This window comes from Sceloporus occidentalis, unplaced genomic scaffold, assembly GCF_023333645.1.
Source record: "Sceloporus occidentalis isolate IW3139 unplaced genomic scaffold, rSceOcc1.0.p SCAF_1, whole genome shotgun sequence".
Classification (NCBI taxonomy): Eukaryota; Metazoa; Chordata; class Lepidosauria; order Squamata; family Phrynosomatidae; genus Sceloporus; species Sceloporus occidentalis.
This window is the reverse complement of record NW_028316981.1, coordinates 219995820-220235426: the sequence shown is the minus strand read 5'-3', so window position 1 is coordinate 220235426 and position 239607 is coordinate 219995820. Positions and strand designations below refer to the sequence as shown.

Here is a 239607-nt window from a genome sequence, read left to right as displayed (position 1 = left end):
TCTATGATTCTATCTGTCGGGGATGCTTTGACTGAGAGTTCCTGCATGGCAAGATGGGGTTGGACTGGATGCCCTTGTGGTCTCTTCCAACTCTATGATTCTATCTGTCGGGGATGCTTTGACTGAGAGTTCCTGCATGGCAAGATGGGGTTGGACTGGATGGCCCTTGTGGTCTCTTCCAACTCTATGATTCTATCTGTCGGGGATGCTTTGACTGAGAGTTCCTGCATGGCAGAATGGGGTTGGACTGGATGCCCTTGTGGTCTCTCTCTTCGAATACTGAGGCAATATTCCCATTCCCTCAGTATACACACAGGCCCCGTCCCTCCCTCCCTCCAGGCGCTTGAGGCCCAACTAGGCCTGGGCCCCAACTAGGCGGGGTTCCCTGGGCAACGGGCGCCAGGGCGGGACTAAGGGGCGGCAGCGGCGGGGCTTTTGAGCAGCACTACTGTGGGGCCTGGCTGCCTGGCTGAGCTGCCCCTACTAGCAGTCTCTCTCTCCCTCCTCCTCGGAGCCATGTCGCTGCTGAGGCGGAGCTGCTTCCTCGGGGGAGCCTCCAGGAGGCCGCCCAAGGCCTGCAGGAAGAAGCCCAGCCCGGCCAGGCAGGAGTGGGACGTGAGTGAGGCCCAGGAAGAGCAGGAGAAGGAGAAGGAGAAGGAGGTCGCAAGGGGGGGACGCCAAGGAACGCTGCAGCAGCGAAAGGAAACGGAAATGGGAAGGCGCCATTTTGCAGCCCCAAACAGCTTGACCCTTCTTAAGCTCCCAGGAAGTGGGAGGATTCGAACACAGAGCCAGCCCTGTTCGTCTGCATTAATGGGTTGCCATAATTGTCCACTATTACCAGGGACAAAATGTAGGACAAATTCGAGACCAAACTGTAGGACAACCGCAGGACAAAACTCAGCCCAAAATGTAGGACGTTTAAGGTCCTCCCTTTTTCTTAACTGTCCTACATTCTGGGCTGAGTTTTGTCCTGCGGTTGTCCTACAGTTTGGTCTAGATTTTGTCCTACATTTTGTCCCGGGTTTTAGTGGACAATTATGGCAACAAGTGGTGGCACCTTTGAGGCTCACTGAAAGAAAGAAAGAAGCGGGCAGCAGGAGCTTCCCTAGAAGTCTCCAGTCCACTTCCTCAGATGCATTTAGTGGAGTGAAAGCCAGGGACAAAGCTATATATATATATGCCATTGGTGTGTGAGAATGCCAATGTGAATTCAAAACCCTTTAATAAATGAACTAACAAAGCTTTATTTATATCCCACCTCTCTGCACATGGCAATCGAGGCGGTTTAGATGCATACAAACCTCCATGTCCCAATAATCCCCGCCCTCCCCTAAAACATCAAATTAAACAACTATTAAAAGCATGCATTAAAATAAACAAGAGCGATTGAATAGGGCTATAGCATATTCAAAGGGACAATAATTCAGTTGGTTGGTGGCCGGGTTTTCTATTCAGGGAAGGCCTGCCGGAAGAGATCCATCTTGACAGCCTTTTTAAAGCTGTCTAAGGCCTGTTACAGACTGCCAAAATAAAGCTGCTTCGGGTCTCTTTGGAGGTATGCTATTTAAATGATGCCTGGGTCCTAAGAGTCCGGAGGTCACGCCAAAGCCACACTCCATTCCTAAGAACTGGAGGGCAGCTTTGGTGCAGCTTCCAGATACTTAGGATGCATGCATCATTTAAACAGCATACCTCCAAAGAGACCCGAAGCAGCTTTATTTTGGCAGTCTGTAACAGGTCTAAGCTGGTATAATATGATGGGTCTCCTCTGGCAGGGCATTCCACAATCTGGGAGCGGTAACGTCAACCTGGGCTTTATAGGTTGCAACAAGTCTAGGAGCACCTCCAGATTGCAAACACAGTCCTTATAGGAGAGTGTGACCCCACCCAGGGCCGGTGGTTGTATAACAATACCTGGATTAGGGGCTCCGACTGTGAGTACCTCCATTTTGTCTGGGTTCAGTTTCAGTCTGTTTTTCCTCATCCAGTCCATTGCCGCTTTAAGACATTGAGAGGAGAGACACCATCTGTAGTCGTAGCTGTCGACCGAGACGTGGGAAAATATATCCGGGTGTCATCGGCACACTTTAATTCTGGATTTGCTACTTCATTTCAATACACAAAGGATTTTAAATTGACATCCTCACATACCTACTCCATATATAGGAGGAGTCAGTGTTATGTAAAATGTTTAAGTCTATATGGTGGTGTTTCCTAAGATGTTCCAGTATTAAGTAATATATTTGATTGCTTATGCACATAGGAAAAGTAAGAGTATGACTAATTTAAGATGTCTATGATCCCCCTCAAAGAGAGTTAAAATGCATGTTACTGTTTTGATAATGTAAACAAGAAGTCTAAAAGATTTCAAAACTACATATGTATTTCCCCATAGCAAATATTCTGGAATTCCAGCGTTTAAGGTTACTTATGGGGAAAACTCATGCTCTCCCTGCCTGTAAAGACAGTATTGTTCTTCATGAATTTGGAATTTGGAAGCTAGGGGACTCATACAGTTAGATACAGTCCAACTGACACATGGCAGTAGGCTTGCAACTCCTTTAAATAAAGAAATGGGATGGAGAAACCATATATGCTTCATTAATGATAACCATTAGCAAGAAGAAGGGAGTCCAGGTGGTGAAACCAACAATGGAAGTGGAGTCTACTCATGGAAGCGGGGACAGAGTATGAGATTTTGCTGCAGCCCCATCAACCCCATAACTCTGAGATCTGAACAAAGTTGGGATGTGAAAGAAAAATTTGTAGAGATATGTTTGTTGGGATCAGTTTCACTTTCTGTTCTTACATGTGATGTGTTTTATTGCAGAGCACTATTCATGATCTCACTGTGCATCGTGCAACTCCTGAGGATATTGTAAGTTGGTAATCTGTCCTTGATGCACTTATACTGAAACCATTTTTGTTGTGTAAAGGTAAATTATATGTGCAAGCAGCTAAATTGTTATGTCTGGATCTGCTTCACGCATATATAATATAAAGGGTGGGATCCAACCTTTTATGCTAAAGGGGTATGTGAGCGAAAGACCCTGTACTCTCATTATGCCCAACACCTTTCTCTTTGTAGTACTTTTCTCTCACACATCGGAGTTTGGCTGAGGAAAAGAATCAAGAGAAGGGCAAACTCTGATAGGGTAAACTGCAAATATGTGAAGATTGGCATAATATCATTATTATTGTCAGAGGTCATAGCAAAGCACCATGTTATGATGACGGTGATGCAGTTCATGCTGGGAATGTCTCAAAGCATGCCCTAGCTCATTGATGGCAAACCTTTTACAGACCGAGGGCCCAAACTGCAGCCCAGACTCCACTTACTTATTGCAAAGTGCCACGTCCCTCTGGCTTTCTAGTAAGAAACTCTGGCAAACTGCGTGCTAGTGCGACAGCATGTGTGCCCACAGGGAGGGCTCTGAGTGCTATCTCTGGCATGCGTGCCATAGGTTCACCGCCACTGCCCTAGCTTATGTGCCCTTTAAGATCACTGTTGGGCCCTTTCTAGACTCTTTGTATTCTGGGCACATCAAAATAACTCAGCGTTTGTTATTGGGGTGCCCTGCACTTTTATTTAAAGTTACCAGCATGGTGTAGTGGTTTGAGTGTAGCACTATGACTCTGGAAACCAGGTTTCAAATCCTGGCTTGTCTGTGGAAACTCACTGGGTGACCTTGGGCAAATCACACTCTCTGAGTCTCAGAGAATGGCAATGGCAAAAACCCCTCTGAAGAATCTGCCAAGAAAACTCTGTGATAGGTTCACCTTACGGTCACTATAAGTTGAAAATGACTTGAAGGCACATAACAACAGCAAACACTTAGTTTTCAGTAATGTTGGAAAGTTTTGGATTAACATTGTATTTATGCTAAAGGCTGGATGTAACTTTTTCCTGCAGATTCTACTAGGCTAGCAATCCTTATGGCTGATTGTAGTGTACAATCTGATGTATGAAACTATACAAGCAAGAACTCATCTGACTGTTTTGTGCTAGATCATCTATTCATTAAAAATATTTCCTCTACTTGTCCAGGCTCTAAGACATGAGATGCACAAGTCAAAGAACAAAGCTCTCGTACACTTGGAACTGCAAGAAAAACTATTAAAGAGCACATCGAAGAAGCTGAGGCCAAGCGCTCCAAAATCTGCAGAGAAAAAGAAGATAGCTTTGATGAGAGAAGTAAGAAATAATTTTGGAGGTTTCCAGTGTCATAATTGACAAGACTCTGTGATTTATTTATTTTAATTTCATTTATATCTCCCCTTTCTCCCAGCGCTTTCCCCCCAATACAGATTATTTTCCTCTGTGCCTTGATCTCAATGGTTTCAGTTGCTCTAGACCCTGATAGAATGGCATGATCAGTGGTGCTGTTGAGCATGGGTAGGTAAAGCCTTCCACATGCTAACTAGAATATAACTCTTAGCATTTCCCCCATTAGCCATGCTGGCTGTGGCAGGTGAGAACTGAATCCCAACAACTTCTGGTTGGATGCACTTTGTGGGCAAAGTAGCTTGTGGGCAAAGTGTGGCCCCCACGGCTCCCAATGTGTGTGTCAATTCCTTTCCCCCCAAATATCCTCTAGGGGTGTTGGGGTATTTCACCATGTTTTAGGCTAGTGATGGTGGTCCCTTTTAGGGACCCAGTGCCCAAATTAAAAGGTTTTCCAGCACCAGGTGTTACCCAGTGCTGGGGGCGGAACTTCTGGGCGGGGACAGGACTTCTTTCCCCCACCCTCCCAGGTCTTCAGCTGCCTCTCCGGAGACAGCTGTAGGCCTGGAAGGGGCAAAGGAAGAAGAAAAGGAACAGTTGCATACCTTTTCCTCCTCCTTTTAACCCCACACTCTCTTGTTCCTTCAGCTGCTTCCCCAGCCTCCGCATGCCACAAAAAATGGTTTCTCATGCCACCTCTGGCGTGTCATAGGTTCGCCACCACGGTTTTAGGCCAATCCTAAACCAATTTAGGCCCAAGAGATGCCTTTTTTGAAAAAGGAAGTGCTTTCTGTTCACTTTCTGTTAAAAAGTGGTAAAAATGCTTCTTTTGTCCCCTAGAGGGCATTTGAGGGCAAAAATCCTTGCAGGGGGTGTGAAGCCTTCCAATGTTTTCTGGGAGGCTAATGCAGCCCCAAACCTTCCACAGTTGCCCACCTTGCACTAGAGAATGGAAGAAGCTCTGCATAATGATATGTCCAGTTACTTCCCCAACTTTTCCTTTTTTGGTAATTTTACTATGCAAGGCTCTTGAGTGAACTACAGTTTTTTTCTATGCCTGAAAACACATACACTTGAGTAGGTACATGTGATGGTTCAGGCTTGTATAAAATCTCACGTAAGTGACCAACCTGCTAAGAGACTCACAATATGCATTTTCATTGTTGTTGTGAAGAAGGAGAGCAAGTGAGGAAGTGCAAACTAGTAAAAGAAACTGTTTCCTGCCAATTAGGCTTGCAGAAGAAGGCTTTAGTGATCCATCCTTCTTCCATCAGCCCAGGAGATTTATGCACAGGTTGCAGGAGAAGATGCTTTCTTCCAGGGGTAGTGGAGTGTGGTGGAAGGGCACCAAATGCCAGATTGTGTACTTACCTGTATATGTGGTGAACAGATGACATTATTGCTTAGACCAGGGGTGAGTAAAATGTGAGCTGCCTTGTGGCCTCTACAGCACTCTGGGGAGAGGGAGCGGTTAAAAAAATTAAAGACAACAACACTTTTTTGCTCCCAGTGTCCAAGAAGTGGGCTCCCAGCCACTTCTTGCTGTAAAAAAAGTTTTTTTTTTTTCTGGGACTAAAATACCCTCCTCCAAACTCTGGCAAAATTTCTCCTTAGGTGGAACTTGTTTTTGTTTTTTGTGGGAAGGATGTGATGGGGGAAATGTGGCCCATTGAGATCTCCTGGAGGGCTAATGCAACCCCTAACAGTTTCCCACCCCAATTTATCATTTCTGCTTCTAGTGGACCCTTTCTATCTGTACAGGCTGAACTCAGTTGCAGAACTCAATAAGGAACAAAGTAGTAAAGAGGCATTTTGTTTTGCTTGTAAACACTGTCTGTCTGTCTGTTTTTAACCACCAGTAATGATGTTAGAAAGAGAAACTGTTTTATAGACAGAGAAATATGAGAGAGAAATGACATGTTGACCTAGGGTTATTTTGACTACCCATTGGTATATGTATGATTATAGGGGATTAATACATTGGGATGCATTGTCTTAGTTCAGTCACAACAGGGACGTAGCCAGAATTTTAGGAAGGGGGGGTCCAGACTAAGTGCCACCATTATAATGGGGCTTGGGTGCGGCGGCGCAGCAGCACATACCATTCATTTTTCTAATGGAAGGGGGGGGGGGTCCGGACCCCAAGATCCCCCCCCCCCTTGGCTACGTCCCTGGTCACAAATGATTGTATCTTAGGCTTGTATGCTCACCTTCCTTTCCACCACACACCAGAGAAAGAGATGGAAAGCAGCTTACAGTTTTGAAACTAAACATAGCATAACATGATGACAACATGTGGAGAACTGTTGTTTAATATCATCTGAAAAGGCACAGAAGGTTACTTTTCCTCACTGCATTTGCTCATAACTATTATGACAGGTATCATTTAAAGGATGCTCTTACTGTAAGGGATCATATCAATATCAATATCTGTAAATTTATTACAGTGACACTTTTTCTATATCGGGACTAAGAACATAGTGCATGAAACACACAATATTTTTGTTTCCTACAATAATCTGTTTAGATTATCTCTAATCAGTACCAGCTGCAGGATGTCTTGGAGAAAGCTGATCAAGCCATGGCTGTGGTGAAAGACCTATTTGGAGATGTTCCTCACTGGCGTTTAGGTGAATGTTTGCTAGCTAATAATGGGGATTAGCATTAATATTGTTGGTTTTTGTTCAGGAATTGGAACATGAAGGTTATGTCTGAGAAATGCTAGGTTTGTGTCTTTTAATGTGATGATAATGGGATAAAATATTTAGAGGCAGTTAGATCGGTCCTAAGACATTACTAGAAATGTACTAGAAATTTCTGGTCAATGTATTCTAATGTACCCATGCTCCTGCATGTACCAGGAAATCATGAACTAGTATACTTACCCACTGAAGAAAAGCTGAACTGTTATGAAAAAGTTACAATGGGATATATGATGTAAGTTTATAAAATGACACATCGTATAAAGAAAGTAAACAGAAAAGTTTTTCTCATACATTTACAGCTCAATGTCATCTAAAAACGATTTAAGAGGTATTTAGAACAGACAAAATACAGTATTTCCCAGCGGAGAAGGTTAGATCCTCCTTAGAATCGGGTTGCTCCTCCCATGAGCTCCTAGAGGCAGGGACATAATTAAAATAACAAAAGGCCCCCCCCTGCCCCCTCATAGGAGGGGCGACCCAGGAAGTCCAGTTTTTTTCCTGCCTTGCTCCTGGCAGGACGTGGACTTTCTTTGTTCCTCAGAACGACCTCACCTTTTAAACTTTTTTCCTTTGGGATTCCTTTTTTCCCTTTTTTTGCCATGAAGAAACCTTCTGCAGCTGAGGGCTCCTCACCCCTGCCACTTGCTCCGACTCTGGCGGATGTGCAGCTGGCTTCTCAGCCGGGGTTGGAGGAGCCCAAGGGAACTTGACCAGAGGAGGAATCTTCCCTCTCAGCTGCTGAGGCTCTGCGCCCCCGCCTGACCCATCTTGGGTTGGGGCCTGGCGAGGCGCCAACAGATGGAGCACTGCAGGCCCCACCGGTCACCATGAGTACTGGGGCCCCTTCTCCTCCTCCCCAGGCAAGCTCCCATCTCCCACCGTAGTGGGCTGCTGCCTTTAGAGCCTTCCTGGCTCTTGAGTTCTCCCACATCTATGGACGTAGGGGGACCCTCCAGGGAAGGGGGAGGATCCAGAGGGCCCCTGGAGCCCCGTCACCATGCCAGAGGAGGGGGGCCCGGGTGACCACTGCTATGCCCTCGCCAGCCCTGGGGACACCTGCAGCCATGCCCTCTCAGGTAAGGAGGCCCCTTCGCAGCCACTGCTGCATAAGCCTCCCCAAGAGCTGCCCCTCACAAGGAGTCTCTGCCCCCCCAGACAGGGTCGGGAGCTCCAGGCCTGCGTGGCCTCCAGGGGGGCGCCGCTTCTTTGCAGCCCATGTGGCTGCAACCCTGAGCCCAGGCTATGCCGAGGCAGCGCACCAGTTTGAGCCCCGGGCCGGCACGCACCTCAGAGACCACTTCGAGCCGCTGAAAGAGCCTCCCTCAAGCATCTGTCATGGAAAGTGCTCTTCTTGACCGCCATCACCTCAGGCCGCAGAGTATCCGAGCTCTGTGCCCTATCAGCTAGAGACGACTTCTGCATCTTCAGACTTGACTCCATCCTCTTACGCACGGACCCCACCTTCATACCCAAAGTCAATTTGGTGTTCCACACATCTCAAGACGTCATCTTGCCATCCTTTACCCTTGCCCGGCGACTGAGCTAGAGAGGAACTGGCATACCTTTGATGTCCGCAGATCAATCAAGATATAACTCAAGAGGACAAGACCATTCCGATCCTCGGAGGCCTTCTTTGTCTCTTACAGATTAGCAAGGAAAGGAAGAAACGTGTCTCCTTCGACACTGGCTAGATGGATCAGAGAGTGCACTGCGGCTTGCTACAGGTCTCTGGACCTTCTGCGTCCTGAAGGAGTGGTCGCTCACTCTACCAGGAGCGCAGCCACCTCAGCGGCCTGGGCTACTAGAGCCCCCCGGCTGAGATCTGCAGGGCCACTACTTGGAAGACACCCGCTACCTTCATCAGGCACTACAAGCTTGACCTCTACCAGTCAGCTGAAGCTGCATTTGGCAGGAGGGTGCCCCAGTGCGTCCTTCCGCCGTCTCCCCTTCACAGCACACCTCCCCTGAATAAGGGAGGGCTTTGGTAAATCCCAATTCTCAGGAGGATCTCACCTTCTCCGCTGGGAAAAGGAACGTTGGTTCTTACCTGCTATACATCCATTTTCAACGGAGAAGATTCGATCCTCCTTCCCACCCGAGGTCTTGCTGGGAGTTGCGCGCTGCCTCTTTCGCCAATACTCCAGCTAAAAGAGCTCACTGCTCAGGTGATCACAGGAGTGATGGGCTCTTATTAACAATTTTTTGGCCTCTGGCCTCAGCCTGCTATTTTCTTAGGCTGAATAACAACTGGACTTCCTGGGTCGGCCCCTCCCAGGAGAAGGCAGGGGGGTCTTTTTGTTATTTTAATTATGTCCCTGCTTCTAGGAGTTCATGGGAGGAGCAACCCGATTCTAAGGAGGATCGAACCTTTTCCGCTGGAAATGGACGTATAGCAGGTAAGAACCAACGTTTCTTTTCCTAACATATAGTATGATCTATAAAATTTGCTGCCACAAGATATGGCTTAGCTGGCTTTCAAAGGATGTCAGGAGTCATATTAATTATATGCTTACCTCTATATATGTTTATTTGCCATATATTGGTTTGCTTGAAATATACAGGTATTAATGTGTTAATTCTGATTTCCACCATGGGTAAGGATGGGACTTGCAGTGAGATTGGAAACAGATTGTTGTTGCATGCCTTTTGCGGTAGAGTACCAACGGAAAGAGAGTGAAACTTATCTCAAACCGCTCCAAGGTCATTTCCCTTCAAGCCTGAATTACTGAAGCCTTATTTTGTGAACTTTGGCCTGTTACAGACAGCCAAAATAAAGCTGCTTCGAGTCACAGTGGAGGTATGGTGTTTCAATGATGCATGCGTCCTAAGAGTCCAGAAGTCGCACCAAAGCCATGCTCCAGACTGGACATCAACACATTAATTAAAACATGCAACAGTTTAAAAGAATAAATAAAAATACACACTTTAAAACAGTCTACATTTAAAATTCAGCAGCTTAATTTACAATTTAAAATTATTGGCAGCTCGTTCCACAGTCTTGGGGCAGCTGAAGAAAAAGTAATCTGTCTGAGAGTTGCCAACCTAGTCCTGGCTGACTGGAGTAAAATGTCCGCCAGAGGACCTGACCATATGGGGTGGATTATATGGGAGGAGACGATCCTGTAGGTAACCTGGATCCAAACTGTGTAGGGTTTTAAAGGTAATAACCAACACTTTGTATCTTGCCTGGAAACTAATTGGCAGCAAATTAATTATCCAGACCTGTAAATATACACAAAACACACACACACACACACACACCCCAAAATTATATACATTGTAAAGATTATCAAAAGAGGAAAATAATCTATTTAAAATTAAAAAAATATTATATATAAAAAGATTTTAAAAAGGAAAAGAGGGGAAAGGGAAAAGATATCAAAAACTAGTAAGTCCAAATTTTACATCTTGACACACACACACACACACAAATGAGGAGCAAGGATAAATTCATAGTGTTTGTCTGTCAGTGTCTAGCATGGTGATCATATTTAACATGCTGTTTCAAAGTCATTAAGCTGTTGTTGATTTTGTATCCTGCTTATTGGCTTCCCAGAAATAGGATTCTAGACAACTTGCTGCTCAGCAGTGGAATAGATTGCCTTAATGGAGTCTCCTTTGGAAATCATTAACAGGATTGGTGGCCATTGTTAGGGAGTGCTTGAGTTGTGTATTATTCAGTGCATGTCACTAAGTTGGACAAGATGACCTTTGCAGCCCCTTCCAGCTCTGATTCTGTGAAGATTCTTATATTTTTAATATTTATCTATTATTTCCTTCTCTCATTGTCTCTCAATCTGTCTGACATGTTTTTCTTCCTCTCCCACCTACACCCCAGTTCCTTCTTGCCAAGGACTGTGAGGTGTGAGGAAGCCACTAACTTAATGGTTAGTCTTTGAGATGCCACAATGTTTCTTCTTTTGATGAAAAAGACTATTCCTTTGGAATTTGCTGGATATCAGGCAAAAAGGCAGCAAAGAGCTGTTTGGGCATTTCTTCTATTACTCTGATACTGTAGAAAAGAAAAACATCTGATACTGTTTCTGTCGTTTAGAAGGCTTCAGTGGCTCTTTATTTTGCTTATTTTGCTCTTCCTTAACTGTATCCTAGGTTTTCCCAATGTGACAGTAGCTCCTGATTATGACGTGGAATCTTCTCAGGGTCCCATTGTACAAAAGCCTGATCCTCCTACACAGCTCTCCATTCTTAATGAGTCTATCATGGATCCTCAGGTAATGTATTTTCTTTGTGAACTGTTGCGGGTTATAGACCGCCGCTTTGAGGCGGTCTGCCGCCGCCACCATTTGCTCCGTAAGGGAGCCGTCGCAGCCAAACCGCGCGGCTCCGTTACGGAGCAAAAAAGAAGCTCCAAAATGGAGCTTCTTCTTGTGGCGCCCTAATGACGTCGCGAGGCGCCAGGGGCGCATTCGTGACGTCATTAGCGCAGTGACATGTTCGGACGCACAGCGTCCGATACGTAAAGATGATGGCGCCTGTATGAACAGGGCGCCACCATCTTGTACGTATTCTATACGTACTAGGGTTAGGGGGGTGCGGAAGCACCGCCCCTTCCTAACCCTAGTACTTATAGAATACGTACTAAATGGCGGTCTGTAACCCGCCTGTGTTACTAAACAAAAATAGACCAAAAGATGCACCTCTCTGAAATTGAGTTAAGATTGTATTCTTTGATGGTGCTATGGCATATCAGTCATACTAGTGAAGCGTGACCGTGAAATAGCAGTGCATGTGCTAGTTGAGAGAGGATATGTGCAGACAAAATGTCCAAGATAAACATATATTATCATTCTGGCTTGTTTGTTTATAGATTGAGACTTTCGTCTAAATACAGATGTATAGAATTGCTTTGTAAATACAAAGCTGATAGCAGAAGAAAAACACTTTTTAAGTGCTCATTTCACTGCCGTTACATATGTAATTCTAGTTATGATAGGTGCATATAATGCTTATGTAAGGCTGATCATCTCCTTTGCTTTCAGAAGAAGTTTGAGCAGGTTAGATGTTTTAAAAAGCTCTGGAACTGTGGTGATCCTTCTCTTTCCACCACTGAGCAATTGGGAGTTGTCTTCCCGCCCCCTATTGCTATGTAATCAGAAGGGCCAGAAGTACAAAACGGTGCTTCCCTTAACTATGCTTGGAGTGCATGTGCTCCCTGGTTTATCAGTCCAGGGCATTTTCCAACCTCAATAAGAGGTTTGTGCAAAGTTATTTTGGTTGAAATTGGTTCCATACATTGAGATGTTATGTCTGTCTGTCTGTCTGTCTCTCTCTCTGGAAGGCTCTTAATGAAGCAGAAGAATGCTCTTTTGTGTGCAAGACAAATGGTGTGGATGATGTGTATCCAAACACCAGATCAAGCACTTACACGAACAGGTTAGTCTGTATCTTTGTCTGTCTCCATGTCTTGTATATCTTACTTAAGTGTAAACTGTCAAAGTTAACACTTAATTTGGTAATCAGCTGTTCAACTTTTCTACTACCTTTTACATATCAGTGGGTGAAAGGCAGCCCCCTAGGGTGATTCTTGTCCCCCCCCCATGTCCTTCTAGAGAGTGTGTGTGTGTGTGTGTGTGTATGTATATATATATATATATATATATATATATATATATATATATGTCTCAAATGCCTTCTAGGGGGCATGGATGGTGTTTTTGTCATCTTTCCCGCCCCTCCTCCTAGCTGTTTTAGGCCCAGGAGAAGCCTTTTAAAAAAGTGAACAGGAAATGACGCCTGCCAAACTGGCCCTGAGAGGCCTAAAATATGGTGAAAATGCCCCATGTCCATTCAAGAGGACATCTGTAGGCATTTGGAGGCGGTTTGGGGGGGTGCAGTGAAGAGATGTGGCCCTCCAGGGTCTCCTGTGGGGCTAATGAGGCCCATAGCCTTCCGCAGTTGCCCAACCCCGAGTCCTAGGAATGTTTTCTCTTATATCTGCTGTCCTGTTAACAGATCCACAGACTCTGTTCCCATGGAAGCTTAGGTTCCTCAGTTAATGAAACCAAGACAACGTTGCAGCTCTGGCATTGCCTCCCTGATAGGTGGCTTACTAGGCTTCAAAATGTGCATCTCCAGATTTTAGACATGGTGTTTTTTAATGTTGCATTTTATCAGGTCCTTGGTTAGGAAAATGTTTGAGAATTATCAGAGTGCTGTCTTTTACTTCCACTCCCACCCACCCACCTACAAAGATTGGATGAATTTTAAATAGTGGGTTTTTTTCTCTTGTAAGTTGTTTTGTTATAAACAGAACAATTAAATTTTCAAAATACATTCATTGAAATAAATGTTGTTGTTGTTTGCTAATGGCTGTTGAGTTGATCTCAACTCTTGACTACTGGTGAATGAGACAGCTCCAAAACTTCCTGTACTTAAGATAAACTTAAGATAGCCATGGCCAAATGGAGCAGGGGTATTGCTTTCAATAGAGTTTAGTCTGAGTCTGGCTCAAATGGATTCTTTTAAGGTCAGTGAAATTTTAAAAAATATTATTGTCATATCATTGAATTGTGAACAACTTAAATCAATAAAGAAAAATTAAAACAAAATTAAATCTGCATGTATTTTACTGGTTAGAGGAAATTTGAGATGTGTATTACATTGGACAGGTTATTTTTTTAGTCTAGAGATTATTGAACACAATCTCTCCAGTGAGGCGGATTGATCTTCTTGCTATCGTTAATGCATTAAAAAAGGGATACTGATGCTGAAAGAATGCTTCAAAGCTCTCTTTAATGCTCTAGTATAAGTGATACCAGAATTTTTTTCCATTAAGATCATATTCCAAATTTTACTTCACCATACAACAATACTAAAATTGCTTTGGGAGTTCTATCCTCTCGCTATTGAGGAGCAAGCAACAAAGAGTAGAAGTGAAATTATTTCTTTATATTTTAAAGATTTGTTTCCTTGGTAAAAAATGGAAAGAAGAAATAATTTTGAGCAGAACTTAATTTTTTGGCCCATAGTATTTGAAATCTTCTCTATGACTTGTGCCCAGAAGTAAACTCATAGCATTCGAAGGGGCCCTATGGGCCATTAGGTCCAACCTTCTCCTCAGTGATTCTCAAAGTGAACGGTACAATCCCCCCACAGGATGGTGGAAAGATCTGGGGGCAGTGAGGGTGAGAGGGGACAGCAGGGGGGCAGTGAGGGACAAGGGGAATCAGCAGCCTTTAGGACTGTAGTGGGGATGAGGGTTGCATAAAACTTCTTTTCAGGGTTTCTTAAAACCATAATGCAGATTTGCTGATCATTTAGTGTGGTGGTGTCCCCAGCTCTTTGCCTGCCCACACAAGCTCGCTCCCTTAGCTGCATCTTTCACTGGTGGTGGCAGTGGCAGTTGGGAAAGTATTGCAAGGCTTGGGTGCAGGCCATTGCTTCTCTGCTTCAGAATGGCACCATTTGGGACAGACTGACTGACTAGAGCAAGGGCTCAGAGCATGTGGCAGTGCGGGAGAAGTGGTGGCAAAAAGGAGCTTTCAAATTTGGGACCCTGCTTAAGCTTTGTGAGCTTTGCTGGGACTTTGATGGCAAGTTGAAGCTACTCTGCTGCTTCTGCTTTCTTTCATCAGACAGGCTGAGAGAAGAGGTAACAGAAGAAGTAATCTTTGTGCATGTGTGTCCCTCCTAATTTCTTAGTAATCTTAGTTTGTGCCAGTAAGAAAGCTAGATTAAAGAGTACTTGAAGAGAGATACTTAATTTGCTGTGCCTCTTTGCCCTTAGAGTGCTTCACCTTCCAAAAGAAGAAGACTGCGTAGTCAATTGCCAACAAGAGGCTTCTAAGCAACAAGTATCTACAGTCTCAACATCAGAGGAAGCAGATGTACTTCTGACTCCAGCAGCGGGTTTTCAGTCACAGGGACAGTCAGGTTCTCTTATTCTCTTTGAAAATAGTCAAAGAAATCAGTATGTGGTATGACTTGCTCTAACAGAAATGATGCTTTGGTGTGTCACTGCTAGACTGAACAAAACACATAGCTTTTAAAAACTGTATAAACATTAAGTATGATTGGAGTATTTCATCCTTGTTAAAATATATTGTATCTAACCTTTTCCTCTTATTTAGCCCTGAATGCTACTAATGTAGTCAAGAGAGCCCACTCAAGATTTCCAAATGAAGAGCACACTTCAGATACCATATATGCTATACATGAAGTACTGAATGGCAAAGGACGGAAGCAAAAGCATACATCAACAAAAGGTATGATGCGGGGGGGGCAGCAGTAGCATCATGGCTAAAGTACAACTTATTTTTAAATACTTGTCTGTTGTGGTTGCTATTTGCCCTCGAGTTGGCCCTGATCATGACACCCCTGTAGATGAGACATCTTCAAGATCTCCTATCCTCCACTGTTCTGTTCATGGTCTGTAGATTCAGGCCCAAGACCTCCCTGATTGAGTTTAACCATCTGGTGTATATTCTTCCTCTCTTTCTACTGCCTCCTACCTTTCCCAGAATTATTGTCTTTTCTAATGAGTCATGCCTACTCTTGATGTGGCCAAACTATGACAGCCTTGGCTTCCAGGGACAGTAAAGGACCCATTTGTTAGTCTTTTTGGCCATCCATGGTATCCTCAATATTTTTCTCCAGCATCACATCTCGAATGTGTTGATTTTCTGTCCAGCTTTTGCATCTGTATATGGTGATGTTGAATACCGTGAACTGGGCAATTCTAACTTTAGTGCTCAGTTTTGTAGTATCTTACACTTTAGTTCTTTCATAGCTGCCCTTCCCATCTGAAATATAATTTTTAAAATGGAATAGAATAGGCTGAGAATAGATATTCTAACCAGGAATAAACTCTCCCAGAATTGGGAGCATACTTATCAAATTTGCAGATGACACCAAATTAGGGGGAATAGCTAATACCCCAGAGGACAGGATCAAGATTCAAAATGACCTGAATAGACTAGAAAGCTGGGCCAAAACTAACAAAATGAAATTCAACACAGAGAAATGTAAGGTATTGCACTTAGGGCGGAAAAATAAAATGCACAGATATAGGATGGGTGACACCTGGCTGAATGAAACTACGTGTGAAAGGGATCTAGGAGTCCAAGTAGACCACAAGTTGACTCATGTTCGAGTCAACAGTGTGATGCGGCAGCTAAAAAGGCCAATGCTATTTTAGGCTGCATCAATAGAAGTATAGTGTCTAGATCAAGAGAAGTAATAGTGCCACTGTATTCTGCTTTGGTCAGGCCCCACCTAGAATATTGTGTCCAGTTCTGGGCGCCACAATTCAGAAAGGACATTGAGAAACTGGAGCGTGTCCAAAGGAGGGCGACAAAAATGGTGAAGGGTCTGGAAACCATGCCCTATGAGGAACGACTTAGGGAGCTGGGGATGTTTAGCCTGGAGAAAAGAAGGTTAAGAGGTGATATGATAGCCCTGTTTAAATATTTGAAAGGATGTCGTATTGAGGAGGGAGCAAGCTTGTTTTCTGCTGCTCCAGAGAACAGGACCCGGAACAATGGATGCAAGCTACAGGAAAAGAGATTCCACCTGAACATTAGGAGGAACTTCCTGACAGTAAGGGCTGTTCGACAGTGGAATGCACTTACTCGGAAGGTGATAGAGTCTCCTTCCTTGGAGGTCTTTAAACAGAGGCTGGGTGGCCATCTGTCAGGGATGCTTTGATTTGGATTTCCTGCATGGCAGGGGGTTGGACTGGATGGCCCTAGTGGTCTCTTCCAACTCTACGATTCTATGATTCTTCCAGAACATGGCCACACAGCCTGACGCCCACCCACCCCAAAATAGAAATCTTAAGACTTGTCACCTTAGACTCTTTTAAATCTTACACATCTGTCTCGAAAGAGTTGTGTTTATAGATGGAGTTTCCCTCTGAAGCTTCTTATCACCTACAGTGGCAGCACAGTCTCAGTACCAGCTGCAAATGAAGCTGAAAAGAATGCTGCTGCTTAGTGCCAGGTTGATGAATGGAAAAACATCCATGATCCAGGACTCTCCTTGAACAAGCATGCAGAGCTGGCTTGTATGGCTGGTGTCTCCAAGCTTTATCCACTTTGGTTCTCTGTGCAGCTGCAGGCAAAGCCTGGGGCATAGGAAGGGTTCAGTGGTCTATTGGGATTCCATCTCCCTTACCAGGTGAGCTGTCCCATAATATGCTGGGATGTGTGTTTTTAAAGGTGGGTGGCCAGGACTGAACAGTGATTCTGTTGGTGTACTGCTCACCCTGCTGCTCAAAAGTTTCACTTCCTGAGCTAGCTGTGTTGATCTCGGGGTTATTGTTTTTAAAAGCAAGCCCCTCGGCTAATTGTATTGGAAGACTTCAACATCTATGTGGAGACTGCTCTGGCAGGAGCAATTCAGGATTTCATGAGTCCCATAATAACCATGACACTCTCCCAGGTAATATCTGGGGCTACCCATTTTGCAGGCCACACTCTGGACCTGATTTTCTGCTCTGGGCAGGATGACAGTGATCTGTGTGTGGAGGAACTTTCTGTAGTTCTGTTGCCATGGACTGATTACTAACTTGCAGTATTTAGACTCACTGGGACTCAGAGGCTCTGCAGGGGTGGGGGGGTGGGGGCAATTAAAATGATCTGCCCCAAGAGACTTAGGGATCCAGTTGGATTGATGGCCCTTGGGAGTGTCCTGTTGCCTTTGCAGGTGATCCTGTTGAAGCCCTGGCTGATCTCTGGAATAGTGAAATGGCCAGGGTAGTGGACACGATTACCATCCCACAAAGTGGAGCCAAGTGAGCCCCTGGTTTACTAGGGAGCTGACAGTGATGAAATGAATGGAACGGCATTAGAGTGATGAGGATGGAAGACTTGGAGTGAGTCCAACTGAACATGGTCCTATGCCATGGCTATGGTGGCAACAAATAAACTGTACTTCTCTGCCACCATTGCATCTTCATAATGCCCACAAGAAGAAAATAAAGACCATTGTGCTGTGAAGAATTTGCAAGACACTTTGCAGCCAAAATCTCTCAGATCCACTCTGACCTGGATGCTGTAGCTGAGACAGGTCCATTGGAAGTAATCTTGGCACCTGTATTATTGGATCAATTTCAATTTGTGCAGCCTGAGAAACGGGACAGGATCCTAGGAGAAGTGAGAGCCACCACATGCATACTGGGCCCTTTCCCATTCTGGCTTCTGAAAGCAGCTAGAGGGGGATTGGCCCTTTCGCTGGATAAAGGGAGTGGTGAATGCCTCATTGCAGCAAGGGCAGATTCCACCCTGCATGAAGGAGGCTGTGGTGAGACCATTACTGAAAAGGGCCTCCTTGGATCCCACCATTCTGAATAATTATCGGCCAGTCTCTAATATTCCATTCTTGGGCAAGGTTCTGGATGAAACAGATATCTAGATCCTGCTGGATCTCTTGGCAGATTTCAATACTATCAATCATGGTATCCTCCTGGGATGCCTCTCTGAGATGGCAGTTAGGGGTGCTGTTATGTAGTAGTTTCGGTCTTTCTTGGAGCAGTAAACTCAGAAGGTGGTGCTGAGAAACTCTTGTTTAACTCCATGGTTGTTGGTCTGTGGAGTCCCATAGGGTTCTGTTTTGTGTCCCATGTTATTTAATGTCTACATGAAACAATTGAGAAAGGTCGTTTTTAGAGTTTTGGGGTTCAGTGTCATCAGTATACTGATAACACCCAACTCTTATCTCTTCTTTCCACCCACTTCTAAGAAAGCTGTCTCTGTACTGGACCAATGTCTGTTATCAGTAATGGACTGGATGATGGCAAACAAATTGAAACTTAATCCAGACAAGACAGAGGTGCTCCTGGTTAGTTGTAAGGTAGATCAGGGAATTGGGACTTTGCCTGTGCTGAATGAGGTTACACTTCCCCTGAAATCTCAGGCTCACAGCTTGTCTGCTCTGTTAGACTCAGATCTGAGCCTGGATGCACAGGTTTCCATATGTGGCCAGGAGCACATATTCACAGTTAAAACTAGTGCACCAGCTGCACCCATTTTTTGAGACATCAGACCTGTCTACACATGCCTTGATTACATGCTTTGGAAACTTCAGCAGGTTCAAAACATGGTATCCTGAATGCTGACTGAGACCATTTATAGGCAGCATAGAATTCTCTTGTTTAAATATCTTCACTGGCTACTGGTTTGTTTCCAGCCATAATTGAAAGTGCTGTTAATGACCAATAAAGCCCTGCACATCATTGGTCCAGAGTATTTGAAAGACCCCCACACGACCCTGCAGGAATGCTAAAATCTTTAGTGGAAGGCTTTCTCTTGGACATGCCTCCATCACAGACTATCCAGGTGAGAATGCAAGAAAGGGTCTTCTCAGTGGCTGCTCCCAACCTCTGGAATTCCCTTCTGGAGGAGGCTAGGCTGGCTCCCTCTCTGCTTTCTTTTCACCAGCATGTTAAGACATTTTTATTTAAACACGTTTTTAATGGTTAAGCAGGGAAACTCCTTATTTAGATCTATATTTTATCTGTTTTTAACCTTTGTATGATTTTAAAATGATTTTACAGTGTTTAATGTGGGGATTTTTATGGTAAAGTCTGCTTGATTGATTTACTTCATTTAAATGCTGCCTTTCTCCCAAGGTTTTTATTGTAAATATTTTTAATTTATTATCTCTGGAAGCTGCCTTGGGTCCCACCCTGGGAGAGAGGTGGCATATAAATGAATAAATAAATAAATCTGACTTTACCACAAGAGGGCTTCCCTCTCATGAAATCTGATCTGCCATTAGTGTTTCTTGCAGAAGGAACCATCAGTAAAAGCCTTCAGTAAGGAAAGAACAACTAAATCAAGAAAAGAACAAAATTACTCATTCCTGAGTGTGATAATGTTTGTTTTAACATCATATGTAAAGACTATTCTCTCTTTGAGATTACTTTTTTATTACCAAGATTGACAGCAGTTTATTTTGCAGCCTGATATAATGATGTTTTGCTACGTTCCCCAGTTATTAATAGCTTCTCCAAAAAATGAAATAGGATGCTTTGCATAATCTATTCCATCTAAACATGACATTGCTCAGGCGGGGGAAGACACTTTCATCATTATATGCAGTTCTGAATGCCTTTCCTCCCATGTTTGTTTTTCATAGGCTTCTCTGTCCCTGTAGGGCAGTGGCCTTTTTGCAGTGGGCACCTGGACATTGATTGTGGTGATCAATACATTGAATATGTTGTTGTTGTTTCTACCCAGACAGAGTGTTCAGAGTGTTTAGTACTTGTAACTTTACTACTCAGTCAAGACTTAATGAATGCCATCAAAATTACTTCTTGACCCAGTTTTAGAATGCCATTTAGGAGAAGAAAAGTACACAGAAAGATCTTGCTCTTCCACAAAACAACATTATAGAAGGAATTCTGCATTATTACTTACACACATCAGAATAGATAAATGTTTCCATCCCTCAAGCTCCATTAAATCAAGAGGAATTTTGGTACATTTCCTCAGTGATTGCCTTTTAAGACTATAGATGGACTACAAGATCCAAATAGGCATTATCTCTTTGTGAAAGGAAGATTTTTTCTGTGGATCCTGACTTTGGTGCCAGTGTATGGAATGTGAACCAGACTCTATCCCTACATAAAATATTGGTCAGATTAGAAGCTTTTAAAGATGAAATCCTGATCACAGGGCATGATTTGAATGTAACAACCACCCCTGGAGACTGGAGTATGTGATGTATATCTTCAGTTAACAGTGGAAGCCTAGTTTTTCCAGAATTCAGGCAGTCTCATCATGTGAAAGAGGTTATCTATATTACTCATCTGGAAATGACAGATACACAAGTATAGACTTCCTCCTTTTACCACAAACAGGATCTCGATTGGCTGCAAGATGCTTTGATTGGGTAGTTAGGGACATCAGATCATGCTAAAAAGCTTTTATACTCAAAAACAGTTATTTTATCACTGAATTGTTAACCAGAAGGGAGCTGTATGTCTGGCTGCACATAGCTTCTCCTTTCCATTGTATGGAAATATCCAGGAGGACATGCTCACTCCCACCTAAGGATCCTGCCACTTCCACCCCTTAACCAAGTCATCATTCTTAGTTGGGATCAAATCTAAAGTAACTGATCTCCTGATTGCCTCTTCCACCTTCTGGACAATGAAATTGTCTGCAAAGCAAGTGAGGAGTTTGTTGGACCTTATAATCTCTGTTTGGCATGGATGAGCAAACCATTTAACAGCTGGGTTATTCTCCACGTAGATAGCAGGTTTAAAATTCTGTCAGTTATATCTATTAACTTCTGCGCCTCCACATCAGTTTTTTTTTCCTGCCAAGCCAGTTAGACATTGTTTAGTCTCCACATGAAATAACTTATTGCTTTCAAAATAAATGGAAATACAAAATACGCAGAAACGTTAAAAAAATCAATGGCAGAATGAGGGCGAATTGCATGTGCTGATAGAAAAAAGAAAGAAACCATACACTGAGAAAGTGGTGAGAGGTGCTTTGTTTCTGACTGCTACCAAGTATATTGTGGCTGTAACTAATAAACCAGCATACCTCTTAAAATAATTCTGAGAATGTTTTAAAGATATTTATTTCAGCTAGTGACCGTGAATCAGAAGGGTCCCTACATGCACCGCAAGTCAACAGATAAAACTAGTGACGACAGGAAAGAAAGCTGATGGTATAATAAAGAGTATAATAAAGGCGAAAGTGGTCAGAAACTGAACAAACCAGACTTGCAAGACAGAAAAGGGACAGAATTGGTTGAGCGAGTGCAGAAAACACCAGCCGTTCAGTTTGCGGTGTTGGGAAGGAAGGTTGCACAACAGGAGCCAGGTGGGAGCACAGCTGTGTCTCCAAGCAACCAGGATGTAACACTGGACCGCTAGGACTCAGCCGTTACCAAAGAGACCAAAGGCAATCAGCCAGCCAATCAATGACTGAAAACTGTTAATGACAGAAAAGCTCTAAATCAGTGGCCACATCTCCTCATAGGGAGCAGCAGGCTTCAAGCACATCATATGTCTCAAATGGGAATTTGCAAGACCTAATTAGAGAGTGAGTACATAGGGAAGTTAGCTACACGATAATATACACATATGACACCATCTTTGGGCCTGAAGATGGATTAACCAATTTAAGCAATTACAGTTTAATGAATTGGTATACTCAAATGAATTTGTTTAATTTTAATGAATAAGAACGATTTGAATTTAATGAATTTACAACCTAATCAATCAGATATAACTAATAACTGGACTGATAAGGAGGAACAAAAAATTATGAGAGGCCCATAAAAATAAGCAGGACAGAGAAGTTCTAGGAAGGAAGAAGGAAGCTTTTTGTAGGTTTTTTGGGCTATGTGGCCATGTTCTAGAAGAGTTTATTCAACTCTTCTAGAACATAGCCACATAGCCTGAAAAACCCATAAAAACTATGGATGCCAACCATGAAAGCCTTCGACTTCACAAGAAGGAAACTGCAGGGAAGAAATGCGTTTAGAAGGGAGTGAGACATAGGAAGAATGGTTTGAAGGAGATCAGAAGTCAAGGTTGAATTTGGCTTGCATATCTTTTGAAGGTCTCTTTCTCTTTGGAGAGAAAGCATTACATAAAGTGTTAATAGAAAAGAGTTATAAAAAGCAGGTTATGCCTTCAATACAAAAAAGAAAGAAGGCAGATTATTAAAACTTTCCACTCCGTTCGCAAGGGTGTTTAAGCAAGCACAGATTCAACATGGGGAATGTTCCCTAAATCAGGAAGTATTCAACTATATGAACAACAATTTTGGAGCATTTCAAATATAGCAATCTGGATCAAGCCTCAAAGTCAATGCGTCTTGATACCAAGTACTCAGACTTGGATGTGTGATGAAACAGCTAACTCTTGACACTTTTCTGATAGAAATAATGGTCACAAGGAATACTAATGTGAAAGTCATGAATAGCTATCATGTTTTTAAAATTGGTTCGATTGATGGCATTGTCAGCCTGTTCAAGACTAAATTTGGATTTCAAGTAGGAAATCTATGCACGGTTGGTACTGCTTTTAAACTAGCTCTCCTCAAAAACACGTTAATATAAGGATGTGATGATTTTCACCTCCTGGCTTAACTCCTGCATGCAAAGCTGCCACTTGTCTTTTCAGACACCTTTGCTTCTATTAAGCAAAAAATATCTTTTTAATTTGAAATTTGGTCCAGAGGTAAAACAAAGGATGTTTGCAAGGTGGTGGGGTGAAAAGAGCCTTCCATATTCATAAGGCACTATAGGATAGACAAGTACAAATCAGCAACGGCTGCATTTGAGTGGACTGTTTTACAGTCAGTTGTGTAATGCATAAAGGCTGTCATCTCTACCCAGTAGGGGGAAGGTTGGGTATATCCTGGCTGTGAGTGGGTTGCTCATCTGTGCCATCCAGTGTTGTGGAGGTTCAGTCTTGGATGGCCCAGAGGAGCAATTCACCCCCTCCCTATTGGTGACTGGCAGCTTTGTACAAAGGGCACAGGTTAGCGGAAGTCTTTGGAATGAAACTGATGAGGGTTAGGAATTAATAGATGTAACTGCAGAATTGTAAAGTTTTAGAACGTCTGTATGTATGTGGGCATGTAGAGAATAACTCAGCAGTCATCTCTACTCAAAATTAGATTAGTCTGGGTCATACAAGATTAAACCGTCACAGTAAGTACCAACTCCTTATTCTTGCCAGAGTTTGACTTCCGGCAAATATCAGGGTAGTTGAAATCTCCCATTGCTACTACATTTCTCCTTTCTGAAAGTGTGATCATCTGTTTCAGGAAGACATCATCCAAATCCTCAGTCTGGCTTGCGGGGGGGGGGGGGGTCTGTAGTAGACTCCTACAATAATATCACTGTTGTTTATGTCTCCCTTAATTTTTACCCAAATGCTCTCAACCTGGCTTCCAGGATTTAAGTCATGGGTCTCTTACAGGTTTAAATATTCTTGATATGGTTCCTCTTTTCCTGATTGATCTATTTCTCTGAAATAGGTTATATACATTCCAGTCATGAGATTCATTCTACCTATTATCATATTTGTTTTGCTGTGTTAAGAGTTCAAGTTAATCTTGTTTATTTTCCTTGTTCTGTGCATTAGTGTAGAGACATCTAAGATCATTTCCCCAAGCTGTTTATTTAAGGGTTTGGGTTTTCTTTTGCACTCATTGTAAGGTTCTTGTACTATTTGCCTTGTTCTCTGAATAACATTTGGGCTATTATCTCCAGCATTTGGTGCTCTCCTACTCTCAAGAATACTATGCCCTTCCCCACATAACTCAGTTTAAAGCCCTTCTGATCAGATCTTTCAGACTCTTAGCAAAACTGCTGTCAGGTGCAGCCCATTCCTTACCAGAAGTCCATCTTCATGAAACCGCAGACCAGGGCCCAAGAAGCCAAATTATTCCTGATGACACCATCTGTGGAGCCAGTTGTTCACTTCCACTGTTCTTCTCACCTTTCCTGGGCCATGCCCTGCCACTGGGAGAAGAGATGAAATGACAACTTGTGTATCCAGGTTCTTCAGCTTCATACCCAGAGCCTCATAGTCCCTTATGATATTCTGAAGGCTATGCCTTGCAGTGTCATTGGTTCCCAAGTAACAGCTAGTGGGCTTTATGATTCTTGCTAACCTCTCAATTACATTGCAAATATTAGAATGTAAAAATTGCCTTGGCAAAGTTTGACATACCATAGATTGCACTTGCAGTGGTGCATCCTACCTGCAGATAGAAAGGTTGAAAGGCCAAGAGAAAATATGGAAGCATGAAAACATCAGTGCTACATGTGAGATTGTACAATGTATTCATAGTTGATATGGTGAGGCAACACTTTAACTTGTCATTTCCATAAATTGGAACATGTGAGTGTATTTTTAAGCACCTTAATTCATCTGAAAAATTGAAAGTATTTTGATCCCTTAACTTAGTATTTGGTTTTACACAAATGAATGTTGAGTCTAATTTTTGTAATGCTTTCGTTCTCAGTGAAGAAAAAACAAACTGTACAGACGCCTGCTGGGCAGATGAAGATCAATTTGAGCACTGCTTCTACTTCCATTAACCGTCCAAATGGCCGGAATTCCAGCCTAGAGTACCTGAACCAAATGATGTATGATATGGAGCATGAAATGGAGGAATATGAGAGGTGGATGGGGCATAAAATCCAATGTGTACACAGTAGCCAAGGCGTTTCTGGATTTACTCACTCTCTGGTGAATGCTTTGTGTCGGATGTTGCGCTGTTTGAAGGAGGTGGGAAAATAATTTGTACTGCTTCTGACTACAATAATTGCGTGTTTTAAGGTGCTGTAACAGCTCAGTATTTTGTTTCAAGTTGCTTCCTTTCAGTTTCAGAAGGAAAAACATTTAATCTGGATAAATTTCTTTTAGAAATTTGAATTCTTTCTATTGCATACTTTCTTTAAGGCAGCTATTTTAGTATATGTTCCTATAGTTAAACACATAGTAACTGTGTTTAGATATTATGAACTGAAATAGGTGATGCGTGCCAAGAAGGCTAATGTCAAAAATGGGGACTAGAGGATGGTATTAACATATTTTATATATATATATATATATATATATATATTGAAATTTGTTCACAAAACTTGAGTAAAGGTTCATTGGCTGAAATGCCCTCTTTCATTCTAAATACTAGAATGCCTGAGTTTTGGATGAGCTGCCCTGCAGTCTCCTTGTTAATGTCCAGTGGACTATTTGTAGCCCAAGGAGCCAAGAACAGGCTTATTTACTCATCAGGGTTCTCCTTACCTTGACCACAAGACACGTTTTAAACCTCTAAGTTATATAGTGCCAAATTTTGTTGACTATAATGTGCCATGTTCCATTAATTCTCTGAGTGGAAGAGAGATTAATGCCACAGTCGCTACTTCCTTTCTTTGAGTGTCTTGGAGTGAAAGGATGATGGGATGAACTTTAGTTGTGGACATGAGGGTTTCATCTTGACCAAATCTGCAAATGTAGTTGAGAAAAGAATGGTTTCTATGCAGTTTTGTATGCTGCTTAATACAGAAAGACAAAAAAAAAAAAAAAAAAAAAAAAAAAGCCCAACAGATTTTTATTTAAATCTGGTAATAACATCAGTTTCTGATCTGTGGTATACAATATGTCAAACTTAAAATGATTGCTTTACTACTGTTCTGTTTGCTCTTTCTGCTTTGGTATTTTGACCTGATCGCCACAGATGCAAGAAGAAGGGCACTGTCTCTGGGACTGAGGTCTGACTTTTATTAAATGTTTTATACCGCTGAACCTTGATAACTCATGTTTTCATAATAATAAGGATCCCTCTATTAATGTCCCGTCTCTTACCCCATCCCTAAAAGACTGAGACAAAAGTACGTCAAGAAATAAGGAACAGGGAGCAGCTTAAAACGGAGTTAAGTGAACACAGAGCCCTCATTGATGCTCTAACTGCTGAAGTTCTTTTGATGAGAGAAGAAAACCTTGTTATGCAGGTACTGTCCAGAATTACTGTTAAACTGTAACCTAGACTTGACTCCTATTTTGAATTTAATGGCAGCAGTAATTTATCTTTGTTTAGTGATCCATTGTATTTATAGATAGGATAGTTTGAATCCTTTGATAGAGAAGACTGGTGGCTATAGCATTTTAGTAACACTTGATTTGGTGAACAAGAGGTGGACTTGTGCCATTTATCCTCTCATCTTTTCAAGAATTCATTTTTTCATTGTTATGGCACTCTGTATAGCCTCTCTCAGGTTCCAGCTCAGAAATTCACATGACAGTAGCAGAACACTTTGAAAATGTTTATTTTATTTATTTTATATGCTTATCACAACAGAAAACAGGTTTTTGCTTGCCTGTATGTTGTATCCAAAGCATGCAGGAAAATGCCTGGAAATACTCATTGTGCTGATTATTTGCCACTTGTAGGTAAAGAGAAATGCTCAATTAAGTGTATTTCTTACTACTTTTCTTCTTCTAGAATATACTCCAGCAGAACCTGGTTACACAAGATGAACAGTCATTCACAAGTGTACCTCCTGTCACTGATTCAGGCAGGATGACAAATTATGGAGAGACTGGGGAGTTTTCAGTCGGGAGTCCAGAAGCCACTAGAGGTATGAGTCATCCACTGAATGTGAGGAAATGCAAATAATCTCTATGGTTTGTAAGTTTTAAAATATAAGAGCTGTAGCAAGAACTGTCAGGTTGTGAGATAGCACAATTTATTTCTGGTCATAAATACATATAGGTACTCCAAAGGATTGACCAAGCTACATGTTGCAGTAGTTGTGGGTTTGGAATGTGAGTCTATCAACGGAAGAATGATGACCCTAATCCTGCACTCTGTTCCTGACCTAGGCACTGAAGCACTCCACCAGCTTGTTTAAACCAAAGGGGCTATTTACATTCAAGACCATGGGGTGGGATAGGGTGGGGAAGAATAACAGCTATGAGGTCTCTAGGAATCCAGCATGGATCCGGAGGGTGTACCCCACAATGTTTTACCTTCAAAATAAAGGTTTGGGCACCATTCATTTTTTAATGAATTCTGTAGGTAGGCTCTGGAAAGACTGGTGGGTGGGTTCATGGTGTATTGAGGAGATTCTCTGAATGAACAGTATCCCCTATAATGCATTGTAGCTGAAAATACAGCCATACTGTTTCCAGTAACCATCTGCAGATGTGGGAAACTTTAAGCTAGCAAAGGTCTGTCCAGTGATGGGTATAGAATGATCCACTAGCTTCATGATCCAGGCCTATGTATATGTAAATGTATGTTTAATGCAAATTATACACTGTCTTTATAATGCAAAGGATCTTCATAAGGCATATTTCTGCATATTTCTTTCCTTTTTATTCCTGCATTATCTGCATCAGATAATGCAGGTTTGTAGTTTTGAATATTGTGGTTATGGCATCCTATATAGCCTCTCTTTGGTTCCAGCTCAGAAATACAAATGACAGGGATAGAACACTATGAACATGTTTGTTTTATTTATTTTATATGCTTATTACAACAGAGATTGTGGTTTTGAGTATATAAGACACAGATGCACTTCTTGTTATATGACATTCAAGCAAGAGAAGAATGTGTATACTTGATTTTTTAATGAAGATAATTTAAGGTGCCAGGGGCAGGGGGCTTCCATCTCTCTTCACAAAGAGCTTGTCCAAACTGGCAACTATTATCAATTTAAATAACCACATTCAATGTTGCTATGGACTGCTGCTTCCTGTTTCCACATCCATACACTCTTTTAAAATAATAAATAAATATAATGCATGGTGTAGTCTTCCTTATTAATTATTGTGCTGAATGAGATCACCCCAACCCACCCACACAACAAGAGTCTTCTAGCATTTTAACCAGGGAACTCCACCGTTTCCTCTCCCTATTGCATCTCTCTGCCAGGTTCTCTGCTAAGTCAGCTTCCCCCCTGACAATAACCAGCTCACTGGAATGATTCTCAGGACAGATAAGAATTATAGAATTGTAGAGTTAGATGAGACCACAAGGGCCATCCAGTTCCAGTCCAACATCCCTGCCACGCAGGAACTCTCAATCAAAGCATTCCCTTAGCAGGTACACTATGACTTTAGCATTGTTGGATGTAAAGTTGCAGTTTACAACAGAAACATTTATACAGTTCATTTAGGATCTCAGCTCTCAATCCCAATAACAGCCTTCAGTTCCCGCTAAAACAACTTTCTCACCAACATGTTATTTAAAAAGTATTTCAAAACATCACATTCTTTCCCCCCATAGCAGTTTTATGAAACAGTGGAGAGAAATGAAAGGGATCGGGGAGTCCAAGTAGACCACAAATTGAACATGAGTCAACAGTGTGATGTGGCAGCTAAGAAGGCCAATGTGATTTTAGACTGCATCAATAGAAGTATAGTGTCTAGATCAAGGGAAGTAATAGTGCCCAAAGGAGGGTGACTAAAATGGTGAAGAGTCTGGAAACCATGCTCTATGAGGAACGACTTAGGGAGCTGGGGATGTTTAGCCTGGAGAAGAGAAAGTTAAGAGGTGATATGATAGCCCTGTTTAAATACTTGAAGGTACTTATGTCATATTGAGGAGGGAGCTAATGTGTTTTCTGCTGCTCCAGAGACTAGGACCCGGAGCAATGGATGCAAGCTCCAGGAAAAGAGATTCCACCTGAACATTAGGAGGAACTTCCTGACAGTAAGGACTGTTCGACAGTGGAACAAATTCCCTCGGAGTATAGTGAAGTCTCCTTCCTTAGTGGTCTTTAAACAGAGGCTGGATGGCCATCTGTCGGGGATGCTTTGATTTAGATTTTCTGCATGGCAGGGGGTTGGACTGGATGCCCTTGCAGTATCTTCCAACTCTATGATTCTATGAAATCAAGGCAGTCTCCATCTTCTTTTCCACTCATGTGGGTATGTGTATGTGTGTGTGGAGATACACACACAGCACTGAAAATCCAACTTCCTGACAGTAAGGGCTGTTCGACAGTGAAACAAACTCCCTCAGAGTGTAGTGGAGTCTCCTTCTTTAGAGGTCCTTAAACAGAGGCTGGATGGCCATCTGTCGGGGATGCTTTGATTTAGATTTCCTGCATAGCAGGGGTTTAGGACTGGATGGCCCTTGTGGTCTCTTCCAAGTCTGTGGTTCGATGATTCTATGAACTTAAAACATGCAGGAGATGCAGATAGAGTAGTAAAGGAATGAAAAAGAGAAGGCTTGAAGACCAAGAAGTATTAGGGTTTTTTTTAACCTACTCTGCTTGTAGGACTAAGGAAAAGATGGGAGGGAAAGCCTGAAACATCCTGTAATTACCTATGTGTCATCTGGATCTTGAAAACAAATGTGGTTATTACAGGAATAAAAACCATTATCTCCTGATATTTTGGCTAGTCTGGATGAGCTCTTCCAGTGGGAAGGAAAGAAGAAAGAAATAAAAGTGACTGGCAAAGCAGTTGAGAGTGCTGCTATTCTATTGTTACTAGCTGTGGCAGCTCTAATGGTGCACAATTACAGGGACAGTGAAAGAGGGGGGTTCTCTCTCTGTTTACCTGGCAGCACAGTTGCCCAGCAGATACAGGCAGAAACATGTACCACTCCCCTGCAGCTGTACACCACAGGACAGGAAGGAAGGGAAGGTCAGTAGCTTCTCTTCTCTTCTGTCCCTCCTAATTTTTTGTCCCTCCTTCCCACCAGCCTCAGGTGCAGGACAGGATGAAGAAGCATCTATAAACGGAAATCCCCTTCAGGGAAATTCAGATTTTTAAAAGGGAAGTAAGATGCAGAGTAACAATCCCAAACAGTAGGCGTTAATTATGGCCTAGATGGAGTGTGTGAAAGTAGATTGTTGAACTTGGAAAGAGAGGAGAGAGTGGGAAGGGGGTGTTACATTGTGTGTAGATGGGATTGGAGGGTGACATAGAAAGAGGTATCATTGGAGAAATATTGCTCACTCTAAAGAGCGGAGGGTGCTACTTGCATACAGCTGGCTTTATCCCAAACCAGAGGCAGGCCCTCAAACTGCCAGTTCATTGAATGATAAGATAAGAAATGATGATAAAATGCAAGGCTTAGAAATTCTTAAATATAAGTATAAAATTTGAGCTTTTGCTGATGATCTTGTAATTATTTTAGAAAATCCAAAAAAAAAAAAAACCTATCAAAAGACTAGAAGTTCTAAGTAATTTTGGCAACCTAGCAGGATTTAGGATAAACAAAAAAAAGTGGTTTGTTAATTAAAAATTTGACTACAAAAGAAGAGGAAGAAATTAAATCTATTACTGAATTCCAATTGATAACTAAAACCAACAAAATAAGCCACGACTCTCCTTCTAATATAGGAGCTCACTTTATACTGTGCATACTTCATCATCCATGCTGAGGCTACCCTGTCAGAAGCAGCTCAAGGCTTCATGGCTGCTATGACAACCATGGGGCTGTCCCAAGTGGTATCTGGCCCCACTCATGTTGCTGGGCACATACCTTGTGTTCTATACAGGGGGAGATGATGGTGATCTGGGAAGGGAGGAGCTTTCTACTGTTCCGTTATCATGGACAGATAATTTCCTGGTCAGGTTTAGACTTGCTGGAACTCAGAGCCTCTACAGGGGTGGGGGACCCATTAAGATGGTCCACCTCAGGTGGTCCTGTCCAAGCCTTGGTTGATCTCTGGAATGGAGAAATGACCAGGGAAGTTGACACGATCGCTCCTAAGCATCCCATCTGGACGCGAACCATCTTGGTTCTCTAAGGAGCTGGCAGCAATGAAGCGAACAAGACAGAGACTAGAGCAACAGTGGTGGAAAACTCAGACCAAATCTGACCGAAAGCAGGCTAAAATCTGCCTGAAGATGTAGACTAAAACTATTGCGGCTGCACAGAATTGTTCAGCTAAGCTGTTTTGAATGGTCAGGGATCTGTTACGATCTGGTCCCGAGGAGAATTTAAGCTACTCAACAGCTCGCTGTGAGGAATTTGCCCACCATTTTGTTGATAAAATCGCTCAGATTTACTCTGACTTAGATGCTAGAGTTGATACAGGTTCAGTGAATGTAACCTTGGCTGGTCCAGTATTGATGGATACCTTTCAGTTTGTGTAACCTGATGATGTGGACAGGATCCTTGGAGAGGTGAGAGCTACTACATGTATACTAGTCCCTTGTCCATACTGGTTTATTAAACAGACCAGAGGAGGATTGGTGGAGTGGGCAAGGCAGGGTCCCAACACACCTAAACGAAGCTGTGGTAAGACCTCTTGAAAAAAACTTCCCTGGATCTTACTGTATTAGATAATTACAGGCCAGTCTTCAATCTTCCATTTTTGGGCAAGGTGCTGGAGCGTGGTGGTGGCTTCCCAACTCCAGGCATTTCTGGATGAGATGGATTATCTAGATCCATGTCAGTCTGGTTTTAGGCCTGGTTATGGGACAGAAAGAGCTTTGGTCACCTTGATGGATGACCTACACAGAGAAATGGACAGCGGGAGTGTGTCCCTGTTGGTTTTGCTGGACCTCTCAGCGGCTTTCGATACCATCGACTATGGTATCCTTCTGAGCTGCCTCTCTGGGATGGGGCTTGGGGGTACTGTTCTACAGTGGCTCCGCTCTTTCCTGGAAGGGCAGTCTCAGAAGGTGGTGCTGGGGGATACCTGTTCGACTCCTTGGCCATTGGCCTGTGGGGTCCACAGGGCTCTGTCCTGTCCCCTATGCTTTTTAACATCTACATGAAGCTTAATCCAGACAAGGCAGAAGTGCTGAGAGAGGTCATCCAGAGTTTTGGAGTAAGGTGTCACCTGTATGCGGATGATACCCAGCTCTATCATTCCTTTCCACATAATTCCAAGGAAGCTGTTTCTGTCTGCTGTAATGGACTGGATGAGGACTGGATGAGGGCAAACAAATTGAAGCTTAATCCAGACAAGGCAGAAGTGCTCCTGGTCAATCAAAAGACAGATCCAGGAATAGGGATTCAGCATGTGTTAGATGAGGTTATACTTCCTCTGAAAACTCAGGTTCTTAGTTTGGGGTTACTCCTAGATTCAGCACTGAGCCTAGAAGCCCATCAGTGGTAACCAGAAGTGCCTTTGCACAGCTAAATCTTGTGTGTTGACTGCTCTTGTTCCTGGAGAAGTCAGACCTGGCCACGGTAGTACATTCCTTGGTTACATCCCATTTGGATTACTGTAATGCACTCTACATGGGACTTTCTTAACCTTCAGCTGATCCAAAGAGCTGCAGCCAAGCTGTTATCTGGAGCTGGCTATAGGGAGCATACACCTCCTTTGTTGCAACAGCTCTATTGGCTGGTTTTGGGCACAGTTCAAAGTGCTGGTTCTGACCTATAAAGCCCTATATGGCTTGGGACCAGGCTATTTGAAGGACCGTATCTCCCTGTACGAGCCCCCCAGAAGATTGAGATCATCAGGAGAGACCCTTCTCTCTGTCCTATTACCCTCTCAGGTGCGTTTGGTGGGAACAAGAGAGAGTGCTTTCTCATTGGCTGCTCCTAAGCTCTGGAACTCCCTCACTGTCCTTCCGGTGGCAGGTAAAGATGTTTCTGTGCCACCAGGTTTTAGCATGACAGGGATGCTGTTTTGTTTTGAAGAGTTTTAAACTTTAAATTTTAATAATGTAATGTTTTTAATTGTTTGAATTGTTTAATTGTTTTTTAAACTTGTATTTTCCATGTTTTATAGTGTTTTAACTTGGACTATTTTAGATTTGTAAGCTGCCTTGAGTCCCTGTACTGCGAGGAAGGCAGGATATAAATAAACATCATCATTATTATTATTATTATTATTATTATTATTATTATTATTATTATTTCATATGTTCTTGTTTCTAATACAGCACATTTGTGTCATTTGTCTCAGCAGAGAACCCCATTTCAGAATGTGTTGGGGCAAAGATGGCTGTGCCTGAACTCTTGCATGCGGATCTTCCCAGGAAAAGTGCAGTGTTGCGACATCCTCCTGATAAAATCCATCCAAAGCCTTTGGTATCTTCTTGTATATTCCAACCAGCTGTCATGTTAGCTCCACCACTGCAGAAAGGCAGCCAGGCCTCGCCTCTTGCTCAGGACGGTAAGAGAGCCACTTTGATTGCATGACAATTTGGGGATCCATTCTCAATATTTTTCAATCATTCTTGTCAAGCCATAAACGCACTGTGGATATTGTTCAGCTCTAGAAAGTATTATCTTGGCTTTGTGGCTAGACCTAGTCAATTCAGCTGGTCATTTCTCCCAGCTGCTTGGCTTGAAAAAGAAATAAACTGGTGTCACCTTAACCATATAAGAAAACAAACAAAATTGTTCCCTTTACACTTTTATTTGGTGACGTTGCATTTAAATTACAGGGAGCAAGCAAATGAATTTATTAAACCATTTTTTCTCAAGCAAATTTGAATGAATATGTCTAGAAAATACTCTTTGGTCCTGAGGATTAAATAAATGAGTCTAAAAGGCACACTGGCGCAGTACAGATCACCGAAAAACGGCAGCCTGCCGGCACCTGTTTTTCTTCCAGAGGGAAGCCACAGCCGCCAAACTGCACGGCTTCCCTGCAGTGGAAAAAGGACCAGAGAAAAGCGGGTTCGTTTAAAGCTGCAGGGGCGGCGTAACAAGTGCTCCACTGGTGCACTCGTTACATAAGTGCTGTGCGGCAATGTGCAGATGCTGCACAGTGCTTATGTAACAATGGTGGCGCCTGTGTACACAGGGTGCCGCCATTGTTACACTGTATGTAAGTACTAGAGTTAGGGACCGTGCGGTTGCCACGCAGTCCCTAACCCTAGTATTGGCCCTGGTACACCGCTTATTCGTGGTATTTTTGCTTTAGAGTATTTTAAAATGGATCATTTAGACTTGATGACAGACATATTAATTTTGTATTCAGATACATATTTTTGAGAGAGAGAGAGAGAAGGAAGGAAATATTCTCACTTGAGCTAGCATTGTAACCCCTCCTTGAATGCTGCCCATTCACTCTCACCTTTAGGTAGTGTTTTTAAGTAGTCTTGGTATATGATGACATACAGAAGTATTTGGTCTCATTTATAATTTTTTCCCATAGATTACATTAAGAGAGAGCCAAATGAAAAACAGGAGCACTCTGCCTCACACCAGTCACTTGTGGTACCGAAGGATGTCACTCCTTTTGTCCAGAGAGATGATAGTCTTATTGCAACCAAACCTTTACAGAATTCTCCTTACTTATATGACCACCTACTAGTAAGCACCTTCTCTGCAGAATTGGGACAAGGTGATCGTGATTTCACAGAGAGAATCAATCCTGGTGCAATCATGATGTCTACACAGAATGATGATCTGCAGCAGCAAATAGCTGAGCTAACACTCCAGAATTCACTTAATAAATCTCAGCTAAGCAAATTCAAGCACTACCATCAGGAGACAAGCAGTAATTTGCAACAACCTTTCACAAAGCAGGATGGATCAACTAGGGAAGCTCAGGTAGGTATCACAGACCAATCCAGCATAGCCTCAATAAGGATTTAACATTAGGGTTTCTTCTGTTATTTTTCTACCTCTGAAAAGGATAGCCTATTTTTGCGTGTGCTCAGGAACTCACATGTACGTAGCTATCCACTTTGTAAGAAAAAGTGATTTTAGTCACCTACCTAGGGCCATTATGACTCTCCTTTAAATTCTTTTGTTAATTCCATCCAGTGGCATCCCTAGCATTGATGTCACCTAGTGTGGTAACTCATGGTGTCATGGATGGTTGAATCCATGGTTATGGAGAGCCGCCTGAATAGCAAAACCTTCTTCCTCCAATTACTTTCTATTTTAACCTAAACTTTCCATTTTATATACTCAGCAAATACTTATATGTTAGCCACGTATCTGGACCGCCTAAGACTTACGGAAATACCTTCCAAAGGTGATATCTATAATTGGGATTTAGACCATTATATATTTATGTTTATATTTAAGATACACTTATATAACAAGGCTTTCCTGACCACATGATTGTTGAAGGATGGTTAGGCTTTGAGCTTCCTATACCATAGGAAGGCATGCCAGCCAAATGGCAGATCAAACTTCTGTAGTTTCCCAGCAGATAAGGGTCCAACATCTTGTAGTTTGGATTATGCTGCTCCCACTCACTCCTGAAAGGCAGGAAAAAGAAAGTCCTTTTGGTGCCTCCACTTGGCCGACACAAGAGGAATTAACACCACTCTCTCACCACTGGCCTGGGCAGCCAGATCCTCAAACAGTCTGGACCAGGAACCTCAGCGGCCAGTCAGTCGACACACATCAAGCACTGCACTCACACTTCCCTACCTCCCGCCTTTGTACCTCTCTGCCTTTTCACCTGAGCCAAGCAGTTTCCCCAGCTCTTTGCTGAATACTCAGGCACTGGCTATTATTGAGAAGTGATCAGTTCCCCCTTCCACCCTTCCTTCTCCAGTTGTCTGGTTCCCCTAACACACATAGCTGTTCAGGCAGTCATAGCACTGGATCCTCCCATTCTTCCAACAAATAGTTGATGGAGCCAAGAATGGGACGCAAGTGCCGCAGACCCTTCCTCGGCATGGCGGTTAGAGCAGGCTAATGCCACCTCTCAGTCCATGTAGCAGAAATAATGGTACCAGAATCAAGGAAAACAAGTTTCTTTATTGCAGAAGTAACGCCAGCGGGCCCAGCAAGAAATATCTTTCCAAAAGGTACCACAAACTGAGCTACTGAAAATCGTTTATAGGATCACACATGTACAAAAAGTAGTTCTCTCCCCCCCTCCTCCTTGGTTAGCTAGTTTCACAATATTCAGCACTTCTTGCTTGAGTAAGATTTGTTTACAGAACAGGAAGTATTGTCAAGGTGAATGTTGTCTCTAGTGTGGCACATCACATGAGCCTGGAGAAGGATTAGCTGAAAAGGAGATTATTATTATTATTCATTCTCTATAAGGTCTCATGTGGCTATTAGTCTGACCCCAAACTGCAATCATAAAGTTCATTTTAAAGGCTTAATATACACATATAACAACTTCAGAGCTAACCTCAGAAGGCCAGTCCTTTTCCTTCATTGTTGCTGCAGCCACTCCAATCCTTTGCATTGGGCTTCCTTTTGCTTTCTCTTTTCTTATTCCCTCTTTAAAAAAAAACATCCTTTCTGAGACCTGTGCTTTGTAAACTCAAAAATCCCAGTTTTTCTCTCTCCTCCTTCCCCTCTCTCTTTCTCTTAGGAGTGCAAAGTAGGATTCATTATGACAAGGGCTCCTTGGATGAAGAAAACATTCACTGGCCTTGCAAACAACTCCTTCCCCTTGAATAGTAATTTCTTATGCAGTAGTGTATTTAACAATTTGTTAAAATATAATTAGATTGTGTCAATTGCAATGCCTTTTGTCTGAAAGAAGTACTGTAATCCTGTTGGAAAATAGTATTTCTGGAACTTGTGTTGTCCATCATGCCGTTTGTAATGTTAAGCAGCATGAGGTTCCTAAAAGTAAACTGTAGAAGGAAAGCCTGATCATTGTTGCTACAATTGTGCACATCAGATGTGTTGAATATTCTAAACAGCAGCATTCAGTAATTAAATAAATTCATTTCCTTTATAACATGCCTTTATAAAAAGTGCCTCTTAAATGCTCATCTAGAGAGATAGCCAAGCCATAAGCAAAGTGAAGGAATTACCAAAGAGTTTGGATGAACGAATAGCTGAGTTGAATCGCCAGAGTGCAGAAGCGCGTGGAAAACTTTTGCTGCTGACAAAACAGGAAATATTATCCCCATTCATCTCTGTGTCTCCACCAGTTTCACCAATTCCATCACCACCTGAAAACTTAACTGGTATGTTCCAAATAGGCAATATAATTTCTTATTATATTGATGGCTGTTGTCTTCTTTAACAGAATGTTTTTCTGATTTTTAAAAAATCTAGCTGCTTTTCCATTTAATATGTTCTCAAAGTTTGTTGTTTTGTACATTCAAGTCATTCAAATCCTAAGGCAAATCTGTCACAGGGTCTTTGCGGCATGATTTGTTCAGAGGAGATTTGCCTTTGCTTTCCTCTGCAGCTGAGAGAGAGTGACTTCTCCAAGGTCACTCCCAGAATCCTGGTCTAATACTCAAACCACTGCATCACATTGACTCTGTTAAGTACACACTGGTGCTCAGAGTAGCTTATCACTTTCATACAATCTAGCTATCTTCAAGTAAACAGAAAGTGACCTTCATGTGTTTTCTAGAAAACGGAAGACAGATAATTGAGGTGTCTGTTCCAGTGGCAGAAACTCTGGATAGTTCTAAAGAAGATATGCCTTTCCCTGTCAGTGGGAGCAATGCAAGGAGGTAAAATTCAGTTACTTCCTCTTTTTTCACAGGTCAGCCAGAAGCTTTTAAACTTAGAATCTTGGAATCAGTATTATGTAGCTGATAGACACTAGTTCCCAAAATGTAAATGATGGATTGTAAATTTATGTTCCCATTTGGCTGTCTTGACTTTGTTTTAACTACCTAGCTCCATTCATGTGCATGTCACTTTGCAGAGTGAGAAAGAAATGTCACAAACCAATAAGCAGGTATCTTCTAGAAGATTCTCATTATTTTTAAAAAGCTGTTTGGGAAAGAGTTTACTGGAATGGGTGAAGACAAGCAAGAAAATCATGATACCCCACAGGCCCCATTCTATTTGCTCCTCCCTCACCCCCAATTTTGGCCAATCCATGATTTCTACATAAAGAACTTAAGTGGGCACTCTAAAAATATTGAGAGATTTCAGCCACAATATCTGCTTAGAAGAAGCACAGCCAAACATGGAATCCCCAATGGTTTCTGGTCTATTTTGCCAATAATATTTTTCTTCAAAAGGTTGGGAAAGGAGCAAGGGGATTGTCTGCTCCCGGCTTGATATTGAGGAAGTAGACTATATATGTACAGTATATGCTATGAAAATTTTCATTAAGATGCTCTGTTAGTCTCCATGGCACAACAAGACTTTTTTGTTGTTGCATAAGGGAGGATTTAGACAATAGGATTAAAGCGGGGTGGGTGGGGGACATTAGGAGAAAGTAATACTGTAATGTAAGTCTGAAATTTATTATGCCTAGCCAAAGGTTAACACAATTAAAATTGTAGTTTGGTAAAATGTAGTGTAGTTTCCACAGCCAGATATAGTAGTGGAGAACAGAACCACCATATGGGTGTGTGTTCCTGAAGCATAGGGGTCGAGCCTGGCAGTGGGGGTTGTGTTGAAGGTTTATACATTTGTCTAAGGTATAAACTGAATCCTCTGACTGCCCCCACTATTGCCCAAGAAGGACAATTTTCGAGCAGGCAACACCCATTCCCTGTTTCCTTCCAGACCCCCACCTCCAGGGAGACGCAGCCCCAACAACAGCAACATTATTTACCTGTCTTGACTGGGTAATGGTAGGTGGCTCCCTCCATACTGGTCCTGTAGCTGTGCCTGCTTTCTCTCTATTCCATTGGTTCTCCAGACTTAGTTAGAACCCAGCTATTTGTTTATGAAAAAGAGGACCAGGAATCATGCCAACAGCCATTCACTGTTTGTTGGATTTCTTTGTTCCTGTCCCACTCTTGCTTTCTGACTCAGAGAAGCTTACAGCCAGGCAGCTGTTACAGAAGACCTCACAGAGATTAGAAGAACGCAAGAACCAGCAGGTATGTTTGACTCACATGCACAACCTACCCATACCCTCATGCTAGCTCCCATCGTTTGCAGCAGACCTCCTTCTCCCCACATAGATGCCTTGTCCAGGTTGGGCCCCTTTGCAGTGTAGGAAGGCTTTAATGCATTGTTTCAATCCTGTGCCAGTAACAATCCAGATTGGGATCGTGGTGCCTAGAAATTTGTATTGGGAAAAACCCTTCCACTGGAGGAGATAGGTAGACTTTTCACCAAAGTGGGATCGAGGCTTGGGAATCCCAATTTGGATAAGAGTTTCAAAGAAGAATGTGTAGTTAAGCTCCTTTAAATGCTACACCACAGTCCCAATCCAGAGAGGTGAGTATAGTTGCAGGGTATGTGTTGCTGCTCTTTTTCCATAGACATGGAAGCTGAAGCAAAGAGACTCTGTCCATTTAATTGGAATCCTCCAAGGGAACCCTTGGCTTGTGGGCCGGTGGTTCTCTGTTCTCTGATATAACTTGGAACGGGTTCTGAGAAGAATGACAAAGGGGCAAAACAGACTGCCCAAAAAGGACAGATTGGGGCCGCCCCAGAGTTGCTCACTGCAGAGCCATGGCAAACAGACGTGTGTGGCCCCAATCAGCTTTGCTGCCATGGTCTTGGATGGCGCTCTGAAAAGAAGTGGTTTTTAACCACTCCTTTGCAGAGTGGCCTTTCTGGGTTGAGGCAGCTTCCAGGCAGCTTCAAGGCGTGCATGTGATCGCCATGCCTCTAAACTGCCCAGAATCGGGCTTATTATGTCTGTGTTGCCCCCTAGATGGATAAATGACTGGAAAATAAGTCCTGTGAGGAAAGGCTGAATGTTGGAAGGAGTACATTATATCCTTCTCCACACTTTCTGTTACCAGAATATAAAGACATATCCGTGTTAGTAACGAAAATTAGCTGTTAACAAACATGCAAAATGTTTCGTTCATTTGTTGTTTTCTTATTCTGATTTTTTGAATAAGAAGTCGATTTATTTCTACTGTTGTGTTCTCGTATATCCTAAACTGGGGGACTGTGGTGATGTATTCCCTTGGCTAGATCATGAAAAATAAATCCTTGACTCTTACCCTCCAGTTTCTGAACAGAGTAGGAATTTACAAAAGAAATTCCTAAGAGTTTCCCCACTTTTCATTTATTGTTCTAGATCAAAAGATGTGTCTGCCACAGAGTATCTTGCTGGGAAATGTACAGTTGAGAAACAACAGCCACAGGATAAAGGTTTGTATTCCTTGGAGGAAAAAACATAAGCCTGAAAAAAATGGAAATGATAAATTAAAAATCTTATTGGACTTTTAAGATCCGAACTGGCAATACAATTAAAACATACATTCCAGGCATAACTGTGGTTGAAGAAAAGAATTTGGACTATAGATACGGTAATCTCTGGGACAGTAGAATTGAAGAGAAAGAAAAAGAAGAGGTTTATGGAATATCAAAACGTACAAATGGAGATTCAGCATCACTGGGGGGAAAAACAATTGTGGCTCCAGTTGTTCAATAAAATACAATACAACTGTCAAACCTTCTGAATGAAATCACAGTAGCACAGCCACATACAATGACACTAGTAACATGCAACATTATCCGATGATACCTCACTTATTCTTATATGGCTCAAAATTTCACTTGGTCGAATCTGTTAGACTGTGGGAGAAGGAATTGTTCTTGTGTACATTCAAGTTGACTCTGATGTATGGCAGCCCTATAATCCTTAAGGTTTAGTGCAGGTTTGCCATTGCCTTCCTCTAAGGATGGGAGAGTGTGACTTGCTCAGGTCCCCGCAATGGCTGAGCAGGAATTTGAATCCTAGTTCATCATTCAAACCATTAGACAATGCTGGCTTCAAGACTAGGGGGTCCCAAAAGAAGCCCAGCAAGGACTGAGTCTGTTCAGTAGCTGTAGAGCATTAAGTTGGTATTTTCAATAGATGTCTCTGTGTGTGTAGAATCAAGAAAATTGCTTGGGATGGGCCAGGATTGAAGTGACAGCAAAAAAGGGAGAGAAACAAGTCCCAGAAGTGTAACTTTCCTCATCCTTTTCTCTCCATTTCTGCAGACTGATAATCCAAAGGAAGAAGGCTGGTTTGCCTTGTCGACACACATCGGGTAGTACCAAGCCCAGCCATATGTACAGAATTTTGGTTTAAATTTGGTTTATGCTGTTCTTATAAAAACCTGGAGCCCTTTGAGCGAGAACTTGGACATATAAATATATTATATCTCAATAGAAGCTCATGCACATCTTGGACAGGAATGATGTCTGAAGAATTCTAGGCAGTGCTGTGAAGGCAGCTGGGTGTTCATGGCATTTCTTCAGCTTTAAGCACACAATTGACCACACAGGAGATCTCATACAGCAGCTTGCCATGTGCACCTGCATCCTCAGTGTTGCATGTTTAATGAGTGTGCACACTGCAAGCTACCCATATGAATTGGCATTTACTGGATATACCTTATTTGTAATGTTTAGCATAGTATGATAAGGAAAATTCTATTTAGAATGTTTGTATGCCATTGAAATTATTAGTTTTAACAAAGACTTGATAATGTTTTAACCTATTAATGCACCCAGGCAAATAATTTTCAAAAATAAAGCAATTTTTCTCCCTGTGGTAGCAGTGATTGGATAATGGAAGGGGTATTGTCTCATGTAATGCATATTCCTGAACTTTTTGATCATAACTGGAGTGTGTGTATGTCTGCTCATCTGATAGAGTGTGACCTATCTCCATTTGCTGGGCAAATTTATCTTGGCATAAAATGTATAGTCCCATGTATTAATCTCAAGAATTCTCCCAAGTAGTTTTCCCCCTCTTTGGAGAGGAATGTTTAATCAGAAAAGTACCATTATTCCTTTTGTTTATTTGTAGAACAGGAAGATGTGATGAGATACATTTGAAGGCTAAAATTTCAACCACACAGTACTCCCAGGTTGTGCAATATAATCTGTGTAAAACTGCAGAATCATATGTGAATCTCTATAAAAATGTATAAATATACCTATCTGGTATGTGGAAGCAGGACAACCATGTGTGTATTATCTTCCTGCCACCTGAGACTGACGCATATAGTCTCTTGGGCGCTTTCCAGACCGGTGTTTTGCGCTGGCCTGGATATGTGCTAGGGTTGCCTCGGAGCATCCTTTACAGATGCCCCGCAACCCTAGCACGTACCCGCTGCGTGATAATGGCGGCACCCTGTATACACGGGCGCTGCCATTATGACGTCACGCCCATGCCGCAGCCAAACAGCACGGCGCAGGCGTGACGTGCTCGCGCTGCTACAGGGCGCTTGTGGCACCCTTTCAGTGGCGCTGGAAGGAGCTCCGAAATGGAGCTCCTTTTCGCTGTGCCTATCGCTGGCACAGCCTTTACACAGCCGCGCCAGTGATACGGAAGAGAAAGGGGCTGAGCGGCCCCCTTCTCTCCTTCCCCGCAGCTGTCGGGGTGTCCTTGGGGCACGCAGCCTCAAGGACACCCCTTTCCAGGCCGCTGGGAAGCAGTGTTTTGCCGTTTCCCCAAGGCCTGGAGAAGCGGTGGATTGGGGGTTTTGGGGCTGCCGCTGCAGATGCCCAGGCCCCAATCCAGCAGGGAAAGGGGTGGGTGCAGGCCGCCTCAAAAGGGCAGTTTGTATCCCGCCTTAGTTCCCAGTGATGTAGGAGCTAAAGTGCCCTGATTATGTGTTGTCATGTTAAAGCAGTTGTATCAATAGGTAAAACATGCAGTTGGAAGGCAAAACACAGCATACATATCGAGTCTGGACAAATCCTAGTAATTTTCATTGTAAAATGAAAGCTGCTATCAGTGCTATCAGTCAATAAAGCATTCTGCTTTGTCAGGAGAGGATCTATGATAATTTTGAATTTACTAGCATGAACAAAGGTCCAAGTGAGAGTGATTAAACCTAAATACAAATGAAACAAGTACTATTGGTAAGAAAAAGTACCATCTTGGAGATAACAGGTCAGCTTATGTCCTTTTACCTTCTCCCTTCAGAAGGAGGTTTATTGCTTGGAGGAGTGTTTTTTTGGACCCAGTCTATTAGAAGCTCAAAGGTCTGTTGTGGCCAGGACCTTTTTGCTCAGGTTGAGCTGGTACACTAGCCATGTTTGTTCAGAGTGGACCATATTCATGTAAAATAAATTTTAAAAGGCAGACTTGTTGGCCTTATTGGATTTTATTGTTCAGAGATTTGCAGGTACTTTCTGTGCCTAAGAACAACAACAAGGCAAACGTGACAATCATTTCATGTGGGTTTTTTGTGCAAGCATGCTTTTAATACATTCAAGAATATAACCACCTCCTTGCACTGTGGAGGGTTTTGCTATCATCTAGTCTACATTTTTCTTCTTTCTGCTGCCTTCAGATAATGTGTAAAGCTGAAAAGTATATGCGATGAAAGCAATAGGAGCTGATCTTTGCAGGTGGCTTGTCTTTCTAATAATTATTGTACATGTTATGGTATTTCCTCTCTGAAAAAAAGAAAAAATGAAATGGAGTATAACCTCACAAAGCCTACTAAAATTACTATAGCATAACAAAAATTATTACGGTAAATGACAAAATGTTACTGCTTACCACCGCCACCCCTCAATATTTCCTATATTAACATTTAATTGGTAAGGAAATTCTTACTACAGGTACACAGTGGAGATAGATGGCTATTTGAAGCCTGTTCTAACTTGGGGCAGGGGGAGATTGTCCTTAGAGATATGCTATGGAGTGCCTCCTTGTATAAGTACTGTATTCAGGATTGAGTTTCTAATCTTCACTAAACAGTGAGAGATGTTAATTTTGTGCAGTTCACACCTTGACGCCTCCTAGGTCAGGAGTGAGTAACCTGTGGCTCTCATTTCTCATCCGCCCCAGCCAGCTCAGCCAGTGACGTGCAATGGTAGTTGCAGTTTAACAACAGCTAAACAACCACCACATATGAGACAGTTGTGTGCCTTCGAGTTCTTTCTGACTTAATGGCGACTTATCATAGGGTTTTCTTGGCAAGATTTGTTGAAAGTGATTTGCTTTGACTTGCTCTGAGGCTGAGGGTGTGTGACTTGCCCAAGGTCACTCCATGGATTTCCATGGTCGAGCAGAGATTTGTACTCTAATCTCATGTTGTAGTCCAGTGTTCAAATGACTGCACTATGGTGGTTCTCAGTATGAGACAGACAGCAAGAAAAATCAGAAAGCTATTGCTATTAATTTACAGAGAGTCACTTAATAATGACAATGTGAGAGTAGTATCTCAAGTAACCAGTTTGCCCCTTCTGCCCCATTGGGGAGCCATTGCCAGGAAAGTGCCCATTAATTTACTAGGCTGTATCTTAGTTTCTGGATGTTCATTCTTCCCTGGGAGGAGACCCAGAATGCAAAGGCTGCTTTCTCAGCAAGGGGGAAGCTGGCTTGATTCAGAAGACAAGGCACTCCTTTCTTTTTGGCACTGCTTATCTTAGTGGCTGGCTTGCTTCCATGGGGATGGATCAGTACAGTCAGGAGTTGCAGTGGGTTTACCATGATCATCTCTTACACGGAGGCATGTTGCTTTTTCTATGCAGCACCTGAATACATGGGCTATAGTCCACAAAAGGTACACCAAATAATTTTTTTTAGTCTTTAAAATGTCTCAAGGCTTTTCGTTGTTTCTTTTATCTTTTTTAGAATCTCCACCATATAAACTCTTGAAATCAGGAAAATACACAACCCTAGAAAGTCAACGGGTGGAACCTAGGACCTGACATTTATTACCTGTAAATTGTGGTCAAATATTATTTCTATATATTTAAAAACTTTAATGGATTTAAACAAAAATGTGCAAACATTTCTTATTGAAGATCTCCAAATTTTGCATGTTCTGAAAATAAAATTTGCTATAGAAAAAACATTCTGTAGTAAAAGCAAATGGCAACTTTAAAATATAGCATTGATCAAACAAACAGTAATTGAGACTGTCCCTTTAGCTTTTGTGCAGAATTTCTTCCTTATGGCCTACTTCCAAATACCTGGAGTATGAATTTTTCTGCGATAAACTGAGAAACAAGACATGTGTGCCCTAAGTAGTAGAGATGCAATGCAGAATAGAGTGGCACTATTACTTCTCTTGCTCTAGACACTATACTTTTATTGATGCAGCCTAAAATTGCATTAGCCTCTTTAGCTGCCGCATCACACTGTTGACTCATGTTCAATTTGTGGTCTACTTGGACTCCTAGATCCCTTTCACACGTAGTTTCATTCAGCCAGGTGTCACACATCCTATATCTGTGCATTTCATTTTTCCGCCCTAAGTGCATTACCTTATATTTCTCCGTGTTGAAATTCATTTGGCCCAGCTTTCTAGTCTATTCAGGTCGTTTTGAATTTTGATCCTGTCCTCTGGCGTATTAACTATTCCTCCTAATTTGGCATCATCTGCAAATTTGATAAGTACGCTCCCAATTCTATCATTAAAGTTATCGATAAAGATGTTGAATAGCACTGGGCCCAGGACAGAGCCCTGTGGGACCCCACTGGTCACTTCTCTCCAGGATGAAAAGGAGCCATTGCTGAGCACCCTTTGGGTTCGGCCGGTCAACCAATTACTAATTCATGTAACAGTTCCCTTGTCTAGCCCACATTTTACAAGCTTGTTTGCAAGAATGTCATGGGAAACTTTGTCAAAGGCCTTACTGAAACCAAGATATACTATATCAACAGCATTCCCTTCATCTACCAAGCTGGTAATTTTATCAAAGAAAGAGAATATTCCTCTGGCATGACTTGTTTCTCTGAAACCCATGTTGACTCTTTGTGATTATGGCATTGTTTTCTAGATGTTCACAGACTCTCTGTTTAATGATCTGCTCCAGAATCTTTCCTGGTATTGATGTCAGACTAACTGGACGATAATTGTTGGGATCCTCTTTTTTCCCCTTTTTGAAGATGGGGACAATGTTTGCCCTCCTCCAGTCTGCTGGGACTTCTCCTTTTCTCCAGGAGTTCTCAAAGATTATTACTAATGGCTCCAATATTACATTTGCCAGTTCTTTTAATACTCTTGGATGTAGTTCATCTGGTCCTAGAGACTTACATTCATTTAGATTAACAAGGTATCTCTTTGCTTATTCTGTGCTGAAATTCCCCTATTCTGCCCTGTGCTCCATTATCCTCAGGTTGAGCACCCTTTTCCTTTTCTGAGAACACTGAGCCAAAGAAGGTGTTGAGTATTTCTGCCTTTTCACTGTCTTCTGTTAGCATTTTGCCATCTTCTCCACACAGTGGCCCTACCATTTCCTTCTTCTTCCTTTTGCTGCGGACATATCCAAAAAATCTCTTTTTATTCTTTTTAACTTCTCTAGCAAGCCTGAGTTCATTCTGCGCTTTAGCTTTTCTGACTTTATCTCTAAACAGACTAGCTAATTGTTTGAATTCCCCTTTGGTGATTTCCCAATTTTTCCATTTCATATACAATATATGTTCCTTTTAAAACTTAGCTCAGTTGAAAGTTCCTTAGTTCCTGGTTTCTTGAGGCATCTCCCATTTTTCTTCCTCACTGGAACTGTTTTATATTGTGCCTTCAGTATCTCCCTTTGAGAAACTCCCATCCATCCTGAACTCCTTTCTCTTTTAGTACTCATGACAATGGGATCACCCCCAGTATTTCTCTAAGTTTACTGAAATCCGCTCTCCTAAAGTCTAGAATGCGTGTCTGATTATGCCTGGCTTCTCCTTTCCACTGTACAACAAACACCAGGAAAACATGGTCACTTCCACCTAATAATTCCACAACTTGCACCCCATTAACCAAGGCACTTTACAGACTGCCCAAAAAGGGCGGTCTGTCGGCACCGCTGGTTTCTGCATCCAGGAACCGCAGCGGACAAACCGCGCGATTCCCGGACGCAACAAAAAGAAGCTGCAAAATGCAGCTTCTTCTTGCGGCGCGGAACATGGCACACTCACAGCATCATTTCTGCCACACGATGTGCGGAAGCTAGGAGGAGTCTGCGATGTCAAAATGGCGCCCGTGTAGAACAGGCAGAGCCATTTTGTACGCGCCGAGCGTATACTAGGGTTAGGGGCATCCGGAAAGGACACCCCTTTCTAACCCTAGTACGTGCACAGCACGTACTTTTTGCCCATCTGTAAAGGGCCCAAGTCATCCTTGTTAGGATCAGATCTAGATTAGCTGACCCTTTTATTACCTCTTCCACCTTTTGGAAAATGAAATTGTCTTTGAGGCAAGTGAGGAATTTGCTAGACCTTGAGGATTTGGCTGAGTCTGAATTCCAGCAAATCTCAGGATAGTTGAAGTCACCCATCATTTCTCCTTTCTGAGTGTGTGGTTATCTGTTCTAGAAAGGCATCATCCAATTCCCCCATCTGACTTAGGGGTTTGTAGTAGACTTCCACAATAACATCCCTGTTGTTTCCGTCCCCTTTAATTTTTATCGATATGCTCTCCATCTGGCTGCCGGTATTGATGTCCTGGATCTCTTCACTGGTGTAAATATCTCTGACATATAGTGCTATTCCTCCTCCTTTCCTGTTTGGCCTATTTCTCTTTAAAAGGTTATACCCCTCTATTTCTACATTCCAGTTTTGAGACTCATCCCACCAGGTTTCAGTGATGCCTATTATATCATATTTGCTTTGTTGTAATAGGAGTTCAAGTTCATCTTGCTTATTTCCCATGCTCTGTGCATTAGTGTACAGACATCGCAGACCATGGGTCCCCTTTACTTGCTGCCTGTGCAAGTCTTTTTGCCTCCCACTGTTGAGTCCTTGCACTATTTGTCTTATTTCCTCTATGTCTGTTTGACTATTGTCTCCAGCCCTTTTGTCTTCCTTAATATTGTCTCCCTCCCCCAAGAAACTCAGTTTAAAGCCCTCCTGATCAAATTCTTGAGACTGTGGGCAAAAACATTTCTTCCAACTGGCGTGAGATGCAACCCGTCAGTTGCAAGAAGTCCCTCCTCATGGAACTGCAGCCCATGATAGAAGAATCCAAATCATTCTTGGCGGCACCATCTATGAAGCCAGTAGTTTACATCCGCTATTTTCCTCTCCCTTCCTGGACTGTGCCCTTCAACTGGCAGAAGAGACGAGATGACAACCTGTGCATCCATTCCTTTCAGCTTCCTACCAAGCGCCTCGTAATCCCTTTTGATGTTCTGCAGGCTGTGTCTTGCAGTATCATTGGTTCCCACGTGGACCAAAAGGAAGGGGTATTGGTCAGTAGGCTTGACCAGTCTTGTCAGCCTCTCTGTCACATCACGGATCTTTGCCCTGGGAAGACAATACACCTCTCGAGACATCTTGTCAGGCCTACAAATCACTGCTTCTATACCCCTCAGCAAGAAATCCCCCAGTACAACCACATGCCAGCTCCTAGGCTTAGCAGCGACTGTTCCCTTCCTAGAAAGTAAGAGGGCATGATGATTTGTCTTTGAACCAGTTGGGCTCTACAACAGTAAATCACTTACTTGGGACTTTATGGATGGATCTGACAGGTCTGTTAAGCACATCTTCTTCTTCAATGTGACATGTATAGATCTCATGAAGCAATACGGGGTATTTCAAAATGGATACCACCCTATGGGACCCATCTTGCTTCTCTTCCAGGATCTCTGTTGTGGAGTAGCTGGACAGATCCTCTTCCCTGCGGTTACGCCAGGTTACCTTTGGCATGTGGTACCAGCCTGCTGAGATACACTTGGCCACCAGTGTATCATTGACTGTGCTGAACTGCACCTGTGGCTCTTCAGCATCTGATGGTGAGGAAGGAAAAACAAGACAATTAACGGCAAACCAATTACAGTTGGGATGATAATTGCACTGGGGTCTCTTAAGCAAAGACTGAAAAGTATTGAGAGAGGATGGAACATATTCATTGCTTTCTAGAAGGCACAGAACACTTAAGGCACTTGAGTATTTAGGATGAGTATGTTTCAGTTTATGGAAGGCTGAAGAGGTAGTGGTGGGTTCACACTAAAGCAAACCCTTCATAACCCCATTCCTTCCCACTCATCCAGTCCAAGAGGCTACAAACTAGCCCTCCCCCAACCTGTTGCCCTTGGGATTTGGTGCTGCAGTTCATAGTGTCTTTGCCCTTTGGATATGATGACTGGAGCTCACTAAATCCAGCAGCCCATGGGCTCAGATGAGCAGAGGGAACAACCTTCACCACCGCCTGTGAGTAGAAAGTTAGGCTCTGCAGGTGTGATGTTGAATCTCGCCCTCTGTCATTGTACTTAAGGTGGCCTTTCTCGAGGAAGGACAAAGACATGTTTACATGTAAAACAACAATAATTTATTAATCAAATAATTCAGCTGTTTCTGATGAGATGGGCTGGAGTCCACAAATGTATATACCAAATAAAGCTGGGTATATCAGAAACCAAGGTTTTTGCCTCAAGAGACTAGTGTGTGTTTCCCCCCTGCTCTGGCAAACCTCTTATCTCCTGTGGCTTGAATGGGAAAAAAATCTTATTAAAATACTACATGTGTTAATCTGTTCATAGGTAATATCTTTGTTACAATCCACTTTGTTTTGTTAAAAACCAGGCACACACTGCCAAAAGAGCTGAACCCGGATTAAGTGCTGGAGCCTCTAGTATTTCTCAATACTCATAAATGGTGTGAACACATGTGACACACAAAGTTGAAAAGCAGACAAACGCACAGTCAGTTCCCCAATTTCCAAGGGTTGTTTATTTTCTGGGGGCTACTCTGGATAAATCACTTCCTGTTCTGGCCCTGTTTTAGATTTTAGGAAGATGTTTTAGACAACTTTTAAAATATGAGCATGCATACCCATATGGCCTAAATATCCTACAGGCACCAGATCCTCTCTGATCTTGGAAACTAAGAAGGGTCAGCCCTGGTTAAGACTTGGATGGGAGACTGCCAGTGTTTACGAGGTGCTTGATGCTATATTTCAGAGGAAGGAATTGGAAAAACCACCTCTTAAGTATTCTTCGCCTAAGAAAACCCTATGAAATTCAAGGGGCTGCCTTAAGTTGACAGGCAACTTGAAGGCACACACACACGTACATACGCACACATGTACACGCATTGCACTTCCCTTCTATTCATATTTCTGCTGTTTGTTATTCAGGAGAACAAACATTTTCATGTGTGTGTGAGAGAGATTGCACCAATTCTGTAGTAAGTACATAATATCCATTGTGAAATTAAATACCATACGACTCTTTCTTAGGTTTTTACATAATGAAATCTGAAAGTATGATGAGATTCTCTGCAGCGAGGCAGAAATGGTTGCTGAATAAATGGCTATAGTGAGCAGCAGTGTAAAGAACTGAGTTTTCAGCTGTCTGCAAAGGAGAAAGACACTTTCTTGCTGTGTTCACTAGTAAAAGAACAGAGGTATTAAGTGGTCCCTTGTTCACCTGCACAAAATTGGGGGGCATGTAAGTTTTCTTACCTTCCACGATGAGTTTCATTTTTCTTTGTCCCCTGCCTCTTGCATTGGTGGCCTTGCATATATACATGGCCTCATCAGAAAACTGCACTTGCTCCAATATGAGTGTCAGGCTGCCTTCGGGAATCTCCTCCTCATCGACCCAGACTCTTCCCTCATACAGAGAATTCCGTTCCTCCAGCTCTTCCTTGTTATTGTTAAAGCTATATATCAACTTTGGGTAAAACTGGTAAAAATCCTGGAGTCCAACAAAAAATTTATAAAATTCTTTATCTTCTACTTCATGTTCTTCCTTGATATCTTCCCTCTCCCAGGTGAACGTCAAGCCATCTGTGCTATCCACAAAGGAAAAGTGGCAGGGAAGTGAAATGTTGTCGAATGGACGTACCCTGAATTCATCCATTGCATCTGCACATTGAAACATCCAGTGGATAGTTAGGCCTCAGTGCAGTGGTGAAGAGCAGCCAGCAAGCCAGCCACCATTTGGTTGTAACCTCTGCCACAAGTTCAGCAAGTGACCATATTCCCTCTCAACCTCATCCGCTCTTACGAACAGGAAAATTATTGGCTTCATTTTCCTCCATATTTTGTAACTATAATGTGCTTTCTGTTCTAAACAGATTATTTTCAAATTTTGGAAAATCCTTCAGAAATAAATTCTTTATTCTCCCATCTGGACTGGCCAAATTCAATGCATACATCCATTCCCATTGGGAAATGTGCTATATTGTACCACCTGCAACACACACACACAGAAACAGGACTGGAGCGCAGCTTTGGCGAGCTTCTGGCCTCTTAGGATGCATGCAGCATTTAAACAGCATACCTCCAAAGTGACCCGAAGCAGCTTTATTTTGGCCTGTCTGTTTCAGCCCAATGTTGGGAATGAATTGTTTCTTCTTTCAGGACTAAACCTTCCCATCTTTCACAGAATTCGAATCCTGGGAGCTCCAAGTAACAAAAAATGTCTTGTCTTAAGCCATCGTAGGGTTTTTAAAATCTCCACTAATTAATCCTAGAAATATATTCGTTTTACCACAATACAGACAAGACTGCAACACTGAACTGAAGTCATTTTTAAAAACCATCAGCTAAAATGTTAGTGAACATTTTTTAAAAAAATTTATATTTATTTGTTTATTTATTTATTTGGAGTATTTATACCCCGCTCTCCAAACAAAAGGCTGTCATATTTTTGACTAGTGTCCTTCAAAAAAACCAAAATCCTCTTACTAATTTTGATTAGAGAAATCAAGAAAATATTCACCCACTTACCCACATGATACAGAAGCAATATATATAGCAAGGGGTAAATAAGGACCACGAAGGAAACCATCCTTAAAACAGCAAAAAGACAAGATCCTTGGATCAAGCTCCAGGGTGCTGCACCATGGAATGCAAGCTTCTTTTGCCAGAGTCTGACTTCCCTGTTGATTTTTCTTTCTAACAAGAGCCTCCCTCCAGCTCCTTTCCCCCTGAACTGCCACATGGCACACCTCTAATCCCAGGAGGACAAATTATGAGCTACACAACACTAGAAGGGAGATCAGGTGTTGGTTGGCTTTTCCATTTGAGCTTGTATATGTACTTGCTATACGAGGGTCATTCAACAAGTACTTAGCCTCACCGCCCGATGGCGCTGCTGTTTCTTTTAGAAGCCTACTGTCAAAGTTTCAGTCAATTCCCTTCATTTGTTTTGTTTTGATAGCCTTTGGAAGCGAGCGTGTCGGTCGGTTTTACAAAAATGGAAAAAGAGCAATATCATTCGGTGATTTGATTCTTGTTTTTGGGAGGGAAAACACGCAGAGAAATCAAAGAGCGCTTGAATGCTGTGTACGGTGACTCTTCTCCTTCGATGGCGACCGTCAAGAATTGGTTCAACGAGTTTGTTCGTGGTCACACGTCGGTTTTTGATGAGCCATGCCCAGGTGCCTCAAAAACGGCTACTACGGAGGAAAACGTAAAAAAAATCCACGATCTTGTGTTGGCAGACCGCTGATTGAAGGTTTGCGAGATAGCTGAGACTGTAGGCATCGCAGAAGGAATGGTGCATCGTATTTTACACGAAGAACTGGACATGAAAAAGCTGTCGGCGCGATGGGTACTGTTCCACCACGACAACGCACCGGCTCACACCTCCGCGGTCATGGCCAAATTGGTCGAACTGGGCTACGAATTGCTGCCCCATCCACCGTATTCCCCAGATTTGGCCCCCTGTGACTTCTTTTTGTTTCCAAACCTGAAAAAGTCACTCGCCGGGAATAGATTTGGGTCGAATGAGGAGGTCATCGCCGCCACGGAGGCCTATTTTGCAGCCCTCGGGAAAACATATTTTTCGGACGGGTTGGAAAAGTTGGAGCATCGCTGGGCCAAGTGTATCGAGCTAAAAGGAGACTGTGTTGAAAAATAAATCGCCACTCTTCCAAAATTTTCGTTTTTCTTTTGTAGGCTAAGTATTTATTGAATGACCCTCGTATGTTGCAGAATGTTAACAATATGAGAGTAGTTTCATCGCCTTTCTCAACAATATTGTGACCATTTGTCCTGTCAATTCATTAGTAGGCATAGAAGGATTACAACATATGTAAGCATAGCATCATAAAAATGGAAAAAATTACCAAGGAAGGATTACCGCACCCCCAAACTGAGGACCAAGTCCTTCAGAGGAAGTGTGACCCCATCCAGAACTGGCTGACACAACTCCAGATGCGTCTCACAGGTTGGTACAGATGTACATATTTTTCATTATATATGTTGTTGTGTACCTTCTGCCTAATGTCAAAATCTTCTTGATTTTTTTTTTGTAAATAATGATTTATATTAATTTTTTAAAAAATTATTAATGTTTCTTGCTTTTAGCTGTTTGTGTCCTCCATTTTCCTTGAATGTCCTACATTTTGGGCCAAATTTTGTCCTGTGTTTTTTCCTACTTTTGTCCTAAATTGTGTCCTATATTTTTTCTACGTTTTGTCTCGGTTTGGTGGTAGCAAATTATGGCAACCCTATTTAAAGACCTCCAAAGAAGGAGACTTCACAAGCTTGCTCCATCTTCAGTATGACATCCCTTGATATTTTGCTCTCATATCACCTCTTAACTGTCTCTTCTCCAGGCTAAACATACCCAGTTCCCCAAGTCTTTCCTCAGAGGGCTTTATGGTTTCCAGACCCTTCACAGTTTTGGTTACCCTTCGTTGGACATGCTCCTGTTTCTCAACATCCTTTTTGAATTGTGGTGCCGAGAACTGAACCCAGTATTCTAGGTGAGGCCTGACCAAGACAGAATAGAGTGGCACTGTTACTTCCCTTGAACTAGACCCTATAATTGTATTGATGCAAATTAGAATCGCATTGATGTGTGTAGTGGAGTCTAAAACACAAGTTGGTAAAAAGAAAAGTTCCATGTATGCTGTCCTGATAACCCAGTACCAGGCTACTGCAAGATTATTGTCATGCTTAATATAAGCATAGACTGTATTATTGTTGAAAGGTGGAATAGATATAGTTTAGAGGTCCAGAATGTCAGGATCATGGTCCTGACATGCTTCATTGCCGTGTTTGTAAATGCAAGATGATGGTTATGATGTCTTATTGGTGAACCTAGGAGAAGTAAAGATTGTGTATCAGGTTCACTTGGGATAATGAGCAGATCTGTCGGGAGGAAGTATGAGTTGCCAGTCGCCAAGGTTGTTCTTGTGGGAATCTGTAGCTTGGTACAGAAGGAAAATAAGGAGGGGCCAAACCTGGGAAACTAATACAGTCAGCTCTTCTTATACACAGATTTTTTTATACATGGATTCAAGCATCCACGGTTTGAAAATGTTTAAAAAAAGTATAAATTTCAAATATCAAACCTTGATTTTCCATTTTTTATAAGGGACATCATTTTGCTGTGTCATTATATTTAATGGGACTTGAGCATCCACGAATTTTGTTATCTACAGGGGATCTTGGAGCCAAACCCCAGTGTATAACAAGGGTGCAGTGTATATTTTGAATTGCTGGCAAATAGGGGAAAGACTTTTGTGACGGGTGAATGATTTGAACTCTAAATATACTAGTGTAACTGGGGGAAATTCCTCAGTCCTGACAACACTGATGCACTGTGATTTACTCCATTTGTTGAATCTACTGAAGGCTTGTGTCCCTGGGAGCGGAGGTATCCTGTACATTACAAATATCAACAACCTGAGGGGCCAGACAAGTCTTGCACCAACTTTTTAAAATTTATTTATAAATGACCTCAAAGGTGGCTTAAGGGATCCCAAAAGTCATTTGCACAAACTTGAAGGCAGGAAAATTTCCACTGTACTCTATGGGCCAAATGGAATTATCCTGTCATAGTCCAGACCTGGGCTAAACTATCTACTAAGGAAGTTCTTGAACTATAAAATGTTCTAAAAATTAATTTTGTGAGATCTAAAGTTATAGTTTTTGAAAATAAATTTTCCCAGTGCAGACGGACATTAAGTGGCAATGTTCTGGAACAGAGCTAGAGGTTTTCAACACGTAGGGCTGATATTCCGTCACACAATGTCCTGGACTATGCACAGATTTGCTGCGTATCAGAAAGCACAAGCTTGTCAGCCTGCCATTTTGTGTTATTTTTATACCAAAGGGGGTCAATATATACCACCTATCCTTAAAGTCTTTAATGCTAAGACAGTTGCAGTTGCTGTACGGATTGTGGGAGTAACAAGAGAGATCATCTTCTGGCTAAATTTTTACAGGCTTGCCCCCAAATTCCCAGGTGCATTTTTAGAAACAGGGGAATGCCCTACATTGACAAAGGTTTGGTTGGCAGCTTTTAAAATTTTGGATTAAAGTTAATATTTTTTAAATTGTGCAAAGGTTTGGTTCTATATCTATCTCAGGACAATTACCTCTGGTCAAACCTTGTTGCCCAAAAAGCTACTTCAATTGTTGTGTCATTGTCTCCTTTGACCTCTGGACTTGGACACTGCTCACAAATCAGTAAAACAATGGCTGTGGGATCTTGCTTTCTGTGACCTTTGGACACATTCATACTTATCCTGCTCATGAAGCTCATTGAGTAAAGAGTCTGTTGGGCCTTTTTACCTAGCTGAGTATTGAAAGAATTTGACTGTTGTTAATTATTATCAACTTTTGGCAAAGGCCAGATTTAATGTTTCTCCCTCTGAAAGGCTCTGAGACAGATTTGCTGGTGTCCCTCTCACTGCCGTAACCAAGAAGTAGAACCCGTGAAGCACATTCTTTTGCCCTATGGATTCTACCAGAGGTTTGACAACATATGACCAGGACAATTGGCCCAACTTTATGTCAAATTCTTATTAGAAGGCAAGAATCACAGTGTGATCTTGGTTGTTGCCAGGTTTTTGGCTGAGGTAGTCAAGATTAGAAAACAGTTAACTTCCGTATCAGGACAAAATGTTTGAAATGTGTTCTTCCTGTGTGATCAGATCCAATTGCTCCTTGTGCTTTAAATTACACATTGGACCCATACAGACAGGCCAAAATAAAGCTGCTTCAGATCACTTTGGAGGTATGCTATTTAAGTGATGCATGCATCCTAAGAGTTTGAAAGCTGCGCCAAAGCCAAGCTCCAGTACTTAGGAGTGGAGCATAGCTTTGGCACGGCTTCCGGACTCTTACGCATCATTTAAACAGCATACCTCCAAAGTGATTCGAAGCAGCTTTATTTTGGCCTGTCTGTATAGGGCCATTGTTAATTTGAACCTGTGTCTATGGACTGTAATAGCAAATTGTTGTATAAAGGTATTGTGTTTGAACATTTTTACTGTTCTAGTGTAAATACCACGTGCTCCCATCCAGAGTAGAAAGATTAAATACTAGCTAAATGAGCCCCTTGAGAAAAAAAAAGAGCTTTTTGCTGCAATCTAACATGATGAAATAAAATGAGTCTATTTTATTGGTAGGAATATAATAGTTTATTTTTTTCCCTCAGCCCTGCTCTAGATAGCCCATGAAAAAGAAAATGCCATGTGTTGTTTTAAAAAGAAACACACTAAGAACATGAGTCCCAAACAGGAACATTTCCTACGTCTGTTTTCCCTCCATGCTTCTGTTTATGTGACCTAAAACTGTATTGGCTTTTGTAGCAGCTGCCTTGTAAAGTGGACTAATGTTCAGCTCCTGATCAGTCAAAAGACCAAAATCCTTTTGACATGTACCAAGTCAAGTCTTCCTCATATTATATTTAGATTCTTTAATTTTCCATTTTGAAGTTTAATAAAATCTCTGGTGAATTTCATATTTTTTTCGGTTTCACCCCAGTTTTCCACTCTTGATTCTGCTTCCTGTCATCATGCTAACATCAGTTCTCTGCTTCATGTCATCTGAAAATATAACTAACTTTCCTTCTAGCCCTTTAAGTAAATGCACATAGGTGTATGAACCAACAAAATACAATGACTCTCGTACATTATTAATTCAGTCCCCAAGCCAACGCTGGTGGCCATCTCTGTTGCTAATTGTTCAATCAGTTTTGATTTCCATGCCAGATTCAACATCTGTTGCTTCAACCTACTTTGTCAGAAGGAATGGGATGTCTCTAGATAATTGAGTTACTGGGAGGATAACTGAGAACATTGAGAACATGGGATGGGTCTCTGGTCCCTAAAGTAGACAAGTCTGGAGCCTTCCAGCACTTTCCAGTTTTGTGCAGCAATAGAACCAACTTACTGAGTTTAGTTAGAATTTCAGTATTAACACTATTTAAGAATTAAATTATTAACTTATAGATCAATTAAATGAGCAACAGTATTTAAAAAGAAAACAGAATTTACTTTTCCAGTGTGGTTCTTTATCTGAAGCAAAGTATTCGTGGCCAAGTCCAACCTGGAAAAGGCCTTGTCGGAGTCAGCCTCAGCCTCCGATGAAGCAGTGAAGGCAGAAGCCCAGATCCATGTAGAAACCAGTGAAGCAGTCGTGAAAGCTCTGGAATTAGGATGGTAAGCAAGCACCTTCTGATGTGTTTCTTGTTAGCCTGACCAGAGTCTCCTTTCTCTTGAGTCTCTCCTGTCTTAGTAGCTTGGTTTCCAGTGGCAATGCAGGCTGGCTTGGAAAGAACAACATATTTCAGCCAAATTTTTATCCATAGTTAACATAGTAAAACAACCAGGTACTTCCTAAACAGTAAACCTTCTATATTGGCAGGCTGGCAATCCGCTGATTTGACCACCTGTGGATTGCCACGGCCCATATTATTTAATGTTGACATAATGCGTCCACACACACATCACCTCTACTGAATACTATGGGGCACAATCATCTGCAAGGGACCCAGAAACTAAAGCCCTGTGGATGGGAAGGGTCCACTGTATCCCAATTGCACTAAAAAATGTGACTTGCTTTATTTATTTTTAGCGGTAGTGAGTAACATCTGGTCTTCCAGATGTGTTGTATTACAAGCCCCACAGTTCATGCTGGCCAGAGCTTCTGCAAGCTGAAGTTCAAAATATCTGGAGGGCCAAAGAATACCCACTTTTGTCTTACAGGTTTATTATATAAGTATTGTGACCCAAGTAGGCTGTTGGTTTTTTTAAAAAACCTATTATGGGTCTGTTAAGGTTTCATGATCGATTCTGGTGGGTATCCTGATGTAACATTTTTATTTTTATTTATTTATTTTTAGCGGTAGTGAGTAACATCTGGTCTTCCAGATGTGTTGTATTACAAGCCCCACAGTTCATGCTGGCCAGAGCCTGCCTCTCTACTAAAATGGGATTCTGACCAGCTGGCATCTGAACTGGAAGCCATGATTTGGAAGGGATGCCAACATGTATACCAGACAACAGGACTGAGCCCCCCCATATATAAGTAAATTTGGATTTATGAATGATTCGTGAAAATGACATATTGTGTGTGTGTGTGTGTGTGTGTGTGTATTGATGCTGCCCTTTCCTGCCATAAATTGTGCTCGCTTCTGGATACACACATAGTGGGCTGCATCCTACATGAGGCGTGAGCAACTTTTGAAGGGTATTTTATTTTATATGCTGCCCTTCTCCCAGAGCAGGATCCAAGGCACATCACAAAAGACTCAGTTATAACCCATCAATACAGTTTTAAAAAACAGTTATAAAATCATCACATTTAAAACTGTATGAAATTTAATTTGAAAGAATTCAGAAGCTAAAAAACAAACCAAACACATGCTCTAATAAGAAGACTCTGTGAGAGTGATTACATATTAAAAACATGTTTGAACAAAAAGGTCTTTGCCTGCCGGCCAAAGGAGAGCAACGACTGGGCCTGCCTATTCTCCTGGGGAAAGGAGTTCCAGAGGGTGGGAGCTACCACTGAAAAGGCCCTGTCTCTTGGTCTCACCACGCAAGCCTGTGATGGTGGCATGACCAAGAGGAAGCCCACACCTGTGGATCATAAGACCCTGGCAGATTTGTACAGGACAGCACTGTTAAAAACCTGAATTGGTTGAAAAGCAGAAGCCATGTAGGGAACATGAGGGAATTATGATGACTTGCTCACACTGTTCACAGAGTCTCTCAGTTAGTTTGGTGCCTTATTCCCCTTTTCAGCTTGCTTTGCAAGCAGCACATATGGTCAGTCGCAAGCAAGCCACCATGGGTAAGAAAAACTGACAAAAAAGTGGGCTCCGCATTGGATTAATGGACTTTGCCCTAATTTGCAAGTGTTGAAAGAGTGGCCCATTAAGTAATGGGTCATTAAAAGGTGGGGGTTTCCTGCATAGGGAGACAGGGTCTTTCAGATCATCCGGACCTGAGCTATACAGGGCTTTATAGGTCATGACAAGCACTTTCACTTGTGCCCAGAAACAAACTGGTAAAGTGCAGCCCTGAGCCATAATTTGCAGATTCATTCAATCAGAACTGCCAATACTAGATGGAAAAGGGTTAGGGTTAGGGTTATGACTATCTGTCGGGTATGCTTTTATTGAGAGTTCCTGCATGGCAGGGGGTTGGAGTGGATGGCCCTTGTGGTCTCTTCCAACTGTTCTGTGATTCTTGCAAAATGGCAACTTCCTTTTTGCCATTCCTCAGTCTGGGGAATTACAAGGTTTATATTACAATACAATACCCAAACCATTCACACAGGTGGTTTTCTGTTCTGGATACCGCATAGAGGATCCTCATACTGAGTTTATTACTGGGTTGCTTTTGTTTTGATCCATGGAGAAATCAGTAAACTAATGGGGGTGGGTGGGTGTTAAATGAGTTTGAAGGATGAGGAAATGAAAGCAAGAGAAGAGTTTTTTGGTGAATGAGAAACTGAGTTCTCAAAAAATCATGCAGCTCTATATTTTGCTCCTTTGGCTCCCATGCTCAAAACTGAAGTGAAGGGGAGTAAAATATCAGATGGCATTTTCCAGATTTATTCAGCTGTAGGTGTTTAACATATCCTTTAACATACATATTTCCCCCCTTTAATGGCGATGCTGTTCAATGCAGAACTACAATCACAAACTTCCCAAATTATTTATCGTTGTTTGCTGATTTTCTTTCTTTGTCAATCTGCAGCCAGCTCATTCATGGCAAAAGAACAAGGCAATAGAAAGATCTTCTTAGAAGTAGTTAAGTGGATCATTTGCTGTCTTTCCCGTCTGGTAACTATTCAGAGACGGCCCTTCACTGGACTGAGGAAGAGGCTTGAAGATACGCAAGTGCATAAATTCTCCCTGTCCAACATCAACCTGCAGAGAAAAGAGAATGACTGGCACTCAGAAAGCCTTCTTTTTATGTTATCAAATTTCTCAATCAAGGGTCACTAAATTCAAGAGTTCTTCCTTTGCATTTTAACTGAAGGAAGGATTGCAAAAGTCACGGGCAAAGCAAAACACTGAACTAGACAGTTGCATTAAACAGGAACTGTACATTTCTGGGTTTCTTGTTTTACCTCTCATTTATTGCACAGACTCTTGGTCAAATCACTTGTATGTGAATGTTATCAGGCAAGGGAAATTGGAATTATAATCCAATGGCAATTTGAACACAATCATGGGGTTTCACGTTATTGCGGGATAGACTACCACACGCAATTTCAGGCAATGGCAAGCTATTTTCTGGCAATGGGAAGTCAGTTCGAACACAGTTCGAATTCACGTACATTTGCTGAATTAGCGAATTCACGTGAATGCATTCTGGCCCCACTTTCTTTTCATTTGAAATTAAGAGAAATTCTGTGTGATAAACTCCACTGTGTGTGTTGTGTGCTTGCAAGTCAGGTCTGACTTATGGTGACCCTAAGGCAAGGGATTTTCTTGGTCAGATTTGTTCAGAGGTGGTTTGCCATTGCCTGCCCCTGAGGCTGAGAGCATGTGACTTGCCCAAGGTTACCCAGTGGGTTTCATGAACCCTGGTCTCCAGAGTCTTCATCTAACACACCAACCCACTCCACCATGTGGGCAGAAGGTAATTTCTTTCAGGGGAGAAGGGGCCTTCAGCAGGTAACCTCCTTCCCCATCAGCATGGAGTGGCCCAGTTTGGAGAACTACTAGAGGACAAATACAGTAGTTGTCTGTTTTTAAAGTCAGAGCTGGCATTTTCTGAAAGGAATGTGAGGACAATTCACTTGCTCTGGTTTTCAGTGGCCATGGTACATGGTGATTAGTAACTCCAAGATAAGAGTCTGGCTTGTTTTAGCATTTTTTAGTATGTGGTTTGAAGTGCCACACAGAAGGTTGGGCCGAGGAAAGGCCAAAAGGTTTACAGAGCTTCTCTACCATTTGCACTATGTGTCTTTGGGCTACGCTGAAAGGGATGGGTAAGATATGTGAACACCTTTTGGCTTGGTTTTTCAAATAAAAACCAGCACTGAAGGCTACATTTGTGAATGGAAAAATGTTGGGTAGGTGCACATCCATATCCATGAGTACACTCGTCCCACACCCATAGTTAACTGAGGCTTTGTCTGCACTGCAGAAATAACTTGGTTTGTCATCTCTTTAAGTTCCTCTCTGGAGCCGCAATAAACTCCATTTCCCAGAATTCCATAGTACGGTGCCAGGGCAGTTGAAGCAGTGTCAACCCAAGTTATTTCTGCAGTGCAGATGCACCCTTAGTTAACCATTCTCTTCACACACAGTCTCTCCCTGTCTCACATCATCCCCCATATACTGCACAAATACAACATGCCACAGGCACACATAACACAGACATACAACCCCAGCTGCCCTGCGAGCCCCCTTTGCCCCTAGCTGAGCACCCCACCTCTGAACACTACAGGCATCTGCATATGTTCAGCCCATCTTTACAGCCCAAATCCACACCCAATCATCTACACATCCCGCATTCACACATTTCACCCATTCACACACCCCTTCATCCAGACTCACCCACACAGCTTTTACAGTCCATCCATACTCCTGAAGACCCCAGAAAGAAGCCTTCAGAAAAATGAAATCTGCATGGAATAAATACACGCAGAAAGGGTTTACTGCCATTTTTGTGGTTGTTGAGAGAGTCCACTATTTTTCAATGGTAACACTGACCTTAATGAAGTAGTTGGTTCCAGCAACCACCTGTGTTTTGTACTCTATAGCATTGAAAATGGGATAACTCTTGTTTTCCTTCTGTTCTATTTCAGGTTTCATCTGAAATTAACAAAGAATAGTGTGACATGTTACTTCTTGTACAGAAAAGAACTGAAAAGTGTTAGGAAAAGATGGGATATCATCCCGTTAATGTAGGTGTAAGAAGTTTTATTTCACTAAAAACCCAGATGACATTATTGAGTTAGAACACACATACAAAATGTACTGTCTCAAGATAATTTCTACCCAGAGGTAAAGGATAGAAAGTGAAACTTTTTCCCTGACCATCTGTACCACCAGTTGTTCAAAGCATCAGGAGGGTTTCTTAGAGTTAATTTATTTTGAAATACAGTGTAATTTTCAGACGGAAGTTACTTTGAAGAAGAAATATTATTTTAAAAAGACCAGGCAACTGTATGGTCAAAGAGTCTATCAGGGTGGGTCTGAGGTTCAGTTTTCTGACTGAGAGCCCAAAATGTTATTTTAAAAACAACACTAAAAACCACAGTCCTGTTTTTTGAAAAATAAGGTGTCTTTTTTTAAAAGTCAGACAACGTGGTGGGGGCTGCAGCCTATTTAAATGATGAGCTCCCCCTCCTGAAAGCTTCCAGGAGAAACAATATGCCCGTCCCCCCCATTGCCATCCCAGCCTTTGCCAGAAAAAGGGCCACTTAAGGGGTCTGAAGAGTTCGGGGCCACAAAAGCAACCTTGAGGATCTGCTTATTTTCCACTGCAATATGTATAGAAGAAAGCAAGAACTTTAGCCTTCTTTCTTCAGCAGCTATCTGGCACTTTGGCTCTTCTGAAGTTCCCTTCAAAATAAAATAAAAAATTAAAATATATATATTCTGAGATTATCAATAGTTATGTTCTTTTTCATAACTCAGTCTGCATGTCAGTGCCAGAAGACAGAGATTGAAGGATCAGAATGACAGGAGATATTGCATTCCCTTTCCTGCACCATAGGATATAATAGTGCCTCACCACTGGTTCCTCCAAACCTGGTGGATCTTGGACTCCATGGTGGAATTAATGCTGAAGCAACATCTAAGGCTTCAACAAATGGCCAGGCAAATTACAGTCATTTTTAATTGTTTATTTTATCTTAAGATTGTTGAATTGTCTCATAATAAATAGTTCTCAGAATGATGCACAATATAAACACAGAAATCCAAAATAACACATTCAACATATGCAGAGGCAGCATAATAACGCAATTAAATAAATGCAGAAATCCGTTGAAAATAGCATAACAAGAAGATCTAAAAATACTTCAAAATATTTCATTGTATGAAAACTAAACATAGCAGTAATATTACACTGTGGCTCAAAAGGCCTTTAAAAACTGTCTTGTGCAGAAAAGACTGCAAAGCCAATGCTAGACAGGCCTCTCTGGGGAGGATTCTTGAGCTGGAGACCTCACTCCAGAGGATGTGCCCATGGCCCCATAGCCCCCAGAGGATGATTGCAGAAAGCAAGTAGGGATGTATAGTAAAAGCGCTTCCAGATAATGTGGCTTCAAACCATGACCAGCCTTCTAGCCGGGCCCAGAAGGAAACTGAGATATGAGGAAGGTGAGATGATGTTGGTAGAATGGCAGGACTGTGGCACCTGGCAGTTCCAGTCGATACCCCAAAACTATGTTTGGTACTAACAGAAGTTTCCAGACCATCTTTCAACGCAGGAAGGTTAGCAAGGCATGGATCTATGAAGCTTGGCTGTTCCTTTCCATGTAGAGCCTAAGCTGGTAAAAACATTCTGTCCTACAAAAGACTCTAGTACCAAAGATGGAGCCAGAACACCACCCATGCTAGGAATTTGATCCATTAAGGTTTAAAGCAGCGGTTCTCAACCTGTGGGTCGCAACCCCTTTGGGGGTTGAATAACCCTTTCACAGGAGTTGCCAAGACCATCAGAAAACAGTAGCAAAATTACGGTTATGAAGTAGCAACAACAACAAAAATATGGTTGGGGGTGACCACAACATGAAGAATTGTATTAAAGGGTTGCGGCATTAGGAAGGTTGAGAACCACTGGTTTAAAGGGTGTACAAGAATGGACTAGATTTGAGTTCATCCATCCACAGAAAGCACCCACTAGGAATACTTCCTTCCTTCCCACTCACTATGACTGTGTTAAAACATACTTTCCTTCCTGGTTTTTTAAAAATAAAATTCAGCTTAGTTTAAATGTAATTTTGCCACATTCTAGCACACAGTTTTAATATGCTCTTTCACTCACCTGGTCAGCCAGCTGTTGAATATCTGGAGTAACCGCTTTGGCATCAGTTAAGCCGCCGGGCATCATGATAACAAGTCAGGTCTGAGCAGTCTGGAAGGTGGGTGCAGTGAACTCAGAAGCAAGTGGGCTATCAGAGATTAGTCTGCCATATTATATACTCACACAGTCATGTGACGTTTATGTAGATTAGATTAGTAGTCATTCTTTGAGAAAGAAAAGAAAAGAAAAAAACAAGAGCAGAATTATGTCTCAATGGACTGACCCAGGGTGCGAGGATGTAATATAAACTAATATCTGTGGATATGCAGAAGATAAAAGGGTAGACCCAACAGAATCCATTCTTTTATGCCAATTGCCTCAAAAAAGGGTGTGGGACCCTGATCCAAGAGTGAAGAGCACATGACTGAGCAGAGATGAGGCAGCATGTCATATTGTTCAATGCTGACTTTACATTTCCACAGCCATTTCTTTTAGCGGAAGAGAAAACCACATTTGAGACCAAGTTGCATGTACATTTCTTTGGCTTCCAAAGGCTAAATCCAATGTCAGCCCCTTCCAACTATAGTAGACCCATTGCAATGAACGGGTCCTTTTAGTCGCCACTGACTTCAGTTGGTCTACATGAGCTGGGATTAATATTAGGTTTAACCCCAAACTGCATTAAATAGCAGCTGAAGAGGGAAATTGATCAGGATTTTCATAGTGTATACCTTTTCCCCTCTGTTTTATTTTCCTCAGTAGAAATTATTCCCTCCCTCCCTGTGGACCACAGACCACTTTTTATCACTTTATATCTTTGTACAATATAAAACTATTCAGTTGCCAATTTATTTATGTACAAGTTAAATGTTTGTCCATTAAAACCATCTACCTGATATAATCCAGGAGACCTAAATTTAGGAATTAGGAGTTGGAATCAACAGTTCTGTTTAGGCAGTTGCAAGGTTTCCCTGTCCATGCAAACATTTACCTATGACTCAAAAGATAGCTGTTGTGCAATTATAACCTATGAGTCAGATTGCTGTGTGACTTGAAGTACTGGGTTGGGCCATTTTGTGAAACTATTTCCATTATTTAGTTAGAGTTCCTAAATAAAGCTGACCAAACTGTTCTGTGATTTCCTAATGCCTCTGTGTCAGTATTTGTGCCCTGTAGAAGACAAGATTCCTGACACGCATGTGATAAAAACCAAGAATGTTCTATAATATAAAGGGATAGGTTGCAATGAAATAACTACCACAAAACTTATTATTGCTGTTGCTGCAAGAAATAAATAGGGTTGTTCCAGAGGAATTTGCATTACAACATCGCTTGGAAATCTCTTTTTAAAAAAGTAATTGGTTGCCATTATAACTCCAAGCTCCAGATAGTTATTTATCATTATAGTTATTATTTCACAAAAGAAAACTCTTTCTTTTCCCATTTCTCAAAAGTAAAGATAAAATTGGCAAAGGAGTCAAGGCAAGGCTGCATTCTATCAGCCTACTTTGTATGCAGAAAACATCATACAAATAGCAGGGTTAGAAGGAGTGAAGATAGGAGGAAGGAACATCAGCTATCTAAGGCCTGTTACAGACTGCCAAAATAAAGCTGCTTGGGGTCTCTTTGGAGGTATGCTATTTAAATGATGCATGGGTCCTAAGAGTCCGGAGGTCGCGCCAAAGCCACACTCCATTCCTAAGCACTGGAGTGCAGCTTTGGTGCAGCTTCCGGATTCTTAGGATGCATGCATCATTTAAACAGCATACCTCCAAAGAGACCCGAAGCAGCTTTATTTTGGCAGTCTGTAACAGATATGCTAATGACACCATACTACTAGCAGAAAACATAATGGACTTGGAACAATTGTTAAAGAAGGTCAAGAAAGAAAGTACAAAGGCAGGCATACTGCTGAACATAAAGAAAACAAATATAATGACCATGGAGGACCTACAAAAATTCAACCTAGATAATGACAAAATCAAAATGGTTAAAGATTTATTGTACCTTTGATCAAACATTGATCAGAATGGAGACTGAGGTCAAGAGATAAGAAGAAAACTAGAAGGAATGGGAAGGGCAGCAATGGAAGAGGTTGAGAAGAGCCTAAAGTGTAAAGATATACAATTGAGCACCAAAGCCATAGTATCCCCATCACTATGTATGGATGTGGAAGCTGGACAGCAAAAAAAGTAGGGGGAAAATCAACTCATTTGAGATGTGGAACTAGAAAAGATGGCCAAAAAGGAAAAAAAATGTATTTGAGCAGGTAAATCCTGAACTCTCCTTGGAAGCCAAGATGATTAAATTGAGGCTGTTGTACTTTGGCCACATAATGGGAAGATAAAACTGAGTCGAAAAGACAATAATGCTAGGAAAGTTTGAAGGTAGTAGAAAGAAAGGAAGAGATCAGATGGCTAGCCTCAATCAAGGAGGTCATGGGCCTGAATCTACAAGTCCTACAAGGAGAGCTGTGGAGGACAGAGGGCCTTGTAGATGTCTCACCCATAGAGCCGCCATGAGTTGACATTGACTCAAGGGAAGTTAATAACAACTACAACTACAACAAGGATGAACATTTCTTAGTTTTCATGGAGGGTAGAATATATTGGAATGCTACGACTGTTTGCGTGTGATACAAAACACAGACGTGTATAGAAGAGGTTAACAGGAGTCAATTATGTGGCACCAAAAAAAGTGCCTGTGCAATTCTAGGCTGCATCAGCAGGAGTATATGTGTCTAGAGGGAAATAGTAGTGCCATGCTATTCAGCTTTGGTCAGACCTCACCTGTAATACTATGTCCAGTTCTGGGCACTACAGTTCAAGAAGGATATTGACAAACTGTATTGCGTTCAGGGAAGCATGACCACGATGTCCAAAGGTTTGGAAACCAAGCCTTATCAGAAACAACTTAGGAGTTGGGTATGTTTAACTTAGGGAAGACAAGGCTGAGGTGATATGATAACCATCTTTAAATATTTGAAAAGATGTCAGGTAGAAGATGAAACAAACATATTTTCTGCTGCCCTAAAGACAACAGCACAAACCGGTTGATTCAAAATACAAGATAATAAATTCTACCCATAGATTAAGAAGACCTTCTTAGCTGTTAGAACTGTTCCACATGGGAATGGACTGTCTCAGAAGGCAATAGACTCTCCTTCACTGAAAAATTTTAAGCAGAGATTTAGATAGCCATTTTTTTCAGGATAGCTTCTTGCATGGCAGAGAATTGTGTTTCCTTCCAGCTTTCTAAGCAGTTTGTTGTTATTTGTTAGCTGTCCTTGCGTTCACTTTGGCTCATGGCGACCCTGTAGATAAGACATCTCCAAGGCCCCTTATCCTCTACCTCCATACTCAGGTCCTGCAAATTCAGGCCCTTGTCCTCCCCAATTGACCCTCTCAAGCTAGACCCTGACTGAGTCTAGCCATCTGGCTTATGGTCTTCCTCTCCTTCCACTTTTCCTAGCATCATTGCCATTTCTAAGGTGTCTTTCCTTCTCATAGTGTGTCCAAAGTACAACAACCTAAATTTAGTCATCCTGACTTCCAAGGAGAGTTCAGGCTTGAAGCCATTTGTTTGTCTTCTTGGCCATTCATGGTGTCTTCAGCACTTTTCTCCAACACCATATCGCAAATAAGTTGATTTTTTTCCTATCTGTTTTCTTAACTGTCCAGCTCTTGCACACGGAGAATGGTAATAGGGAATACAATGGTCTGGACGATTCTGACATTACTGCTCAGTTGTATCTCTTTACACTTTATGATCTTGTCTAATTGTTTCATAGCTGCCCTTCCCCATCCTAGTCTTCTGATTTTTTGACTGCAGTCTCCTTTCTGTTCAGTGTTTGATCTCAGGTATGGGAATTTTCTTACTATTTCTATTTTATCATTATCTAGGATGTATTCAGTAGTTCTTCTGTGGTCATTCTTTTTGTTTTCTTAATATTCAGCATTAAACCTAGCCTAGCACTTTCTTCTTTGGTCCAAAACACGCTGCAGAAATAATCCAGTTTGCCACCACTTTAACTGCCCAGGCTCAGTGCTATGGAATTCTGGGAACTGAGGTGTTTGTGAGACATTTAGCCTTAAAGTGGTCTCAAACTGCATTATTTCTTTGGTGTGTTTTGGACCTCTGTCTTCCTTTAGTAATTGTTCCAGGTCTTTGTTGTTTTCTGCTGTGTTCTAAGTAGCTTAAATCAGTATAAAAAAATAAACACAAAGACTAAGTGAAGAAAGAATAAACAAATATCCTTAGGGATTAATAAGAGAATGGCATAACAGTATGCCTAGTCTCACCAAATTCTCCAGCAACACTGCCCAGGAAGAATATTCAGAAAAACATTTTAGGTTGAAAATATTACACTTGAAATTCTGTTTTTAAAATACAGTCCTGTTCCGATTTAGAAGAACCAGTTGCTCTTATACTGATAAAAACACCCAGGTCTGAGAGAGAAAGTAAAACAATCCCAAGAAAAGATGTTTACAGTCTTACTTAAAACTGAGTCACTGGCTGCACAAAATGGCATTTAGACAATGCATTGCCAGATCACCTTTTTATGTTTGCTGCATGGGGGAGGAAGGCAAGTGGAACGAGAAGCAGGATGAGTTACTAATGAGTAAACAAGGGTCAAAAAACACACTGCTTTGTATGTAGTAGCATGTGATTAAAATTAAGAAAATATGAAACCAGTGCCAAAAAACTGTTCCTAATAAATATCTATTTTATATCTATATATCAATTATCTAAAAAAGCAGAAAAAAGGGGAAAATACAGTAATGTGCATTATATCATATGAGGCATAAATTTAAATGTCTTGGTTCCCAAAACCCTAGATTATTTTGCTAAGAAAAAAGAGCGAAGGGAAAAAAAGAAAAGCCGGGAGAGGAAAAATACCGCCTGTTTTTGTGCCTCGGTTTCTCCCTTTCAAAAAGAAAAATAAGAAACTACACATCTCAAGAGGCTCCCCAAGTCTCCGTTTTTAATTATGTTCACTACCTGTATCCATCAGAACTACAGTTCCTGTCATGCCCTTCTTGTCTCTGAAATTTCCGTGTTCTTGCCTCCTTTCTGGATGTTATCACGATCCACCCAAAAAAGAAAACGCCAACTACCACAAGTCTTAGCAACTTAGACCATGGATTATATCATTAACTGTCTCCCTTACGGGTTAGACCACCAGATCAGTCTCCGTTCTTCTTTTCAACGTCGTCTCCTCCTCCCGTCCTCTTCTCTTCCACCTGTCCTGGATGTTCCCTCCTCCCATCCTCATTTATGCCTTCTTGTTTTTACCTTGGTGGTATCGTCCTTCGTCCTTCTCTATTCAATGTGGTCGCTCTCTTTCAGAACCATTGTTTAGTCTACAACCTTTCATGTGTTCAATTCTTGTTTCTTCAATATTCAAGGTCAGTCAGTTTTAAATTTCTATTTAGGACTCTCTTTTCCCTACAAACTAAGCCTTTTGCCAAGAAAAATGAAGAAAAAATTTAAAAAATTCAATATATTTGTCTATTTAAGTCTATGCCAAGTTCATAATCAGTTGTAGACCTTTGAGGTGTCTGTATATATATATATAGTCTTACTATTTAGTCCAAGTGGCATCAAGGGAATCTCTGCAGTAATCTTTTTAGGTTCCTTGTATTCTTTGTATTTTAAGAAACAATTAAATTCTTGATTGATATTTCCGATGTTATATTCAAGTGGTTTAGTTCAAATACAGGTTAAAGTCCCATCTATCAGCCTTATCCGTTCTTGTAATACTTGCTTTTCAAATTCCAAGTCACTCGCCAGAGATATCCACGGTAGCTTAAATTTAGCCTGAAAGAAATCGATTTTTCATTTGACTCAGTCCTTCTTATTAGTATTTAAAAGTTGGTGGCGACCCTATCCGAAAATCGGGAAATGCCATGGGTGTGGAATGCCCTACAATCTCCCACCTTCTCCTTCACTTTCTTTCGGGCCCATGAAGCCAAAGTCCAGGAAGAGAAGAGTGTTTCTGGATCTCCTCTCTGATCCTCCAATACCTATGGGGCAATTTTGAGCCGTCTTGTAAATTACAAAACAGCCCAACTCCTGCGCCGTCCAGTCAGCACCAGACCTGCACAATCTAGTGCTTCTCACCAGGCGCCATTACTAACCGGAAGTCCATAGGCCCATTTCTCAAAGTGAAACTAATGGCTAGAACCTGAGTGCAATTTGGGCTGGGTGGGTGGTGTGGTGTCAAGACAAAAATACTTGTGGCCGTTTCCAGATTGTGGTATGATTTCCTAACAGAAAGGTTGCACAGTTTTTGTATTATTTTAATAATGTTTTTAATTGTACTGTTATTTAATTTAATTCTTTTAAAACTTTTATATAAATAATGTTTTAAATGCTGTAGGCCACTTTGTGTAAAGAGAAAGGTGGGACAGAAATGAAATAAAAGTCTAGAATGTCCCTTAAAGAAAAGTGAGTCAAATTTCTCTCTCCGCATATGGTTGGATTCTGAGTTGCAGTATTTTCAGCATGAGGTTTTGGGGGAAGGAGGGTCATCAGCGAAGCCAGTGCATCTGTCTCCCATCCAAGGAGCCCCTGTCATATTAAATCCTCCTTTGTGCTCCCAAGGAAGAAAAAGGGAGAGGAGGTGGGATAGAAACTAGATGTGACAGAATGTTCTTTCAACTGCAGGTTGCTTTTACTATCCAACCCCAGAAGCCCCCCCCCCCCATCATTTACACTTGCCCCTGCTCCCCCCCCCCACACTATACCTTAAGGGCAAGGGGTCAGGATCCCAAGTGTCTTCCCAAACCAATTCTGATATTTCAGGTATGTGTAAGTCCTTGTTTATATTGCACAGAAATCACACCAGAAAGAGACATTCACTGTAAAATAAACAGTACTGTAACTTTTATTGAATAGCATTAAGAAATAAAGCTCAGTGTGGTTATATTAACATCAAACAATTGGCAGACTTTTAAATACACTTGTCCCTCCATATTTGCAAGGGTTAGGGGCACAAGACTCCTGCAAATATGGAAAAAACTGCAAATAACAAAAACACTATGTTTTTACCTGAGAAGACACCTCTCTAGGAATCTATAGGTCCTCCAGTGCAACTCTGTGGTCAACATCCAACAGACAGTGACCACAGAACTGCCCTGGAGGAGCTACAAATGCCTAGTACAGTATCCTCTCTAGGAATCTCTGGGTCTAGTTAAAGTTAACCATAGAGTTGCACTGGAAGACCTAGATATTTCTAGAGAGAACATATTAATCAAATCCATGAATAATCAAAGCCGCAAATATGGAGGGATGAGTGTACTCTTGTCCCCTACTCTCTCTCTCAGTAGGAATACCAATTGGACCTGTCCAGTCTAACTGAATCCCAGTCCCCTCTGCACTAACTGAACTGAACTCCCTCTCCCATCACAATCCTTGTCTGATCGTAACTGGAAACCCCTTGTCTCTCCCTCTCCTCAGACACACAATTTACCTTTTATACATTTTAAAATGCCTCTGCACCCCCCCCCCACCCTTTCTGAATTATGATTGGCTGCCAGGAAACCAAGTCTGCCTAATGACCCCACCACACTGGGATTTTGGGAATTTAGAAGCTAAAGCACAGAGTACAGAACAAAAGGTAAGCTTGCTTTTTTAATGAAGTAACAAGAAGGAAAAGGAAGGCCAATGCAAAGGGCTGGAGCAACTGCAGTGACAATGAAGCATATCAACAACAGACACATCCTATCGGAAAAAGACTGGCCTGGGATTAGCTCCAACCAAAAAGATCTTCATTTTTCCTGCCTTTCTAGAATGAATGGGAAGAGCATAACCCAAACTACAGAATATTGGGCCCGTATCTACTGGGAAACTGGATTATCTTGAGATTTGAATCCTTTTTGCTGCCTTGCAACATTGCATCCTTTCCCAAGTCCAAATGAGCTTTTGGGGACCCAGGATACTAGCCATGTGTAACAGGAAAGGCTCTTGTCTGCCTCTGTATCTCACAGCATTCAGACTTAGGCCATTTCAATGTTTCTTGTTCAACTAACCAGAGAGGAATGATGGAATAACCCTTTCAGCGTGTCATGCTGCCATATTATTTTAAGGCCAACAAGTTGTTTCTTTTTCTGGAGAATTTGGGGCTGGAAAAATGCCCATAAAATATTTATATACCACAGGCAAATTAATTATTGTCTATGAATACAGTATGTCAGTTTCAGTATGATCAAGATAAGGCCAAGTGGCTATCAGTTTAAGACATACTTGTTGTTAAAAGGAGAACTAAAGAAACAGAAATCATTACTTATTAGCATTTGCAGAGTAAGCACTGATTTATATATATATATCTTGTGGGAAAAACCCACTTAAAGCCCTCTAGAAGTAGGCCAGCTCATCGTGCTTTGCTTTCTTGCTTTGGTAACCAGTGAGCGTCAGTGGTTTGTTCTCATGAGGGAGGCTTTGGAATACTCGCACATGAAGGAACTCATCATTGCCAACATGGACCTGAAAGGCAAAAAAGGGGACTATGAAGTGTGTGAAATGGCCCTTAAGACAGCTAGAACAGCCACAGAAAGAATGGTGCCCTATGGTACAGTGGCACGCCTGACATCACTGGACTTGTAACTCCCATCAGTGCTCAGCAGTGGCCACAAGTGGGGAGAGGACCACCAGTTCCCCATTCCTGTCCTATGGCCTATTTCCCTGTAACTATAATGAGAAGAGGATTGACAGGTGAATCAAAAGAAAATTAATCCTCTTTTACTATAGGAGTATTAGATTACATAGGTTCATGGCATTCAGAAAACAACAGCAAATTCTATTTATCCTAAAAGAGACATTCTCCCAACGATGCTTTGTAGTTCAGTGAGATTATATAAACCCACGCATACTCTTGTGCTTCAGTACCAACAAAAAGTTGAAGGGCAAGTGCAGTCTAATTCTGATCAATAATAACAATAACAATAACAATAATAGGATTTATTTATATGCCGCCCAATCACTGGGAATCCAGGCAACTTACAACAGAGGGGATAACAGACAGTTACAATAATAATGATGTAGTAGTAAATGTTAGGCTGAGATTTGGGAGAGCCAAGTTCTGCTCATCAAACAGACATGAAACACTGGGTAACCTTGGGCGAGTCACTCTTGCTAAGCCTGACCAACCTCACAGGGTTGTTGATGCTTTGAGGATAATGTTAGCAGGAGAGTTTGGGAATTGGTGGAGTAGATGGTGGCGGACTCACTGTACTAGCAGGAAGTTGGACTAGATGACCACTGACTGGGACCATTTCCAATTTTATGATTCTAATTTTAAAATGGTGTGTGTAAGCAGCCATTTGTCACCTAGATTGAACCTTTCTGATGCTGCAGTGACAGCAGATAGAACTTTCCTTTCCTCAATATGCCTATGAATGGGGAGTCACACCAGAGAGAGGACTCCACTGGTTTCCTGCCAATCAAGCCTGCATATAACTCAGATTATACAAGATTAAGGCTCCACGTACACTACTGAAATAATCCAGTTAGACACCACTTTAACTGCCATGGCTGAATGCTATGGAATTCTGGGAACTATAGTTTGTTGTGGCACCAGAGCTCTCTGACAGAGAAGGCTAAATGTCTCACAAAACTACAATTCCCCAAATCCCATCACATTCAGCCATGGCAGTTAAAGTGGTGTCAAACTAGATTCTTTCTGCAGTGCGGATACAGCCTAATGACTACTGTGGGATTTTATGTAGAAAACAGTGGTACCTTGATGAAGTAATTTGTTCCAGCAACCACCTGGGTTTTAAACTCAACTGCAGTGAAGACGTCAAAGTTCTTGCCTTCCTTCTCTTCCACCTGTGCCTTTACCTAAGAGAACAGAAAGGGGAAAGGTAGGTTGTTGTTTTTTACTTTTCCAGTAACTGAAAATTTGCAACCTGACATTTATGCTCTTACAATATGGTGTAGATTTGGACAACAAATGTAGGGATGACAGAAGAACTGAGAAGTGGAAATGTCTCATTTGTCAAAGCAACTCTATGGCCCCCTTGCCTCCTTGTTCCTTCTAACAGCCTAAAACACGGACTGACAGGCTCCAGCACTATGAGACCACAAGTGAACCATATTAAGAGGTTCCAGCTTAAGAGTCTACCGGACACCAATCTCCAGGGACCTGTGCTGGTTACCTTTTGTTTCCATGTTTTACTTAGGTTTCTAGGTTTGAAAGGCTCCAACCAGTTTCATCTCAGGCTATCTGAAGAAATACCTCCTCCTATGGGTTCCTCAAGCACCCTGCCGGTTTCCTTCCTCATATGGTTACTGGAACTCGGATCCTGTGCCAGTTTGCTTCTAGGAACCAGGTGTTGAAAAGAAATCTCATTAAACTTTCTATTGGTTGATTAAACTTTTTATTGGCTGGACTATCATTCCTAAGTATAAGTAAAATACATCCCAGCATGTTTCCTCTTTTCATTTATACTGGCCATTCGTGTTTGCATATTATTATTTTATATGATTTGTTCATTGCATTTTGTTTTAGATTTAATTAATTTAGTCAATTCTGGCAGGAAGGGGGGGTGGGGGTTGAAAACAAGAAATAAAAATGTAAGAATCATGAAGGATGGAATATACTGTGGGTGGATCACTTGCAATGAGCCAGTGTGGTGTTGCAATTTGAGTAGTGAGATTAGTACTCCAGACCAGGATTCCTCAGACCTATGGATTCCCCCTCAGCTCCTGTGGGTTTGGGCAAGCCACAGTCTCGGCCTCTTATGAACAAATCCTGCCAAGGAAACCTATGAGGGAGTCACTTTAGGATCTCTGTAAGTGAAGCACCGCAACCCCTTCTACAGAACTGTACCTTCCTAACTGAAAGGGAGCCCCACTGAAGTCAATACCCTGAAAGAAGAGTAAACGGGAGTCCATTCTTTGGGAATGCTTCCCTGCCTTAAAAATCTCTTGCTGTTCAGGTTGTGTGCTTTGGGGCAAATCATGTGCTTAGAAACTGCCTGCAGGCTCTGGTTCTTGCCAAAAAGAGAAAGTCAAGGGTCTGCACAGCTTTTCTGTGCTTCCAAGCAACGACTTCAAAATTAAAACATTACAATCAGTCTTTGGTTTGACATATATGCCCAGCCACTTCTCAGTCTGTAAATACAGTATCTTAACATTGCTACCACCAGCGCCTGGATCTCAATTGGGGGTAAGAGCGATCACAGTCACAAGGGACATTTTGGATCAGTGACTTTTAAAAATACAATGTCAGGGAGGAGGAGAAGGAGCGCATAACCCTTTGTGCTGGTCACTTATTCTTCAGGCTGAGAGGAGGAAATGCTGCTTCTTTCCTTGACCTTTTTCTGAACAATGAGGCGGCTTACAATTAAAACATAAAATGGATAAAAATATGAAATGTTTAATCTGAAATGAATACATGTAGAAGTAATTTAAGAACAGTTAAAGGGGCCAGAGGCGGCCAGAGGGAGAAGGCCTTGGCCAGATGGACCCTCCCAGGGCAGAAGGGGGCCAAGGGCGCTCCATTCACTTGCTCCCTCCTTCCTGGCAGGTGAGCCACAGGCCTCAGCCGTCTCAAACTGGGCATGGGTTGACTGCTGCACTACATCTCCCAAGGACCAGAGAGCGAATCCTGGCTCAGCCATGTAAACCTCCCTCCCAGTGACCCATTTGGGTGTGTCCCGCCCTTCTCCTCCTCTCAGCCCTGGAGGCAGGCAAAGGCAACAACCCTTGCCAGGAAACCCTGCCCTGTTCTGAGCTTTGCCTTAGGGCTGCATTAAATGGGGAACGAGTGAGAGACCCTCAAGAATCAGAAAAGGGGGCAGAGGGCTGTGAGGGGGAGGGATCCATAAGGAAGGAAGGAAGGAAAGAAGGAAGGAAGGAAGGACAGAAAAGAAAGAAAAAAGAAGGAAAGAGAAGGAAGGAAGGAAGAACAGGAAAGAAAGAAAAAAGGAAAGAGAAGGAAGGAAGGAAGGAAGGAAGGAAGGAAGGAAGGAAGGAAGGACAGAAAAGAAAGAAAAAAGGAAAGAAGGAAGGAAGGAAGGACAGAAAAGAAAGAAAAAAGAAGGAAAGAGAGAAGGAAGGAGGGAGGGAGGGAGGGAAGGAAGGATAGAAAAAGAAAGAAAAAAGAAGGAAAGAGAGAAGGAAGGAGGGAGGGAGGGAGGGAGGGAGGGAAGGAAGGATAGAAAAAGAAAGAAAAAAGAAGGAAAGAGAGAAGGAAGGAGGGAGGGAGGGAGGGAGGGAGGGAGGGAAGGAAGGATAGAAAAGAAAGAAAAAAGAAGGAAAGAGAGAAGGAAGGAGGGAGGGAAGGAAGGATAGAAAAGAAAGAAAAAAGAAGGAAAGAGAGAAGGAAGGAAAGGGAAAAAAGAAGGAAGGAAGGAAGGAAAAGGGAGGGAAGGAGGGAGGGAAGGCAGGCAGGCAGGCAGAAAAAAGAAAGACAGACAAGAAAGAAAATAAGGAAAGAACGAAAGAAGGAACGAAGGAAAGAGAGAGGGAGGGAAGGAAGGAAGGAAGGAACGAAGGAAGGAAGGAGGCAGGCAGGCAGGCAGAAAAAAGAAAGAAAGAGAAATAAGGAAGGAGGGAGGGAGGGAGGGAGGGAAGGAAGGGAAGGAAGGAAAGAAGGAAAGAAGGAAGGCAGAAAAAAGAAAGGCAAGAAAGAAAGAAAACAAAGAAAGAGAAAAAGGGAGCGGGGAAAGCAAGGGATCAGGCAGGGAGGCAGGGGCTGGAGTTGTGGGGCCCCCTCCTCCCTCCCTCCCTCCCTCCCTCTGGAGCCCCGCTTGGGCAGCCAGCCTCACTCCCAGGGCCTCCCCTTCGGGGGAAGAGAGGCGCCTGCGGGAGGGAGAGGAGGACCCCCACTGGGTCCCTTTAAAAGGCCGAAGGGCCACGGGGAGGAGGAGGAGGAGGAGGAGGAGAAGGAAGAAGAGGAGGGAGCGAGGGAGGGACATGGCGCATATATGTATATATTTCTTTAGATATTATATATTTATATATGTGCCACATATAAAGAAATCTATAAAGATACTTGATTGTGGCGGAGGGGGAGAGAGCCCTCCTTCCCTGCCGCCGCCCGAGGCCTGAGGCCTGCGGGTGCTTTCCCCGAGAGGGGCCCCTGCCCTGGCCCTCCCCTCCAGGACCTGCTGGGCCAGTTGCTGGGTCTCTGCGGTGGCCGCCTTGGCCTCAGAGGTCCCGCCGCACTTCATCTTCCGAAAATGAGGCCCAGAAGAAGATGAAGGCCCACGGAGAGGAGCAGGAGGAGCAGGAGGGAGGGAGAGGGAGGCGGCCTCTCAGGCGGAGGAGGAGGAAGGAGCTTGGGGCCTCAAGGGGACAGAGAGGAGGCCTGGTGGCAGGGGCTCAGGGCCTGGACTGCAGCCACTCATCATCACCAGCCACAAAAACACACACATTAATATAAATCCTTATAGCATGGGGATTTTGGAGCACCTCCAGACTAAATGCATCTGAGGAAGCGGGTTCTTTCAGTTAATAATAATAATGATATCCTACAGACGAAGACGGCTATTTCTTTGAATCCACCCAAAATGTTGTGGGTTCGATTCCAGGTTCACTCCAGGTTGACTCAGGCTTGCATCCTTCCAAGGTCTCTAAAACGAATGCAAAGGTTGTTGGGGGCAATCAGCTCGCACATGATTGTAAACCACTTAGGGAGTGCTTAAGCGCATTGAAAAGTGCTATAGCGGTATAGCTGTTGCTTGCTGCAGAGCCACCTCAGGAGTGGAGGGCGAAGGGTCGCTCTCCATCGCCCTTCAAGGCCCGCAGCTGAAGATGGCTGCTGGTGGCAGCCGAGGTGAAGGGACCTTATTCTGGGCCAGTCACCCCAACGTTTCCCCAGCCTCACTACTAAAATCTTCGGCCTCCTCCTCTTCTCGGGGCGGCGGCAGAGGAGGAGGAAGTGTGGAGGGACCTCAGAGGCCAAGGCAGCCACTGCCAAGACCCAGCACCTGGCCACAGAAGGAAGGATGCAGGCTGCGTCCGCACCACAGGAATACCCCAGTTAGACACTGCTTGAACTGGCGTGGCTCAATGATGTGGGATTATGGGAACGGTAGTTGATCGAGGCACCAGAGCAAAGGCCTGGTGTGCCACAACAAACTACCATTCCCAGGACCCCATAACATGGAGCCATGGCGGTTAATGTGGTGTCAAACTGGGTTATTCCTGTGATGCGGATGTACTTTTGGTCACACCAAGTGGGGGGGGGGCAGGTCCCCAGCTCTCAGTGTTTGAAGATGGAGAGCAGGATCAAATAAAGGTTGTATCTGTAGGACTCAATTGAAAAGGCATTATGGGAAATGCCCATCTGTGGCCATGATCTGTAATCCGATGGGTGACATAAGATGAGTGCTTTCAAGTCTCACAAGACAGACAAAGAAGATTACCACACTACACTGTGTGCTATTCCACTTTAACTGCGCTGGCTGCCTGCTGTGGCATTCTGGGATTTGCAGTTTAAGGGGAGGCATTTAGAATTCTCAGCCAGAGAGCTCTTAGGCCTCACTGAACTACAAACCCCAGAATGCAACAGGAGGCAGCCAAAACAGTTAAAGCACTGTAAGGACAGTTCGAACGCAATTCAAATTCGTGTAAATTCGCTCAGGTGGTTGGTTTAAAAACAGCAGAATTGAGGGGGCTGTTCAGGCTTTTCAAAGAAGGCTCAGAAAAGTTTTATTACATACCAGCTCTGGGCAAAAGCCAAGCTGAGAGTTTGGGGGAAGCCTTCCTAAAACAAATGGTCAAATATCAGAAATGACCAGATATTCTTTGCTGAAGCAAACAAGGCCGAGGCTATCTTAGCCTGCATTTATAGACATGCAATTTCCAAGTTGCATGAAGCAACAGTCTCAATATATTTTGCTATTGTGAGGCCTCATCTGGACTATGGCCCTCAGTTCTGGGCACCAAGAAGGACAAGTTGGAGGGAATTCTGGGAAGGGCAATGAGGATGATAAGAGGTATACAAAACCTATGAGGAAAGGCTGAAGGAGCTGGGCATGTTCAGCTTGGTTAAGGGAAGAAGACTGAGAGAGACCATGATCCCACTTTTTAAATACCTCATGATCTGCCACAAAGAGAAGGGGACAGGCTTGTTCTCTGCTGCCTCAGAGAGCAGAACTAGGCCTAATGGTTTAAAGTTACAGGAGGGTAGATTTCAATTAAACATTGGAAGAAACTTCTTTACAGTGAGAGGGGTTCAGCAATGGAACCAACTGCCCAGATAGGTGATGATGGTGGGGTCTTGTCTGGAAATCTTCAGAAACAAACTGGACCTGCTAGGGACCCTCTCTCAGCCAGAGATCCTCCATTAGGCAGAGAGCTGGACCTTCCAATTCTATGGTTCTGTGACCTCAGCCAGCCTCCTGTTTGTGAAAGCCCCGCTCTGCCAAGACTTAGGCTGCATCCACACTGCAGAAATAATCTGGTTTGACACCACTTGAACTGCCATGGCTCAATGCTATGGAATTCTGAGAATCGTAATTTGTTGTGGCACTAGAGCTCTCTGACAGGGAAGGCTAAATATCTCACAAAATGACAGTTCCTAGAATTCCATAGCATTGAGCCAGGACAGTTCAAGTTGCATCAAACTGGATTACTTTTGCATCGCGGATGCAGAAATAGACATAGAATAATAGAATTAGAAGAGACCTCAAGGGCTATGCAGTCTAACCGCCTTCTGCCATATGGGAAATCATAAAGCATCCCCAACAGATGGCCATCCAGCCTCTGTTTAAAGACCTCCAAAGAAGGAGACTCCTCCACTGAGAGAGCATCTTCCGCTGTTGAACAGCTCTTACTGTCAGAAAGTTCCTCCTAATGTTTAGGTGAGATCTCCTTTCCTGTAGCTTGCATCCATTGCGTCAGGTCCTATTCTCTGGAGCAGCAGAAAACAAGCTTGCTCCATCCTCAACATGACACCCCTTCAAATACTTAAACAGGGCTATCATGTCACTCCTTAACTGTCTCTTCTCCAGACTAAACATACCCAGCTCCCTAAATCATTCTCAACCTGGGAAAAATGGAGCAGATGATGCAGCACAGAATAGGTAAAGAGATAGTACCTGGCTACTCTAAACAATTTCAGGTCTCCAGGGCCAGATGAACTACATCCAAGGGATTTGAAAGAACTGGCAAAAGTAATTCCAGAGCCACTGACAATGATCTTTGAAAATCCTGGGGGAACAAGAAATGTCCCAGCAGACTGGAGGAGGGCAAATGGTGTCCCCATCTTCAAAAAAGGAATAAAAGAGGACCCAAGTAATTACCTTCCATTCAAACTGACATCCAGCACAGTATAATAGTTTGAGTGTTGGACAATGACACTGGGAGTGGGAGAGACCAGTGTTCAAATCCCAGCTCGGCAATGGAAACCCAGCTTGGGTGACCTTGGGCAAGTCACACTCTCTCAGCCTCAGAGGATGGCAATAGCAAGCTCTCTCTGAAGAAACTTGCTGAGAAAACCCTATGTTAGGGTTGCCCTAAGTCAGAAACTACTTGAAGGCACACAATAACAACAGACTGACATCAATACTAGGAAAGGTTCTAATTAAACAGTAAGCATTTAGAAAATAATGCCATAATCCCTAAAAGTCAGGATGGGTTTTCTCAAAAACAAGTCACGCCAGACCAGTCTTAGAAATCTCTCTCTCTCTCTTTGACAGAATCACAAACTTGGTAGATGAAGACAATGCTGTAGATGTAGTGTATCTTTTCAGTAAGGCCTTTGACAAGGTCCCCCATGATATTCTTGCAAACAAGCTGGTAAAATGTGGACTAGACAATGAAACTGTTAGGTGGATTTGTAATTGGTTGACCAGCCAAATCCCCAAAGGGTGCTCAACAATGGCTCCTTTTCACACTGGAGAGAAGTGACCACTGGGGTCCCACAGGGGTCTGTCCTGGGCCCAGTGCTATTCAACATCTTTATCGGTGACTTGGATGAAGGAATAGAGGCCCTATTTATCAAATTGCAAATGACACCAAATTAGGAGGAGTAGCTAATACCCCAGAGGACAGGATCAAAATTCAAAATGACTAACAGATTAGAAAGCTGGGCCAGAACTAATAAAATTTCAACAGGGAGAAATGAAATATAACAAGTGTTTTTGTTTTTTTCTTTCATTTTAGGCAGGAAAAAAAATGAGATGCACAGGTATAGTTTGAGTGGCAGCTGGCTTGACAACAGTACATGTAAAAAGATTGGTGGGTCTTAGTAGACGGTCAACAGTGTGATGCAGCTAATTTTATCTTAGGCTGCAGTATCTAGTTGGGGGGAAGCAATAGTGCCATTCTGTTTTACTTTGGCTGGACTTCCCCTGGAGTACTGTGTACAGACTTTCTGTTACTTCTATGCTATGTGTATTATTGTAGAGACAAGCTATTTGAATTACAAATAGCGAGCATGTGTAGGGGTAAAGTCAGAAACTCAATTTTAAAACCCTCCTGATCAGGTTTGTGAGACTCTGAGCAAATATGCTCTTTGTTCACATCGAGTTTCCCTCTTCAGGCCCACACAAAACCACCTCTGTTCCTCTCAACAGGGAACCACCACCTGCACCACACTTTTCTTCCTCTGGGAATTGAGAGGAGCTCTTACGCTAAAAAAACAACAACAACCCACCCCAAGTCACCTCTGTGCCTTCTAAGGAATGAGGTTCATGTTCCTGTGTATTGCTGACCAAGGGGAGAAATTGGAATTAATTGTGCAGCTCCAACCTCACAGCATATTTCTAAATGATTCTGTTTCTGTGCCATATTCTTCCATACGACTACCTCCTGTGTTCGGGAACTTTCCCTTACGTCTTACTTTCCAGGAGAATCTATTGTTTTTTTTTCTAATAAAGTTTATATTTCTCTAAATAAACTGAAGTGTATATACAGTGGACCCTTTTTATACACTGGGGTTTGGGTCCAAGATCCCCCGTGTATAACAAAATCCGTGTATGCTCACGTCCCATAAATATAATGACATAGCAAAATGCGTCCCTTATAAAAAAGGGAAAAATCAAGGTTTGATATTTGAAATGTATACTTTTTTTGAACATTTTCAAACCATGTATGCTTGAATCTGTGTATAAGAATGGCCAACTGTACACTCAAGTCCAGAGACTGAGGCAGCAGGTCCCTAAAGCTAGTGGCTTCTAGCTCTGCCTCTAATCAAATCATGGATTCAGAAGTCTCCCTCTCTTAGATCACGTCCTGAGGGACAGCACCAACCCCAACAAAAAAAAACCACTCTTCAAGCCTCCAAACAGCTCAGCCAATCAACCTTGACCCCCCCCCCAAAAGCACAAGCTCACATTTTCCTGTCTTCCCAAAGACAGCAAATACCAGCAACCCCACTCCCTCATGTTTAAAATCAGGAGCTAGCATGGCATAGTGGTTTGAGCACTGAACTCTGGAAACCAGGGTTAAAATCCTTGTTCAGCCATGGAAGCCCATTGGGTAACCTTGGGTGAGTCACCCACTCTCTGCCCCAGAAAACCCCATAATTGGGTCACCTTCGGGTCACCATACGTCAGAAACTATTTGAAAGCACACAGCCATTTTTTAAAAATGAGAATTCAATTTTTATTCCTTGATAACAGGGCAGTCTAATCATGAGCTAATTCTCACATAGTTTACTGGAATTTGAAAGAGGGAATCAGATGGTTCAAGCAACAGTTTGTGAGAAGTGGTATGATCTTCTCTTGCTGATGACTTTTAGATTATAGGTAGGTTCCTGATAGTGGATGGGCCAAAGGAGGCTAGCTCCTTGTGATCTGTCTAAATCCTTCTCTAGTGCTGACCAGTGGCTGAGAGAGGACACCAAAGGGAGGTACCACTGACCTGCATTCAACCCATGCAGGTGGTTACTCTGCATGGTTACTCTGCATTCCACCCATGACCCACTGATCTTATCTTCCTCCTCTGAGCTGAGTCATCCTCCTTCTTGTCTGAAATGCCTCCTCCCCACTTTGTTGTCCAGTAAACCAGACTAAGGGGGATGGGAGGAAGCACAGAATTGCACAGCCAAAGTGTTATGGTCCATCTGCTTGATTAAGATTTCAGCCAATGTCATCACATTATGAGGCCTATGCTGTGACTCTAGGTGATTCTGGCAAATCTTTCCCTCTGCCTCATGGCCTCCTGGCTATTGAAATACATATTTTGCAAAGCAAAATATTATGCTGTGTATGCTTTTTGAAGCCAGTTTTCCTTATATTGGGAACCTATGCAACAGGAGAGAGAATTGGTATTAAGGCACTTTTGCTATCCTATGGTATTCCAAGACTTCCAGTGGTCACAGGATTTGGCAAATCTCTCTCTCTGTCCTTGGAGATGGAGTGCATCTCTCTCTCTCTCTGACCAGGTGTAGATGTCTACAAACAGAGAATGCCTTTGTGACACTGCTGCCCATGCCAATCCAAGGGAAGGGAGGAGGTTCAGAATATATTTAGACCTGCTTGATATAAAGTCCTTCTGTTCTCTCAGCACAATCCTGGAACACATGGGAAAGTATGCCAGACTTAGACTAAATCAGACCATACCCTTCACATTTAGATTCTTTCAGCTGACAACAGATATATATGCACCATCCCAACTGAACAAAGGACAGCACAATGCATCTCCTGACATTCAGATGGAAGGCTGGAGTTTACGCATTGAATATTAGATGCACTGTTAAGACAAGACTGAATATGTTGTTAATATTTTGTAGTTAAGTATGTCACATTCCAGTTTGTACCACTTTTAGACAATATTATTATCTGTTTGTTTGCCACTTTCATGTCACAGCAGTCACTTTCTAATGCTGATTTTAAAAACCAGGCCAGATTATAGCAGATCACACTCATCAGTCCTACCGATCCAAACTAAAAAAAGGCCATCTTGTTCCAAAGAATGATGGAGGAATTTTCCAGTCTCTCTTCCTCTTTTAACGATGCCTTCAAAATGCAGCAGCCAACATTCCAACAATAAATTCTGATTTTTTAAAAAATAAAAACCATCCCCTTACATCTTTGTACAAATTAATCTTAATTAGCAAAATCATTCATTAGACTGAATCCCACATATTGGACTTTTTCCAAAAGGTCCCACACAGCTTGCTCCACGTTTCTTCTCCAATTTATTTGCCTGACTGAAGTCCACTATCAGGGGAAACTTTCCCCTCATTTGCATCATTGAGTCTTGGGAGGTTTATAATGTGCTCTGCAGCGTTCATTAAATACCTAAGACATCAAATAAGAGACATGGAAAGAGGGACAGTTAGTACAGTAACAGTATCTACTCATCGAAACACTTGAAAAATTACTAAGCAGCTTTCCCAAGAGGTGAACTTAAAAGTGCATAATAAAAGATTATTTAAAGCCTATTTATGCATGCTGTTTGCCTTCAAGTCCTTTCCGATGTATGGCCACCCTAAGGTGAACCTATCATAGGTTTTTCTTGGCAGGTTTCTACACGCTCAGAAAAAGCACATGCTTTCAGCCCAAAAGGAACTATATCTTTCTGGAACATTCTAAGGGGAAACAGGCAGGAAATCTTCCCCACATTAAGCCCCAAATGTCTATAGCGTTTGAAAGAATAACAACTTGGAACTCTCCACAGCTGCTACCTTGGGTACCTGTGTGGGGGGAAATATATGAATTCTCCATCTGCAGTCTAAAACGGTATTGTCCAAGGAGGCCTTTTATGAACATATGAATCAAAATCTATAGACTCTTGAAAACAAAATTAAGGTGCCCTATATTTAATGCCATCATAGTCCACAGCTTGGATGAAACCTTGGCATAATGAAGGCACTACCTGCTATTTAACTGCCAAAGTCAGCTCAATAATGAAAATGATACAAATTGCATGAGGATTTGGCATGCAACCATTGGCTGGCTGTACATACAAACACATGTCTATATGTAAATTGCCCACTTGTCTATATGTAAATTGTTTTATGTGATGTTTCCAAAGTTGGATTAGCCTTTTTTTTCAAACTTAGGCCTGTTACAGACTGCCAAAATAAAGCTGCTTCGGGTCTCTTTGGAGGTATGCTGTTTAAATGATGCATGCATCCTAAGAATCTGGAAGCTGCACCAAAGCTGCACTCAAGTGCTTAGGAATGGAGTGTGGCTTTGGCACGACCTCCTGACTCTTAGGACCCATGCATCATTTAAATAGCATACCTCCAAAGAGACCCCAAGCAGCTTTATTTTGGCAGTCTGTAACAGGCCATAGAGTTTCTGAATGTAGTAAGTACACAAGGGAAAGTATGATAGCCCATCTCTTCTTCCCACATTTCAATTTCCCTCTATCTACGAAGGCTGAGTTTCTGAAGGAGGCACCAGCTTTTGTCTAAGGAACTACCCATTTAGTTTGGAGCATTGGAAAATCTGGATTTCAAACTGCCTGAAGAGCAGCCATGCACAGATGTAGGTCTTCCACAGGCAGCAGAAATAGCTAGTATGGTCAACTTCCTTGTCCCCACTTGTTTATTAAACTTGGAAAGAAGTGCCTGAAGAGGGCTATCTTTCTTGAGTATTTAGGAATTATGGCAAAAGGACTTTATCTGTTTAAAAATATTTCTTGCTACTTGTGTTCAGCCTGGACTAGCATACTGCCTTGCCTTCATCCCTTCTAAAACATCATAGTCTTAATGTGCTACAACAAACATTCAGACAGATCCAAAATATCAAATCAAGAGTGTCCCGTACCTTCCAGCTTCTATCATTTACCACTTCTTCAACGTTCAGTTCTGACTGCATTAATTTCAACTGCAGAAGAGGAAAAAAGTATTAGTTGTTTAAGGGACTTAGTAAGATAGGTAGATTCACATGATAGGATTACTACATGCATCCCCATTCAGACAGATCTAAATTATAGCCATGGCACTATATGGCACTTTTGGCTTTTTCCCCCTCAGGCAACTTGGTGCCATCTCATGTTTAGTTATGCATTTGCAAGCTACAAAAGGATGGTTCTGCTTGTCAACGGATTCCACTTTTTGACAGTCCTAGGGTTCCTAAACCATCTGATAAGTAGGGGCTATCCTGAAGGAAAAATCCACAGAAAGCTGGGAAGGAGGATCCAAGCTGCGAGGATTGGGAGACTAGCTTTGGGAGACAGGCAGAGCGGACAAAGGAACTCAGAACAAAGCCTGAGGACAACAGCTATACTGCAAGCAGGGGCAAGGTGACTGCAGCAACTCTCACAAAAAGGTTTCCTTTTGGGGGGTAATATTTATACCCCCAATCCATGAAAGTTCCAAGAGAAACCAACATTTTTATTATCTCTAATGGAACCTGAGAAAGTTTCTAAAGTGAAGAGGTTGTTTGGGTATTTTGGAAATGAGGAGGTTTGATTGTGATTGATGATGCTTCATAGACTAAGAACACCTAGACATGATCTGGGTTCTCTAAAATGTGAAGACAGGCAGGGGGTGTTATAAAAGATAAAAAGGGATTTTGATCTTGTTTGATCTGGAAGAATTCATCCCTTGGCTGTTGGTTTCCATCAGAAATGCTGAACAGGTGTGTGTGTGTGTGTGTTCTATCTTGAAGGCTTCCTTCGCCCCACCCCTTTCCACATAGAATCGTAGAGTTGGAAGAGACCACAAGGGCCATCCAGTCCAACCCTCCGCCATGCAGGAACTTTCAATCAAAGCATTCCCAATAGATGGCCATCCAGCCTCTGCTTAAAGACCTCCAAGGACCTCCACGTGGCTGCAGCTATGTGCCAGTCTATATCCTATATCCAGTGCTATGTATGTCATTGCATACCATGTCCGCTCATGACGGCGTTTTAATGTTGTATCAGACTGTATGCAGATTGATAACTTTATCGGTATGTCCGGAGCATTACAAGTATTATTGTCAACAGTTTTGTGAGTTGTAGCTTTTCTTACCATATGTAGTGGGCATTTCCATGAGTACTTCATTTCTGGAATTTTGTACTTGCAGTAAAATTAAATCACAAAAAATGTTTTCATCAACCAAGTAGGGATTACTGTCTCATTTGTATAATGCAAATAAGTCTCTTTGTCATAAAGAACTGATCATGTATTTATGCTTGGCAGCATGTGTGTAGCCTGAATATAACTGGAAAAGCTTAAATGTCCTGCCACTTTCTTGGTGGTTAGACAGAATCTGGAACATCATGTTAATCGAGAAATTAACTGAAAAAGTAAGGTCTACTAGAGATAACCTATACAATTCTAAATTCTGTGACCTGATACACATTTATCAGTTATGAAAATGAAAATGCTAGTCTTCTCTCTCTTCCCCTTCCTCACATAACTGATTTTTGGAAAGGTTCTCTATTGTAATTATGGCCATGTAAGCTGGAGATTTCTTAGTTGGACTTATACTCATATATAAGTCTAGAAATTATGGTCAAAAAACTGACCCCAAAAAATTGGGTCGCCCTATCAATGTAAGTACTATACTAGAACTCTTTTTTGATAAAAAGGAACCATCCCCTTGTGAAAGGCAAGTGTATAATCTATCATGGAAGCACTGACCCCCCCCCCCCCCCATTCATTCTCCCATCCACCCAGTCTTTAGTATGAGCAGTTTGCCTGCCAGAATTTTGGCATTGTTTTCCTTTCCTTCATCCTTTAGATCCTTTGTTACATGCCTCTACGTTTTACCCTCGACTTATCCATAGGTCTTATCAAAATCCATAATTTTGATCTCAAAACGTGCCCTTTACTTATACATGAGGCTTACTTATAGTCGAGTATATATGGGGTAAATAAAAACTCAATATACATCATTGTAATGGATCAGAAATGCATTGTTGGTTGGTTATGTTTGCTTTTGTAAATTTAAAAAAAAAACAATCAAAGTATAATTTTTGGTAGATTCACTCACAACAACAACAGATATTTTAAAAAGATTCCATATGTTAAAAATATTACTTTCCATAGGACTCAAGGAGTCCTATGGAGCCTAAGGGAGATTGTTATGGAAATTGTCATAAATTTGTTAACATGCAGCAAGGATGGATATGACAGTTAGTTGGCAATGTATATTAGCTTCTCCTCCTTCCTTATTTTTTTAAAATAAAAAACATCCCTCAGAGATTTCTTTCTCTTTTCCTATGGAATATTTATTACATTTGCCATTTGGATAGTATAGTTTTTGATACAGCTTTTTACCAAGAACCTGGAGTCTGGCAAAAATTATGAAATTCACAAATTCTTCTTGAACCAGAGAAGGATGTGATATCACAAATACATTTACAATAACTAACCTTCATTTGTCTCACCCTGGAACAATGGTCACATCTATCTATCATACCAATGAACTACTTTTTATAATTGTTTTTCTTTCCCCCCTACGATGATGAATTCAAGTTATTTTAATTATAACAACAGACAGATTCATCATACAACTCTGATACTCACCTTTGTCTGCTCTTTCCTGAGCCTTTTTAATAATGTTACGTTCTCCAGAGATTTCTTCCTCTCTTCTTGCAGAGTCTTTACTACACTAGATGTTTGGGCAATACAGCCTTTGATTATTCTGTCTCTGCTTCCATGAGCCTCTGTCAGCTAAATAAATAGTGATAAGGAACACATACAAAATTGAGTGAATAAGCAATCCAATCAATGTTAGAAGTTAATTAGAGTAATAGAATAAATGGTTGAAGGATAAATTGTACATAAAATCCAAGTCACAGGTAATAAATGTTTGACAAAATCTTCTTCCTCCCCACCAACAACATCTTTTGCTCTGGCTCAGTAATACCATTCTGATCCAACAACATATGTAGGAACAGAAAGAGCAGATGTTACAACTGCACAGAGCAAGGAAAATGGATCCCACTTAAGATACTTTAAATACATTGTTATTTACTGAGAAGAAAACACATCTGTGCTGAAAAAGGGCCAGCTATGTTCACTTTCTATAAAAGAAAGGTAGAGTGGAAAAGGATGAGTGAGTGGTTTTTCAGCCAGATCCATACTTGCTGAGCTTCAGGCATACTGCAATATCTGATACTCCCAGGATTTACAGTTAATTATGGGTCAAACAAAAGCAATATTAATATTAACTTTTCCTTCAGCAAATACTGAGAAAGTAATTGGAGAGAATGACCAGAGCATCGGAAGTAAACACGATGAACTTGAACACTTAACACAGGAAAGCAGATGTGTTTTAATAGGCATCAATGAAACCTGCTGAGATAAATCTCATGATTGGAATATAGCAACTGTGATATCTATAACCTATTTCAAAGAAACAACGTAATGAGAGAAAAGAAGGAATAATATTTTATGTCAAGGATGACATACACCTCTGAAGAGATCTATGACTGAGCATGGAAAACCAGGTTGAGATCATTTTGATAAAAATTAAACAATGGTGATATCACTGCACAGGTCTAATATAGAACCCCCCAGGTGCAGAAGGCTTGATGATGCTTTCAATTTCCCTGCCCAGAAGATGGAGGAGGAAGAAGGGGTGATGAGTAGCGCAGAGGAAGAGAAAGAAAAAGAGAGATAATTCAGGGCCAGGTGAGTGTGGGGCAGGGGAAAACTGATGACTAATTTGTGGAATCACAGAGCTAATAGTTTTTTAGCCATCTTTCCCCCTTGCTCCCAACTCTCTTCACCTCCACACACACACACACACACAACCTTCCCAGATATAACAAGGCCAGTGCAGATACAGTGTGGCAATGGCAACTGTCAGATGAGCCCAGCAGCTGTGTTGGGGCAGGCCTGGAGCAATTGGGTTGATGCTGCCAAACTTCATGGGAATGACAATGCTGTTGAGGTAGAAAGTTTCAAGGAATATGAGAAAAAATGAGAAGCAATGCAACTCTGTAGAAAGGAAAGAAGTGGAGAGAAATAACGAGAGCCGGAAACAGAAGGATCCCATAGTGAGAGGCAAAGAGTGCCTCGGATTCTAAAAGGTAGTGCAACACATCAAGACACCTACCTTGAAAGAATTTAATAAGTATTGAATGCATCAGGGAGGAGAAAGGCAGAGTGACAGTGGTGGCAGTCAGCAGGCAGTAATGGTGGCAGTGACAGAGGTGGTGGCAGCAAAAACAGCCTCGTCTCTTGTCATGTGAGTGATCTAAATGCCGCGCCCCCAACGCGGCCTGAAATTGTGTCATTTGACTGTGTGTTTCGAGCTTAAGTAGACCAAAAGCTAAACATGAATCAACAGTGATCAAAAAAGGTAGTGCACATAGCATCCAAACTGAGGGACATAATGGTAGCACTATATTTTGCTTTGGTCAGACCTTACCTGGAATAATGTGTCTACTTCTGGGTACCACAGTTCAAGAAGTACGCTGACATATTGGAATGTGTTTAGAGTATAGTGACCAAGGTGGCAAAAGCCTTCTGAAGAAAAGCTTACTAACTTGGACAAGAATGTGAGTCAGAGTTGGAGTAGATGGAGAGAGAGATTGAGAAAAGAGGGGGAATGTCTTGTGGAAGAGACAGTAAGTTTGTTTTCTGCTACTCAAGTGAGTAGGCAGGAATTACTGGATTTAAATTACAAGAAAAAATTAAATTAAAAGAAAAAATTCAGTAATCGACTTACTCTCCTTTTTTGGAGGTCTTTAAACATAGGCTGGATAACTAAGGCGCAAAACAGATGGGCCAAAAGGTGCAGTTTCTGGTCGCTTTGGGGGCGTGGCATGTAGATGACGCACGCCTCCAATGCAGCTGGAAGCCACTCTGAGACCACCAGCAAAAGGAGCTGGGAAAATCTGCTCCTTGTTGGCAGCCCATTTGGGACCACAGCAGCAGCGAGATTTCAGAGTGGGCTGTTTTGTTGCCACAATCCCTGGCCGACTGCGGGGTGATCGGAGAGGCCGTTCTAAGCCGCCCATCTGCTTTGCATTAACTCTCAGAATGCTTTAGCTGTGTATTCCAACATGGCTTGTCTAGATGAATCTTATAGTCTCAGATTCTGTGGAGCTTTATAGACGGAACCTATTGGGCACCATCGTTAAGTGCGAGGCGTGGCGCTTCCTGATGTGCCTTGCCCCTCGCATGTAACGAGGGCATCAAAATGGCGGCACCCTATACATATGAGCGCTGCCATTTTGACTTGAAGGACGCTTAGTGTCCGTACATCGTGGCACAGTTGTGATGCCGCAAGGGCGCCATTGGTGCCTTGCGGCGTCATAACTGCGCTGCAAGAAGAACTTGGTTTTTTGCAGGTTCTTTTTGCTGCATGGGGGAGCCGAGTGGTTTGTCCGCTGCATCTCCCTCGTGCAGCAAACAAGGGCAGCAGCAGACTGCCCTTTTGGGTGGTCTGTAAAACGCCTATGATTCTAACATATACAGAAATGATACTACACCTTTATCCAGTCATATACATTTCTTGAAATTCCAAAGCTTCAGACACTCTTAAGGGGAATGTTGATTCTGATATGCCTGCTGGATAATACTGATGCTTCAACCTGTTTAACTTCCCAGTGTATGATGTGGGTTCATATATGAACATAAGGGACTATGTTTGCAACGCCCAACCTCTGAGCCACAATTACAAACAGCCCTTGGGACAACATACCTCAGCTTTAGAACAACTATTTCTGAAGCATAAAATGTTTATGTGTACTTACCTTTTGTAGGATATAACATAAAGCATGATATTGGTCATAAAAAGATTGAAATTATATGAAAATTCATTATGTTCATCATTACTGTCTGACATTATGACCCAATAACATAGTTTTAAAGATGCCTAAATGACAGAAGGGCAACAAAGATACTTACTGACTGGTGAAGCTCTTTACAGGTTTGGCTAGCATCAATTTTTCCTGCAAAAGATGCTGTTGGAACAGTAGTGTTTAACTCATGGACTATTCTGTCATCAATTGTTCTCATCACTCTGAGCAATTCCTGTGAAGAAAAAATAATCACAGATATATTTATTCTAACACAGACACACAAAAGTAAACGAGAGAAAAAAAAGATGTGCTATTAAGCAATGGCAGCACCTTGGCCAAAGCTAGGATGCTTGCATTGTCTCACAATGAAGAAACTGTGAGCTGATTATTACTTCTAAAGCCCTACATAGTTTGGGTCCAGGTTACCTACAGGATTGCCCCCTCCTATATAATCTGCCCTATATACTCAAGTCCTCAGTATACTCAAGCCCCCAAATGCCTTGCATTTACTTCAACTGGGCAGAACTAGACTGGCAAGTGTCACCCAAAGGACATTTTCATTGGCTGCCCCTAGATTGTGTACTGACCTGCTGAAGGAGATTCGACAGTGTATTGAAGACTCTTGTGGCAGTCCTACCCAATCAGTTTTAAACTATGAATTTTAAATTGGCATATTTTAAATTTTAAATGATTTTAATGTGTCATATGTACGTGTTTTAACGTGCACAAAATGCACAAATATAGGATGGGGGACACCTGGCTGAATGAAACTATGTGTGAAAGGGATCTAGGAGTCCAAGTAGACCACTAGTTGAACATGAGTCAACAGTCCAATGCGGCAGCTAAAAAGGCCAATGCAGTTTTAGGCTACATCAATAGAAGTATAGTGTAGTGTCTAGATCAAGGGAAGTAATAGTGCCACTATAGTCTGCTCTGGTCAGGCCCCACCTGGAATATTGTGTCCAGTTCTGGGCACCACAATTCAAAAAGGACATTGAGAAACTGGAGCATGTCCAAAGGAGGGTGACTAAAATGGTGAAGGGTCTGGAAACCATGCCCTACGAGGAAGGACTAAGGGAGCTGGGGATCTTTAGCCTGGAGAAGAGAAGGTTAAGAGGTAATATGATAGCCCTATTTAAATATTTGAAGGGATGTCACATTGATGAGGGAGCCAGCTTGTTTTCTGCTGCTCCAGAGACTAGGACCCGGAGCAATGGATGCAAGCTCCAGGAAAAGAGATTCCACCTGAACATTAGGAAGAACTTCCTGACAATAAGGGCTGTTCGACAGTGGAACACACTCCTTCCTCGGAGTGTAGTGGAGTCTCCCTCCTTGGAGGTCTTCAAGCAGAGGCTGGATGGCCATCTGTTGGGGATGCTTTGATCTGGATTTCCTGCATGGCAGAACGGGGTTGGACTGGATGGCCCTTGTGGTCTCTTCCAACTCTACTATTCTATGAAGATATTTAAATGGTTTCATGTATTTTAATCTGTGTTTGAGCCTTGGGGAGAGGGTAATAAAATGTATTATTATCGCTGTCGTTACAATTATTATTGTTGTTATTAAAAGTATGCCTAAGTAGCCAGCTATTTTTCCACATTTACAAGCTAAACCCAAACGTAAGTCCTAAACCCAATTTAACGGGCACATTAGTTAGGAGGATGTACATAAATGTTGACTTAACAAGTCCAATTCATTCAACAAGTCTATTCTAGCGGGGACTAATAACTACATTTCCCCCTGCCTTTAGAACTACTACAGACTTAATGACCAGTTCATAGGTAGGTTAAGCCACAATAAGGCAGACTAATGTCATTTTGGTCCTTGAAATAAAAATGCTGGTGAGTTCTCTCTTAAAACTTCCCCTGGAATTTGTCCTGTATGTGAACAAAGACGTTGTCATAGGCCTATTACAGGCTGCCAAAATGAAGCTGCTTGGGGTCTCTTTGGAGGTATGCTGTTTAAATGATGCATGCATCCTAAGAATCCAGAAGCTGCACCAAAGCTGCACTCCGGTGCTTAGGAATGGAGTGTGGCTTTGGAGTGACCTCCGGACTCTTAGGATCCATGCATCATTTAAATAGCATACCTCCAAAGAGACCCAAAGCAGCTTTATTTTGGCAGTCTGTAACAGGCCCCAAGCTCAGTTTCATAGGAGACTGAAGTTAAACCTCTTTATTTCTGTATTATTATTATATTTATTTATATTCCACCATTCTCAGGGCAGCTTATAACATTAAAAAAACAGTAACAATTGAAAGCATACAAAAACAGTACATTAAACAGAATTAAATTACTGCAGTAATTAAAACAAATAATTAGCAACATCGGGGACTGCCTGAAGGACGAGACTTCTCCCTCCTTTAACCGTCACATTGTATTTTGTATTGTGTTGCAATCTTTTACTGTACGCCGCTATGATCGTTGCGGAATAGCGGTCTATAAATAAAACGTATTATTATTATTACTATTATTATTACTATTATTATTATTACTATTATTATTATTATTATTATTATTAAATGACATGTTAAAATATCGAACGGTTAAAAAGATGATTAAAATGTCTTTTTAAAGCCCATCCTTTAAGAGCTTTCCTTTCCGAATGCCTGTCTGAGGAGGAAGGCCTTTGCCTGCTGGTGGAAGGCCATCAAGGAAGGGGCCAGGCTGGTCTTCCTGGGCAGTCTAAGGTCCTCTTCTGTGCCCCTACCAACCAGGCTTGGGACAGAGAGAAGGGCCTCTCGTGATGGACACAGAGCCCAAATGGCTTGGGCCTGAGCCATATAGAAGCCCTTGAGGGGGCGCTCTTCCAATCCTAGGGTTCTAGTGTTACAGATCCTCGAGCCAGGATCCAGCAGGGAGACCCAGGCGCTCGGCTGAGAGAGAACGGGGAGGCCCTGCCCGCTCGGCGGAGGGGAAGGCGGCCAGGGGGGCCCTATGGCCCTCGCGGAGTACCTGGAATTCGGCGAAGTCTTCACAGTTCAGGTGAGCCGTGGGCGCCGCCATCTTGGAGAGACCGCCAGCAGCCAATCAGGAGCCGTGGCGGGAGAGAGCGGAAGCGCCTCCTCCAATAGGAGGATTCGAGCGCGGAGAGCGGGGGCGGGGCCTCCGAGGCGCCCAATGGGAACGCGGAGGGGCGGGGCTACGCGTCCTTGACGCTGCAGGCCTTGGGCGGCAGCAGCAGCAGCAGCAGCAGCAGTCCTTCTCCCCTCGCTCTGCTCTCTCTCCCTCTTTGAGGAGCAGCAGGCGCTGTGGCTGCGTCCTCGCTGCGGGAATAAGCCGCTTTGATGCCGCTTTAACTTACATGGCTCAATGCTGTGGAATTCTGGGAAGTGTACTGTGAGGAGAGCTCCACAAATGTGGTAGAATGGTTAAAGTTCAAAATTTCGCCGATGAGTTGAAGATTATTGGCTGAAGAGCAGGGTATAAACAACAACAACAATAACAACAACAGCAACAGTAACAACAACAATAACAACAACAACAATAATAATATAGTGCTGACTTGTACTAAGAGCAAAGGCTGATATTCCAGGTCACGTCAAATGTTCCGCTTCTGGAATGTAAACACTTTGGAAATGGCTCCTAGCTTGAGATTTTAACCCAAACGAAAGGAAGCTCTGCTGCACAGACAGATTGGGGACAGTGAAACAAGACATATAGGCCACGTTTTGAGTGACTATCCCTCATGAGGGATAGTGGCCTAGGTTAGGTGTAACATTTGAGCACCCAATGAATACACAGGAGGGGTGTAAATGTTTAATTCGTTGTAACCGATGAAATGTGATTTCTAGTTTCCTTTGTCCAAAATGGTATAAAAACTGGGTCCACTTTGAATTCAGGATCCCAGTAATTTCGATTAATTTCCCACCGGGAACAGCTGCACCTAAAACTAAAAATGTTTTCCTTTCGAACCGAGCGCCTGGTCTCCCTGCTGATTTCTGGTTACAAATCTGGTTTTAACGTAATCTATAATCAATAATCTATAATCTATAACAACAACAAGCTGCCCTTCCCAGGATTCTTTAGCGCTGAGCCGTGGAAGTTAAAGCGGTACCAAACCGGGTTATTTCTCCAGTGCAGACGCAGCGTGTAAAAGTGTCCCTCCCACCCTACTGTGGCTGCTCTTCCTAAAGCAGGTTGTTAGGGTTTTTAAAAAGAGGTTGCTGTTGTCATAGAATCATAGAGTTGGAAGAGACCCCAAGGGCCATCCAGTCCAACCCCATTCTGCCATGCATCCCCATTGACAGATGGCCATCCAGCCTCTGTTTAAAGACCTCCAAGGAAGGAGACCCCACCACTCTCCATTGAGGAAGTGTGTTCCACTATTGAACAGCCCTCTTAGAAGATCTTCCTAATGTTGAGCTGGAATCTCTTTTCCTGGAGCTTGCATCCATTGCTCCGGGTCCTAGTCTCTGGAGCAGCAGAAAACAAGCTTGCTCCTTCCTCAATATGACATCCTTTCAAATACTTATATAGGGCTATCATATTGTTGTGGATTTCTTTTCCTTAGAGAGACCCAGGAGTCATGTTTGAAAAGGAAACATTGGCCCGGTACAGACGGGCAAAATGTGGCGTGGCGGCGGTACTAGGGTTAGGGAGCACGCACCATGTAGACATATTCTGTACGTCAAAATGGTGGCACACTGTGCACATGGGCGCCCCCATTTTGATGCGATGGACACTTAGCGTCCGCACGTCGTGGCACACTTGTGACATCACAAGTGCGCCAGAAAAAGAACCCACTTTTTGTGGGTTCTTTTTTTTGCCGGCGGGAAACTGCATGGTTTCTTCGCTGCGACTTCTCGCCAGCGGAAAAGGAGGCGCCGGCAGACCGCCCTTTTTGGGCGGTCTGTATCCCACCATAATTTGTTTAGCTGCAGCACTGTTCCCAGAGGAAATTCATATTCCAAATTCTGGGACCCCCAATTCAGAGTGAAGTAAGTTTCTGTAGCATTTTGAACGGAGAAAACTACAAATCACATTTTCATTGGTTGCACTGAATTAAACTATAACACCCCGTATATTCATTGGATGTTCAAACATTACACCAAATATATGTCTCTATCCCTCATGGGGTACCCATAAATCAATCTATTATCTCCAGCATGTTTTGTTTCACTGTCCCCAAACTACCTATGCAGTACTTCCTTTTATTTGGGTTAAAATCTTAAATTAGGAGGCATTTCCAAATTGTTTACATTCTTAAACAGAGAATTTGTCATGACCTGAATAACAACAACCTTTGCCAAAATAAAGCTGCTTTGGGTCTCTTTGGAGGTATGCTGTTTAAATGATGCATGGGTCCTAAGAATCCAGAAGCTGCACCAACGCTGCACTCCAGTGCTTAGGAATGGAGTGTGGCTTTGGCATGACCTCTGGACTCTTAGGTCCCATGCATCATTTAAATAGCATACCTCCAAAGAGACCCGAAGCAGCTTTATTTTGGCAGTCTGTAACAGGCCTAAAATTCCAATTTAAATCTACCCACTGCAATATCACCTTTTAACAGTCTCTTCTCCAGGCTAAACACACCCAGCTCCCTAAGTCTTTCTCTTAAGACATGGTTTCCAGAACTTTTGTCGCCTTCCTTTGGACACACTCCAGTTTGTCAACATCCTTCTTGAACTGTGGTACACGGTATTGTATCAGTTGTGTGCCTGTCCAAGTCCTTTCCAACTTATGGCGACCCTCAGGCGAGAACCAGTCGTGGGGTTTTCTTGGCAAGATCTAAGCTAAACTAATAAAAGGGCCCAGGCTTTTAAAAGGCGATGGTCAGTGCTGAGGCTGACAGTGACCTTTGGCAGCCCTTCAGCAGCGCCGTCCTTTTTTAGCCCAGGAAGCAGAGTCCAGATTGCCTTCTCAGCTGCACTTGGCCTTCTTCTGGCCTCCCCAGAAGGGCCTCAAATCCCCCCCAGTACCCCTGGGACCCTGACCCAGAAGCTTCAGCATGGCCCTTCAATGGAAAAGACCATAACGAAGTTTGAGTTTTCATACAGCCTGGAAAGGAAGGAAGGATACAAAAGAGACAATGTATGGTGCTTCTCCTCAGACCCAGCCACAGTTCTGGATGTCTCCACTTCCCCTCCAAGGAGAGCTTTCAGGGTCAGCCCAAATGATGCGAATCCTAGTCCATTAAGCCCACGGTCCTTCTACCGAAGCAACCTCTAAACCTGTGGTTCTCAAGCTGAGGGTCACAACCCCTTTGGGGGTCGAGCGACCCTTTCACAGGGGTCACCTAAGACCATTGCAATTTCCGATGGACACCGTCATCAGCACCGGTCACTTCTCTCCAGGATGAAAAGGAGCCATTGTTGAGCACCCTTTGGGCTTAACTGGTCAGCCACTTACAAATCCATAGATGCCCGTTCCCAGCAAGCAAAATCTGACACTTCCACCCCTTACTAGGGGCAAACTGTTTGGAGGAAAGTATCTTGGCTGAGACGAAGGATAAGAAAAAGGCCTAGTTACCATCTTTAATTTAGAACGAACGAAAAGAGAAAGGGAGTGCTAAGGAATTCTGGGAAGTGTAGTTTCTGTCAGAGAGCTCTGGTGCCACGACAAACTACAGATCCCAAGATTCGACAGCACTGAGCCATGGCAGTTACAAGGGTGTCAGACTGGATTATTTCCTCAGTGCAGAAGCAGGCTGGCAGTATGGATGAACCCTAAGAAAGCAGTATCCTCCGAGCTTTCCATGGCAGAGGCCTCCCTTTGCTCTCCTGCTGCTGCAACGCGGGGCTCCCTTTTGCCCTTCCTGAATGCGAAGCAGGCGCGGGTTGCTTTCGCACGTAAAGATTAAAAGGCCTTTCAGTTTCAAAGGACTATGTAGTTCAGTTTTGCGCTTTTCGTTTTTTAATCCCGTTTTCGCTTTTGTGAATTTTTAATGATGAATTTTCTTTGACTTTGACTAATAATAATAATAGGAATTATATATATATATATATAAAATGTAATAATAATAATAATAATGTAAGCTGCTCTGAGGGGGGAAAGGTGGGACACTGATGAACATAATAGTAACAATACAGTGGCGGGGGCCCTTGGCTCCAAAATCAGTGGGCGCTCAGGCCCCATTAAATACAAGGGCAACATGGCGTCCCTCATGCCAACGTCTTTCTTCAGCGCACGCAAGCGACTGTCACACTGACGGCCGCTAGGGGGCGGGGACTTGGAGGCCCTCCCTTTAGGAGGCGGGGCCTCTGGTTCGTGAAGGTCAGGGGGGGGACGTTCACCTTGAACCGCTGAGGGAGAAGGCCCTTTGAATCTTGTACGGAGGCCCCGCCCCCTTTGTGGGTGGGGCGCGAGAGGGGCGTGGTCCTCATATGCCCCGCCCCCTGAACTGGACTCATTCCCCCTCCAGTCGCCTTGCAGACGCAGAGGGGACTCTGAGGAGGGTGCATCTCCTCTCGTCTCTCCTGTCTCCGCGGCGTGGCCATGTTGAGTCCTGTCGCCCTTGGTGAGTGAGGGTCCAAGGCTGGCTGGGGAAGGGGACTTCTGTCGGGGATGAACCCTTCCTTCAAAGGCTGCATCCACACTGGAGGAATAACCCGGTTTAGCACCGCTTTAACTCTTTATGTGACTCTTTGCTATGGAGTTCTGGGAGTTGGAGTTTGTTGTGCGCCACAACAAACTCCAACTCCCAGAACTCCATAGCAAAGAGTCACATTAAGAGTTAAAGCGGTGCCAAACCGGGTTATTCCTCCAGTGTGGATGCAACCAAAGTGTCCTCCATTCGGAGCAGGGGGTTGCAGGGCACTTGATAGGAGAGCCCCTTCCCCTTTGGCCAAACTAGCCCTCCTTCCCTCGCTTGCTGGGCAGCGTTCACCTGCTCCCTTCCTCCCGCAGGCAGACTCCTCCTCCGGACCCCGGCCAAGCAGCGCCCCTTCCCCGCTCCGCTGCCTCCCTCTGGCTGCCCTGCGAGGAGGAGGAGGCTCCTCTGCACGAAGCCCCCCACCGAGGCAGCAGCCCCGCCGCCCAAGACTGCCGCTGCCCCCGCCGCTCAGCAAGGTAAGGCGCCCTCTGCCTCGCAGGCCTCCAGAGCGCCCCCGGAGCCTTCCTCCCCACCGCCTTCGTCGCGGCTTAAATGGTCCTTGGTACGGCTTTAGGACTGGGAGCAGCAGGAGGCACTGCGCGCTCCTCCTCTAAGGAGCTGATTGTTATTCAGGGGGTTTATCAATGTGTTCTCTCTAGGAATCTCTAGGTCCTCCAGCGCAACTCTATGGTCAGCTCTCACCAGAGTCGCGCTGGAGGAGATTCCTAGAGAGGACACGCCACTAGGCATGTCTAGCTCCTCCAGCACAACTCTATGGCCGATCTCTGGTAGATGCTGGAGGCTCTACACATGCCTAGAGAGAACACTTCTCTAGGCATTTGTAGCTCCTGCAATGTAACTCTATGGTCAGTGTCTGGCAGATGTTGACTATAGAGTTGCAGTGGAGGACCTAGAGATTCCTAGAGAGAACACTTCTCCAGGCATTTGTAGCTCCTGCAATGTAACTCTATGGTCAGTGTCTGGCAGATGTGACTATAGAGTTGCATTGGAGGACCTAGAGATACCTAGAGAGAACATTTCTCTAGGCCTTTGTAGCTCCTGCAATGTAACTCTATGGTCAGTGTCTGGCAGATGTGACTATAGAGTTGCATTGGAGGACCTAGAGATTCCTAGAGAGAACATTTCTCTAGGCCTTTGTAGCTCCTGCAATGTAACTCAATGGTCAGTGTCTGGCAGATGTGACTATAGAGTTGCATTGGAGGACCTAGAGATTCCTAGAGAGAACACTTCTCTAGGCATTTGTAGCTCCTGCAATGTAACTCAATGGTCAGTGTCTGGCAGATGTGACTATAGAGTTGCATTGGAGGACCTAGAGATTCCTAGAGAGAACACTTCTCCAGGCATTTGTAGCTCCTGCAATGTAACTCTATGGTCAGTGTCTGGCAGATGTGACTATAGAGTTGCATTGGAGGACCTAGAGATACCTAGAGAGAACATTTCTCTAGGCCTTTGTAGCTCCTGCAATGTAACTCTATGGTCAGTGTCTGGCAGATGTGACTATAGAGTTGCATTGGAGGACCTAGAGATTCCTAGAGAGAACATTTCTCTAGGCCTTTGTAGCTCCTGCAATGTAACTCTATGGTCAGTGTCTGGTTGATGTTGACTATAGAGTTGCATTGGAGGACCTAGAGATTCCTAGAGAGAACACCTCTCTAGGCCTTTGTAGCTCCTCCAGTGCAGTTCTGTGGTCAGTGTCTGGCAGATGTGACTATAGAGTTGCATTGGAGGACCTAGAGATTCCTAGAGAGAACACTTCTCCAGGCATTTGTAGCTCCTGCAATGTAACTCTATGGTCAGTGTCTGGCAGATGTGACTATAGAGTTGCATTGGAGGACCTAGAGATACCTAGAGAGAACATTTCTCTAGGCCTTTGTAGCTCCTGCAATGTAACTCTATGGTCAGTGTCTGGCAGATGTGACTATAGAGTTGCATTGGAGGACCTAGAGATTCCTAGAGAGAACATTTCTCTAGGCCTTTGTAGCTCCTGCAATGTAACTCTATGGTCAGTGTCTGGTTGATGTTGACTATAGAGTTGCATTGGAGGACCTAGAGATTCCTAGAGAGAACACCTCTCTAGGCCTTTGTAGCTCCTCCAGTGCAGTTCTGTGGTCAGTGTCTGGCAGATGTGACTATAGAGTTGCATTGGAGGACCTAGAGATTCCTAGAGAGAACACTTCTCCAGGCATTTGTAGCTCCTGCAATGTAACTCTATGGTCAGTGTCTGGCAGATGTGACTATAGAGTTGCATTGGAGGACCTAGAGATACCTAGAGAGAACATTTCTCTAGGCCTTTGTAGCTCCTGCAATGTAACTCTATGGTCAGTGTCTGGCAGATGTGACTATAGAGTTGCATTGGAGGACCTAGAGATTCCTAGAGAGAACATTTCTCTAGGCCTTTGTAGCTCCTGCAATGTAACTCTATGGTCAGTGTCTGGTTGATGTTGACTATAGAGTTGCAGTGGAGGACCTAGAGATTCCTAGAGAGAACACCTCTCTAGGCCTTTGTAGCTCCTCCAGTGCAGTTCTGTGGTCAGTGTCTGGCAGATGTGACTATAGAGTTGCATTGGAGGACCTAGAGATTCCTAGAGAGAACACTTCTCCAGGCATTTGTAGCTCCTGCAATGTAACTCTATGGTCAGTGTCTGGCAGATGTGACTATAGAGTTGCATTGGAGGACCTAGAGATACCTAGAGAGAACATTTCTCTAGGCCTTTGTAGCTCCTGCAATGTAACTCTATGGTCAGTGTCTGGCAGATGTGACTATAGAGTTGCATTGGAGGACCTAGAGATTCCTAGAGAGAACATTTCTCTAGGCCTTTGTAGCTCCTGCAATGTAACTCTATGGTCAGTGTCTGGTTGATGTTGACTATAGAGTTGCATTGGAGGACCTAGAGATTCCTAGAGAGAACACCTCTCTAGGCCTTTGTAGCTCCTCCAGTGCAGTTCTGTGGTCAGTGTCTGGCAGATGTGACTATAGAGTTGCATTGGAGGACCTAGAGATTCCTAGAGAGAACACTTCTCCAGGCATTTGTAGCTCCTGCAATGTAACTCTATGGTCAGTGTCTGGCAGATGTGACTATAGAGTTGCATTGGAGGACCTAGAGATACCTAGAGAGAACATTTCTCTAGGCCTTTGTAGCTCCTGCAATGTAACTCTATGGTCAGTGTCTGGCAGATGTGACTATAGAGTTGCATTGGAGGACCTAGAGATTCCTAGAGAGAACATTTCTCTAGGCCTTTGTAGCTCCTGCAATGTAACTCTATGGTCAGTGTCTGGTTGATGTTGACTATAGAGTTGCAGTGGAGGACCTAGAGATTCCTAGAGAGAACACCTCTCTAGGCCTTTGTAGCTCCTCCAGTGCAGTTCTATGGTCAGTGTCTGGCAGATGTGACTATAGAGTTGCATTGGAGGACCTAGAGATTCCTAGAGAGAACACTTCTCCAGGCATTTGTAGCTCCTGCAATGTAACTCTATGGTCAGTGTCTGGCAGATGTGACTATAGAGTTGCATTGGAGGACCTAGAGATACCTAGAGAGAACATTTCTCTAGGCCTTTGTAGCTCCTGCAATGTAACTCTATGGTCAGTGTCTGGCAGATGTGACTATAGAGTTGCATTGGAGGACCTAGAGATTCCTAGAGAGAACATTTCTCTAGGCCTTTGTAGCTCCTGCAATGTAACTCAATGGTCAGTGTCTGGCAGATGTGACTATAGAGTTGCATTGGAGGACCTAGAGATTCCTAGAGAGAACATTTCTCCAGGCCTTTGTAGCTCCTGCAATGTAACTCTATGGTCAGTGTCTGGCAGATGTGACTATAGAGTTGCATTGGAGGACCTAGAGATTCCTAGAGAGAACACCTCTCTAGGCCTTTGTAGCTCCTCCAGTGCAGTTCTATGGTCAGTGTCTGGCAGATGTGACTATAGAGTTGCATTGGAGGACCTAGAGATTCCTAGAGGGAACACCTCTCTAGACCTTTGTAGCTCCTCCAGTGCAGTTCTATGGTCAGCGTCTGGCAGATGTGACTATAGAGTTGCATTGGAGGACCTAGAGATTCCTAGAGGGAACACCTCTCTAGACCTTTGTAGCTCCTCCAGTGCAGTTCTATGGTCAGCGTCTGGCAGATGTGACTATAGAGTTGCATTGGAGGACCTAGAGATTCCTAGAGAGAACACCTCTCTAGGCCTTTGTAGCTCCTCCAGTGCAGTTCTATGGTCAGTGTCTGGCAGATGCTGACCACACAGTTGCCCTGGAGGACCTATAGAGGTTTTTAGGGAGGTGCTTTCTCAGGCAAGAACATGGTGTTTTTGTTATGTGCAGTTTTTCCACATTCCAGGGGCCCTGTGCCCCTGACCCCAGCAGATGTGGAGGGATGAGTGTATGATGCCTTTTAAGGGCAACGGAACGGGTGAATACAGGGGTTTGGTGTATGCCCCCAAGTCCTTCCCAAGGCATGGTGACCCCACTGTGGTTTGTTTGCCTCTTTTGGCAAGACTTGTTCAGGGATGGTTGTGGTTTGCCACCATCGCCATCCTCTGAGGCTGAGAGAGTGTGGCTTCTTGCCCAAGATCACCCAGTGGGTTCACATGGATGAAGCGGGAATTCAAACCCATGGTCTCCACAGTCATAGTCCAACATTCAAACTACTGCACCATGCCGGCACCAATTAAAGATCCCCTTTTTTAAAAAAGGCATACAACTGACCAGCCCCATACATTCTTGGGATCAGGAATCTCATAGATAAAGCAAGAGTGTTGGGAAGTTGTGGTATTTGTTGTGTGTGGTTTTTTTTTTAATTAATTACCCAACAGATGATATCTGTATTGCCCCAGACTATATTCTGGGAATTCCATGCATCAGCTCCAAAATTTTATTCCAGCTCAGAAGTGAGTTTCTTTTTAATTCTGAGTCATATTGGAACAATATGTTCATGTGTATTCATATTATTGGAATAATATGTTCTCTTTAAGAAAAGGTTTTTTTAAACTTAATTATACTATTATGCACTGTCATCTTCCGGCCTGAGAGGGAGTTGACCAGGCAGGCCCAGCTCCACCAGGGCTAGCCTGAAGGAAGAGGCTCCTCCCTCCTTAACTGTCATCTTCTGGCCTGAGAGGGAATGATCAGGCAGGCCCAGCTCCACCAGGGCTAGCCTGAAGGAAGAGGCTCCTCCCTCCTTAACTGTCATCTTCCGGCCTGAGAGGGAGTTGACCAGGCAGGCCCAGCTCCACCAGGGCTAGCCTGAAGGAAGAGGCTCCTCCCTCCTTAACTGTCATCTTCTGGCCTGAGAGGGAATGATCAGGCAGGCCCAGCTCCACCAGGGCTAACCTGAAGGAAGAGGCTCCTCCCTCCTTAACTGTCATCTTCCGGCCTGAGAGGGAGTTGACCAGGCAGGCCCAGCTCCACCAGGGCTAGCCTGAAGGAAGAGGCTCCTCCCTCCTTAACTGTCATCTTCTGGCCTGAGAGGGAATGATCAGGCAGGCCCAGCTCCACCAGGGCTAGCCTGAAGGAAGAGGCTCCTCCCTCCTTAACTGTCATCTTCCGGCCTGAGAGGGAGTTGATCAGGCAGGCCCAGCTCCACCAGGGCTAGCCTGAAGGAAGAGGCTCCTCCCTCCTTAACTGTCATCTTCTGGCCTCCTATTCCTCTCCAGCTATGCTCTGACTGTGTGGGGGAGAGGCTTGCGTACCCTAATGAAGTTGTGAGCTATGCTGGCGGTGGTATAATAGCCACCGGTAGGGCCTCCCATGCCTGATAGGTCACAACCGAAGGGTCTGACCAAGAGCACCAAAGAGCAGGATGGACTCTCTAGCCTTATGGCAACCATCCTAGGAGAAGGAAAACTCTAATCCCAAACCCGTGCAGATGGTGCTTGTCTAACCCTGTAAGGTCAACCATCTAAGAGAAGGAAACTCTAATCAAACCCACGACCCGAGGACCTCGCTGCCACCGTCCATGCTTGTCAAGGCCTCAGCAGTCGAACCTCTGGTTTAAAGGGTGAGGCCAGTTCTGTGCACGCTGCGCTCCACCAGAAAAATCCATTGCACAGGCTCGAAGGATACATCCAACGTCATCAACGCGCTTGTAGAAAGCACGGATGAGTCCTTCGTTCACGAAGTAAAGCCAAGATGCCCTTCAAAATGTAGGTCCCTCTCAGAAAGCTATGATCTTGTTTTAAAAAACCCTGAAGTGCAGATTCAGGAAGAAGCTATAAAAATTAACAAAAAGAATGGGATTTGGGGATGCAAAAGCAAGAAAAACAACAAAAGCCAAGGAGGTTTATTGTGAGAAGTGACGTTTCTTCAGAGTGGTCTGGAAAAGTCCTTTGTCTACTTTAGCATTTTCAAATGTGGTGGTGAATGAAAATTAGGCCAAAAGGAGGACTGGTTTGCTTTCTCTGTTGTGAAATTTCCTTTGTTACATTTGTGCCCTTTCAAAACTACTAGGACTAGCCAAAGATTGGTGCTGTCCATACTAATGGGGGAATTTCTCCATATAAATTCTGCAACTGAGTTCACCATTTCAGCTTATGACTGATTAATTTCATGGAAAAAAGAAAGCCCACCTTTAATAAAGACAGTGTCTTTAGTAGGATCAGAAAGAATGTCACAGAGGTGTGTAAGCTTTTAGGCATATATTATAGACAAGTTGGAGTCAGTTCAGAGAAGGGCAACAAAGATAAAATTGTCATTATTATTATTATTATTATTATTATTATTATTATTTGTATCCCCCTCCTTTCCCAGGACTGGGACTCAAAGCGGCTTCACAGCATTAAAAACAGTACAATTAAAAACATAAAAATTAAATTTTAAAATAAATAATAATACTAGTAATAAGTACATTAAAAAGGAATTAAATTATTACAATATTAAAACAGATAGTTATTAAAAGAATAAAACACATTTTAAAAAGATAAAACTATAAATAAGAGAGGAAAAACTGTAACCAATTTTTAAAAAGGTCCAACATCCCAGCCAGTTCTTATAGCAATTCCTTAAACGCCTGTGTGAACAGAACCTGTGGCAGAAGGCCATCAAGAAGGGAGCCATTCTGATATCCCTGGGCAGAGAGTTCCAGAGTCTAGGGACAGCCACCGAGAAGGCCTTCTCTCGTGTCCCCACCAACCGTGTTTGTGATGGTGTTGGGATGGAGAGAAGGGCTTCCCCAGAGGATCTCAGAGTCCAGGCCAGTTCATACCAGGAGAAATGGTCTGCCAAATAGTGTGGACCTGAGCCACGTAGGGCTTTGTAGGTAATAACCAGGACCTTGAATTGTGCCTGGAAACAAACTGGCAGCCAATGAAGCTGTTTCAAGAGGGGCGTTGTATGGTTTCTGTAATCTGCCCCTGGCAGCAGCTCTTTGAACCAGCTGAATTTTCCGAACACTTTTCAAAGGCAGCCCCATGTAGAGCCCATTACAGTAGTCCAAACGAGATGTAACCAAGGCATGTACCACCATGGCCAAATCTGGCTTCTCAAGGAACGGGCGCAGCTGGCGTACAAGTTTTAAATGTGAAGAGACTACAAGGGCCATCCAGTTCAACCCCATTTTGCCATGCAGGAAATCTCAAAGCATCCCTGACAGGGTGAAGGGTCTGGAAATCATGCCCTATGAGCTTTTGGCCCATTACAAATGGGCACCCTAGTACGCAACGAGCGTGTACTAGGGTTAGAAAGGGGCGTCACTTCTTGACGCCCCTAACCCTAGTACGGACCCAGTCCTTACAAAATGGCGGCGCCCTATACAGATGGGCGCCGCCATGACTACGTCACCACCGCGCCACCTCCAAACGAGGCGGCGTGGTTGTGACATCGTTGCACCACGTGAGGGCGCCTAGAGTGCCCTTTGCACAGCGCGAGAAGGAGCTCTGAAACGGAGCTCCTTCTGCGGTTTGCGTCGCTGGCGCAGCCTTTAGACAGCTGCACCAGGGACGCAAGGGAGAAAGGGGCCGAGCAGCCCCTTTCTCCTCCTCCCCGCTGCCACTGGGTGGGTGTCCTTAGGGCATGAAGCCCCAAGGACACCCCTTTCCAGGCCGCGGGGAAGCAGCCTTTTGCCGCTTCCCTGCGGCCTGGAAAGCGGCAGATTGGGGCCTCAGAGGCTGCCGTTGTGGCAGCTGAGGCCCCGATACAGCGGGGAAAGGGCCAGTTACAGGCCGCCCCAAAGGGCTGGTCTGTAACACGCCTCCGTAAAATGTTAAATTTTGAATATATGTGAATATGTGGATGAAAATGTGCCTGCTAAAAAACAAAATATTTTTATTCATATACTTTGTTGAGTGTAGCGGGTGGCGGGCAGCGACATCCACATGTAGATGCAAAGGGAAATCACAAGAGCACTCCAGTCTTTATGTGGGAACTTACACTGCCTGTCTTTGGTCCAAAGGACCTCCACTAGAAAAAGCTGAAACTGGTTCTCAAAACAGCACAGCTGGGTATCTCTTCAGATCAACACTGCTCAATGGCTTTTGGTGTGTGCTCCTGGGATACCTTTAATTATGCTAAACTTGTTCACTTTATTTTTCAGTGTTCTCTTGTAGCTTAATTTTTATCAGCAAATAAATTTTGATTCATTGCATTTGCTTGTCTTGTCTACATTAGCTTTATTTTTTTAATATAACATTTTGCAGGGCATCCTCATAGCATATGAGCCTAAGTGAGCCAGATAATGTTTGATCAGCAAATCTTCCAGTCTGCTGTCTGAAACTTAGGCAGTTTGCTGCTGGTGTAGCAAATTCCTAGTCCTGCTTGGACTCTCTGATCATTTGTCCATATGCAAACCAAATGCAGCACTAAGTTTGGATTAATTAGCTGTTGCAAGTTGATCACTATTTTGATACTGCTATCTGAATGAAGTATTTGGGTTGGAAATGGTGCTGCATTTTCTTTTCCTTCATCTCTGTAGGTGCCTCCTTCAAAGTCCCAGGGCACAAGCCCACTGACCGGGAAAAGAAAATCTTGCTATGGACAGGCCGATACAAGAAAGCAGAGGACATACCCGAAACAGTGTCGTAAGTATAGTTCTCTTTATCAGTTTTAAATATTTCTGAATTGAATTGGATAACTGCATTTAAAAGCAAAGCACATATCCCACCTGTGTGCAGGTATGGGAGACCTTTAATATGATGAGTCGTAGGATGTTCAGAAATCTTCTGGGGGGGGATGAAAGATGGAAATGGATATGTTTGAAAAAATGGAAATATGTGCTATTGTTTCTTATTGATTCTAAACTTATTTTATTGTTTGACAACATAAAAAGGACCTTTAGATCTTCTGCTCTGGTAGACACATGGAGAAGGGACTGCAGTTTTAATCAGTGCAGTGCAGATAGTGATTGGAATGTCCTTATGTCTTTCTCCATAATTCTGATAATAACTTATTTTTGGGAGAATTTAGACTATTTTCCCAATGAAGGGAGAAAACGGAAGGCAGGGCACATGGATTAGGAGGCATAGTGGAGCCGACTATCACTCAAGATTCTAGGTATAAAAGCATGAGCCACTTGATCTCTGCCCGTTTGCTGCTTAGGAGATTATTATTTGTTAGTTTGTTTGTTTATTGCATTTGTATGGCGTTGATTTCTCAATGTAGGACAAAAAAAATAAAACAAAATGAGCTAAAACATAACAATAAAATTCACCAGATTTTCCATGTTTTTCCTCCCACCCTTCTTTCTTTGAAAAGATTGCATGTACAGCGCTGTGTAAATTTACAGCGCTTTATAAATAAAGGTTAATAATAATAATAATAATAATAATAATAGAGTGTCACACAGAGGCGGGCAGTAGCCTACATTTTTCCTTGTGAATTCAGGCCTAGCTTACAGGTTTTGACATGATAACATCCTTCGGCAAAGGCTCTCCTGGAGTTCTGGTTTTTTAATAGATACTGGCTAGATGTTTTAAAAATTGGTGTTCTTATTTTTTGTCCAAAACAAAGACCTTTCCCAGCTTAGTATGTTGGAATCTGAATAGCAAAAATTTTCATAGGGAAGAGCATTGAAGCCTCTCAGAGGGGCTTGCTGTCCTGTGCTGCTTTGAAACAGTTGTTTGCTTTTTGTCAGAATATACAGTAGTCCAGTGGTCCCCAAACATGTTCGGACTACCACCCCCTTCCCTCTTGGGTAACAACCTTAACAGCCCCCAATGCTTACTTCTTGATATCAGATCTGCTGTTTGTGCAGCAGTTGGCCAGTGATGTCTACCTCAGCTGTGCCCAGCTCGCCACCATCTCCTCCTCTTCCACCTCAGTCCCTCATGTGCAAATACAGCCATAGTAGCATCCCAAGGCTGCTCCTCCCTCTCGTCCAGCCTTGCAGAGAAAGGAAGGCTGCTCAGTTGCTGCTTCCCAGGTGACCGGGTGCAAAGGGAACAGCAGCTGTGCAGTCAGCCTCTTACCTGTGCTAGCGTTGCGGCAAATTTTGGCGCAGGCAAGAGGTTTCTCGGTTGCTCTTCAACTGGCTGTTTGGTCACCTTGGGAGTAGCAACTGAGCAGCTGCCTGTGCAGCAACCAAGAAACTTCTTGGCCCTGCTGGCGTTGTGGCAAAGGCTAGTACGGACGAGAGATCTCTTGGTTACTGCTCCCAAGGTGACTGGATGCAAAGAGGGAAACGTTTCCCTGGAGAGGAAGGACTCTTTCCAAGAATTGATCCTGGATGCTCTTACTCCACTTTCCCCAGAGAGATGCCTTCCCCACGCAGCTTCAAGATGCCCCCTCCCCCCAAACATTTTTTTCTTCTCTCTTCTCTTGGCCTGTCTGAAGAAAGAAAGCAGGAGCACCAGACAAAGCTCATAAAGGTTAAGGAGGATCCAAAATGTAACCTCCTTTTTGTTGCCACTTCTCCTCTGCTTCCATGTGCTTTAACTGATCCTCCACCATTGTCTCAAAGGCCTTATCTGTTTTGCATGCCAATATTTTGACTCCCATTGCCCCCTTTCCCTCACTGCCCACTTTGGTAACCACTGCCATAGTCTTTGTAAAATGACAATGGAGGCTGTTTTCCTCGGTGTGCCAGAGTAGTGGTCATACTGTGTGAAGTGATATCTCCCAGGGACTCTTTTAGGAACTTTGCATCCTTTATTTACCTAGAACTGTGTTGAGAGCAAAGACAGTGGACTTCAAGATGTGACTGACCTATAAGTGCCATTCCATTTCCAGAGGTTATTGGCTTTGCCACGCACTTTGCTGCTTATTTTAATTAACTACTCTAGTCTTGCAAACTGTAATAAAATTTTTACAGGCATGAGTAGAACAATTTTGGAAAGAAATGATTGTGCTGGGCCGCAGCCACTCACTCACACTAAGGTTGCGAGTTCAATATCAGCAAAAGGGCTCAAGCTCGACTCAGGCTTGCATCCTTCCACAGTTGCTAAAATGAGTACCCAGATTGTTGGGGGCAATTAGCTTACACTTTGTAAATGTCTTAGGGAGTGCTTAACTGCACTGATAAGTGGTATAGAAATGTACACGCTATTCTAATACTATTGCTGGGTTCCTCAGGTTGTATATCTGCATTTTGCAGTTGCAAACCTTGGCTAAGCAGATTTCGTCTCACTCCATGTTCTTGCTTTTGAACTCACATATTGCTCCTCTGTCCTATGTAGGTTTAAATCAAGCCGTACTTAATTTGGACAACCTTATCCTGAAAACATGGGTGTTTTAATTGCATTACTGGTGGTGCATTTTCCTCCCACCTGCATACTGTGAAATGTGGCAGTTTTTATCTGGTGTAAGCCACGGTAGTTGCGACATTGTTACAAGTCTGAAAATGAACCCCTTTTTCATGTGTGAGGAATAAATCATTTGGAGCTATACTTGGTTTCAGGATCAGATAGTAGTGGGTTTTCTGCCCTAGCTATGGCTTTGTGTACGACTTTCATGACAAACAAATCTATCTTTCATAACAAACAAAAAAGGCAGCTATGTGGAGGGAGCAGTGCTATGGTTTTGCCACACTGAGATCAGGAGCACCTAATGTCCAACAACTTGCTTTGTAAAGCCTGGAACTACCTTTCTTTTTCTCTCTGGGCAGGTTAAGGAATTGTGAGTTTAGTATGAAAAGGGGGCTGCCTCACACCTGTGTTGTTTTCTCTTTGCCTTGGTTTGCCTTGTGGCAGTTACTCCTAAGCACTTAGTTGTCCCCTCTTAGGGTGTAATAGCTGTTCTCCTACAAGGTCACCTTTCCTTTCAAACTGAGCATGGTGATGGTTTTCTTTCTTCTTCTTTTTATGTGCGTTAGCAAGCAGATGAAGCAATGTAAACACCTAATGTTCAGTAACATAATGTTTGTTCTTTAAAGATTTGAGATGATTGATGCAGCCAAGAACAAGATCCGTGTGCAGATCAGCTACCTGATGATTACCTTGACAATCTTGGGCTGCATAGTGATGGTAATTACAGGGAAGCAGGTGAGTACAAAAGAATGACATAGGGCCTGAACAGACAGGCCAAAATAAAGCTGCTTCGGATCACTTTGGAGATATGCTGTTTAAATGACACATGCATCTTAAGAAGCCAGAAGCTGCGCCAAAGCTCCGCTCCAGTTCTTAGGACTGGAGCATGGCTTTGGTGCAGCTTCCAGCCTCTTAGGACGCATGCTTCATTTAAATAGCACACTTCCAAAGTGGCCCAAGGCAGCTTTATTTTGGCTTGTCTGTTAGGGCTCATAGACAAGGAAAAGAACTGATGGGTTGCCACAACATTTCTCTCATTAGTAATTACATAATAAAGTTGTAATACAAGCAGGGAAGGATGCGAGAATTCCAATGAAAGTAAGTGTTTTGTCTCCATTTGCAGCAGGGAACCTATGGCAAAGGAGTGGCTGGGGCCTATGAATTGTGGGGAAAAGGAGATGCTAGACAGATAGCGTGGTATAGTGGTTTGAGTATTGGACTACAATTCTAGAGACCAGGGTTTGATTCCTGCTTGGCCACGAAATCCACTGGGTGTCCTGGGTGGACATGCCACATACTCGCAGCCTTGGGAAGGCAATGGGAAAGCTCCTCTGAACAAATCTTGCCAAAAAACTCTGTGATAAGTTCACCTTAGGGTCGCCATAAGTTGGAAACGACTTGAAGGCACACAACACACATACAAACACACAGAGATAAAGCTTCTTTCACTCAACCTCCTCTCTTCACACACTCAACCTGTGTGTGAAGAGAGGAGCCTTTTTAAGTGTCAAAAGTGGCTTGTGGCAGATATTGGTTTTTGCTTCTCCCTCAAAAAAAATGCTGTCTTAGCAGGCTTCCACATTCCTTGGCGGGTTATAGACCGCCCATTTGGGGCGGTCTGCACCCGCCCCTTTCCCCGGTGTATCGGGGCCTCAGCGTGCAGAGCGGCAGTCGCTGAGGCCCCGATCCGCCGCTTTTCAGGCTGCGCGGAAGCAGCAAAACGCCGCTTCCCCGCAGCCTGAAAAGGGGTGTCCCTGGGGCTTCAAGCCCCAAGGACACCCCGCAGCGGTGGGGAGAAGAGAAAGGGGCTGCTTGGCCCCTTTCTCTTTTAGTCCGCTGGGCGCAGCTATCTGAAGGCTGCGCCCAGCGGACTAAACCAGGAAGGAGCTCCGAAACAGAGCTCCTTCCTGCTCCGTGTTCAGGGCGCACTAAGCGCCCTGGTGCGGAGCAAGGACGTCACGTCCGCACCGCCCCGTCTAGAGGCGGCGCGGCCGTGACGTCCTCACGGCGGCAGCCGTATGGAAGGGCCGCCATTTAGTGCGTGACGAGCACGCACTAGGGTTAGGGCGGTGCGGAAGCACCGCCCTTTTGTAACCCTGGTGCGTGCTCGTCACGCACTAAAGTGCCGGTCTGTAACCGGCCCTTAATGCTTTTGTCATTTCAAAAACTTAGGAGTTTATGGGGAATTAAACTTCTCTGGTAAATATAGACAGCTCTTAAATTTGTTACAGATCGGAGAATAAATACATGAACAAAAATTTCATGAAGGGACAACCCACTACAGTCAAGTGTTTCAGCTTTCAAAATTCTGGAATGAAATATATTTTTATTTAGTATACTAACTGATTGCAATATAACCTAGTGAACATTATTCCCCCAGTTGGACAGCTTTGCCTTTCAACAAGCAAGGCTAGAGCATTCAGCTTTTACTTTTGGGGACTAAACTGGTGGTGCTGGGAGGGAGTGGGCCATAAGCAGCCCAGTTCTGTTCTTCTCCAGTACTTAAGTGAGGGGTGGGATCCAGCCCCCCAGATGTTGAAAGTGCACCTGCCACTACCTCAACCAGTATAGCCAGTCACGAGAATGCTCATGGTAGCGCAGTGGTTAAATGCCTGTAAGGTTGCAAGTTCAATACTAGCGAAAGGGCTCAAGCTCAACTCAGGCTTGCATTCTTCCAAGGTTGCTAAAATGAGTACATTTACTCTAAGCTTACACTTTGTAAACCGCTTAGGGAGTGCTTAAGTCATTGATAAACAGTATAGAAATGAACTTGCTATTGCTATTGAAGGAGCATCCTGTTGAGCGGGAGAATTGTTAAATGCAAAAATCTGCTGAGCAAGAAGGAGGAATAACCAAATCAAAGTTACTGCCAGAGTCCTTTGCCAGATATCATTTAATTGCAGTATTGTGAAAGTGTAAAGTACTCTTAAAACACTGAAATATTAACGTCAATTGGCATATTTTCTCAGAACTCAGTTTTCATAGTAGACATCCCACCCAGCGTCTGCCTAATGAAACTCCACTCAATTCATCAGTAGAGCAGCGCCCATGAAAGTTTATGCTGAAATAATGTGCCGCCTTTTTTTGTGGGCTACAGTAGCCATCTGGTTGGTCAGCATTTCATTGTTCTGCTTGAAAAGTCCCTGGCATGTTACTTTTAATGAAGGCTTATGTTTTTTTCTGTTTTGCATCCTTTGTAAATGGTCTGAAGGCTGTTGGAAGACACGAATCCCTGACAAGCCAGAACATGGAGAAAAAAGCTCGCTGGAGAGAGGAGGCAGCCCAGAGTGCTTCTGCCAAGCCATGAACCAAACAGAAGGCAGGTTTTCACTTCCCGGTTACAGAACAGCTTCCGGAGGAATGCATTTTCATTAGTCGCTCACGTCTGTTGCTTTCCACCTCACAGAAAGAATAAATTATTTTGTAGTAATGTTTTCTGATGAAGTGTCCATACTTTGCCACCATCAAATAACTATAAATTCTTTTTCTGAAGGCTAAATCTGTGTCTTATTGCATATGACTTGTAAAACACACATTTATGTATCCTTATGTGATAGGCCTGTCCAAGCTGCTGAACTAACTGCCAAGTGGTTAGCAGTATGTGGGATTTTTAATTTGATAGCACAAATATCTTAGCACACTGTGCAGGTTTGGAATTCAGTACTTTAATCCTGTTGTGCAAATGTACTTTATGAAATGAATATGTACATTTGCAACAACATCCGCAAACTCTGGGGTTTTTTTTTTTACACTAACCTTTAACAACTGTTGCAAGCTTCTTCATAACGCAATAAAGGTATCACTGATGGATTTTTGTTTGGATTTGCTAAATGGCCAACGCAACTACCCCTGCATATTTTCTTTAACAACCCTGCTGGTTTCATCTTCAAACCCTTGTTGCAAAATCTTGATAAGGATGAAGGTCCTGTTTGTCCTCCATCATAGTGATCCCCAAAGGGGGCATGGTGGAAGGATCTAGGAGGGCAGCAGAAGGGCCTTCAGTCAAAGTACTGATGCACAAGAAAGAGAAGGGGAATCAGTGGCCTTTAGGACCATGGTGGGAATGAGGGATTGCATAAAACTTTTTCAGGGTCCTTTAAAACCACAATCAACTGATCACCTGTGGTGATGTCTGCTTTTTGCTTGCTTGCACATGCTCCCTCCCTCAGCAGCATCCTTCACTGGTGGCTGTGGCAGTTAAGAAACTCTTGAAGCTTGGGAGCAGGGCATTGCTTCTGTGGCACCATTTTGGGACAGAGTGGTTAGAGCAAGGAATTAAAAGTAGGTGGCAGCAGGGGAGAAATGGCAGCAACAAGAAGCCTTTAAATCTGGGACTCTACTTAAGCTTTGTGAGCTTTGCTGGGACTTAGCTCACAGGTTGGAGCTGCATTGCTGCTTCTGTTTTCTTTTGTTGGACAAGCTGAGAAAAAAGAACAGAAGAAGCAATGTTTGTGGGAGGCACATCTCTGGAGAATGAGGGTGAGGAGTATCTGGGGTTGATTCCTGGGAAGACCCTTTTGCCTTGGAGGGATCCTGTGGTTAAAATCTCCCCTTTCCTTATTCATACGTATCTCCAGTCCAGAGAACGTGGCCTTTGTAAACCCCCTATGCGCACACCAGCTGCTCCCTTTACTCCAGCAAAAAAAGGGATTGCGAGCCCCTTTGGACCCAGCCATCCTGGGAGCAGTGACTGAGAAGCTACTCGTCCATGCCAGCTTTTATTATTATTATATTTTATTTATATAGTGCTGTAGTTTCCCAGCAGACAGAGTCCTATCTGCCTGTATACTGGGTTAGCACCTCCCAATTCGCTCTGGTAGGCAGGGACAATGAAAAACAAAGACTGGCCCCTATATAGGGAGGAGCTAGCCCCCCTGGGTCTCAGTCTTGTTCCTGCCTACGCTCCTCACAGGACATGCTCCTCGAGCCAGCAAGATTTTTTCTCTGTCAAAAGCGGTTTGAGAGTTTTTTTTCCTGGCCTCCCCTTCTCTCCCTTCCTGCCTTTCCCCTTGGTAGTGGTGATGGCAGAGGACCCCAAGAGCACGAGTGAAAGGCTTTCCCTAGCGCAGGCTTCCCCAGCTCAGGGTTTGCAGGCTCAACAGAGAGCCTTCTTCAGAGGGAGAACCAGATTCTCAGCCAGAGGAAGGGTTTCCCTTCCAGGACCCTGATCAGGCCCTCTGTCCAGGCTGTTCTGGGCCCAAAGGCGTTGAGGAGGCCCCGGCACCGACGAACCCCTCCGAGGTGAGTGCGGTCCGGTAGCTCACTGAGTTTGTCCAGGCTATTTTTGCCCAGGAGGCAGCGAGTTTTTTGGGAGTGGGTGGCTTACCTCCAGGGAGGCTGGCTGGTGGCCTCCTCGACTCCGCGTCCCAGTCCCTTCTCAGTGGGGTCTCTGCAGCCCTCCCCTCCGCCGAGCCCCTGCAGGCCAGGGACCATGGCGGGGCTTTTGCTGCTGTGGTGAGTGCCCGCGTGTGGAGAGACCCAGGAGTGGGCTTTCCTCTTGCCTCCCCCTCCCTTCTGACCTCTTCGTGCCTGGGGGAGACCCAGGCCTAGGCTGCCGCGTTGGGGGACAGCGGGATGCTCCAGCCACGCTCGGCTGAGCCCTTCCGGCCTTCGCTGAACGAGCCCCAGTTTGGTGAAGCGTCAGGAGAGGCCCCGGCGACACTAGTGTCTGACGTCACCGAGGATGCGCTGGCCAGCGATGGGTGCCATATTAGGCGCCGCGATAGGGGCCACCATCTTGGGAGTCCCTGTCCCAGGCTCCATTTTGACCACGTGTCCAAAGACCATGGGGGACGCCATCTTAAGGGTGCCCAGACAGTCTTGCCCCTTTCTCCCCCTGCAGCTCAGCCGCGATACAGCGGAATTCTTCCCTGCCACTCAGAATGGACCAGAGTCACCACTAGACAAGCAGTCCAGGGAAGACAATGAGGTCTCCCTCTCCAACTCCGAGGCAGGCACGGGCAGTGAACGCCCCCCCCAAGAGGCCCATGCGGGCCAGTCACCGCTATAAACAGGCTGATCCGCCCGCTTATAATCTAGAGGGCGACACAGAAAGGGATCATTCAGTCACCAGAGATGACCTCGAGGAAGATGAGCTTTCGGGGGAAGATGAGGCCAAAGAGCCAGAACCCCCTGCTTCTTCAGCTCACCTTTTTAGGGCTGAAGACTTCCCTAGACTTCTAAAAAAGACAATCAAGGCCCTGGGCATTGCCCTCCCTGGTGAGCCCAAGCCATCCCAACAGAGTGAGTTGTCCAGAGTGGGAGAGGGGCTGTTCCCTGTGCCAGCCCCCTTCTTGGCCGAGATCCCCTGCCCTGCAAACCTTATGGAAGTCGTCAGGGCTGAGTGGAGCAGGCCAACGTCTTTGAGTTCCTGTCCTGCCACCATGAAAAAATTGTAAAACTTCCCTCCAAAGGTTAATAATAATAATAATAATAATAATAATAATAATAATAATAATTCAGGTCCCAGTGGTTGATGCCCTGGTGTCCGCTTTGGTGTCATCCACAGTCTTCGCTAAGGATGGCGAGGACACACTCAAAATTCCCAAGGACAAAAAGGCCGAGGCGGCCCGCAAAAGGGCCCACAAAGCGATGTCAGTGGCTATCAGGGCTATGGCTGCAGTATCCATAGTGGCTAGGGCTTCCCTCCAGTGGACGAAGGAACTCCTCCAGGAGGTGCCGCTCCACAATCCTCACCTCAGGCAGGGTTTTAATAAAGTAGCCTTGGCGGTGGCCTACACTGCCGATGGAACCTTAGATGCAGTCCAATTCTGCGCCAGAAGTTTCGAATGGAGTCCCTCAAGTCCATACTGGAGGCCATTCAACACGGCGAGTTTTTGTCATCTGTGGACTTGCGCGACGCTTATTTCCATATCCCGGTTCATCCAGACCACCGCCGTTTCCTGAGGTTTGCCTACAACAACCACCACTTCCAATACAAAGCCTGCCTTTCGGTTTGGCGTCAACCCTGAGGGTCTTCACAAAAGTTCTGGTGGCACTGGTGGCCCACTGGAGGACTCCCTGACCTTGCCATCCCGCCGCGATCTCCTAAGCCAAGTTCTTCATCCAGACCCGGAGTGGTTGCAACTTCGCGCTTGGAGGCTGAACGCATCATGTTGCAGCAACGTGGATACTCAACAGAGGCAATTGACTCCATTTTGGCCTCCAGGCACTTGTCCACCAACCGGATTTATGAGACCACCTTCAGGTCCTTCAGGAGGTGGTGCAAGCTGAAACGTGTCGATTGTTTCAGATTTTTGGTGGCTGATCTGCTACAGTTCCTCCAAGATGGCATCAAAAAGGGACTTAGACCTAACACGTTCAGAAGACAGGTATCTGCCATCACGTCAGTTCTACCGGCTCACCCTCACATTAAGAAGTTGTTGAGGGGAGTTTCCAACCAGGCCTTGCACACTAGACATTGTTTTCCGACCTGGGACTTGCACACGGTCCTAAAGGCTTTGATAGTCGGACCGTTCGAACCCCTTCGAGAGGCCTCCCTCAAACATCTCTCCCTCAAGGTCATCTTCCTCATGGCCATTACATCCACCAGGCGGGTGTCAGAGCTGGGGGCCCTATCGGTGCGAAAGGACTTGTGTATTTTTAGACAGGACTCGGTGTGTCTTCGCCCGGACCCTACCTTCGTGCCTAAGATCAACTTGTCTTTCCACGTGTCGCAAGACATCCTCCTGCCTTCATTCTGTCTCAATCCTAAGAAGAACTTAGAAAAGATCTGGCACAAATTGGATGTGCGCAGGGGCCTCAAGATTTACATCAAGAGGACTTCGTCCTTCAGGTCGTTTCCTTTCGCCCGGGCTCTTTGGGGTGTAAGGTCTCGGTCTTGACCTTAAGTAGATGGATCAGGGCTTGTATTGAGGAGGGCTACCGATTGCTTGATCTCACTCCCCCCAGGGGGTGATGGTGCACTCAAGAAGGAGTGCATCAACCTCTGCGGCCCTTTCCACAAGTGCTTCCCTGGCAGAAATTTGCAGGGCAGCCACATGAAAGTCGCCTTTGACCTTCATAAGACATTACAAATTAGACGTGTTTCAGTCCACTGAGGTGTCGTTTGGAAGGAGGGTCCTCCAGCAGGTCATGTCGGGGGCCACAGCCTCCTAGCAGCACTTCCCTCCCAGTTCGAGGGGGCTTTGGTAAATCCCAGTATACAGGAGTATAGGACCCTGTCTGCTGGGAAAACAAATGTTGGTACTTACCCGTGGTATGTTCATTTCCAGCAGATAAGGGTCCTAGCATCCTGCCCACCCCGGTGCTGCCTGTATCTTCCGACACTTCCTGTTGACGGACCTGCTTTGCGTTTTCTTCCTTTTGCTGGTTTTGGTTTCTGAGTTCTTATAATTTTCTGATATGTTTCTAGTGCTAATAAAGTTCAGTTCCTTAATTTTACTCTGCTACTCGCTTGGCTTGTTATTGACTGAGACCCAGGGAGGGCTAGCTCCTCCCTATATACGGGCCGGTCTTTGTTTTTCATTGTCTCTGCCTACAGGAGCAAATTGGGAGGAGCTAACCCAGAATACAGGATGCTAGGACTCTCGTCTGCTGGAAATGAACGTATAACGGGTAAGTACCAACCTTCGTCTTTTGCTGCAGGGCCAGCATGGCTTTTGCTCACTTGCTCCCAAGGTGACCAGGTGCAAAGGAAGCAGTGACCACGATGGGTTGCTTTGAATTTGCAGTAGACCTAATATCAAGAAGTAGGGATTTGGGGGGGGGGGGGGACACTAGGGTTGCCACTGAAGGGGAAAGAGGATGGTAGCCTGAAAAAGTTTGTGGATCACTGCTTTAGCAAACAGCAAATACTGTTCTTTTCACTCCTAGAAGTCTGTACAATGAGCCTTCTTGCTGGGGGGAAAAATCCACAATGAACTGATGAGTTGTAAGATGTTATGGAGGGTCTCCAGGCTTTTCATCCTCCTTCCCTATCAACCAGCTCGTTCTCATACACTAAGTTACCTGCTTCAGCTATACAAGTCTGGATTTTAGAGGCTATTCAGATTTGTCTACAATACACTGCTACTATGTTATACAAAAGAACAAAGAGAAATATATTTTACTCCTTTTACAAAAACTGGGACACAGCACACTTTATTTGAATGTATTTATGATTTAATTCACCCCTTTAAAGAGAGAATGGTCATTATTTCCTAAAAGGAACACCAAAGTGTCACGTTCTCACTAGCTTGGGAGAAATACTTTCAGTATGAGAAAGATATAGGATGTGTGTAAATATACATATATACATACACATTAGCACACACACACTGGAGGATTGTGTATGTGCATATATACTCTACGTATGCACACACATATACACACTATCAGTATTTGTGTATGCGAAACATTTCAGTATCACATGCACACTTCACTGAAGTTGGCTTACAAAATATGTAGTTGCCCACCTGACCCCAAAAAGCTATTTAATAAAGTACATGATTTAAAACAAATCTTATAGAAACGACATGTCATCAGAAATTTACACTTTTAAAAACCTAGCCACAAAAAATCCCAAACAATCTGGAAGCAGAAACAAAATTGCTATTCCTTAGTGCTTCTACTTCAAGAAAGAAAGAGTGCTAACTATGGGGTGTAAAGGCAACACTGAGTTTTTTTTCTTTTAGGATTACTCACCTAATTTAAAATTGGGTTGCAATGTATCTTTGCCAAAAAAAAAGTTAATCACCCTTTAACTTTTCTTGCACATTGTTTTATTTTCTGTTCATAGCTGCTCTCTTCCCTTTTGCTGCTCTGGTGACATTTTTTGGTAAATGGACTTTTCTTCTGATGGCAAACTCAGGATCGCATAGCCAGCATTAGGATGCCTCCTAACCTTGTAGCCATAGCCTCTCACTCATGGATCCCAACATTTTTGCTCCATGTATTTTCCCCAACTCCCGCTGCTAACCACTTACCAGAGGGAGGGATTCGTTTATTGCAAAGCACATTCAGTTCACACGCCTTTTTTATTTTAACATTACAAACATTTGAAGTCTAACAAAGGTTGACAATGATAAGCTGCCAAAGTCCCTCAGCATAAAGCAGCAGTAAAAAAAGCAACATGGGGTGTGTGTGCCAAAGAATGGGCAGAAGAGGCAGCTGTGAAGACCCCTTGTAAAAATCAGAGGCAAAAATGCAAAATGCTGAATGGGGGTTGTTCACCTAGAAAATTGATCAGGTTAGGTCTCCAGGCCAGAATTTTTATGGTGATGCCAATTAGCTTTGATTAACTGCTTCACATAGGATAAATCCAACAATTCTGACAACGATTATGGGGCACAACATTAGTTGTCTCCTGCTTTAAATGGTGGAATTTACTAAAGAGACTACTCAACTAAGGAGAAGTTGCAAACTCTTTGCAATATCCAAGCATTTACACAGGAACAATACTGCTAATAAATTAAATTAATACTATACTGTCAGGGCCAGCTGACCTGGGAATGGAAAAAGAATAAAGCAATTTTCCTTCATATCCAGTGCCTTCAATCCAAGCATAATGGAGAGCCACAACATTAGTACTAGTTAACAGGGCACTCTACAAATATATGGAAACTGTGTTGTGACACACATCTGTTGAGGAAAGCAGAAGTGCTGATGCCTTCCCAGAGATCAGTTGCACTGAGGTCTAAATGAGAGATGCAAGATGAAAATGTTAGCCAGATGGTTTCACAACTGAAGTGCTTGTAGAGTAGTTGTGAAATGCAGACCTTGACTAGTAGGATTTGATTCCATTAGAGGGATTTGTGTTCAAGCCAAAGTGTCCTTCCCAGTCTGATGCAGTTCATAAAGGCCAATGCAACCGAAGAAGCTAATATTGTCCTTGCATGTTTAGCATTTTAAGAGTTCACAATAAAAAGTGAAATACAGAGCTTTGTTTGACCAAGGTGTGTACAAAAACTCAAGTGGGAATTTCTTAGCAGTAATGCTATTGATAAGAAACAACTTCAATATATGAATGTATCAGTTTTTAATAAAGAGAGCCAATTTATACTGCAGTAGATGAGCAGCAATTGTTCTTCTATCTCTGGCACAATTTAGGGTAGCTTCAACAACAGATATTGCTTTGCCATGGGAAGGAAGAGTGAAATGGAGCAGTTCCCCATATAGACGAGAGAATGCCAAACCCCAAGCAGTCAAAATGGCAGCATAGAAGTCAGTTTGTTATCAGATGTTCAGTATTCCTAGAATCTGGAGAAGCTTATTCACTGGTGGCTATACGTACAGGGAACAGAGAGCTCATGTGTATAAATATTAATAGGAGCCTAGGTTGCCACACACAAAACCACCACAGTTCAAATTCTGTGTGACCGTTAAATAAAATAAATCCACTGAATGAGGCAGGCTCCCGGAGGAGTGCACAGGAAGAGTCTCTCAAAGCCTTTTTGTAGACAGCAAAAACACTGCCACACATACACACACAAATACACAAATGCAGCAACTCCACACTTGTTTTAGAATCTAGGATTACACCATGTTAGTGTATATTTCATAGGGGGAAACTGGTATCTTTACAGAAATGCACCAGCTCTTCAGAGATGGGTACAGCAGTTCTGGTAAGCCCTTACCAAAGTGGCATCCTACAACTAAGAGCCAAATGTTTTCCAGTTGTGTTTAAAGAGGTTGTGTGCAAAAAGCAAGCAAATGAGCTCACACAGGTTTATGGAAAACAAGACTACTCAGCTCTACTAGTTGGGCAGAGCAATACAGTACACAGGAGCACCTCAGAGCTGGAAGCCTTCCATGGGAGCCTCACACTGCTGGAAGATGTACTGCTGCTGGCCAAGATCGACTTGTGGAACAATGCTGCTGTCTTCTTCTTCTGTCCCAAAGTAGTGCTCAATCAGATCAAAGGCCTTCTGGTAGATTTCTTGGTTCTCATGGCTCTGCAGGAATTCAATCTTGTCCAGCCCTGAAAGGGTAACACACAAACTCTCAGATCTAGCACATGGAGCTATACCTATTTCATGCTCTTCCTTAAGTTTAAGAGAGAGAGAGAGAGAGAGAGAGAGAGAGAGAGAGAGAGAGAGAGAGAACTGTGACACTAATTAAAAACCCTTCAGCAAACTAGTTATATTTTATACCATATAAGATTCCAAAGATGTGCTGAAGATCCCACCACTGCAAAAGCAAACTCAGGTGATCCTGTTCCTTAACTCAGAGGCTGAGCTCCTACACTGACTTGGTAGAACTCTGCCCAGTGCACTTCTGCCTTCACACACCCAGTCAACCCGTTGGCTGCTGTAGCATGCCTCCATAACCAGTCAGTGGCCATGGGAAGATGCATGCATTCCTGCTGATGGGGGCACAAGATATCATCCTTTGACTCTCACAGATATCTAGGAGATTGGGAGGTCTTTTAGGAAGACACAGATCTTGCCCTAACTACAAAATGGCTCTGGCAGCTGACAGGTACACATGAGGCAAGGCTTGTATGGGGAGGTACTGTATACCTACTTTTTCAATGACCTTAAAAAGGATAGGCACAGGTATAAGGGGAGTTTTTAATTTGTCATGCCACCAACAGGATTCCAGGATTTCAATAAAAGTGCCACATAGCAAATGGAGAATGCAATACATAAACAGCAAAACAAAATACTCTGCAAATCCTTCAGCCTGAAACCTAGACAAACATGTAGATTTTAAGCTTTGCCCACTGTTCCAGCAGAGTCCACTGGCCAAGCAAAAGAGCTATCTTCTTATATTTGATTAAAAGGAGTAGTGGGAAACAAGGCAAAAGCCAATATGCAGGATGTTTTTACCATGGCAGCCACCCATCACCCGCTTACCATAGGCTTCTTCAATGAGGGCACAGTATGGGTTAATACCCGTACCGCTTCGTCTGGCTTCTTGCTCACCAAGCCGCAGAATGTTTTCAAGCCCATTAAGTGCTACTTGCACAATCTTCGAGTCCATCACTGTAAGGAGGTCACAGAGTGGTTTGATACAACCAAGTTCTACCAGATACCTGAAAACCACAATGGATTGAAAATCAACATGGCAAGAAGCTCAGCTTGGCAATATAGCACCACCTGTGCAAATCCTTATTAACTAATTGTTAAAAGTGTTTAGAAATATTCAATAACCATGGGTCAATCAAAGTCCATGGGGTCTATCTCTAGGAAGCATACCAATGATACATATTGAGATTCATTCTTACTGATTCACTGAGTGGTATAGAGAAGCTGTCCAAGAAAGTGAAAGAACTCCCAAGTTCTGAAACTGCTTACTGTACCACAGGAGGCTGGGCATACTCCCTCATTATCTTTTAACTGGCAGGCATAGATCTTTTTATGCAAGCTCTCTTGCTATTAAAGGGCCTCCTAACAAAGTGTCACTGCTGTATTTTTCTTCTACTGGTATGATGATTTACATCTTAAGGCTTAACAGTGTTCTATTATTTTACTGTAAAATGTCTTAAAATATTGTTTATTGTAAATCACCTGATGAGACCAAGGCTGACACTGGGGTGTCCACTAGGGGGACTTTGAGCTTGTTCATGACTGCCTGCTGGAGGATATAATGTTTGCGGGTAATGCTATGGTTGGGCCTACTCACAGCTGGCCTATTCCACTCAACCCTGATAATCTGCATGATGTTATATGGCCATGGGATCTCTTGAATGGCAGGGGCGGTAACTGGAAAGAGTTCTTCCCCCACCCTAGGTAGGTCAGAGTCATGAGCTGGAGCTTGACTCGATGGCAAGCTAATGCCCAGAGTTTTAGTGGTCTTTTTAATTAGAGGGGGATAATCCTCTGGCCTAAGGAGACGTGAGGACATAGGGGTGTCCTTAGAGTCATCCCCTTCCCCTTGAGACAGCTCGCCCCCTTTGGACTCTGAGGCGAGGGATTCTAGGCTGGCCTCTGAAGTGCCCTCATCTGAGGAATGGGGGGATCATGGTCGCTTTCGACTAATAGAGCCCCTAGCATGTCTGGCCCGCTTAGCCGGCAGGCGATAGGAATGTTCTGAGTCAGAATCAGAATCATTGTCATCACCCCTGGACTTGGAAGAGGGTTGAGTGCGGCGCGGGATAGGGTCTCCGATGCCTCAGTGGAGGCTCTGCCCCCAGCACCCGCCCCTCTCCTGGGCTGTTGGGAAGTGTGGGAGGCATGCTGGGCAAGAGGGTTTGGGGCTGAGGAGGAAGGAAGCCCGCTCCCTATCGCGGTGCCCTCAAGATGGCTGCCTGTATTAGAGGGCGTGTGACCAAAATGGCGGCTGCCGCCGGTGCCGCCAATGACCCACTTCCGGGTCATCCCCAAGATGGCGGCCCATATCCTGGGCTGCATGGCCAATATGGCCACCCCATTGTCTTCCACGTGGCCAATATGGCCGCCCTCATAGGGCGAAGTGAGCAGGGCTCCCCCATCGGAGCCTGCATGGTGCGGCTCGGATCGGCGGCCCAGGGTGTCCACCCAAAGGGAAGGGAGCCATTGTGGCCACTGGAGGGTCCTGCTGGATGGCCTCCTGGCAGGGCAAAGCCCTGCTGCAGGAACAGCCACATAAGGAGGGAGAAGCCGTGGGGTGAAAGGGCCCACCACCCCAGAGTGGAGCAAAGCCAGCTCCGAAAGCCCTCGCCCCTGAGTGATCCCCCTCCCCCTGCAAAGCCCTGAAGATTGCTGGGGCTTCCCTGATCAAAAGGGACCTAACCAGGTGCTCCATCTCCGGTGGGGGTGGCCTACTTATGTCCACCCCTCCAACGCCATCTGGGGTCTCCAATGCAGGCTCTCCCTTGTCTAACCCTGACCGAGTCAATTGGGAGGCCCTGGCCTTGGCAACAGGCGGCGGGGGAATTCCCTCCACTGGTGCAGCCGTGCCTCCACTCCCTGGCTGGAAGATAGCTGTGGGGCTCCAGGGCATGCATCCGGCAAAGGCAGGGCTGGCCAAGGCCGAGTGGAGGCATGCTCACCGGTCGGCCTGACCTCTCCAACGCCTGCCATCACCAAGGTGAGAGGGTGAAAGGAAGAGGAAGAGTAGGGAGAGGGAAAGATTTTTTTTTTTTTAAATAAGGAAGGAGAGAAAGAGGAAAAGGAGGAAAGAAGCCAGGCGAGTCCAGGGAGCTGAATCCAAAAAGGTAAAGAAAAGGAAAGGTTTGGTTGAAGTAACCAACACATGTCTTACCAGGAGTTAGGCAGGAAGAAGACTGAGGTTACTAGAGGTTGCTCCGCTTGCAGGGGTGGGGTCAGGCCCCTGGCCTTTGTTTTTGTCTCTCCCTGCCTTGTGGGCAGAGGTACCCAATTTAAAGGAGACGACTCCTTTTCTGCTGGGAAATAACTCTTTTGGCACTAAAGTGGAGCTTGGTTGGTCACCTTAATCCAATATATCTATCACCTCATATGAGATAATTTTCTCAAAGATCCTCAATGCGTGTAAGCAATAGAGATCTGCTGAGTGACCAGAAGAGGGAAGTATCTTTCTCCTTGCTTGAGTCACCCTGTTTATTAGACTTTAAATGAATCTGTATTGTTAAAGCTTATGGTCTTACTGAGAAGTGCTAAGGCTGACACCAGTTTGCACAAGGGAGGTAGGACGGTGTGCTCATCTTATGTCTTAGGCTGTTCCAGCTAAGGCAAAAAGGCTTTGGCCCTAATGGAGGCAGGGATGGAGGCCCATGAGGAGGGAAGAAAAGTCATCATGTGGCTTTTATGGCTAGCCCTCTCCTTTGTTGAATTAGTTTCCAGGCATCTCCTCTGCCCTGGTAAAAAGGAGAGGGGGGTGAGCAGAAACAGCACAACTCAAATCTCATGGGCTAAAAGTAATAAAATGAACACCAGAAAAAGTTAACCAGTATCTCTTGTAAATCTGAGCCCCCAGCCCTGTTGCTGTGGGGGCTCTCCCCTCCTTGATTTGCCCCATCAAGGGAGGCTGCCTGGGCAGTAGCTTCTTCCATGCAGTGAGGAAACTGCTCTTAAGTTAGCACTGACTGAAGACCATTGCTAATCATGGGTAGATAGCTGCATATGGCCTGTAGTGTAGCCCTGATATTCACAGGGCATTTTGCTTTATTTATGCTTGAGACAGCCCCAACTTCAAGCTGGAGTTTAGAAGCTGATCTCTTTCAATCTCAGGCAGGCTTTATAGTAACCTGGCTGCATTATAGAAGCTGGCTTGGTCTTCAATTCCCTTCCCACTTGCATAAATAGCTGGGAAAGGCAAAGGGGGCTGGTGTGGGACATGGGTCCCCATTTACGTGAGATATGTCTGTATCCTGAGAAAGGATAATCTCTGATGGAAAGGAGAGGCCAAGCGCTCCAACTGCTCTCTCAAGAGTGCCACAGTTTGGGGCAGCCAAACACAATTGGGGGTAAAGGGAACTCTCTACCCATCCTATCTACAAATGGTCCCCCCCCTTTTTTTTGTTATTTTTGAGGAGGGAACACAGGAGGATTTGTATCCATGTGCTCTCTCAGAAAAACATTGAATCTTAAGAGTTGAAAGAGACCCCAAGGGCCATCCAGTCCAACCCCATTCTGCAATGCAGGAACTCTCAAATCAAAGCATACCCGACTGTTTAGAGGTGGGTGGCAGAGGCCATGCTCCCTCTGGTGAGGACATGAAGCCATTTTTTTGCTTTTCTTGTGGGATGCTCTGTGGCAACCAAAAAGGCCATTTTAGAGTTGGAAACCCCAGTCCCTGCTGGGCCCTGTATAGCTTCCTTTACAGCTATTGGTGCCAAGATGGCGACTGTACATGGCAAAGGAGGAGTCCTTTGCCTCCTTTCATACCATCTCATTATAAGAATCAAAATAAATAATAAATAATAAATAAAACTTTTATTTTTATCCCGCTTTTCTGTGACGAGACAATCAAAGCGGCTCACAACATATTAAAATATCCACATTTACAACATTATGTCCTAAATTCCCCCCCTTAAAACAGGATTAAACATGTTACAATTAAAATATCTATTAAAAACACAATAAAAAACACAATAAAAATATAATGAGGACAGAGCGGTGGACTAATACATGATGTGGGGGCAGTCATTCTGTGGCCAGGCACTTTTATTCAGTAAAGGCCTGCTAGAAGAGATCCGTCTTGACAGCTTTTTTAAGGGATCGTGCAGGAGCCCTGGCAACACCACCATGTGTTTCTCAGGCTGCAATAGGATCTCCCAAAACTGTTGGGGTCCTGGGTGCCATGGTCCAGAGATGGGAAGAAAGGGGGAGACCAAAAGCTTATCCCCCCATCTGACCTCCTAGCAGAGTCCCATACCTTATGCTAGGCATAGTGCCTGCAGTGGCAATGCCAGGGGCCTCTTGGCAATGCCTGCCCTGAGCAAGGGCATTCGATCCGGCAAAGGTTGATTGGTGGCTGGAGAGAGAGAGCCCCTGGTACTCACCCCTTTTTCCTGTGTCTTCTGGCTGGCTTGCCTCTCTGACCTTGGCCCTGTTTCAGGCTGGGCAGAGGTGATGCAGAGAAACTCTTTGCCATGGCTTTTGGCTGGACTGTTCTCTGTACCCTGGCCCTAAACGGACTGAGCAGAGATGCTGAGAAGGGAAGTTTTCATAATTTCTGACCAGTTTCCTCACTGATCCCTGGCTCTAAACAGGCTGTGCAGAGGTGATGTGGAGAAAGAGAGACATGGAGGGGATAACCCTCACCATCTGTTCCCACAGCTCCCATGTGCTATAAAGCTGTTTGCAGACATCTACTGTGCTCCCACTATAAAAGGGGGCAGCTTTGGAGGAGAGGGAGAGTCATAGGCAAAGCCAAGACCTTTCTCCAGTCCTGGGAGCCCTTGCCATGTTAAGTCTTTCTTCATGCTTCCAAGGCAGCAAGATAAACAAAGAGAAGGAAAGGACTGGAGTGGCTGTAGTGAAGAAGTTGCAGAACAACAGCAAACACATACTTTGGGAATGGGTTATCCAAGCCATTGTATTTCCGATTATCACATATAGATCCAAGAGCTGGCCAGTTAAAAAAGCCGATAGGAAGAAAATCAGTTCACTTGAAATGTGGTGCTGGAGAAGAATACTGAGAATACCATGGATGGCCAAGAAGACAAACAAATGGGTTCTAGAACAGATCAAGCCTGAACTCTCTCTGGAAGCCAAGATGACTAAATTGAGGCTTTGATACTTTGGCCACATCCTGAGGAAAAATGAATCATTAGAAAAGATAATGATGCTAGGAAAGGTGGAAGGAAGCAGAAGGAGAGGAAAACCACACGCTAGGTGGATAGACTTAATCAGTGAAAATACGGGCCTGAGCCTGCTGGCCCTGAGACCTGAGGTAGAGAACAGGAGGTCTTGGAGATGTCTCATCCACAGGGCCAATATGAGACAAGGAGTCTTCCCCCCTACTGGGGGAGCATAGGCATCCAAACTGCGATTTGCTCCATCCCTAAGGATCTGGTAACCTCTCCTATGGCTGGAAGAGGATTGAGATGCTGAACACTGATGGAAGAGAAAACTAGGCTTAGCTCATGTCCGGTCTGAATGTACAAAATCTTCTCCAGGATAAAATATCCAGATCTCTAACTCACTTCTCCTAGAGAACAATTTCCAGACCTTTCAACCTGTTTGGTTGCCCTCCTTTGGACACACTCCAGCTTGTCAACATCCTTCTTGAATTGTGGTGACTAAAACTGAACACAATATTCCAGGCGAGGTCTGACCAAATCAGACCTGGTAAATAAACCACTAGCACTAGTGAATACCAAAGCGAGTAGCATGAGTGAACAAAAGTTCTATCTCCTGGTTGGAGCATAGTATTGGGGAAAACAGGAACATGATAGCACCACCCTGAAGTGTTCTGTTTGTAATGTTTAAGTCAATCAGATTTTGAGGACTTTTGTGCTACTTACTTGATCTGCTCAGCAGAACCACCAGATGTTGCATTAGTGATAGCCCAAGCTGCTTCTTTTCTTGTTCGAAACTCAGCAGTTTGCAAAATATTGATTAGAGCTGGGAAAATGTTGGCATCTATGACAGTCTGAAAAACAAACATGGCTTAAATATCATACAGAAATTCAGGATTACTTGTTTAGAACTCTATTGTTACATCTCATTTCAATGCACAGATTTAACACTTAGTCTTCAGATTAATGTTTATCATATTTATACATAAGTTAGGGATGGAACTGTGCGGGCCTTCAAATAATAATAATAATAATAATAATAATAATAATAATAATAAGGTAGAAGGAAGCAGAAAGAGAGGAAGACCACATGCTAGGTGGATAGACTTAATCAGTGAGAATATGGGCCTGAGCCTGTATAATCATCATCATCATCATCATCATCATCATCATCATCATCATCATCATCATCATCAGATCAAGGTGGATTACAACAGTGATACATAAATAGAAATACATAAATATCCACATTCTTAAAACTAAACCACATAATTATAAAACAACAGCATTGCAAAATACAGATAAAATCACTTAAAAATAGTCATAACTGGAGGGAGACATCTTGAGGCAGACATTGGTCAATCCATATCAGTGGGACTGGGACAGACAGTCAGGGAAGGCGTGATGGAAGAGATCCATCTTGACGGCCTTTTTGAAGCCGTCAAGATTGGTGATATGTCGGATCTTTTCCAACAGGCCATTTCATAATTTAGGAGTGGCAGATGAAAAGGTCCTCTGGGTAACTGCAGCCAGCCTGGTCTTCATTGGCTGCAATAAATTTTTCCCTGAGGACCTGAGTGTGAGGGGTGGATTGTATGGAAGGAGGTGTTCCTGCACATAAACTGGACCCAAGCCATGAAGGGCTTTAAAGATTATTACCAACACCTTGTACTGTGCCTGGAAACTAATAGGCACTAGTGTAAAGATTTTTAAATTGGTGTTATGCGGTCACCTTTAGATTTTCCAGCAACCCATCTGGCAGCCATATTTTGAACTAATTGAAGTTTCTGAATTAGGCACAAGGGTAGCCCCATGTAGACTGCATTGCAGAAGTCAAGTCGTGAGGTTACCAGTGCGTGTACCACCATTTCTATGTCCCTGGTCTCCAGGAAGGGTTGCAGTTGGCATATCAGCTGAAGCTGATAATAAGCACTACTGGCCGTCGCATCTCTCTGAGCTCCCATCTGAAGAGACGACTCCAGGAGCACTCCCAAGCTGTGAACACAGTCCTTTAGGGGAAGTGCGACCCCATCCAGGACTGGTTGACATAGCTCCATGCCCAGATTAGGGGCCACTATAAGGAGTACCTCTGTCTTATTTGGATTCAGTCTGTTTTTCCTCATCCAGTCCATTACCGCCTTAAGGCATTCATTCAGAGGACAGAGGCCATCCTTAGTCACTGCTGCAGTCCGAGGCATGGAGAAATCTGGGTGTCAGCAGTATACTGATAATACCTCGCCCCATGTCTCCAGATGATCTCTCCCAGAGGCTTCGTGTTAATATTAAATAGCATTGAGGACAGAATGGTGCCTTGAGGGACACCAGATTTAAGCTCCCTCTTAGAGGAACAACTGTCTCCCAGCATCACCATCTGGAATCTGCCTGAGAGATAGGATCAGCATCACTGCAATGCAGTGTCCCCCTCCCAGGCGTTCCAAAAAGATACCATGGTCAACTGTATCAAAGGCCGCTGAAAGGTCCAAGAGTACCAACAGGGTCACACTTTCCCTGTTGATATCCAGACAGAGATCATCAACTAAGGTGATGAGAGCAGTCTCAACTCCATATCCTGCTCTAAAGCTGGATAATCTGTTTCATCCAAGACTCCTTGGAGTTGACTGACAACTGCTCTCTCTATCACTTTGGTCAAAAACAGGAGGTGTGAGATTGGCTTAGAGTTATTTTTGTCCAGGGGATCTAGGGAAGCAAGTTGTCTTTTTCACTCTGCCAAGGTGTTGTAGGACTGCAAATCCCATCAACTCTAGACAAACTAGTTAGTTGTAAGGGATATTGGGAGCTGCAGTTCAACAATATCTGGAAGACCACACTATTTTCACCACTGGCTTAGTCCAATAAATTGTCTTCTCAAATCTACCAGAACATGATGTGGCACGGGCTAATCTAAGCATCAAAAACAAGATTCAATTGTGATGGTAAATGTTCTTATGTGGTAAATTTTATGTGTGGGAGAAGCATTAAAATTAGAGTTATTTGCCTAAAACCTTTCAGTTTAGTTCTTAAGTTTATAAAATCTATTAAAATTTCTAAAAATTAAAATAAAACCAGGCAACTTTTTTTGTCAAAACTTCATGCACAGCTACACACTCAGGATCTTGTTTTACACAGGTCAACAAATTTCTGAACCAACCAACTTGGGTTACCTGAATCTGTGCTCTGTTTCCAGCTGTTATGTTTGATATTGTCCAACATGCTTCCTTTTTAACTGATTCTTTAGGACTACTTAGTAAGTGTAATAAGTTTTGCAAGGCTGAACAATTCAGTATTACCTGTATTTGGGAGAGACAGAGGGAAGAGATTTTAGACTGCATCCAAAATCTGGATCTGGTATAACCAGAAAACTTATGTCTCTGAGGGGTCCAAGAAGACCACTGTTAATACATGTACAAAGACAAGATGCTTAAGAAGTTAATTAAGAATTCTTTGCTGATCTAAAGTAAGGAAAGGATGTTTTAAAAGCCAAAAAATTTAATGGAATAAAGAGAAGCATAAAGTGGTCTTCCTGAAGAGAAAAAGGGACAGGACAACATGTTTTATGTTGCAGAAAGAGCAACATAAAACATCTTTTAAATGCACATTAGAAATGAGAGTATAGTGAGAGATAAAGCAAAATACTTAGTGGTAAATATGTTTTCATCTCAGAATTTGAGGCCATTGAACTCCTTTACTTGGAATGAAGAGGAGACAGGCAATCCAAACAAACTAAGAATGAATGGAGTCAACAACTCCTCAGTAACTTAGACCTTTTTATATGAATGGATCTCGATGTCTTGTAGCACAGCACTCTCAGAATAAGGTGTACAAGGAAGCTGTATGTGGAATCATTGAAATAATTGTACTAAAAAACCTTAAGTCTCCTTCAAGGGGCAGACTCTGATCCAATCTCACTAGATGTGCTTCCAAGCAAAGTAAGGAAATAAGAGGTAGAATTTGCTGATCTACAGTAATTGCCTAATGGACTAGAGGAGTGAGCAGTTGCTAATGGGCCAACCTAGGCTTAGAAGGCTATCCTAAGAAGGGAATTTCTCATCAAGAATTTTTATTCATGACACAATACCTTTTCTAGTTTATAAGGTGGTACAAGGCCCTTTGATAGCCAGAGTGGTTGCTGGTACAGTGGTATAGTGGTTTGAGTGCTGGGCTAGGACTCTGGAGACTAGGGTTTGAATTCCCACTCAGTCACCCACCCAGTGGGTGACTTTAGACAAGTCATATTCTTTCCGTCTCAGAGGAAGACAAAAACCACCCCACTCTAACAAATCTTGCCAAGAAACCCCTGTGATAGGTCCACCCAAGGGTCACCATGTCAGAAATGATTTGAAGGCACACAACAACAGGACCCTCTATTGTTTTTGCTGCAAAAGACTAATATGGTTTTCTCTCAAGAATGCTCTTTTCTGGACCCAGAGCTGTTTAACACCTTGACAGGGAATAAAAATGCATTTGAAAATGTGCAGATAAACAAACTGCAAAGGAAGCAGACACCCTGAATTATAAAGTTTCAGTTGCATTCTCTCTGATATAAACTAATTCAAGTCACTACATTAGCACTGCCACTTTCCATGATTTAAATAACCATTCCTTTCAAGACACAGAGGGGTTGTACAGACTGCCTGCAGTTGCCTCTCTCTGCCTCGCCTTTCCGTGGTACAAAAAGGAGCCGCAAAAAGTGCCTCCTTTCTGTGTCATGGAAAGGGTGCCATAACTGTTGGTGCCACGGCTTTTCGGTGCTCCTTTGGCACTGCATCATCTAGACACAGTGTAAGAGGAGCACTGTGACTCTGTGCGGCATCACGTTGGCCTGGAGATGGAGTCAAGACATGTATCATATGGACAGTATGCCCGACTCTGTCCCCAGGCTGGCCTTAATGGCCAGTCTGTATAGCCCCAGAGTCACCATTTTTTGCTAACATCATTGCAGCCACAATCATAACTACACTGTGAAGATTCTGTTCCAACATTACTAGTGTATGAAGTGACTACAGGATTAAGAATCAATGGTCTTTTTACAGTTTGAACGACAACACAATTTGGGCAAATCTAATTACTACCATGTGCATAGGAAATCTGCATCTTCCTTTTAACATGTGCACTGAATATGTCTCCAGCTTCATGGTGTCTCTCTGCAGTTCTTAAGATACAATCCATTCCATTGCATTCGTTCTTAAAATACAATCCATTCTTAAGATACAATCCACTGCACTGTTATTCCAACACAAGAAGACTGGTTGGTAAAGATATATGAGCTTGATGAAATGGACAAATTGATGATGTTAAATAAAGAAAAATCTTTGGTCAACTTTAAGGAAGACTGGGATATGTTTATCAACTTTTTGAAACTACAATTGGTAAAATTGGGTTTTATAAGATAATATAAAGATAATAGTATGCGTAATTGCATAATAGCATGTACAGTGGTACCCCGGGATACGAATTCACCGCGTTACGAAATTTCCGGGGTACGAAAAAGTTAGATTTAAAAAAACTGTTCCGGGTTACGAATGATTTTTCGGGTTACGAAAATCTTTTCGGCGCGAAATTCAAACCGTGGCTAGCGGCTTTCCAGCGGCTTTTTCGGGTTGCGAAATGTATCGGGTTACGAACGGCGCCGCGGAACGAATTAAATTCGTAACCCGAGGTAGCACTGTATAAGTATAACTTGAATATGGCATTGAGGAAATTTTATATATTTTGACTTAATAGTTTGGGGGATGTCATATATATATAGTAATTATTTTGCATATGCATTTGTATTTTGTGTTGAGGGGATTATTTTGAGTGTACTGTATATTTATTTATTTATTCAAACTTGTGTGCTTAATAAAAATAATTTAAAAAAAGATACAATGCACTCCACTGATACAGAGTTAACTATCACCAACACAGTATCTTAGAATGGATGACAAGGATAGTTGTAATGATTTGGTGTCGTGACATCATTATTGTTTCATTTTCATTGTCACAATATAAATATTATGTAATCTTTGAATTCATCTAGATAACTACTATATTTGCTTATATATCTATTGTAATCTAAATAGAGAATATTAGTATTTTCATGTTGAAATTTATGTACATAGTATACTGCGAGTGGGGTGTCCTATGCATTAATCAGAACCACATGGCAAAATGCCACTAAAGAAAGTCATAAGGTTCATAAAGTCATGAACCTTATCCCTGACAATCATCATAAATATGAATTATATTCCATAGAATAACATGTTGTTTATATAATAATCAAAATCTTCAATATTCATTTTTTTTCAAATTCTCTCTTGATCAGGAAGAGATCTAAATCCAGTATTTGCTTTAGCAATATAAGTAATAAATGACTTCCAGGTATACTCAAACTTATCTTCTTTTATGTCCTTCCTTGCTACTTTAGCAAGCCTTCTATTGCATCATCTGAATCATTCATAAAGATATTAAACAACACTTGATCCATGACAGAATTCTGAGGAAACCCACTTGTTACTCCTCTCCAAGATGAAAATCAACTATTAGTGAGCACCCTCTCTTAACCAATTACAGATCCACCTAACCATACCACCATCTAGCCCACAGTGCACCAGCTTGCCTGCAAGAATATCATGGGGGATCCTGGTAAAAGTATTACTGAAATCAACATACAGTGTATACTACAACCACAGAACTCCCCATATCTACCAAGCTTGTAACTCTATAGAATCATAGAGCTGGCAGGGGATTCACAGGTCATTCACTCCAACCTCCTTCTCTATGCAGAATATAATTTTGTTTATTTATTTATTTATTTTTATTTTAATATCCAGCTAAAGCACCCCCAGCAGATAGCTATGCAGCCTCTTTTTGAAGAAAGCCACTGAATGAGACCCCCACCTTCTCTCTAGGTAACTGGTTCCACTGACAAACACCTTACTGGCAAGAAGATCTTTCTAAGGTTCAACACTTCTGAAACTCCAGACCATTAATAATAATAATAATAATAATAATAATAATAATAATAATAGGATTTATTTAGATGCCGCCCAATCACTGGGAATCCAGGCGGCTTACAACAGAGGGGATAATAGACGGTTCCCTGCCCTCAGGCTTACAATCTAAAAAGACACAACACAAATGGAGAAGGGAATGGTGGTGGGGGAATCAGATTAGACCTGGTCTTACCCTCTGGAGCAGAAGAGAACATGCCTATGCCTTCCTCTCTGTGACAACCCTTGAGGTATTTAAGGAGTGTGATCATGTCACCCATCAGTCTGAACATGCCCAGCTCCTTTAACCTTTCCTCATATATTTTGAACTCCTTACATCATACTTGCTGACCTTTTCTGAACCTGTCCCAATTTGGTTACACCTTCCTAAAATGAAGCACCAAAGTTCATAAGTAGCAAAAAATATAATGGGACTATTATTTCCCTCAACTTGGAAAGTATGCTTCTATTAATGCAAGTTAAACAGCATTCACTTTCTTTGCTGTTGCATCACACTGCTGGCTCATGTTCAATATATGATCACCAATAACCCCATGGTCCTTTTTGCATGTAGCACTGCTGTGCCAAGTATTCCCCATCTTATATCTGTGCATTTGGTTTGTGTGACCTAAACACAGAATTTTGCACTTGTCTGTGTTGAATTTCACTGTATTAATTTCTGCTTAATTTTCTAGTTTATCTAGGTCCTTTCGGTTTCTATTCTTATCTTTCAATGTGTTAGCTACCCCTCCCAGTTTTGTATCATGTGCAAACTCAAAAAAGATTCCCTCCACCTTGTCATTGATGATATTCTGCCATGGACCTAGGACAGAACTGTGAGGCACTCCACGAGACTCCTTTCCAGTTGTAAGTGAAGCTATTGATGACCACTTGCGGAATACAGTTTTCCATCCAATTATGGACCTATCCAACAAGTATTCCCATCCATTCTGGGGAATCCTAACAAACGCTTTACTGAAATCCAAATAAATGACATCTAAAGTATTCCAACCATTACTAAACTAGTGATAATATTGTGTGTGAATGTGATTTTAATCTCATCCATCCTGGGCGTCTTTTTTCTTTAGTATTTCTAGCTAAACAGTTGCTTTGATTCTAGTGATCAATCTCCCTATTGGTTAGGATCAAGTCTAGGATTTGTGATCCCCTTGTTCCTTCCTCCACCTTTTGAAAAAGGAAATTATCTGCATGGAGTCCCGGTGGTGCAGTGGATAAATGCCTGTACTGCAGCTACAATGTTGTGTGTTCAAACCCATACAGCTCCAGGTTAAGTCAGTCTTCCATCCTTTCATAGGTTGGTAAAATGAGTACCCCACTTGTTTGGGGGCAATTGGCTTACACGCTGTAAACCACTTGAAGTGGTATAGAAATGTAAAGTGCTAGTGCTATTTCTATTGCAAAGCACAGCAGGAATTCATTGGAGAGTCTTCCAGAAGATATCAGGATAATTGAAGGCCCCCATAACTACCAGTTCCTGCTTCATGGAGATCTCTGAGATGAGTTTCTAAAATCATCATCTACTACCTTTTCTTGGTTTGGTTGCCAGTAGTAGACTCCTACTACAATGTTGGTTTTATTTATTTCTCCATTTATTTTTATTTAAATGCTGTCATCTAGTCCATTCTGATCACTCTCAATTGTACAGTAATCAACTGAATTTGTCTTTGACATACAATGCTACTCTCCATTCTTTTCTGCTACAACTATTAGTTTGTCATGACTTCTTTCTGAGTCATGTTTGGGTCCCAAGGTTGTTGTTGGAATGATCCACATTGAGAGTCTTTCCCTCCTTTCTCATCTTTGCAACCATGAATGCTGTCTCTTGAAGCTCCAGAGTCCCTTTTATGCTCAATTCCTCTACAAATGCATACTATAGTGTTAACAACAGATAAAGATGTCACTAGGATTGGCATCACACAATGCAGCAACTCATGGTGTCACCCCCACTGACCTCCTCCCATACCACACCAACAGAATCCTTAATAATAGTTTTTGTACTAATTCTTTATAAATCACAATTCCCATATATTACTGAATGTAATGACAATAGTTGTAACATAAGCAACTAGCAAAATTATACCTTTAAAATATAATATTGTATGCACAGCCTAAATTTATTTACACGTATATAGTTTCCTTTGGTTAAAGTGAAAATCTGGTAAGATGTGGTATTATAAAAGAAAATTTAAAAATACAGAGAGCCTGCGCCATATGCGGGTGTGCCATACTTGGCTTTAACCTTATGCGGAAGGTAAGCTGCAGGGGAAATAATGGCGGATGCACTCATGGTACGAAAGAAAGGAGGGAGGGAGGGAGGAATCAAGGAAACGAAGAAGTGGAGAAGGAAAGAAAGAAGGGAGGAAGGATAGGAGGAAGAAAAGAAAGAAAAAGAAGGGAGAAAAGAAAGAAAAAGGAGGGAGGGACAAAGGAAGAAGGGAAAGAGAGGAAGGAGGAAGGGAGGAAAGAAAGAAGCAAGGAAATGAAGGAAGGAAGGAAAGGAAGAAGGAAGGAGAGAGGGAGAGAGGAAAGAAGGAAGCAAAGAAAGAAAGAAAGGAGGGAGGGAGGAGGGATGAAAGAAAGAAAGAAACAAGGAAATAATAAAGGAAGGAAAGGAGGTAGGTAGGAAGTAAACAAAGAAAGAAAGGGAGGGAGGGAGGGAGGGGATGCCTTGCCCCCTGGTAGGATGACTAGACTTTCCCACCTTTTCTCAGATATGTCCCCCATCTTAGCCTTCCTGTCCAGGAGGAGAGATTCCACAGTATCCTCTATTTTGAGCATGGATAAGAAGTATGGATTTGCATTTTGCTTCCAGCTTTTATTTGGCCATGCCCCCCATTTTTTAATGTCCTACATTTCACCTAAAACTGCTGGCGGCCCGAACAACCTTAGCCGATCTTAATTTTGGCCCATACCTCCTTCCAAGTTGGGCACCCCTGACTTAAAGGCTGTGGTTATAGATACATTTCACTTTAAAAATATTCAGCTCTGCCCTCAAATTTTGAGGATTAAAGGAGCAATACGCTTCTATTGAAATATTTGATCACCTTAAAATCAGTAAAAATAATTCCAGTAAGCAGCATACCTGAGTCTGGATATCATCCCCCGTAACAATATTCCCAACTGCTCGCAAGGCAGGAGATACCACTTTGTAGTCATTGTGCCTAAAAACAGAAAAGTGTTTAGTTTAACAGTTTTACATGCTATGGAATGAAGAGGCCCCACAGATGGCAAACATGACCATGAAACACCACTGTTATACAGTACATGTTATAGAAGGAATCTAGTAAAATAATCTTTACTCTTGATATTGGTATGCCATGTCCCTGGAAAAGATGTGATATAGGAAGATTTTTTTCTACCAGCTGCAAGATTTCTTTTGCTAGCTGCAAGTGAAGGGATGGTATAAAGCAACTTCTAATAACTGGAACACAAACCATTTGCCACTGGAAAATGCTCTGGGAATTGATTGAGTCCCAGCCACTAGGAATTTATTTTGTATGCATGTTAAGGAATTTGAACTATACTGTTAATGGTATGGAATCTGACTGGGCAAAGCCTTGTGTAAATGAAACAATACATCTGAATTGCAATGTTTCTCCCTTTATCAACATCTCTTCCACTCTGCTGAAAACAGCATTTGCAAGAACAGAAAGTCACCTTTAGGATCTGAGCCTCTTACTTCATATAACTGGTGGAGTCTCCTTCTTTGAAGACTGATTTTAAGCAGAGGCAGGATGGCCATTTGTCACAGGGAGGGTTCAGATGGTGTCTGCTTGCATGGCAGAAGGGGGTTGGATTGGATGTCCCTTGTGGTCCCTTCCAACTCTATGATTCTATGGTGTAAGGGACCAGGTTTTCAGAAGTGGTCAACCAAATGAAAAGTCTCTAGTCGAATATCATTTTTAATTTATTCATTTTGTTTCTGAGAACCAGCAGTTTTCATAATGCATCACAAAAGCTAATACATGTTATTAAAAGTGTAAAACTTCACATCCTTCTTTGCTTCCGTCATCCCTCCATATTTGCGGCTTTGATATTTGCGGATTTGATTATTCACGGATTTCATTAGTATGTTCTCTCTAGGACTGTCTAGGTCCGCCAGTGCAACTCTGTGGTCAACTTTAACTAAACGTTGCACTGAAAGACCATTTGTAGCTACTCCAGTGCCATTCTATGGTCAGTGTATGTTGGACATTGACCACAGAGTTGCACTGGAGGACCTAGAGATTCCTAGAGAGTTGTCCTCTCAGGTAAAAACAGTGTTTTTGTTATTTGCGTTTTTTCCATATTCACGGGGTCTTGTTCCCCTAACCCTAGCGAATATGGAGGGACAACTGTATTTCACTGATTCAACTGGTGTAGCACATTCCTAGTATGCTACACAAATTCTGGTATGTAATAAGTGACAATCAGTTTATAATTGATAATTGGAAATTGCAAAGGATTGCTTCTTATGAAGATTTCTGGTGGCTGGTACTGCAAAAAGGTTTTACACTGTTTAGCCAAGAAGTAGGTATTTAGCTTCTACATGTTCATGAAAGGAAAGACTGGGACCCTCACACACATATTAAAACTGTCTTTAAAAAAACAATAGAATGGAAAAGAAGACAAAACTAATTCACTTAACATAAAGACATATCCCTGCTGTGACAATACCATACTTCTTTCTTTGGAATTTTTCATAAATGAAAAATATTAATTAACATTAAAAGCAATTCCCAAACAATGGGCAATAAAATCAGTCAAGAATGAATCAGTCCGAAGAGAACAATTTAGCAAGTGGAGAATGAGATTAGGGGATCAATTTGGGAAGACCCACCAGAAGAGATCTGTTTTTATTGCCTTCTTATTGGGGGGGAGGGGAGTGGGAATTTGGAGTCTAGTATACTTTTATCTACCGTTTCTGTGCCTTTGATTTTATTGTTCTCTCTTTTTATATGCTGTTACCCGCCTTGATCCAACACAGGGAGAGGCGGGTTATAAATAAATAAATAAATAAATAAATAATAATTATTATTATTATTAACTTTTTCTAGAAACCCATGTATGATGGCACAGTGATATAATTAAAGGCAAGACAACTCTGAAGACCAGGGTACAATTCCCTGCTTGGCCATGTAAATTCATTGGGGGACCTTGGACAAGTCACACTCTCTCAGCCTCAGGGAAAAACAATAGCACACCTCTTCTGAAGATATCTTGCATAGAAAACCCCATGACAGGTTCAGGATCGCCATAGGTCAGAATCAACTTGAAGGTACACAGCAGCAACAACAACAACTCACCTTATAAATTTACAATAAATGTAAATGTAAATTTACAGTGATTTTGTATAACAGCCTAGAAAGGGGGGGCACACACTTGTAATCAATTAGTAGCCTGTAACAGCTTCTTCCAAGGTTAGATCATTCATAACTTGGTTTCTGATACAAGCTTGTATTTAAAAATGTAGTGGGAAATGTTGGCACAAATATACTGTTTCTCTACTGAAGAATGGGGGAAAAAGGCCTGCTTCTCATTAACTCAAACAGCAGCATTATTCAGCATATATTTGAAAGTCTGAGGGTAGTTATTAGTGCTGAGTTCCAGATAATATGCTATCAGATAACTGATTAAGGCCAATTTGACATCAATGCAAGGAACAGGATAATGACTGACTTAATGGAAAGTGAAAATAATTAACGTATTTGCTTGATCTAAAGTCCTTACATTAGCAGCTCCACAAGTCTCCTACAGACTCCAGCATCAATCACAGCCTGTATTTTATCATTGGGTCCATCAGATAAGTATGAGAGTGCCCAACATGCGTCAGCTAGAACATCTGTGTCATTGACAAACAGCAGCCACGAGAGCACGCTTAAACAGGGAGACACCTGTAAAGAAACAAGAGCATTGAAAGAATTAATGGAACCCCAGAGAGTAGGCCCTTCACCCTCTCACACACTGCAAGTTTGCTTAATACACAAAGCAACCATATGAAAAAATAAAACAATAAACACTACACAAGAAAAACAACTTTAAATGTTCATCCTCCAGTTTAATATTCTACACACACACACACACACAGAGCCACAATCACAATGTGGATAGCAAAACACCAGCACAAGGTATCTTTCCACAGCTCTCTGTGAGCATAAGGGAGAACACAGTTAAGGCTATTACAATTCATGTAACAAGTCCAGGGAAACCAAGTGTCATAGAATGCATCTGTGTTACCATGAAGATGTTGTGTCTGCATCTCCAGGGTAAGTTTCTCCAGTAAAAGCAGCCTTCACAACCTGACTTTTCAATGCAGTGTAGAAATCTGACCCATCTTCCTGACAGTTGCAATTTCCAAGCAGGCTGCCAACCAGAAGGGAGACAGAAGGTCTTTGTACAACAGTGCTTCATTACTCCCTGCAAAAACTGCCCAAAAATCCAATACTGCAGAGTTTTCAGAGTATGCCTTTTATTAAAATGACTGATGAACAGGACTCTCAATGGGAGAGAACCAATTCTCAAGAGTGAAAGCAGTGAAATTGATTTTTAAGTCACAAAATGAAGCCATTTTCCCCATTCAGAATATCAAAGCGGATACCTCCCCCTTCTGGTGGGTGAGCGCAGGCACGAGGAGCAAGTTGGTGGAGCTCCACCAGATAGCTCTTTTCTGAGGGCCTGAAAGCCAAATGCAAACAGCTAGTGAGACTGAACTTTGGCAACTGTCTCACAGGCATATTTAGCTTTGCACCGCAACACTCCCTGGCATGGGAGAGGTGTTGGATCTCACAAAGGCTTGAACCCACCCAGCGTGTCTGCAACAGAGTTGGTTCCAGCTGATATTAGTGGTGTTTTAATGCATAGGAAAATCTCAGAGCCAGCCCAAGCCGCGGCCAGAGAGTGTGGGGGAGTCGAGAGCCCAACCCTCCAAAAACGCTGAGACATTCTAGCACCAGCTGCCTGCACAATAAATCAAGGATAAAAGCTGAAGAGTCTCCAGCACGAGAAGGGTGAGTGGGAGAGTGCTTGGAGCCATTTGAATTACAAAGCGGAGAGTACTTCAATTAAAGCCTTGCAAGCTCTGAGCTTAAAATGAGATAGAAACTACTGCTAATGAGGTGTTAGAAGCTTAAGAAGACTTCAGAGAAGTTTGTGAAAGACACAGAGAAAGGTTATGTAACAAATTTGTAAAAGCTTCTAAAGAAAGAAGGACAAACAAGGACCCTCCCTGATAAACCAAAACAAGAAGTATGGGGGGAAGATTAGAGACAAAGGACAAGGGGGGGGGGGAGGAAAAGAAAGGAAATAGTAAGGAAGAGAAAGAAAGGAGGAACTGAAGGGGAGGACAAGAGAAAAAAGTTAATCGTTAGCTGGAACTCTAAAAACCTATTAAAGAAGACATCTATATTTTGTAAAGAAGACATCCATTCTTTGTTAAGAATTCAAAACAAACTAAAATTTGAATGTTAGAAGAGGTCAGCAAGGACAATATATAATAAACTTTTCATTGAAACCAAATTTAAACACCAAATTCTAACTTTGAAAGCAAAACTAAACTTTTGTGCTTTGTGTCTTGTGGTATCATTTCAAGAATTGAAGAAATTTGTATTCCCCCCCCCCCCTTGAGTAAAGCTCTCTCTTAGAAGAAATCAGAAAAATCAATATTGAGATGCAAAGGATGCAAACTAATCCACAACAAGAGATGAAAGATTTGAGGACAGACTTAAAACAAGACTTTAAATCAGAAATTAAAAAAATCTCTATATCACTGGAGGAGGTTAAAAAAGATGTCAAGCAAGCGAATGTCAAAATAAAAAATCTAGAGACTAAAACAAAAGAACTAGAAGAAACATCAACAAAATTGGAAGCGCAACATGAGAGAGACTTAGACCAAAGAGCTTTGGAAGAACTTAAAGTTAGAGAAAACAGCTTAAAAATTAGAGGACTAAAAGAAAGAAAGAATGAGGACTTGCATGATTATGTAGTTACAATCTTGGCAGAACACAAAGAGGAACCTAAAGCGGAATATGCCTGAGAAATCAATAAGACTTTTAGAGTGAACTCTTTGCTTGCGAGAGAGCAAAATATACCAAGAGATGTTGTGGTTTACTTTGGTAGGAAAAAGACTAGGGATGATGTCCTCTCCCTAAGTTATCAGAAGATTCTTATAATAGAAGATAAACTAATTAAAATTTATAAGGACATACCAAAGAGGATTTTGAAAAAATGGGAGGATTACAAATTTTTAACAGTGCAATTGTGTAAGAAGAAGATACAGTGGTACCCCGGGTTACGAAATTAATTCGTTCCGCCGCCGCTTTCGTAACCCGGAAACTTTCGCTAGCCGAAAAGCCCATAGGCGCTAATAGCAAAAGCCGCGATTTCGTGCGAAATCGCGCCGAAAAGCACCAAAAATTTTCTTCGTAACCCGGAATAACCTTCGTAACCCGGAACTATTTAATTGAATGGATTTTTTTCGTAACCCGGAAATTTCGTAAGGCGGCGCATTCGTATCCCGGGGTACCACTGTACTTTATAAATGGGAAAAGTTAGAAGGAATTTCGGTGAATTATAAACAAAAATGGTATAAACTTAATACAATTCAGAAAACAAAAGATTTTTGGAAGAGATATGGACAAGAAATTCAAAATAAATTTGTTAGAAGAAATAAAACACAACCACAACCACAGAAAAATGGAATCCACAGAACCATGAAAACCAGAAGTCAAACTGAAAATCAGGATGCTCAAGAAGAAGAAGAAAAACTTGGAGACGCTGAAGAAGAAAATCTAGATGAAAATTTGAATGATGAAGAGGTAGTGGATGAAGATTTAAATATAGAAGAAAAAGAAGAACTCGAGCTATCTAAAGAGGAATTAGAAGAAGAAGACTGAGACTAGATAACTAAGTAAAAGACAAGACCAGAAACTAAGTTCATACACTACCCTAAACATCAATGTCTAAAGCTAATTTGAATATTCTTTCCTGGAATGTAAAGGGAATGAGTGCCCCAATTAAGAGAAAACGGGTGTTTCATCATCTTGGAAAAATGAAGCTGGACTTAGTCTGTTTGCAAGAGGCACGGATAAAACTAAAAGATATAAAACTTCTTAAAAATAAGAAATTAAGTATTGAATATGTTTCAGCAGCTGAGAAGACAAAAAGGGGTATTGTTCTATATGTGAACCATAAAATAGAAAGCAAAGAGATATTTAAAGATAAAAACGGACAATACATTGCTATAGAACCTGATATACAAAATAAAAAAATATTAGTTGTGGGAGTTTACACGCCTCAATCCAACAAAAGCAAATTCTTTCAGATATTACTAAAAGAGATTCTCAACTTCTCTTATGAAAATATTATTTTATTAGGAGATTTCAATGGAGTATTGGATCCCAAGATGGACAAAGTTATCAGTTAGAAGTATTTCGGCTACACAAGGTAAACTTCCAAATTCGTTTTTTCTTTTACTAGAGACATTAATGGATGTATGGAGACTTAAAGACGGAAATGCAAAAGACTTTACTTTTTTTTCTGATCGTCATTTTGCACATTCTAGAATAGACATGTGCTTCGCAACGAAAAGTCTTTGTAAAGATATTCTGAATATGGAAATAACAGCTAAAACTCTTTCAGACCACAATCCGATTGTGGTCTCCTTGAGTCACTCCACTAGAGGATATAATTGGAGATTACAAGATTACCTCCTTCAAAATAAGAACACATTAGAGGAAGCTAAAAAGACCCTTCAACTTTATTTTAAAGAAAACAATAAAAATGAACCTGTTAAAACAATAATATGGGCAGCCTCCAAGGCCTTAATGAGAGGATTTTTCATTCAAAAGAACTGTATACTAAAAAGAGAAAAGAGAGAAAGACTCAAGAACTAATGCAAGATTTAAAGCAATAATAATAATAATTATTATTATTATTATTATTATTATTATTTCTAGCCCTTCCAATCACGAAGAATCTGGGCAGGTTACAACAATAAAATACATCAAATTACAAAAGAACAAGCTCTCCAACAAAACCTCACTAATAAAAAGTTACAATCTGAAATAAAGATCTTAAAACATCAAATCACACAAAGATGGACAAAAGAGATTGAGCAAAAAATAAAGTCTGCAAAATTAACACATTTTCAATTTGCCAATAAAACAGGAAAGTGGCTAGCCCACAAATCAAGGAAAGAAAAGGAGAAGAAAGTAATAACAAAAATAAGACAAGGAACAAAAACGTTAACTGGGCAAGATGAAATTTAAAATGTATTTGAAAGTTATTATCGAGCTCCATATAAAAGTAATATGATCAATATAAAAGCCATAATAGGATTTCCGGAGGAGCGCTGCTCGGCAATGGCTGAAGTCTAGGAATCGTTCCCAGACTCCAGCCACCATTCGTGGCGATTCTCCCCAACTAAAACAGAGAGGGAGACAAGAAATTTCCTCCACAACAAGGGGAAACATTGGGCCCCCATTTTTGTGGGACAAAACCCCATCCAAAAGGCGCATTGCGACAGAAATTGCAGAAGAAAGACGGATGGAGGTCTGGGACAGGAGTGGGTCCCGCAAGGGCGATCCTTCAGCCACGTCTTGGCGCGACTTTTGCCGCTGGCTGCTGCCTCCATTTCCTGGGTGAGCAGGTAACAGCAAGGTCACCCCTTTTACAGGAAGCCACCTTGAATCCATGTATAAAAAATCCGTGTATAAGAAGGGCCAACTCTATTTGGATTCCCATCAGTTTAACTGCAGCAAATTGATCTTGGATTTGTTTGCCAGACTTATGCTTAGCTTTGGTAGTCTATGGTGAATTACAGACCGCTGAGAAGCAGCGGTCTGGCTCTGCCTCCGCTTGCAGCGTCCGGGAACCGCAGCCTTTAAACGGCACGGCTCCCGGACGCTGCAGAGAAGGAGTGCGGAAATCGCGCTCCTTCTCAGGCCCCGGAAGAGGCGCCGTGAGTGCCAAAGGGCACGCTCGCGGCGTCACTTCTGGTGTGCCACGTGCGGACGCAGAGCGTCCGCTACGTCAAAATGGTGGTGCCCGTATGAACAGGGCGCGGCCATTTTGTATGGACTATGTCCGTGATAGGGTAAGGGGCGTCTAGAAGAGACACCCCTTTTTCAAACTGGGACGTCCTCAGGACGTCCCCAATGGCGGTTTGTAACCCACCTATATATTCCTTTTTGTTACCAGCCTTTAAGTAGGTTAAAATTTATCTTGATGAGAAAATAAGGGATGACATACAATTGGGATCAATGGTGATGGTATCAATATAAGTTTATCTCTCCAATTATTCAATACCTTGAAACTGTTATTTAGATTTTATATAAGTTCCAAACATTTGCACTTAAATTTCCAGAATGCAAGAGCTCTTATCCACTGCATATTTAAGTTTTCATATTCCATTTTTATCCAGGCATGTACATCACTGTGGTGAATCATTCTTATCATTTATCTACTGGTAATCTGAAAAACTTCATAGCAGGAAGCCTGATTCGGGACTTCAAGCCCTGTCCCTTTACTGCTTCTGTATATTAGATTCTTTGATACTCTAGAGCAGTGGTTCCCAACCTGTGGGTCGGGACCCCTTTGGGGGTCGAATGACCCTTTCATGGGGGTCGCCTAAGATCATTGGAAAACACCTATTTAATTACAGTTATGAAGTAGCAATGAAAATAATTTCATGGGTTTGGGTTACCACAACATGTGGAACTGTATTAATGGGTCACGGCATTAGGAAGGTTGGGAACCACTGCTCTAGAGCTTTTGTCCTCATTTATGTAATTTGCAGTATTTTTTGCCATTTTGATAGCTTATTATATTGTATTTTTATAGGATATACCTGTAAAAAATTAAAGAGTGAGAACAGACATTTTAGTATCTGCAGTTTTTCCTATTAAGGAAAACTTTAATTTTTTCCATTTGACAATTTTTGTTTTAGTTTTAAAGGCTTAAACTTGAAAGAAAATGTCTTCTAGTTAATTCCTTAGTATCTCATGAACTTAGTAGAGAGATACAGCCAATAGTTTGGACAAGAAATGTCTTTGGCTCTTTGATATGTTTAAACAAATAAGTTTTAAAAAAGGAAGAGCGTGCTTTTCCGACTATAATGCCTGCTACATCTTCAAATTCTTGTAATTTAGAATGTACTTTAGTTAGGCTAATTGTAGGCACAGTTGTGGAAATTACCAGGTCATTAACAAAACGTTTAGCGAGACTTTTAATTCCATGAGTCTCCGTGTCATGCCTGACTGCGCTCTCTAGGAGCTCCTTCACAGCTGGAGCAAACAGAAGTGGAGACATCCTCTGCTTATCAGAAAGGGCTCTGAGTCCATGCCATCAACTCATAATCTTTGTACATGATTAAGATAGCAGTAATGAATGTTTCTCTCGTAAATTTGGCTGTTTCTTGTTGTTGTGTGCCTCAAAGTAATTTTTTGTTTATAAAGACCCTAAGGCATGGGGTTTTCTTGGCAAGTTTCTTTATCATACTGCCATTCTATTTTGTCAAAGGCCTTGGCTGAGTAACATGAAGCTGTACTATTGGGACATGTCTGTAAACTGAATCATAATGAATGACATTAAGTAACCTTCTCATTGAGTCAGCTCACTCCATTTGTTGGTGTTTAACAAAGTTGACTTACTCTAGTTGGTTGCATCCACACTGCAGAAACAATCCAGGTTGACACCACTTTAATTACCATCATTCAATGCCATGGACGTCTGCACCAGAGCTCTCTCACAGAGAAAGTTAAATGCCAAACCAGGTTTTGCCTCTGACCTTCACCCTCTTCAGGGGAGAGGTAGCAAAAGGGAAATAACTATGGGGTAAATGGTAACAAAGAATGTTGCTTTCCATCATTGTATCTTCACGATGCTTAATACAAATAAAGCTTTCTATGGGGAAGAATGCAGAAACATAGCTCTGTTAATCTGGAAAACCAGTATGCAAAGAGATCATGCAGCTCCTTTCAGAATAACTGTGTGGAAGATGTTGTAGCATGAGCTTTCATGCTACTTCTCAGGTGCATGGAGTGAACTGATGCCCAGGAAGGATCTCTATACCCTGCATGAATTCCCATGGGCATCAGCTCACTCTATGCTTCTGAGGAAGTAGGCCAAGGTCCAAAACACACTGCAGAAATAATCCAGTTTTTAATTAATAATTTTATTATTAAATTAATAACTAAAAAAAGAGAAACAATTCAGTTTGAGAGCTTTTAAATGCTCTGCCTCAATGCCAGGGAATTGTGGGAACTGGAGTTTGGTGAGACATTTAGCCTTCTCTGTCAGAGAGCTCTGGTGCCACAATAAACTACAGTTCCTAAGATTCCCTAGCACTGAGCCAGTGCAGTTAAAGCGGTCTCAGCCTGGATTATTTCTGCAGTATGTTTTGAACCCAAGTCTATGAAAGCTCATGCTACAACTTTTTTTGCACAGTTAGTCTAAAAGGAGCTGCAAGATCCCTTTGCATACAATTCTTATCTCTCTGTACGGCCCACATGGCGGTAGGGATAAGTATTTGATGGCTTCCAATGAAGAAAGGCCACAGTAAGTTTTTGGGCACTTTGTGCCAAAATGGAACGGGAGAAGCAGAGCCAAGTTGACTCTGCAGCCCCTCAGTCTCCTCCCTATTAAATTTTCGACCCACCCTCCCGCCTCTAAGTTCACTGTTTCTTTCAAGGCCGGGTAGGAATTTTCTCTCCTTTCCATGTTTTCTTTTGTCTACCCTGCACTGTGCTTTAGGGACCTGAAAGTGGCTTAGGGTGATGTCGTACCTAGGTGGTCAATTGTCTAGTAGTGGGGGGAGAAAAGAGTTTGGTGATCCCCTATGGTACCCTTTTGGTGAAGCACATGCTTTTGGAAGAGCCCCCACAGGTCAAGTGGCTAGTGGGGTGACGAAGGAGGCTGGCCTTGGGGTTGCCCAGGACATCTAGACCTCCACTGAAGTTGTGCAGCTTTAACATTGGATCGTCTAGTAAGTCTTGTAGCAGTTGGCCAACCGGCTGGGGAGCAACCCAGTTTTGGATTCTCCTTGGGCCTCAGGTGTTACATCCAAGGGAAGCTTTGGAGCTGGTTGTGCATAAGGTTGCTCCCCCCTCCTTTTTGCTGCATTTTTCAAGGAACAGGTTTAAATAGGGAACTATTTAAATAAGGAGGAGGAGGAAAGTGAAACAGGGGAGAGATAATAATTTTAAAGGAGGGGAAACCCACATTTCTCAGGAAATCTTTACATCATTCACCTAATATCAAATTACTAATTCTTGCTTCATTTGCTGGTGTCCTTTTTGGTCCATGTAGATTCTGTGGTTTCTTCCATCTTCTGGTGTAAGAGGATTCATTTTGTTTCTTCAAGCCTTACTCTTTCATAAAAGTTGCTGCTTCATCTGAAATGAACGTGGCGTGATTTTGCATTTATGTGACACCAGGAGTTCAGATGAGAATCCTCATCTGCATGCAGTGTTGGCTTTCTGAAGAGCTTCTTTGCAAGATCGGAAGGCTTTATGGTTCTGGAGTGTTTTGGGGTTGAGATTATGCAGTATTTGGATCTGTAGGACATGGTATTGCAGTGAGCTTTTTGCTTTTGCTGCTTCCATAATGGCATCGTTTATATTTTCCTGCCTTAAACAACCCAAATTGTCACTCATTCTTGTTGACTGTGTTTGGTAGGGACTATGTAGACAATAAACAGTTATACTGTCTTCTTTTTCTACTGCAAGGTCTGTGATTTATGATAGTAATAAGAATCCATTTCACAGTTTGCATATTCTCCTCACTGATTCTACGGGAGTTCTCCAAGAACTCCAAATGTTTCTTTGTGTGAATGGAGCAACATGTTAAGGTAGAGATAGAGGAATAATGTTTCAGGCTTAATTCTATGAGGACAATGCCTAGAGGAAGTAATGGGCTGGATGAAGAAAAAGAAACTGAGCGTGAATCCAGAAAAGACAGAGATGCTTACTGTCAAAGATCCTAACCTGGGTTTGGAGGTGGGCCAAGCAGTCGTGGATGGGGTTACACTTCCCCTAAAAGACTGTGTTCACAGCTGGGTGTGTGTGTGTGTGTGTGCTTCTGGATCCCTCGCTTCAAATGACAGCTCAGAGAGATGTGACAGCCAGGAATGCTTACTATCAGCTTTGGCTGTTACACCAGCTATACCTCTTCCTTGAGCTGGATTACCTAAAGATTGTAGTGCATGTGCTGTTAATCTCAAGGTTGGACTTCTGCAATGCACTGCACATTGGGTTACCTCTGTACCAAGTTCAGAAACTTCAATTAGTTCAAAACAAAGAATGATAGCCAGATTGATTGCTGGGACATCTAGGAGTGATCACATTACACCAATATGAAAATCACTCCACTAGCTGCCAGTTAAGTTTCCCGGAAAGGTACAAAACGTTCATTATAACCTTTAAAGCCCTAGGTGGTTTTGGTCCAGGTTACCTACAGGATTGCCTCCTCCCATATGATCTGCTCCATACACTCAGGTCCTCTGATGGAAAATTCATCCAGGACTAGGTTGGCAACTGTCAGTCAGATGACTTTTTCTTCAGCTATTCCAGACTGTGGAATGACCTGCTGTAAGAGATTTGACAGCTGAATATGCTGTCTGAATTTAAATGACCTATAAAAAACAGTTTCTTCTGGCAGGCTTGTCCAGATTATTTCTAAATTGTGAATTTTAAACGATGAACTTAAAATGTGGATTGTTTTAGTACATATATATATGTTACTTGTCCTTTTCAACCAGTGTGTATTTAACTGATGTGTTTTAACTGATGTGGTCTGTCTGATAATTGTTGTTGTTCCCTGCCTCAATACATGGGGAAAGGAGGGTAAGAAATAATAGTAGTAGTAGTAGTAGTAATAGTAGTAGAAGTAATATAGTCTACAAGTTGTGGGAAAGCTTGGTGAAAAGACTGAGGGAGGGACATGATTCCACCCTTTAAATACTGCAAGGGCTATCACAAAGAGGAGGATGCAGGTTTGTACTTACTGCCTCAGAGGGCAGATCTGAGTCTAATGGTTTTAAATTAAAGGAGGGTAGATTTTGATTCAACATTTGAAGGAACTTCTTCCCAGGAGAGTGGTTAGCAATGGAACCAATTGCCTAGAGAGGTGGTGAGGTGTCCTCGGAAAGTCTTCAAAGAGAGGCTGGACAACCACCTCCTGGGGATAATTTAGCTAGAGAGCCAACTATTTAGTACCAAAATATGACCTGAATAACATTTTGGATGAATTCAAGGACAATGTAAGAAACAGATTTGAACTTTTGAGTATAATTGACCGGGAACCTGAAAAAGTGTGGACAGAAGTCAAAGACATAATTAAGAATGAATGCAAGAAAACACTAACAGTAGCCAAAAAGAAAGATAAGAAACAATGGATGACAGATGAAACACTTCATGCAATAAAAGAAAGAAGAGAAACAAAAGCAAAGGGAGATAGAAACAAAACAAATGTATGAACACAACTGTGCAACGTCTGACATGCAAAGATAAGGAGAAATACTACAATGACCAGAGAAATAGAAGACAACAACAAAAAATCCAAGAAATTAAAGTGAAGTTGAAACCGAGAGCAGGGATGCTCTACAGAGGGAAAAAAGAACATAATAAAGGAAAAAGAAGAAATAAAAAGACACTGGGGGCAATACATAGAAGAGTTACACAAAAGAGATGAGGGAATGAATGATATTTGGAATGAGGAGCCATATAAAGATGAACCCCAAATTCTAAGAAGTGAAGAAGAATCTGCAATAAAGGAAATGGGGAAAAAATAAATCACTGGGAACAGATGATATCCCAGTTGAACTGCTACAGTGCCTACTGACAGATGGAACTTCAGTGATAACTGAAATATGCCAACAAATATGGAAAACTGGAGCATGTCCAAAGGAGGGCGACTAAAATGGTGAAGGGTCTGGAAACCATGCCCTATGAGGAACGACTTAGGGAACCGGGGATCTTTAGCCTGGAGAAGAGAAGGTTAAGAAGTGATATGATAGCCCTGTTTAAATATTTGAAATGATGTCATATTGAGGAGGCAGCAAACTCATTTTCTGCTGCTCCAGAGAACAGGATCCGGAACAATAGATGCAAGCTACAGGAAAAGAGATTCCGCCTCAACATTAGGAGCAACTTCCTGACAGTAAGGGCTGTTTGACAGTGGAACACACTCTCTCAGAGTGTAGTGGAGTCTCCTTCCTTCCATGTGCCCCATGATTTCCTATGGGCTCTAGCATAGGTGGATTTTCCCTTACGCGGGGGGATCCGGAACAGATCCTCCGTGTAAGGAAAGGGCCCACTGTAGTTCAGAGCACAAAAAGTGTGAGGCTTGGACTCTAGCTCATTCAGCCAAAGAGACTGGGCCAGTCTGCATGACCTCAAGGCTTGGCAACAGAAGTTCTTGCCTATAAACCACTACAATAGGAGACTGTACTGTACTTTGGTGCATTAAATTGTTGTAAAGGGATAAGTACACCCAAGCATACTACTGAAAATTCATGTAACACCATAAGTATTTTTTTCCAAAAACTGTCTTTCAGTCTGCCCATCAGTCTGGGGATGACAGGAGGTGCTCATATCCTGCTTAACTTCAGCAGCTTGAGAAATGCCTCCCAAAATTTAGAGGTGCAACTGGTACACATGTCAGACAAACATACCAAGGGGGAACCTTTCCACCAGTCAAGAGTCCTCCTGACACTAACACTGTGTCTAGCATCTTGTCCTGCAGCAGAGAACCTGCAGGGCTTGACTTCACTACATCATTACAACCTTGAAGTACAGCCTCTGAACATTTTTAATTGAAATTGTATTGTTAAAACCAAAGACAGCAATACAGAAAGGGGGGGAATAAGCATTCATTTACTATTTATACCTACAAACATTAATAAACACATACTAACATGCACACCCTGTTCTCAATGGCCCTGCTTACTTCCTGCAGACCCAGAGCCATGTCCCTTTTTTATTGAGAATACCCATCTGGTGTATAGTCTTCCTCTCTTTCTATTATCTATCATTCTGATAGATATCATGCCTACTCATGATGTGGCCAAAATAAGAGAGACACAATTTAGTGTTTCTGGCTTCTAAGTAGAGTTCAGATCTGACATCTTCCAGGACCAATTTGTTTGTATTTTTAGCCATTCAAGATATTGGTATTACTCTTCTCCAGGAACACATCAAATCTGTTGATTTTCTATCAGCTTTCTTCACCGTCCAGCTCTCATACCTTTATACAGTGATGAGAAACACAACAGTATTAATGATCTTCACTTTAGTATATTTGTATATCTGTGAGCTTTAGGATCTTTCCATTCGAGTCAATGATTGATCCGAAGTATGGAAACTCTTTATTTCAATTTCCTCATCATCTATACTTAATTTATGTAGATCTCCCATGGTCATTATCTTAGTTTTACTTAATGTTCAACATTAAACCAGCCGTTGCATTTTCTTCTTTGACTTTATTCCAAGTTTTTGTTATTTTCTGTTAGTATTATATCATCTGCATATCTTAGGTTATGATGTTCCTTCTTCCAGTCTTCAATCCTCCTTTCTACGCCTGTTTGGCGTATGACTTTTTCTGTGTATAAGTTGAACAAACAGGGTGATAAAATGCACTCTTTTCTGACTCCTTTTCCAATTGAGAACCACTTTGTTTCTTTGTATTCTGGTCTTACTTTACTCTCTTCTCCTGAGTATAGATTGTGTATCAGAAAAATAAAATGTATTGGAACATCCAACTTTCTAAGAATAAAGTGTAGCTTTTCAAGTTGCAGGGATGCGGTGGCTCAAGTGGTTAAGACACTGACTCTGTTGATTGCAAGATCAGCAAGTTGGCAGTTTGAGGCCTGGGTGCTGCAATTGTGGAGTGAGCTCCAACATTAGTTCCAGCTTCTGCCAACCTAGCAGTTCAAAAGCATGCAAATGCAAGTAGATAAATAGGTACCACTCTGGTGGGAAGGTAAACAGCGTTCTGAGCAATCATGCTGGCCACATGATCACAGAGTAGTCTCTGACAACGCTGGCTCTTCGGCTTAGTAATGGAGATGAGCAATGCCCCCTATAGCCAGACATGACTTGACAACCTTGTCAATGGGGAATACCTTTAATTTTTACCTTTTTAAAGATCTATGCAGTCAAAGGCTTTGCTATAGTCTATAAAATGCATGCTAATTTTCTTCTAGGATTGCTGTACAATGGACAAATTAACAAGGAGTGAACAATATCCTCCAGCTGAGACTGAGATTTTCTTCTAGAATTCTCTAGTGCACTCCACTGTCTATCATATTTTTTCAATGTGATCTCTTAATGCCTATTCCCTTCCTTAACCAAGGCTGCACCTCTGGAATTTCTTGCTCCATACATGGAAAGAATCTTGAGCATGACTTTGCTTGTGTGGGAAATCAATGCAATAGTAACAGCAAGAAGTTTTGGCCCCTTTTTTTGGGGGGGGGGTAGGGATGGATATTGATGATTTTTAGTCTGCAGACCATTGTTTTGTTTTGCTTGACTCTTAGGCTGCTTTGTTTTAAAGCTTGTCTGTAGACTTTTATTTTGTTTTTATCTGTGTGCTCTTCCTGAGCACATGGGCAAAAGGGGTGAGGCTTTCACTGAGTCACTGGCATGCTTGGGGTGGAGCTAGCAGCTACTAGCTCTATATAACTGCTGATGTACTCTTTGGAGCTGAGTCTCTGAGGGTCAGCACCATGCGTATTCATAAGGGTTATTACAGTCTGAAAGGGGCAAACAAACAAACAAACAAACAAAAAACACCTGCAGGGATGGAGGAAGAAGAATCTGTTGTTGTCTGCTGCAATGTATGTGTAATGTGTATCTTTTTGCCAGAAAATTTCACTGACCACAACTGCAACTAGTGCCAAGCGGTGGCTCTCTGGCCTGTTACAGACTGCCAAAATAAAGCTGCTTCGGGTCTCTTTGGAGGTATGCTATTTAAATGATGCATGGGTCCTAAGAGTCCGGAGTTTGCACCAAAGCCACACTCCATTCCTAAGCACTGGAGGGCAGCTTTGGTGCAGCTCCCGGATTCTTAGGATGCATGCATCATTTAAACAGCATACCTCCAAAGAGACCCGAAGCAGCTTTATTTTGGCAGTCTGTAACAGGCCTCTGGGAAGAGAAGTTGAACTGCAGGTATGTGTTGAGACTCTTTAACACATCAGAGAACACAAGGTCTTCCTGGATAGATAGAAGGAGAGATGGCCCTACTGAACCAACAGGAAGTTTTTTTTCTGTAACCAAAATTTAGCTTACTAAAGAACATTAGGGGGATATTCAAGACAAACTCCGAAAGAAGGAAAGGATGAAGGCAAAACAAATTATGGAGCAATGAAAGAATAAGGAGGAAGAATGGAAAAAAAATGGGGACAAGAAAGTAAAAATTTAATTTGAAATTTTGTTAACAGCAATTAAAATCATTAGCAATTAATGACATATCAAAAAAATTAAGGAAATGGAAGCAAATGCAGTTTGAATATGGCAATAAAGCTGGGAAATTACTGGCAAACAAATTGAAAAAATGAAAAGAAAGTGATAACAGAGCTTTATCACAAGGGCAACAGAATGACGGAACAGAAAGAAATCAAAAATAATTTCAGGGAATATTTCAAAAATCTCTATAAAGACTCATCAGAAACAGATAAAGACAGAGCTAGAGATGGAAAACAGGTTCTGGAGTATCTAGAGAACAAAAGAATAACATGACTAAGCGAAATTCAGAAAGATAATCTAAATCGAAGTATAACAACAGATGAAATATCAGATGCTATAAAAAGGTAGAAATTATGTAAAGTACCAGGTTCAGATGGACTCCAGGCTTTATATTATAAAAAAGTGGAAGAGGTCATATTTGTCTCTTTAAAGAACATGTTCAATGATAATCAAAGAGATGGAATCCCAGAAACTTGGAAAGATGCTTATATCAGTCTAATCTTAAAAGAAGATCGTGATAGACTAGTTGTTAAGGATGATAGACCGATTTCCTTAATAAATGTTGATTACAAGATTTTTGCTATAATCATAGCAGAAAGGCTGAAAAAAATATTAGTCAAACAATCCACGATGATCAAAGTTGTTTTTTACCCAATCAAAAAATAAAAAAACAATATAAGGACGGTCTTAAATATTACAGAACACTATGACCACCACAATGATTAAAAAATTGCTATGGTGTTAATAAACGTGGAAATAGCCTTTTATAGCTGGCAATTTCTTCAAGAAATAATTATAAAAATAACCATGGGTGAAAGATCAATTTGTAAAGATCAAAGAGCCCAATTACTCATAAACAAAGAAAAGACTGAGTATATTAAGACTGAGAAAAGCACTCAACAAGGCTATCCACTTTCTCCCTTACTTTTTATAATGGTTCTTGAAGTATTAAATAACATAATAAAGGATGACCCAGAAATTTGAGGGGTTAAGATAAAGGATCAATCTTTTAAAATTAAGGCTTTTGCTGATGACTTGATATGCTTTTTAGAGGAGCCATTCGAAAACATAAAACATTTAATCACAACAATTCAAGATTTTGGTGCAGTATCTGGATTAAAAATTAATCAAGGCAAAACTTCAACACTAACCAAAAATAAACCATCAGCAGAATAATTGACATGAAAAGAAGTGACTGGATTCAATATAAAAAATAAAGTGAAATATTTGGGGATCATCCTTACCAAAAGAAATATGGATCGATTTTAAAACAATTATGGAAAATGTTGGAGAAAAATAAATAGAGATCTAGAAAAATGGACACGCTTACACCTGTCATTAATGGGAAGAGCAGCATTAATAAAGATGAACGTCCTACCAAGATTAATGTTTCTTTTTCAGACTCCACCGGTAATAATGAAGGAGGACTGTTTTGATCAGTAGCAAAAGGAACTTAATAAGTTCCTTTGGATAGGTAAAAAAGCCAGAATTAGGTGGAAGATCTTAACGGATGACAAAGAGAATAGGGGTTGGGTCTTACCAAACATGAAGCTATATTATTATGCATCCTGTTTTACTTGGCTGGAAGGATAGATAAAATCAGAGAACGAAAAGCCTCTAACCTTCGAAAGCAGTAATTTAAGATTTGGATTCCACGGTTACTTGTGGTATAACAAATTAAAAGAAAATAAAGATTTCTGAACACCATCTTCTAAGAAAATCTTTACTAAAAGTATGGATAAGAATAAACAAAAAACAGTTTTATAGAGAGGCTCCCTTGTGGGTATCACCACAGAAAGCATTTCTATATAGAAAAAAAACCAAAAAGAAGACCTGGACTAAATGCAGGGCCATTTTAATCCTAGAAGAAGGTAATAAATATGTAATGAGAACTATAGATCAAATTCAGGAAGATAACATCAATGTGAACTGGTTTTTATGTAACCAATTGAAAGAACGATATAAACTAGACAGCAAACAAATAGGATTCACTAAAGAATTCAATGAGATGGCAAAATCTTCTTCGATAAAGAAGATGGTCATATTTCTAAATTTTATAAAGCTCTTTAAAAAAGAGATTTAGAGAATGAAATAGTAAAACATGCAATGGTAAAATGGGCAGAAGATGTAGGAAAAACAATAGACTTAGAAAATTGGAAAAAATCTTGGAAGGTTACTAACCAATATACCCTATGTCAAAACTATAAAGAAAATTACAGCCCTCCCTTCCCTTACGCGAAGGATCCGTTCTGGACCCCCCCACGTAACGGGAAAATCACATATGCTTGTGGCCCATTGAAAATAATGAGGCACATGTACACGGCGCCACAGGGCGTGAGCGCCATTGATAATATTCTCCTGCGGCTTCAGCGTATGCTGAAAGCCGTGTAAGTGAAGCCCGCATATGAGGTGGGCTCACTTTATTACAAAAAGGTCTATCGATGGTATATGTGCCAGACTAAACATAATGCTTTATATATAAAACAGGCGAGATAAAATGCTGGACATGTCAAAAGCTGGAAGGAACTTCCTCCATATGTGGTGGAAATGCCCCAAAGTTAAACATTATTGGGAAAGAATTCAAAAATTGATGATTGACATTCTAAGGATAGAGATTCCATTAGATCCTCAAATCTTTCTATTAAACATGATCCATAAAATTGAAACTTGGAATGAAAGTCCTTCTTCACATATCTCTCATATAGATAGATAGATAGATAGATAGATAGATAGATAGATAGATAGACAGACAGACAGACAGACAGATATTCTTCTGTCAGGATTTGGACTGATTTCCAGTATTTAGCGTACAATATCCTTGCCACAGTAATCATACACACACACACGATTACTGTGGCAAGGATATTGTACGCTAAATACTGGAAATCAGCCCAATTCCTGACAGAAGAAGAATAGATTGTTAAAATCTTGGAAGCAAGAGACATGGACATATCAATCACTTATTAATCAAGAAACTACGGCCTGGTACACACAGGCAGAAAGTGGTGTGGCGGCGCTGATTCTAGGGTTCTGAAGTGTGCAGCAACTGCACACTCCGGAACCCCAGAACATGTTGCTGCTGCCATCATGCCGGCCTCCTGTCCATACAGGAGCCGCCATGATGATGTATGCGATGCATAGCGTCTGCACGTTGCGCACAGGAAGCAGCATCATAGGGCTGCGTTGCAGCCCTATGACGCCACAAGTAAGAAGCTGCTCTAGGCAGCTTCTTCCTGGCTGCATATCGTTCCCACACAGTTTGGCTGCTCCAGGAACGATATGCAGCAAAAAGGGGTGGCATTTTGTATGTACCTGAATGTACGGCCCCACAGTTACATAAATAAATACTATTGTAAATATTAAACAGATTTAAAAAAAACAAATAGATTAGAAAAAATTTCAAAATGATGCTCAAGTGAACTGAACCATTCTGTTCCCTTTAGCTGTTTTACATGCGTAAGTATGGACAGAAAACAATGATATCTACATGTAGAAAACATGCAGTTCTCTCAAGCCATATGGAAGATAACTGCATTTCTGCTTTTAGGTAACAGCTGGAGAATTGTACACCTAGTAATCCTTAGAACCACCCACTTGAATGCATACTAAACTGCATTCTTCTTCAGATGAAAATTTGCTTCTTCCACCCTCAGGACCCCTCAACCCCCCAGACTACTAAAAGGAGTGATACAAACTCTTAATTTGTTTTTCTTATCCACAAGTGCAACTCTTTCCCCTAACTTCTCCCAAACTTTATTTCCTACCTTAACAAAATCTGGAGGAGGATTCTTCCCTCTGCAGAGATTAGACAGTGCCCACACAGCATTTCGAGTCATGGTAAGACGATTTTGCTTGGAAAGTAATCTGAAAATATAATTTAAAAAAAAATCCTTACAACTTTTCAAAAACATAAAACTATCCTTGCCAGAAATGCTTAAAATTATCAATTTCTTGATGATTCCCAACAGGTTCATGAGAAAATTCCATCATTTCATATGATGACATGAGCAGATAGTAAGAACTGCTGCAGGGATGGGAGTACATGGTTTTGAAGAAGGAAAAAGTACAGCAACACTTATTTGGTCAAAATTATTTTTAATAATGGATGAGAACTGATTAGATACTTATCCTTTATACATTCTTACACAGATACGTGAAAGACCCAGTAACAATGCTGCAAAGTCAATGAAGTACAGCTAAACAAGGACCTGTCAGTGCTCTAAGTCAGGGTGGGGTAACTGTGGAAGGCTAGGGGGCTGCATTAGCCTCTCAGAAGTACTTGGGAGAGCTGTGTCCCCCATACAATTCCCCCCAAAACTATTCATAACTACCCACTATGGGACATGGTTGGGTATTTTCAACAGTTATTAGGCCTTCCTGGGTTATTTTAGGCCCAAGAAAGGCCCTTTCTTTACTAACAGGAAGTGAGTGGACACTCTCTGTTTTTTTTTTAAAAAGGCCTGCCTTGGACTTAAATTGGTTCAGAGGGGCACATAATGTGATGAAAATGCAGCTCAGACCCCTTATAGGGCATTTGGGGTCATATAAATTGTTTATAGTCTGAACAAATATTTTCAACAGTTATACATACATAAATACACATACACACTTACACTCTCTCTTATCTGGTTTGTGGTGGTCATGATTATTATTTCTAATACTACTATGACAACAATAATAGTGATAGATGTTTATGTTCCATGTGTCTTCCAAATGGATCTGAACGTGGAATGTCAGAGGGTCTCATGTTGTTTCCCATCCGGTCACAAATGAGAGCCAGATTAGCTTCAAACAAGAAAGTTGTATCCAATGCCCTGCACCAGAACTTGGAATCCATTATTCTGTGGGGTTCTGGCAAGCATCATCATCTTTCAATATAGATCAGTATGATGATCTTGTTAAAAAACCTTATTACTATTTATAAGACTTACTGTAATAAAGGGGGTAAGATGTTGCAGTCAAGCACATAGTCTCTACACATGGTACTGTCACCTGCAATATTGCCAAGAGCCCAGACAGCCTGAAAGTGAAGAAAAATGGACAGTGTTAAACACATTTTCTTGAATATAACCCTTTAGGTCCTGTATTCCAACATGAAGAGATCCCTTTATAGTGTTGAAGAATATTTAAGAGCCATGTTGCAGCACTACTTTTAAATTGCTTACAATACAGTAATTACTTAACAGAAAAAAATCCAACTAAAAGTAACAACAAATGAAAACATAAGGAAGCAATAAAATGAGAGGCCAGCATCAAACCCCTGTCACGTTAAAAGTTTGGACAAATACGAATGTTTTTACCTCTCACCAAAAATGATTTCTGTTTGGAGTTTCCCATCCAAGAGAAATTCTAACATAAATGGTTATAGATCAATCAACAAAGAAACAGGAATTGTAATAAAAAATGAGATGTGTACGGGCACATTTAGCTTGTCCTTATTGCAACACAAAAAAAACAACACTTTACAATTAATTCAGTAAAGTGGGAATTGTGCCAGATAAAAAGTAAGACACATACAACGAGAGGCTGCTTACCTGTAGCTGTAATTCTTTGAGTGGTCATCTGTGCTCTCACACAGATGAGGGGGCGGTTTCATGCCTGCATAGATCCAAGTCATGGAATGTTCCAGAGCTGAGTAGCTTTTGGCAATAATCCTGCCCCTTTGGATATCAACATAAATAGTGCCAAGGTGTACTACCCTCAGTTCCAATGTCCATCATGAGTTCAGGCGGACCTGTAAGAGGGGAGGAGGGCAGGTCTGTGTGAGGACACAGATGACCACTCAAAGAACTACAGTTATAGGTAAGCAACCTGTCCTTCTTATTCGTGGTCACTGTGCTTCACACAAACTGCCGATTGGCTTACTAGTGGAGGTGGGGCAGGTAAGCCAAGGATACATAATACTGCCCAGCCAAACTCCACATCTGCTTGTGTCCTGTAGTCACTCCGACATGTTGGACAAAGGTGGACTGTTGAGTCCAGGCAGATACTGTGCAAACTTCTAGCAAGTAGATTCCTTGTAGTCATGCATACAAAGTTGAAATTGCATGGATTGAGTGAGATCTGAACCCCAATGACTGAGACTTTGATGAGATCAACCACTCATCTCGACAGTCTCTTTGGTGAAACAAGATCACACTTGCATCCCTCATAGCAGATGAACAGGCTAGGGGGCTTTTCAAGGTCAGAGTGATGAGTGCAGTGGCCAAGGCCTACTGGACATCTAGAGAATGCAAGTCCTTCTTTAGCTGGAAACAATTCTCGATGGAACATGATGGTAATAAAAAATCCTGGTTCAGGTGAAATACAGTAACCACCTTTCGAAGAAATGCAGGATCAAAACAAAGTACCACTTTGCCCTTACTGAAAACTAGACAGGGCTGGTCTGAATGCAGGGTGCAGAGCTCACCTGCACACTTCATGGAAGTAATCTTCACCAGCAAGACTGTTTTCAGTGTCAAGAGTTGCAGGTCAATGGTGCTCATGAGTTCAAACAGCCTTTGCATGAGCTGGGAGAGAACAACAGAGAGGAATCAGATCCCAGATAGGTGGGTAGAGGGGATAGAGCCCCCTGAGAAACCTCATAACCATAACACTCTGAAACAGGAACACTGCTGGATGTATGGCAGGTTAGTGTACAACCATGCCAGCAAGGTAAACACAGGGACAACTGAGAGAGACCACCCAAGGCAAAGGCACATAACTGCCAACATTTGAAAGCATAGGAGCAACTTGTGAAGGGCTTCTGAGATAGAATCATACAGTCACAGAATTGAAGAGACTACAAGGTTTATCCAGTCCAACCTCCCTGCCATGCAGGAACTCACAATCAAAGCATCACTGACAGATATCCATCCAGCCTCTGTTTAAATACCTCCAAAGAAGAAGACTCCACCACTCTCTCAGGGAGTGTGTTCCACTGTCAAACAGCTCTTACTGTCAAGATGTTCCTCCTAATATTTAGGTGGAATCTCTTTCAAGGATTGTTCAGGTGTGGTCATCTAAAATGCCAGGCTGTGAGGCACCAGGCCTGCAAGAGGAGAGTCTGAATGCCCAGATGTTTGACTTGACCCTCTACTTTGGTGAGCAGAGTCAGTGAATAAGGAAGCCGAAGACAGTCCCAGCGGGGTAACAGTAGGAGCACTGCAAACCAGGAGTGTCTCAGCCATCACAGAACCATGCAATTTGTAAATCCTCTTGAATTTTCACCAACACACTTGTGAGGAGAGGGAAGGGGAGAAATGAATAAAGCCGGGGTCCCCCATTAGTTTAGCAAAAATGCATCAGCTAGTGAACCTTTCCCTATACAGAATGTGTTGCATGTGTGGTTCTTCCCAAAAGCGAACATGTTGAAGGCAGGACGACTCCATCATCATTTGCCAGTATCATTTGGAAGGCTCTGTTGTACAGAGTCCATTAGTGTGCCTCTGCCAATGTCTGGTTCTGAGAGTCAGTCAACATGTTGTCTTGCCCTGGAAAATGCATGGCCAACAGGACAATCAACTTAGGAATACACCAGACTGAAAGCTGTAGAAACAGCATGTTCATTGTGCGGGGTCTGGTGACACCTTGTTTCTTGTAGCATGCTGTAGTCACACTATCCCATGACACTTGGACCACAGTGCCACGGATGACTTTTTTGAATGCCTGAAGGGCAATAATCACTGCTACCATCTCCAGGACTGATGTGAAGATACTGCTTCTGTGTAGACCACTTCCATCAAATAGTCAGTCCAGAACAGTGAGTGCCCCAGCCAAGGCAAGATGTCTCCAATGTCATGAGGGTCATGGCTTGAGGAGGATGGAAAGGCATGACTTTGGTCAAGTTGTGGGGTTGAAGCCACTATTATATGGTGGCAAAGATCTGAGGTGGAACTTGAAGCCTATTTGTGCAGGAGTTCCAACCTCTAGCAAGCCTGAGTTCATTCTGCACTTTAGCTTTTCGGACTTTACCCCTAGCTATTTTTGTTTGAATTCTTTTTTGGTGAGTTCGCCATTTTTCCATTTCTTATACATGTTCTGTTTAAAACGTAGCTCAGTTGAAAGTTCATTTAGTCGTTAGTCATCCTGGTTTCTTGAGATACCTCCCATTTTTCTTCCACACTGGAACCATACCATCCCACACACAGATCACTGGGGTCCTGTCTTGCCAACACTGACAAAGCTACAGAAACCAAGGAGGAAGCCCATTCTCAGTATCAATGGTTCTTGGGCAAGTGATCACAATTTTTACGCAATGTTGGTTCCTGACAAGTGGCATGCTATGTTGACCAGAGGTGAGACCACAGATGTTTTACTGCAGTTACTGATGCCATATTCATTCTGATGAACCTGCTTGTCAGCTCAGAATAAAGCTATGTGGGAAGATAAATCCTGTAGTTCTCATTCCAAATATAGTGCTGTGGCGAGCACACCACGCTGCAAGCACAAGCCCCATTATTTTAATGAGACTCAAGCATATGAGGAATTCCCCTTATGTAGAGGGTGGGGGGTCCGGAGCATAAGGGAAAGGCCCACTGGACTCCTCTATCAACTGAACTCATCAATTCCTCAACGGATTTGACACTGCAGTGGTATCAGAAATTCCTCTATGTTCTCGTAAGTGAAGGAGAACTGAGAGGTTAGATCCAAGCAGCTGGTCCTCTTCCAATTACTTAAAAAGATGGTGTCTCATTCTACTTTCCAGATTCCATCAAAAGAGTTTAGGAAAGGTACAGTCATGAGTCCACAGGCAACCCTTGGGAAACCTGCTTTGGACTAGCTGGGGGGGGGGTGTCTCTGAACTGATGATTGTTCTAGCTTATTTTGTTTCTTATTCTACTGGAGGATACGGCATGCCTTTGCTACCAAGGTGAGAATTATGTCTACATGGAAAAGGTTTCATTGAGCAGTGTGGGAAACATTTTATAAAAATAATTTCATAAGAAGTCAATACATATAATCTCATAATTAATTCATAGAAAAATTGTCTCGATTAATTTTGGGAATGAAATTTTTCCTAATAATAACCAAAAACAAGCGATTACACAAATACTTCATTTTTCCTATTTGGTCACAGAAATTTTATTCTCTCTGTACTGAAAACTCAGTGATTTTCCCAGTTGAGAAACTAACCTGTTCTTGCACATCTTCAAATTCTGAGCTGAGGAGTTCTATGAAGATAGGAACAGCACCTGCTTGGATCACAATCCGAGTCTGGAGAGAATTTCCAGAGGCAATGTTAGTCAGTACCCATGCAGCTTCAAACTGGAGGAGAAGACAAAAGAAGTGTCATTTCTTCAATAAATTTGACAACAGCATGAAGCATACACTAACCTGGGGATCCAGTGTACCATTCACATGGTAACTAGAAAGGGCAGCAAGCATAATGGGTTTCCTACCCTTATCCAGCAGATACATCAAACAGCATTCCTTCCCTTTTTACATCCCCTATTTGATTTCTGCATCCAATTCTGTAAGTAAAAATCACATCTTGGAACTTAAACAGGCTGGATGACAGTCTGCAAGCAGTATTTATGTCTAACGGGAAGGGCATATCAATACCAACAAAGTCTACTTATATCTATGCTATTTTTCCTGATATTATATAACACCCTTAACACTGTGTGTGTGTGTGTGCGTGCGTGTGCACGCGCGCGCATGTGTCTCTGTGTTAAATTCTCGTTCTTTCATATTTTAAAAAGAAGTAATACTAAAGACAAAGACATCTAGTGAGTAATATTGGTGACAATTAAAATCTCTTCCTCAAAGTACATTTTATAAAGACAATTCAAGCCAATGGAATATAGTGGATGAAAAATCTACCAATCTGGATATCTCTATTTTGAAGTGTATCTCTGTTATGAACTGTTCTGAGTTCATGACAGTCACCTGAATGGTGTGTTAACAGAAATATTACAAAAATGTAGCTATTATGAAACAAGAGAGAGATCAGTATATTTGTACCCACGTTTAAATTACAAGCAGTGTATGAGAATTGCATCTAGGATATTTTCAAATCTAAATGCAAAAGCTAAGCCGTATGAATTAAAATGTTTTTATGTAAAGCAATTATATCTCTTACACATATGACACACCTGTAAAGTGCAGTTTTCTTTCCGTTTCAGGAACTCCACAAACCTGGCCACTACTCCTGGCGTACTAATGACTTCATCTATAGGAGGATTGGGTTCTGTTTAAAGATACATAGAATGGAGATATTAGAATAGATTTCATCTACTCCTTCAGTGAAGTTGTACATTTAAAGAAGAATGGAATAAATGAAATAATTTAACATTTGGACAACTGATATAAATAATTATAACCTATGTCCTCTATGCCAGCTATGGCATAGAGGACTTGACTATGCCAGTGTAACATAGTGGTTTGAGTGTTGGACTACAGCTGAGGAGACAAGGGTTCAATTCCCGCTTGGCCATGAAACCCACCGGGTGATCCTGGGTGAGTCATTATCACCATCATATTTATTTGTATCCCGCTTCTCAAAAAATAAAATAAAAAAAATGCTCTCAGCCTCAAGAGAAGGCAAGGACAAACCTCCTCTGGACAAATTTTGCCAAGAAAACTCAATTATACGTTCGTCTTAGGATCACTATAAGACAGAAACTTTGAAGGCACACAAAATACACACACACACTCTCTCTATTCCTATGCTCTGATCAACACGGTACTTCCCTGCCTGTAAAAACTCTTCTTATTGAATGCCCTGTGACTGCAGAACTGCAGGTCAATACACTGTTTCCACACATCAGACAGAGGACATCTTGACAAACAACCTAGATACTGCCATAGAGAAAATGGTTTATCAAATCTCCAGATGACATCAAATAGGAGGAGTAGCAAATATGCCAGGAGGACAGGATGAAGATTCAAAATGACCTTGACAGATTGGAGAGCTGGGCCTAAACTAACAAAATGAATTTTAACAGTGCTAAATATAAGGTACTGCTTCTAGGGAGGAAATATGAAATGCATAAATACAGGATGTGTGACACCTGGCCTGAAGACAATACATGTGAAAAAGATCTAGGGGACCACAGGCTAAGCATGAGTTAACAATGTGATGTGGCAATCAAAAAAGTAGCAGTGGATCTTACCAGTGAGATGTTCATTTCCAGTAGATAAGGACTGAACATCCTGCAACTTAGGTTGCTCTTCCCATTTGCTCCTATTAAGCAAGAGAAAGATCAAAGAGGGTCCTCTCCCTATAGCCACATGAGGGAGCAACCCACTAGGAATCCTGTCACTTGTACCATCCAATGGGATAGGGATCCGGAAAGAAAGTCAATAGGGAAGACAGGAATCCAATATGAGTAACTACAACCAAAGACAGTGAAATAGTAATGAGGTCCCAAGGTAAAGCCATCTCATGGGGAGCAGGAGACTGGATCTTTGGTTTCAGGGATTGCTTGTAGCTCCCGGTACTTGGATAGGCCTAGGTCATCCTGCCAGCACTCCACAGGTGGGTAGAATATTTGATCCTTATTTATTGGAAATGAATATCTCATAGGTAAGGTCCCATGTTCCTTTTCCCAACAGATACATATGGAACACTCTGACAGGGAGAGCACTTTAGGGTTGAAATGTCTGCTGTCGGACTCTCCTTCCAAATGCAGCTCCACCCATTCTATACTGTCTAACTTGCAATGCCTGACAAAAGGTGGAAGGAGATTTCTAGGTGGTTGCCCTGCAGATGTCCACCAGTTGCTTCCTGTGATCTGTGGAATATAGAGTTGACCTCCAGAATTAAGGTTGTGTCTAGGTGTAGTACCACAAAGTCCGGCCTGATCGTGCAAAGGTCCTTCTGGACTCATAATGCCCCTAATTCTGAGACTCTATGTGGCTGAAGTGGTGGCCTTGAGCAGCAGCACCTTCCTCGTGAGGTGCTTCAGAGATGCTCCCTGCATGGGGCTCAAAGGAGGCCACTGTCAGTGTTTTGAGTACTGTGTGTAGGACCCAAGAGGAGAATCAGTGCACTATTCATCTGGCTAGGTTGATTAAGCCCTTCATGAAGACTTGGACATCCAGGTGAGATGTCACCTTTGTGGCTCGGTTGTGAATTAGTATGGAGGTAATGGCAGCAACCTGTCTTTTGAGGGTGCTTGGTCAATCTCATCCTGCAGGGATTCCAGCAGTGACACTACTGAGAAATGTTTATAGTCCAGTTGTTTCCATCAGCAAAAGTCTCTGAAAGTGTACCTGTATATTCTGGCTTTTTCTCATCTGACCTTTGCTTGTACCTTGGATATCAGAGGAAGGGGTGGAAAGGTAGGCCGGGGGGGGGGGCACAGAAGAGTGAGTGCATCCATGGCCTCAGCTCCCTCTGTCCAGTATCTTGACACAAATCTCAGTGGCTTCGCATTTGCTGAGGAGGTGAAGAGATCTACCTTGGGAGGACCCAGGGTTGAGCTGGTTAGTTGAACACCTGCTGCTGGAAGCTCCGCTCTTGCTCGTCAATGTTGGTCTGGCACTACCAGTCCACTCTTGAGTTTAGGGCTCCCTGGAGGTGTTCTACATCCTGAAACAGGAGGTTGCCTGCCTGCCCACCTGAGCAGTCTGGACTTCTGCCATCAGGGAGTGTGATCTTAGCCCGCTTTGCTGTTTATGCGAGTCTTTACTGTGGTGTTGTCTGTTCTGATTAGCAGCACCTTTCTTAGGACCAGGTCTGTGAAGGCAAACAGGCCCAGTCGGGTTGCCCTGAGTCCCCACCAATTGATGCTGTGAGTCCTTGCTCCATCTTCCAACCAAGTAGGGGCTGCACTGGGCACTCCAACCCCTCAGGCTGGCATCCATGATAACCTGTATCCTCTCTGGTGTCCAAATGGGACCTCCCCTGTTGGTAGATGATGAGGTCCACCAGTTCAGAGAGTTAATGACTTTTTGCAGTAGTACAATGGGTATCCCGGCTGTGATGGCCTCCTGGTAGGGAAGCAGGAGCCACTGGAGAGGCATGCCATGGAGTCATGCCCATGGAAGGCACTCTGTTATTGAAATCATCAACCCTTGGAGGTGTGCCAGTAGTGTCAAGCTGGAGATCAGTGTCTGTCTGATGCTGTCTATGGCTTTGGCAATTGCATCAATGTGTTCCTGGAATAGTGTGACCATGACTGAGTGCATATTGATCAGTGTCCCCAGATGCTGGAGCTGCTGTGATGGCACAAGTGACCTCTTTATAGGATTCACTAGGAAGCCGTGCTGCTCCAGTGAATCAAGGACCCACTGTATATTTTGTAGCCCATGTTGTTCAGATCAGAGGTCATCTAAATATGGATAAATGTGGAGGCATGCTCTCCTCCAATATCCTACCAGTGATCTTGGTGAATGCTCAGGGAGCCGATGACAGTCCAAACAGCAGCACCCTGTACTGGAAGTGTTGGTTCTCGAATGTAAATTGTAGGAACTGGCAGTGTGCTGGGTGGACTGGGATGTGAAGATATGCATCTTCTTTATTTTATTTATTAATGGAATTTATACCCCATCCTTCAGCCTTAAAGGCTCTCAGAACAGATTAAAATTATTATTTTTAATTACACAGTTCCCTGCCCTCAGGCTTATAATCTGAAAAGACACGACACAAAAGGTGAAGGGAATGATGGTGGGGAAGTCGATCAGGTCCAGAAGCTCTTCTCTCCCTCTGAGGCCTAGACCAAGGCAGATGGACTGGAAGGAAGGTTCGGCTTCTTAATCTAGACCAGGCCCGACGGAGCTGGGCCTGTATCTCTCCCTCCATGGCCGGATGGTACCACATGGACTGGAGGGAGGGCTCCAGACATGAAAGGGCGTCCAATGTCCCATTACAAACTTGGACTGCATCCAATGTCCCATCTGCTGCCTTTAGTAGCTTGTTCAGGTCTTGCCTAACCTTGATTTCACTGGGACTAAGTAGTTCCCTAAACCAGTGTAAGGAGGCCCTGGCTACCATGGATACTGACGCGCTTGGCCTGATAGCCCAAGAGAATGCCTCATGTGCCTTTTTCAGAGCTGTCTGTGACAGTCTTTTCTTGAGGATCCTTAATGTCTCTACAAAAGATGGCTGATGACACCAATGCAGATGCTGGAGTGTCTACTGGGACACTTCCAGTTTGGCCATAACTGCCTGTGGCAGACCATACAGTTTCTTGCCTGGGTCTGGAGAGTCTATTTTCGGTTGGCCTGTTCTTTTCCTCTCACCACCTGCATCACATTCACAAGGAAGGGCATCTCCCACTGTGGAAGAGGTTACCACCCACCCATGGGAGGTCTGAGTCCTGTGGGGCTGTCTGGCCCTCTAGGAAGCTAAGGCCCAGAGCTGTGGCTGTTTTCCTTAGTAAGAAGGGGAAGTCCTGAAGTTGGAATAGGCATGCTTCTTCTCCTCCTCCTCCTCCTCCAAGGAGAGCTTCCCCTCCTTGTAGCAGGTCATATCCGAGGCCCTGCCCCCATGCTCCTCTTCTGAGGAGTGCTCAGGAGTTGTCACCAAGGAAGGCCAGGTTAGTCTTTCGCGCTTGTTGGGGGCTGCTTCATGGCAGGCTCCTGAGTTGGAAAGGGAAATTCTTCCTCCTTGGCTGCCTCATGCTACCAGGATCCCCCAGTCTTCCCATAGCCAAGTTGTCTCTACCGGAAGAGGAAGCCTTGGACTCCTTCCATGAGTTTCCAGCATGGCCGCTGGAGCAGGAGTCTCAGTGGGCCCTGCTGCTGCTGCAATGCTCTTTTCTGGAGGTAAAATGCTCATCCCCGTGTGTTGTCTCTTTGCTCAGGGTGGCAAAGAAGTGCTAGATTGAATGTTGGTCTACCTTCTCCTCTCTCTCAGGAGACTTGGAGTACCTGAGCGCAGCCACTATGGTCGCAGCTCTGGTTGTTGTGGCTTTGTGTGACACCAGGGCCAAGATTCAGGCCACCAGGTCTGTGGATGGTTCCTTTCTGCCTCAGGGTAGATGGGAGCCCCTTATTACTCATAACTTCCCCAGTTGATCCATCATTCCAGAGCACCACCATACTTGCAGATCCATTGTGGGTTGGGCAGTGTGCTGGGAAGCTGTAGTGATGCAGAGGGGATTCTCCTCACCCGGCTGGTTTCATAAACCCCCATCTGCAAGGTCATTCCCCTCTGTGAAGGCCTGTCTCACTCTCACCACTCATCACTTCATGTGTCTTCCTCCTTCTCTCTCCTTGGCATCCTCTCAATTAATCCTCCCTCTACACCAATGCTCCCATGGGGTGGCAAGGAATGGGTAGGAACAGGTCAGGTGAAGGAGATGGAGAAGTGTAAGCAGGCAGAAAAAGGAGACACAAATCAGAAAGGGACGGAGAAGAAATAGGTGGTTTTTTTTGGGTAAAGTTTCCAAAAGTCCCAGTCCTTGGAAAAGCAGGATACAAATAAATAAATAAATAAATAGGGCTATGTCAATGAATACAGAGCTCAACAAGGGTGTCCTCTAGGTAGGGAGGGAAAGACTGGATTCTAAGGGCTTGGTCTCTCACATGACTACAGGGAGAGGACCCTCTTCGAACTTTTTCCTACTTACTAGGAGTTAATGAGAAGAGCAATTCAAGTTCCAGAATGTTTCATCCTTATCTACTGGGAAAAGCCAGTGCAATTCTAAGCTGCATCAACAGGAGTATAGCATGCAGACCGAGGAACATAATGGTAGCACGCAACAATTATCAGCCAGTCTCTAACTTTCAGTTTTTAGGCACCATTCTGGAGCATGTGGTAACTTCCCAGATAAAAGGGTTTCTCGATGAAGTGGATTATATACAGCCATTTTAATCTGGTTTCAGGCCTCAGAACAGAGACAGATTTGGTGGCCTTGGTGGAATACCCATGACAGGAACTAGACAGGGTGTGTATTCCTGTTTGTTCTGCTGGATCCCTCAGTGGTCCATTGACCATGGTGTCCTTGCTGGGACTGGATCAGGACACTTTTGTCCAGTGTCTTTGTTACTTCCTGGAGGGGTGAACTCAAAAAGTGGTGTTGGTTTCTATACAGTCCCTCAGGGCTCAGTTCTGTCTCCTGTTCTATTTAATATATACATAAACTACTAGGAGATGTTATTGAGAGTTTGGGGATTTGGTATGCAGATGACACCCAGCTGTATTATTTCTTTCCACCACAATTCAAGGACGTTGTTTTGGTTCTAAACAAGTGTCTGTCATCAGGCATAATGAATAAGGGCAAACAAACTGAAACTTAATACAGACAAGATGGTGATACTCCTTCTCAGTGGAAAGGTGGAACAGGGATTCAGATTGGGCTGGATGGGGTTACACTATCCCTAAAGGTCTGCAGCTTGGATGTACTCCTGGAGTCAACCTTGAGCCTGAACATTCAGATTTCAGTGTATTTGCACAATTCAATAAAAATAGTCCTTTGCTGGCACTGATGCTAGTTTAGAGGTGGAGGTGTTGCGAATAGAGGTAATAAAAGCCCAAAAGCCTAGCAGAAGCAGAGGTAGCAATTGGGGTCAGTAGACTATTCAGGGAATTACTAACAAGTAGGGGAGCTACAATCTCAGAATATTAATACATTTTCATAAATAAATACTAACCTTTTGAAAGAAGTTTTCGGAATTTCTGAGTAGCAGAAAGCTGCTGTTCAGGACTATTGGAGAAAATCATTTCAGTCATATCAGATGTTATCACGGCAGTCTGCAATTCCAAAGGGAACACAGATGAAGTGAGAATTGGCCTCAGAATAAAGAGTAAAATATTAATTTCCATTGAGATATATTTTTGAGCTTCTCAGATTAAAGTGAGTGCCAAGAAAAAAATTCCAGCTAAAAATGTACAGGACAGTAATACTATCTGAATGTATTTTCCTCTTTAAACAAACATAGAAATGGAATAGGGGAGCTACAATCTCAGAATATTAATACATTTTCATAAACAAATAAATACTAATACTATAATCAAAGTGTTGGAAGAGACCACAAAGGCCATCCAGTCCAACCCTCTTCTGTCATGCAGGAACTCTGAGTCAAAGCATCCCCGACAGATGGACATCCAGCCTCTGTTTTAAAGACCTCCAAGAAAGGAGACCCCATCACTCTCCAAGGAAGTGTGTTCCACTGTCAAACAGCCCTTACTGTCAGGAAGTTCCTCCTAATGTTGAGCTGGAATCTCTTTTCCTGGAGCTTGCATCCATTGCTCCGGGTCCTGTTCCCTGGAGCAGCAGAAAACAAGCTTGTTCCATCCGCAATGTGACACCCCTTCAAATACTTAAACAGGGCTATCATATCACCTCTTACCCTTCTCTTCTCCAGACTAAACATCCCCAGCTCCCTAAGGCATTCCTCATAGGGCATGGTTTCAAGACCCTTCACCATTTTAGTTGCCCTCCTCTGGACACACTCCAGCTTCTCAATATCCTTTTTGAATTGTGGTGCCCAGAACTGGACACAGTATTCCAGGTGGGGCCTGACCAGCACAATAGAGTGGCACTATTACTTCCCTTGATCTAGACACTATACTTCTATTGAGGGAGCCTAAATCGCATTGGCCTTTTTAGCTGCAGCATCGCACTATTGACTCATGTTCAACTTGTGGTCTACTTGGACTCTTAGATCCCTTTCGCACGTAGTTTCATTCAGCCAGGTGTCTCCCATTCTATATGCATGCATTTTGTTTTTCCACCCTAAGTGCAGTACCTTACATTTCTACGTGTTGAATTTCATTTTGTTAGCTTTTGCCGAGCTTTCTAGTCTATTCAGGTCATTTTGAATTTTGATTCTGTCCTCTGGGGTATTTGCTACTCCTCCTAATTTGATGTCATCTGGAATATGGAAGATTTTATACTGAATTTAATTTTTTTTCCAAAAGTAAAACTGCAGCATGAAATATTCTAAAATATATATCAAATATACTCTGCACCAGAATGTTCAAGAGATTTGAAGTTAACGTCTTTCCAGGATATGTTTGAATTTGCAGCCTTAGAAATTACATTTGGTGTTACAGAAAAAGAATCCTGAATGGAGCTGCCAAAACTTTCCACCACTTACAGAAGTCATTTCCATGTTATTCATCTGAGTTTCATGGAACCCGCCATCTGACATAACTTCCTCTTCTGTTTCTTCATCAGCTGTGGCAACATTTCTACGTTTAAACAACTAGAGAAAGAGATACAGAAAAGTTAAAGCTGAGAACATATCTGCATTTAGATCATGGTTCCCAAAGCTATTTTAGCTATCACCTCCTTTCCTTTTGGGTGACTGCCCAACCCCTCTTCTGCAATCTTGATATTAGGTTTAATGTTCTACTGCAAATTCAAAACTACCCATCTTGGTTGCTTCTCCCTTTGCCACCCAGTCAGTCTGGGAGCAGCAACTGAGCAGCTTGCTGCACCCCTGCTGATCTTGAAGCGAAGGCCAGTGTGGGCAAGAGCCCTCTCAGTTACTGCTCAGCCAGCTGATCGGTTTATTTACTGGATTATTTTTGCAATATGGATGCAACCAAAATTAATGAGGTGGGATTAAATTAAGGGGGAAAGCATGACTAGTTCCAAAGGGATATGCTTTTTCCTGGCAAGGAAGAACTCTCAATCCTCCTTCGTCAGGGAGGAGAGGGGTGCATCTGGTGCATATGTAGTGGGTTTACAGAGGCCACATGCTCTGGACTGAAGACATAAGGATAGGGGAAAGGGAGAGATTTTAACTACAGGAACCACTTCAAGGCAAAGGACTCTTCCTAAGAACTGACCCCAGATACACTCCCCTGCCTCCCCTAAAAACATGCCTTTCCCACACAGCTTCAAATGTTCCCCCTCTCACAAAAACATTGTTTACTCGCCTATCTTTTCTCTTGGCCTGTCCAATGATAGAAAACAGGAGCAGCAGCGCAGCTCCAACTTTCCAGCCAAGTCCCAGCAAAGTTAAAACTTAAGAAGGGTCCCCAATTTGAAAGCTTCTTTTTGCCATCACTTCTCCCCTGATGCCACATGCTCTAACACCTCTCTCCAGTCGCTCAGTCTATCTCAAAATGGTGTTGCTACAAGTCACAGAAGCAATGCCCTACACCCAAGCCTCTCAAGAATTTCCCAACCACCACTACTAGTGAAAGACGCAACTAAGTGAGTGAACTCACATGAGAAGGTGAAGAGCAGGAGACACCACCACACAAAGGGATCAGCGAGGCTGTGTGGTAGCTTTAAGGGGACCCTGAAAAGATATTTCATGCAACCTTCATCCTCCTCATGGCCCTTAAGGCAGTTGGCTCCCCTTGCCTTTCCTGTGTACCAATATTTTGACTGAAGGCTTCGCTGCCACCCCCTTTTCCCACCCCCTTCCCCCCTTACCGCCCTTCTGGATCTTTCCACCGCCCGGGGGGCATACCACCCACTTTGGGAATCACTGATTTAGATAATACACTTTATCAAACCTCACATTGTAATTACAAACTGGAACAAAAGTATTATCTGTTTTTGATGCCTACCACAGCTTCAGTATGTAGGTTTTTTTTTTCTTTAGCAGATGACCTGAGTATGGAAATGAAGTGAAATCAGGGGAGAACCAAGAGGACAGATGGGAACACAAAAATGTTTCTGGCAATAGAGAGGATGATTTAAAAGAGAAAGAAGCACTGTGTTCTATGACAGTGAAGCAGAACAAACAGGCTGGATACTGTTTCAAGGAACCATCATAATTTTATCATGATTCCTTTTTAAATGATCGGTAACAAAGAGTAAGCTTTCCACACAGACAACTCCACGCTTAACACTTACTTATTATTTAAATAAATAAATACAGAATACACTGGAGACAACTAAAAAGGCCTAAGAGGCTGAGAAGTGCACATCAGCGCTCCACAGAATTCTTTCCTACATCCAAACAAACAGAGATAAATATTACAGGAAGAGATAACAGTTCAAAACACTGATCTGGGACACCTTAATACTGACTAAACCACTATGGGCCAACCTAAAAGGTTTCACCCAACACTGAAAGGTAGAAGATCTGAATTTGAGAGATTAAGGATGAAACCTTTAAAAAGCAGGCTACTGAAGCAACAGCAGAAGCAACTTGTGTCAAGACCATGTTGTAAGTAGGTCTGAGAAAATGACATAGATGTGGCTACCAGGTGGGGCTATAGCGGAAGGTATTACAGTTCTAGTGGCAGTTACACGAGTCTGCATTTAACAGTGCATCATGGGAAGGCTGATGCAACTGTCACTTCTTCTTCTGAGAGAGAACCAGTGTTGCCAACTTCCAGGGAATTCCAGAGAATTAGCCCCTGCCACACAACCCCCCCCAAAACAGCCCAAAAATACCTTTCCGCCCCCCCCCAAAATGGGCGAAAATACCTCCCATCCAGATGTACCGCTCCCCTTTTGCTTTCTCATAGTGCCTTGCGGCAACCCCGACCCAGAAGTCCTGCCCCTGATCTGGAAGTCCTGCCTGCTTCTGGGGAATTTGGAGGCATTCAGGGGAGCCAATCAGGGGATTTCCTTCAAGGGTGATTGTCAACACTGGAGAGAGTTGGTGTTACCGTAACTGTCTCAGAGGCTGTTGTTATGGTTGGTTGGTATGTATAGTAACTTATTTGTGAGCATTCAAGACAGATGTCTGATACTCTGTATAATCTTTGTAAATAGTTATGTAACAAAGATTAAAGAACCCTCATTTGAGAGAAACCTCGCTGTACTGAGATTCATTGCTGTGTGTGAGAGGAAGTTTGCCACACAACTCAGATTCTTCACAGAACTTCTTCTGAGTGTCTTGTCCGCATACATAAAATCTGCTTGTGTTCACTTCGACAAGAGTTATGAACCCAGCACGCACCTTGAAAACTTGGTCCGTATCAGAGACCAAATTCAACTTACTGTTCTTAGAACTCAGGTAGCTGGCACAGACAACACTTCAGATTGTGTCAGGAAATCCATTTTGCTTTATTAACACCCAGATGCAAGCTAGCCCCAGTGGTTCCAGAATGATGATAGTGACCATAAAAGTATCTGTGACTCAGGAAGGAAATTATCTACCATGACAAAATTGCCCACTGAATATTACTACAAACGAAAGACACATTCTGCTATGTGTGGAGGGCCAATGATCCATGTGCTTGGATATCAGTTTCTCTGAACATCCAAGACGAGCTTAGCTAGAAAGTCTATTCAACAGCACACCTAGAATATAAAAAGAAATCCCACCGTTTATGCTGGTTCTGCCCATATAGAGAATAGCCGTACAAAGACAAAATATCTGGACCAGATACTTTTACCATAATGTATATAAACCATCAACCTCTCACTGAGAGAGAAAATGGCAATTAACACTTAGTTCTTCATGTCTGTTATCAAACTTCATGATCTGGTCAAATCAACAAATGACAAGACACATCTAGTTCACTTGATTCCAGTAATACATAAAAAGCTAAAAAAATCCAATCTAAAATTTAATTGTGCATTGCATTACATATATTGTATCTAAGAATAAAGGCAATAACACTTTATTATATCAGAGAGCCTTGGTGGCGCAGTGGTTAAATGCCTGTACTACAGCCATTCACTCACAGTTGCAAGTTTGTGAGTTTGATACCAGCCAGAGGCCTAGCATCCTTTCAAATTTGCCAAAATGAGTACCCAGCTTGTTGGGGGCAATCAGCTACACATTGTAAATTGCTTAAGGAGTGCTTAAGTACACTGATAAACGGCATAGAAATATACTTGCGACTGCTATATCACTATAATTCTCTACTAAAAACCAGGATAAAATGTAGGACAGAATTTAGCCCAAAATATAGGATAATTGTAGGATAAAATTTAGCCCAAAATGTAGGACATTTAAGGTTCTCCATTTTTCTTAAATGTCCTACTTTTTGGGCTAAACTTTATCCTACAATTGTCCTATATTTTGGTCTAAATTCTGTCCTATAGTTTGTCCCGGTTTTTAGTAGAGAATTATGGCAACCCTATATATCACCAAACTGCACACCTCGTCAGAGTGAACCAATAAAAAGTTCTCTCTAAGGAAGACCCATCCTTACGAAGCTAAAAGGATGCAATGAGAAAGGCAGAAGCTTAGGGAGACCAAACATGCAACTGAAAAGTTTCCAGAAGGCAATCAGCTCTTTGGTCTCCCTGCACCATAGGTTTTCCCCTGTCAAACAACATCCAGACCAGCAGACCCCACAGTTGATTACAGGATTTCTCCTATTTACTGTGTATGAATGAATTCCTGTTTACCTGCTCTTCTCGTTTCTGCTTCCGTAGCTGAAGGCCCTCTTCCTCACGCCGGCGACGCATTTCATCAGGATTCAGAGACTTGTTTTTATAGCTTTTTAAGCGGAAGTTTTCTTTTCCTGGAGTTGTCATGGTTTCTAATGATAAATATTGTTAGAAAGAAAATATGAAAATAATTTATTATACTTCATGACTGTATACGATGTCATTTGCATCTTAATCTAAAAATAGCTGCTAAGACAAACCACAGCTTATAAAGGTGCCACTGTCTCATTAAGTATAGAAACAGAATAGAATATAAATTGGAACTGCCAATCCACACAAGGACCAGTGTGGAAAAGCATTTTACCAACTTGTCTACAAAAAGATCATGGGGGAAGCAGAGGAAATGCAAGAGAAGACTGAGGCTGCATTGTGCAAAAGACTTGAATTTGAGGCTGCATTCCTGAACTAAATACTGGAAGATACAGTTGGGCCTCCACATTGCAGCTTTGATTTTTGAAAATTTGATTAATATGTTCTCTCTAGGAATACCTAGGTCCTCCAGAGAGATTCTGCCAGAAACTGATCATAGAGTTGTGCTGGAGGCTCTAAAAGTTCCTAGGGAAAATATTTCCCTAGGCATTTGTAGGTCATCCAGCATGATTCTACGGTCAACTTCTGACAGATGCTGTTTCACTGGAGGACCTGGAGATTCCTAGAGGAGTGTTCTCTTAGGTAAAAAGAATAGTGATTTTTTATTTGTGGTTTTTTCCACATTCATGGGGATCCTTCATACCTAACCCCAGTGAATGTGGAAGGACCACTGTATTTTGTATTCTTCAGCTCATTTTCCAACAAAAAGTCCTAAGTATCTTTAGAAACCATCATTTGGGGGGAGGGAGGTAAATGCAATATTTATTATCTGAAGTTCATATTCAGTATATGAATACTGCAATCTGGAACATTTTATTTATCATTCTAAAATAATGTATATCATAATTCAAATTTTAAAAATATTTCAAGTAAATAAGTTAATGGTGGGGGAAAAGGTCCCTTCCCATTTCTCTGTCTTTCATTTTCCAGGCCTTCACATGTCTACTTGTGGGTAAGTCTCTCTCTGCCCCTCCAAACTTACTTGGTTAACAGATGCAACAAAGCATCAAACCTACAAGCATGAAAACAAAAGATCCAAATATTTACACTTTGGTCAGTTCTGCCTCTTCTTTATCTCTTGTTGCTGACTCATCTTCATCCAGCCTCCCATTTCAATCCAGCTTCAGACCTGGCTGTTAGAGATAGCTTTGAAATTGCTGGGAGAAGTTAACCAGTGTTGTTGGGGTTGGGTGTCAGCACCAGCATGCTGATGACACCCAACTCTATCTCTCCTTCCCATCTGATTCCAAGGAAGCTAAACCAGTATCTGCTTGTAATGGCCTGGATAAACAAATTGAAGTTTAATCCAGACAAGACAGAGGTGCTCCCAGGCATTCACAAGGCAGAACAAGGAACTGGGATTCAGCTTGTGCTGGATGGAGGTTACACTCCCTGGGCAGTCTAAAATTGCAATTTGAGCGTACTCCATTCAAACCTGATCCTGGATGCCCAGCTAAAACTATACTTGCTCCTCCTATAACCATCACATGTGGTTATAGTGATACACAAATTGACAGCATCCCTTTGGGTGCACTCTATATATAGCCATGGAAACCCAGTGGGAGACCTTGAGCAAGTCACATTCTCTCAAGCAAAAAGAATCATAGAATCACAGAGTTGGAAGAGACCACAAGGGCTATCCAGTCCAACCCCCTGCCATGCAGGAACTCAAAGCACCCCTAACAGATGGCCATGCAGCCTCTGTTTAAAGACCTTCAAAGGAGACTCTGTGACACTCTGAGGGAGTGTGTTCTACTGTCAAATGGCTCTTACTGTCATGAAGTTCCTCCTAATGTTGAGGAGGAATCTCTTTTCCTATAACTTTACATCCATTGTTCCGTGTCCTATTCTTTGGAGCAGCAGAAAACAAGCTTGCTCCATCCACAATGTGACACCCCTTCAAATACTTAAACAGGGCTATCATATCACCTCTTAAGTTTCTCGTCTTCAGGCTAAACAAGTCTCTCCTCAGAAGGCATGGTTTCCAGAATCTGCACCATTTTGATTGCCCTCCTCTGGACACACTCCAGTTTCTCAACATCCTTTTTGAACTGTGGTGCCCAGAACTGGACACAGTATTCCAGGCGAGGCCTGACCAAGGCAGAATACAGTGGGACTATTACTTCCCTTAATTGAGACACTATACTTCTATTGTATAGTATATAGTATAGTATACTTCTATTGATGCAGCCCAATTGCATTGGCCTTTTTATCTGCCGCATCACACTGTTCACTCATGTTCAACTCGTGGTCTACTAGGACTCCTAGATCCCTTTCACACATAGTCTCGTTCAGCCAGGTGTCCCCCATCCTATATCAATGCATTTCAATTTTTTTGCCCTAAGTTCAGTACCTTACATTTCTCTGTATTGAAATTCATTTTATTATTTTATTTTGTTACCTTCAGCCAAGCTTTCTAATCTATTAAAGTCATTCTGAATTTTGGTCCTTTCCTCTGGGGTATTAGCTATTCCTCCTAATTTTGTGTCATCTGCAAATTTGATAAGCATGCTCCCTATTCTTTCATCTAAGTCATTGATAAAGATGTTGAATAGCACTGGGCCCAGGACAGAACCCAGTGGCACCCCACTGGTCAGTTCTTTCCAGGATGAAGAGAAACCAATGCTGAGTATCCTTTGGGTTTGGCTGGTCAACAAATTACAAATCCATTTAACAGTTGCATTGTCTAATCCATATTTTACTAGCTTGTTTGCAAATCATACTCCCTCTGAACAAATCTTACCATAAACAAACAAACAAACAAACAAAAACAGGCAAGTTAAACAGAAACTTTAGAGTCACCATAAATCAGAAATGAGGTGAAGGCACATAACAACAAATGGAGAACATAACATATGAGGAAAGGCTGAAGGAACTGGGCATGACCGTGTTCAGTCTGGTGAAGTAATAACAGAGGGGCGACATGATTGCAGTCTTTAAAGACTTCAAGGGCTGTCACAGAGAAGAGGGAACAGCTCCCCTGCTGAGGGTGCTTTACCTGCAGATCCTGCATGGAGTAGGAAGTTGGACTTGGTGGCCCATGAATGTGCCTTAGAACTGATTTAAGACCAGCCAGATTGCGATTTTAAATATTTTTTTAAAGTAAGAAACAATGAGGTAGTCTCTTATTTACTTTGTTGGGTTCCTGATGCCCAATTAGCTACGCTAAAAAAATAAAACAAATGCAACTTCGTTTTCACTATGGAAAACACTAATATCAGGAAGGGATGAGACCAAGAAGTGACAGGTCTAGTTCCTAACCAAAGAAAATATTTTTTATCAAGGGCTCTCCAATAGCCATGCTGGAGGAAGGATGCTAAGCCCTATATAATGTTTTGGTATCCAACAATAACAAAAGGCTCCTCAAACAGCTTACAGAAATAATTATATGCATACCTCAATGCCTCTGACAAAGCAGCTCCTTTTTACAACATCTTTTTTATGCCCAGATAGCCCCTATCCTTTCCTCCTTATCCTCTGTCCAGATAGAATATTTTTCAGTAGCATTGGCACTGGAAGATAGTGAAGAAGGGCTGGAGAAGCAGAGATATTGGTGCTGAACTGCAGCAGCCTATCTGCAGCAAACAATGCAACAAAGGTTGAGGTGGGTAAGAGGCTCCTGCTCCATCTAATACTATTAGCGGTGTGTGGCTGCCTACAAAAGGCAAGATAAACAGATTCTCCCTAGAGAATCCCTTGTTGAGTGTGTGTGAGCAGCAAAACAAAAAGTAACGGGGAAAGCAGATAAATCTCCCTTTTCACTTGCTGCCCCTCACTCCTGGAACCTTCTTCCCCCACAAGCAAGGGCCATCACTTCTTTAACCAGCTTCAAAACGGAGCTGAAGACCATCCAGTTCAGAGAGGCGTTCCCAGGCATTGCGTGATTATCATTTGCTATTTGATGTTCTTTTTTGTTGCCTGTTTTATTGAACTATTTCCTGTATTGCTATGTATTTTATATGTATTATCCTATTATTTCTTAGATTGTACTCCATAGGCAGGTTTACTCTTATATATTTATTGTTTTTATGTACAGCGCTTTATAAATAAATAACAACAACAGTATGTTTAAAAAGCATAGGTTTGTGTCACACTGCACTTCTTTTCAGTGGTGTGCACATTTATCCCTATTCTTTCATGTTATTTTTGCATCTGGTACCAAACTTTCGTTGAAATTATGCCCAGGATCATATCTACTTTATTAACTCAGGTATACCTGTACTTAATACAGGGTCTGAACAGACAGCCCAGAAAAGCCAGCTTCTGGGTGGCTTGGGGGCATGGTGTTTTGACCCTGCATGCCCCAAAGCTGCCCAGCTGTTCAGATGGGAGTGGCTTCAAGCCGCACTGGGGGTCTGGTGTTTTCACACCGCACACCTGTGGAACAGCTTGAAGCTGCCCTGGGGTTGCGATGGGCCATCTAGGGCAGCTTTTTACTGGCCCAAATAGGAGCTGATCTTTTCAACTCCCATTTGGGGCAACTCTGGGGAAGACTGAGGCCGCAATGTGTGGTTTCTGTGGTGCTGGGGCAGGTGGCACCAGGGTTGCACCAAATTGCCCTTTTGGGGTGGTCTGTTTCACCCCACAGTCTCAGCCCTAAGACTTAAAATCTAAAAGGCATGAGACACAAGGCATGGGACGGTGAAGCTGGAAGCATAATAGTTGAATTCAGTTGCCTACATCAACGGCTATACATCTATTCTGGAACTGAGTGTGGTCTATTTTCCTTGTGGGATGGGATACTCTTTGCTGACCTGTTCCTCTTACCTCTCTTCCCTTTCGTTGTGCCTTTTCTACTTTTGATTTCTGATAATAAGTTCTTCACTCATCATCTTAGGGCAAGGAAGACCATTCCCTTTTTGTGGCAGCTGGAGAAGGGAGCAACCACCACTGAGAATTGGGCAATAGCTGTTCCCAAGTAACCCCTACTGTATATACTCATGTATAAGTCTAGAAATTTGGGTCAAAACATTGACCCAAAAATACCTGAGTTGACTTATTCATGGGTCAATTTAAGTACTGTATCTTAACTATTATTTAAAAGAAGGAACCATCCCTTGGTGAAAACCAAGAGTATAATCTGTCCTGGAAGCACTGACCCCCTCTACTGTCTCATCCATCTAACCTTAAGAGTAAGCACAAAGAGTTATGTCTACTGGAATTTTGTAAGTTCGTTGACGTTGTTTGGCTTTGCTATTAGATCCTTTGCTATATGCCCCTAAATTTTACCCTCGACCTATCCACAGGTCATAGCAAAATTCATAATTTTGGCCCCAAAACTTGGCCTCGACTTACGCATGAGGGCTCCAAGGTAGACTCAGCCTTCCATCCTTTCATAGGTCGGTATAAAATGACTACTCAGCTTGTTGGGGGCAATTGGCTTACACATTATAAACCACTTAAGGAGTGTTGAGATCACTTTTAAGCTGTATAGAAAGGTACATGCTATTGCTAGACCTTCTGGGTACAGATGAGTGGAGACACTGCTGTTTCTGTCCAACTAATTCTCATTCTTCCAACTAACCTTTATTCCAATTTCCCAGTCTTCACTCTACCTTTTCTATTACAGTCCATTCATTTATACCCATCTTTAACCTAAAAGTTGCACTTCGTTTACTGTTCCTGTTGTCTCATAGAATGCAGTTGGAAATAGGCCATATCATCCCTGCCTTCCTCCAAAGCATATATTTTGGTCCTAGTTCTGTTTCATTTTGAATCAATTTGTGTATTAATTTTCAGTTCTTTTTCTAGTGTTTCTGTATGCAAGTAATTTATTATAGTTATACAGCTGTCCCTCCATATTTGCTAGGGTTAGGGAAACAAGACCCCCGTGAATATGGAAAAACCGCAAATAACAAAAACACTGTTTTTACCCGAGAGGACACCTCTCTAGGAATCTCTAGGTCCTCCAGTGCAACTCTGTGGTCAATGTCCAACATACACTGACCATAGAATGGCACTGGAGTAGCTACAAATGGTCTTTCAGTGCAACTTTTAGTTAAAGTTGACCACAGAGTTGCACTGGAGGACCTAGACAGTCCTAGACAGAACGTATTAATGAAATCCGTGAATAATCAAATCAGCAAATATCAAAGCCGCAAATATGGAGGCATGACTGTATACACTACTGTTTCGTTTTACACCGTTTGCTGAGGTGTGTGGATATCCTGCACTGCATCTGCATCACATAAATAATCCAGTCTGACACCATTTTAACAGTCATGGCTCAATGTCAGTGAACTGTAGTTTTCTAAAATATTAAACCTTACCTGCCAGAGAGCTCTGGTGGCCACCAAACTACAAATCCCAAGATTCCATAGCATGGAGCCATGGCAGATAAAGTGGTATCAAACTGGATTATTTATGCAGTGTGGATGCAGCCTAAGTCTGTGTACATTTTTGGGTGTATAATTTTTTTAATTTTACAGTTGGCCCTCCACATTTGCCGCTCTGATTGTTGCGGCTTTGATTATTCATGGATTTGATTAATATGTTCTCTCTAGGAATCTCTAGCTCCTCCAGTATGACTTTCGTCAACTTTGGCCAAAATCACACTGGAGGACCTAGATATTCCTAGAGAAAACACTTCTCTAGGCATCTGTAGGTCCTCCAGTGCAATTTCATGGTCAACTTCTGGCAGATGCTGACCATAGAATTGCCCTGGGGGGACTTAAGGGATTCCTAGAGAGGTGTTCTCTCAGGTTAAACTTTTTTTTTATTTGCAGTTTTTCCACTTTCACAGGGGTCCTGGACTTTTAACCCCCTCGATTGTGGAGGGTCCACTGTACTTGCAATCTGTTGTGAGTAATCTAGTGTGGACAAGCACCTTCTGGCTATAAAGATGGCCGCTACCTCAGAAGAACATCTTGGGATGATAAAGGCTCCATGTTTGTGTGTACACATGCTTGCCTGCCTGCAAGAAGTGGAAGGAGAACAGAGGTGCCTGGCATACAGAAAACTTTTACAGGCCAAGAGTGGAGAAGGGATGGTTTACTTCCTCTGAAAGAAAAATGCCAAAGAGGGTTTGGAAGAAAATTAGAAAATGAAGTGAAAGATTTTTCAGTCATCATCATGGAATAGAGTAGAATGGGATTAACAACGGAAGATGCGATAGTAAGAAGTGACTGAAATACAAGATAGGAGAGGCTGGAAAGAAATTGACAGGGATAGGGAATAAATATGACAGGAGGAGAGAAGAAGTGACAAAAGACCCTATGCAGACAGCCAAAATAAACTGCTTCAAGTCACTTTGGAGGTAGGACTAGAGCGTGGCTTTGGTGTGGCTTCTGGACTCTTAGGACACATGTATCATTGAAACACCATATCTCTAAAGTGACTCGAAGCAGCTTTATTTTGGCTGTATCAGGCCAAAAGATAAGCCAGAATACTCTGAAAAACACGGGGATATATTGTTGTGTACCTTCAAGTCATTTTCGATTTAGTGTTATATGAGGGAAGAGGAGATTAGCATTTCCTTTGATGAGGACAGAAGAGGCCCTAGTGCCCTGTTCAGCACACGAATGGTTGAGGCAACACCATTTACTTTGGCATCTAAGTAGGGCCTGTGTTTGTTTCAGGAGTGCCAGCATGGTGTAGTGGTTTGAGTGCTGGACTAGGAAGACCAGTTTCACTTCCTACTTGTCCACTGGGACCTGAAACAGACAGGCAAAAAACAATGGCTTTGGGACACTTTGGGGGTGTGGCATGTAGATTACCTGTGTCCCAGATCAGCCAGAAGACGCATTGAGACTGCCTAAGATGGCCCAAACCTGGCCTTAAAAGGAGCAAAAAACCCCGCTCCTTGCTGGTGATCCATTCTGGACCACAGTGACCCATGCCAAGCAAAGCTCACCCGTCTGCTTGATCCCTGGGAGACCTTAGGCAAGGCACGTTCTCTCAACCTCAGAGAGTGGCAAAGACAAATTTTGTCAAGAAAAGCCTGCGATAGGTTTGCCACAACTTAAAGGCACACAACAACAAAGGCAAACAGTTTTCTTGACAAAAATCCATCAATGATACCTTTAGCGACCAACCGAAATGCGCAATATATTTGTTGCAAGCTTTCGAAGCTCCATGGGCTTCTTCATCAGGCAAGATGTTACAGGAGAGGGGGAAAAAACAACAATTGGAGATGTTAGTCTGATGCTTGCATGTTGTTTCAGTCCTTAGTAAAGATGTTATGCTGAGAAGGATAACTTTCGTAGGCAAGCTCCTCCTCGTTTTGGCAACAGGAAGATTTTCAAAGTCCAGGAAATTTAAAGTCCATTTGCATCTCAACAGGGCTTCCAATTGTTTTTCCCCCTCCTGTTTGGTTCGTAACATCTTGCCTGATGAAGCAGCCCATGGAGCTTCAAAAGCTTGCAACAAATATATTGTGCATTTCAGTTGGCCAATGAAGGTATCACCGATGGATTTTTGTCTGCATTTGTTAAATGGCCAACACAGCTACCCCTGCAAGTTTTCTTGTTAAGATTTGTTTATATATTTGTTTCCAAGTATATCTTGGTTCTTCTCATTTCTGCTGGCACAACATGATCATAAATTGATCATTGTGGAATAGCGGTCTATAAATAAAATGTATTATTATTATTATTATTATGAACAATATAGACATATCTATTCAGACATAAGCTTGACTAAGGACAATATAAGAGTATACAGGACTGCAAGCTAGAGCCTTTTGGAGATCACCTGGAATACTTCTAAGGAGCAGCAGCTCAGAGTTTTCATCATTCGCTTTGAAACCTAGTAGTGAACTGTGTGGAGAAGTCACTCTCTGAAGCACCAGCAAAGCCAATCCTCTTAATTTCGCTGTAGCATCTTTTCTCCTTGGCCAATACCATCTGAAGCTCCTGAATTTTTAAGTCTCATTGATCACTCCTGCCAAAGGCTCTGATGAAAACAGATGGAAGAGGGTCAGGTCTAGTCTGAAGATGCTGGACACCTGACAAAGTGGAGCCCGAACAAGCATCTATGTGAAGAAACACTTCGAACATACAGTAGGAGAGGAAGCATTCCCTGCCTCAAGTATTTCTTTAGAGAAGTGGTCCTGAAACTGTGCCCTTTAAGAGACTTTGGACTTCAGCTCCCTGAAGCCTCAGCCATGTTAGCCAATAGTCTGGGATTCTGGGAGCTGAAGTCCAAAACCCCTTAAAGAGCACAGTTTGGAGACCACTGCTTTAGAGTAACAGAAAGCGCTTTACCCAACCAAGGGCCAAAACAGACTGCAGAAATAACCCACCTTGAGACCGCTTTAACTGCCCTGGTTCAATGCTTATCGTGGCACCAGAGCTCCGTGAGAGGAGTCCCAACGCCTCGCTAAAAACACAGTTCCCAGAATTCCCTAGCGTTGAGCAGTTAAAGCAGTCTCAAGGGGGGTTATTTCCGCAGTCTGTTTCGGACCCCAGGATGCAGGGCACGCCACCGTTGCCCTGAAGGAGCCTCAACGTGGAACAGGAGGAGGGTCCCTCCTGTTGTTGTTTATTATTATCATTATTAGTGTTGTTGTTGTTATCCTGCCCTCTCCCTAAAACTGGGACTCAGGGCGGCTGACAAAGATTAAAAACAGTCCAATTGCAAAACATAGGGGATGATGGCCCTTGTTGTCTCTTCCAACTCTATGAGTCTATAGGGAATGTTAGGAACAACTGGGACGGTCTGTCCATCCCAATGAGGGCTGGAATGGCAGAGGGGGGGATAATAATAATAATAGAATCATAGTAATCAATCATGGAATCATGGAATCACAGAGTTGGAAGAGACCCCAAGGGCCATCCAGTCCAACCCCATCCTGCCATGCAGGAACTCTCAGTCAAAATAGACCCTAAGAAGGGCCATCCAGTCCAACCCCATTCTGCCATGCAGGAACTCTCAATCAAAAGAGACCCCAAGAAGGGCCATCCAGTCCAACCCCATCCTGCCATGCAGGAACTCTCAGTCAAAATAGACCCTAAGAAGGGCCATCCAGTCCAACCCCATTCTGCCATGCAGGAACTCTCAATCAAAAGAGACCCCAAGAAGGGCCATCCAGTCCAACCCCATCCTGCCATGCAGGAACTCTCAGTCAAAATAGACCCTAAGAAGGGCCATCCAGTCCAACCCCATTCTGCCATGCAGGAACTCTCAATCAAAAGAGACCCCAAGAAGGGCCATCCAGTCCAACCCCATCCTGCCATGCAGGAACTCTCAGTCAAAATAGACCCTAAGAAGGGCCATCCAGTCCAACCCCATTCTGCCATGCAGGAACTCTCAATCAAAAGAGACCCCAAGAAGGGCCATCCAGTCCAACCCCATTCTGCCATGCAGGAACTCTCAATCAAAAGAGACCCTAAGAAGGGCCATCCAGTCCAACCCCATTCTGCCATGCAGGAACTCTCAATCAAAAGAGACCCCAAGAAGGGCCATCCAGTCCAACCCCATCCTGCCATGCAGGAACTCTCAGTCAAAATAGACCCTAAGAAGGGCCATCCAGTCCAACCCCATCCTGCCATGCAGGAACTCTCAATCAAAATAGACCCTAAGAAGGGCCATCCAGTCCAACCCCATTCTGCCATGCAGGAACTCTCAATCAAAAGAGACCCCAAGAAGGGCCATCCAGTCCAACCCCATTCTGCCATGCAGGAACTCTCAATCAAAAGAGACCCTAAGAAGGGCCATCCAGTCCAACCCCATTCTGCCATGCAGGAACTCTCAATCAAAAGAGACCCCAAGAAGGGCCATCCAGTCCAACCCCATTCTGCCATGCAGGAACTCTCAGTCAAAATAGACCCTAAGAAGGGCCATCCAGTCCAACCCCATTCTGCCATGCAGGAACTCTCAATCAAAAGAGACCCCAAGAAGGGCCATCCAGTCCAACCCCATTCTGCCATGCAGGAACTCTCAATCAAAAGAGACCCTAAGAAGGGCCATCCAGTCCAACCCCATTCTGCCATGCAGGAACTCTCAATCAAAAGAGACCCCAAGAAGGGCCATCCAGTCCAACCCCATCCTGCCATGCAGGAACTCTCAGTCAAAATAGACCCTAAGAAGGGCCATCCAGTCCAACCCCATTCTGCCATGCAGGAACTCTCAATCAAAAGAGACCCCAAGGGCCATCCAGTCCAACCCCATTCTGCCATGCAGGAACTCTCAGTCAAAAGAGACCCCAAGAAGGGCCATCCAGTCCAACCCCATCCTGCCATGCAGGAACTCTCAATCCACTGTCCTTACTGCCAGGAGGTTCCTCCTAATGTTGAGCTGGAATCTCTTTTCCTTGCATCCATTGTTAAAGGTCCTTTTCTCTGGAGCAGCAGAAAAGAAGCTTGCTCCCTCCTCCATATGGCGTCCCTTCAAGTGTTTAAACAGGGCTCTCATATCACCTCTTAACCTCCCCTTCTTCCCTTAAGAGAAGGGCCGGGTGGGGGCTGAGGAGGGAGGTCCTGCTCAGAGGGACCCTTCTCCCGGGGGAAGGGGAGACCCTTGCCCCAGGGGCCCTCCCCTCCGACCCTGGTCCCCAAAAGAGCGCCTTCGCCCGGAGGCTCCTTCCCCTTCCTTGCTCTCCGGCCCACGCCCTCCCCGACTCCCGGTTCTGAGAGGCCCCTGGACAGACCAAGCCCAGGCCTCCTCCCTCCTTCACCTGCTTTGGCGCCCGGCTCGGGTTCCCGGCCGGCGAGGTCCAGGTCGAGGCCCGGGGGCGGGAGGCAGACGATGAGGCGCCCGCTCTGCTCTCCCTCTTTCCTTCCAGGCGCGGCGGAGCCGGCTGCCCACCAGGCCAGCCCTCAGTGCGCAGGCGCCGTGTGGCGCAGCTTCCGGTCCGTCAGGACTAGGGCCGCTCTGCCTTCCTCTCTATGGTTCCTCCGCTTCCGGTGCAAGAGAATGGGCCTCTCCAGTCTCTCCATCCCCAACTTCCGGTGCGGGAGGAAATCCAAAATGGCGTCCGCCTTGAGCCGGAAGTGGGTTGGACTGCGTCATCATGGGTGGCCCTTCTGGCCTCTTGTTCCGACTCTATGGTTCCATGGCTGCTGCTGCTGAGCAGCAATGGGCAGAATAGTGCAGCCTTCCTCTTGAGGGCTTTACTATCACAAGCCAGGAAGGCATTTAGACCAAGATAGAGGCTCATCCCAAGAAGGGAAATACAGCTGAATACTTTTTACTATACAAACAAAACAACAACAACAACAACAACAACAACAATAATAATAAGGTATTCCCCATTGACAAGGTTGTCAAGCTGTATCCAACCATAGGGGGTAATGCTCATCTCCATGACTAAGCCGAAGAGCCAGCGTTGTCAGAGACTACTCTGTGATCGTGTGGCCAGCATGATTGCACAGAATGCTGTTTACATTCCCACCGGAGTGGTACCTATTTATCTACTTGCATTTGCATGCTTTCAAAATGCCAGGTTGGCAGAAACTGGGACTAGTGATGGGAACTCACCCCATTATCTGGCACCCTGGTCTCGAAATGCCAACCTGCCCATCTTGCAATCAACAGAGTCAGCGTCTCCGCCACTTCGGCCATCGTATATATGTAATAAAGCTGTAAATAAATGGATTAATTTAAGTTAATTCGCATTTCTATGAGTGTGCTTTTATTCGTTTTACAATAGCCCCTGAAGAAGGCCAGTTTGTGACAAGACCAAAATGTGTCGAGCTTTTTAAGACAGCAAAGTTTGTGGACCGTCAACAACATGTGGGACTTAGGGGCTCAACAGACCACCTCTTTGGAGCAGCCTGCAGCCACCCCTTTCCTCATTGAATTGGGGCCGTGGCAACTACACGATCTGGCCTTTCCACAGCTCCTTTTTGCGCCACAGAAAGGGTGTCCTAGCCACCACCGTGGCGGCTTTTTGTCACTTCTTCAGCACAGCGCATGTAACTGCTGCATTGAAGATAGGGCAGTGATGGTGAACCTTTTCGAGGCCGAGTGCCCAAACTGCAACCCCAAACCCACTTCTTTATTGCAAAGTGCCATGTCCCTCTGGTTTTCTAGTTACAAACTCTGTGCTGGGACAATGGCACATGTGCCCACAGAGAGGGCTCTGAGTGCCACCTCTGGCACGCGTACCATAGGTTCGCCATCACTATAGTGCATGACAGGCGGACAGTGTGAGGCGGAGCCAGGGTAGACAGTGTGCGGACACCACGCCCCCACTCTGCCCCAAGGCGGCATATAATGCTGATCTGTACAGCATGTTAGTTTCCTTTATCATTCCACTGTTAATACACATTTTCCAGTTTTTTGTTCTGTTGCTGTGGAAAACAAGCCTCTTTCCTCTTTGATATGGCATCCCTTCAGATAATTGGACATGACTATCATGTCTCTTAAACTTCTTTTCATCAGGCTAAACATACCCAGCTCCCTAAGTCACTCCTTATGAGGCTTGATGGTTTCCAAGCCCTTTCACCATTTTAGTCACCCTCCTCTGGGTGCGCTCCAGCTTCTCAACACCCTTTTTGAATTGTGGTGCCCAGAAGTGGACACAAAAGCAGAATACAGTGGTGCTATTACTTCCCTTCATGTAGACACTAGCTTTTATTTTCGAATGTCCTTCGTTTTTCTTGAATGTCATACATTTTGTGCCTTGTCTTCCTTTGGGGTTAGGAGAACATATGGTCGGAAGAAGGAAGCGCACCTTATTTTGCAGTTCTCTGATGCAACAGGCGGCTGGACATGGCCATTCTTCGGGAACGCTCACTCCACCTGGACTGTCCTGTCTCTGCACCTGAGTCCAAGAGTGTCATCCCCTGAATGCTATTCAGTTTCGGTTTCCAATTGTTCATGGGAGGGAAGGGACAAAATGGCTAAGTCCCAGAGAGATAAAGGAAAGAGCAGCTGTCTGGTTTTGCATTAAATTCTGTGGCTGTCATCAAAGGGAATGAAGAAATGGAGGGAATGTACATTTTGGGTTATCACCTATTCAGTTGCCAGGTAAGAAAAGACAGCCCAATGTAATGTGTCACTCCACATCTTGTATGTCCTGGTGGCGCAGTGGTTAAATGCCTGTACTGCAGCCATTCACTCAAAACCACAAGGTTGCGAGTTCAAGACCAGCAAAAGGGCCCAAGCTCGACTCCGGCTTGCATCCTTCTGAGGTCACTAAAATGAGTACCCAGACTGTTGGGGGCAAATTAGCTTACTTGCTAATTAGCTTACTTGCTGTTCACCGCTATGATCTTTGGAATAGCGGTATATAAATATAAATAAAACAAATAAATGTCATATTTTATTTGATTCTTGTTAATGACATATCTAATAGTTAAAAAATATTCTTTAAAAATGGACATATTAAATCACTTAGACATTGTTACAAATAATGTACAAGTCGTCCTAGGAAGGACAATACATAGTAGAAAACATATCCAGGAGTAGCCATGTTGGCCAAACAGCAAAGCACAATATTATTCAAAATCCACAAGACAATGATACCTTTATAGGGCTGTTTTGTGACTGTATAGTAGGCTCTTGGAAGACAGAAATTTTATTATTCAGTGATATATATTTACACTTCAGGATCTTGTCTACAGAATCATAGAGTTGGAAGAGACCCCAAGAGCCATCCAGTCCAACCCTCTGCCATAAAGGAACTCACAATCAAAGCACTCCTGACAGATGGCCATCCAGCCTCTGTTTAAAAACTGTTTTTGTAAGGATACCATAGGGGATCTTGTCAAAGACCTTGCTGAAATGAAGTTGCACTACGTCCACAGCTAACATACCCCTCTCTACCAAATTTGCAACTCTTTCAAACTATGAGATCAGATTGGCATGACTTCTTTTTCAAAAACCCATGTTGAATTTTGTGCCTAAGTGCCTACGAACAGTCTATTTGATGATATTCCCTAGAATCTTTCTCCGTATTGATAAGGAATTTTTTCCACCAGGCAAATATTTTAGTTGGAAGTTGTAAAAGATCTGTTTAGGGCTCAATTTACATGGGGTCTTTAAGGCCTCCACATATTTATGGTATGTCCACACCTCAAATAGGACAGGGACCCCCTCTGACAGGTGCCGCCAGACAATTAAAGATAACCAAATCGCATGAGACTCTTTTCCTCAAATGGGCCAATTTCTCTGTTTCTAAAAAAATTCTAGACAAATAAGCACATAGTCTCAATTTGGCTTCACTGTCCTTTTGTAATAACACTGCAGCAACTGCAGCATTCAAGGCTTTCACCTGAACCACAAAAGGCTCCAAAGGATCAGAATGTTTTAAGATGGGCTCAGAGGTGAACAGCCTCTTGAAAAGCCTCCTGGCACTCGAAGTTCCACTTAATTCAGTAACTGGTTTTTTTTCCTTTTTCTCTTCATCTCCCTGCTTTGTCTTTAACAAGTCAGTCAGTTGCAAAGCTATCTGAGCAAAGTCGGGTATGAACTGGCAATAAAAGTTTGCAAACCCACAAAAGCTCTGCAACTGTTGTCTGCTCTTGGGGGCCTCCCAACCTACCATATCTTGAACCTTGGCTGGGTCCATTTCTACCCTTTGCTCAAAATTTGATAGCCAAAGTAGTCCAACTTTGTTTCTGTAAAACTCACACTTAGAAAGTTTCACATACAGCTGATTGTCCAACCATTTTTAAACACCTTTTGTACCATTTCCACATAGGATATGCAGTCCTCAGAGTATACCAGAACACCATCAGTTGTATAAAAGGAAAAAAGTGTCCCCAAGTGGTCAGCCACTGCCAAGCCCTACACAGACAGGGGCCTGAAGGCTGCTTTTGAGGGAGATTCCCAAGAAGCTGCTGTTTTTCCTGACCCGGGCAGGAAGATTTATGGGGGAGCGGTAGCATACTTTCATGTTAGAAGCGGCCAAGGTACACTACGTGTCAGTGCAGGTAGAAGGAGGTGCCATGGAGTAGCTGGTCAATTTGTACAGTGGGGGAGCACCTGAACAAGAGGACTTTGACACCGTCATGACTAGTCTTGTGCCTGATTTGAAGATCCATTCTGGCAAGAAAAAGCAGGCACTGACATCCAGACACTGAGGCAAGGAAATAAATCAATTGCAGCTTATGCGGCAGAGTTCTGACGCTTAGAGGGCTGCATAGCAGAATGGTCAAAGACACAAAAATGCAGCACTTTCAGGATGGCTTGAACGCTGGCATTCTCTCTATCTAACTCTAACCAGACTTCATAGATGAACCAGAAAGAATTTATTTAACAAACTTTTGCCAGAAGTGGCTTCAAAGACACAGCTACGATCCTCTAATCCTCTACATGCCCACAGTATCTCGGTCTCTTACATTCCTTCCCAGGCTACACAATCCAGAGACTTCAGTAACAGTCAATGTTTTCTCTTTCCTATCATTAGGTTCAGCACCTGTTCACAACTTCATTACACACTTTAAAACCAAAACTCCTTCTAACCAACAATAACAAGCACTTCAAGCAATAATAATAAATGCATGGCTAGGGGACCTGGAAGGGGGCCCTGACACAGTCATTTGTTTTATCAACAACATGCGCTAGGCCTTGGTCCTCCCTAGTATCTTCAGGATGTTTAGGTGGTCTCATCCACATAACCAGGAATTTATCACACAGGTTCATGCCTCTTTTTAATGAACTTGGATATTGTCTCAAAGAGGCATCTAACTGCAGCTCTTTCAAGCTGGAAGATCCTTTGGTAATACCTAGTTGGTGTATTTACATTTTTGAAGTGATTTAATATCAAGTTGATTAGCAGTATTTATTATGTTGACATCAGGCAGATATGGCCATCTTTCTTTACACAGACAGTGCATCCCAGCTGTTACTCTTAGCTACTAGCTCATCTTCTAATGCTACTGGTGTTCATGGGAGTGAGCAACTTTTAAAAATGTTCGGTGCTGAAAAGTAATGTCCGGTACTGGATAAAGATATCTGTCTTGCTACTATTACTTATTAAGGCAAAAAGAAGCAGAAAGTCTGGATGATATTTACTGTATGGGTAATAATAAAAAGAAAGATGTTGGAGAGCTATGAAATTTCTTTCCAAACAGTAAGAAAAATAATCCCATTACACACTTCAACTAAATAATGTTAATGTCCTTTACTGAGACTTAAATCAGCTATTCTGTTCTAACTCTGTTAAATATTGCACCAGCCATAGCAGTTTAAATAAATACTGTGAAAGGACAGCGTTCTATAAATTGAACCATGTTGCTGAGTGCACATTTTATTTTTAACAGCCAATGCAACTGGTACGCGTTCAGTATTTTTCTTCCATGCCTCCTCAGATTTCTTTTTCCTCCACTCTTCTCATCAACCGTCTCCTCCCCATATCATTTCAACTGAGCTGGATGAACTCAAGAGACCACTTATTGGCAGCACTCATAAACGGTAAGAATCTGGAAAAGAAAGCCTGTTTGAGAATCAAAGCTGAAAGATAAATGTTATAAGAACAAAAATCAGGACTAAAAACAGCAACATGTGTAATTAAGGAGAAAAAAAAACATTTTGAGAATGTACTGAACTTTAAAAAAAATAAATGTTAGTCTATCAGGTTACAATCATTGCATTAGCTCTACTAAATTAAAGATGTATTTCAGAGTAGTAGCTATGGCCTGTTACAGACTGCCAAAATAAAGCTGCTTCGGGTCTCTTTGGAGGTATGCTCTTTAAATGATGCATGCACCCTAAGAATCCGGAAGCTGCACCAAAGCTGCACTCCGGTGCTTAGGAATGGAGTGTGGCTTTGGCGCAACCTCCGGACTCTTAGGACCCATGCATCATTTAAATAGCATACCTCCAAAGAGACCCGAAGCAGCTTTATTTTGGCAGTCTGTAACAGGCCTAAAAACAGGTGCTGAGCATTAAATAAATGGAGCCTTGCTGACCCTTAGGTTGTGTTTATTTTATTCTTTGTTTCAAGGGATGGTGGGCTTAATTTGAGCGAAGGCATGATCTTATCTTTAGAATCTGTTTTTACTATCTGTTCCTGACCCTACAGTAGTAATAAAGAAGGGGCTCTGAGCACAAGAGGAGGACATTTTCCTTTCTACAATGCACACACAAGTTTCTTACACAGTAAATAAGCACAGGTTGCACAGAAGAATGGCTTCCAAGTTTAGACAGACTTTTCAGAAAATGCAAGACCTTTCTGAAATGTTACAACAGTGTGCATTTAAATGTCTTGGGCAGAATGAGACATATACCTCTCATATTATGAGGGTGGCTTTAACAGAAAACTGTCAACAACTTTACAGGATCAGATATGGTGCAGAAATTTGTAAAAACTATTTGAAATCTTAGGTTTAGTAGATCTAAGAAGTAAAAAAATCATTCAGGTGTATGCCAAAGTAACTAGTTCTAGTGTAACCACTTACATATGGTTTGAGCATATCTGAACGTATAAATGCATTTAAAACAGAATTAATATTCTATTTCATCCAGATGAGTGGACTTGTGTTTAAACTCGTGTTTTATTTGTTTATTCATTTCATTTGTATGCTGCCTTTCTCCCAGAAGGGACCCAAGGCAACTTACAGATAAAGAACATTTTTAAAAACATTACAATAAATTTTAAAACAAAATAATATAAAAACAGTATAAATTGCATAAAAATATGCAATAGTTAAAAGGCATGACTAAACCACACATACGCCATAAAATCCACCCTGGTATGATTATATATTAAATGCCCGCTTATATAAAAATAGAGGTTCAGTTTAATTGTGTTTTAACTTTGGTACCATGAGATTTTTAGTTGTATTGTGTTTTTAAGAGGTTGTAAAACACCTTGGATCCTATGCTGGGAAAAAGCTGGGATATTAAACTAAAAAAAAGTTGCAGTGAAAAGCGTGGAAATATAATGACCATACACAAGTAGACCTAATGCTGTTGCATCTGTTTATTTCATAAATAAATAAAATATTTATTTACACACAGTAGCAAAAACATACTGACTGGCTTATAAGACACATCAACAATAATCAACAACACAATGCCCATAACAGTTCCTTCTTCCTAAGGAGAAAACAATTCTGACAGAGCAGTTAGAAAGTTTAATAATGAACTAGATGCGGTGTGCTGCAGAGTTTAACTTCCTTTTCCGGTCTAAGCTTATGCAAATCCAATAGGGATTGGACCAGTGGCTGCAGGTAAGGTGACTATATTATAGAATCATACAGTTGGAAGAGACCGCAAGGGCCATCCGGTCCAACCCCATTCTGCCATGCAGGAACTCTCAATCAAAGCATCCCTGACAGATGGCCATCCAGCCTCTGTTTAAAGACCCCCCAAGGAAGGAGACTATACTACACTCTGAGGAAGGAGTGTGTTCCACTGTCAAACAGCCCTTACTGTCAGGAAGTTCCTCCTAATGTTGAGGTGGAATCTCTTTTCCTGGAGCTTGTATCCATTGTTCCGGGTACTAATCTCTGGAGCAGCAGAAAACAAGCTTGTTCCCTCCTCAATATGACACCCCTTCAAATATTTAAACAGGGTTATCATATCACCTCTTATAGGGCGTGTGGTGTTGTTTAGTCCCCATAGAACAAGTCAGATTTAAGGGAAGAACCACAAAAGGAGGAAGGCTCCTATTGCATGGTGAGGCACACTATAGGATTGCCATTTTGTCCACTAAAACCCAGGACAAAATGTAGGACAAAATCTAGACCAAACTGTAGGACAACTGCAGGACAAAACTCAGCCCAAAATGTAGGACATTTAAGGTCCTCCATTTTCCTCAGAGTGGGTTGTCACAGTGTGTCAGTTATGACAGTTGTTGTTATGTAACTGCCTATCTTTTTTGTAGTTATGGTTGTTTGGTTGGCAAAGTAACTTATTTATTAAAGCCCTCGTGAAGAGTGAAGGCTTGTTAGTGTCGTTATCAGTTGCAGACATCTCTTCAAAATCCTTCTCGCTGGCATCCTGTTGACGTGGTTCAACTCCGTAGGTGGTTGTGGTGGACACAGTGCGTCTTTCCACACCCCAACAAGGAAGACACAAGCTTGACCTCATTCTCATACTGAAAATCAACTAGAAGAGCATCCAATCACTCCTGGTTCTGACCATTTGTATTTTTGCAGAATGTTTTGCAGCTTCATGACCCAATTGGCCCACAGCAAACCAAAGGTGCTCCAGTATAGAGTGTAGTTTAGCTTCCAATGTGAGGCAATTTATGTCTCAGGGACAGGCATTGTGAAATTTTCCACCTTAGTTTCCCCACAGAATTTGAGTACCATGTGCTTCAGAATTCATGGTACAGGGTGCATTTGCTTGGGCAGCAAAATGCCTTGGGCTAACCTTGGCAGGAGTGATAATCTACCTTCTGGCTAGTGTGATCATTTGGGACTTTACTTCCTTCTGTGCCAATTCTGCCCCCTATACCTGCATTTTGGAGGTATAGGGATCAGGCACAGCTTTGGCAACAAAGAGGAGAGTGGTTTGTTCTTGAGAGGGGGACCTAAAGGCCATCAGGTACTGAAGGCTTTGGCAGTTGGAGGTCCTGCCTGGATGGTGACAGTCTGCCTTTGACCGGTGGAGGGTGGCAGTGAAGAACAGAAAAGACAAACAGGTCATTCTGTCACACAGCCCTGGATGGGTTGGATCCAAAGCCAGTTCGTTTCCCTGACATATTTCTTGAACTACACAGAAATAATGCCAGGTGTAGAGTTGCCCTACTCCTATTACCTACAGCTAGAATTCAAGGGAGGCAAGCTATTTACAAAAGACAAGCTGAGGGAAAGGGAGCAGGGACGTAGCTAGGATTTTAGGAAGGGGAGGTCCAGACTAAGTGCCACCATTATATTGGGGCTTGGGTGCAGCAGCACAGCAGCACGCACCATTCATTTTTCTAACGGAAGGGGGGGGGTCTGGACCCCAAGAACCCCCCCCCCCTTTGGCTACGACCCTGAAAGGAGAGATGGAAAAGCCAAAGCTCTGCCTTTAAACCAGGCTGACACAACCCAAGCAGAACTTGGGAAAGGGTAGTCCTTCCCCACCTTTTTTAGAGTTGCTTTGTTAGAAATGCATTTGAATGTATTTCAGAGGTGAGCAACAAGTTACACACACACACGCCTGATATGGAACATAAATTTGTGCCACCTAATTTTGCTAGCAACCAGAAACTAATCCCATTTTCAACTCAGGGTGGGAATCATGGGGTTTTGATGGACAGCAAGGTCTAGTTGCCCCAGTCAGCACAACCAATGATGAGGGAAGCTAGGAGATACTGTCCAAGAACATGTGGCCACGTGATTCCTGCCTCTGTGGAAAGAAAAAAATTGCTATCTGCCTTGGTCCAGGCCTCAGAGGGAGAGAACCTGCTGAACCTGATCCCCCCACCATTCCCTTCTCCTTTTGTGTCATGTCTTTTACATTATAAGCCTGACGGCAGGGAACCATCTGATTAAAAATAATAATATTTGTAAGCCACTCTGAGAGCCTTTAGAGCTGGGTATAAGTACTGTACGTAAGTAAGTAAGTAAGTAAGTAAATAAGAATGTGAGACTTTGAGGCAAATGTGGTATAGGCAATGAAGGGTGCAACTAAGCTGTAATGAAATCTCTTGCAATAAATAAGTTCATTGTGTTGAAAAGGCTACTGTAGAAGTGCTATACACCCGGCCTTCCACATTTGTGGGGGTTAGGGGCACAAGACCCCCATGAATGTGGAAAAATTGCACATAACTCCCTCCCACCCCAAGGAAGGCAGTTAAAGGGAGGGGTGGGAAGGGATGAGAAGCAGGCACCCACACACCTGTTTTCTCCCCGTCCTCCCATCCCTTTAAGTGGCTCGCTGCCCCTTTCCTAGGTGGTTAGGTACTTCTCTGGCCAGGCACACATCCACCTGGGAAAAGGGCCAGGAGGGGAGATGGAGCCATCCTTCTAAGCCCCCTTTCCCAGGCAGATTGGTGCCTGAGCAAAGCAGGCAGCCATCTGCCCAGGAAAGGGGCTTGGAGGGATGGATCGGTGCCTGGGGAAGGCAGTGATCTGACCTGGAAAGGGGCAGGGTTGGCCCATGCACTTTTTTGGGCTTTTCCCCCACTGAGGAAAAACCTGGGAGGAAGGAAGAGTGCACGCATAAAGCGGCCTTAACCTTGTGAATAACCAAAACCGCAAGTGTCAGCTGGGAATGTGTGGGGCTGAGTGTATTACAGTTTCCATATTATAAAAGTTTCTCTTTATTCTGGTTCTTTTTCAATAAAAACAATTAACAGCAATTTATCTGGAATGCTCACATGCATACAGATTTAAAGGCTTTCCTACTGCTCCCAAACATTACATCTTTAACCCTGCACAAATGATACTGTTTCCCTTGAGTTTCTCTTGTATTTTTGATACTGACATTTGTTGTTGTTAGCCACTGTCAAGTCGTCTTCAGCTTATGGCAACACAATGAATGCGAGACCTCCAAGTTACCCTGTCACCCACAGCCCAGCTAAGATCTTGCAGACTCAGGGCTGTGGCTTCCATAGTGTATCCATCTGGAAAGTGGTCTCCCCCTTTTCCTACTGCCTTCTAACTTACCAAGTATTATTGTCTTCTCTAGTGAGTCATGTCTTCTCATAATATGGCCAATGTACAGCAGTCTCAATTTAATCATCTTGGCTTCTAGGGAGAGTTCAGGCTTGACTTGCTCTAGGCTTGATTTGCCCATTGATTTGTCTTTTTAGCAGTCCCCTGTATCCATAGAACTCTTCTCCTGAACCACATTTCAAATGAGTTGGTTTTCTTTCTATCAGCTTACTTCACTTTCCCACTTTCACAACAATAAATTTCATTGTTCTCAGATTGGATTTACATAAATCTAGTCATTTTTTTAAATGTTCAACTATAAACCCGTCTTTACACTTTCTTCCTTGACTTTCTTAAGTAATAATTCCAAATCTTTTCTGCTAGTAGTATGGTGTCATCTGCATATCTTAAATTCTTGTTGTTTCTTGCCCCAATTTTCACACCTCCTATCTCTGTGTCTAATCGCATTTTATGTATGCTTTGTCCAGCTTACAATTTAATACAACCTTAATAACTGACCCTCTTGCCAATTGGAAACCATTCAGTTTCTCTGTATCCTGTTCTGACTCTTGTCCCAGATACAGGGTATTCACCAAGACAATCAAATTTTGTGGCAGATCCATTTCTTTAAGAATGGTTCATAGTTTTTCATGATTTAGGCAACCAAAGGCTTTGCTATAATTTATAAAGCACAGGCTGATTTTCTTCTGAAATTGTTTGGTGCACTCCACCAAATGGCATTACCAGCAAGAAATTGCTCAGCTACAGCACAGTGACATCATGAGAGATGGTTTTTCTAACTGTACCATAGATAATATCAGCCTGTGGTTTAGTGGGCCTGTGCAGCAACTGTATAAAAAGAGAGTTGCCATGTCCAGGTGCCCTATTTACTGAGGTGGTCTGCTATTTCAGTATTGTCAGGGTTAGAGTCCCTCTTCCCACCATGTTTGCTAATCATTTAGGTTGTACTTGTTTTGCTTTATATTACTGGATGCAAAGGGTCTGACCAAGAGCGCCAAAGGGCAGGATGGGCCCTCTAGCCTTATGGCAACCATCCTAGGAGAAGGAAAACTAATCCCAAACCCGTGCAGATGGTGCTTGTCTAACCCTGTAAGGTCAACCATCTAAGAGAAGCAAACTCTAATCAAACCCACGACCCGAGGACCTCGCTGCCACCATCCATGCTTGTCAAGGCCTCAGCAGTCGAACCTCTGGTTTAAAGGGTGAGGCCAGTTCTGTGCACGCTGCGCTCCACCAGAAAAATCCATTGCACAGGCTCAAAGGATACATCCAAATTCCAAAAAAGCCCTGTAGCGATAGGCGAGAGACGAAACGGCAGGTGTGAAGATACACTGGAAGCCACAGACCCAACCCTGCATGCAGGCGGTTCAGGACTTTGGTCACTTGAGACTGACCTGGGGGATGACAGTCTTGTTCGGCAGCATCCTGAATGACCAAGCAGCATTTTTAAAGGAGAGCACTGCTTGCTCCATATGGAGAGGGGCCTAGAAAAAGTGGCCTGAAGAAAGCTCATCCCCAACAACCCGGTTGGCTAGCCGCAGCCATCGGGCATCTTCTGATGCAGTCAAAGACAAAGAGACAAAGGCATACACCAGCCTCCAAAGGTGCAAATAGACTAACGCTTGCATGCTGGAACATCAGAACCATGCAAGATTCTGCAGATAGTGGATGTCCTGAGCGTCGTTCTGCTCTAATAGCCCATGAACTGTCACGACTTAACATTGACATCGCTGCTCTTAGTGAAGTTCATCTCCAGGAGGAAGGCAGCCTTAAAGAACACGGTGCTGGCTACACACTCTACTGGTCTGGCAAACGCAAAACTGAAAAACATCTTTCAGGTGTAGGCTTTATGATCAAAAACTCCATTGCCTCCAAACTTAAAACCCTGCCAACAGGACACTCTGATCGCATTATCTCCTTACGCCTCCCACATGTTGTTCTAATCAGTATATATGCCCCAACTATGCAAGCCGACCCTGTGGGGAAAGACAAATTCTACTCAGACCTACACTACCTTATACAAAAGGTCCCTGCAGAGGACAAAATCATTATCCTTGGTGACTTCAATGCCAGAGTAGGAAAGAACTTCAAAGCTTGGAAAGGTGTTTTAGGCAAGCATGGTGTTGGAAATTCTAATGATAATGGACGCCTCCTGCTGGAGTTTTGTGCAGAACAGCAGCTAAGTATTAACAAACACCATCTTTCAGTAGAAAGATAGCTTGAAGACAACCTGGATGCATCCCTGATCCAAACACTGGCACCTCATTGACTACGTTCTAGTGCGCCAGAGAAATATTCGCGATGTCTGTCATACCCGAGTGATGCCCAGTGCAGAATGTCAAACAGATCATCACCTCATAAGATGCAAACTGCGGCCTGTTACAGACTGCCAAAATAAAGCTGCTTCGGGTCTCTTTGGAGGTATGCTATTTAAATGATGCATGGGTCCTAAGAGTCCGGAGGTCGCGCCAAAGCCACACTCAGTTCCTAAGCACTGGAGTGCAGCTTTGGTGCAGCTTCCAGATTCTTAGGATGCATGCATCATTTAAACAGCATACCTCCAAAGAGACCTGAAGCAGCTTTATTTTGGCAGTCTGTAACAGGCCTGCATCTTCATTTTAAGCTCAAACCTAAGAGGGGTGGCATCCTAAAGAGGAGACTCCAAGTCAACAATCTTCAACAAGCTGCCATGACAGACAACTTGTAGGCAAATTTGCAAACAAAACTTGAAGACCATCCTGTAGACTCTTCTCCTACAGCGCTTTGGCAACATATCAAAAACAGCATCCTGCAATCTGCAGAAGAATCTTTAGGATTCTCCCTCAAGAAAAATCAAGACTGGTTTGATGAAAACAACCAAGAAATCCAGGAGCTGTTGGCAAAGAAGAGAACTGCTCACCAGGCACATCTCGCCCAGCCATCTTGCCATGTAAAAAAAGCAGCCTTTCACCTCACATATAGTCAACTCCAACAAAAACTCCGAGACATTCAGAACAAGTGGTGGATCAACTTAGCAGAAAAGACACAACGGACACAACATTGTGCAGATCTGGGTGATTCCAAAGGATTTTACGAAGCTCTTAAAGCAATGTTTGGACCTCCATATAAGGTCCAAAGCTCCCTATACAGTACAGAAGGTCAAACACTAATCACAGATAAAGCTTCCATTCTGAACCGATGGGCTGAACATTTCCAAAGCCTCTTTGGTGCTAACCAAGTAGTCCAAGACTCGGCTATTCAACATATGACACAACAACCAATGAAAAATGAATTGGACATTGCTCCCACTTTGGAAGAAACCCTCAAGGCCATACAGCAGATGAAAAAAGGTAAGGCAGCTGGGATTGATGGAATTCCACCTGAAGCCTGGAAACATGGAGGTCATGTACTCCATGCTAAATTCCACGAGCTCTTTGTGAGTTGCTGGGAAAAAGGTGAACTGCATCAGATCTCCGAGATGCAGTCATCATCACCCTGTATAAGAAAAAAGGAGCAAAATCCGACTGCTCAAACTATCAAGATATAACACTGCTCTCCATCGCTGGAAAAATCCTTGCAAGGATACTTCTGAACAGATTAGTTCCTGCTATTGCAGAAGAACTTCTCCCTGAAAGCCAATGTGGCTTTAGAGCTAATAGAGCACTACAGATATGGTATTTGCCCTTAGACAACTGCAAGAGAAATGTAGAGAGCAGAACAAAGGACTCTATGGCGGGTTACACACCGCCATTTAGTACGTATTCTATACGTACTAGGGTTAGGAAGGGGCGGTGCTTCTGCACCCCCCTAACCCTAGTACGTATAGAATACGTACAAGATGACGGCGCCCTGTTCATACGGGCACCGCCATCTTTACGTATCAGACGCATAGCATCCAGACGTGTCGCGGCGCCTATGACATCGCGAATGCGCCAGCGGTGCCTCGCGACGTCACAGAGGCGCCGCAAGGAGGAGCTCCATTTTGGGGCTCCTTTTTTGCTCTGCGCGGGAGCCGCGCGGTGTGACTGCTATGGCTCCCACACGGAGCAAGCGGCAGCGGCGGTCTGTAGCCCGCCTTTGTAACATTTGTTGACCTCACCAAGGCCTTTGACAATGTGAGTAGAAAAGGTCTGTGGCAGATCCTGGAACGACTATGATGCCCCCCCCCCCCAATTCCTTAAAATGATCATCCTGCTACATGAAGGCCAGCAAGGTCAAGTCAGATATGGCGACGCTCTCTCAGAGCCCTTTCTAATAACTAATGGTGTGAAACAAGGTTGTGTTCTCGCTCCAACTCTATTTACAGTCTTCTTCAGCATGATGCTCCAAAGGGCTATGGCAGATCTCGAAGAAGAAGACAGCATTTATATACGCTACTGTACTGATGGTAGCCTGTTTAACTTAGGCTGCCTGAGGGCTCGCACTAAGACTCTAAACTATCTAGTCCTTGAGCTGCTTTTTGCTGACAATGCTGCCCTTGTTGCCCATACGGAAGCAGCCCTGCCGCACCTAACATCTTGTTTTGCAACAGCTGCAGAGCTCTTTGGGCTGGAAGTCAGTCTGAAGAAAACGTAAGTTCTGTACCAGCCTGCACCACAGGAAGAACACTACCATCCCCACATCACTGTAGGCACATCTGTGCTTAAGTCCGTCCAGCAGTTTACCTACCTGGGAAGCATCATCTCCTCAGACGCCAAGATTGAGAAAGAGATCAATCACAGACTAGCAAAGGCATATAGTGCATTCGGAAGGCTTCACAAAAGAGTCTGGAGTAACAAACACCTGAGGCGAAGCACAAAAATCAGTTTGTATAGAGCCATTGTACTGTCTATTCTCCTCTACGGGTCTGAAACATGGGTCACCTATCGCCAACACCTACGACTCCTCGAACACTTTCATCAGCGCTGTTTATGCACAATTCTAAATATACACTGGACTGACTATGTGACAAATGTTGCTGTCCTTGAGCAAGCAGGGATCACTAGCATTGAGGCCATGCTATTGAGGATGCAGCTGCGCTGGGCAGGACACATTTCTAGGATGAAGGACCATCACATCCCAAAAATAGTATTCTATGGTGAACTTGCCATGGGTCAGCGTAAGAGGGGTGCTCCAAAGAAGAGATACATGGACTTCCTGAAACAACACCTCAGGCTCGGCCCAGTTGATCACCAACAATGGTCCGCCCTGGCCTCGCATCGGGATGCATGGAGGTGCACTATCCACGATGCTGCAGCCTTTTTTGAAAGCTCATGCCAAACGAGTCTCGAAGAGAAACAACAACGCAGAAAGAACCACAACCCGGAAAGATCACCCAAGGAGACTTTCTGCTGTGCTTTCTGCAACCGGACTTGTTTATCTTGGATTGGCCTTTTTAGTCATCAATGCGCTTGTAGAAAGCGTGGGATGAGTCCTTCCTGAATCTTCATTCGCAAAGTAAAGCCAGAGAGAGAGAGACTGGATGATGGAATATGTCATCATCTGTGGTGTTGCTGTGGGGAAGGCATGTTTATCTTTCTTGGAACTGGGTAAGAAGCAGATAAGAAGGAGAGGCAATAGCCATTGAGAGCTGCCAAAGTCAGTCCTGTAGGTATGCCTGGTATGGAGGGAGACTATACAGCAGTCCTGGGAAAGGGATGTTTTGGGTTGGGAGCAAATTAGTGTTTGAATTGTTCTGTGCTTTTAATATATTGTGTAACCAAAATTGCTTTAATCCTAACAACATTGCCATGTGAACTACTTTAGTTTTCCGAATAAAACTTTCTGTTTTTGCTCTGAGACTTAGAGTTCTGAGCTTAGACAGTACATGACAAGTACTCAGGTCTGAATAATATTGTCTGCTTCATAATAGTATTGTCATTGCTGTGGCATTATTCTGAAAAAAGCTGGAGCTGGAAGTAAAACAATATTTCTATGGATCCTATATATATATATATATATATATATATATATAGGATCCATAGAAATATATATATATCAGTATATTCTACGTAATAGCTTTGCAGTGCCCTGCCCATGGGCAAGGTCCTTTTTATTGAAAAATCCCATACAGCACAGCTCTCCTTTCTCCAGGCTACTAGTCCTTTCATTAATTTACCATCTGTGCTACTGCACCCTTACTTAGAAATTTTGGATACTTCCCAACTTCTATCATCCTTTCTATTTGTTTGTTTCCTATTTACTGCCAAAGCAATGCTTGATACGTCCTTTTTAATTATTGTAACTATATCATTACATAGTACCTCGTTTTATTAGCTGCTGCTAAATTATCATGGCATTACTTGGTTAGTGGCTAACAAAGACCTGGCAAACACCAGATCAAAAAAATCACAGAGTTGGAAGAGACTCCAAGGGCCATCCAAGTCCAACCCCATGCAGAAACACAGAATGGAAACCCTCCCCATGACAGGGTGGCCATCCAACTTCTGTTTAAAGACTTCTAAAGAAGGAGATTCCACCACTCCCTAAGGGAGCTTGTTCCACTGTCAAACAGTTCTTTGTGTCAGGAAGTTCCTCTTTTACTGTAGCTTCCATCCATTGCTCTGTGTCCTATTCTCCAGAACAGCAGAAAACAAGCTTGCTCCATGCTCAATATGACACCCCTTCAAATATTTAAATATGGCCATTATATCAACTCTGAACTGGAATAAAACAACATTATTATTAGGTTTTTAAAAGTTCAGTTCTATACAAGCCAGTTCTTATAAATGTATATTACTGTCATGTATTTGCAGATGATGTGTTACTATTACAATTCTTTCACTCAGCTAGTGTAGCCCCCCCCCCCCCCTTTGCTGTTCCTAACTCATCTGCTTGCTCAAAACAGTCACCCTTGTTTTAATGAATTCCGGTGGTCATTTTGACGTACGCTGTTACTGACACGACACTTTGAAGGAATGGATGCTTTCCAATGGCTATTCCATAACATTTATTTTAATACTGATTTTTTTTTCTTGGTCATGAAATATGCTGCTTTTTAGACAGGTTTGAAATCATTAATTTTTATATTTCCATTTCTGGGTGTTTTATTATTGAATGCTGAAGAACTGCATCATGTATGGCATTAAAGTGTGTATGTGCCTTCAAGCTGCCTGTTGACTTACCCAATGTATTCGAGTTTCCTTAGGCAAGGAATACTCAGAGGCAGTTTTGCCAGTTCCTTCCTCCGCTGTTCAATGTTTGCTCTTTATTTGAACTCTCTTCCTTTTACTCCAACCATTTTTGTAATCTTCCAGTGCTCCAGATACATGCACTGTCTGAGTGCTATGCAACTGTTCTGGAATTCTGCAAGTCATCACTGAGGCTATATTTAGAGGTTGCATGATCAAAATATTTTCAAAAGTCAGAGCAACAAACTTCCAGCTATGGCAAATAGACCAGTGAACTTGAGCTTTATGACCCGCGTGATGCTTGTGTGGGGAGCCCCACATGCACATACATTCCAAGAATTCTTATGAGGAAAGAGCAATCTGGATCAGGACACCTGAAGAAGGATGTGGAATACCTTCTTTTCCCCTCTCCTCCAGTGATCTGATACACACAAAGACACAGAAGAGATTTTCCTCACTATTTTTTCTCAAAGTAGGGGCAAATCTTTCCAAACCTGAGAGCCACGTGTGATTCTGGCTCAGGGATCGGTGACCACATGTGCATGCAGAATGCAGCAGGTGGAAGGAGCAATCTGTATAGTTCATGAGGAAAGGGACTAGAGGAAAGGCTCTCTCCCTTCCTCCAGTGATTCTGATTCCAAAAGATCTTTTCCCAGTGCAATCTGTGTGGAAATTGTTGGAATAGGGAAGCAGATTACATTTACTCTGAAACTAGAAGCATGGGGAAAGACTGACCTGTTCCCTCTTTCCAGGTGACAGAAGGAGTGAGTGAAGCACAAAGAGCCACATGTGGTTATGGTTATTCATATATACGTTATATCTGCATTGTTGTTTGTTATTAACTGCCCTTGAATTGACCTCACCTCATGGCTACCCTTTGATTGAGACACTTCCAAGCCCCTCTGTCCTCAGCCATTCTGCTCAGGTCCTGCAGGCACACTGCCATGGTGTTCTTGGTTGAGTCTATCCATCTAGCATACGGTCTTCCTCTTTTTCCACTTCCCTCTATCCTTCCTAGCATTATTGTCTTTTCTAATGAGTCATATTTTCTCACGATGTGGTCAAAACACAACAGCCTCAGTTTTATCATTTTGGCTTCCAGGGAGATTTCAGGCTATTTTAGGACCCATTTATTTGTCTTTTTGGATGTCCACAGTATCCACAGCACTCTTCTCCAGCACCACATTTCAAATGAGTTGAATTTCTTTCTATCTGCTTTCTTCACTGTCCAGCTCTCCCATCTGTACATGGTGATGGGGAATACAACGGCTTGGACTATCCTAACTAATGTTCAGATGTATGTCTTTAGGATCTTGCCTAGTTCTCTCATAGGCGGTGTACAGACCACCCCTTTGGGGTGGCCTGCACCTGCTCCTTTCCCCGACGGATCGGGGCCTCAGCTGCCACAGCGGCAGCCCCGAGGCCCCGATCTGCCACTTTTCCAGGCCATGGGGAAGTGGCAAAAGGCCACTTCCCTGCGGCCTGGAAAGGGGTGTCCTTGGGGCTTCATGCCCCCACAGCATTGGGGAAAAAGAGAAAGGGGCTGCTTGGCCCTTTTCTCTTTTGTGTCGCTGGTGCATCCATGTAAAGGCTGCGCCAGTGATACAAAGGAAGGAGCTCCATTTTGGAGCACCTTCTGGGGCCGCTGAAAAGGCGCCACAGGTGCCCTTCAGCAGTGCCAAGACTTCACGCCTGTGCCACCTCATTTGGAGGAGGCGTGGCCATGACGTTGTAATGATGGAGCCCATGTAGAAAGTTTGCCGCCATTACAAGGTACTAGGCTTGCGGGGTGTCTGGAAAGGACACCCCGAGGCAACCCTAGTACGTGTGCAGGCCGGCGCTTTGGCCAGTCTGTACAGCACCATAGCTTCCCTTCCCAGTCCTAGTCTTCTGATTTCCCAACTGTAGTCTCTGTTCTGATCAATGTTTGATCCGAGGTATGGGAATTCTTTATTTCAATTTCCTTGTCATCTAAGTTGAATGTATGTAAACCTGGTCGTTGTTTTCTTTATGTTCAACATTAAGACTGCCATGGCACTTTCTTTAGTAATTGTTTCAAGCCTTTGTTGTTTTCTGCTAGTACTATGGTCTTATCTACATATCTTAGATTGTTGATATTCTGTCCTCCAGTGTTCAGTCCAATGATTACTTCCACTTCTGAGTGTAAACTTACTCTGCATGTGATATTTTCTGCAAATATGTTGAACAGGTAGGGAACTTGTCTGTCCCACCCCCTGCAAAAGCCCACGCAACAAACTCTCCACCTCTTTCTCACCATTACTCATCTCCCATAGCTTCTATCGCTCTATGCTCTAAGCTTGCATTCCAAGCCTCTGAGAGGTGCCTCCCAAGGTCACCATCACCAGATAACCACCACCTGGCACCACTCAGCTCCTATGTAGGCTAAGCATAGCAAAAGCATCCCCATCCCCACAGACATAGAACACATATCTGATAGAATACTGGCAAGGATTCTAACAACATTTCCTGAACCCAGCTTGCACGTCTGGAATTTCTCATTCCATATATAGTAGGTTTTTGTTTGTTTGTTTGTTTGTTACAGAAGTTTGAGTGTGACTTTGCTTGCACAAGAAATTAATGCAATGGTCCTTACGGCCCAAAACACATGGGCCAAAAAGTCTGGCTTCTGGCTGCTTCGGGGTGTGGCGTGCAAATGACAGACACCCCTGGATCAGCCAGAAGCTGCTCCATGGCCACCTAAGGCAGCCTGAAGTCAACCAGAAAAGGAGCAGGGAAAGGCCGCTTCTTGCTGGCAGCCCATTTAGGACCGTGGCAGTGGCTGGCTTTGGGACCGCAGTATCCGGTTGCTGTGGTCCTGGGATGATTAGGGAATGATCAGGGCTGGAGCAGCCCCAAGTCTGTTTGACCCTGTAGTTACTGTGATTTTTGTGTCTCCTTTTTAATGGATGGGAATGTGTATTTATCATTTCCAGTCTTTGGAGAACTTTTCTGTTATCCAAATTTGTTGGAAGATTTTAGTTAAAACTACAGCTGATTCTGTCTCTGTGTATTATAGCAGTTTTATTGGTATGTCATTTGTAACTGGTATGTCGTTTGTACCTGGTTTATTTATTTTTTATTGCTTTGAGTACAGATTTCATTCTTTCCAAAATAGGTTCATCATTGTATGATTCTTCTTTGTGTCATTCATTCTTTCATCTGTTTTATATATCATAGAATCATAGAGCTGGAAGAGACCACAAGGACCATCCGGTCCAACCCTCTTCCATTCAGGAACTCACAATCAAAGCATCCCCGACAGATGGCCATCCAGCCTATGTTTAAAGACCTTGAAAGAAGGAGACTCCGGCCTGTTACAGACTGCCAAAATAAAGCTGCTTCGGGTCTCTCTGGAGGTATGCTATTTAAATGATGCATGCATCCTAAGAATCCGGAAGCTGCACCAAAAGCTGCACTCCAGTGCTCAGGAATGGAGTGTGGCTTTGGTGCGACCTCCGGACTCTTAGGATGCATGCAGCATTTAAATAGCATACCTCCAAAGAGACCCGAAGCAGCTTTATTTTGGCAGTCTGTAACAGGCCTCCATTACTTTCTGAGAGAGTGTGTTCCACTGTTGAACAGCTCTTACTGTCAGGAAGTTCCTCCTAATGTTAGGGTGGAATCTCTTTTCCTGTAGCTTGCATCCATTTTTCCATGACTCCGGAGCAGCAGAAATCAAGCTTGCTTCTGTGTATTTTTCCCCATCATCTCATTTCATCTTGGTATTTATTATGTTCCTCTTCTGATCATAGAGCATCCCCACTCATGGTTTAAAGTTCCTTTTGATTTCACAGATCGTGTGGAAAAGGTCTCTTGGTCTTCCTTTTTCTTTTTCTTTTTGGTCAGCTTCTATTTCTCTGCAATGGTTATTACAGCAGTTCTTAGCAATTCCATACTTACTTAGCCCTAAAGATTTAACGTGCTATGCATCTTTCCTATTGAAATAAAAGAAGTAAAGAGACATGAGTGGCTCAAGCAGGCGGGGCCAAAGTAGCAGCCAGAGGCCGCAATTGCCCCCAGACTGGTATGGGACTGCACCAACCAGACGCTGTGGTCCTGAGGGTGGCCACTGCCATGTTCCTCAACAGGCCACGAAAAGGAGCAGTAAGAAACGACTCAGTTTTGGGCCACATTCAGCAGCCCTGGCATGGCCCTGGCACAGTCTCTGAGTGATCCAGGGGTGTGTATCATTTGCATGCCCCACCACTGGATCAGCCTGATGGTGGCCTTTTGGGGTCACCTGTTGTGGCCCAGGTTACCTTTCTCTAATTTTCACAACCTCCTCCAGCAACTTGAAATTCACAGTTAGATTGCAGGCCATCATTTCATATCTGCTTTAAGAGACTTTCAGCTCAAAACACACATTCCTGTGTTGCATCCATGCCACATAGGATTAGCAAATAACATTCTCTAAAACCACAATGACTGCCAAATTATATATCAGCTGTACTCTGAAGGTTAACCTGGCTGGGAGACTTCAATGGCAGGGGTGGGGTGGGGAGAGCTCTTTTAACCAGTGGCTGTCTGCATGTGCTCAGATATCCTCTTGTCTGCTAGCTAAGCTCTCACCTCCCCACTTTGCTCACCTCACGCTTCCTCAGTTGAAGCGGGAGAGGCGGAAAAGGAAGAAAGTATGGAGGATGTGGGAGGGATACATCAGAGTGAAGCATGGAGGCCACAGCAGCCGTGGTGAGATCTACCATCCTGCCTTCTGGAGTGGTGACACCCCTCCTGTCTCATGCTCAGAGAATTGATGTGCCATGTTGTTTCTCTATGCATGAAGACCAGGAGCACTGGCAGACCCCCACCAGTACTGCAGAGGAGGAGGAAGAGAACGACGATGATGTCTGGCTGCTCCTGAGCCAGAAGAAGTCACAGAGCTTCATATGGAACCCTGGTGCCACCACCCTTCCCACTTTTCTGAGCGGCCCAGTCACTGGGTGTCTCCATTGCATGCTGCAACTGAAGCGGCCCACATACCCCGCATCCCGTTAGCCTCGCAAACTCTGTCAGCCACTCTGATTCATTTCCTGGGAATGAGTGCAATTTTATTTTGCATCTGAACTGAATTAGCTGTTCGTTATGATACAGTTAGAGAGCCAGCATGGCTTAGCAGTTTGAGCACTGGACTATGGAAATCAGGGTTCAATTCGTTACTTGGCCAAAGAAACCTACTGGGTGACCTTGGGTAAGTTACACTCTCCTAACCCCTGAAAACCCCATGATAGGTTCACCACAGGGTACCCTGAAGTGGAAAATGACTTGAAAGCACACAACAACAATATGAAACAGTTTGCTGGTGAAGAGGGCAAAAAAGGGAGGAAGAATGAATTCCAACCGAGAGTTGGGGTAGCGAATCTTGACTAACCCCTCTGAGTGTAAAAAAGTCTTGAGATTTCAAGAGGTCAATGGAATGTCTTTTCAGGCTATTTGATGGCTCAGTGGAATATGTTCTTAATATTTTATTCTGGCATTCCTGCAGAGGTTGGCTACTACAGTCTTATTGTTTTCTCTGGGTGGGAAACAACTTACACAGAATTTGTGTTAGGAAGGAATAAACTAAAAATGCAATTTATGTGACTGTGCTATTTGAACTGAAAACTTTTCCCCTAGGTGAAGTACTGCTATAGGGTGGGAGTATTCTATATCACAAAAAAATCACTCTTCCAGTCCCTTAACGCTTTTTAAAAGGAGACGGGTAATATCCAAACTGTTGGCTAAAAATGACCTAATATATATTTGGTGTCACAAAAATCCCAAAGCAAGAAACTTTTCTTATTACTTACTTCATTCTGGTTTCCTCTTTTCTCACAGAGAATGTCAAGGATGTAACTTTCCACCTATAGTGACCTCTGAACACTCACCAATACACTAAACCTGAGAATCTGGACCTATCCAATATAAACTGTCAACCTGGCGGGATGGCTAACCACTGCTATTACAAATATGTTCACAAATTCTATCATATGATTCTTCTATTAAATCTCTTCATTTCTCTTCTAGGGGCATCAAAAGTAACTAATTGGAGTTATGGTATGTACCATCAGAAAGAGATTATACAATTTTGTTTTAATATAAATCTAATTAAAGCAAGAGTCCTGTGTCACCTTAATGACAACACGTTTATTATAACATGAGCTTTTGTAGCCTGTATATGAGCTGCATGGAATGTTATCCAGAATCTCATATTATGTGTGTGTGTTGTTGTTGTTGTTGTTGTTGTTGTTGTTGGCTGCCCTTGAGTTGACCTCGACTCATAGTGACCCTCTGAGTGAGACTCTTCCAAGTCCCTCCCAACTGCTGCACTCAAGTCCTGCAGGCTCAGGGCAGCTGTGGCTTTGTAACAGAAATTTCAGGAAACTTAAATTTCTAGGACTGGCAGATCAATAGATTGGCAAGAGGACCTAGTAATTGAAAATCCATAAGTTTATTTCCAATTGTCGACAAAGGAAAACAATGAACTCAGTGGAATTCAAGTTCCAAAAGCTGAGGCCCCGAACAAGACAAAATGGCTCTTTTTATATTATTCAAGACAAAGAAGCTTCTTCAATACACCTGATTGGCTAATTACAATTTAAACATACAGAATTCTTACAATCAGAACAGAAATACATGCATACATTAAAACTGCATCATCACTCCTTACCCCCTCCTGTAGGAATTCAGTGGCTTTCTTCCTAACCTTGCTTCTGAATGTCCTTATCTCAGTAGTTTATGTTATGTCTTTTTACTGGTGCCAGCTTCCATCCAGGTCAAGATGCACTCCTTATTCCTTTGCTCTAGTTTCTCTAAACTCCAAGCCTTTATTTCAAAAACCATCTCTCTGGCTGACAAAGGTGACTCCATCTTTCTATAGTTTTTTATTTCAACAAGGAATATTTCCACCACATTCCCCCCTTTTGATGTTTCATCAATATTCATATTGCATGATACTATCAACTATTAACTATGTTTATATGACACTCTAAACTCAGAACAAAACAAACCTGTCTAACAGTTACCAAAATATTAATATTCTTACCATCACCAGGCAATAACATCTTCCAGTCCGTCCAATTTCAGAAAGACAGTGTATAGCATTAGTTAAACACACATATTCTCATTGCTTTTAACCCTTTGACACTTTTGTTGGATCTGATTCTCTAGAGTTTACTCTTGACACCAAGCTAATCTTCTAATAGTGATGTATTGTGTATTTGTTTCATGATTCAATAGGAAAACTCCACTATAAAGAATATTGTATCTGCTGTCAGAATCACCTCTCATTGAGAAACTATAATTTTTAGCCTGATGTTACAGACTCTTGCCAAGCAACTGTTACTATGCTTCTCTGGACTACTCTCATAACAGAACAGGAATGCCCAGGGTGCCACCATGTTTCAGATGTTCCTCCACTCCAGGGGCATCTTCCATCTCACGTTTCCTCAGGGAGATCACTATGGAATAGCTCTTGTTGTGTAATGCCATTTAATCAGAATAGATCTGGCCTTTACACTTTAAGACTATCTCCAGATGTATAAAGGTCTCCCTCCTTTCAAAGAGCGTCCTGAGAAAAAACTTACCATGCTTGACTTGAATTTTATGCCAATTCCACAGTTAACAATAGGAATCCTGACGACAAACACAATTATGTCTTTGATCATGGAGCTTGATGAGCTTATTTCTTCTTTTCAATAGGATTGCTTTATTAACTTTATTGTGAAAATCATATGTTATTGCTTATGTCAGGAACATATGTGCATGTATATGTAGGCTTATGTTTTGGGATGTGATTTGATTTGAGAATATGTATGATTGAACTTTATCACTTTTAGCATTAATTACTTATCAAGACCTCAGACAACAAACAGAAACATGAATAAAGAACACAAACAAGGAATATAGACAAGAAAAAGAGGCAATGTCTCTGAAAAAAATAATATTTTGATGGAGCTTCAGCTCAAACTTGATTGAAGTCCAAGGTGGTGCCCATTTCAGCTTCCGGGGTGTGAAAATGGGACATGCACCTGCATGTGTATTCTTTTTATTATTTTTGTGCATCACTTATAACAAACATATAGGAAATCATAAAAGAGAAAAGGGGTGATAGAGAGCATTTGAAATCTTTCTTTCAGAGGAGCTGGCGTAGAGCACCTGAAGCCCTGGAAAGGTGCAGCCTAGCTTTTCTTGACTGATGGCGAAGTAGAGCCCACTCAGCTTCCGGTTGTAAGTGGGGCTTAAACTTCGTTCCTCTTGTCTGTGCCCCCCCTTTTCCCAGGCAAAGGAAAAGCAAAAAACTGAAAAATACTAATTGACAAGTTATTAGAATGTTATGAATACATTAAAGGTATACTTTAGCCACATTTCATTAACTCCCCTCTTATAGGCTTTGCTAAGATATTTCTCTTCTAGAATTTATGTCTCACTGCTAACTCTAACTAACAACAGATCCCCTGGATCATTCTTGGGTCATTCTGAGCTCTTTATGCTTTAGGTTTTTATCTATGCTTGCATCTTTGGACCTTTTGAATCCTTTTTTTAAATACATATGTAACCTTAATTTTACAGACTGCATTTACATGTACATACTGAATATGAAACTTTAACTCTGACCCAATGTACTCACAGCTTTATCTCATTTGAATCCACAACAGTTTGACAACAGAACAGGGAACAGGAAAAAACAAAACTATGATAGAGTGACTTCTTTACTTTTTACTCAAGACTCAAAAAATCAGTTGATGCTCTTTTTTTAGTCACTCCTCTCAGGCCAAAATGATATATTCTAGCTTGGAATTAGGATACAATTTCACACATGCTGGCTTGAATTTAACTTGATTAATTTTGATTACGTCTGGCAGTGGAAACCAGAATTTGAATTTGTAAAATATTTCCAAATTTTCTCTTGCTACAATATAATAGAATACCAATCTCTTTAATACTTTCATATTGTTCCTTATTCCATCCCAGAACCACATAATAATTCAACATAGGATCAACTGGCTCGCCATGTTATTTTTTCAAAATAACAAAAATTATAAATTTCAATGAGTGTAAATCAAATTGACAATCACTAATTAACCAGAATATAACAATTATATTCTGGATCTCTGGGTTCCAAAAATCACAAAAAGAAACTTCGGGTGCTTTCAAAAATACATTTAGATATTATAAAAAATAAAAATAAAAATTCAAGCTAAAACAATATACAAAAACCTCTTGGATGGGCCATTCTCAAAACTTAAAAATATAAAAATAGTTCTCAGCATCTGTTATAACAAAAAATCATTTCAAAAACTTTAGGCCAGAAATTTAAAACAAAAAAAATAAAAACAATTATTGCAGTCAATAAGCAAGAATCAAAACAAATCAAAATATTCAAGAGCAAAATTAAAAATTAAAACCAGGAACAAAAAATGATTTAAAACAAGCCAATTTAACATGACATTGGCAAGACTTTGCAGGCATCTTTGAGCTCAAAAATACAAAAGCTATGGCCTCAAAAATTAGCAGTTGAAATAAGTACAAAACAAGCACACAATATTCAGAAAAAGCGAAAATTCAATAGGCCAGGGAATAGGCCAGGAAACTCATGGATCACAACTTAAAACTCAAAAAATAAAAAAATAAACCAATTCTAACCAAAACTTTGCATGACCTCAGGCATTCGAATGCTCATGATTGCAATAGCTGTTTCAGCCTAGCACAGCTGTAGCCTTACAAAACCAAAACATCCTAACTTTTCCCCAGGCTTCAAAAGAATTCAGGCCTAACACACTAATCTTATCAACTTTAATTGGAAAAATAATTTAGCTGGATTGCCAATCAGAAGATTGCAGGTCAATAATTTAAAATCCAAAAAGCACAATGAAAAACAATTGCATTTAAAAAAAACATATATAAATTCCCAAAGGCACAACTTAAACTTCATTTTAAAAACCCATGAGAGCATCTTGAGGCCAGAAAATAAAAACAAAATATTGAGCAAAAAGCTGCTTGCCTGTAAATTTAAAAATATCAAAAACAAGCTTGCATTCTCTGGTCAGATAGAATCCAGTCTGGCTGCTATTCATGTAATATGAACTCTCTCTACAAACACACACACACTTCCCACTCAAAGAAAAACAAACATCTTAATGCAATCTCTTTTAACAAGCATCTTCATAGATCACCCTTAACAAGACATTTACTATTTTTTCATCTAAGTCTAAAGCACAACATCTATTCTATGAACTTAAGAAAAAAAAAAATCCTTTGCCTTTAAAAATAGTCTACAAAAATCTCAGCCGGAGGGGAAGAGAAATTTTTAAAACAAGCTTTGAACTTACAACGCTGTGCTGCTGCCCCATCTCCTTTAGCCACAGCCAGGAAAAATTAAACAAACAGTGTAGCCAACAAGCCTCAAAGATAATTCCCCAAACGTTTGGCCAAAACTCACCAAATGCTTAACTTTCAAAATTACTATTAAAACCAATCACCAAAATCACACCAAAAGCTCTGCAAAGTACCCATGTTGGTGTGAAAGTCACCAGATTGGCAACACGAAACTCCATTCCAGGTTTTCTTTCCAACATAGCTTCTACTATTCTAGCTTTAGCCAAAGGAAAAGTTTTAAAATGCAAACCGTGGCCTTTCCCTAACCCCCCTTTCTCTCTCTAACTCCAGCCAGAACTCAAACCGCTTGTCCTTCTGCACCAAACTCATTTCTAAATCTTTCTCAGCCACTTAAACATACTCAAACCTTCTGCAACATTCTTGAGCCTTCAATTTCAATTCAAACCTTGTTTATACTTTCCTCTGTAAACATTTTCCAACCATTATCCAAACCATTATCAACTCGCTCCATAAGCTTTCTCCTTTCACACACCATCATTTTCACATCCTCATACCTTCAAACACTTTCTTTTATCTTTCTCACAATTTTCTCCACTCTTAGATAACTTCCAACCACAGTCCAGTTCACAAAATCAGGCCACAGCTGAAGCTTACTGGCTAAGCTTAAAACTCACTATTTTATTATTACTATGCCATAACAACAACACCACTATAAAGCACTTCTTTCTGCCCATCTTCTTAAAACTTTCACTGACAAAAGAATTTGCAATGTCTCTGGGAAGGCACAGGCTTAATATTCAATTTAGATATGCATTCAAATTTAGGGCAGAACTTTCCCAAAGGCACTGATCATTTAAAATCATGAAAACCTCAAGTTAAAACACCAATTTTCCAAAATTTATCTACAATATACACAAAGGCAATTTCCAATTTTTATAATTTAAACAATTTCAATTTCCCCAAACAACAAGTTTCTATCTTGGGTTGCTCCTGGCCACTGTCTAACACACAAAGCTAATTCAAAATCCTCTTTTCTTGTCATGTGGGGGCCTTCTTCCCTGATTTGCACCTCTCTCTGCAGAGTCTCTCTCTATATTTTCTATCTCTTCCACAATTTGGGCCAAATCAATCTGAACCTTGAACACAGCTTCTTTAATACTAGTTAATCTCTCATCCTTTTTAAACACCAATTCTCTGCAATTATTCAACCCAGGTGGGCTTTTTCCTTTAGCCTTATACCAATAGAAAATATACAAATAATCATTGAGTAACCCTCTTTCTGGCTCCAATGTTTTAGAATACAACTGCAAGACAATGTCAATATCTATACTACCCTCTCTCGGCCAATTTCGCAAAATCTGACTCCAAACATCTTTACACAAAAAGATTAATCGCTCCTTTTTCAAATGTTTCCCCATGCCTTTCCTAAAACATTCATCAAAATGACCAACCATGTAATCCAAAGGAGTTTTACCCTCCTCAGCCATCCTTAGACACAAAACAACAAAAGACCACAAGCACAATTTAAACACTATAGGATTAGGATTTAAAAGTACACACTGGACAGATTGCAAAACCTACAAATCTCAGACACTACATACAGACAAATTCCACACGTTATATACCCACGTTTTACTCTTTACTGGAGCTCAACAGTCTTTACTGGAGCCTTCACCACAACCAGACAGAATGAAACAAAATATCACAACCATAATTTATACTCACAATAGACTAATGCTCTCCTCCAATTCTCCACCAGCACCTAACTTCTAGCTATTTAAAATAAAATACCACAGAAGGGAAAGGTTTGCCACCACACAAAAGGTAAAACAATTTATTGGCACTTGGAGATCAGTAGCCAATTCTCCACCAGCACAACTGAGCAAGTGCCTTATACTTCCACACTGATCCTACACTTTGGCAATCAATACTTACACCACAATCTACCTCCTTTCAGTTCCCAGTTCCTTGCTTATGTTCCCTAGGGGCCCGGTTCCTGAGTTTTGGCAAGAAGGCTTCTCTGGGCAGAACCTTTGCTACTGGCTCAGCTAACACAGGGAGGGGGTCCTTTCTCCCACTCGCATCCAAAGATTTGGACCGGTCAACGAGGCTCCCTTTTTAGTGCACTTTTCCCTATATTTTATACTTTACCTGTTCCTGAAGAGATGATTCTTTTTCTATTTTTTCCTTTTCCTTTTTCCCCCAGTGAATTTTCAAATTACTAAATGGTCTCACATAGGCTAAACTCTGTTCCTACCACTGAGCCAATCCTTATGTTCAGCCCTTCCAATCAAGATGTTGGATGGCGCCAGGGCCTTCTCACAAGGGTCCGCTCAATGCCAAAAACACATAGAGCCTGCAGGAAGATAAGTTCTTCCACTCTTTGCCAATTCTTGCTTGCCTTTACTCCTGGCTGGCTCGCCAAATATGTAACAGAAATTTCAGGAAACTTAAATTTCTAGGACTGGCAGATCAATAGATTGGCAAGAGGACCTAGTAATTGAAAATCCATAAGTTTATTTCCAATTGTCGACAAAGGAAAACAATGAACTCAGTGGAATTCAAGTTCCAAAAGCTGAGGCCCCGAACAAGACAAAATGGCTCTTTTTATATTATTCAAGACAAAGAAGCTTCTTCAATACACCTGATTGGCTAATTACAATTTAAACATACAGAATTCTTACAATCAGAACAGAAATACATGCATACATTAAAACTGCATCATCACTCCTTACCCCCTCCTGTAGGAATTCAGTGGCTTTCTTCCTAACCTTGCTTCTGAATGTCCTTATCTCAGTAGTTTATGTTATGTCTTTTTACTGGTGCCAGCTTCCATCCAGGTCAAGATGCACTCCTTATTCCTTTGCTCTAGTTTCTCTAAACTCCAAGCCTTTATTTCAAAAACCATCTCTCTGGCTGACAAAGGTGACTCCATCTTTCTATAGTTTTTTATTTCAACAAGGAATATTTCCACCACAGCTTATATAGAGAGAAAGCAAGAAAGAGCACATTTATTTTCACATGTAAAATGCCGACAGATCAGAGGCCAGTGAAATGTAGAAGTACTGACAGACATTAAATGACTGATTCTAGCCAGTCACAAAATACTGACTGATAATACAAATATCTTGGTGTAACATAAACCAGGACATAATCAGGAGCTGGCTCTAAATTGTTTGGCCCGTTGGTGACTCCAGCATGCATGGCAGCCATGATCAAATGTAGCCAATGTAGACAAAGTCCCCATTCCTACTGGCGGTTTTGCGCTGGAAGAACTGGGCAGATTCGGGGATCCCCCTCCCGAATCTCTTCGTAAGCAAGTGCTCTCTACAAATCAGGGGCATTTTAACCCGAATGCCCTCTTGGGGAAATCGGGTTTAACATGAAGGCACCTGCTGTCAATCAAGCGATCGTCATAGGTGATGTTTGCAGCACTCATTGCGGCATTGGAAGTGTGCTTCCCCCCTCCTTTTTTTTAAAGAGCCAGGCACAAAATGCACCAAAATGCGCACATTTTGTCAAATTTAAAAGCCGTGTGTGTATGTGTGTGTTGTGGGCATTTGGATCAGTTCAGGTTATGATCTGCCCTTGGCCCCATTTTCAACCCCAAAATGCAAGCTAATGCATCCTGTATCCCCCACTCCTTGCCACTCCAGAATGCCTCTTACACATGTAATAATAATAATAACAATAATAATAAATTCCTCACCTCGGAAATGCCAGAAAAGGATGCGATTGCCATGCATTCTTTTTTGCTTTTAAAAGCAATTCAGGGCTACCCCTGAATTCCTTAGAGACAGTAGCAAAAGCATGTATCAATTTGCCAGTTTGCCAAATTGACATTCGGATTGTAGCATTAATTCGCAAAGGAAAAAAAGTCTTGCCCTTTGCAAAATTTCCCCTTTGTTGGAAGCGGGCAAAGGAAAGGGAAAGGGAACCAGCAGCTAGCCACGTTCTATCAATCTATATATCTGCCTCAAGCAAAAAACATGTGCATTTTTTGTCAAAAAATAATTTTTAAAAATTAAAAAAGGGGGGGAGGTGCCTGATGGGAGCTCCGTTCGTGCCCTGCCTCTGACCTGAACTGACCCTTTTCCTCCTGGTTACATTCTCTTCAGAGGAGGTTTGCCATTGCCTGCCACTGAGGCTGACAGAGAGTGACCTGTCAGTTCCAACTAAAGTAGACCCATGGAATCAATTGGGAATAAAAGGGAAATGCAGTGCAGGCATCCTGACTGTAGCATCCACATATAACACTAATAATAATAATAATAATAATAATAATAATAATAATCCAGGAGCAAGAGAAAATGAAAGTAGCACAAGCAAGCACACAGACATGTCACCCAAAAAATCATGCACATAGATTGTCAGAAATAAAAGAGGCTCCTTCTGCTGCTACCTGATTTCCCTACATCCCTCCTCCGGCTTGGCCCCGCAGCCCAATTTCCCTTGGCAATCCTCCTCCTCCTCTTTCTTTCCGACCCTCACCTCCCTCTGAGCTGCCCTGGCTCCTTCATCCTCCTCCTCCTGCTCCGTTATAGAATGCCCTCCATGGCTCCCTTCTTCCCGTGGCTCCTTCCTCCTCCTCCTCCTCCTCCTCCTCCTCCTCCTCCTCCTCCATCACTTTCTCCACTCCCCCGCCCTCCCTCTGACAGCCCTTTGCAGCCCCCGTCAGTCACCCTGATTTCCCCTTTTAGCCTCCGCTCACCCTTTGCCTCCTGTCAGATCCCCCTTTTTGCATCCAGGCTCTTTCCTCCTCCTCCTCCTCCTCCTCCTCCTCCTCCTCCTCCTCCTCCTCCTTCTCGGATGAAGGGAGGGAATGCTATGCCCTCTACCCGCCGTCTGACCTTAATCCCTCCCTGAATTTGCCCCGATCATGATCGGGGGCAAGTTCATATTTTGTGGAACCCGGGATTTTTCAGAAACGACAGATTTTACCCCGAATCTGGATACCCCATGCTAAAGGGCATTTCCTTGTGCATGCCTCGAAATGGATTGTGACAGTATCGGGCCCAATATGAACTTCACGTGGAAGAATCGATTTCTCCTCCGGGTTAAAAGGTAGTCTGAATGGACCCAAAGGCTTGTGAATTTTTGTGTCACACAGAGGTGGCTTTTTGTTTACATCATTGAGCTCTCACAGAAGCTGTTCCTGCCCAGGGACTTCAATCTGGTGATCTATACTAGTAGTATTTATTGAAAGTTACAAACCAGAATAGATAAGAAACAGCAAGAGTTGGGGAACTCTTTGTTCTTTGTCCTTACTCACAGGTCTGTTACAGACTGCCAAAATAAAGCTGCTTCGGGTCTCTTTGGAGGCATGCTATTTAAATGATGCATGCATCCTAAGAATCCGGAAGCTGCACCAAAGCTGTACTCCAGTGCTTAGGAATGGAGTGTGGCTTTGGCGCGACTTCCGGACTCTTTGGACCTATGCATCATTTAAATAGCATACCTCCAAAGAGACCCGAAGCAGCTTTATTTTGGCAGTCTGTAACAGGCCACAGTTTGCCCAAGGATGTGCCCCAAAAAAGTATAGCTCAAGAGTATTACAACAGGTCTCACAGCAGGAATGGAGGTGCATTTCCCAGCAGATGGCAGCAAGGAGGGCTTGGCAACTCCTTTGCCAATTTTTTGACTAGGGTCTAATTTAGAGTTCCTGGCCCCTCAGAAAACTTATGAAGGAAGAAAAAGAGTACCTTGAAAATTCCTTCAAATTACAGGAACTTTTGTTGTTGCTGTTCCTGGCATAACACAAACTGCACATTTTTGGGACCTGCACAAGTGTTTGAGAAATTGCACAGGTTTGCAGTAAAAACTACATTTACAATTATTTTACAACCCACAAAAAACTATACAGCTTTCTCAGATCCCCTCCCCCACCTGTTTACATTGCTTTTTGTTATGTACTTGGGGAAAATTCAAAACTAATTTGAACACTATTCCCCCATACAAACAACATGGTAGTGGATTCAACATGATGGCTGAAGCCTTTGCTAGCTTGAAAGTTGCAGAAGCTAAACATGCAACTGGAAAAGAAACTCGGACTAACTTAGCAGCCAAATGTGGTTTTGTTGTGCAACTTTGCTGTTTTCTGTGCAACATAATAGTTGTGCAACACTGTTTTCTACATAAAAAAGCAATTTTGCACAAAACACACACTTGCTGCCTGGAAATTGTCTTTTTTGTTCAAAACCCACAATTTGAACATTGCTCATTTTCCTCTCAAAAGCTGTGCAGTTTTCAGGAGAGAAACTGCAGTGTTTGGTAAACTAGAGTTTTCTGGTCAAACTGTGCACCTTTTATGGAAAAGCTGCAATGTCTGCGGTCATTGCAGGGAATAAAATTCTGGGTGTCTGAAAGCTACAGGATAAAAAAAGTATTTCATTGTTCTCAACATCTACCAGGACTCAGAAAACGGACATCTATCATCCCCACCAACTGTCAAAACCAGCAGGATTCCACGTTCTGAACACCAGGTTTTAGTAGCTAAAAATCAGAAAGCCTTTATTAAGCTAAAGATTCAGTCTGGTGACTTTCATAGTCAAAACTGCCCAACAAACATTACAATTGCTTAATTAAACCGTAACAGATTCAGACTTTAGGTGGGCTTAATTATTATTCATTACAATTAACAAACACATTTCTCTTTCTTTTCCCACACCAGCCTTTTTTCTTTGTTGTTTGAGTGAGACACTATCTCATAAATGAAACTGAGCAAGTTTGCTTCTTTTCCTGTATTATCTTGGCACTTGTCTGAGCTAAGCTTACCCTTCTAAATCATGCTATGAGTACTGTATGTCCCATCACTATATGCCCCAAGATATTGTGACAGAACAGAAGTATATGCAACTTTAGTCTCTAACTGTTGTGATTTGGTAGTTCCAAGCTCTGTAAACTGAGTAGTGCATTCTTCATAAATACCTATTTTTGAAAGTGGTTGATGAAGATGTGTGTGAAATAGCTTCTAGATATAACATACAGAACTTTTTAAGTTATAAACTCTTTAAGTTATAAAAGACAATGTTCTGTCTTTCCCAGTTGCTTTGAAAACTGCTTCTGTTTTTGTTTCCTTTGACAGGGCAGGAAGCAGCAGATTCACAGCAGACTGCACAAGCACTGTGAGAACTGTTTCAGCTTGTATTGCCAAGTTCCAATTGAGCCTGCTGTGTCTTGTCCGGTGATCAGCTGCCGGTCTCGCTGTGGTGCTGCCTTTCATATGTGCAAGGAGGAAGAGCATCAGCTCCTGTGTCCTCTAGAGCAAGTTCCATGTCTCAACTCTGATTATGGCTGCCCTTTTACAATGGCTCGGTTTAAAGTGGCAAAACACCTCCAGGTCTGTCCAGCCAGTGTAGTTTCCTGCTCTATGGAATGGAACCGGTGGCCATGTGTAGATTCTGAAGCCATTCTGCATGAGAATATTATGAAAGAAGAGCCCAGAGAAGAGTGCCTTGATGTGGCGCTAGCCATGAGAGATCAGAAAACTCTTTTTGAGGTGCTCAAAATGGCTGAACTTTTCCCAGAATGCAAAGAGGCTAGCAGTATGGAAGAAACATATGTAGAGGGCCTAGGAGAAGAAGCTTCTGGAAGGGTAGCTGATGAGTGTGAAGCAAATGATGCTCATCCACCTGAACTCAGCCAAAGTGAGCGTGAGAATTTGGCAAAGGACAAAGAAGGTATGGACTTGGCTGGTTATAAAATCTGGGAAAATATGTTTAGCAAAGAATTTAAAGCATGCAGTGTAACAGGTGCATTGGCTGACAATGGAAAAAACAAAAGAGAGAGCAGGCCTCTGAGTAAAGGACAGACCTCATGCAATAGTGTTGTGGAAAAAGCTAGCAGTGTACAAGAAAAGGAAGACACTCAATCCGCTTCTCAAATCAATTTAGCAGCTGAAAAGACAGGTCTGGCTCCCTGGCAAGATGGAGTACTGGAGAGACTGAAAACAGAGGTTCCTGTAGGAGAGTATAATATGTATCTGGTACACCATGGGCGGATGCTCATTCATTTTGGTCAGCTGGCTGCTTGCACTCCCAGAGAGAAAGACTTTGTATATGGAAATCTGGAAGTTCATGAAGTGAAGACAGAGACCACCTTTAAAGTACCAACCAGCTATTGTGGAAGAAGAGCACGACTTGGTGATCCTACAGCACACAAGAAGCCAACTAAGAGCATATCTGTGGATACTTCTGAGTTGGGAATAAATGTGGAGGAACTCCCTAAATCCAACCACACTGCTCTGTGCCTTGGAGAAGGAATTGAAAGGACATGAGATATCTCAAACAAAGACTACTGATGCTCTATATGTGGATTTTGGGACACAAACATACAGGTTTGCCATGGAGCCTTTCGCTTCCACAACTGTTCTAGCAGATGTTCTAGATGCAAATGATCCACCCAACCTTAGTTTACAACTTCACAGTGAGAGCATAACCCAAAGGCACAACAAAAGCAGCTCTGCTTTCACTTTCTCTTGCAGCCACTTTTTCCGGAGAGATGAATTTCCATCACATTTCAAGAATGTTCACACAGATATCCAGTCGTGTCTGAATGGGTGGTTCCAACATCGCTGCCCGCTTGCTTATCTAGGCTGCACTTTTGTTCAATATCCCTGGTGCCCTTCTGGGCAAAGGTCAAGTGTTATCTACAGCCAGCATCTTAAGACATTTGCTGTGAAGCCAGAGGTTGACCCTGCCCTCTTACAAATAAATAAAAACAATCACATCACAAACAGCCAAGACAAAGAAAGGGATGCTCTAAGCAGCCTACCCTTGGAGATCCTGAAGTACATTGCTGGGTTTCTGGATAGCTTTAGCTTGTCTCAGCTAGCTCAGGTGTCAGTACAAATGAGGGACATCTGTGCTACTCTGCTACAAGAGAGAGGGATGGTTTTTCTACTGTGGGAAAAGAAGAGATATTCTCATGGGAGCACTTCTTGGAGAGCCCGTAGAAAGGCAAGTGATGGGGAAACTGGAGGGTATGGTGGCATCTGAAACACTTTACTAAAATATTTGCATAACTCCTTTGGCATTGGTATATCTAGCAGCATCTGCTACATATCTATAAATATCCATATCAGACATTCCAGTCATAATGAAAAATATATCTATTTAGCATAGCCTGGTTGTTTCTCTTACCAGCATGATCTCTCTTTGTCAGCATATCAGGGCTGTTATCAATTAGGAACAGTGTAGCTTGGAGGCTGCATTGCACCATTCTCCCCCAGTGAAGGCTGCAGAACTGTTGCACTCCTGTCTCCTCTTGGCTTGTTTTATATCCTCCCTAGCCTAATCTGCTGTAATCAGGTGATATACGTGGTGTCCAGTGAGACAAAAGATCTCTAGTGAACTTCATTTATATAAACAGTTGGTCTCCTTTGCAGCGGTGTCATAACATTGCTCTTCCTCCAATCACATTCTTGGAGATAACAATCCAGATAAAATAATCCAGTTTGCCTACTGATATTCCAGACTAACACGGCTGGGTCTCATAGTCCAGGTAGAGTCAGATCTTAGCTTTTTTCTGCCTTCCATCAGATTACATTAGTCGGCTGATTGCATCAGCTGTTGCAATACCTGCCATTTTATTCTTGATCTAGTTTGCTCATAACTTTGTTTACAACTGAGTAGGTTTTCTGTCCGGAAATAGCCCATCCCTAGCCTGGTAGTAGCACACACACATTCTATAATACACAGATCTTTCTACTTTGTCTTACATGCTCTATAAACCATTGTTTATGTTTTTGGGACTTAAATCTGCCAAATTTTAACCCAAATCAGCATGCAGCTTGTAACATGATGTCTGTGAGTTGCTTGCATTTGTGTCACAGTCATACTATTGTTGGTTGTTTACTGCTGTCACGTCAACTTCGACCCTATGAATGCACATCACCCAGTTATCAATAGCCCTGCTCTGGTCTTGCAAACTCAGGCCTATGGCTTCCTTGACTGAGTTTATCCATCTGTAATGTACTCTTCTTTTTCTCCTACTTCTTTCTGTCATGAAAAGCATCATTGGCTTTTCTAATGAGTCATGTCTTCTCATGATATGTTCAGAGTACAACAGCTTAGTCATCTTGTCTGCTAGTTCAGTTTTGATTTGCTCTAACACCCATTCATTTATCTTTTAGGCAATGGTATGTACAGAGATCTCCATCAGGATCACATTTCAAATGATTTATTTTCGTCCTATCAGCTCTCTTCACTCTCTAACTTTCACACCCATCTATAGAAGTTGTAAATCATATGTGATAATTATATTTTCCCTTAAGGTTCAACCATACTTTCTTCATTTTCTTTAATAATCATTCCAAGTCTTGCTATTTTCTACTAGCAGAATGGTATCATCTGCATATCTTAAATTGTTGATGTCCTTCATTCAATATTCATGTCTCTTTCCTGCACAGATATAGGATGGGGGACACCTGGCTGAACGAGACTACACGTGAAAGGAATCTAGGAGTCTTAATCTCTTCTCCAGGCTCAACATCCCCAGCTCCCTAAGTCGTTCATCATAGGGCATGGTTTCCAGACCCTTCACCATTTTTGTCGCCCTCCTTTGGACATGCTCCAGTTTCTCCACATCCTTTTAAAATTGTGATGCCTAGAACTGGACACAATATTCCAGGTGGAGCCTGACCAGCGCAGAATATAGCGGCACTATTACTTCCCTGAATCTATACTTTTATTGATGCAGCCTAAAATTGCATTGGCCTTTTTAGCTGCCGCATCACACTATTGACTCATGTTCAACTTGTGGTCTACTTGGACTCCCAGATCCCTTTCACATGTAGTTTCATTCAGCCAGTTGTCACCAATCCTATATCGGTGCATTTCATTTTTCCACCCTAAGTGCAGTACCTTACATTTCTCTGTGTTGAATTTCATGTTGTTAGCTTTGGCCCAGCTTTCTAGTCTATTCAGGTCATTTTGAATTTTGGTCCTGTCTTCTGGGGTATTAGCTACTCCCCCAAATTTGATGTCATCTGCAAATTTGATGAGTATGCTGCCAATTCTGTCATCCAAGTCATTGATAAAGATGTTGAATAGCACTGGGCCCAGGACAGAGCCCTGTGGGACCCCACTGGTCACTTCTCTCCAGGATGAAAAGGAGCCATGGCTGACCATCCTTTGGGTTTGTCCGGTCAACCAGTTACAAATCCACGTAACAGTTGCCTTGTCTAGCCCACATTTTACAAGCTTGTTTGCAAGAATGTCATGGGAAACCTTGTCAAAGGCCTTACTGAAATCAAGATATACTACATCCACAGCATTCCCTTCATCTACCAAACTGGTCATTTTATCAAAGAAAGAGATCAGGTTTGTCTGGCATGACTTGTTTCTCTGAAACCCATGTTGACTTTTTGTAATTATGGAATTGCCATCTAGATGTTCCCAGACTCTCTGTTTAATTATCTGCTCCAGACTCTTTCCTGGTATTGATGTCAGACTAACTGGACGATAATTGTTGGGATCCTCCTTTTCCCCTTTTTTGAAGATGGGGACAATGTTTGCCCTCCTCCAATCTGCTGGGGCTTCTCCTGTTCTCCAGGAGTTCTCAAAGATTATTGCCAGTTCTTTTAATGCTCTTGGATGTAATTCATCTGGTCCTGGAGACATGGGCCTGTTACAGACAGCCAAAATAAAGCTGCTTTGAGTCACAGTGGAGGTATGGTGTTTCAATGATGCATACGTCTTAAGAGTCCAGAAGCCACACCAAAGCCACGTTCCAATCTTTAGGGCTGGAGTGTGGCTTTGGTGTGACCTCTGGACTCTTAGGATGCATGCATCATTGAAACACCATACCTCCACTGTGACTCGAAGCAGCTTTATTTTGGCTGTCTGTAACAGGCCTTAGATTCATTTAGATTAACAAGGTATTTCTGTACTATCTCTTTACCTATTCTTTGCTGAAATTTCCTTATTCTGTCCTCTGCTCCATTTTCCTCAGGTTGAGTACCTTTTGCTTTTTCTGAGAAAACTGAGGCAAAGAAGGTGTTAGTAATTCTGCCTTTTTTCTGTCCTCTGTTAGCATTTTGCCATCTTCTCTACGCAGTGGCCCTACCATTTCCTTCTTCCTTTTGCTGTGGACATATCCAAAAAAGGCCTTTTTATTGTTCTTAATCTCTCTAGCAAGCCTGAGTTCATTCTGCACTTTAGCTTTTCTGACTTTACCCCTACATGTCCTTGCTATTTGTTTGAATTCCTCTTTGGTGATTTCCCCATTTTTCCATTTCTTATACATGTTCTGTTTAAAAGTTAGCTCAGTTGAAAGTTCCTTAGTCATCCATCCTCGTTTCTTGAGACATCTCCCATTTTTCTTTCTCATTGGAACTGTTTGAAATTGTGCCTTCAGTATCTCCCTTTTGAGAAACTCCCATCTGTCCTGAACTCCCTTCTCTTTTAGTATTCCTGACCAGGGGATCACCCCCAGTATTTCTCTAAGTTTACTAAAATCCACTCTCCTAAAGTCTAGAATGCGTGTTTGACTATGCCTGGCTTCTCTTTTCCATTGTATAATAAACTCCAGGAGTACATGATCACTCCCACCTAAAGATCCCACCACTTGCACTCCATTAACTAGGCCATCCTTGTTGGTTAGGATCAGATCTAAACTAGCTGACCCCCTTGTTGCCGCTTCCACCTTTTGGACAAGGAATTGTCTTTGAGGCAAGTGAGGAATTTGCTAGACCTTGAGGATTTGGCTGAGTTTGACTTCCAGAAAATATCAGGATAGTTGAAGTCGCCCATCACTACTACATCTCTCCTTTCTGAGTGTGTGGTCATCTGTTCTAGAAAGGCATCATCCAATTCCTCTGTCTGACTCGAGGGTCTGTAGTAGACTCCCACAATAATATCCTTGTTGTTTCCCTCCCCTTTAATTTTCATCCAGATGCTCTCCACCTGGCTTCCAGGATCAATGTCCTGGATCTCTTCACTGGTGTAAATATCTCTGTAAATATACCTCCTCCTTTCCTGTTTGACCTGTTTCTCTTGAAAAGGTTATACCCCTCTATTTCCACATTCCAATCATGAGACTCATCCCACCAGGTTTCAGTAATGCCTATTATATCATATTTGTTGTACTAGGAGTTCAAGTTCAGCTTGCTTATTTCCCATACTTTGTGCATTAGTATAGAGACATTTAAGACCATGTGTTCCCTTTACTTGCTGGCTGTGCAAACATTTTTTCCTCCCACTGTTGGGTCCTTGCACTGTTTGTCTTGTTCCCTCTATTTTCTCCATCTCTTTTGCCTTCCAGAATACTGTCTCCCTCCCCCACATAACTCAGCTTAAAGCCCTCCTGATCAAATTCAACTGGTGTGAGATGCAACCCATCCCTTGCCAGAAATCTTTCCTCATGCAACCTCAGTCCATGATCCAAGAATCCAAACCATTCTTGGTGGCACCATCTACGGAGCCAGTTGTTTACATCCGCTATTTTATTTTTCCTTCCTGGACCATGCCCTTCAACTGGGAGAAGAGATGAGATGACAACCTGTGCATCCATCCCTTTCAACTTCCTACCTAAAGCCTCATAATCCCTTATGAAAATCCGGAAGCTGTGCCTTTCAGTATCATTGGTTCCCACATAACCAAAAGAAAGGCATAATGGTCAGTAGGCTTGACAAGTCTTGTCAGCCTCTCAGTCACATCACGGATCTTTGCCTCAGGAAGAAAACACATCTCCCGAGACATCATGTCAGGCCCACAAACCACTGGTTCACTACCTCTCAGCAAGGAGTCCCCCACCACGACCACATGCCTCCTCTGAGGCTTAGTAGCAGCTGTTCCCATTGGTGCTACTCCGAGGATCCCCTGCTCTGTCCCTGAAGTCTGTCCATGCTGCTCTTCCTCATCATCTCTGATAACAGAGAGAAGTTCAAATTGATTCTGTAGCTGTAATCTCCCAGAACGTTCCCTGGTTTTCATAGTTCTGTGTGTGACTTTCCTCCAACCATCTACTTCTGTAGTATGTGAAGTGAACTCCTCCTCCTCAGCAACATCCTCTGTGTGTTTCCCGTCCAGGACCATCTGGTCCGTTCTGGTCAGGAAAACCTCTTGCTTGCTAAGATGCTGACGTGTAGCTACCTGGGTCTCCAGCTGCTGTACTGTCTCTTCTAAGAGGGCCACCAACTTGCACTTAGTGCAGGGGACGTTCCCCACATCTCTAGGCAAGAAGACAAACATCCCACTAGTGTTGCAGGTGACTGCAGCAGGTCCCATACTGAGAAGTCTTAAGGAGGCACTGAACAAGACTGTGGGCTTCCCCTGTTAAACACCAGTGTAAAGAACCCCTGTGGGCCTGGCTCTTTTAACAGAAAGAGCTCAATCAACTGGGACTCTAGTTATGTACAGCTCTCCTGGCTACCAGCTCCTTCCAGAGACAAGTCTCTTTTACTTCCTCTGAGTAAAAGTTCTACAAGCCCCTTAAGGAAAAAAGGGAAGAGAAAATGTGGAAAATTAAAGGAGAACCCCTCCAACAATGTTCCCAGGGTCAGCTTCTCCTCTCTTCTCCAAAACCTCCTTGACTATATAAGAAAAATTAAAAATTCAGTGTGCACCTCTCCCAGCCTTCTGTAGAACTAGGCTTCTAGCTCCTCCCACAGCAGTAGCCCAAAGTTTAAAAGTTTAATCTCACCCAAGCACAAGGACAAAGAGGACCAGCCTTTCCTCCTTGGAGAATAGAAGTATAGTGTCTAGATCAATTGAAGTAATAGTGCCACTCTAGTTGCTTTGGTCAGGCCTTACCTGGAATACTGTGTCCAGTTCTGGGCACCACAATTCAAAAAAGGATGTTGAGAAACTGGAGCGTGTCCAAAGGAGGGTGACTAAAATGACGAAGGGTCTAAAAACCTGCCTTATGAAATGAGATTTAGGGAACTGGGTATGTTTAGCCTTGAGAAGAGACAGTTAAGAGCTGATATGATAGCCTTGTTTAAATATTTGAAGGGATGTCATATTGAGGAGGGAGCAAGCTTGTTTTCTGCTGCTCCAGAGAACAGGACCCAGAACAATAGATGCAAGTTACAGGAAAAGAGATTCCACCATAACATTAGGAGGAACTTCCTGACAGTGAGGGCTGTTAGACAGTGGAACACACTCGCTTGGAGAGCGATGGAGTCTCCCTCCTTGGAACAGAGGTTGCATGGCCATCTGTCGGGTATGCTTTGATTGAGAGTTCCTGCATGGCAAGGGGTTGGACTGGATGGCCCTTGTGGTCTCTTTCAACTCTATGACTCTATGATTCTATGATTCTATGTTAATGGGATTTTTTAAAAAGGACCATAAATGTATTTGTCTATCAAGTTTCCAAGAAGCTTACAGACATCCAAAAATTGGTGCCAAAGTATCTGGGGCTGTCTGCTGTTAAAAGCCTTGTTAGGCCCCATTCAGACTCACCTATTTGCGCTGGATGGAACTGGGTAGATCCGGATCCCCTCCCCCTGAATCCCTCCGGAAGCAAGTGCCCACTATTTATCTTAGAGTAATTTAACCCTGAATGCCATGCAGCTCTGGGGAGAGTTCTCATTTGCCAAACCGGTTTAAAGCAAGGCAACTTTGCTGTCAATCAAATTTATTTCCGCTTTCATCGAGGTGATGTTTCCTACAGTGATTGGGCCTCCGGATGTGTGCTTCCCCCTCCTTTATTTTAAAAGAAAAACAAGCGCCAGTATGCGCAGATGCTGTTAAATTTTAAAACATCCAAGAGTGTGTGTGTGTGTGTGTGTGTGTGTGTGTTGTGTGTATTTGGTTCACTACAAATTATGCATCTCCCCTGCCTCCATTTTCAATCCCCAAATGCAATCTAATGCATCTGCATCCTTCCTCCTTGCCACCCCAATGCCTTATACACACATAATTAATTAATTAATTAATTAATTCCTCACCTCAGGATACCATCTCTGCATCCTTTGCTTTCCCTCAGCCATCCCAGTTCCTTACAGACAGTAGCAAAAGCATTCTGTATCAATTTGCCAAATTGAGAGAGAAACATTTGTAGCATTCGCATTGTAGCATTCGCATATAAAAAATAATTTAGAAAAATAGCCTTTTGCAAAGTGCGTGATGCTGGGAGCAAGCAAATGAAAGGGAAAGTAGCACAAGCGGACACATTCTATCTATATATGTATCTACCTGTAGAACTATGCACATAGAAGATTGTCATATATATAAAAAATAAAAAGAGAGCTGCCTGGTGCGAGAGGGAGGCTTCTTCCGTTCTGTGCCCTCCCTCTGACCTACCCTGAACTCAACCCTTTCTCAGGCACCCCGATTGCCCTTTGCATCCTTCCTCCGGCTCCTTGGCTCTGTCAGTCACCCCGATTGCCTGGCATCGCTTCTTTCCCCCGGCTCCCTCCTCCTCCTCCTTCTTCGCCCTGATGAAGGGGAGGGAATGTTCTGTCCACTGCCCTCCCTCTGACCTAAATCCCTCTCCTGATCGGGGACAAGCTCATATTCGCCGAACCCATTTTTTTAAAAAAGATACAGCTTTTATTCCGCTTCCAAATGACCTTCACTAAGGGGCATTTGCCCCGGAACGGGTGTGCAAGCCTCGGATTTGCTTGTGGCAGATTTGGGGTGAATATGGACTTCACGTGCATAATTCTGTTCCTGATCCAGGGTAAATGCGACACGGCAGCTAACAAGGCCAATGCGATTTTAGGCTGCATCAATAGAAGTATAGTGTCAAGATCAAGGGAAGTCATAGTGCCACTATATTCTGCTCTGGTCAGGCCCCACCTGGAATATTGTGTCCATTTCTGGGCACCACAATTAAAAAAAGACATTGAGAAACTGGAGCATGTCCAAAAGAGAGTAACTAAAATGGTGAAAGGTCTGGAAACCATGCCCTACGAGGAACGACTTAGGGAGCTGGGGATGTTTAGCCTGGAGAAGAGAAGGTTAAGAGGTGATATGATAGCCCTGTTTAAATATTTGAAGGGATGTCATATTGAGGAGGGAGCAAGCTTGTTTTCTGCTGCTCCAGAGACTAGAACATGGAACAATGGATGCAAGCTACAGGAAAAGAGATTCCACCTCAACGTTAGGAAGAACTTCCTGACAATGAGGGCTGTCCGACAGTGGAATACACTCCCTCAGAGTGTAGTGGAGTCTCCCTCCTTGGAGGTCTTCAAGCAGAGGCTGGATGGCCATCTGTCGGAGATACTTTGATTGTGATTTCCTGCATGGCAGGGGGTTGGACTGGATGGCCCTTGTGGTCTCTTCAAACTCTACGATTCTGTGATTCTGTGATTCTGTGAAAAGGTAGTCTTAATGGCTCCTAAATGAAGTGATTGCAGAACTAGTTTTGCAAGAAGAAAACAACAACTTACAAACACCTTCATCCTGTGTTTCATTTCAGCCTGCTCAGACCTATATCAGAATCTGACCAATGGCACCAAGAGGACCTATCTCCACCAACCATCCTGATTGATAGGGAATCAAGTATTTTGAGGTGTAGAAAATTCTGGACTCTAGGGTCCACAAGGACAAACAACAGTATTTTGTACAGTGGAAATACTTTCCAATGGGAAAGCAGGAATGGGTGGATTTGAAAAGTATGTGGGTTCCCAGGTTAATGGGTAAATTACATGAAGGCTATCCTGACAAACCTGCACAGGTTAAATCTTTTTATATCATCATATGGTTTGGGTTGATTATTGTATTGGTTGCTGAAAAAAGCAGGTAGATCTAGGGATGCAGTGGCTTAGTGGTTAAGATGCCAATTCTGATGATCGGAAGATCAGAAGGTTGGCAGTTTGAAGCCTGAGAGCTGCATGATGGGGTGAGCTCCCATCACTAGTCCCAGCTTCTGCCAACCTTAGCAGTTCGAAAGCATGCAAATGCAAGTAGATAAGTAGGCACTACTTCTCAGTGGGAAGGTAACAGCGTTTGGTGCAGTCATTCTGGCCACATGACCACCAGAGCAGTCCTCAGACAATGCTGGTTCTTTGGCTTAGAAACAGAGATGAGCACCATCTCCTACAGCAGTGATGGTGAACCTATGACACGCATGTCAGTGCTGACACGCGTAGCCATTTGGGGTGACACGTGGCGCCCCCGGTACAAACCTGCTTTTGGGGGCCCCCTGCCCGCCCCTGCCCGGTTGCCCCCAATTGGGGCCTTTGTCCCGGGCCCAACCTCTGGGCCGGGCGCGCTCATGCGGCCATTACCGCGGCCGCTAACGCAGCTGGCCAGCCACCCACCTCCTCCTCCTCCATGGCCACGCTGCCCTCTGCCTCCACTGCTCCTCCTCCCCCCAGAGCAGCTGCTGTGCAGCCCGCGGCGCTTGCCTGGGCCACGGCCAGCAGCAGTGTGCGCTTGCCCCTTTTGCGCGCTTGCGCGCAGGGCTTAAAGGGCAGCGCTCGCCTCCTAAGCCTTCTGGCCAATGGCAGACGAGCAGGGGCTGGCCTAGTTTCCAGCCCTAGTCTGCCATTGGCCAGTATCAGGAGCCTTAGAGGAGGAGGAGGAGGAGGAGGAGGAGGCAGAGGAAGAAGAGGAAGAGGAGGCAAAGGAGGAAGAGGAGGTGGTGGCGGCAAAGGTGTAAGAGGAGAAGGAGGCGGCAAAGGAGGAGGATAGGCCTCTGGGGCAGGGAGAAGGAAAAGGTTTTTTTTAATTTTTAAATATATACAACCCAGCCTTGGTTTTTTATTTTATTTTATTTTATTTTTAAATATATTCAACCCAGCCTTGGTATTTTATTTTATTTTATTTTATTTTTAAATATATTCAACCCAGCCTTGGTATTTTATTTTATTTTATTTTTGTTATTAAATAACAAAGTGTCCTCCATTTTGACCATGTCTAAGAAACATGCATTTATATTAACATTTTTTTAAAAATCATTATTTTTTTGGCGTGTCCTCCATTTTTCAAAAAAATGTGTCCTACATTTGTAAATTATGTTTTTTTGTCGAAGTGACACACCACGCGAGTTATGCTCGATTTTGTGCTGAATTTTGACACACCACACCGAAAAGGTTGCCCATCACTGTCCTACAGTCAGTAACAGATAGACATTCATGTCAAGGGACTACCTTTACCTAGATCTAGTTTAGGGGGGCAGAGTATCAGGATCATCAGTCCTGCCATGATTGCTCACTATATAGTATGTATCCCTCTGTATCCACAGATTCTGCATCCATTTATTCCACCATCCATGGCTTGAAAAAATATATTTTTAAAAATATCCAAAACCAAACATTGATTTTGCCATTTTATATATAAGGTACACCATTTTGCTACACTACTGTATATAATAGGACATGCGTATCCACACATTTTAGCATCCACAGGCGGTCCTCAGCAGATATCAAGGGGCCACTGTACATGATTTGGAACACTGGGTGATGGGTTATGCCACACAAGTGGTGATGCTGGGTGGAGAGAATGCTTATCTTTCTTGATACATGACATGAAGTAATCAAAACAAAGTTTCCATTCTGCGTGTATCTACCTTTTCTTTGTGATATTAAAAACTGGCGACTAGTTTTGTTTAAAAGAGAGCAAAAATGTGTTCTTCCATCATGTGTCTGGGGAAATGGGAGGATAGACACATTATTGAAACCTAATCTTACACAACCCACTTCTTATATAGTGAGATCAGTAAAACACACACAAAAAGGACTTGGTCCCAATATATTACCTAGGCTCATGTTTTGTCATGTTTTGTCTTGAGAAGAATGTTTTGCAAGACATTGTTATGATTTTGACATTTACCTGTCTGTGTTTCTTGTTTATATTTCTTGACAGATATGGAAATTTAGCAACCTGTTTTCCACCATAAACAACTGGCAGTTGAGTGACATCCCTTCTATGGCTGTGCATTTAAAGACCTGCCCTTTCTATGATGTGGAATACAAGAAGGATCCTGTTTTGCTGACTTACATGCTTTCACCTGAAGAGGAGGTTCAAGAGACTTTAGTCTCTACATTAAGATGTAGGCATGGTCCTAAGAAAGCTCAGAGAAGATTGCACTGATGCCTAGAAAGAGGGGGTTTCAGCTTTTGGGGGCGAAATCACAATATTGGGAGTTCTTCTTGAAAGACATTAGATATTCTCTCTTACAGAATATGTTTTCATGCTATAAAAAATCCTAAACAGAATGTTTTCATGCTTTTAAAAACACCCTAAATGTACAATCCAGAATTAATTTAAATCAATTGGAACTTTGTGCCTGACATCCAAAGGACCATAACAAGTGGCTGAGCAAAAAAAGTGAATGAATGTTAGTCTCATTGGCTTTTCTCTTTCTAGTTGGAGTGGAAGAAGCAAAGGCTAGTTTTACCCTTTCCCTCCACCACTCCCTTCTCCTTCTGTGTCATGTCTTTTTAGATTGTAAGCCCGAGGGCAGGGAACCGTCTAACTAAAAAGATTGCATGTACAGCGCTGTGTAAATTTACAGCGCTTCATAAATAAAGGTTAATAATAATAATAATAATAATAATAATAAAAAATTTGGTTCTTCACTAAAATATAGTGAAAAGAACTTGGCATGACCCTTTGTTCCACATCTCCAGATGACTACTCCCAGCTGCTTCATACTGATGCTAAATTACAATGGGGATTACTCTCCTGTAGTACACTATAGCACATTTTCTAGGGGCTGAAAGCTCTTGAATCTGCCATGAGATAGTGACAAAAGCATTCTGACCCACTAAGGTGGTCCGTAGAATACCATGGATTATGAAATCAAAGCTGCTGAGAAAATAAGCAAGGGCAACAAGACTGCAGCTAGAGATATAAATTGCTGTCATAATTCTTCTCGTCCCTGAAGCAGGGCAGGAAATATATTTGCTGTTCTCCCCACATGTGAAATGTGAGATAATTAAACTGTTTCATCTCTGGCACAGGGCAGAGCTCACCCATTCCAATTGTGGCTGGGAATTTCCATATGAAATTTGGTG

The 239607-nt window shown here is 42.9% G+C and overlaps 8 protein-coding genes and 1 non-coding gene across 20 annotated transcripts; 4 read left to right on the top strand and 5 right to left on the bottom strand.

The window, feature by feature from the left end:
* The first annotated feature begins 461 nt into the window (after window positions 1–461).
* LOC149323489 (spindle and centriole-associated protein 1-like) lies at window positions 462–43296 on the top strand. Of its 4 annotated transcripts, none has more exons than XM_089489036.1 (18): window positions 464–615; window positions 2834–2881; window positions 4052–4198; window positions 6756–6858; window positions 11044–11165; window positions 12233–12327; window positions 14681–14826; window positions 15024–15158; window positions 24897–25162; window positions 26257–26388; window positions 26880–27015; window positions 33271–33477; window positions 34468–34865; window positions 37018–37210; window positions 37609–37711; window positions 38976–39043; window positions 40204–40277; window positions 41115–43296. In XM_089489036.1, exons 1-18 carry the CDS (start codon window positions 517–519, stop codon window positions 41166–41168), a joined length of 2526 nt encoding a protein of 841 aa, XP_089345162.1. In that variant the 5' UTR covers window positions 464–516; the 3' UTR covers window positions 41169–43296. The 4 variants fall into 4 exon arrangements, with proteins under 4 accessions (XP_089345163.1, XP_089345162.1, XP_089345161.1 ...); XM_089489035.1 differs by having other exon boundaries at window positions 33268–33477; XM_089489037.1 differs by lacking the exon at window positions 37609–37711 and having other exon boundaries at window positions 462–615; window positions 33268–33477.
* Window positions 43250–51812, bottom strand: LOC149323488 (V-set domain-containing T-cell activation inhibitor 1-like). The gene is made up of 4 exons (XM_089478189.1): window positions 51752–51812; window positions 50480–50884; window positions 48519–48803; window positions 43250–43529 (listed from the first exon to the last, which is right to left on the bottom strand). Exons 1-4 carry the CDS (start codon window positions 51810–51812, stop codon window positions 43495–43497), a joined length of 786 nt encoding a protein of 261 aa, XP_089334315.1. The 3' UTR covers window positions 43250–43494.
* An 8008-nt stretch (window positions 51813–59820) lies between these two features.
* Window positions 59821–71065, bottom strand: LOC149323487 (cystatin-A-like). Of its 3 annotated transcripts, none has more exons than XM_089489032.1 (4): window positions 70956–71065; window positions 64228–64430; window positions 61944–62045; window positions 59821–60146 (listed from the first exon to the last, which is right to left on the bottom strand). In XM_089489032.1, exons 2-4 carry the CDS (start codon window positions 64291–64293, stop codon window positions 60018–60020), a joined length of 297 nt encoding a protein of 98 aa, XP_089345158.1. In that variant the 5' UTR covers window positions 64294–64430; window positions 70956–71065; the 3' UTR covers window positions 59821–60017. The 3 variants fall into 3 exon arrangements, with proteins under 3 accessions (XP_089345158.1, XP_089345159.1, XP_089345160.1); XM_089489033.1 differs by lacking the exon at window positions 70956–71065 and adding an exon at window positions 69377–69616; XM_089489034.1 differs by lacking the exon at window positions 70956–71065 and adding an exon at window positions 69208–69227.
* Window positions 71066–71070: 5 nt separating this feature from the next.
* LOC149323486 (cystatin-B-like) lies at window positions 71071–77428 on the bottom strand. The gene is made up of 3 exons (XM_089489031.1): window positions 77322–77428; window positions 73948–74049; window positions 71071–72693 (listed from the first exon to the last, which is right to left on the bottom strand). The coding sequence occupies exons 1-3, from the start codon at window positions 77385–77387 to the stop codon at window positions 72565–72567; spliced, it is 297 nt and encodes a 98-aa protein (XP_089345157.1). The 5' UTR covers window positions 77388–77428; the 3' UTR covers window positions 71071–72564.
* Window positions 77429–82774: 5346 nt separating this feature from the next.
* MIX23 (mitochondrial matrix import factor 23) lies at window positions 82775–94880 on the bottom strand. Its single transcript, XM_089489029.1, has 5 exons — window positions 94765–94880; window positions 91916–92041; window positions 88580–88726; window positions 85887–85946; window positions 82775–84410 (listed from the first exon to the last, which is right to left on the bottom strand). Exons 1-5 carry the CDS (start codon window positions 94813–94815, stop codon window positions 84360–84362), a joined length of 435 nt encoding a protein of 144 aa, XP_089345155.1. The 5' UTR covers window positions 94816–94880; the 3' UTR covers window positions 82775–84359.
* Window positions 94881–99159: 4279 nt separating this feature from the next.
* Window positions 99160–114840, top strand: LOC149323484 (protein FAM162A-like). The gene is made up of 5 exons (XM_089489028.1): window positions 99160–99268; window positions 99658–99819; window positions 108264–108369; window positions 111657–111765; window positions 114242–114840. The coding sequence occupies exons 1-5, from the start codon at window positions 99247–99249 to the stop codon at window positions 114335–114337; spliced, it is 495 nt and encodes a 164-aa protein (XP_089345154.1). The 5' UTR covers window positions 99160–99246; the 3' UTR covers window positions 114338–114840.
* A 6148-nt stretch (window positions 114841–120988) lies between these two features.
* LOC149323482 (importin subunit alpha-5) lies at window positions 120989–190606 on the bottom strand. 7 transcript variants are annotated; one of them, XM_089489021.1, is made up of 14 exons: window positions 190446–190605; window positions 178700–178833; window positions 174522–174629; window positions 173073–173172; window positions 166625–166719; window positions 165663–165794; window positions 161480–161568; window positions 160313–160412; window positions 141817–141980; window positions 139190–139268; window positions 132280–132405; window positions 129845–129972; window positions 123828–124006; window positions 120989–122950 (listed from the first exon to the last, which is right to left on the bottom strand). In XM_089489021.1, the coding sequence occupies exons 2-14, from the start codon at window positions 178826–178828 to the stop codon at window positions 122763–122765; spliced, it is 1617 nt and encodes a 538-aa protein (XP_089345147.1). In that variant the 5' UTR covers window positions 178829–178833; window positions 190446–190605; the 3' UTR covers window positions 120989–122762. The 7 variants fall into 7 exon arrangements, with proteins under 7 accessions (XP_089345147.1, XP_089345153.1, XP_089345150.1 ...); XM_089489027.1 differs by lacking the exon at window positions 190446–190605 and adding an exon at window positions 187523–187678; XM_089489024.1 differs by lacking the exons at window positions 178700–178833; window positions 190446–190605 and adding exons at window positions 175951–175993; window positions 176499–176551.
* On the top strand, window positions 186273–186404 carry LOC149323483 (U6atac minor spliceosomal RNA). The gene has a single exon (XR_016279604.1). It is a non-coding gene; the product is annotated as a U6atac minor spliceosomal RNA (small nuclear RNA).
* Window positions 190607–196031: 5425 nt separating the features above from the next.
* LOC149323481 (F-box only protein 40-like) lies at window positions 196032–238762 on the top strand. Its single transcript, XM_089489019.1, is given in 5 exon segments — window positions 196032–196132; window positions 214386–214415; window positions 225781–226928; window positions 226930–227653; window positions 238454–238762. Coding segments are annotated over 4 exon segments (2103 nt in total). The 5' UTR covers window positions 196032–196132; window positions 214386–214412; the 3' UTR covers window positions 238682–238762.
* The last annotated feature ends 845 nt before the right edge of the window (window positions 238763–239607 follow it).

Bases quoted from the DNA above. Each gene is read 5' to 3' on its own strand.
- LOC149323489 (XM_089489035.1), top strand. From the start codon at position 517: ATGTCGCTGCTGAGGCGGAGCTGCTTCCTCGGGGGAGCCTCCAGGAGG. The intron at 25,163-26,256 runs GTGGGAAAATAA...CATCCCTAAAAG, and splicing joins TGTTGCGCTGTTTGAAGGAG to ACTGAGACAAAAGTACGTCA. The intron at 34,866-37,017 runs GTAGGTATCACA...ATGCTCATCTAG, and splicing joins GATCAACTAGGGAAGCTCAG to AGAGATAGCCAAGCCATAAG.
- LOC149323488 (XM_089478189.1), bottom strand. From the start codon at position 51,812: ATGGTTTCCTTCGTGGTCCTTATTTACCCCTTGCTATATATATTGCTT. The intron at 50,885-51,751 runs GTAAGTGGGTGA...TTCAATGTGCAG, and splicing joins ATTGCTTCTGTATCATGTGG to ATGCAATGGATGAATTCAGG. The intron at 48,804-50,479 runs GTAAGAAAACTT...CCTCACCATCAG, and splicing joins AATGAAACTCATCGTGGAAG to ATGCTGAAGAGCCACAGGTG.
- LOC149323487 (XM_089489032.1), bottom strand. From the start codon at position 64,293: ATGATGCCCGGCGGCTTAACTGATGCCAAAGCGGTTACTCCAGATATT. The intron at 62,046-64,227 runs GTGAGTGAAAGA...TGTTAATTTCAG, and splicing joins TTCAACAGCTGGCTGACCAG to ATGAAACCTGAAATAGAACA. The intron at 60,147-61,943 runs GTCAGTGTTACC...TTTTCTCTGCAG, and splicing joins GAACCAACTACTTCATTAAG to GTTGATGTTGGACAGGGAGA.
- LOC149323486 (XM_089489031.1), bottom strand. From the start codon at position 77,387: ATGAAGTGCGGCGGGACCTCTGAGGCCAAGGCGGCCACCGCAGAGACC. The intron at 74,050-77,321 runs GTCCTGGAGGGG...CTGTTCTCTTAG, and splicing joins CCCAGCAACTGGCCCAGCAG to GTAAAGGCACAGGTGGAAGA. The intron at 72,694-73,947 runs GTACCACTGTTT...TTTGCCTTTCAG, and splicing joins GAACAAATTACTTCATCAAG to GTCCATGTTGGCAATGATGA.
- MIX23 (XM_089489029.1), bottom strand. From the start codon at position 94,815: ATGGCGGCGCCCACGGCTCACCTGAACTGTGAAGACTTCGCCGAATTC. The intron at 88,727-91,915 runs GTAAGTATCTTT...CTATTTATTTAG, and splicing joins GTAAAGAGCTTCACCAGTCA to CTGACAGAGGCTCATGGAAG. The intron at 84,411-85,886 runs GTACGGGACACT...TTGATGTCTTAG, and splicing joins TAAATGATAGAAGCTGGAAG to GTATTTAATGAACGCTGCAG.
- LOC149323484 (XM_089489028.1), top strand. From the start codon at position 99,247: ATGTTGAGTCCTGTCGCCCTTG. The intron at 108,370-111,656 runs GTAAGTATAGTT...TGTTCTTTAAAG, and splicing joins GACATACCCGAAACAGTGTC to ATTTGAGATGATTGATGCAG. The intron at 111,766-114,241 runs GTGAGTACAAAA...AATGGTCTGAAG, and splicing joins TGGTAATTACAGGGAAGCAG to GCTGTTGGAAGACACGAATC.
- LOC149323482 (XM_089489021.1), bottom strand. From the start codon at position 178,828: ATGACAACTCCAGGAAAAGAAAACTTCCGCTTAAAAAGCTATAAAAAC. The intron at 161,569-165,662 runs GTTAGTTTCTCA...CTTCACTTTCAG, and splicing joins TTGAAGATGTGCAAGAACAG to GCTGTCTGGGCTCTTGGCAA. The intron at 132,406-139,189 runs GTATGCTGCTTA...TCCCAAATACAG, and splicing joins GGGATGATATCCAGACTCAG to GTAATACTGAATTGTTCAGC.